Source organism: Malaya genurostris, chromosome 2, assembly GCF_030247185.1.
Source record: "Malaya genurostris strain Urasoe2022 chromosome 2, Malgen_1.1, whole genome shotgun sequence".
NCBI classification, from domain to species: domain Eukaryota; kingdom Metazoa; phylum Arthropoda; class Insecta; order Diptera; family Culicidae; genus Malaya; species Malaya genurostris.
Window position 1 is genome coordinate 126,510,739 of NC_080571.1, and position 288,358 is coordinate 126,799,096.

Sequence of the window (288,358 nt, forward strand, 5' to 3'; positions counted from 1 at the left end):
ATGGAATAAATATCGATTGAATCGAAAGTTTGATTGAAAACCATCATCTATCCAAAACTTAATTCGATTGCAATAAATTTTCAATTGATAGAGCTGTATCTTCTAATTAACGTTTGTTTTGCGTTTAAATTGTATTGAAATGTACAGAATTGTGATGTAACTTTATGTTCAATCTTTTGCTCTGAATATGTGAATAATAAAAGATGTAAATTCACAAAATATTTTTATCTGTGCAAATTAAAATATTTTGTGAATTCACATCAACACATATTTGGAGCAGGCAATAGAATGGAAAGTTACCTTACAGTTCTTCAGTTTTCAGTATACTTCGAAAGCAAAACTACACACTTAAAAAAAACCCTGTGATTTTACATCTTATTAGATGCACATAAATGGAGCGTCGCAGTTCACGCAAATTTACGTCGAAGAACATTTAATATTGTGTCTAAAACTCCATGCATGAAATTCGTTGAAATAAAAAAAGAATACTGATAGCAACCGCCGCGACTTGAACCGAGAATCATTGGATCGCAAGTACGTCCTTTAATCGACTGAGCCACAGAAGCATACATCTGTTTCGTTGATAAAAGGTACATTTAAATTCATACAGTCGCACCTGCTAGCAGAATGCAAGTTACAGTCGAAACCAGTAAAATTCAAGCTATTGTAACATTAAGTCATTACAAATAAAATTTTCCGTCATTTGACAAATTAGGTCTTTATGAATTACATCGTATGAGGAATTAAGTCACCTGTAAAATTCAAAATTTTTTAGAGTGTAAACGTTTTCTTAATGTATGCAGGGTCCGGCACTCGAAGTGTAACCAATTAAAAAGGCCATAAATTCAGTTTGGAAAATTACTTTTACTTAATTCAAAGTACAAAATGTGTAAAAATAATACAAAATTCAGAATCAATTCACTTTTGCTCGATATTCAGCAGGACTCGGCACCGTCTCACAAAGCTCGAGTGAACCCGAGTTACACTTCGAGTGCCGGACCCTGTAGTCTGGCTCATTGAAAAATCAATGCATCCAATTTAATTTTACACCGATCAAGGTTTTAAAACAGATTTGAGATTTTAAAAGTCTTGGCAATCACATTCCTTTTGTGGAATTTGGCCTTTCTGTTTCAACAAATTTCGTAACCAATTCTTAGCGTACAGAATCATTGCATAGCTCGGGGCTTGAACATATGCCAACTGGGTTAAAAGACCAGCGCCGTATGCATTGAACCGCCAACCCGGGATTTTAGATTCTACTGATGTCTATTTCATTGTTCTGTTTAATCATGTCGTGTAAATTTTATCATTTTTTCTGTGTAGGAGTTTATTTATTTTGAGCCCTTAAATGGTTACCGACGTGTTTTGAAATATGAATAAAGGTCTATTCGCACTATTCCGGGACGCCGGCCGGGACAGGACCAAAAACGGTGCGAAAAACTCGGCGAGGAATATCGGTGGCAACCAAATGGATTTTATGCCGGCATTCCAATACATGTACACACCGGCAGCTCAGTTATCGCCGATGAGGGAAAAAACGCCCCGGATGGCCCCATCCCGGAATAGTGCGAATAGACTTTAAGTATTACAAAAAGTCAATTTGTGATGGACTCTATTTGTGTAACCAACCGATTTTAGGATATCATTGAAGTATTATACACTGTTGATCGACAAGCTTGAGCTTTTCAAGTATCTTAGGTTATTCAAAAAATCACTTCGGTTCCCTAAAAATTGTGAGGAACAGTTGTCTTAAAATCAATACTCGGCAATAAACAAAAATTCAGAGCTGGTTTACAGTCTCAGGCATTCTATAGTATGAGCTCTATAGCTATAAGTATTGCATATATAGGATTCATAGGATATAGGAAGGTTTGATTGGTTCACATATATCAAATTTGAGATTCAATTATATTATATGAATCATAAGATTCATATTCAGCACAGTATGAAATAATGTGCGTGCAAGAAGCATCAAGATTTACCTTATTTTTTATGTCAAACACTTAGAAGTATGTGTTTTCTCGACTGTAGTGGAAAGTAGCAAAAACAGCATAAACTCATACAGGACGTTTATCAGTGTTGATGAATGGCAGAACGCGTTTTTCATACACTATCTTTTGTGAAGAATAAATTTCATAAAAACAAATTTTGCGTCTGTATCGATGTAAGCTTCAGTTAAATTAACTGCGAAGTTAATGATATGACTTATCTTTACATTCTTTGAATTGTGAATGTAAAACCGTTTTCGTTAATTGATCAGAGCAGCCCGAGAGCTGACCCAGAGTCGCCTAAACAACTTTTGAGATGTTTGTTTTAGCAACCTGGGGTCGCTCTAGATTCCACAGTTTCCACTCTAAAGGCCAATCCGCACATGGCCGACGCCGTTGTTGAACTGAAAATCGAGTCAGTTTCGAACCTGGTTTTTATATCAGGTTTGATCAAACCGTCGTTGCAAAGTGCGAAATCAACACAGTTTCTTGAAAAGTGTTTGTTTGATGATACTACCCTGGTTCAGTTTCAGTTTTTTCAAGCGAAAACGACATAAATGAACCTAGATTTCCCACTGTACGGTGACACTGCCAGAGCTTCAAGTACTTCAATGGTGTACTTTTTCCATTAGCTACTGTCATAAATCAAATAAACCTAGATTCCCCAGTGTAATAGTACTGTAGTTGAGCAACCCGTGACACCAAAAGCGCCGTCTGGTGTAGAATAGGTGCGTAAATGCTCCTAATGCATGTACAAAGTACAGCGCGTTTATTTAATTTATGCTACTGTGGTTGTGTTAAATGCACAGGCAACTTTACTCTGGGGAATCTAGGATTATTTTATTTATGATCGAAATCAAATCGCGTAGTTTCGCTCTAAAATTTTTCTCGGGTCGCACCACGACATCCACGCAAGTTTGTTTATTTTTCCTTTTTTTATGAATTGTTGTTTAGGGCGCGTACCACGTGTTCGTTTTATTCGGAGCAGTGATGTACCGTCGGGAAAAAATCTTCCAACCCGGTTTTTAGTTTTTGGGTTTTAACCAGGTTTTTTCCCCAAGAGCTTGCAAAAACAAAAAAATTGTTTTTTTTTGTTTTTTCGTTCTAAATTATAAACTTCCATAATTTTATTTTAAAATCTCACTTCTCTACATATTTTATACTGTTCAAATTTCATAACATGAAGTTAGTTTGCATGAGAAATATGTAAACGTCATTTTGCATTGATTCTCTATACTGATAAAAACCGACACTTTGGACTTAAGTGTTTTACACTTCATTTTGCGCTTTCGATCCGACACATCAATGGCAAGTGTAAATCACTTCAAACCTTTTCCAAATGAAATCACAATATATTCAATGGATAATATACTTTCCAAATGCTCCGAGAACCGGATTATCTCAAGTTGGCATTCGAATTCTTTCATCACAAACGACATCAGCGAATAACCACCTAACCACTAACAACCGAATGAGCGGGAAAATTAAATTATCTTCTTTTAATTACAAATTGTGCAAAAAAATGTGGGTTCAACCCGATATTGCGAAAAATTTTAGCGATGATGACTCAACAGACTTCTAAGATTCTTCGGGTATCAATAAAACCTTAGTTAATAAATATGTGATTCCAAAAGTATGATTTATTAGTGGTTTACTTAGAAAAATACCCAAAAAAGAAAAAAAAACAATTTTCCCATGAAAAAACCAAATTGACCGGGTTTTTTTATCACCCGATTTAGTACATCACTGATTCGGAGTCATAGTAGCCCGCGTGTAGGTACAAAAACGAAAACGGTATAAGTGAATCGCGACGCTTCTTTTATGTGCATCTACAAAGATGTAAATTTTTCTAAGTGTGTACATATAGAAATTTATCAAACGTAAATTGTAAAATTCCTGAATTAAAAAAAAAAGATCTAAATGCCCATCAAACATATCTTTCGAGGAGACGTGTAAACTTACATATTTCAACCGTTCGTAATACGTCAGAATGCATGTTAGTTAGATCATCTTTAAAAAGAAGTTATTTCGGGAGTTCAAATACCGCTCGATCTATTTCCATTTAATTTGTTGATAACTAAATACACTGATTTCGTTCATAGCGGATCTCAGTTTTCAAGTTTGGGAGTACCGGAAAAGGTGATCGTAAGCTCCAAACAGCAAAGCAATCAAATTTCTCAAAAACGGCTGGGCACAAACTTAGATTCAAATGAAAGGTATTATAGCCGCACAAGTTAAAACAGAATTTTATCCGGCTTTCGGTTCCAATTGCTACAAACTTATGCCCAAAGTACTTGTGGTTCCATAGGCAACTATTGAATTTCATCCGGATCCGACTTACGGCCAAGGTGTTCTAATTCAAGATTCTAAGAAAAGATTTATGAAAAATCCCTTAGTAATATTTATGAGTGACATGAGAATGGTATGATTACACCATTAGGTGGAGTAATACAGTTTTTTTGTTATTTCTCACTTTTATACGTTTAAGGGATACAATCATTTCTCGCAATGTAAGTAGTTTACCTATATTATTCTGCCATGCTGCTTTTGCGGAGTGCTGCGTGAACAAAAGGAAACTGCTCATTCCTATTTAGTGTCACCTCTTAAAATTTATACAAGAAAAATGTTTTCCTGTGTAACCGGATGTTCTGTGTAACCGGATCTGTGTCCAGATACCAATGCAACAATGTTTTTGGTCGTGCAAATATTAGATAATGGAAACTCGTGTGTTAATTTTTGCCAAGTGATTCGTAGAATGATTTGATACAATATGTTGAATAGTTAATACACATGTTTTATCTGTTACATAGAGCCGTCGGATGATTTCAATACGTGCTTAATATGAATTCGCATTCGATTAACAATCATACCAATCGTTGATATGGAAGTCAATTTCATTTAGGAAAGTCTCTTGGAAGTCTCTGCGATTGCATTCTACATTTTTTTAACCAACGTTCAGTACCTGTGAACTCAGATTCAACAAATAATAACTGAGAATTTAATATATCTGTATAGGATATTGTATGAAAAATCAGGTACTTCCATATTGTATATAGTTGGAACATTCACGGTGGAAGTTCATTAGTTTATTATTGATTTATTGCATGCATGCATTCAAGCATTCTAGAGTTCAGAACACACTATGTCGCTCGCGAGTACTTTCTCAACTGGAATGTATACTAACAAATATTCTCTCTCTGGAGACTCGTGCAGTGCACAGTAGTATATTCGATATCTAGTAACAACAAGTGTTGGACTAACGACCTTCTTTATTTCTTAGCAAATCTACGAATCATATAGAAACTCTCGGTAGAATTTCAGTTTAACCCGTAACGGAGTAGCAACCAGCCCGTTCTGTTTTTGTTTTTCAGTAACCACTTAAATGAGAAAGTAAGTGGAATAATAATATTGGGACTACTGCAAGTCTGCTCGCATATGCTAGCAAGACGTTGAACTAGTGTTCAAGATTTTATTGAAATATTGAAAAATTGTACTAGGAGCCAATGGCAAAGGTTTTTGGGTCAAAGTAAGTATTGAATCGTTTTTTTTTTAATTTAGCTGAAAATTTTCGCCGTTGCGAAAATTTCTTCCTTCATAAAGTAGAGATGGGGTCACCATGAAAATTTTCGCCGTTGCCGTACATTTGTATTATTCTATTACTACACTACAAACCTCAAAAGGGACAGACGGATTTGCTAATTTTACCTGATGCTTTACCTTTAACTTTGCGCATCTCTATCAAGACCAATTGAGATGGGTTTTCCCATTTATAGAAGATGCAAATTAATATATATTTATTACCTGTCTGTACTGCGTTCTGATTTTGATGTCAAGATGCTCCATCCTATTATTTTAAGATCGGCCTGATTTTCCGATTTTACTTACAGCCGTCTCGTCAGTCCCTTCTATCTTCCAAAAATATCATAAAATAAATTGAGCGTTCGCGACATTAGCTAAGAACTTAGAGTCATGTATCAGCTTGAGCGACAGCAATAAACAACTCGTTGCGTGCTGTTCACTTGTACCACTATACGTGTAGTTATATTTATATGGCCATGCCGAGTACTTGCCGGTTTAGTTCATGGATGGTGTTCCATCAGTACATTGGCTTAATTGTTTACAACGGTTGAGAGTGATCTAACAATTCATTTACGCTTCTAGGTATAATATCATTTGTCATCGTTGATCATAGGTAAATATTTGAATATGGTAGTGTGTTCAGTTCTAAACTATACAGTAGCATATTATCTAATAGTAATTGTCAGAAAAAGTATTATTCAGAAAAAAAAAGTTGATCGTCAAGCAATTGCACTAATTTACGAACACGAATGTTACCACAGATTGAGTGTAACGGCAATACTATCAAGCGCGTGTACTCGCAATGCTAATCATATCCTACAGCTATTTTCTTACCGACCTACATCAATCCAATATCTGATGTGGAAGGCGCGACTGTATATTTATGCGTGATGTCTAGTTCATAAATTTTCGGTCATGGTACTTAGAACATATTTTTCTTGGAGAAGAGGTGAGAACGACATTTATTCGTTCGATTAGTGTTGTGGAATATGTGAAGCTATAATTGAGGTGTTCAATAAATGTGCAATAACACAGTTATCAATTGAAAATCTTTATGAGGTAGCGCAGTAAGTCGTGTTTCACTAGGAATATAAAGCCTGAATCTGTAGAAGAATGTAGTTTTTGTACACAGCAAGCGACAATCAACAGCTTCAATGCATCACGTAAATTTCGCGCGTCTGCACTCAACTGACCGGAATGGACTTTGATCGTAGCTCAGAGCAAAATGAAAGCGCCAAGTGATGTGAAAGAGACAAGTCATCACCAAGAAAAGTATTTTCAATCAGTTCCACAGGCATCCACGCACCGAGTTCGATACGAAAAATGAAAGAATTCTCTCGGTGTCCAATCAACAAACTTGTTTCGGCTTCACCGTTCAGAATGACATCTGCTTACGTCAGAGTGAACGGACTTTTGTACCGTCCGGGGGCACAGTTTGGTGTTGATACCAAAAAACAGGTCCATGGTAATAAGTTGAGTTAAAAACGCAACCGGTTATATGTGGTTTGTGCAATATACGAAATCGGGAGATAGCCCAATTCAAAATTTATTCATATTGCTTTGATTAACATACATATTTTATTTTAAATGAAATTACCAGAACGATCCCCCTAATCAAGTTTTATAGCATCGTTTTTGAAACGGCTACACTAACTCCAGGAAAGCGGATCGTTAGTTGTTGATGATTGAGATATTCTAGTTACTCTCGTTATTCTGCAATACACTTACGATCAAGCGGTAGTTGATTCAGCCAACCCGGATTTGATTATGGTACTTGCTAAAATTTTACTTCATTAAGAAAAGCAAAAGTAGGCAAAACAAGATAAGAACCGGAGAAATAAATAATTTGAAGAAAGTAAAGAGTTTCGTGAACATCTGCAACGAGTTTCTTTCATGAGAAACAGCTCCACATTTATGTGATTAAAACGTAAAAGTTGTGTCTGTCATAAAACTTAAACCGTTAGTTATAGTGAAACCTGTTATCTTTGTTCGATGCATTGGCTTTAAGGGTAAATTGTAAACTGAAGCATTCTTCGCTTCGAAAATATACACAACTATACCAGTAGCATTGTACATTTTCTAATTATAATTATTCTAATATACTACTTTATAAATTAGATTTCCGTTTGAGCTGTTAGTTGAATATTGTCACTAATAGTACTGTTGTTGTACCGTTTAATTCTACTATGTCACCTCACTACACTCTCACAAAGTCACTATTTTCACAAAAGTGTATCAAACGTTATAATACAGATACGTCTTTCGGAATGTTATTTACATCCTTCTTCAGTGTATCGGTTTTATATGTTTATTTACTTTATAAAGACGATTCGATGATATTGTTTTGGATTTGAAGTATTGATACTCTGCAAAATATTGTGATTTTCTGTATGATCTCATCATCATCATCATCCTCTAATCTCAATAGCAAACTCAGTAATATAAACTCAGTATGTCTGTTTGCAGTATTAGTACTGATATAAAAATTTAATTTCAAAGATTTTCACATAATTCATAAAGTAAATAGGGTAACGGTACCCCCATTCATCTTAGCACCAGTAGTCATCTCATATACGAAAACCATTAGTAATAGTAAGATCTGCTGTCTCTGTTCGATAGATTGGCTTAAAGGGTAAATATTTTTTCAACAAAATTCTTTCTTATATCCGAAGGAAACATATTGTATTCGATTTTATCACAATTCGTTAATTGAAAGTCGAATAATCGACAAAATAACATGGCAAATCTACTAAGATAGCTGTACTAATACAATAGCCCAAGATGCACATAACATGATGTTAATTTAAATGTTTGTATGTAAATTATTCCAACAATAAATATTTACGAGGAAATCGGGCGTTCATCTGCCTAAAGGCTATAGCAGGATAAGCATGTGAAATCTGCCCCCAAAGGGAATTCATATTATTATACCACATTCGAAAGGTCATAGACTGGAAACAATTTTCTCAAAGTTTCAACCCTTTAACTGCCATATTGACGGAGCTAGGGTGGTTCTATTGATTTTTATTTTATTTGATTTTTGAAGAAACTGCTTCTCCGAAAAATTTGAAAAAAATCAGGCATGTTCAAGGCATTATGGGGATGCTTTACAATTTTTTTCAAAATTTTTGAAGATGTGTTTCTTTTATTAAAAAATACTAGAAAATTTTGAAACATATTTTTTCCCTCTTCCAATTTTTGCACCACCCTGGATTTTTTAGTGATAAATAAAGAATTTTTGGACATGTTAAAATGGTATGTTTTCATATTTTTTAAAAATGTGGACGACCAAAATATTTAATTTTTTCTAAAAAATCAATAACAGTCGTGGGGACAGGTGTAGCGTGATGGGATAGTCGATGCCTTTCACGCAGCCCACCTGGGTTCGATTCCCAACCCCGCACATAGGGTCAGAAAGATTTTCTGGTCCGAAGAGGCGAATGACCTAAATTGTAAAGCCTCTATAATGGAAACAAAAAAAAAACAAAAAAAAATAACAGTCGACCATGCGTTCCCATCAAATTCTGAGAGAAGGAAACGCATGGTGCTTTATCTTAGCAGTTTCTAGTAGTAGTCGACCATGCGTTCCCATAAAGTTCTCTTAAAAGGGAAAATTGTCCAGTCGAATTTGTAGTGTACTCGATATAGTACTTGTAAGCTTTTAAAAATGAGACTTATTACCGGCCCGAATAGCTTTTTTGTGATCTGTGTCTCAATTGGGTCATCTCGTGATAAAGCTTTAAATCCAAAATTACTTGGCAGAACATCCTTTTCAAAAGCTTCTGTTCCAGAGCTACTATATTCCGATACTTGTTGCACTTGTTCCAATCCAAGGATTGATAATATTATCTTATTAGAACTTCCCGTTCGCAATTTGAACAAAAATACGAATAAATCTTTCTCATTTACACCAGCATATCACGAAGCTCAATGATATTTGACCATATTAAACCTGTAAAAACCTGGAAGCGTTCCTCTGAGAGTGAAAATCACTTACTGAATTAATTATGTATTCTCAGATATTTTCTGGAAAATATGGAGCTTTCTACACAGTATACCCAAAAATTGAAGAGATCGATTTAGCGAATCTAGTTTTTTAATAGACATGGTCGATAAATGCTTGATTTGAAATTATGCAAAGGTTAACTCAAAAATGAAAAATAACGCATCACTATTTTTTTATATCTGTTGTTGTTTCAAATTTTAGAATAAATAAAAAAAATATACAGCGCTCTCAGTCTACAAACCATGAAAACCACCATAAAGATATTCGATTGAAGTTTTCAAACACAAAACTCCAACTTTATCTTTATTATACATTTTTCCAGAAAACTGTACACATCCCTCGATAACATATCTTTATGATAACTTTTGACACTGTAATGAAATTTTCATTCTTTCTTTCATTATTCTTTCTTTACATTCATCAGCAACACGTAAAAAACTGACACTCGCTCTAGTTCTTGACTGCCATAACCGAATTTCATATGTGTGATACTCGCGACGTTCATGTATTACTACCATTCATATATGAACCACATACCAGTAAGTTCTCGCTTTGTAGTTTTCTAGGTTGTACCCGAAGTATGATCGTGTATGTATTATGCAAAGGTTGATACTCATTTCCTTCTTTTCGTTACTTTGATTTCTAAGCCTTGCGCTTGAGTTGCATCATAAACTACTAGAACAAAGCACCATGCGTTTCCCTTTCAAGAGAACTTTATGGGAACGCATGGTCGACTACTACTAGAAACTGCTAAGATAAAGCACCATGCGTTTCCTTCTCTCAGAATTCGATGGGGACGCATGGTCGACTGTTATTAATTTTTTAGAAAAAATCAAATATTTTGGTCGTCCACATTTTTAAAAAATATGAAAACATACCACTTTAACATGTCCAAAAATTCTTTATTTATCACTAAAAAATCCAGGGTGGTGCAATAATTGGAAGAGGGAAAAAATATGTTTCAAAATTTTCTAGTATTTTTTAATAAAAGAAATACATCTTCAAAAATTTTGAAAAAAATTGTAAAGCATCCCCATAATGCCTTAAACATGCCTGATTTTTTTCAAATTTTTCGGAGAAGCAGTTTCTTCAAAAATCAAATAAAATAAAAATCAATAGAACCACCCTAGTTCCGTCAATATGGCAGTTAAAGGGTTGAAACTTTGAGAAAATAGTTTACAGTCTATGACCTTTCGAATGTGGTATAACAATATGAATTCTCTTTGGGGGCAGATTTTACATGCTTATCCTGCTATAGCCTTTTGTTTAATTTTCATATAATGCATCCAATGTGTTTTAGACGATAAAGGAATATTCAATATAACGACGAATTTAAATCAACGCAAGAACAGGAAGGAAAGTGAAATAAACTCCTCAAATCGAATCTTACTCATCCGCTGATTTTTTTTTGTCATGGAACTGTAAACGTGACTATCTGCGAATTGTCAACCACTTATGACGCTATGCTTGTTGCTGCGTTTGTTTTCCTTCTCGTAGCGAAGGGCACTTTTGGTCCATTATGTCAAGGAGTGGATGCTCAGTTCATTTTTTTCAGCCAATTTCCCCCACTGATTGGATGGAAAACTTTCAATGTTAATTACAGTCTTATATTCAATTAAATCTTAGTTTTCTAAATATAGCTTTTCAAATATCTAACACTAATATAAAAAAAAATTGTGTACTCCATTTGCTTTACCTCTTTATGAGATAGATAAACTTATAATTTCTTTGAATAGTTTTGGGGTTTGTTGCCTCGTAATTAATTGGACGTTCATAAACGATCAAGATTTTAAACAGGGTTTGATTTTTTTGGGCTTAACGAATGAACTAACTGGCAATATCAATTTTGAAGAGGATTTCCGTAGAATTCAGTGCTCGCTGAGATTTACAGTCATTACAGTAAACGTTCCTTTTCCGTCTGGTGTAAAACTTTATACTCTATTTGTAATGGCTCACCTACAATTTCTTTTCAAGTGGATGTTGGCATTGGTCGTTATCCCAAAAAACGCGCGGGTTGAATAAAAAATGGTTGTTCTCGAATCGTTTCAGATTGAAAACAGAAAACAAAAGCCTAATCATTATTTCGCATTATCATTATTTCGCATAATTTTACCTCGGTTTTGGGGATTCATGATAAATCCTACAATCATTCAAGCTAAAAGTTTTAAGTCACAAATCAACGTCATTCGTTTAATTATTTCCAATGAACTGTGTTGAACACACTGACAGCAGACTCAGCAACATCTTGAAATGCATAGACAAATTTTTTTGGTACCATAGAGAACTGAAGGTAAAAAGTTTTTTTTATGATAATTATGCGTTTACTCTTACTGTTGAGATATTTCATTTTCATGTGAGCAATGGCAAAAATAAGTAACAAATCATCAGACTTGAAATCATTCAATTTGGATGAAACTTTGCACAAGTCTTTAGTTGGACAAATTGTTTTTTTAACTCAAGGCTGGTTTTAAAAGAGCGGATGTGTTGTTACTTTCCAAATCTGGTTTTTCTTCAAACGGTTGTAATACTAAAACTGTTACTTGTGTCAAAGAAGAAACAGTAGAAAATCAAATTAACGACAAGGGCATTTTTATTTATTTTTTCAAATATTGTTTTTCAAGCCTGTTATTGAAAACAACAAAGGAACCTTATATTTAAAGGCATTTTTTCCAGTGTATTTCCTGCAACTTTTTCTTGAACACCAATTTTATTTTCTTAGCGTTTCGCCTTCGGCTCATCAGTGCTTAGAGCTGTTCAAATTAAACCGCGCCATCTTCGCCTAACAGTTCAATTTGAACCGCTAAGCAGACGCAAAGTTCATACAATTTATATGACAATTTCACTAGGTGCCATATCCTATCTGACGTCTCGTGCAAATACGTGGGACGACCACCTACTGGCCGCCGCAGAATTCTAAAATTAAGGGGTTTTTGGTTTGTAGAAAAAGTACATATTTCGTTCCGATTTCTTCGCGTGATGGCGGTTCAATCTGAACTGCTTTAAGCTTGATGAGCCGAAGGCGAAACGTGTAGAAATCGAAACGAAACATGTACTTTTTGTACTAACCAAAAACCCCTGAATGAACAATGATGAAATTAACAATTTCCAAACAGTTTTCAAATTACCACAAGAAATAGCATGTTAAAATACATCCGCTCTCGTTTTTTTCGATTAGAGTGGTTTTAACCTTTACGACCCTATGTGCGGGGTTGGGAATCGAACCCAGGTGGACAACGTGAAAGGCATTGACCCATCCCGCTATACCCGTACCCATCATTCGCTCTTGTTAAAAATCAGTCTTGAGTCGAATTGGTCTCTTCATCCGCGCAAAACAAACGATTTACCATACTGGATACGTATGCAAAGCTTCATCCAAATCAGAGCAAATCGATCTTGATTGACCACCTCTTCTGTTGATAATTTTGCTTAAGTTGATCTGCATTTGCACGTGGTCGGTGTCGGTGTTGATCAGCGACAGAGGTCAACGCAGTTTACCCGATGTGAAACAATGTGTTATTTTTTAAGCAAGACGCTTAAAAAACATGCTACACCTAAACTGGCCCTTCTTAATAACAAACACGGGCGGTCTTTAATGCTAATGCTAATGCTAATAAAGTGATAACGGGAAGAAATTATTGAAAGATATATATACTGCAGAAAAGATAAATTACTTAGGTTATCAACAAATTGCAAGACTGTTTTGCTTTTATTCCTACAATTTATTGGATAAACGATAAATCTACATGAACACATGAAAGGGAACGTGAGCGTTAAAATGTTAAAGCCTACGGACAGAGAGCCAACATCCAAGAAGAGATCACAATGTGGATGAGTAATCATACGGTTGTTTGGAAAATTGATCGCCAGTTGACAATTTGCCTATAGAGGCGTTTTGAGCAGCCCAGCAATCGCTTATGGGTTCTTACGTCCAAGCTTGTTCATAATGGTAATTCATGCGTGGAAAATAGTACGCAACGATGGTTTTTAACGAATTTTTACTTGTATATTTTACACAAGTTTAAAAAAAAATCTTGTATGACCTTGGATGCCTGTTCTCTGAGGTCTACTGTGGAAAATGTCTTCTTTTGTGGCAATAATGTGGACTAACTAATAAGAAGCGCCCCCCAGATAAATTTTTCTAACGTTTTGTGTTAGTCTTGTTAAGCCGTAGGGCTAGCTTGAATTTGTTTTGGGATTTCATTATTGTCTTACAAGAAAAACATGTTTAGACAAAGACGGACAAGTACAACTATGAAATGAATAACTGCGAAAAAGTTACCGCAGGTTTAGGTACACTGTTAGAAAAAATGAAATTTAGGCTTGACTTAAATTCAAGTATGCCGTAATTTCTTCGGTGATGACAAAATATTACATCTACTAACATGTAACCAAAAATTTTGCGTCTGTATCGATGTGAGTTTCAGCTAAAACAACTGTGAAGTTAATGATATGACTTATCTTTAAATGCTATGTACTGTGTATGTAAGTGAATCGAGACGCTCCTTTTATGTGCATCTATAAAGATGTAACATTTTTTAAGTGTGTAGGACTCAATCTCGTAACGGATAGAAAAAAACAGATGCTATCCGAAATACATTTATCGTAGAATTCAATGTAGAAAAAAATGTTACCTGGATTTCGCTATCGTAATGAAAGTCTTTCTCTTTTATTTCAGAAAATCAACAATAATAACCATATCCGATAAATATATATTTAGTAGAAAAACTTGATAACGCTTGAAATCAAAGTGAAAACAAAGGATCAGTAACATCAATATGTTTCGTGGAGTTTCTTCGCGTTTTACTCAGCTAAACAATGTCACGACTAGAGTAAAGAATTCTTGGAAAAAGCAGTCTGTTCAACTTATAAGTACAAAAAGTCAGTTCAAATATTTAGAAGATTACGCCTTTCCTCTGGAAAATGGTTTTGAACAAAATTCATTATATGGAAAAACGCTGAAAATACCGCATACCACGTTAGATCAGTACGTCTGGGAGAATTTTGGTCAGTGGGCGAACAAAACTGCTGTGGTAAGTAGCTCGTAACAGACGTACAATCATCGAAACAACACTGGACTTCGAACCGTGCCTATCTGTATCTTTGTTGAAATGATTCCGCAAAAACAAGATCAACAATCAGTCCCGTTGAAAACAATGAAGAAGACACTTTGATTACAATATTTACCACACTGATAGCCATAGTCGGAGTCAGTGATCTTTTGTTTTGCACAGGAAACCTCATTCAACCTGATAATCAGTGATAATATAGTATAAGTACTGTCGTGTCTGTTTGTCCAACGATAAGTTTTTAGCTTGTGTATTTAAAAGAAATTTGAATCACGAAGTAGGCTATCATTTTTTTGTTTATTTCAAGAACAAGTCGGATTTTTTGTTCAATTGTTATTACTACATCACGATGCGGAATTTGACTACTTCTGAACTAAAGATTTTTTTTTGTCTAAAAAACTTCAATTTCTTTTGCATAGGTCCCGTGTGTATATAATTTTACTGAAATAAATAGAATTTTTGAAATTTTAGACTCATCGCTATTCATAAAAATTCAATTTCGAATATTTGCGGAAAAAAAACTATTGCAAACTAGAACATAATAAATAAAAATTCAAAGCATTTCTACTGATAATAAACAATAAAAAAGTATTTGCTGTTTGCAGGTATGTGGCGTTACCGGCAGAAACTACACTTACGGTAAGCTGCGCGATCACTGTGCGGCACTTGCTATTCGAATGCAGAAAAATTGCAAACTTGGTTACGGTGACACCCTAGCAATATGTTTGCCGAACGTACCCGAGTTCCCTGCGATAACATTTGCAGCGATAGAGGCTGGACTGATCGTTACTACAATCAACCCAATTTACACGGCGGGTAAGTGCTACAGTGAATTGTTTCGCTATCAAGATTGTACAAGACACTTCAGACATCAATTTATTCAACCACCGTAATTGATTAATGTCCAAAAGTCCAGGAAAACAGGTATAGAATTCAAGCGGGCGTGTGACCAAAAATTCACAGGATAAGATAACATAAGTAGGAACTACGGCGTCTTCATTGTAAGAGCGGAATCGTAGTATTTCAAGCGGCAAACAAGGCTCTTTATACGGTGATTCAGGTCATACAATTTAGATAGCTAGGTATATATAGCAATGATAACGTTTTCACTGTGTCTTGGAGATTCGCCATTATTTAGGAAGAATTTCATTAAGCATATACGAGAAGATGATCAATCAGTAACTCTCATAGTGCCACAGTTCCTAAATACAAAATTTTCTAATAATATGGGAAATCCATAACGACAGACCATCTCGACCAGCAATGAGACACCGTTTTCCATCTGTTAACACAGACTAACAGACAGGACACTCAAATTAGATTCTTCAATCATTTTAACGGTCATTTCGAATATTTCTTTATTTGGGACAGTACTCACATGTGTCATGATGGCGTCACGTTACCCTATCAAAAACATCCTGTCTGTCATCTAGACTGTGTTTATTTTTTTCATTTACCAACAGAGTTGCCATTCATACAGAATTACCTGTAATGTATTGATTTGTATACGTCCATGCGAATTTCATGTAGAATACAGATTTAATACATATTGCCAAAACTATATACATAATTGTGCCTACTTCTCATCCTCCAACGCAAGACAAAATCGAACCCGTTTTGTTACAATATTTACTTGCTTCTGGTCTGCCGCCACTTAATTTCGGGTGAAAACTACCAACACAATGAAAAATAGTCTAGATGAACAACGTTGAGTCAAATAAATGGTTACCTTCCAACATCGCGAAAAAGTTAAATATATTATCAACGTAATCCAATAATTTATTGGGACGATTCATTTCCAAATGTTTTGATGAAATCAGGCATCCCTGCAAGCAGCTGATCGGTGTTGACAAACGAGGGGAAACCAACTAGTAAAAAAACTTTTACATAACACAAGGGGTGTACAGATAGTAAATAGTTCGCGCAGTACAATATAGGTGGAGCTAGTGCATCACGAAAAATTATTTTTTATAAGAATTTACTCATATTGTCATGTCTGTTAGTCTGTGCTGTTAACATGATTAAAAATTTTAATTTTTGATTAAGGTCGGAATTGTTATCAGTTCGATTGTTTTCTATATTTTCCAAATTGCGGTTGACTGTTTGAAGATGTAATGGTTGATTCGACTGAAGCAGGTAAAATATATCAATATTGATTCTAGAAAGATGCACTTGATATATTGGGGAATAGTACCAATAGTCATCTAAGTCGAGTCAGTATATCGCTCTTATTCTGAATAACGTCGTATCGTTTTTTCGCTCGTATTTCATTTGTATTCCCCATAACGCTAGCAAAATCAAAGGTAGCTATGATTCGATCGAACCACATTCGATCGAAAAATCAATACGTCGTTATTCAGAATAAGGGCGTATATTTTGCCTCAGCCTACTATCAACGGATTGCGTTGCAATCGATAGATGTATATTTACTTCGATCCTAAGAAGCAATAATATTGGAAAAATAAAGTGAAAAATCTGCAATACTTCTGTTACAGTCGCACGAAAGTTCGATATGCGATTGAGCCTATTTTCATATTGAACAGATAATGCATACCTCACTCCAACTAATGGTTTTCCGATATGAAATAAGAACCTAGATGATTAAAGGAGCAGTTACCCTGGCCCTAATTATCGGTATACTACACGGTTAAAAGTGAATGAAGTGAATGTTGGCCTTTATTACAGAAGTCAATTAAGAGAAAAAAGCAATTACTTGAATGAGCTGGTGTTCCTATAACCAGAGATCAGCGGATGCATTGTTACACCGAACCTAGCATACTGGTAGATGTTATAAGAATAAACATATATTTATCCATGAAACTTCTATGTGCGAATCACATAGATTTAGGAAATTCATTGAAACGATCACAAACAACCAATGGGAAATTATTAATGGATTTACTTGATTTATCGATATTGTTCATGTGGAAAGACCATAAGAGTTATTGGGATCAGTCATAAAACATAAACATGAAAAACTCATATAAAATGAAAATATATTTGTTTTCTTGCAAAAACTGATTTTAGAACACCCTTTTCAGAAAATACATTATATCATGAATTACATTTAAGTTACGGGAATAGTACCTTCAGCAAATTTGTTTGAAATAACTTTCTGAACAACTTTGCCGAAGCAACTTAGCCCCTATGTAGGCTCTGAACTAAAATAATATTTCTATCTCACTTTTAGGGGGATTAATCACATAAATAAAATTTGCCAAAATATGGCGTCTATAATTCTGAGCAGCTTTGCTAAAGATATTGTACCTCAAAAACCACGTTCCTATCAGTTATCAATTAAGAGCGTGAAATTGCACTTTTGAACCACTGTGCACCGGTGTAGTGCAAATTAAAAACGAAAACGCCATAAGTCGAGTCAGTATATATTTTGCCTATTTCTCGGCCTACTATTAACGGATTGCGTTGCAATCGATAGACGTATATTTACTTCGATCCTAAGAAGCAATAGTATTGGAAAAATAAAGTGAAAAATCTGCAATACTTCTGTTACAGTCGCACGAAAGTTCGATATGCGATTGAGCCTATTTTCATATTGAACAGAGAATGCCTCACTCCAACTAATGGTTTTCCTATATGAAATAAGAACCTAGATGATTAAAGGAGCAGTTACCCTGGCCCTAATTACCGGTATACTACACAGTTAAAAGCAAATGAAGTGAATGTTGGCCTTTATTACAGAAGTCAATTAAGAGAAAAAAGCAATTACTTGAATGAGCTAGTGATCCTATAACCAGAGATCAGCGAATGCATTGTTACACCGAACCTAGAATACAGGTAGATATTATAAGATTTAACATATATTTATCCATGAAACTTCTATGTGCGAATCACGTAGATTTAGGAAATTCATTGTAACGATCACAAACAACCAATGGGAAATTATAATTTGATTTACTTGATTTATCGATATTGTTTTTGTGGAAAAACCATAAGGGCATATTCAGGAGTGTTCTAGTTCTAGATGTATAATTTATATTAGTTTTAAAATTTAAATCTAGAAATTATAACAAAACAAACTGACAGCCCCAGCAGCGTTTTATCTGTGTTTCAAATATAGAAAAAATAGAACGGCAGTGTATACAAGTTTTAAATTTGACAGTAGAACTGGTCGAAAAAATAAAACTAAAACGGATTGCTGGGGATACGTTTGTTTCAGTTTCATTTACATTATAGACCACCCATATGAATCTTGCAGCTGCTGAATTTGCTCTAAGAGTTATTGGTGGAATACCAGTAAGGATTATTGATGCTAATAATAAATGTATATTTTAATAACTTTCAATGCAGTTCGACTCAGCATTTTTGACTACATTAAAATATTCTGGAGTCAAACAAACGAATGAATGTTCAATTAAATACATCACGATTAGATTACATGATTCCGCCTAAATCTTAAACTAGTACCTGACGAAAGATTGATATTTTAAAAAATGGAAAACTGCAATAATTGAATCAGCCCAAATCATGTATTGCATTTTCTCCAAGCATCAACATATTTGTCAATTGTCTTGCAACTGCTCAGACTCAAACATGGCTCACAATCGTCGATGAAGAATCATCGACATTGGTTTGTAAAATCGCAATCCACAATATAAATTTTTGAAGAAATTTAGTGGAAGTTTTTATCTTACAGTTTTGTCGATTGTATCTCCATATGCTGATTATTCGAACTTATCTAAATCAGCAAACAACTTGTTCGTTTAAAATCGCCATATTGTAACTGTGAAAAGCACTACTGCTTGTTAAAAATACATGACACCCACTGGACCGGACAGATAACATCCATTCAAATAAAATCGCGTGCATCTGCGTTGGTTAATTCATATTGATTAATATGATCTATCTACGGTTACAATAGATGTTATGTGTTTTACATATAACTATCAAAGGATATAATAGGGTTGTGATCAAATCGGGCTTTTATGATTTTTCAATGATTTGATATGATTTCTTGTTCCAGCGTATCACGTTACCAGATCTATGATTTTTCTCTCCGCTGATCTCTGGTTGCAGGATCAAAACATCACGTTACCAATATTTTGTTGGAAAAATTATATTTTTTCACTACAGTAATCGTTTCTATGTGAGTGATACTGGGAATAGGTTAAAGTAAGAAGTGATATATGTGATAGAGATGGCTGGTTTCGGGTATTTGTACTCGAAACCCGACCCGAACCCGTATCCGACGGGTTTTGGTCGGGTACGGGTAAAACATTTTACTGCTCATTCGGGTTCAGGTCGGGTACGGGTGAAGTATTCTATTGTGTAATCGGGTACGGGTCGGGTTCGGGTTTAAAAATCTCCATATCCGACTATCTTTAATGTGTGAGTGAAAATGGTAAGTACACCCATACTTCCATCTAAGATGAGATGTTTTTGGATCACGAAGAGAACGTCTAGGATAATTATCTGCAAGCATTTCCGAACGTAAAAATCTGCTTTTGCCACAAATGGATTCGAAAGCACTCCACACCTACAAATTGCTTGCCAAAACCATTGATCTTTTACCGATTTTTTTTTGTTAAAATAAACTTAACGGCATGTTCCATACTTTAACCAGCACGGATCGTGCAGAACTGGTAGCTTACCGTAGAACTTACAGAATTTTGGTTTAACAGATGTGGCATATTTTTTCTTCTTTTTTGTTTTTTTCTGTTTCTTGATAGCTCTTAGTCGATATCCATGTCCATGCTCGATCGAAGATACTCTTGGAGGATCCCAGATTTTTGGTTACATTTTGTACGGAATACCGTTTTAACATATTAGAGATCGTCCTATTTTCTGATCCAGATTTCGGTTAAAAGGGGCCGGATTTACATCCAGATTTTCCCTGGTCCTGGTTTCCTCCTCATACATGCGAGTTTCGATGCAAACTGCTCCGATGCACACACCTTCCATTTCCATCAACTGATTCAGAGAATCGTTGGGAATAGTGCACCATTTGTAGATGATCTTCTTGCGCTAATACGGCGAAATGCTTAGAGTTTTTGTGAAAACTAAACACATCGACACTTGCGAGTTACAGATTGAAATGTTAATAATAATACACAAAAATCATAAGCTGTTGAAACGTCGTCTGAAAACAACAAAGGCGCATCAAAATCGTGATTTGACATTCTGTAACATCCCATAAAATTCAAACGTCCTTAATGGATGAACGACAGGAAAGAGGATGTTCCACGTAGAGTGGTTCAAAGGAGCAGTTATTCGGGATGAATTTTTTTCGCATAGTTTTACTTCCGCAATTTCAATATTTGTCTTTTTCAAATATGTCTGAAAAATTTTCTGGCTGGGTTGGCTGAACTTCGAAATTAAATTTCATCTAAAACGAGACTACGTAGATTTCGGATTGAATAATACTGGAATAATATGCTAATAAACAACATTCTAGTAAATATAGCATAAGCGATTTTCGGATATAAGTGTTTCGCAATTTCCAATATCATTTCTATTGTTCTCTTTACAGAGGAGATCAGCAAGCAACTAATCGACAGCAATTCTAAGATATTGTTTGGATCAGTTTCGAACTACCAGGTGTTAAAAGAGGCTACGAATTTGGCTCATAAAAACATTCCTATTGTATGTGTAAAAACCAGCTCTGATGATATTCTACCGGATGGAGCAATCGATTTCGTACAATTATCAAATCCAACTGGTAATCCTAATTTATGGATTTCATGTACCATACATTAATATTGTTCTAATATTGCTTCAGGGGTACATTTCAGCAGTTTGCAACATCATAATCGCGATCCAGAAGATGTTGTGTTTCTACCATACTCATCTGGTACAACTGGTCTACCGAAAGGAGTAGAGTTAACCCACACCAATATAGTAGCCAACAGTGAAATGCTTAAAGTCCAAGCTGGAAAGAGGCCGCTCATATTACCGACAACAGACACTTTCCAGGATGTGTTACCATGTGTTCTCCCGTTCTTCCATATCTATGGGTTGACAGTGACTATGGCATCTAAACTTGCAATTGGTACGAAACTTGTTACATTGCCATCGTTCCGACCAGATACGTTCGTTGATGCATTGAAAAAACACAAAGGTACGGTGCTGCACGTGGTTCCCCCGATAGGTAAGTAGATAACTTAGTTTTTGATTAATAGATAATAATTTCTTAAAACCTATTCCAGTGATATTTATGAGCACTAATGATGCAGTTAAACCTAATGATCTGAAGTCGATACGGAATATATTCTCAGGCGCAGCACCTATGGGAGCACACGATGCCGAAAGGTTAATTGCCAAAGCGCCTGATGTCACATTCGCCCAAGGTTACGGCCTCACAGAGACATCTCCCGTAGTTTTAATTGGGCCCCTCGGCAGTAACAACCATGCTTCCGTTGGGTCGCCTGCACCAAGTACCCAAGCGAAGATCGTAGCTCTGAATGATCCAACCAACACAGCACTCGGTCCCAATAAAACCGGAGAGCTTTTGGTGCGGGGACCGCAAATTATGAAAGGATATCATAACAACAAGCAAGCCACTGACGATATATTTGCAGATGGCGGATGGCTTCGTACTGGTGATATCGCGCACTACGATGATGATTTGCAATTTTATATTACCGACCGACTTAAAGAGTTGATTAAAGTTAAAGGTTTTCAGGTAGCTCCAGCTGAGTTAGAGGAAATTCTCCGGGATCATCCAGGAGTAGCAGATGCTGCTGTAGTTGGCCAAGTGCATCCAGTTTCTGGTGAAGTTCCACGGGCCTTTATTGTAAGACGAAAAAAATCGTCAGTATCTGAAGATGATCTGAAAAAATATGTGGCTGAAAAAGTAGCCGTATATAAGAAATTAGACGGCGGAGTAACTTTTCTTGAGACTATACCTAAAAATGCATCAGGAAAAATTCTGCGACGGCAGCTAAGAGAAGAATATTGCTCTTGAAAACGAAAACTTTGTGAATGTTTTCGAGTATTGAAATGATAGTACGTACTTCATAAAATACATCATTCCTCACACAGCATCTATGGTACGTATCTTGCCAAAAAAAAACCAGATGATCTGAACTGTGACTGATACATTGTGAACTGAGACGAGGAAAGTGTTAGGAAAATTTTTAAATATTTTAATATACAATTTTTAGGTCTTGCGCAACTTTCCTCATTGAGACGGCGTCAGAATTATCTTTTAGTTTGTGAATACTAATTTGGTTGTATTTTTATAACTACTTTGAGTTGAAATGCTCAATACAGGAATCGTGTTTATAGCAAGTGTCAGGATTTATAGTTGTGAAATTCGCTATCATTTTGTTATTGATGATTTGTAGTTGTAAACTCCTTGCAATACAGAAATCAGTGATCAGTGTGGAACTATTTAGTACAATAAGTATTATTCAATGGAATGTATTTATGAGCTCAGCAGAAAATCGTTTCACTTTTAGTGTAGCATTTAACATCAATCAAATTTGAAATAATAAAAAAAAAATCACGAGCAGAACAATTTTTTATTTCTTCCAAATTCAACTTTAACAATTATTTTTTGGTTTGTTTTGAAACTGCCCGTAGATTGAAAGTTTTTTGACTAAATATGAAATTGTAGCCTTGGTACCAAATCAAGCAAAAATATTCGAGCGAAGTAGTTTAATTATGAAGATTTTTGAGCTAGTTGATACCATGGTAACTGTAATAGAACTAAAACAAATCTGGACTATTCTTTTTACTCACACCTAAACGTTTTTTATACATTTTCCTACTTAATATTACAGAGTAAATACAAATGAAAATTTTATATCACGTTTCAACAACCAATCTTTTTATAAGAACCTCAATACAAATGATACCTTATGTGATGATCATGTCTTGATTGGTTATTCCACAGTCATTATAAAACAATAATTTATCTTACCTATGAAACAAATCTATGAATAAACTGAAATTCTCATTGGCCTGAGGGCTCTTATAAAAATTATTCGTTGAAAACAAGGAATAAACGAATATTTTTCCCATTCACGATGCACTAGAAAATGTTTGTCGCTGAACTAACTCCTTAAAAATACCATTCGGCAATGCAAGAAGGTTATTATAGTTTCCATGTTCGACGATCCTGCCGCCCTGTAGCACTGCTATATTAGTCGCGTTACGTATTGTACTTAGTCGATGAGCAATGGTTAATACAGTTCGATTTTTGACCAAATTTTCTAACGCATTTTGAATCAGCTCTTCAGAAACAGCATCCAGCGCACTAGTGGCCTCATCCAAAATCAAAATTTTGGGATTCTGAAAAATCATCAAACAATCATCGTCATCGTTTTCATTCAAGTGCATCGTTTTGTGTTTTTAATACCCTTATGATTGCTCTGGCAATCGCCACTCGTTGTTTTTGTCCTCCGCTAAGCATGATCCCTCGTTGACCAACTAATGTGTTCAATCCATCCGGAAAATCCCTTGCAAATTCGTATACATGAGCTTCTCTAATAATTCGTTGGAAGCTATCTTCAGAAACTTGTTCATGAGATTTTAGTCCATACAGAATATTTTCTCGAATCGAACCACTGAAAAGTACCGGTTCCTGTAAATAAAACGATTGATCTATTCCTGTGATGTGTGTTATTTTTCAAGTAAACCTGATTTACAGCTCCAATGTGATGTCTTAGAGATGTAGGATTCAGCTTCCTCAGATCATAACCATCTAGGAGTATATGTCCGGACTGTGGGTCATACAACCTAATTTAATATCGTAACAGGCATATTCAAAATTTAAATTTCTTCGAAAATCCTACCAAAAATCACCTGAGTAGCAAAGCAGCCAAAGTTGATTTGCCAGAACCACTTCTTCCTACGACAGCTGTTGAGGTTCCAGGTTCTATTCTCAATGATAAATCACTCAACACATTAACATCCGGTCGGGAAGGATAATTAAATTTTACACTATGGAATAATATTTCACCGATTGGAGGAGTTTGAAGTTCTAATCCACCCTCAACCGGAATCGCATATTTCCGATCTAAAATTTCCCATAACCTTGAAGCAGATCCAACACCTTTATTCAGTTCGGTATAGAAACTACTTAGTCCTCCTATCGAAATAGCGGTATAGCCGGCATACAGTATAAAAGAAGTTAATGCACCAACCGTCATCTCACTATTGCTAACCATTGTTCCACCGTAGTAGAGCACCGACAGAATTATGATGTTCCCTGATAAACCAGTCTGGAAGAAGATAAATAATTCATCAAAATTTGAAATTGATTTTTAATCTTACCATTCCATAAAATGTTGCTCTTGCTCTAGTCTCTCGATAGCCAATTTTCAGTGCATCCAAAAGGCTTTCTGTAAACATGCCAATCTCAAATTTCTCCTTGCAAAATATCTTCACAGTTTTCACATTACTTAACCGTTCCTCACCAACTTTCATAACTTCTGCGTATTTATCCAGAAGCTCTTTCGTAATATTCCGTACATACCTTCCATAAACGATCGCCATACCAGCTACACAAGGCACAATGCACATTCCTACCAGTGCTAAGTGCGGAGAGGTGTAGATCATCATTCCTGCGCCAGCCAAGATCATGGCTGTTGAGCGAAGCCCATCGGACAGGTTCATACTTAGTGAATTTCCTACGAGGTAGGTATCTGCAGATAATCGATTCACCAGCTCTCCAGTTCCTTTCTTGTCAAACCAACCTGCTTCTTGATTCATCATTGAAGTGTACACTTGCGTCCGAATATTTTTTGTTATTCTGAGAGCTATCGGATTGTTTCAGTAGACGATGCCAACCAAGACAACTACCTGATATACTTACACGAATTGCCGAAAAGGTAGACTCGACCAAAATTAGCTAGTCCTCCAAGCAGAAAAATACCTGCTAACAATAAACAAAACTGGTCCAATTTCTCTTTGGCTAGTCCACTTTCGGCAGATGATGAATAAATCACGTCAAGTATTTTACCCAGCCCAAAAGGAACGGACATTGTTATAGCGGATGATATTAGCAAGCAGCTGATTCCACCTGAATTGAAAATATCGAAAATTTAATTGAATCAAACGGACCAATACTACAAACCTGCAATATTCCACCGTTCCGGTTTCGCAAACTCTAACAGACGTTTTACGTCGGAAGAATTCATTCTTACTTTCGGTATCCTAGAAGAATCGGTTGATTTTATTTGTGCTGAGGCACTGGACTGGAATTTCCTTCGCAGCTGAATTGTTAGCGAGTTACGAAACCTATTCAATCGTATATACATTTCTTCAGTACTGATAATGGCCTTCGAATGAATTCGAAACTGTTGATTCAACCCATAATGTCGAAAAGAAAGCACTATCGGTCGTAATCCCAAATCACTTAGCGGTTTTCTACAACCACTTTTGAATATGTTAACTAACATATTGAACTATAATAATTAAAATTATACTGTAAAACTTTTCCCATTCAACCCGTCGCCAAACTGTTTTTGTGGAATTTGTCAACAAATCTTACTGACAGTAGTCGATGGCAGAGATGCCAAGTGATTTTTTTTGTATATGCAGAGCGCAAACTGTTCCTACACTCAGAAAAATATTCTAACAGTTCGGCTGAAAAGTTCGTATCGTTTAATAGAAACACACATTTTTTTGCCAAAATTCGTTTTTATTATTCAACATAATTGCCATCAGAGGCGATACAGCGATTATAGCGATCTTCCAACTTTTCGATACCATTTTTGTAGTACGATTTGTCCTTTGCCTCAAAATAGGCCTCAGTTTCAGCGATAACCTCTTCATTGCTTCTAAATTTTTTACCAGCGAGCATTCTCTTGAGGTCTGAGAACAGGGGGTCACTGTGGGACAAATCTGGAGAATACGGTGGATGAGGGAGCAATTCGAAGCCCAATTCGTTCAATTTCAGCATGGTTTTCATCGACTTGTGACACGGTGCATTGTCTTGATGAAACAAAACTTTTTTCTTCTTCAAATGAGGCCGTTGTGGTCACCACTGACTTTGGTGTGTTGCCTGTATCTGACCCCAGGTACAGCGCTATTGCTCTTGGTGGCGATCAAATGTGATGCTTGCAGTGTAGCACCACGCGGTATATGTCTTCTCTTTCGATCCTACGCAGCGCACAAATTCTGGTACCTGGTAGATCAGCACTGGGTTGCCTTAGCACCTCTGTGCCTTTGCACTCCTTCGTCTTCGCACCTTTATGCGATGGCACCTCTGTGACTCGACACCTCTATGCGTTCGCACCTCTGTGCGTATGAACGGGATGGCCTTCGTTGGTAGCTTTCCAATCGGGAAACGCCTTCATTCTTCATCCAATATATATCATTTTCAAGCTGTTCGAAATCACGGCAAAACGGATTTGCTGATATCGGTATATTTGTAGTTTATTGTCAAGCTCAGCATAACATTTTTCCCAACTTCGGCAAAAAAAAGCGTTTTACCGAGGTATCAGTATATTACATTAACGTATTTCGGAAAAGAGCATATGAATTACTGAACAATCAGTGAAATGTCGTGTTGCCGATCTAATTCGGTATTTCATTATACCGAGCTCAAGAATCTGTTTCAAGTATGTAGGTTTAAGTGTGTGGTTTGCCCGTTGTGAAACGAAATGTTATTCCCAAGAACGTTGTTGCAGAAAAAAAAACGTTCTGCAAGTTCAGTTTATCCTTATCAGTAACGAAGCAGCATCATACGGCTGGTCTCTAATGCTTATGCAAATGCTCCAAGGAAAGTGCTCTACACTTGGAAAATTTCGCTGAATTCGAGAATTTTCCATTATTTCCATTGATTACCGAAATTTTTTGTCAAAAAAAAATACAGAACGCAGAATCAAATCTTATTGTGTACATTTCGTAAATATAACAAGTAAAAGATGTCAGTGGAACTGATACTGCAACTCTTTTGATAACTTTCTCTAAATATTTTAGAAAATCTTCAGAGTATCTGCAAAAATACTCTTAAACCTATGGAAATCTGCAAACAAAATTATATCTGCATTACTTGTAAGATATCAGCAGCTTTACATACTATTGCGAAAAGCTGGCATCTCTGGTCGACAAAAGGTACGCAAAACTTCCCACTTGAAAATAAAAACGTTCAACGGTGGTCCTTCATTGGTCCAATACGTTGGATCATTGGTCCAATGAAAGTCCAATCAATCGTTCAACGGAAGGCCAACACGGGACCTTCGTTTGCCGATTTTGAAACAGACCGTTGAACCGAATGCCATAGTTTTATTGCAGAATTTCTGAAGTTTTTTGCACTCATTTGTTTAAACTAACACTACATACCTGCACAATACTTCTACTTCACGTAGAATAACAACAAATTTTCTTTCTAGGTAAAGGAAACACCGACGACACGACCAGGCACTCCGAAGGAAAATCGAATTAAAAAGTGCCCGTGAGCAATTTACCGCCAGTTACCACAAATATAGCGACCCCTTGTAAATGATAAAAATGAAATTCTTAAGCAACACTGTTCTGGTTGCTACAAAATAGTTACCAAGGTACCCTAGAAATAAAGGGTGATTTTTTAAGAGCTTGAGAACTTTTTTAAACAATAAAACGCATAAAATTTGCAAAATCTCATCGGTTCTTTATTTTAAACGTTAGATTGGTACATGACATTTACTTTTTGAAGATAATTTCATTTAAATGTTGACCGCGGCTGCGTCTTAGGTGGTCCATTCGGAAAATCCGCTTTTTTATCGACAAATTTTGTTCAGCGATGAGGCTCATTTCTGGTTGAATGGCTACGTAAATAAGCAAAATTGCCGCATTTGGAGTGAAGAGCAACCAGAAGCCGTTCAAGAACTGCCCATGCATCCCGAAAAATGCACTGTTTGGTGTGGTTTGTACGCTGGTGGAATCATTGGACCGTATTTTTTCAAAGATGCTGTTGGACGCAACGTTACAGTGAATGGCGATCGCTATCGTTCGATGCTAACAAACTTTTTGTTGCCAAAAATGGAAGAACTGAACTTGGTAGACATGTGGTTTCAACAAGATGGCGCTACATGCCACACAGCTCGCGATTCTATGGCCATTTTGAGGGAAAACTTCGGAGAACAATTCATCTCAAGAAATGGACCGGTAAGTTGGCCACCAAGATCATGCGATTTGACGCCTTTAGACTATTTTTTGTGGGGCTACGTCAAGTCTAAAGTCTACAGAAATAAGCCAGTAACTATTCCAGCTTTGGAAGACAACATTTCCGAAGAAATTCGGGCTATTCCGGCCGAAATGCTCGAAAAAGTTGCCCAAAATTGGACTTTCCGAATGGACCACCTAAGACGCAGCCGCAGTCAACATTTAAATGAAATTATCTTCAAAAAGTAAATGTCATGTACCAATCTAACGTTTAAAATAAAGAACCGATGAGATTTTGCAAATTTTATGCGTTTTATTGTTTAAAAAAGTTCTCAAGCTCTTAAAAAATCACCCTTTATAAATAAACAAAAAAATTGAAAAAGTTCGTCTGAATTTCTATATCGCTAGATTGCTTTTGGGAAGTTTTAAAAATTATTTAAAATATTTTTCGCAACAAATTTATAATATCAGTTTGACCAGAAGATGGGTGACAATATATGCTTTAGAAGAGGCTACAAGCTCTTTAATTTGGTAAGCTTTTATATCTGAATCTCCAGGAAGTCGTACGAAATTTAGCTGTTTTTTTATATTGCAGAGTTAGTTGTGGAGCTATACGTTAATTACGAATGCGATCTTTACCATCAATTTATTCGAAAATTTGATGAAGTTACCAATCAATTGTTTTCTGACCGCGTACGAAAATACACAGGATGCCGAACAGGACAGCCTACTAAGTAAGTGGCATGCGTGTTCCCCGGATATTTCGGTCAATCGATTACATGCTGCGACTCAAAAATGTTATGCAGAATGCTGACGTTAGGACGATTTGGACCGGTTTGTTTATGTTGGATGGATCAAAAATGAAAGAGACAAGAGCACAAATGCGAATTACGATTATTATAAGTACATCTGGATTATTTGTGTTTTATAAATTTAATCGTTGAAATATACAGATGACTCAAGAAAGATCTTGTCATATCAAAAATACTTCTTCACTAAGAATTCGTATCAAATTCGAGAGTCGTCATCTTAATGGCTGAATTCGGATGGCTTTAACATTTTTTTTATTTCCATTGCTTTCTGTTCAATCAAACCGCATTTTTGATAACTTGATGGAAATTTTCCAGTGCTACGAAACTCTTACTTGTTCAACAGAATTGATGAACCTCAGAGATGGTCTTTTTTCAAGAGAAGAATTCGGCAAGCTAACTTATTTTTAATCTCTTTTTTTTATTTAAAGTTTTGTTTAATAAGGCTCACTGCCTTAATTTAATTTTTTTTGGTGATTTTCCTATCTTGAAGGCCGTCCATTCACTTGTATTTTTCAAGCATAGGTGCATAAGCAGACGATTTTGAAACCTTTTTAACAAAAATTGTTAAATGGAATACGAGCTAACCAATTTTATGAAACCCATAATACTATTATATTTGTAATTTCGTCTTCTTCCTTTGCGACATGCGATAAAATCGTTGTGAAATACTCGTTGATTCGTTTTGTTTCATTCACATTTTTCAATTGAACAACAAACGTAACCAAGGATATTGTTATTCTAAAATCAACAGTTTATCAACCTGGGTTGCCAGTTTCAAACATATTTCCCAAGATCTCATTTTGACATTACGAGTTACTGTAGTGTACTGTGGATTTGTTTATTGTGTTTAGACAACAATGAAGAGAGCGAATTAAAAAAAAGAATCAAAAATTAGGTAGAAAGAAGTAAAAAAGTAGATTTTATTTTCAGTGAACAAAATTCTTTGTGAGCAGGTATTGCAAATGCTAAAAAATAAAATCTGGTCCTTTCGGAAGAAACCAGATCTTTGCTAGGCCGCTATGTGACCATCATCTTTTCGTAAAGACGAAAACAACGAAGAAGTATGTAAACATAAACTCATAGCATAACTCACTGGTTTGCTAGCTTTGAATGCCCCAAACGCCCGAGATGACAACGATAGCACTGGCTAGACCCACGTTATTGAAATGACGGAATGCGTAATGAATTTTTACACGACTGCATGCTTTTTCAGTGCTCGATCGGTTCAGTGCTAGAATTTTTTTCAATGGAAAAATCTAGTGAAATGTATAAAATCTGCAAATGCCAGATAAAGCCGGAATATTGGCAACTCTGTTTGTGATGGTGCGAGCAACGTTGCCAGGTATACCGATTTTCCGGTATTTGTACAGATTTTTGACCTCTATAGTCCAATCCACGTGCGAATGTGTTGGTGTGGCTATTTTCAGCGGCTGTGTGGCGAATGCTAGTGTGAGTATGTCGAAATAACCCAGTGAATTTTGTCGAGCTGCATCGTGCCAATTATTGAAGACATATATGCAATAAAAAACACTGCAATGCGAAGAGAACAGTTGAATCTCTATAACACGTAATGGAACTGTCTTCTACTTGGTTCATATGTTCATAGCTTACGAAACTCTATATGCATTTTCCGCAGTGTATGGTTTTGAGTGAAAAATGTGTTTACCTCAGTGTAAGATTGCACCCACAATAAACTTTGACTTCGGCTCGCACACATTCTAATTTCGTATATGAATAGATCTGTGCACTCTGCATCGGTGTGAGTAACAGAGACGCCAAATTGCTCAATACCGCCATACAGATATTAGAGTGCCTATAACCAGAGTGACGACATCTCATCCGTAATTTTGGCAACAATTCAAAACATTCCATTAGCCTTACATTGAATTGACAGGTCGTTTGCTCGTTTGGAACTGGGGGCTGTCATTCCAAACGAACAGCTGTCGCCACTCTGATTATAGTCACTCTAACAGATATGTACTCCCAAAATACCGATAATTCATGGATCATTCAGATAAATACCGATTTTGGTGTTTAGCTTGAATAGACATGAGAAAAGGTTGTCGCGGGACCTTTTTTTTGCTCACCTAAATAAGTCTTGGTGACATTTTCCTGGTACTTATGTAAAAGAGATTTTACCGATATGGTACAGACAGATTTTTGTGTCGAATACCGGTTTTAGGAAAAAATGTCCTGGCAACACTGGGTGCGAGGGATTATTAATCGATTAAGCATATAAACGAGTAAGTTCATCAAGTGATACTATATCGATAATCTGTATTTACCCAGTGAGAAACAGCAGAAGTGTTTCGAAATCGGTTAACACGAGTTCTTTACTGGACATATTTACCGAGATGTTGTGAGATATCACTGAATCAAAATTGCATATTTACAATACGCCAAAAATAAAAATGTCAATTCATATTCGTTTGAAACCCAAGCGCTTAAAAATGCACAATCAAATAGAATGCGTTTAAAAATGCGCGCAATTCACAAAGAATGGAATTGTGCATGCAGATAAAAATCGGAAGCGACGTCTCTCTCGCCTGATTATGTTGCTCCAGCGATGTTCACTGTGACCCAATGGTATGTAGATTGTCACGCGATATATTAATCATTCATAATTGTACGAAAATTCACTCCCTTGTAACGTTCAGTGTCAAACCCATTGATTCCCAAACATACATTATCAACTTTAAGCGCATACAGAAAGTAATATCAAATACAAATAATAATACCCCTAAGTCCCATACAAACGAACCGCCAATGTTTGGTTCACAGCCTGAACAAGTAAGCCTAGCAAATTACTCCCTTTCATTGCGATAGTTTGAAAATGTGAAAGGAGATCGTTTCTGGCAACGCTTTATGCTAGTTGCTAGGGTGCAAAACAAACTTGTTTGTTTATGTTTATCGTTACTGTATTAAACTGCAACAATCAGTCTAAATATCACCGGCACTAGCACAAAAGATGAAAAATGAACACAAACACCCACGAATCTACAAATATCCATACAGCTAGTAGTATATTCGTGGTGGCTTAACCATTCTAGATTATTGTTTAACTAACATTTTGCTTGTGATCTTGATTATCAGATAAAAACTGTTTGTTTATTTATTTTTCACTATAATAAACAGTAAATATGGTGAACTTGTTTTTACCCTTCAGTGTTGCTAGTTTTATAGAAAACTAGTTAAAGTACATTGTTACTCTGACAGTGTATCATGACAGTGTACCGCACGATGCAAAGTGTGTCGTTGAAAATTTGTCGAAGTATTCCGTATTATAATTTGTATTTGGTAATATTGCCAAAGATAAACTCAAGATGGAATAGTCTACGATTTCTCAAGTACCATTCAAATAGGACCCCTCGATGATTTCGGTTCACCGTCAGTTGTACTTCAATTATTATTTAAAACAAAACAACAAGCGTCGAATCGCTACATGCGTCGTAACTATGACAGTGTTTGTTTATATAGAATTAACCTTAAGTTGCAATACGATAGAAATTGCAGTTTTCCGCTGCATATCGAGTGGATGTTGCAACAGGAAAACAAAAATCAATTAGAATTATTGCTGAAAATCTATTCAATTTGCAATATTCTTATCTTAAGAAGCATTAAAGTGAATGGATGTTGCCACATATTTTGTGCGGTATGTTTACTTCCTTCCAAACTTGTATTGTTGCTATGGAATGTTACCGTCATTTTCAAATGTTTATCGACGCTTTTTAACGAAGGGTCAACAAAATTACACCATTACTAAGTTCACTGGTTCACGATTACTGGTTCGATAATTTTCGATGAATCGTATGGGACATTGTAATCTTGAGTTTATCTTTGATATTGCATCGTTATGTGCTTCGATACTGGAGGCAAGACAATGTATTCATTTATGTTGAAGCACGTGGTTCATAAACAAGACAACAAAATATGTATAAAGTAACAAAACAGGAAATGGCAGTTAAACTGACGTCGCTGCGCTGGACTGTCCAGCGAACTGCAGATTAGTGCTGCAGCGACAATACAATGCCCAACAAATGCAACATACAAAAGATAAATGCTTTTATTTATTAAGGCATTTTACATAAGTTTGTGTTCGCCGTAGAATCACTTTTACATAGAACTCTTATTCTAATATAATTAAAATTTTTTGCAATTATGTATAATTTTTTTGCATTTCTCATATGGAAAGTTTACGCAATCACTAGACAAAACTGTCTAGTAAAAGTTGTGTGTCTTATACCATACGACTTAGTTCGTCGAGCTGAGCTATGTCCGAGTGTGTATATGTGTCAAATAATCTCATTACACGTGTAAAAATCCATTTCCGGTACCATAATTAAAAATCATGAAATCACGAATCATGTCTATCATGAATAATAAATCATGATTTCATGAACAAAATTATTGATATCATGAACATCTTTCATGAAAATTTGCATGATATCAATCGTTTTGCTCATGAAATTTCATGAGATGGCATTGCACTATGATCCGAAACGGGAAATTATCGTGACAAAAATATTTTCGCTATTAAATATTAGTTTTTTGTAGTTGGTGTCTTCACAAAAGTATTTTGTAATCAAATGGCGCTCCTTTTGATGAAAAAAAAATACTAGGGTGGTCCTCATTTAGATTGAAATCTGAAATCTAACTTTCTTAATATTGATGGTGTACAATATTGAACACACTTTACCATATAACTCCGGTACCGGAAGTCGTATCCGGATGAAATTCAGGAATCCTGTATGGGACCACGAGACCTTTCATTTGGATCTAAGTTTGTGGAAATCGGTCAAACCATCGCTGAGAAAAGTGAGTGAGATTCATTTTGGTATATATGACTACTATTTCCGGTACTTCCGGAACCGGATACCGGGAACCAGAATAGCCGGAATTGATTTGATTAGTTGCCTACTGATAATGACTATCGATTTGTGTAGTTTTGAGACCAGTTTAGAATTGTTTATAACGTTTATTGTTTCGCCGGTTTAAGTGACGGTGTACAATATTGAACACACTTTACCCTATAACCCCGGAACCGGAAGTCGGATCCGGAGGAAATACAGGAATTCCGTATGGGACCACGAGACCTTTCATTTGAATCTAAATTTGTGGAAATTTTGGTATATATGACAACTATTTCCGGTACTTCCGGAACCGGATACCGGGAACCAGGATAGCCGGAATCGGTTTGTTTAGTTGCCTACTGATAATGACTATCGATTTGTTTAGCTTTGAGATCAGTTTAGAATTTTTTTTTAAGTATTTTGTTTCGCCGGTTTAAGTGACGGTGTTCAATATTGAACACACTTTACCCTATAACTCCGGAACCGGAAGTCGGATCCGGATGAAATTCAGGAAATCCGTATAGGACCACGAGACCTTTCATTTGAATCTAAGTTTGTGGAAATCGGTCAAACCATCGCTGAGAAAAGTTAGTGAGATCGATTTTGGTAAATATGACCACTATTTCCGGTACTTCCGGAACCGGATACCGGGAACCAGGATAGCCGGAATCGGTTTGGTTTGTTGCCTGCTTTTGAGATCAGTTTAGAACATTTTTTACGTTTTTTGTTTCGCCGGTTTAAGTGACGGTGTACAATATGTAACACACTTTACCCTATAACTCCGGAACCGGAAGTCGGATTTGAATCTAAGTTTGTCAAAATCGGTTCAGCCATCTCCGAGAAAACCTAGTGAGATTATTTGACACATACGCACACACACACACACACACACACACACACACACACACACACACACACACACACACACACACACACACACACACACAGACATTGCTCAGCTCGATGAACTGAGTCGAATGGTATATGACACTTGGTCCTCCGGGCCAATTTTCACTAGTCGGTTTTTTAAGTGATTGCATAACCTTTCTATATGAGAAAGGCAAAATGTGGACATAAATCAGTAGCTGCCAAACCGTTCTTTTAATGCATATAGTTGCTTTTAAAAAATATTTACAAATATATACCGCGTAATTCGATTTTATCCCTAATTGTTCATGGCCAACTTCGACGAAAAATATAACCATAACTTTTTTTCTGAAGAGGTAGAAATTTTTTTTTCTTCTACAAAGTGTTAGAACCAAAGATAAACTCAAGATTACAATGTCCCATACGATTCATCGAAAATTATCGAACCAGTAATCGTGAACCAGTGAACTTAGTAATGGTGTAATTTTGTTGACCCTTCGTTAAAAAGCGTCGATAAACATTTGAAAATGACGGTAACATTCCATAGCAACAATACAAGTTTGGAAGGAAGTAAACATACCGCACAAAATATGTGGCAACATCCATTCGCTTTAATGCTTCTTAAGATAAGAATATTGCAAATTGAATAGATTCTTAGCAATAATTCTAATTGATTTTTGTTTTCCTGTTGCAACATCCACTCGATATGCAGCGGAAAACTGCAAATTCTATCGTATTGCAACTTAAGGTTAATTCTATATAAACAAACACTGTCATAGTTACGACGCATGTAGCGATTCGACGCTTGTTGTTTTGTTTTAAATAATAATTGAAGTACAACTGACGGTGAACCGAAATCATCGAGGGGTCCTATTTGAATGGTACTTGAGAAATCGTAGACTATTCCATCTTGAGTTTATCTTTGTTAGAACTATTGAAAATAATTTACTTTGTCAAATATACCAAAAGTCTAGGTCGTACCGTTTCAGATATACAAAGCGTTTTTATGGCAATCCTCTTAAAATCAGTTTGTTTAGAGTTATTTTGTTATGCATACTTTGTTTGGAATAATTGTAGAAAATAAAAAATCCCATATTTTTGTTGAGGGTAGTGCATAGGTTTGTTCTTTCCTGGCAAACATTTTAACCTTTTTTCTACCTATGATAAAACCTTGCACCGAAAGCGAAATATGCAACTATATGCAGCTGATTTTTACAAAATTTTTAGGAAAAGATATGCCCAATACTATAAAAAAATCTAAGTGGAACTCGATGGAACTTTTTTTTAAGACCACTTCCAAGTTAGTTTTAGTTATTAAACCCCCTTAAAACTAGTTTTCTAATCATAACTTGTTTCGAGTTATTTTTTATGCATACTTTGTTTGGAAGAATTGTAGAAAATATAAAATCCCATAATTTTGTAGAAGGTAATGCATAGGTTTATTCTTTTCTGGAAAAGTTATACATCATGTTACCTTTTGTTATCTAGGAAACCTTGTGCCGAAGAGAAATATGCAAATTAATGCAGCAAACTTTTACAAAACTTATAGGAAAATATATTCCTAATTCAATTTAATTTCCAATGAGAATATCTTGAGTACTATTCGTGTGACCCATTTTCACTATGGCCATGCTGAAACCATGAATGGTTAAGGGGCGGGTAGGGTCTAACACTTTTGAAAAATCATTTATTATAGTTTATTATTTATTATAGCCTTTTAGTAAAACATTTCTAGAATATTCTGTGAAATTTTCAAGCCTATTGGAATGAAACTCTGGAAGTTATGGAACTTTTATCTATGGCTATCTCATTCTGCGAAGAAGCAAGAGCTCGTCGCACAGGCCCAAGATTTCTACTTCGATTGACTTCAAAACTTGACAAAACATTCTTGAAATGTTTCATTATAAAAAATTAAAAAAGAAAAAACATGATTTTTTGAAAATTTTTGACCCTATGGGCTCACTGGAGTAATTAATTGTTACCATTAATTTTATAGACAAAAAACTTTAAACGTGTGACAGCGGAGTTCAGGCATCCCTCGCGGATGATTGCGAGAACGCAGATGTCGAGTCCCTCGGGGTGTTGCATCGAGAGCAGACAACGTATCCCTCGGTGGGTGAAAAAGAATAATGTCATTATTATTACACGTGTTCAAGGAAATAGAATACAGATTGGAATCCGGAAATAAATCTAATAAATATCCTGAGGTACTACAAAATTGGCGACGAGTGGGATAGTCCAGCGTTAGGTATTTTAAACTTTTAGTGCGCATGGTATATGGATTTACATTGTTTTCTTTGAACACAGCTCTGCTGCTGTGGTGGTTCAAGAGACCGGAATATTGAACACAGTTTCGCTGCTGTGGTGGTCCAAGAGACCGGAATACAGAACACAGTTTCGCTGCTGTGGTGGTCCAAGAGACCGGAAAACTGAACATAGTTTCTCTACGGTGCTGGTCCCGGAGACCGAAGTATATTCGAACATAGTGAGCTGCAAGAGTCTAAGAGACAAGAAACGATATCATAATCCACGAAATTTCTCGCTACTCTTAAAGAGGTAGGTAGCAAACATTTTGCGTAATATGCATTATGTTTGAGGTTATGTTCCAGGTTTCAGGAATGGACAAGTGGAACATTGGGCCTTTTAATTTCAAAACTTTGCCTCCTACGCAGATACGAGAGGAATGGTTGAAATACAAGAGAAATTTTCAGTATATCGCACTAGCGAACGAAGAGGAAGACCAAACAAAGCTAAAATACATTTTTCTCGCGAAAGCTGGTCCAGATGTACAGGAAGTATTCAGCTCGCTCCCGAGCGCTGATGTTATAGAAGACACGGAAAAAACTATTAAACCATTCGAAGTAGCTATTCAACATTTCGATAAGTATTTTGCACCGAGACACCACGAAACCTTCGAACGACATATATTTTGGACCCTAAAACCGAGCACGGACGAGTCCTTGGAAAAGTTTTTACTTCGAGCAACTGAACAAGCAAGAAAATGCAATTTCGGAACATCGAAAGACACGAGTATAGAAATCAGTGTCATCGATAAGCTAATACTTTTGGCCCCTTCAGATTTGAAGGAACAGCTGCTTCAAAAGGAAAAGCTGACACTGGATGAACTTGGCAAAATGGTAAACGCTTACTCATCAGTGAAATATCAAGCAAGTCAGATGACAAGCTCGATACCGTCTACTTCTATGAACGTTATAAATAAGCTTAAGATGCATTCGCAGCGGGAGCAACCTGAATGCTCTCGATGTGGCTGGAAAGGTCATCATGCAAGTGATTCAAAATGCCCAGCTAAAAAACAAAGTTTGCGATAAATGTGGCAAAACCGGACATTTTGCAAAACGCTGTAGGAGCTCATCTGGAACTAAGCGCACTGCTCACGAGCAACAAGCAACAGTGAAAAAGCGCCGTCGTATTAATGCAATCGATGTTTCTGCAAAAGACACCGACGAACATACATCGAACTTTATTTACAGTATTGGCGAAACAGAAGAAATTATTTGGGTTAAAGTCGGTGGAGTCTTAGCCCAGATGATGATCGATTCAGGATCATGTAAAAACATAATCGATGAGCGAACATGGCGCCATTTGGTAGTACAGGGTTTAACGATGAGAAATGTAAGGAAACGTTCCGATTTAACGTTCAAACCTTATGGATCACACGCAGAACCTCTGGAGGTACTGAGAGTTTTCGACGCGGATGTAACAATACAGGATGCGGACAAACTTTTGAAGCAATAAGCAACATTTTACGTTGTAGCAAACGGATCTCAAGCGATTTTAGATAAAGAGACCGCAAAGGCACTAGGTATATTAGTAAACGGTTTGCCAAGCGCTCGAGAGTATGATGTTCAAATGGTTGAGACCGAAAAACGCCCGTTCCCAAAAATCAAAGGTGTGAAACTGTGCATCCCGATTGATAAAAACGTATCACCTATAGCACAGCATGCCCGTCGTCCGCCGTTAGCTCTTTTGCCACGTATTGAAGAAAAGCTGAATGACCTGCTGAAGGCTGACATAATTGAAACTGTTCCGGGGTATAGCCAATGGCTGTCTCCTCTGGTACTCATCATAAAAGACAACGGGGAATTGAGATTATGTGTGGACATGCGTCGCGCGAACGAGGCCATTCTGCGCGAAAACCATCTCATGCCCACTTTTGAAAATTTCTTACCGCGACTCAGAAAGGCAAAATTCTTTAGTCGACTGGATATGAGAGAAGCTTTCCATCAAGTGGAACTGGAAGAATCATCCAGGTACATCACCGCCTTTATTACCCACAAGGGTATATATAGGTACAAAAGACTCATGTTTGGAATTTCGTGTGCGCCCGAGATGTTCCAGAGAATTTTGGAACAGATTTTGGCAGAGTGCAACAATGCTGTCAACTACATTGATGATCAGTGCTGTCAACTGTTTTATCCAAAAATCTGTATTAAGCGGAAAAACCTATCTGTACAATATCTTTCTCGAAAAATCAATCATCGATTTAGTAACTGGAAACTGATTTTGCGACCAAAAAAAAGGTCGCTCGACCTGGTTTACCCCTATGGAATCCAACACAAAAACTGAAAATCGGTATTTATCTGTATGAAAATTGAAATATCGGTATTTTGAGAGAGCATATCTGTATTCATTCCTGTATCGAGTCCAAAAATCGGTATAAATGCCGAGAAATCGGTATAGTTGGCAGCGCTGTTGATGATATAGTTATCTTTGGAGAAACAGAAATTGAACATGATGAAGCACTGGAAAAAGTACTGGATGTCATAAGAAAACATAACATCCTTTTAAACCAAAAGAAGTGCGTATTTAAGGCCACGGAAATAGACTTCTTGGGGCATCGTCTGTCACGTGGTGGCATTCGTCCAGCTAAGGAAAAAATCAAGGTATTGAGCTCGTTCAGATCACCGCAGAATGTGGAAGAATTAAGAAGTTTCCTCGGTCTTGTTACTTATGTTGGCCGATTTCTTCCCGATCTCGCAACGGCGACAGACCCACTACGGAAACTAATTCGGAACGGTGCACTGTTTGTTTGGACTAAGGAACACGACAAAGCTTTCCAAAAGCTGAAGTCGATGGTTTGCGACATAAGTAACCTTCATTATTTCGATAACAGCATGCGTGCACGTCTTGTGGCCGACGCATCTCCGGTAGCACTAGGGGCAGTGTTGATTCAGTTTGAGGCAAACGATGACAAACCTCGGGTGGTGAGTTATACCAGTAAAAGCCTTAGCGCAACGGAGCGGAAATATTGCCAGACAGAAAAAGAAGCGCTTGCTCTTGTCTGGGCAGTTGAGAGATTTTCCGTATACCTGCTTGGAAGAGAATTTGAGCTGGAGACTGACCACAAACCGTTAGAAATGTTATTCAGCCCCACATCAAAACCGTGTGCCCGTATAGAACGATGGGTGCTTCGCTTGCAATCATTCAAATTCAAAGTAAAATACCGCAAAGGAACCACAAACATTGCGGATCCGTTCTCCAGGTTGGCTGCAGCTACAGATACCGCGGATTTTGAGAGAGAGAGTAAATTTCTAATTCTGGCGGTGCTAGAGTTTGCTTGTAAGTTCGATGTAAGCGAAATCGAATCCGCGTCAGCAGAGGACTTAGAGCTAGCTGCGGTCAGAGCTTGTCTCCTTTCTGGAAAATGGGATAAAACGGAAACCAAACCTTACGACGTCTTCAGAGAAGAATTGGGAATGATTGGAAATACGCTAATAAGAGGAAATAAGATGATTGTTCCAGTGAAGCTTCGGCCGCGCATGTTGAAATTAGCACATGAAGGGCATCCGGGAGAATCAGTGATGAAAAGAAGGCTTCGCGACCGTGATTGGTGGCCAAACATGGATCGTCAGGTGGTTGATTTTGTTTCAGCATGTGAAGGCTGTCGATTAGTAGGACTTCCTTCGCACCCCGAGCCTATGCAACGCCGCCCGCTGCCCTGTAAACCGTGGATCGATGTGGCCCTAGACTTTCTAGGACCGCTTCCTTCTGGTGACTACTTGCTAGTGTTAATAGATTACTACAGCAGATATACGGAAATAGAGATAATGCCTCGAATCACGGCAAGGGACACCATACATCGTCTGGGCCGCATCTTCACACGGTTGGGATATCCAGTCACAATAACGCTAGACAATGCGCGCCAGTTCATTAGCGCCGAATTTGAGGAATATTGTTCTTCACATGGCATTCACCTGAACAATTCCACTCCCTATTGGCCACAAGAAAATGGCCTTGTCGAGTGGCAAAACAGATCCATCCTCAAACGTCTGCAAATCAGTCAGGCTCTTAAAAGAGACTGGAAAACAGATTTAAATGACTACTTAGTCATGTATTATACGACTCCGCACAGTGTAACTGGAAAGACGCCAACAGAGATGTTCTATGGCCATACAATACGATCTAAACTACCGCGCTTGTCAGATATAGAAGAGGTACCTCGAAACGATGAAGTTTTTGATCGTGACTTCATTGGCAAACAAAAGGGAAAAGAACATGCAGATAAGAAACGGCAGGCTACTCCATCATCACTACGAGTAGGAGATACTGTACTAATGCAGAACTTGCTACCAGGGAACAAATTAATCACTACGTTTGGACCTACAGAATTCGAAGTAGTCGATAAGACGGGAGCTAGGGTAGTGATTCAAAATAAGCAGACTAACAAGGTCTATGAGCGAAACTCGGCCCATTTGAAACGTGTATCTCCAACAGAGCCTGAAGGTAATCCGGAAATCGGCAAGGAACAAGTGAAGGCTGCTACTAACGTAATAGACAAATCTCATAATGAAGTATCGACTCGATTGCATAGAACTGTCAGACGACCACAGCGATTCGAAGACTTCGTCTTAGATACCGAGACTTCGTCTCTAGAAAGAAAAGGGAGATGTGACAGCGGAGTTCAGGCATCCCTCGCGGATGATTGCGAGAACGCAGATGTCGAGTCCCTCGGGGTGTTGCATCGAGAGCAGACAACGTATCCCTCGGTGGGTGAAAAAGAATAATGTCATTATTATTACACGTGTTCAAGGAAATAGAATACAGATTGGAATCCGGAAATAAATCTAATAAATATCCTGAGGTACTTCAAAACGCATTTTTCTCGAAAGCAGGGCCGTGTCCATCGTCATTCAAAAACTACTGCACCAAGTTTTTTGTCAATTTTTGCACACATTTTCTACATATAAAAAACCAGACCCCAACGTTTTCGTTGTTTGTTACTTTGGGGAGGTTTAACAGCCACAAAATGGCGAATTTTTTCGTGAAAAATCGCAGTTTTCATTTTAACTAACCACCAAAAATTAAAAAAAAATTAAGAAGATCAAACTGAAACGTTGGGGTCTAGAAAAACTTCTTCTCTAACTATGCTGCTTTCATTTGTTCACTTCTGAATAGTCTGCGCTGAGATACAGTGAACACCGCAAATCATGATTTATAAGAAGTGTCCACAAAAATATCTCTTCACCGACTTATTTCTCAATATTTTCCCATGAAAAAATTACAAAATGTTGTTCAAATGATGCTTTTCATCATGCAAAATATTTGAATTTATTTTTTTGAACGATAGTTCTGCAAAAAATTCGTAAAATGATGATTTTTTCATCGTTTAGACCCTAACCCCCCCTTATTGGAGAAATTGCTGCCAGTAAGGCATGCTTGCTGACTGCCGATTTTTTTTCACATTTACAGACTTTTGAAACCCTGTTTGCAGATATTTGAAATTTTTACCTAGCATCTCAGCTGCTATTTCACTTTTGCAGTGAGCGTCGTACGATCAACATCTCGTCCTGAAAATCGTGTTGCTTCGCGATAGCTCAATTTATTTATACGTTTAAACAGGGAATCTCTTCGTAAAGGTTTGTACTTTTACAATACTTTATCATATTTTGTTTAGAAAACATTTTCCATTTTTTAAATATGTGTTGAACTATTCATAATTTTTCGGATTTTCAATAGTTAAAACTAACTTTGAAAAGGCGTAAAAAATTGCATAGAGCTCCACTTAGATTGCTTCTAATATTGTGAATTATCAAGAAGTGAACAAAATAAAAATCGCAACAATTTGCTAAGTTGTACGTGCAAGCATGAGCTTGTTTATGCGTGTTTACGCGCGTCCAGACTGGTAGTCACTGGTTTCACTCCTCCTCGGAAATCGGATAGAAATATTTTTCATATATTTGCATACATGTATAGCATGTATAGTAATAATCTATTTAAATCTATTGTCTTGATATACACTATACTAATTTGTAAGCTGGAAAGGAATTGTCAAATTCCGGAACTGGAAGTCAAATTCGTACCAAATTCCAAAAAAAATGTTGAGACAATAGTACCTTTCAGTTGAGTCTATGTTTTTGAAAATCAGTTCGGAGAAAAGTGAGTGCATATTTTTTTCACACAAACACACACAAACCTTTTGCGTACTAGACAAACAAGGTCTAATTAAATATGGCACTCGGCCCTCCGTTCCTCGGTTCAAAATTGGTCTACATTTAAGCCAAACAAGTCTCTTTTATCCGTACTTTTGGCTAGTTGGGTCAGTTTATAAAAATCGATCGAGCCATCGCACAGTGATTCAAAAACGCAATTTCACGCTCTTACTTGATAACTCATGGGAACGTGATTTTTGAAGTACAGTATCTTCAGCAAAGTTGCTCAGAATGATAGACGGCATTTTTTAGCAAATTCTATTTATGTGATTAATCCTCCTAAAAGTGATATCAAAATATTATTTTAGTTTAGAGCCAACATAGGGGCTAAGTTACTTCGACAAAATTGTTCAGAAAGATATTTCAAACAAATTTGCTGAAAGTTTTATTCCCGTAACATGAGTTTAATTCATGATATAATGTATTTTCTGAAAAGGGTGTTCTAAAACCAGTTTTTGTAAGAAAACACATATATTTTCAATTTATATGAGTTTTTCATGTTCTACAAAGTTTTTCATCATTAAAAACTACACAACTTTCTCAAACATACTATGCTGCTATCATTTCAGTTCAATGGAATAGAGCCATTTTGCATGCTTTTTATTGCAAAATTTCAACTTGTCTATCATCAAAAGGCGCAGAAAGGTGTAGATGAGACTACTTACATATTAAACAACTTCCAAAGAGCTTTCATACCGTGGTTGAATTACTCGTCTGCAGGCGAGATATGTTCTTTTCAAATATCCTTGTCCTTGACATTTTAAATGATAAGGTTCATTGTATGTCAGATCAGACTTCAGGATATATTCGTTACCATGGTAACTTTCACAATTAATGGATTTTTTGGACATCGAAGTCTACAAATAGAAAAATTTAGTAATCATTACAAACGTTTTTTGACAGTAACTGTCAGACGTTTTTTGAAAGTGAGATAAGAAGCCACGACTTTGAAAAAAAGCAATCATCATGTCGAATTACGTTATGTCCTTTTCTGGTAAGTTTTTCCATAATTCCATTTTCCATTACATTTTTCCTGAAATATCCTCTATTCATCAATTGAAGTGGAGATCGATAAACGCTTCCTATATTGTACTGTTCACAATGATTAAGAAGTTTTTTTCATACAGATTTCGAGAGTATTATACACGCGAGCAATACAGATCACTTACGAATCGGGATCCCATGAATTGGTTATTAGTTTCATCGGATCCTTTAATTACAAATATTCGTGAATGGCCGAAACAGTCCAAAAAGAATCTGTCGGACGGTCCTAAGAGTCTTTTAGCTGGTTAAGAAATACAAATAACTAAAAAATAAGTATTGATCCTTCTTTTCTCTATCAGAAGATGACATAACTTAATTCGATTTGATGATTGCTTTTTTTAAAAGTCGTGACAAAACAGTTACTAAACTATTCAATTTATAGACTTCGATGTGCAAGTAAAATCATATTTTGCGGCAAGTACCATATTAATAAATATTTACTGAAATCTGATCTGACGAGAAGTGAACCCTACCATTGCAATTGCCAAGGACAAGGATATTTGAAAAGAACATATCTCGCCTGCAGACGATCGCAAACGAGTAATTCAACCACGGTATGAAAGCTCTTTCGAGGTAGTTTAATATGTAAGTAGTCTCATCTGCACCTTTCTGCGCCTGTTGATGGACAAGTTGAAATTTTGTAAAAAACATGAAAAATGGCTCTATTTCATTAAACTGAACTGATAGCAGCATAGTATGTTTTTAAAAAGTTGTGTAGTTTTTGATGATGAAAAACTTTGTATAACATGAAAAACTCATATAAATTGAAAATATATGTGTTTTCTTACAAAAACTGGTTTTAGAACACCCTTTTCAGAAAACACATTATATCAGCAAATTTGTTTGAAATATCTTTCTGAACAACTTTGTCGAAGTAACTTAACCCCTATGTTGACTCTAAACTAAAATATTTCGATCTCACTTTTAGGAGGATTAATCACATAAATAGAATTTGCCAAAACATGGCGTCTATCATTCTGAGCAACTTTGCTGAAGATACTGTACTTCAAAAATCACGTTCCCATGAGTTATCAAGTAAGAGCGTGAAATTGCGTTTTTGAACCACTGTGCATCGCTGAGAACAACGAGTATATTTAAAAAATATATGACCATTATATTCGGTTTTTCCAGAATCGGAAACCGGAGATAATGATAGCTGAAATCGGTTTGTTCTACTGTCAACTGATAATTACTACCGATTGAAGTAGTTTTGAGGCCAGCTCAGAAACTTTTTTACGTTTTTTGTTTCGCCGCTTTGAGTGATGATATAAACATTTTAACACACTTTACCCTAAAATTTCGGAAACGGAAGTAGGATCTAAACGGAATTCAAGAATTCTGTACTGACCCATCAGACCTTTGATTTGGCTCTAAATTTATGGAAATCGGTGAAGCCGTCGCTGAAAAAACGAGTGAGATCCATTTTAGAGTATATGACGAGATTGTACACCTCCGGAATCGGGAACCTAAAACCAAGATAGTCAGAATAGATTTGCTTTGCTGTCTACTGATAATGACTACCGATAGGAGTAGTTTTGAAGTCAGCGTAGAAAACTTTTTGCGTTGTTCGTTCCGCTGCTTTATGTGACGGTATGAATTTTTAACACTTTTTACCCTATAGTTCCGGAATCGGATTTCGGATCTGGATGGAATTCAGGAATTCCGTATGGGACCACTTACTTAATTTTATTTACGCCACTTTTAATTGAAATTATTCGTAACGTAAATATGGGACCACAAGAACCACCTTTCATTTGAACCTAAGTTTGTCAAAATCTACAAAACTACATGCATCACGTTATGGGAACATTTTCAATGTGTCTATAGAAGCCGAATTTGCACATGCAAAAAAGATGATATAAGATCCAAACGAAATGAGCTCACCATTCTCAAAAATGTAATTTTCATTTATTGGGTTGAAGCTATGATTTCACTGAACTCAGGAAATTAACTTCACCCAACTATAACAGATTGCCAGTTCTATTTTCATAGCTTTATAACATAACTCGCTTAAGCAGCATTTTTATTAGACTTCCAAAACATCACTTGGAGCTTTCCGTATGTGTATGAGGCAAAAAAGGTAGACTCCGCAGCTGTACCAAAATCTTGGTTCTTGGTTGATTGTTACATAGCCGGTAAGCTGTTTTACCCGAAGAAAGTTTCCTATGCCATCAACCTTCTAAAACAAGTCCCACTAAACAGCAAGTACCAAATCCACCGCCTAAGCGTACAAAGTACATTCGACGTTCGACTCATTTGTCATCAACAATCTCCATTCATGGCCATCGTTAAGCCAAATATTTCATTTAGCAGTGTTTTCACGTTTTCGCCAGTGTCCGCTTAACTCTCCGTTAAGTACTATACTAACACATGTTGAAAACACTTGATATGGGTGTACGTCAACCACCCTTGCTCCGTGTAACGGTAATAAAATTATTCACTTTTATTTATGTGCCATCTCTTATTGGTATCGAAGGTCATCTTCGGTTAAGCTACAAACTGAATTGAGAGCTCCAAAACAAATAACCCATAACGATTTGTAATACCCGAATCCGACAACACCACAAGAAGTCAGACCCGAAAATAGAGAAAGTCAATTTTCACCGATGGGGAAATCATACTTTTCATTCTACAGCAGCTGTGGCATGGCTGAATACTCGGACTGGCGTCGAAATGGAACAAAAAATAATAAGAGCTCAACTTTTGCGGTGTTTGAAGTGTGAACTTCCTGTCGGTCGCACGTGCGACAGCAGATTTACAGATAGGCTTTTCTTATCTGATGTAGCCCGACTGCGAATTATTAGAAAACATAGGGTCATCATAAAAAAGTTTTTCTCCATCGACGAGACCTGTGGAAAGATGGTGAAGAATCTGCAAAAGTTAATTTTAATGAAGTGACTGGATATTGTGAGAGTAAAATTGATCTAGATTATATTTATGGTAGTTTAGAATGATTAGAATTTATGATAACGACGTTCACAAACCAACCCAATAAAAAGAGCGATGTTGGACAAGTTGGGCTTCTGTAATTATTCTTAGGTTCATTTTCTTTGCATGATTTATTGATTGTTTATCGAAAAATCATGATGATGTATAAATGTGCGGTATTTATGGTGAATAACCAAAGTATCAAATCGCAACTAGCTTTAAAATACTATGTGGAATCGAAAGCGTAAACAAGTTATGACTATTGCATTGGCTAGTAATATGCGCAGTCAATCTTAATTTACAACAAATACTATCATCAATATGAGCAGTTGCAGTTCGAAAAAGGCTTAGCAGATCATCAGACTCGACCTTCTCCGATTTGGATGAAACTTTGCACATGGCTTCAGTATGGCAAACCATAAGTTTTGAACCGATGGAGAGGTCAATCCGACTCACGACTGATTTTTAAAAAGGGCGTATGTATTTTCGCATTTCACAAAAGGCAATTGCCTTTTTCAAATCGTTGTAACTCGGAAACCGTTAATTGTATTTCCTGGTTTTGTGTGTTCCGGAAAATTTTTCCTATTAACAGAAACCATAATTGGAAAATTAGAAGCTCAAAAGTGCAAGGTTAAATTGAATACCACGTTCAGAATTTGTGATCGCTTTCGTAGGCGGGCTTATAAGGAAAGTCATACTATCGTAATGGAATAATTGTAGATATAGCAAACAAATAACTTCCTAGAAACATAAAAAATGGTGTTATAATTAAATATGCAAGTGGGACGGGTGTAGCGTGATGGGTTAGTCGATGCCTTTCACGCAGCCCACCTGGGTTCGATTCCCAACCCCGTACATAGAATCAGAATGTATTTCTGGCTCGATGAGGCGAATGACATTATGGTTAAAACCTCTATAATCAAAACAAATATGCAAGTATCTCAAGAACAGCTACTTTTAGAAGAATGTATATCATGAACTAATTTATTGCCTTTAACCTGTAGAATAATATTCTACTTGGTAAGTTTGAGAGGTAAAGAGCTTTTACCCCCTAATTTATGCTAGGTGCATATAACCAATTTCACTTGATTTTACGTTTCGTCTTAGACTCATCAGTGCGTAGCAGTTTATGTTGAACTGCTACCTCCGACCTGACGGTTCAACATAAACCGCTAGGCAGACGTAAAGTTAATGCTATTTGCAAAACACTTCTTTGATATTACACCTAAGTGTAATATCAAAACCGACGTCCCGAACGAAACAAGTTTCGGCTTACTAGCCGTACAGCCGTCCGTCAGGTCGGAGGTAGCAGTTCAACATAAACTGCTACGCACTGATGAGTCTAAGACGAAACGTAAAATCAAGTGAAATTGGTTATATGCACCTAGCATAAATTAGGGGGTAAAAGCTCTTTACCTCTCAAACTTACCAAAATCTGTACGGCTAGTAGGCCGAAACTTGTTTCGTTCGGGACGTCGGTTTTGATATTACACTTAGGTGTAATATCAAAGAAGTGTTTTGCAAATAGCATTAACTTAACGTCTGCCTAGCGGTTTATGTTGAACCGTCAGGTCGGAGGTAGCAGTTCAACATAAACTGCTACGCACTGATGAGTCTAAGCCGAAACGTACAATCAAGTAATATTCTGCTGTTGAAACGATTATCTTTCAACGAGAACTTGAAATTTCTTTATTTTTCAAAAGGCGCGGATGGAATAGCCGTCAATCTGTAGCTTTTAATAACAGCTTTTAAATAAAAATTATCAAAAAAAAAATAAAACCCTGATTTATTTTTATTTAACTTTTTCGGATTATTTTGTAAATATCGAGAAAACAAATAAACATAAATTTTCAGTGTATATTTTTTCTAGAGTGCCAAATCGATACCCTACAACTTCTTTCTGAACGCCATTTTTGTGCAATTAACGGTTTCCGAGTTACAACGATTTGAAAAATGCAATTTTTGTGAAATGCAAAAATACATACGCCCTTTTTTAAAATCAGTCGTGGGTCGGATTGACCTCTCCATCGGTTCAAAACTTATGGTTTGCCATACTGAAGCCATGTGCAAAGTTTCATCCAAATCGGAGAAGGTCGATTCTGATTTTGTCAATTTTTCGTCTACTCATTCCTGGAATTGCTCAGATGTGAGTAACTGGTAATCAGATTTCACATACTCCAACTTGGATTAAACTTTGCACACGTCTTCCAAAGAAAAAAAAACGTGCTTAATCCACCTGATCTCACTTATACCTTTTTTTTTATCATCCGCATGTGTTTTTCTTTGGTGTTTTAGTTCTCATGACCGTCGTTTCAAGCGGCAATTTAAAGTTTTATTTATTCATTATCCTGTGATATCGAAACTGCAAATCAGATCGAATTTGAATATAAACGTGTAATAATCGATTGAGCATTCCATGAGATGTCGAAACAAGTTCCAATTCAGAGTTTACGGTTATTTACGGTACTACTAGAACCGGTATTCATGAACCAGCATAACCGAAAATTCATATGGCCATTAATTAAATAAATTTCAATAGTTTTGAGTCCATTTTTGAAGCTTTTGGATTTTCATCTTCGGTAAGAATTTTAAACACTCACCACTCTGTAATTCCAGAATCGGATGAAATTTATTAATTTTGTTTGGGACCATAAATCTTTTAATTTGAATTTTTGTTTTTGAAATTAGATTTGGCCTTTTTTGAGAAAACGATTGAGCTTTGAGAAACGATTCGATACTGGAACCGAAATTCTAAAATCGGTGTAGCCGAAGTCAGTTAAATCCACCTCATGAGCTGTTTAGTTTACATTTGATTCAAACTGTTTGAAAATCAGTGTAGACATCTATGAGAAATCGTAGTGCGAATTAAATTTTTGGGTACATTCCGAATCGAAAACTGAATACCACCAAAACTGAAATAAGTTTATTTGGTTATCGACTATCCAAATCTGCTAACCCGATAAACCTGATTAATTTATGTGAAATGGACATTTTTATACTAATCAGCCTATATCACCTAAACCGGAAGTTGGATCTGACTAAAAAGCGGAATGTTTTATAGGATCTTAAGACCTTTCATTTTAATCGTAATTCAGGAACCTTATTTTTGAGCATACGGCTTTTCATATGAATCTGAGTTTGTAGAACACGGTTGAGTCATCTCCGAGAAAATTGAGTGAAATTATTTATCACACACGCATTTGCTGATCCCAACGAACTGATTCGAATGGTATATGGGTGTTATGTTCTTCCTGCATTTATTGCTGTGAGTAGTTTAAATCGATATATTTATGAAATTGCTTTCAACTCGAAATTACATATGCCATATTCGAACGATTATGTTGCCAAAAACGAACCGTGCTAAAATCGGTCCGAGCAAATTGTCATTAAAAAGTATGCTGTACACCTTTTTGGTACTTAGAAACAATTGTATAAAAAATCGTGTTCCACGTTGCTCCCAAACATTACTTTGTCATTCAGCGCTCAAAACTTTTACTACTGGAATAGAGCGAAAAAAACGCTTACACAAAATTATCGATATCTCCGTTAAAAATAGACGGATTTTGACAATCTATGGCTTGTTGAATAGCTATTACCGTGCGGAATCTAAGTCTTAAATAATATTCTGTTTTCAAGGTCGATTGTTACAGATATTGTCAAAAAACTGAAAAATTTGACATAAAACTTCGTATAACTCAAAAACTCAAAAACTATAACTCAAAACCATTTAATAGCGTTCAGGGTGACGGGGAGGCATTTCGTTTGCGACTAGTTTGATCAAAATCGGTCCAGTCATCTCTGAGATCTCGACCTCTTTGTTGACAACACACATACAGACCCACACACATGCACACAGTGTTGGTGATTGCCGAAAATTTGACAGAAGCTGCTATATTGCTATCTATATTGTATACAACATTTTCAATCCGGTAGAAGATGCTACAAGAACTCGAGTCTCTCAATGCATGAACCGTGAGAGAATGTTGAAACATTTCATCGCTCCACTTCATACTCTGAGTATTTCACACCCTTAAAAAAATTCTGATAATGATCGTTGCTGTGTGGAATTTACCAAGAGAGAATCGAAAGTTGACAATTACCGCAGAAAATCGAATCGATGATTCAACTTGATGATTCTCATACTAGGTTGCAATATTTCAAAACCCTTGTGTGGAGCATTCACAGACATTTTCATAGACACAACTTATACAATGGTTGTATGCACATAATTAGAATAAGCGGCAATAGTAAAATGATTCTATCGCAATTATCAACTGCCTGTACAGAATCGGATCGCGAAACGAGAATAATCGAGAGAAATTCGCTCTCGCACTGGTGTCTATTCTATGTTAAATGAGCCATGTCGGGTGTTTGTTGCTACGATGATATCCGTCTCTCTTTGATGGCACTGATTGAATCGTGTGAAGAGTTGCTAGTGAGCGTTCTTTGATACGATAAAAGCCATCCTTGCATGCACACACACGGACATTTGCTCAGTTCGTCGAGCTGAATCGATTGGTATATGACATACGGCCCTCCGGGACTCATTGCAATTATGTCTGTTTGTTACGTGTCTCAAGAATAATAGGAGCCGGGTGTCATCAAGTGCAGCATTTCAGCAACCACAATTGATATAAAACTGTTTTCGGATAACAGTGTACTTAGTACTCATACCATCTTCAAAAACCTATTCTTAAACCACCTTGTGGTGTGATTATGCCTTTCTCTTGTCATGAACGTAGTCTCATTAAAACATTTGTTACCTTTTTATTTTAATTCTGACTCGAATTTGAGTTCATTTTTGATACACATGCATTCAAATTGATTTGGGATGGTTCGCAAAAGCATGATTCAACGCTTATGTCAAATATTAGACAATATTTTTCAAACAGAATGTTTCAGCAATAATACATTAGTCACTTTCAGAAATAATTGTGCGGTTACGTCACTCGTACCGGAATCAGAAACGAAAAAAATATCTTCAAACTCGAATCACAATGAATGTCGATGACTTTCCAAATCGCGGTTCTTTCGGAAAAAGACAAAAAAGTTGTTTGTGACCTGTTTTTGAAGAATCCGACGTCAACTTTGCACGAAGGGGCTTCAAAATTGATCTAAAAAGTTTTAATTATGTCGTACGAACTGTTCGCAGACATTTGATCGCAAATAATTAGAAATTTCGAAGTATTTTGCAAAAACCGATGTTGAGTGAAAAACATGTGCAAAAACGTCTTGGATGGTGTCGTGACCTTGGATTGGCCCTCTCAGTCGTCCGATACCGATCCAATTGAGATCGTTTGGGCTAAACAAACGATAAAGCTTGGGAAGAAACGAATACATAATTTGAAGCAGCTTGTTCGTCGAATTAACAAAATTTGGAGGTCGTTTTCAGAAGAATACGCGCAAAATCTTTGGACTTGTTATTAATGTATTTGCATGTAAGTTTTTGATCTAATAAATCAATATTCAAAAGTATTTTCATGTTGAGTCTTTTCATTTTCTCACAACAGCGACCACGCTCTTATGTAACAGACTGTAGAATATCTCATCCTTCAAAACCCTTAAACTTTTTTCATTGAAATATATGCGTGGCAAAACGCCAAATCGTGGAAAAACATGGAAAATGTGCATTTTAAACAAACCTAAATAATTGAAACATTTGCTTTTCTACGACATAAAATAAAGGGTTAACAAGAACTTTCGGATATGATTGAATCAAACGATGAACAAAATTTTTATGGAATACCTTTAAATTTATTTCAAATTTATACACGTTTTTAATTCGAAGTATATGTCTACTGTGTATTTCTAGTGTTTTCCATTAGTGATAAGTGTGATAAAATATGTTTCCTTATTTTTCTGATTCCTAAAATTCATTAAATAATAGTCAACTATCTCATATGTTCGCTCTTTTCATTTTTTTGTAACTTTTATTCGTATCTCATTGTTTGTAGTTCCAACATATTTTCTTGTCTTCATATTTCTATCGCTAAATTTTCCTTACGATTTAAACAGGTGCATTATCGCATTATATTTTTTAAACCTTAACACACTAGGCTTTCTTGCAGAAAATTATTCTGTAGTATTGATCAAAGCAAAATTGACAAAGCATATATAATAGTTTAATAATTTATCGATAGAAATAGTTGGGTCCAATTATGGATTGAGCCTAAACCTAAATCAAAGGTTTGCTGGTTGCTTTACTAATCGCAAAAAATGAGTTGCAGATAGAAATAGTACTGTAGAGTAGGTTGAAATATACCCACATAAGACAGAAGCGAAGTGTGTGTAGTACATTAGCGATTACATAAAATATGAATTTTCATGTCTAATAAATTATCAGCAATAATCATAGTATTCAAAATGGAAATTATAATGTTTTACTAATAATTGAATCATTGCGTCTACGACAAGCGGGAAAAAACTTCACGAAGGGGGGCGCAACGAATAACTTACTCGTTTCTTAGCCGATTACTGTTTTCTGTTTCCATTAGGACAACTAACATGTCCTATGGCAATGAGCGTTTTCGAAGTTGCTTCACTGGCTTGAGTTGTTACTATTGTATTTTTGTGTTAACGTACGTTAAGAAACCAAATCTACCGATGAGCCTACAACATACCGGAAAAACCTGACGATCTATGTCTTCTGCCTCTAGTTAGAATAGTCAACATTTTAGCTCATCCGAGTTGGAATGTTTTTCCGCGATTAGCTCAAATTCCGTCTATCAAAGAAATCGAGAACGAAAACTCGTAAATATTTAAAGACAAGCCAAAGTGACTAGAGCAATTGATTAGTTCCCAAGCTTATGTTCATCCCATTGTTTTTGTGGTTATGAAACGGGGTTTTGATTAGCATTGTTAGAAAAGAATCTAATTTCTAAAATTGAACAAGTTTGTTTCATTATCTTCTTCATTCGATAAGAGGTTATACTTTTTGTTCTACGTTTAGTGTGCAGTTTTGTTTTGCTTGTATCATCGATTTCTTTTGCTTAGGCACTGCTTTGGTCCTCGTTCGAGGAGACACGTGACAAGGATCTTTGTTTTTGTTGTGGTATCACAGTAAGGGATTTTGGTATTTTGGATAGCAGCTGAGCGGCCGAATTATCCATGAGAATCGATCCGCCACTGGTACCCGCGCTCAACATAGGATTGCCAGAATTAGCAGCCGCCGCTGCGGCAGCCTGTGCCACCATTGCACTCAATTGTGACTGACTTACGAAACTGCTCAGGAATTGGTTGTTACTTTTGATGAGCTGATCAAGTTGCGAGGGGGTTGTGGGTGAGGATGCGTTTGGTGGGTGTTGTTGCTGTTGATTCTGCAATGACATCGAAAACAGACTGGTGCTATTGGGTAATGAGAGCGCTTTGCTAGCCGCGTTCATCGATAAGGTGTTTTTGAAAAACGCTGTTGCCGCAGCGCTCGAAACAGCCGTTGGCATAAGATTGCTATTGCTGTTAGGTTTGCGTGTTCTGATCAACTGTTGTAGTTCACTGTTGGGGCCGTTTGACTTAGTGTTTCCTGAACCGTTGTTTCCGGTGTTATTGATCGGAATTAGTGAATTTTGTTCAAGAATTTGATTTGGAATTTGGACCATTTTTGCCGAACCAATTGTCGTTTCTGATGATTTTGGCGCCTTAGTTGGATTTGGAGGAGATTGTTGCTGCATTCGCTTCTGATGTTGATGAATTTGTTGCTGTAGCAACTGTTGCTGAAGCAATTTTTCTCGTCGTAGTATGCACATCCGGTTATAGTCATTGATAGAAATGTGATACGGCTTTCCACCCGACATGACTTGAACCAGTTTTGGTAGTCGGCGACCATCGGCAGTTTGATATAGCGGACCCGCTTTGATTGCTTCAGAACTACCAGGAGTTATAGGAATAAGCGTTGGTCGCCAAGGTTTTGATGTTTCTCTTCGTTCAGCTTCAGTTAGCTGATCAGGAAGTTTAATAATCTCACGAGCTCCACTTGTTCCAGGGGATTTCTTGTTGGAAGTTTGTGGCTGAAGTAGTGATTGCTGAGGTTGAAGCAGTGATTGTTGTTGAACCGGCTGGCTTTGGAGTGTCAATGTCTGAGTCTTGGTCGATGGGATCGATGTAATTGTAACATTTTGCTTCGCATTAATGCTGATCAATTCTGGGGGTACCAGACTAGGTGTTTTGCTACCAGGTAAAACGATGGTCTCATCAAGTTTAATGATTTTATTTCCTTGTGCAGCATCAGGTTTCCCAATTACAGCTTTAGATTTGGAATCTACAGACAGTTTTCGCTTCAAGGAAGTCGCTGAAGGTTCGCCTGATACGACTAAATGTGGATTGTTTGATTTGAGTAAACTGACGGGTTCGGTAGACGATTTAGTCCTCGAGTTTGATGCCGGAATGATAGTGATCGGAGCATTGCCTAGTTGTTGTAGTATAGTGGTTTTATCGATCGCCGTAACTGGAGGGGGTGTTGGTATATTATCAAATGCTCGAAGTCGATTTTGAACTGCTTCCGAATAGGTAGCTGCATTGTTTTTAGCCTGCGGCGATAAAATCAAATCACCATTACGATAATATTTCTCCAGTAGAACCAGATGCCGTAAAAAGCTAGACTGATTGCCGTACGGTTTCTGTAAATCTTCCCACAGTGCTCGAGTTGCATCATCATACTGAAGTGTAGTAGTCACCTTTGCCCATCCTTCCGGTGTACGAGTTGAGGCTGTGTTGAACGGAATATTGATATGAATTGCGAGCTCTTCCTCACCAGGAAAAAGTTCACGCATTGAAATGTTAGGATTTGCTTTAAGAGCCTTTGTCATATCGAGGGTATCGTCTTTGCGACGTTTTTCTGCTGAAGCTACTGCCTGTTCGTTAGATGCATCTGTCGTATCAAGGATGATGGAACTGTCGACGCCAACGCTGGGTACCGTTGTCAGTTTTGGTGCTGGAGTGATTGTAACCTCTTCGAGTTCGGCCATCTGACTACAGTTACTGTCAATGATAGAAATCTCGGTGGATTTTTGTGAATGACGACGGCGTCGCTGCAATGAGACAGAATCACTCATTGATAATATGGCAGTAGATTCCTCCTCGCCATCAGAAATAACGATATCTGGATTTGAAATGATTCGAATTGGTTCTGCAACGGCATTGCTTGGTTCCTGCTGATCTTGTTCTTTTTCGCGTTCACAGAATTGAAGCATTCTGAAAAAAAAACAAATCCAATGAAAATGTTCCAAGTTGTGTGGTCACAGCAGATATGCAGAAATCAGATAATAGCATTTACAATATAAGTAGGTTGATAATTTTCCCTACACAAAAATCACAGAATTGCGGAACCAAATGATGTCTTCATGGTAATAACCAAATTATGTATATAATATGACTGAAAAGTCACCACTTGTGGCGGAACACCCAATTTAAATCAGTTTTTGTTAAATTGTATTACAAAACCGCTGTATTTTGAGAACGGTAGCGTTGAGTAAAACTACGATTAGCATATTTTTTAATTGGAATTTCTCGATGTTGAGTGCAAAAAATCATAAAATAAAATAAAAATACTAATACCATTTTTGAGATAGTTAATTTTAAAAAATTCATTTGTTAAATAGAATAAAAAGTTTTTTTTGCAGTTTTTTATTCATACAGCCCCAATAGTTACCTGAAACATTACCGAAGACATCAAATAACCGTTTTAAGACACATATTTCTTAAAATTTTCGTCTAGGCCAATCTCAAAAGTAAGACTAGATTTCTTTTTGGTAATAAAGTATGCATATGCAGAATTTGAGTCAAATTAAAAAAAATACATAAATTAAATTTAAGAAAAAATCGGTTATGTTGAGTTGCTCAACATAAAAAATTACGAACAAAAAATAAATAATTGAAACGAATTACTACAATGAAAACATTATGGAATAATCTGAAGTAATAACTAAAGCTGAAGACTGAGTTGGATAACATAAATTCAGAAACTACCATGTGCCTCCATCGGACAAAACATCATCCTTCAAATCTTTCACTAGTAATTATTCCCGTAAACGACCAATTAAACTTCGACAATTATCTGATTTCTTCCATTTGTTATGGTACACAAATGATACCCACCGTCTGTTGTAGTTCTTGATGAACTGAGCTTTTTGTGATTTCGCATCCGGTGGCTTAAGCAACAAATTAGCATAGTATCTGCATAATTTACACACGACCAGCGTTGAATTGCCAAGTTTCATTGCTATGCCTTGCTCCTGGATAAGACGTTCTAATTGTGGGATTTCCTGCGAAAAGCAAGCAACTATGTTAGAGGACTGTTGAATAGAATTTCCCCTCCTTAGGCGGTAACTACAAACAAACAACTCGAATAGACCGCAAGGAGTTGGAAATTTATAGGTTTCCCCACCTTCAGACACTGTGCTTGGATTGCAACGGATAGAATGAAGTTATACTCACATTGACTATATAATAGATATGATTCTTCGGCAATCTACGTTTACACATGGCGCAAATCATCAGGTGGCTTATCAATTCGTAGTGACTATCGCAGATTGGAATCAAGTTCGATGTCACGTTGGCTTGTTCTAAGTTAATCTCAAAAATTTTACTGATAGTTTTCTTCATCTTCAGTAACCACTTCCGACGTATTGTATGAGATGCGTTGGCGCCACAGTTCTGCACGTAGCAGCTGCCATGAACTCTTTCCTCGACTATTTCCAGATCTTCGATAGTGGCCGATTGAGCTGATTCGTCCTTGGTATCTGTTTCAGTACTTTCCCTTGTTATAGATGTTGGGCTTCGCACCATATCTTCGTGAGATTGCTTATCCTCGTGAGACGAATCTGTATTAGACTGCATTTTTGCAAGTGACGTAAGAGATTTCGCTTCGGTCTTCTTCCTGTAGGAAGGACAATTCGTTTTCCTATCCACATGCCGGAAGCACGCATCGCACAAACAGCTGTCGATTTTGATTTTCACTTCGCCTATTTTAAAAATAATTTTAATATACATGAAACACAAACTGGATAGTAAAAAAACATACTAGCTAGTATTTTTTGCTGTCTTTCGGTAGACTTCATAGCCGCGATGTGGCATGGTGTGTCGTAAAGCCCAAACTTGCCGCCACAGTAGAAGCATTGATCCTGACATAATCGCTCTGGGTGTACGTTAAATGAAGACGCCTTCTCGGGGATAACTAGCGCCTTTTGAACGACTTCTTTTGTAGCTGTTTCAGCGACTACTTCCGTTAGAGTTACAGCATCTGTACGAAAATAAAGAAAACAAGATATCAAAATTAAGTGTACAAACTGTTGTAATAAGTGAGAAGCAGTTCCTTATTGACATAAATTGAACACAAAGAAACGCTGGCTACGCCTCACAACTAATTTGGTTTTGCTGTTAACATTTAGTCGACACCATCAGTTTAACACGCTTCGTTATCAGTGTTGCGAAAATATCAAATAATCAAATCTCACCGCTGCAGAAAATCATGCGCGATTTTCGACAGCGATTATCACTATCTACAATATCAATGATAATTGTGATCACTCGAAGTGAGTATGGAAAATATCACACCCCGTCCAATATCACCATAGTGATGTTTCGTAAACTCACACATGATTATAAATTATCATCATTGAAAATCATTCTCACAATTATCAGCCATGCAAAGATTTTCACTATCACATGGTGATATTCAATGAGGTGAGTGAAGTTTTGAAAATCAATTTCAACCAAATCTTATCATGCAGTATGATTATTTTTGGAATGGGTGGTGTCGAATCTCGATGTCTGAAGTAATTTGAAATTGTTGATAGTGAAATTCGGTTCGTAAAAATTCATCTAAACCCATGGCAATATGGATATTTTTGAAACGGGTATGATGAGTAGATGTTAAATATCGATGTCTGGAGTCATTTTGAAATCCAAGATGGCGGCTCTCGGATCATGAAAATTCATCTGAAACCATGCAATATGGGTATTTTTGGAACGGGTACGATGAGTAGATGTTGAATATTGGTGTCTGAAGTGATTTTGAAATCCAAGATGGCGGCTTTCGGTTCATGAAAATTCATCTGAAACCATGCAATATGGGTATTTTTGGAACGGGTACGATGAGTAGATGTTGAATATTGGTGTCTGAAGTGATTTTGAAATCCAAGATGGCGGCTTTCGGTTCATGAAAATTCATCTGAAACCATGCAATATGGGTATTTTTGGAACGGGTACGATGAGTAGATGTTGAATATTGGTGTCTGAAGTGATTTTGAAATCCAAGATGGCGGCTTTCGGTTCATGAAAATTCATCTGAAACCATGCAATATGGGTATTTTTGGAACGGGTACGATGAGTAGATGTTGAATATTGGTGTCTGAAGTGATTTTGAAATCCAAGATGGCGGCTTTCGGTTCATGAAAATTCATCTGAAACCATACAATATGGGTATTTTTGGAACGGGTACGATGAGTAGATGTTGAATATTGGTGTCTGAAGTGATTTTGAAATCCAAGATGGCGGCTTTCGGTTCATGAAAATTCATCTGAAACCATGCAATATGGGTATTTTTGGAACGGGTACGATGAGTAGATGTTGAATATGGGTGTCTGGAGTCTTTTGAAATCCAACATGGTGGCTCTCGGTTCATGAAAATTCAACTAAACCCATGCAATATGGGTATTTTTGGAACGGGTATGATGAGTAGATGTTGAATATGGGTGTCTGGAGTCATTTTGAAATCCAACATGGTGGCTCTCGGTTCATGAAAATTCAACTAAACCCATGCAATATGGGTATTTTTGGAACGGGTATGATGAGTAGATGTTGAATATTGATGTCTGGAGTCATTTTGAAATCCAAGATGGCGGCTTTCGGTTCATGAAAATTCATCTAAACCCATGCAATATGGGTATTTTTGGAACGGGTATGATGAGTAGATGTTGAATATTGATGTCTGGAGTCATTTTGAAATCCAAGATGGCGGCTTTCGGTTCATGAAAATTCATCTAAACCCATGCAATATGGGTATTTTTGGAACGGGTATGATGAGTAGATGTTGAATATGGGTGTCTGGAGTCATTTTGAAATCCAACATGGTGGCTCTCGGTTCATGAAAATTCAACTAAACCCATGCAATATGGGTATTTTTGGAACGGGTATGATGAGTAGATGTTGAATATTGATGTCTGGAGTCATTTTGAAATCCAAGATGGCGGCTTTCGGTTCATGAAAATTCATCTAAACCCATGCAATATGGGTATTTTTGGAACGGGTATGATGAGTAGATGTTAAATATCGATGTCTGGAGTCATTTTGAAATCCAAGATGGCGGCTCTCGGATCATAAAAATTCATCTGAAACCATGCAATATGGGTATTTTTGGAACGGGTACGATGAGTAGATGTTGAATATTGGTGTCTGAAGTGATTTTGAAATCCAAGATGGCGGCTTTCGGTTCATGAAAATTCATCTGAAACCATGCAATATGGGTATTTTTGGAACGGGTATGATGAGTAGATGTTGAATATTGGTGTCTGAAGTGATTTTGAAATCCAAGATGGCGGCTTTCGGTTCATGAAAATTCATCTGAAACCATGCAATATGGGTATTTTTGGAACGGGTACGATGAGTAGATGTTGAATATTGGTGTCTGAAGTGATTTTGAAATCCAAGATGGCGGCTTTCGGTTCATGAAAATTCATCTGAAACCATGCAATATGGGTATTTTTGGAACGGGTACGATGAGTAGATGTTGAATATGGGTGTCTGGAGTCATTTTGAAATCCAACATGGTGGCTCTCGGTTCATGAAAATTCAACTAAACCCATGCAATATGGGTATTTTTGGAACGGGTATGATGAGTAGATGTTGAATATTGATGTCTGGAGTCATTTTGAAATCCAAGATGGCGGCTTTCGGTTCATGAAAATTCATCTAAACCCATGCAATATGGGTATTTTTGGAACGGGTATGATGAGTAGATGTTGAATATTGGTGTCTGAAGTGATTTTGAAATCCAAGATGGCGGCTTTCGGTTCATGAAAATTCATCTGAAACCATGCAATATGGGTATTTTTGGAACGGGTACGATGAGTAGATGTTGAATATTGGTGTCTGAAGTGATTTTGAAATCCAAGATGGCGGCTTTCGGTTCATGAAAATTCATCTGAAACCATGCAATATGGGTATTTTTGGAACGGGTACGATGAGTAGATGTTGAATATGGGTGTCTGGAGTCTTTTGAAATCCAACATGGTGGCTCTCGGTTCATGAAAATTCAACTAAACCCATGCAATATGGGTATTTTTGGAACGGGTATGATGAGTAGATGTTGAATATGGGTGTCTGGAGTCATTTTGAAATCCAACATGGTGGCTCTCGGTTCATGAAAATTCAACTAAACCCATGCAATATGGGTATTTTTGGAACGGGTATGATGAGTAGATGTTGAATATTGATGTCTGGAGTCATTTTGAAATCCAAGATGGCGGCTTTCGGTTCATGAAAATTCATCTAAACCCATGCAATATGGGTATTTTTGGAACGGGTATGATGAGTAGATGTTGAATATTGATGTCTGGAGTCATTTTGAAATCCAAGATGGCGGCTTTCGGTTCATGAAAATTCATCTAAACCCATGCAATATGGGTATTTTTGGAACGGGTATGATGAGTAGATGTTGAATATGGGTGTCTGGAGTCATTTTGAAATCCAACATGGTGGCTCTCGGTTCATGAAAATTCAACTAAACCCATGCAATATGGGTATTTTTGGAACGGGTATGATGAGTAGATGTTGAATATTGATGTCTGGAGTCATTTTGAAATCCAAGATGGCGGCTTTCGGTTCATGAAAATTCATCTAAACCCATGCAATATGGGTATTTTTGGAACGGGTATGATGAGTAGATGTTAAATATCGATGTCTGGAGTAATTTTGAAATCCAAGATGGCGGCTCTCGGATCATAAAAATTCATCTGAAACCATGCAATATGGGTATTTTTGGAACGGGTACGATGAGTAGATGTTGAATATTGGTGTCTGAAGTGATTTTGAAATCCAAGATGGCGGCTTTCGGTTCATGAAAATTCATCTGAAACCATGCAATATGGGTATTTTTGGAACGGGTACGATGAGTAGATGTTGAATATGGGTGTCTGGAGTCATTTTGAAATCCAACATGGTGGCTCTCGGTTCATGAAAATTCAACTAAACCCATGCAATATGGGTATTTTTGGAACGGGTATGATGAGTAGATGTTGAATATTGATGTCTGGAGTCATTTTGAAATCCAAGATGGCGGCTTTCGGTTCATGAAAATTCATCTAAACCCATGCAATATGGGTATTTTTGGAACGGGTATGATGAGTAGATGTTGAATATTGGTGTCTGAAGTGATTTTGAAATCCAAGATGGCGGCTTTCGGTTCATGAAAATTCATCTGAAACCATGCAATATGGGTATTTTTGGAACGGGTACGATGAGTAGATGTTGAATATTGGTGTCTGAAGTGATTTTGAAATCCAAGATGGCGGCTTTCGGTTCATGAAAATTCATCTGAAACCATGCAATATGGGTATTTTTGGAACGGGTACGATGAGTAGATGTTGAATATGGGTGTCTGGAGTCTTTTGAAATCCAACATGGTGGCTCTCGGTTCATGAAAATTCAACTAAACCCATGCAATATGGGTATTTTTGGAACGGGTATGATGAGTAGATGTTGAATATGGGTGTCTGGAGTCATTTTGAAATCCAACATGGTGGCTCTCGGTTCATGAAAATTCAACTAAACCCATGCAATATGGGTATTTTTGGAACGGGTATGATGAGTAGATGTTGAATATTGATGTCTGGAGTCATTTTGAAATCCAAGATGGCGGCTTTCGGTTCATGAAAATTCATCTAAACCCATGCAATATGGGTATTTTTGGAATGGGTATGATGAGTAGATGTTGAATATTGATGTCTGGAGTCATTTTGAAATCCAAGATGGCGGCTTTCGGTTCATGAAAATTCATCTAAACCCATGCAATATGGGTATTTTTGGAACGGGTATGATGAGTAGATGTTGAATATGGGTGTCTGGAGTCATTTTGAAATCCAACATGGTGGCTCTCGGTTCATGAAAATTCAACTAAACCCATGCAATATGGGTATTTTTGGAACGGGTATGATGAGTAGATGTTGAATATTGATGTCTGGAGTCATTTTGAAATCCAAGATGGCGGCTTTCGGTTCATGAAAATTCATCTAAACCCATGCAATATGGGTATTTTTGGAACGGGTATGATGAGTAGATGTTGAATATTGATGTCTGGAGTCATTTTGAAATCCAAGATCAGCAATAAAAATATACTACGAAAGTAAGAAAATTGTTTGAAGTGATAGATTAAACATAGCAAATCTTCGAAAATATGTATAATTGGATTGTGTTAGTTTTCAATCGCCAATCATTTGGTTGACAGCAACCAATTTGATGTCAACAATTCGACTACCAGAATGCTCAACAAACGAGTTCCTTACTTTTCCCAAGCTTTAGAACAGTAGTATTGGTTCAAGTGCAATATTTGCAGAACTGTCGATGATAAATTTTTGATAGTGATTCTTAAATAAATGTCTGCTTTCGCACAATGAATTCAAATCTACAATACCGTCTCGAAGTGTTGCACTAATTTTTCAAAGAAAATTGTCCGTTTTTATCCGAAATTTGAAAAAAATTACCTCTATAAACAAACGGTAAGTAATGTCGGAAACATTACTGCAAAATCGACGTTAATGCGCAATAGCCTGCACAGTTGTCTTCTAGTAGACCTACAAGCTTATGAAATTAGAATTTAGAGATGCAGATTATAGCGACAAAATTACAAGGTTGTGTAGCAGATACTACCAATCACGGTGACGTTTAATATTTTCAATTCACACTTAATGCCATTTAATATATAGTAAATGGTTAATTGATGAGTGTTACTTGCCGCTAGATGACACTCAACTCCCGAAAAAGTTAAAACTCCGTGGTTTTCACTTCAGTTTTGGTGGGTAAAACACGGTGATAGATTGCATTCACGAGAATAAAATACCAACACCAAAAAAGAACTTCCATGCACTGTCCACCCTTCTGGCATCAGTTGTAGTTTCTTTCCTCTTTCAAATTCATCATTTCTCCGTTTTTAACAACAAAAATATTGAATGCAACACTGGAACCTGCAGAAAAATCCGACCGAAACACAGCGAAACAACGCAGAGCAACAAAAAAATACAATCGCACGCGACGAGCGTTCTACACAAACTAAGTTCAAATTTTTCGAAAAATTTTCATAAACTAGAAGTTCACATTTTGGATATCAAAATGACTCCAGACATCGATAATCGACACCTACTCATCATACCCGTTCCAAAAATACCCATATTGCATGGGTTTAGTTGAATTTTCATGAACCGAGAACCACCATGTTGGATTTCAAAATCACTTCAGACACCAATATTCAACATCTACTCATCATACCCGTTCCAAAAATACCCATATTGCATGGTTTCAGATGAATTTTCATGAACCAAGAGCCGCCATCTTCTATTTCAAAATGACTTCAGACACCAATATTCAACATCTACTCATCATATCCGTTCCAAAAATACCCATATTGCATGGGTTTAGTTGAATTTTCATGAACCGAGAACCACCATGTTGGATTTCAAAATCACTTCAGACACCAATATTCAACATCTACTCATCATACCCGTTCCAAAAATACCCATATTGCATGGTTTCAGATGAATTTTCATGAACCAAGAGCCGCCATCTTCTATTTCAAAATGACTTCAGATACCAATATTCAACATCTACTCATCATACCCGTTCCAAAAATACCCATATTGCATGGGTTTAGTTGAATTTTCATGAACCGAGAGCCGCCATCTTGGATTTCAAAATGACTCCAGACATCAATATTCAACATCTACTCATCATACCCGTTCCAAAAATACCCATATTGCATGGGTTTAGTTGAATTTTCATGAACCGAGAGCCGCCATGTTGGATTTCAAAATGACTCCAGACATCAATATTCAACATCTACTCATCATACCCGTTCCAAAAATACCCATATTGCATGGGTTTAGTTGAATTTTCATGAACCGAGAGCCGCCATGTTGGATTTCAAAATGACTCCAGACATCAATATTCAACACCTACTCATCATACCCGTTCCAAAAATACCCATATTGCATGGGTTTAGATGAATTTTCATGAACCGAGAGCCGCCATGTTGGATTTCAAAATGACTCCAGACATCAATATTCAACATCTACTCATCATACCCGTTCCAAAAATACCCATATTGCATGGGTTTAGATGAATTTTCATGAACCGAAAGCCGCCATCTTGGATTTCAAAATGACTCCAGACATCAATATTCAACATCTACTCATCATACCCGTTCCAAAAATACCCATATTGCATGGTTTCAGATGAATTTTCATGAACCAAGAGCCGCCATCTTCTATTTCAAAATGACTTCAGATACCAATATTCAACATCTACTCATCATATCCGTTCCAAAAATACCCATATTGCATGGGTTTAGTTGAATTTTCATGGACCGAGAGCCACCATGTTGGATTTCAAAATGACTCCAGACATCAATATTCAACACCTACTCATCATACCCGTTCCAAAAATACCCATATTGCATGGGTTTAGTTGAATTTTCATGAACCGAGAGCCGCCATGTTGGATTTCAAAATGACTCCAGACATCAATATTCAACATCTACTCATCATACCCGTTCCAAAAATACCCATATTGCATGGGTTTAGATGAATTTTCATGAACCGAAAGCCGCCATCTTGGATTTCAAAATGACTCCAGACATCAATATTCAACATCTACTCATCATACCCGTTCCAAAAATACCCATATTGCATGGGTTTAGATGAATTTTCATGAACCGAAAGCCGCCATCTTGGATTTCAAAATGACTCCAGACATCAATATTCAACATCTACTCATCATACCCGTTCCAAAAATACCCATATTGCATGGGTTTAGATGAATTTTCATGAACCGAAAGCCGCCATCTTGGATTTCAAAATGACTCCAGACATCAATATTCAACATCTACTCATCATACCCGTTCCAAAAATACCCATATTGCATGGGTTTAGTTGAATTTTCATGAACCGAGAGCCGCCATGTTGGATTTCAAAATGACTCCAGACATCAATATTCAACATCTACTCATCATACCCGTTCCAAAAATACCCATATTGCATGGGTTTAGTTGAATTTTCATGAACCGAGAGCCGCCATGTTGGATTTCAAAATGACTCCAGACATCAATATTCAACACCTACTCATCATACCCGTTCCAAAAATACCCATATTGCATGGGTTTAGTTGAATTTTCATGAACCGAGAGCCGCCATGTTGGATTTCAAAATGACTCCAGACATCAATATTCAACATCTACTCATCATACCCGTTCCAAAAATACCCATATTGCATGGGTTTAGATGAATTTTCATGAACCGAAAGCCGCCATCTTGGATTTCAAAATGACTCCAGACATCAATATTCAACATCTACTCATCATACCCGTTCCAAAAATACCCATATTGCATGGTTTCAGATGAATTTTCATGAACCAAGAGCCGCCATCTTGGATTTCAAAATGACTCCAGACATCAATATTCAACATCTACTCATCATACCCGTTCCAAAAATACCCATATTGCATGGGTTTAGTTGAATTTTCATGAACCGAGAGCCGCCATGTTGGATTTCAAAATGACTCCAGACATCAATATTCAACATCTACTCATCATACCCGTTCCAAAAATACCCATATTGCATGGGTTTAGATGAATTTTCATGAACCGAAAGCCGCCATCTTGGATTTCAAAATGACTCCAGACATCAATATTCAACATCTACTCATCATACCCGTTCCAAAAATACCCATATTGCATGGTTTCAGATGAATTTTCATGAACCAAGAGCCGCCATCTTCTATTTCAAAATGACTTCAGATACCAATATTCAACATCTACTCATCATATCCGTTCCAAAAATACCCATATTGCATGGGTTTAGTTGAATTTTCATGGACCGAGAGCCACCATGTTGGATTTCAAAATGACTCCAGACATCAATATTCAACACCTACTCATCATACCCGTTCCAAAAATACCCATATTGCATGGGTTTAGTTGAATTTTCATGAACCGAGAGCCGCCATGTTGGATTTCAAAATGACTCCAGACATCAATATTCAACATCTACTCATCATACCCGTTCCAAAAATACCCATATTGCATGGGTTTAGATGAATTTTCATGAACCGAAAGCCGCCATCTTGGATTTCAAAATGACTCCAGACATCAATATTCAACATCTACTCATCATACCCGTTCCAAAAATACCCATATTGCATGGTTTCAGATGAATTTTCATGAACCAAGAGCCGCCATCTTGGATTTCAAAATGACTCCAGACATCAATATTCAACATCTACTCATCATACCCGTTCCAAAAATACCCATATTGCATGGGTTTAGTTGAATTTTCATGAACCGAGAGCCGCCATGTTGGATTTCAAAATGACTCCAGACATCAATATTCAACATCTACTCATCATACCCGTTCCAAAAATACCCATATTGCATGGGTTTAGATGAATTTTCATGAACCGAAAGCCGCCATCTTGGATTTCAAAATGACTCCAGACATCAATATTCAACATCTACTCATCATACCCGTTCCAAAAATACCCATATTGCATGGTTTCAGATGAATTTTCATGAACCAAGAGCCGCCATCTTCTATTTCAAAATGACTTCAGATACCAATATTCAACATCTACTCATCATATCCGTTCCAAAAATACCCATATTGCATGGGTTTAGTTGAATTTTCATGGACCGAGAGCCACCATGTTGGATTTCAAAATGACTCCAGACATCAATATTCAACACCTACTCATCATACCCGTTCCAAAAATACCCATATTGCATGGGTTTAGTTGAATTTTCATGAACCGAGAGCCGCCATGTTGGATTTCAAAATGACTCCAGACATCAATATTCAACATCTACTCATCATACCCGTTCCAAAAATACCCATATTGCATGGGTTTAGATGAATTTTCATGAACCGAAAGCCGCCATCTTGGATTTCAAAATGACTCCAGACATCAATATTCAACATCTACTCATCATACCCGTTCCAAAAATACCCATATTGCATGGGTTTAGATGAATTTTCATGAACCGAAAGCCGCCATCTTGGATTTCAAAATGACTCCAGACATCAATATTCAACATCTACTCATCATACCCGTTCCAAAAATACCCATATTGCATGGGTTTAGATGAATTTTCATGAACCGAAAGCCGCCATCTTGGATTTCAAAATGACTCCAGACATCAATATTCAACATCTACTCATCATACCCGTTCCAAAAATACCCATATTGCATGGGTTTAGTTGAATTTTCATGAACCGAGAGCCGCCATGTTGGATTTCAAAATGACTCCAGACATCAATATTCAACATCTACTCATCATATCCGTTCCAAAAATACCCATATTGCATGGGTTTAGTTGAATTTTCATGGACCGAGAGCCACCATGTTGGATTTCAAAATGACTCCAGACATCAATATTCAACACCTACTCATCATACCCGTTCCAAAAATACCCATATTGCATGGGTTTAGTTGAATTTTCATGAACCGAGAGCCGCCATGTTGGATTTCAAAATGACTCCAGACATCAATATTCAACATCTACTCATCATACCCGTTCCAAAAATACCCATATTGCATGGGTTTAGATGAATTTTCATGAACCGAAAGCCGCCATCTTGGATTTCAAAATGACTCCAGACATCAATATTCAACATCTACTCATCATACCCGTTCCAAAAATACCCATATTGCATGGTTTCAGATGAATTTTCATGAACCAAGAGCCGCCATCTTGGATTTCAAAATGACTCCAGACATCAATATTCAACATCTACTCATCATACCCGTTCCAAAAATACCCATATTGCATGGGTTTAGATGAATTTTCATGAACCGAAAGCCGCCATCTTGGATTTCAAAATGACTCCAGACATCAATATTCAACATCTACTCATCATACCCGTTCCAAAAATACCCATATTGCATGGGTTTAGTTGAATTTTCATGAACCGAGAGCCGCCATGTTGGATTTCAAAATGACTCCAGACATCAATATTCAACATCTACTCATCATACCCGTTCCAAAAATACCCATATTGCATGGGTTTAGATGAATTTTCATGAACCGAAAGCCGCCATCTTGGATTTCAAAATGACTCCAGACATCAATATTCAACATCTACTCATCATACCCGTTCCAAAAATACCCATATTGCATGGGTTTAGTTGAATTTTCATGAACCGAGAGCCGCCATGTTGGATTTCAAAATGACTCCAGACATCAATATTCAACACCTACTCATCATACCCGTTCTAAAAACACCCATATTGCATGGGTTTAGTTGAATTTTCATGAACCGAGAGCCGCCATGTTGGATTTCAAAATGACTCCAGACATCAATATTCAACACCTACTCATCATACCCGTTCCAAAAATACCCATATTGCATGGGTTTAGTTGAATTTTCATGAACCGAGAGCCGCCATGTTGGATTTCAAAATGACTCCAGACATCAATATTCAACACCTACTCATCATACCCGTTCCAAAAATACCCATATTGCATGGGTTTAGATGAATTTTCATGAACCGAAAGCCGCCATCTTGGATTTCAAAATGACTCCAGACATCAATATTCAACATCTACTCATCATACCCGTTCCAAAAATACCCATATTGCATGGGTTTAGATGAATTTTCATGAACCGAAAGCCGCCATCTTGGATTTCAAAATGACTCCAGACATCAATATTCAACATCTACTCATCATACCCGTTCCAAAAATACCCATATTGCATGGGTTTAGTTGAATTTTCATGAACCGAGAGCCGCCATGTTGGATTTCAAAATGACTCCAGACATCAATATTCAACACCTACTCATCATACCCGTTCCAAAAATACCCATATTGCATGGGTTTTGATAAAATTTTACGAACCGAAATTCACTATCATCAATTTCAAATAACTTCAGACAATGATTTTCGACACCACCCGTTCCAAAAATAATCATACTGCATGTTAAGATTTGGTTGAAATTGATTTTCAATACCACACTCACCTCACGGAATATCACCATGTGGTAGTGAAAATCGCGCATGGGTGATAATCGTGATAATGCTTTTGAATGATAATCATGTGTGAGTTTACGAAACATCGCTAAAGTGAGATTGAACGGGTGATGATTTCCCCCATACTCAGCGGTGATATTTGATGTTTTGAAAATTTCGCACACCGATATTAAGTGATAATCGTTTTCTAATATCATTCTCAGAATATCAAATGATTTTCTTCATGATGTTCGGCGATGATTTTGTAAGTGATAATCACCAACAATTATTATCGGCGATAATAACTGATTTTTGATATTTTGAGAATGATAATGCCAACACTGTTCGTTATTGGTTCGTAACTTCGATAGCGGTGAATTCCTATTGTAAATTACCCCGATTTTTATTCAAGCTGCCCGGAAAATGGATAGGAGATCCCAATCGAGCGACTGTTTAAACAGCGAAGAAAAGGGCAGTTTTGAATCCTATCTAAATTCAATATTTAGATAGGAAATTAAGCTTTTCACTTTTAGACATTCATTGTTCTTGGCTGGGGTAAGAGAAATCGCGATGACAATGGCACGACATCTAATGTTTTCTTTTCACTTGTTATTCATCGTGTTATTTTACGTTCCTTTTCTATTGTTTTTTTCAAGCGGATTCGGTTTTATACAATGCGATTGATCAAAAGTGAATATGTTGTCACTTGATGAATCGATCAAGTATCTTTTAGGATATATTGTAATTGTATCATCAAGCACGTTCGTAATCCTTGAGTACAATAGTCACTATATAATCTTATAACGAGTGTCAGCATCAATACAACTGGTTATGAAATTATGCTACTTGTACTCATGCCCACCAAAAACGAAGTGAATAACACGTATAGTTCAAAAGCAAAACACATCTAGATTAAGTGAAAAAGAAACTAAGCTTGCATTTTAATAAATTTGCACATGAAACCTTAAAACAAATCCTTTTGTTTACGGATTGAAATCATTAATGAAAAAGCATATTCAATTTAAGTGCTATTTACATATGAATCGATCGTTTCTATTTCTATCAGAGTATGTAAGTCAATTGGCTAATTGCAATCTGTTTTGTTAAACACTCCTTTGTTTTGATTTTCTATTTGTTTGCATCGTGATATCTAAATTAAAATTTGCCGTAATAATCAACCCAGAACTCAGGGAATCGTATAGATCGAATTGAACGGTAGTCTATTAGACAAAAAAAATTATTGGGTATTGGATTTGTAAAAATATTAAAGAAGTAGCAGTAACAAATCGCTTCTGAAGAAAATAAATTCCATTTGATTCCATTGTATTTGACATTTGTTTACTTTTTCGTCACTAATGTCACGAAATACACATACTATTAGGGGTATAAATAATTTCAATATTAAAAGGATTGTCCATCGCTAGCCACAGCTTTTAACCATCTTTTTGGAAACACCCGGATACCGAATTATTTTTTCACTACATAATTAAACAAGTGTTGGTCAGCCAGGCGATGCTGCATCGATAGGAGAAAATAGTAATCGGAAGGAGCATTATTTGGGCTATACGGCGGGTGGAGTATGTTTTTACCGGCTGTTCAACATGTGGGCGAGCATCGTCATGATGCGAGATTTTATCATAACTATCGGTGTATTGTTGCCGTTTTTCTTACAACGCTCTGCTCAAATGCATCAATTAACCTCATGGTGTTTTGACGCGGCTGCAACAGCTCATAATACAGCACACCAGTTGGCTTTACTATATATAACTAATGTGAAAAACTTGACTGCGTGGCTGTGAAAAACTTGACGGAAGATTTCAAAAGAAATTTCGCAGTCGTTGGAAAAGGAAGCATGAGATAGTATACTCCCTTTATCCTATATTAAGCTTGAAAAAAAAACACAGATCGATTTTTCGATAAAAAGTTTGATTGACTTACGCAAATTATTGTTTGATCAATTTTTGATCGTGACAATCGCATCGCAATAAGGCGTAAGAAATTGTTTTTGTGTTGTTGGCAATGCTTTTTTATATATAAAAAAAAACAATATTCGTATGTAGTTTTTTTTGGAAAGAACATCACACAAACAACATTGTTTTGAAAATTCCTTCGTTCACGTTCACGAACTAGCTATAGCAACGAAGAACATCACCTTATCATTTGGAATAACTCAAATTTAAAAAAAAATCGTTTATAGTACTATGAAAATTTAACTTAACAATGCATATACTATTCGATACATCAGAATAAAATTATTTTCGTATTTCCTAGATCAATCAACAGATGGGCCTGTTTTCTCGCACCGGAGGGTATAGAACCTCTCAAGTGCAAAAGTAGAATATTGGATTGACATGTCGTAAAATGATATAACGAAAAATCAAGGAAATTTTTCTATATTGTCGTTCGAAGTGAAAGCTCATTTTGTATAATTTTCAATTAAATATTAGATACGTGCATCAACATTGTTCCAAATATGAATCTAGTCATGAAGAAAAATGGAATGTATCAGTTTCTCTTTTCTTTTGGGAAAAACCTGAGATGAATAAAATAACTAATGGTTGCACAAAAGCTTTCTTTTGCTGGATTTTTTAAATTAAATTTAACGCGAACAATTTTCTTGGTGCTGATTTTTTTCAAAAATTCACGAATAAACTGTATGCTATAGAATGCAATGAAAAACTGATGGAATTCATCAGTAACATGTTCTCAAGGCATCAACAAAGCCTCAATTGGTCCTGTTCGATAACGGAGTAGTAAAACACGGACGGTCTCCAATGCTAATGCAACGATAATGATGAAATGCTCACAGGACATCAACTAATTTTTACTCCGCTCCACTTTACTAAATTCTGCATAGCTCGCAGTAAAAGCAATTCTCTTTCCAGTACGTGACTTATGAACCTGGTGCGTTACTTATCCGAATGACGTTTGCTGGTCATTTAAAATTTACAACATGAAACGTTTCAGGCGCAATGAAGAGGATTTTTGATTTTCGTTTGAAAATAACACTTTTGATTACCTAACTGGTTATCAGAAAATCAATAGATACGACAGTTGAATCAATAATATTTTAGTTGAAACAGCCATGAGTAGACATAACAATTGAAATATTACAATTGTGGGAACTAGGGGCATTCCGTGTGCAGTTCACAAGGGACAGGCATCAAACGATAATGTTTAGCGGTTCTGACTGGAATCTTTCAAATTCACACTTGAGATGATGGACCTAAAAAAGGATGGTTAAGATTGTTCCAGAAAGTATGGACGCAACCAAAAACCGCTGCCATTTCGCAATGGTTCAGAATCTGTCAATTTTTAGGGCTGCGTCCTGTTGTTTACACTCTTCTCTAACCACTTGTGCAGTTGTTTATTCGTTTTCATTAGTTTGTTTCGACATGCGTGGACTTTCAGCAGAACAACGTCGAATAATTGTGTACAAATGGTGCACAGAACGCGGACTGTCACTGAGAAAGATAGCAAAAATGGAATGAGTAAGTGAAAAAGCCGTGCGAAATGCAATCAGGAAGTTCGGTGAGGATAACACTTTTGAGGATAAACCGAAAACGGGTCGAAAAAAAGGTCCTCCTAACCCTCAGTTGGATAAACGTATACCGAAGGGGTTCGAGCAAAAGAAGGAGGTTTCAGTTCGGGATGTGGTCAAAAATGTGGCCACTTCGAAGTCAAATGTTCTTCGTGCTAAAGAACGTTTGAATCTTCAAACCTATAAGAAGCAGAAACAACCAAAACGTAGTCCGAAACAAGAAGCATCGATCAGGCCGAGGGTTCGATTCTAGCTGGAAACTTGAACTGCATAATCATGGACGACCAGGCCACTCATCCACTATATTGACAATGTAAAACGAATTCTGACAGGCTCGTGCGCAGAAATCATTAAAGAAGGGGGGGTTAATTTTGTCGAGCATTTTTTAGCGAAAACGATAAAAGAAATAGTTCCCCTGCATGTGAGTATTGGGACTTACTCTAGAGAAAAGATGCGCGTTATTGAGAGCGGTGGTAGTCGGTACTTCGGACAGGCACTATACGAATGCGTAACATCGATGACTGCATTTCCAGTAACACTTGACAGAAAGTGAGAAAGGCGCCAAAATTTGAAAAAGAAAGTTGCGTCATCCACAATATTGAAACTGTAAAAAAAATTCTGAAAACATAGTATGAATTGTCAAGTTATTTGCACTTTAATATAATAAGTACTCCATTGTTCATGAAACCTAATTTAAAAAAAATTCTTCAAGGGAGCGGAGGGGGTTAAGACCCCAAACCCCCCCCCCCCCTGCGCACGGGCCTGTGGACGACGAAATCTACGTGAAACTCGATTACAAATCCTTGCCGGGACACAATATTATACGGTGCGAGAAGGGCTAGTGTTAAACCAGTCCGAGACATCGATTGAAGTCGAAAAACTTGGTAAGAAAGCTATGGTCTGTCAAGCAATTTGTAACTGCGGTAAGATTTCGAAACCCTTCATCACCACTGCTTCAATGAACAGCGAAATATACATCAAGGAATGTTTACAAAAACTACTTCTACCCATGATTCGAAGCCACAAGGATCCTGTTGTCTTCTGGCCAGATCTTGCTTCTTGCCACTACTCGAAATCAACGGTAGAATGGCATACTACCAAAAATGTCACTTTCGTCCCAAAAGACATGAATCCACCAAATTGCCCACAACTTCGACCAATTGAGGAATTTTGGGCATTGACGAAGGCACATCTTAGGAAACATGTCTCGGCAGCCGAAACCATTCAACAGTTCGAAAAAGATTGGAAAAAAGTGTCAAAACTTGTCACCAAGAAGTCTGTATGGAATTTAATGAGGAACGGTTCGCAAGAAAGTGCGCCAGCTACTCTATAATGGATAAGTAGCAAATGTTGAGAATAATATTCGGTTGTTGTAGTCTAATATTATCAGTATATCGAATAAAATTTGAATATCTAACACTTGTGAATTATTTACAGCGAAATCGAAGTGCGCCAAACTTTTTGAGACAGTCTTTAATTACTGGTTAAACATACATTTCGCTCCCATTTCTCTATCATTCGCGTTGCAGACCTACATTTTATTTAAATTTGATAAGCAAGACATTTATTACAAATATCAAGATGATGTAGTACAAGGATAGGGTTAACAGGAACTTTAATAATGGACAACGCATAGTTATGGATGACAGTAATAATAATAATAATAATAATAATAGCGGAAAAAGTGTGTGTAGCTAATGTTCTCTGGTATGCGTGGACCGATCCACAAATGATTTTTTTTTGTTCGAAAGGTGACGTTTATGCGGAGGTTTTAGGTTATAGTACACAAGGAAAACCCTTCGGGAAAGAAGAGAAAAACTAGAAAATTTGTTCGTTTGAAATTGGAAATTTTCCACTCATTGCATGCTAGATCTCCGATGATTATTTGGCGTGTATGGAGTTGGAAATGCTAGCTGAGTATAGAGCAAAATATGAATACTAGATTATTAAGAAAATCGTTTGGCGCCAAACGTTTTGTGCAAAAATTTCACTGACCCTACTTGATTCATGTGTTTCTTTATTTCGAATCACATGTTTAATTGAGTAAAGGCGCTAAATGAACAGCATACAGGTTCCCATTTTCCGATAGGTATATAAATTTGAGTTTATGCCGAACGACTATAAGAAAAGAAAGTGATTAACGTTTTTTTATGATTCGTTGTTTTCCTTAAAATTCCTAAATGTGATTCCTATCTTCACGATAGATATAATTATTGCTGTCACAATGCGCTGGAATTTTATTCAGAGACAACAAAATTGAGGTGTGCTGCCACTTTAAATTAACACCGTTTACTAAAACACCTAAACTGTTCGGCTCTTTATTTTTTGGAACAATTCCATTCGAATTAGAAGGATGTTTTCTGTTTTTTTCGGCTTAAATTTTTCATAAGCATTTAAGGATTCTTTGGACGAGATTTTGTGTAATTTTTTCTCGAACCGACCTCAAAATTTCGTCAATTGCTTGAAATTGCAAGTTCGGTTATTTATTTGAGTTCAAACGTCTTTAATTGGCCCAAACACGATCCAAATTATATCAACCCAGAGTCAGGGTGGCAAGTGAATTAGCGATTTCAATTTCCCGATTCTTTCCCTGTTTTTTAACATGTCCAAAAAAAGTATTTTTTGGTTATCTCCTTGGAACCACGATTAAAACTCTCATCCACAGTTTGTCTAAACGAACTATTCAATCTTTTTCAAGACTACCACTGAATCAGTCTTTTAAAGGCTATCTGGAAAATCAGTCCTTCTTAAAACTTATACAAGTTAGGAGTGTATTCTAGAAATGGGCAAAACCGTTAATTTCAAAGATCTGTTGAAAACTTGATAGTTGTACCGAAAGAATTAGTTCTATTGAACCGTTCTTTCGTTTTTATGAAACTTTGTATGTTTCTTCGAACATAATATGAGAGCTATAAATTATATTTTGTAGTTAACAGATTCAATAATAATAAAGTCTTTTTGCATGTGTTCTACTAATAATCATTCTCTTTCGTACACATTTTCAAAGTTCGCGAAATTTTACCAGATTACTCAAACCAGCAAACGTTTTGAAAGACTATTCTATTGAGAAGAACAGTGAGCTATCATTCTTCAATAAAGAACTCCAGTTTACTCAATCTTCGAGGAAAACTAGTTCTGTTAGACCGTACTCGGACTGACCATCTCTAGTGTATTCCAATTTTTTTTAGTTTGGTATAGTATAGGGTTAAAAATTAAAAATGAATGAACTAAAGCACAACACTCCTCCCTCAAACCCGATTACTTCTAACAACCAGTGGCGTCTCGTGACAAAATTTACGGGTTGTGCTCTGCTTATACGGTATGATATCAGAACCGTTTCGACGATGCAACTGAGACAGCAATTTCTTTTCAACTGTCATAAGCATAAGGCACTGAAGCCTCTCCTGAATGTGTGCATACAAGTTCTCACAGAGCATATTTGACCAGTTGTGCAGTGCACGAGGTGCACATGAGGACGAGAGACCATTGCTAACAACATATACGATATTCTTTCAGAGTTGGATTTTGGCGAGAAAACAAAATCCTTCTAGAATTCTTAAAGTGTACGCTTGTCACTTTGAAGAAACAACAATCTATGCCTCTAGTGACTGAGATGATCTAAATTTGATTCTCCTATCATCGACACTGAACAGCCTCCTACGAACTCTGGAAAACCAATTTCAGCTGCAAACGGTGGATAAAATGAAAGTCGACAGCTCTGTCGATTTTGTGAATATTATTGGAATCAATACCAAGACTACTAAAAAAATATTGTCACAATTTGACATTACTGAGATAAATTTGAGTGAAATTAGGGAAATTATTGGCTGGCAACTAAAAACACGGTGCCTAAGATTTCTTAAAAAAATTATCAAACAAACATGTTACTTGATGTTACTTTTACCATTATGCATACTTATTCTGAAATTTGAAGAAAAATACTAGGAAAGGTCCTAAGTGCAAATGACAGTTCCTCTTTCTTTACTCTTTCTTTCGATTATTATGGTCCTATAGGCAATCATACTATCTTTCACTGTGCATAGAATAACGACTGAAACTATCAACTTTCGATCTGGTGTTAAAAAAATGTGTGAAAATACAGTAACAATTGAAAGAGAAAATAAACAAAGAGAAACTGTAATTTGCACTTGGAATCTTTTCTAATCTGTAATTCGAGATTTAATAGAAATCGAGCAGAAGAATTCAAATTATCTTTATTTTTTATTATGAGCATTCATTGTGCTGTTATTGATGCCAACTAAGAAAGCGCTTATTGAATTAAAATTGCTGAGGTGTTGGCACCATTTTCAATGGATTGAACCTGTGAGGAAAAATAAGAAGTTTCAAAACTTGTACTGAACTCCTAGCTCAAACACAAAATGGCCTTCATCTTTTCATTTGTTGTATCAGGAAAATCATGATGCTGAAAATCGTTACTAAGATTAGGACTAGTAAATTTTTTCCCGGATTTGCACTAAAATTCCCGACTTTTGCCCGGTTTTTCCCGGTAAAACCAAATTCCCGACTTTTTCCCGGTTTTCCCGATCACTTGCCACCCTGCAGAGTACTTCGAAATTTCAAATTATTTTCGTTTGAGTGGCTATGAACAGTTTCGTCCAATGTACTCGAACATCTGTTTGCCTCCTGTTATTAAATTACATCGATGGAACCGAGATTTGGGAAGTCATCGACATGTTTTACCTATTCGAACGATTCACTGTCAAACTGATTTTGGTTGTATTTTGCTTGGGTCATTTGGAACCTTTAAGAGCAGGAAAAAACTGTTTAAAAGTGCGAAGTATACGTATGTACCTGTTTTGGGAAATCGAATCAAAAACGATTGTCAGATCATTCATTTTTACGGAACATGAAGGATAATACTTCTCACTGTGCGAGAAAAATATCATTCTACTTCACTGATCGATAGCAATCATGAGGGTCGTTCGATTACTCTGACTTTAAAGTATTCGAAATAATTTGCTGTTAACAACCGTAAATAACTGTATTCTGTTTTACCCCAAATCTTTATCTTCCATAAATTTAAAGAAAAGAAGTTCTGCTGATTGGTGTTTGGGCCAATTGTGGTAAACCAAGACAGTTCTATGTTACGCATATAACCCCACAAATTAATTTCCAGATAGTTTCCATAATCTCATGAATCGTGCAACGTCGTTTTACCCCAATTATCCCTCAAACTTAGGTTTAAATTTAAAAAGTACATTACACGTAAACTAAATGACCGGTTGAATCATGTTATAGACGAATTTCGCGCTAAATCGTATTCAGAGTTTGTAGCACCCTCTCAGATTGAAACTTGCTGTACATGAAGACTTTGTCACAAAAAATCATTTTGCGTACTTTGTTTTTCCAAAAATGATCTAGACTGTCTTTTGAAAAGGGCCAAACATTTTTTCCCAATTTTTTTATAGATGGCTTTAGTCGAAAAATAACAAATCCTACAAAAAAGTGTTGTATGAATGGTTTTTACTAGATCAATCAAGTTTTTGAATAAAAATATTGAAGAAGTCCCTGATCGACTCCTACACTAAAAAAAATTATTTTAAAAATTTAAGGTCGATTTGCAACAAAAAAAACATTTTTGATGTTACAAGATAGGTGATTATGTTCCCTAATCAAAATTTAAATTTGGGCACTTTTAAGCAAAAACAGTTATTTGAAAAAAACCTATTCTTGTCCAAACTGAATTTTTTCAGTGTAATTTTATCGAAAACTAAACTAACGAATGTCATAATTATGTCAGAATTAAATTAAACTCAGTTCGTAAGTAGGTATTATCTAACTGCATAATTATTTCATCACACGCCTCCTCTTTGCCAATGTCCGTTGAATCTATTCCGAATATATTTTTTTCGCACTGTTTGCGTAATTTGCAATGATTTTTTGATGCGATAATCCATGCCTTAGTTTTATAGTACTCTTTATTGGTACAATGAGTATTGATACAGGTAAGGTACAGGTAACCAGAGTAATACGTCACACAATTTATCCGGATTCCAAAGGTACAGGTAACGATATTAAGATTGGTAATCAAAAGTAGGAAAGGGTTCTTAGGTAGAAATTGCAGAAGCACACGTGGAATGATCTTGACCAAATCTTGTAGATCAATGCGTATTTTTTGGGTGTTGCTATGTGAGCGTCAGTACTTCACTTTGAAAGTTTAAATAAAAGTTTTGTATATTAATAACACCAAATTCGTTACTGATACTTTTTGTATGTCTCATGTAACTATCAGTTAGGAAACCTTTGAAATCTACACACAAATTAAACATAATCACCCATCTTGTAACAACATTACATTTAAATCAGAAATGTTTTTTTTTGCAAATCGATTTCAAATTTTTAAAACCGATTTTTTCAGTGTAGGTGTCAATTATAATATTTTTCCATGGTTTCATTTGAAAATTGTATAGTTGACTAGTTTTGTAAAAATCACTCATACAAAACTTTTTGTAGAATTTGCAGTTTTCGACTGCAGCTATTTGATAAGAATTGGTAAAAAAGTTTGGCCTTTTTCAAAAGACAGATCAGTTTTGGAAAAACAAAGTATGAAATTTTTTTAGACAAAGTCTTAATGGACAGCAAGTGTCTATATCCGTTTCTCTGGTTGAACTTTCTTTTGCATTCCGAAAGGAGGTTGATTGCGGTTGTTTGATATTACCAAGAAATCCCTAAAAAGTACACTAGAAATAGATTCAATGACCGTACGAATCATGCTATACCGTTTTACTCCATTTTATCCTATCAATATTGGGGTAAAACGGTATAACATGATTCGTTTGGTCATTGAATCTATTTGCAACCTATGTTTTAGGGCTTTCTACGTTATATCAGTCGATTGTAATAAACCGCAGTCAGCGTCCTTTCGGACTGCGATAGAAAATTTAACCAATGATACGATATATGAAATAAATAAGGATAAGAGCTGTTAAAAAGGCTAATACTGTCATTCATATTGTATGTACTAGATTACTGAAGCTTTTGACGTAATATGGGCCAATATTGATAGATCGTATTGGATCTGCTTCTGGATTGTAGATTGAATTTCTGCTTCTGGATTGCAGATTGAATGAATAACTTTAAAACTTTAAAACGAGTTTCCTGCTGTCATTAAAACTATATGCAAATGATTTGTTGGACTTTTCACTTCAGAATCGATTTACTGATCATTTTACACCAAAAAAATGCTTTGTGGTCAACTGCATCATTTCTCCCCACTGTGCAGTGGTTCGGGAGTATAAACAAGTAAGAACAAGTCCAGAAATTACCAGTACAAAGACTAACAAAATCATAATCGGCTTTCTCTGATTAAGGTAAAATTTTGCACACGTTTTCAGTATGGCAAATCTTTAATTTAGCACGGATAGAGAGACCGATTCGATTCAAGACTGATTTTTAGAAAGGGCGAAAACATTTTTAGCATGCACTCTCTTCGAACTGATTAAACCCGTACAAACGTTGAATTGTTCAAAAAATGGTGTCGAAGAAAAAGTTTTAGGAAATAAATTATACACCCTAACATAAATTACATTAAAACAAAGTTAACGTTTTTTAAGAATCAGAAAATTTACCGAAAACACACAATTAAAAATCTGTTTTAATCCACCTTGTGGTGGGATGATGCCTTTTTCATATTACTAGTATTCTCAGAAATAAACTGTTACATTCTTAAAAAATAAACTGCTCATGAAATAGAAACAGGGAAGTTTGTACGAGCGTAAACCAACGCTCGAATGTGTACTGAAACTTACAGTATCGTACTGTATTTTCGTCCTAAATACAGAGCAGTTTTTTTCTTCTAAAACGTAAGCAAAGCCTTGGTATTACATTCCTTTTGTGGAATTCGAACTTCCATTCTAACAAACTTCGTAGTCGATTCATAGCGTATAGAACACCATTGCATGACCTGGTGCTTCGAAGTTCGATCCTACTGACACTAAGAATCCTTCCAGATCGGGACCAGAGTTACCATATTCAAAGATTTTTCTGTAAAACCACAGATTTCTTGCCTATTTTACCACGCAGATTCTGTGTCACAGAACACAGATTTTATCAAATATTTCATGAAAATGACAGATTTTTAAAACGTTTTTCACAGAATTTTAACAGATTGTGATCGAAAATATGCAACACAGATGGTATACAAATTTTTCAAGTTGAAACACAGATTTCAAAATGGCAACTCTTGTCGGAACTCGAACATACAACTGGCTTGTAAGACCAGCGCCCTATGCTTTGAACTGAAAATCGGGGACCAAAACGCACTGTATTTTTCCATTAAAATTTTTATATCGAAAATGAAAACAAAATTTTAGTTTTAAGCTTCTGAAAATCGGTTGAGCAATCCCGGAGAGAGGTGAGCGAGTTCTATTTTGGAGTTTTTGATATCTATTTTGGTGCTTTCATCACCTGGTTCCGGGAACCAATATAATCAAAGTACAACTTGCATGGCATATAACATTGTAACAATTTTCAAGTACAATTTAGAATAATTTTCCTTATTTTGCATCGTGGCTTTAGTAATTTTAAACATTCAACAGAAAGAGATAAGTGAGTGTGTTTTGGAGATTTTGACCCCTATTTCTGGTACTTCCGAAACTTCGGGGGACCGGTATATTCGGTTTGAGTTTGTGTGGTTATCTGCTTGCTAGGACTAGAGAAATTTATTTACTATTTTTGAGAAGTTAGCTCATTTTTACATATTTTGCAAACTTTGGAATTTGCCGTTTTTTTCACTCGCCTCCCAACAATTCCGAAATATGAAGTTAGACTTCAACTTCCGGTTCCAAAATTACAGAGTGATAGGTTGAAACACTTAAATTTTAGGAGTATGTTTTTATACATGACAATGTAGAAACAAATAAAATCATTTGAACTAGCCATATAAATTCTCTGATGTGCACGTGTTGTGAGTTGATAACAAAATGATTCCGGATATATCGGTTCTCAGTTCCCGGATCTGGGAATAATATTTTAAAACGTCAAAAAGAAACTCACTTTATTTTCTTAGAGAAGGCAGAATTGATTTTCACAAACTTAGGTTAAAAGGAAAGGTCTTACGATCCAATAGGCTGCTATTAGGAACATACTAAATTACATCCGTCCTTTTTAAAAGTTAGTTTTGAGTAATATTGTGTATACTAAAAATGTGTAGAAAGTTTCATACCAGTCAAAGTAAAAGAAGTCTGATTACTTGCTACTTATTTCTAGAATTGCTCAATAGTGAAACTATTAAAGAACTTTGATTTGAACCAAATAAATCAGAGCTATTCAACTGGACACTTCAATTCATTGAAATAAAAATAAATATTTCAAACTATTTCTTTGACGTTAGTAAAAAAGTTGAATTAACATTTTTTAACTATTTCAATTTCAATATGCCGAACAAAGAATACAGCTGCCAGGCAATATCAGTGTATTTGTTATCAGTAATGCAGTTTCACTATCCATTATTTTCTTACAAGTTTCTCTAGTTTTTATCAACATGATTGAATTCGAAAAGAATCGTTTTTGCTTCCATCGAAGCCTGCGTCCAGGACGACGCTTTGATTGGAGGAAGATTTCAGTCATTCAGAGTATCACCAACAAAAATTATACACACGCGAGTAACACTGGACAGAAAATTTATGCAAGTGAATGCAACACCGAACTGCACTTTGCAAGCGATTGAACATTAATGACTGCCAAATGTACAGCCGGCGTAAGAGTTGCTAAATCGCAGGCGCGTTATTCCTGTATGAAGTGGTCCTCGTTGCAGAACTTTAAATGTATACTTTATGAAATTCACTGAATTGCGGGTTAGATTAGCATTTAATATAATAATACGATTTCAGCGATTTTAATTTCGTTATAAGGTTGGAGTTTTTCAATCACGGCTGTTTTTTTGAAATCGTAAGTTGAAATTTCAACATTTCGGGACTGTGCAAAGTGATGCCAAGGTAGCAAAAAGACAACAAAAATTATTTTCCGTATGAAACATTGAAACTATTAAATTTTTCAAGAAATTAAGAATTGTAGTTCGAAGTTAAAAATTTTTTTATTGCAAAATGAACTCTTGGCTGTTTGGAGATTTATGTTTTTCTTTCCATAGAGAATGTACATACCATGTTTTGTATTTAGGGTTCCAGCTTGGTAAGAAACGGCTGTAAATGTTTACTAGTAATTGATTTTATAGCATTTTTGCGAAGATCGAAGTGCTATCATTATTCTTAATTGACTGCTACAGCGAAAATGAAAATCATGCAAACTAAGCCAGAGTTTGTATATAGCGATCATGTTTTTTTTTATTTTCATTTAAAAAAAGTGTAAAACATATAAGCAACTTGATCGCATGAAAAAAGTCGAAATCTTAAGTCTATATCTTATCCGAAATAACGTATGATTCATGATTCTGATGAACTAGTACTATCAAGTGTGTTTGATATTTCATTTATATATTTCGATAGTAATGTGATTAGTCAACTTAATAAAAAGATGAGATTTTTAGTACCACATTTGTGGTATCTATGGATATGTCAGAGTGAAAGCTGAGGAGATTTCTCGCTTGTACTCTGACTCTGCGTCCCTTTGATTTGTTGAAAGTATGTTTCCCGCTTTTGGCCGGCCAATGTCATCTACCAGCTCCGTTCAGCTTCTCGCGCTTACTCTGTCTGCTGCGTTGGAATTCCATGTCAAGTTTTAAAATTAGATAACTCAAATTCAATTGTTGTTTAAAAAAAATTATACTAAATTTGTTGTATATTCTTGCGAACAACGAAGGTATGAAAAAATAATGCTTATTGAATCTATATAGAATTGTTATTCTATAATCATAATCTGTTGGGATATCTTTTAACGCCATATCATTGAAGAAATCTCATTTTTTCTATGAAAGTATCTCAGATTTTCTATGAAAGTGATGCCAGATCTCTGGGTTCACGCGATGACTTAGAGATTTTACGGCAATCAACAGACATAGTTTTTAATCAATTTTTAAACGAAAGAATAATTAAAAATGGATAAATGAGTGAATTTTGACAGTTATCTCCGTGGTCTTCGTATTGTTTTTTTCATTTTGATTTTATATATCTTGCCAGCATCAACTACGGTTACGAAGGGAATTGTTTCAGTACATGAAAGACCCTTTCAATGGTTGTTCGAAAGGAAGCATGACATGTTGTGTCTGCCTTTGTGACAGTTTTCGTGCGAATATTGTTTTGATTAATTAAGTTCGTGAGAGCTGCAAATTTTCATTATTTCACTGAATCATGTACATATGTTTTGGCAGGTCAGTCACTTAATCGGGACTACATCACAAAATTGTTTGTTATGATGTTTCGAATATTTAGGCAGCAATTTTTATGTTTCACACAAATTTATTTGTAGCTATGTGAAACATGCCTTCGAAAATTATTCGCTTACCAAACACTGACTAATATGTGTTTGATTTCTGCAAAATTTCCAATTCATTTCAACTAAAGGAAAACCCATTTGTAGGGCTGCACCTCTATATAGAAAATCAAGATGTGAAAAAAAAAATTCAGTTAGTTAGAGACACACAAATAAATTTTGTCCATGGGCCCATTAATACGTAAAGGCGGCACAGATTCATACACATCCAATTTACATTATAAAATTATTGATTTCAAATTCCCTAACATTTCAAATGACCATGCGCCTCCATTGTACGGTAAAAACGCCATCTATTGTAAATTGTGTAAATCGTTACGATTTTAGGGCGCAAAGAAAAAGACCCCAGATTGTTGATATTACTAATAAATGATTGTCGTTTCATTTTAATTATCGTCCACTTCACGCCCAATGTTTAACAAGAAAACAAACCATTGGTAAATCTTGTAAATCTTTGATACGGAGAATGAACACTTACCGGTGGTATGGGATCGGCTGTGCGCTTTCCTTGCTTGCTGCGAAGCTCCTGCCGCGTCAGGCATCGATTGATTTTGGTGATCATTCTGAAAGTGCAGAAGAAGGGCAAATCATGAACAGAGAACAGCGCTAGAGCAACAGGTGAATAACATTCCACTTTATTACACTGAACAATACCAGTAAGCGGCACCGCTCATCGTGGGGATACAAATAAAAAAAACACAGAATTCTCCATGTATCTTCTCACCTCATTTTGAATGATGTAGAATGCCGTTTCCCCATTTCCGCCAGCACCGTTGGCATCCTTTTCTGTGCCTTTGCCTTTTCCTTTCTGTAGGGTCATTTTCAGTGGCAGTCGTGCTCTACGCTTTTCACCTCGATTAAGTTTTATCACAGTTTTCAAGGTACCGGTGGATTCGGAATTTCTACATGGTTTACCACTGCTCTTTCCACCACTGCTGGAAGAAGAGCTATATCCACTTCCTGAGCCACCGGTTGGTTTCTGGAGAACAAGCTCCTTTCGCCGTTGTTTTTCGGCACTGGCAGCTTGAAGGGTAAGAAGTCCTAGATGTTTAAAATGGGACTCTTTCTGTTTGGTTATGTCGTCTGTCTCATCCCCAACCACCGACGAAGTCTCCGGATTGTTGGAATCTATTACTGGAAGCACATCTTCAGTCACGCTTAGCGAACTAATTTCAACAGTCTTTGCATGGTTCATCTGTGGAACTCTTTCTATCGGCTCGCGATTTTCAACCGCATCAGATGCTTTTACTTCTTGTATTTCTGCTGGGGTTTCTTTGAAAATAGCAGAATTAGCAGAATCTTTTTTTACATCAGTCTCTATTTTAATAACGCTATTGGGGGACGTGCATTCCTCGATAGTAAAAGATTTCTCAGATATTGTTGCTTCCGTTTCTCCACTCTTTGGGACTATATGCAACGATAGTTCCGGATCTTTCGTCATAAAATTTTCTCCCTTAGCCACCACCACTTCCTTGATTGGAAGAATTTCTAGCTCAGCTTTGAGCTGTACATTTTCAATCACATTGTCATTCTTAGCCTGATTCGATTCTTTCTTAAGAAGGGTGATGGCGGGAAGATTTTCCAAAGTAATTGTATTAGTTACGATGGAAGGTTCTATTTTAGTATTTTCAACAATGTCAATCGGATCCGTAGAAGTTACGGACAGAACTAAATGAGAATCGGCAGAAGTGAGACTAAGCGTTGTAATGGTTGTTGAGGGAAGCACCTTCTCCACAACCGAAACAACTTCATCATCATGATTTGGGCTTACTTGCTTACCAATTCGCTCAGGTGTTACGGAAGAAGAATTCATCACATCCTGATCCTTTTTAACCTTGTCATCTTGAGGAATTATGTCTTCGTGGATTTTTTTCTGTTTTTCATGAATAAGAAGTTCTGCGCGGAGCTTTTCTTCGCGTACTTTTTCCTCAACGCGTATTTTTTCCTGGCGCAACTTTTCCTCTTTCACTTTCTCGTCTTCTTTGCATTTGTCCTTTAAATTGCGGGATTTTGGTTTTGTTTCTTTACCCGTAACTTTAGCTTTTTGAGTATTTTGCTTGTTAGGTCGCTCCCCATCTGAATCTGAACGTGAGTCTATTTTTTTTAGAATACTTTCTACTTTACTGCTTACGGTGGCCATTACATCGTTGGATCCATCCGAAGCAGGGGATTCATTGCCAGAGCATTCATATTTTGGAATCACAACGATAGGTGGAAGTTCACTAGTTTCAACGATACCAATGATCTCTTTCAATTTACCGACTTCCATTTGTTCACTATTTAATAATACACTTTCCCTATCATCTTCTCTACTTTCATTAGGTTCCACTTTTTCTTTTTTTATCACAACCGGTAGAGCTTCCTGCATTACTGACGTACTACCATTGGCAGTTACTACACTGTCACTTTCTTTATCTAATTTGATCTTCTCTTGAACTTGCACAATTTCACCCAACTTGGGATCCTTTTCAATACCTAAATTATTTTCAAGGAAAGCGGGCTCACTGTAGAATTCTTTCACACTGATCTCTGATACACCTTCACTAACTAGCTCCGGACTAAGAGAGGAGTCTTTTTCTAATTCACCACTAGGCGTCTCCTTCATGGCAGTCTCCGTATCGATGCACAGTGGCGCAGCTACCGGTTCTTCGCTATCCATAGGTTCCGCTTTAATATCCACCGGTGCTTTAAGCTTAGGTGTGACAAAATCGTCTTTATCGCGGGTGGTACTTTTACGCTGCCGGGCACTACGACGTACTTTTTTATCATCCTTCGATAACGGAACGGTAGGTGTTTTACGCTCGTTGAAAGCTTCTGCCATTTTATCCAAGATTTTTGTCTTGGTTTCATGTTCTTCCATAAGTTCCCGTTTCAGTTCCAAAAGACTGGTTTCATCCTTTTTGTCGTCCTCATCTTTACATGAAGAGGTATCCAATAAGCTGGCATCGGTCACGTCAGAGCATTTTGAAACAGAATCTGATCGACGACGTTCAACTTTCACCGTGACTGAGTCTGACGTTGCATCTTTAGGGGATTTATCCTTGGGGGTGACGGATTTGCGTTTACCAACCGGACTATCTGTTGCGCGTGGTTTACCATTACGCAGGTTGGTATTTTTGCTATCTTCCTCTTTCACGGTCACGGTCACTTCCTTTTTTCCTTTGGAGTTAATTTGTTTTCGAGCAATGACCTTCTTTCCTAGTACTGGTTTGCCTACAATTGGTCTAGTTTTTCGTTTCATTAACGTTGTTTTCTTCAGTGCCGTAACAGTAGTCTTTACCGTAGCACCTTTGCCAATGATAGATTTCTTCTTTTTTTCAGCCGTCTTACGGTTGGAGGAAGCTTTTGAATCCTTCGAATCTTTGGATTCGTCCTTTTCCTTCTCTTTTGAGTTATTGGCCTGCTCCGCAGATTCATCCTTCGTGGCTCGCGTAGTTCTACTACTACTACTACTACTGCTAGGTCTGCCAATACTTGAACTGGTCGCCTCTATTGCTGGCATATCACTAATATCATCTGTTGACTGGACCGAGTCTTCATTTGCGTTCTGCGATTGTTTTGACTTTTGTCTGCTCAAGGATACGCGACTACCTTTGCCTTTACTAGTTGGTGTTGACGGTGCGGAATCGCTACCGCCACCGAGGGACGGGGTTGGAGAGTCTGAATTCACTGATCTGGGCTTCTTTTCACGAGTTGCCATTTTGAGACGCACTGCTAGGCACTAGATCTGTGGAAAAGTGCGAGAGAGAGAATGGAAAATACATGGTCAGTACCACACTACAAACACTACAACGCGGATAAAGGTTTAATGAATTTATAAACATACTCCACATAAGTGGCAGTGATCCACGGTCAAAACGTTGATAACTTTATCAAATTTACACTTATCCTCACCACAACATCCATTTAAAAAGTAAAACAAAGAACTAATAACCAACGAAACAATTGTTCCCGAAAATAAAGAGTACACAGGAGCTGAGATCTCACGAATTGCAAATTATAAATTTAAAAGTTGGCAGTACTTATTTTCCCTGTTCGTTCTTCACTGTGATCGAAAAACTGAACGCACACTCACACCACTCGATCACCACTAGCATCAAAGTTGCGGCTGCGACGACACTTTAGCCTCCGGCGGCACCGTACGCTCCCGTACATGTCTACCCCGGCTCGTCGCATACTGAATTTACTCTCCCTCTCTCATTTGCTTACAATCATTTTGTACCATACGAAAGCCTCATAGCCGTACATCAGAGTTCGAATAGCCAGAGCATAAGCATAAGTCGCACGTACACAACAAGCCGCTAGCATAAGCAACACTCGCACATCCACAGAGCATAGCTCCGCGTTCACACTCACACAACAATAGAGCCGCGTCATAACATACAACACAGTGAAACATTTGCTGACTTTAGCACATCATCCGGACAGAATGTTGCCAACATTGACGTTTACAAATGCTCAGCGCTTATGTTGCGCCCAATTTTAGGTACTCACCGGTTAGACCATTTTATTATGCTTTTTTTATATTCCTTTGCACTCTACCGTCGGCAGCGGCTGTATGCTATAACTTCGACCACGACCAGCGCAAAGCAGGAAAAGCTATGCAATGCATTGATAGGTAGAGGGAAAAATGTTCTGTGCAGCAACACAGCCATAACAGAATGGAAAAAAAACCCTCTCATCTCTGTGTCGCTCACTTTGTGCTACCCTACACCATCTTCCCCTTAGTTATGCTGTCGCCGGCTGAGGGATTCGTGCAGCCACCGTTTGTCGCAGGTGAAGGGGATGATGTCGGTAAATATTATGCTGTTCGTCGTTTTACGTGCATCACTTCGCCCAGCATTTAGGCTCAAAAGGAAATGCGAGGGTAGTGTAAACGCAAATATCCAAGTTGACATGGGGAAAATTGCTTTTCCGGGCGACGGGTTGGAGCATTTCAGCAACAATGTGTGCGGAATGACCATCAGCACCCTGTGTTGAAAAATGTATGAAAAAACTTCAAACCGGCCGAAATTTGAATTTCATTATTTTAAATTAACCGGCCATTCAGTTAATGAGTGAGCGAAAAAAAAAACGGAAGATGGGTTCACTTAATGACTTTCTCTTCATTCGCCCCATTTTTTGTTGTTAAATCTCTTACTAAGCATCGTGTTTGGTTACAGATGTTGCGGTAAAATAATTTTCCTAAGTATTCACCTTTCCGTAGACAAAACGATTTGGTGGGCTCAGAAAAAGGAAGCGATTTTTGATATTTGACTCAGAGTTTGTATTGATACTCGTCCGGTTGCAATCTGTCTAATTGCAACAATATTACGAATTTTATTGAGATTTTGCTTCTTGACTCAAATATTGTATTGACACTTGAAAATGTCTTTTTTTAATTAAATACAGGAGTTTTAAACGATCTTATTTATTCAAAATGAAAAAAGTGTTCAAATTCTCTCTATATAAAAATTCTGGTCTTGGGGCTTCGTTGCAAGTAACCATTACAAGTAATTCGGTGGGAAAAAACTTAAGGAAGAATATATTTTTCTCATGTTGTTGCTTGTCTTCCAAGATTATGAATTGAATGATAGAAATCAACTATCGCGATATTCCGTTAGTATTACAATGCACAGTGGTCCGGATCCACAATTTAGGGGGACAAAAACATTTGTGGCTTAGCCTTATACTTTAGAGCTATGATGTCTTCAGAACAAATGATCAGTGAAAGATAAGCCATATTTTGAAGCATATGGTATTAGGGTGGTTTATATTATTAGGGTGATATAAAAATTATTTTTCGTATGTGTTGAGATAGAGGACTGCACCCTTCGGCAAAATCATAGGAAAACCTATATCAAGCAACTTTGCCAAAAACACTATTGTAGTATCTCTAGTGTTACAGCTATTTTAATAGAGCAACTTAGGGTGTTCCTTAAAAATCAGTTTTTTTGCTCTAGCTTTCTTATTTTTCACTTCTCGTTTTTGGTGTCTTTGAATATCTTTTAGAGTTTGTTGAAACCAATTTTCTGATGGCTTCAGGTAGCGTTTTCTGAACCGAAGTTATGAGCAAAACTAGTTAAAAAACAGATCATTTTTAAACTGCTATATCTAACATTGGAGCAAATGAAAAAAAAAAATCTGTTTTTTTCATTTGATAAAAAATACTTTCGAGCATGTTAATAATAAAAATGGCGGAGGAGATATTTTTTAAAATTTTTTAAATTGTTTTCAAACATTGGGTTTTTTCATTGAAAAATGCTCTTTCATGCAAGACATTCAACAGCTATACATATTAAAATAAGGTATTGCTGTCTTCTAGCGTGTTAAAACTAATTCAGCTGCATAATCGGGAAGATGGAGTACACTCACGTTGGTTGTTACTCTATTCGATAATGCTATTACAGGATCAGACGTTAAAAGAAATCGTTTGAATACATCCTCTAGATTCACTAAACGATTGAACTTTTGCGGATGGAACTGCCTATACTTGCGAATTGATTTATTTTGACTCTCTTGCGCTTCCTTACTGTACATACCATGAGGTAGCAAAACATGTTTTATAACTGCAGTCACCTGAGGGCACCGATGCTCGAAAGTATTTTCTATCAAATGAAAGAAACAGATTTTTTTTCATTTGCTCCAATGTTAGATATAGCAGTTTAAAAATGATCTATTTTTGAACTAGTTTTGCTCATAACTTCGGTTCAGAAAACGCTACTTGAATGCGCTAGTCATTAAAAAAATTGGTTTCAACAAACTCTAAAAGATATTCAAAGACACCAAAAGCGAGAAGTAAAAAATAAGAAAGCTAGAGCAAAAAATCTGATTTTTTTTAGGAACACCCTAAGTTGCTCTATTAAAATAGCTGTAACACTAAAACCGTTAGAGACACTACAATAGTGTTTTAGGCAAAGTTGCTTAATATAAGTTTTCCTACAATTTTGTCGAAGGGTGCAGTCCTCGATCTCAACACATACAGAAAATAATTTTTGGATCACCATAATAATAAGAACCACCCTAATACCATATGCTTCAAAATATGGCTTATCTTTCACTGATCATTTGTTCTGAAGACATCATAGCTCTAAAATATAAGGCTTTGAAACCAAATCATATTAGGTCTCGCACGAATACTATCACAACTGAAATTTATTCTAACAAATATCCTTTTCCCGTGACACTTGTGGAGTGCACAGTAGTATATACGGCCCCTAGTAACAACAAGTGTTGGTTTAACATCCCTTCCCATTCCTTAGGCAATCTTCGTTCGGGTTTTGTCGGCGCCGGTCCTGTAAAATTAATTCAAGGTTACAAGAAAATGTACATTGAAGGATGATTTGCCATTTCTAGAAGCGATCATCTAGAAATTCTCTGTACAAGTATCAACGAGGGATATGATCGCTCAAGCTCTCTCCGGCGAATGATCATTAAGGTTAAAACCGGGGTGAAATAAATTAAAAATAACAATAACTGCTCGATTCTTCCGACTCAAATGTTTTTATCTGGTTTTTTAATTCCAAATTTTGCCCGGAACCTTTCGAGAAAACAGCACTCTAAAGTCACTAGTCACTAAATTGTTGTACGGTAATGCGATCGTCAATGTAGTCAAATATTATTTGCGGTTTGATGCGGTGATAGATCATAATTATGGATTTGGAAACATTCACTGCCAGTTTGTTACTAATCGACAAACTGATTCAATATTGATCGCAGGTAAACGCAGTCTTCGGTAGATCGAACTATAAAGTAAATCACATATCCAAGTTTACATCGAGGCCTTATGGTGTTATTAAATTAACTACAGCGGACCAAAATTGTTGTTGAACTTCGGACGAATTTGTGAAAGTCGAGGGTTTAACTGTATCTAGCTTAACGAGTTCCACCTGTCAAGTATATTTTTTGCAAATTAGATATACGATTCTGAATTTCTAGTTTAGATAATTTTGTTAGTTAGGTCTCATGGTCAATTGTAAAAAAGCTTTAAGATCAGTATAAAATACCATAGCTCATGCTCCTAGTATCATGTGTTCCAAGCTAGATGTAACATATTGGAAAATTCATTACTATTACTATTATATTTCTGAGGGAAAGGTTAAGAAGTTTATGGTTCAGTTTTTCAAGCCACTAAACTTTTCTAAAGTTTTTTTTACTCACCGGCTTTCAAAGTCAATCCAACAATCGTTCGCAAAAAATCACTTTTCAATTAAATGAATAGAAAACTGTTTGATTTTCCAGCATCAGAAATCTTATTCGAAGAAAAGAATAAAAGTTAAGAAATACAATACTGGAACAATGTTTACTTTCGAAGCAGATGCATAAAACTATATGTTTCAGCATTCAAACTTATATCAGAAGGTATAAGCCATGTGTTGAATCAACTGACAAAAAGAGTTATTTCTATGTTTGAATGTGTCAGTCTTTACACAATGTGTAGACTTTTTAAATTCGAACGAATGAGACATTTGAAAATAATAAATAAATATTTTGTTAATGCACCGGATGTATGATTTATGCCGTTTTTGTTTTTAGCGCTGCACTGGTGTAGTGTAGCACCGACTATACTCGCTCCAATTTGGGTGTAATCATCCTTTTCAACCCTACATCGGTGTAGTGCCTCCTTTGAAAACGAAAACACTATTAGATTACCACTTTGTCCAAATGGTCTAAGATGGAACGGCCATCGCAGATATTATTTTCTACCTTCCTTCAACTCATTCTTTCGTTTACATTTCATTTCTCTTGTCTCGTTGTCGCTTGATTCGAACTTGACCATCAACAGCGAAAAAAGCGGGGTTGAAATTGACAAAATTAGGAGCAAGTTTAAAAATATATTAGAAGAAATTGCGGTTCCAATTGAATATATTGCGAAATTTATAATTAGTGCTAAAATGTCATTAATCATAACTGGCATCGAAGAACTGAAAGCAAACTCCTCATTTAATGTTATCTGCTATTGCTTAAATTGATAATTCGAATTTGAATCAAAAGTATCTCTTTTCATAAGAATTTAAAAGAAGACTATCGTCAACACGAATTTTCCCAGAGACGAGTAAACATTCCACATTTTTCGAGGCTCAATTGGGTTCCCTGATTTTCCAGTGTTTTTTTTTTATTGAAATCGAAAATCTGTACATACAATTAGCATTTGTTTCCCTTGTTCGACTATTTGGTAAGTGTTTCAGCAATCGACTTTCCTACTATTTTCTAGTAGTCTAAGCAAATTCAACATTGTTGGGAGACCACCGGTCACGATTCACCACATGGGCTCATCAGCTGACAGGTGTCGGCATGACGGATGCCGTCGAGGTCATCGGCGACCGGATGTACCGAGTTTGTCATCGAGAGAATAAACTACAATAGTAGCATAGTACGGTACGGTGATGTATAACATCTGGTTACCGGAGAAGAAGTCCTTGATCCGGTCTCACTGTAATCAAATGCGAAGTCGTCATCAACCAGAGCATCTAAGCGCGGAAGCAGTGGAGGTCCAGATTCCGCTCAACATTCTCCTAGAAAGCTGCAACCTACCAGGTGCAGTGTCACAGGCGGACGTTGGGGCTGAAGTTTTGTCACCAGAACTACCAAATCAACAGATGCCGACTCAAGGTCAACCCCAGAGCAATTCTCAAGAGCAACAACCGATGCTTCGATGATTTGAAGACCACCCACGAGGTATGAGCCGTATCAACTCTAAAAAGGGGGAGGTGTTGGGAGACCCCCGGTCACGATTCACCACATGGGCTCATCAGCGGACAGATGCCGTCGAGGTCATCGGTGACCGGATGTACCGAGTTTGTCATCGAGAGAATAAACTACAATAGTAGTTGTAGTTTGTACCGTCAATTTTAAGTCGTTATTAAATGTACCTTTTATCACTAAACGCGAGTCGAGCAATCTGCCGAACCCCCACTATTGCAACAAACATCATCCAGTTAAACTGCAGTTTTCACTGGAGCTTAATTTTATTTTTTCATTTTGCCTCTTTTTTGAATCCGTTACTCTTGAACTGAAAATTGGATCCACTTAAAAATTGATAGTAGTGTATGATGCTAACTAACACGCGAATCTAAGTTTATGAAAATAATATCAGCCGATACGAGTCTCATTTTCGATTTTGTTCACACTGTTTCTAGGGCTTTCAAACTCGGACCGGTATAGCAGTCGAAGTGACTCAGTTTTATAGATTTCGCTCCTAGTTTTGCGGCGACATTGATATGATTGTGTGAAAATCCGTAGCCTATAATGGGACTCCGATTAGTCATTATGATGTTTGTGTGCGTTAGTGTGTTTTGTCACTTACATGATTCAATGAAATCTGTAGCATTCATAAACCTATTATTTTACGTTCAGGGGTTTTTGATTACAGAGTAACCGGTTTGTACACAAAGCACATATTTATTTTCAATATCTTCACGTTTCACCATCGGCTCATCGGCTCATGTCGGCATGACGGATGCCGTCGAGGTCATCGGCGACCGGATGTACCGAGTTTGTCATCGAGAGAATAAACTACAATAGTAGCATAGTACGGTACGGTGATGTATAACATCTGGTTACCGGAGAAGAAGTCCTTGATCCGGTCTCACTGTAATCAAATGCGAAGTCGTCATCAACCAGAGCATCTAAGCGCGGAAGCAGTGGAGGTCCAGATTCCGCTCAACATTCTCCTAGAAAGCTGCAACCTACCAGGTGCAGTGTCACAGGCGGACGTTGGGGCTGAAGTTTTGTCACCAGAACTACCAAATCAACAGATGCCGACTCAAGGTCAACCCCAGAGCAATTCTCAAGAGCAACAACCGATGCTTCGATGATTTGAAGACCACCCACGAGGTATGAGCCGTATCAACTCTAAAAAGGGGGAGGTGTTGGGAGACCCCCGGTCACGATTCACCACATGGGCTCATCAGCGGACAGATGCCGTCGAGGTCATCGGTGACCGGATGTACCGAGTTTGTCATCGAGAGAATAAACTACAATAGTAGTTGTAGTTTGTACCGTCAATTTTAAGTCGTTATTAAATGTACCTTTTATCACTAAACGCGAGTCGAGCAATCTGCCGAACCCCCACTATTGCAACAAACATCATCCAGTTAAACTGCAGTTTTCACTGGAGCTTAATTTTATTTTTTCATTTTGCCTCTTTTTTGAATCCGTTACTCTTGAACTGAAAATTGGATCCACTTAAAAATTGATAGTAGTGTATGATGCTAACTAACACGCGAATCTAAGTTTATGAAAATAATATCAGCCGATACGAGTCTCATTTTCGATTTTGTTCACACTGTTTCTAGGGCTTTCAAACTCGGACCGGTATAGCAGTCGAAGTGACTCAGTTTTATAGATTTCGCTCCTAGTTTTGCGGCGACATTGATATGATTGTGTGAAAATCCGTAGCCTATAATGGGACTCCGATTAGTCATTATGATGTTTGTGTGCGTTAGTGTGTTTTGTCACTTACATGATTCAATGAAATCTGTAGCATTCATAAACCTATTATTTTACGTTCAGGGGTTTTTGATTACAGAGTAACCGGTTTGTACACAAAGCACATATTTATTTTCAATATCTTCACGTTTCACCATCGGCTCATCAGAGCTTTAGATGTTCAAATTGAAAAACCGTAAACTTGAACCACTGAACAGACCCAAAATTTATACTACTTTTATAATACTTTAAGAAAACAACACCGAGGTAATTATCGAACATTACTTTCGGTGCTACCGAAGCATGAAACCAATATAGCTAGTGGTTGGTCGATGATCGTCAGAATCCGCAAATTAAAAGGAGTTTAGCTTTTTTAGATTGTTGATTTAAATGAGTCACACTCAACAACCCGTTATTCCGGAACTGGGAGTCGCATGCGGATAAAATTCAAAGGCGTATAATATTGAACGTTCCGTTCCTTAAGCTTTCATAGCCTTTGACAATCTTTTTTGAAAACCTCTTTTTTTTGCCTTTTCTTTTTCCGGCAGTTGGTGATTTTAATAACCGGCTCAATCAATTTCATAGTAAGGCGGAACATATTTAATGATACCATTGCTGACAAATCCTGGAAAAAAATGCTCTCTAACAGACTTTCGCCTGATTCAGAAGTTAAGTTAAGAGCTTGAAAAAATTTGAATCTTGAGTTCATATCATTTTTGCCTTTCTCATATAGAAAGGTTATGCATTATTATTATCACAGTGATTGAAAACCGAATTTTGAACCGAGGTCCGAAGGGCCTAATGTCATATACCATTCGACTTAACTCGACGAACTGAGCAAATGTCTGTGCAATTTGTAAAATTTTTAATTGCATGTAAAACATACATCGGTGTAAACACCCCGAGTAAAGTCTAACATCAAAATGAGAACAAATTGAAATCTGATTATGACAACAACATCAGTTTGAAATTCTAATATGCTATCGACTCATCAAATTTTCAATTGATATCACTTTATGTTATCATTTCGCTTTAAAAAAAAACTTCCAAGGCAAAAGTTTTGCGATACTCAAAAAACGAAAATATTATAATCAACATTGAAGAATCTATTGCAATTGGGCAAATTTCAAATGGCGACACAAAAACACAAAGGTGAGTTTCAATGGAAGAATTATTCCTTCAATCCTATGTTGCCTTTTACAAAAATACTTTGACATACTGCCGAGTAGGCTTGTGGCAGTTGATCGCAACCATAACCGTGAAGCAATTATATTTTTCAACATTTTTTCAGTTTTTACGACAAAAATGCTCCTTCTTTTTAGCCACGTGAATATTGGTGTAGAGCCACACATCTGGGAGGCATTGTATTACTTGGTGATCATCGGTACTACGTTTGTTTGAAGCTGGTCAATCTGAATAGTGGCTTTGGCATTCCCATCTTGCAGATCGTCAGCCGTAAAAGGAATTTATTTAAGAATTTGATATGAGAAATATATTTGACGTCATCGATTTCCTTCTAGATACGTTAAGTATTCGGTCCTGTAACAATTTTTGAGTTTAGTTTAAAAAAATGTTTCGACATTTATAGTTATACGACGCCGCGAAGTTCAATTTCAAAGTCTTTTGACTATTATTTTCAGTGCATCCAGAAATCGGGGATCTGGAAGGCCAAAAAAATTTTTGTGCACCAACTAAAAAGTTCTTTAAATTAGATCAATTCACTTTCAAAGAACTCGTTCTTCTTTAAATCGTAATTTTTAAAATCTAAATTCAATTCATGGAGTAATGGATCTTTCAATATGCAAATGATACGTAATTCGGTATTTAAAGTGTTTGCATAGTAGAGTTGAATTGAATTGAATATCGTTTATTTTAAGCCAGCATAGTAGGGTTGTTGTGGCAATAGACATCTCATCAGTAGGAATCAGGAAATACATTTATAATTCGAATCAATTTTTACCACATTCTTCCAGTTGAACAATTACGCATTAAGCGGTATCTAACACGATAAACTGTGATTCAATAAGTACCGATCAGGATATTCGCACACAAAACTAAAGTAGGAGGCGTGTGAGTGAGTGAGAAAAGCTTGTAAATTAGGGGGAATTCCAGAAACGTGTTGCGCTTGCCTGGCACTTCTATGCATCCTGACGAAAACAAGGCTGCATCCCCTCAGAAGTATATATTTTTTCCGAAGCGATTTACTTGTTTGGTTGGGAGGATGCTCTTTTTGGGAAGACTTGCAGCCTCACAACCTTGTCGAGCGAAGTGTAGGTCGGTAATGTTGGAGGAAGCGTAGCTGTTACTATAGGAGCAGAACTACGATGATGCATAACATTTTATACGTTGTATATGACAAGTATGCAATACTAGCAACAACACATGTTTGTGTTCGTGTAGATAAAGGGGGTGATGATTGATTCACACTAACTCCACCAATCTTCAATTGGTAGTGGGCTTTGACTAATGAATCGTACACACGCACAGAGAATGCTATAAATTAACAAATCATTGCTTCGTACTAGAGCTTTACTACACACGTTCTCAGTAATTTTCCAAATTGAAGCTATTTCATAAAGTAAAAGGCGTTATTCATACTCAGAAATAAATGTTACTTTTAGGATTTAGAAAGAAACAATAAATTGTAAGTAGTCTAATTTTTGAAAAATTAAAAAACTATGTGCGTCTATGTGCGTTTCAAATAGTTTTAACAAGTAAACATTATTTTCATTTAACTAACATCAGTTGAAATAAATTTACGCAGAAGTTTGTTTACCCTTATATATGTCTGGAAGATCCTTTAATATTTTTACAGGGCAGCACAAGATCTACACTTCGACTGGAATAAGCTCCACAGTATTTTTTTATTTTCTTATGTGATTCTTAGAAAGATATATTAGAAAGCATAAAATTAATTTTTTATCAATAATTAAAATGTGGTTTTTGTACTAATAGTCATTTGATCAGTCTAGCCAGCACTAAATTTTGAGTATTTCTCGACAAAAATTCATCATATGGCGATGGGGTTAAAGAAAGAAAAAACACGAAATGAATGCAACAATTGCGTATGCTGTGATTGGTAGATTTCATTCTATCTGATGATTTTAATACGTGAGATGAATAATGATTTTCGTTACCCTACTAAGTTTACAATTCGGTTACGAAAACTATCAGATTTTGATGCCAAACTGTTATAAAAATCTGTTTTAATCAACCTAGTGGTGCCTTTCTCATGATACTTATGTCGTTTTCGCTTGATACCAAACCTAACCCAGTTTCCACCCTAACTGCTGTCAAACCGTTTGTTTGAAGCTAGTTTCGAACCTAGTTTTAACGTTGTTGAACTGAAAATCGAGTCAGTTTCGAACCTGGTTGTTATATCAGGTTTGCTCAAACCGCCGTTGCTAAGCGCGAAAACAACACAGTTTCGTGAAAAGTGTTTGTTTGATGAAACTACCCTGGGTCAGTTTCAGTGTTCTCAAGCGAAAACGACATTATATTCTCATAAGTATTACTATAGCATTTTACAAAAAACTTTCCATTGAATCTTGAATAAAAACAAGAAAGTTTGTTCTGGCATAAACTATTATAACCTATAAATTGAAACAGTTTTGAATAACCAAATTTAGAATTATTTCTTCCGATTTTTTCATCGTCGTTCTAAATGATGGTTCGAAATTTTGAACACACTTCACCCTCCAGTTCCGGAGCCAGAAGTAGGATCCGGGTTTCACAGTGATTTAATAGCAATTTTATGTGAGAAAGGTGAAAACTATTTTAGATAAGACAGCAAATTATATGTTATCTGACTTGCCGAAAAAAGTGCAATCACATGAAAATATTAAAACCAATGAAAAAATTATAGTATTTGGCAAAGAAATTGTTTTGGTTATAATCGGAATCAATCGTTACAATTTTGTTTATTTAAACACTTGATATTTAATTCACTATCCATAATCTATTTATATTAAAGATAGATAAGTTTTGTGGTCAGCTATAATTTGATATAATATTGTCATAACGTAGGCCGCTACTTATATTTCGGGAACTGGTCACACTAATTTCAATAGATAAAATCTGACAACGCCAAAATAAAGTTTGACATTTTGAACATAAACGTACTCAGAACGTTTTGATGTACAAGCGCTATTTGTGTTGTTAACAATGACAATAATAACTTTGGCTAAAAAAATTCATTGGATTATTTTTCACAACTTTCGACTTGGTGCAGGAAAATGTTAAAAAATACGATCGCGGTGCATGAGCCGACTTATATAAGATCGTAACAGGAGACGAATCATGGATATATACGTATGAGCCGGAAACAAAACAGCAATCGACTGTGTGAGTATTCCAAGACGAGCCAAATCTAACAAAAGTTGTTCGTGCACGAAGCACTTCGGAACAACGGAGCAACGTAAAACGATCAATTCTGAATCGTACACAACCACTTATTTGCCTGAAGTCTTCGGAGAAATTCGCAAAACGAGCAAGAGAAGATGAATCATCATGACAATGCGAGCTCTCACACATCAGCTTAAACCAGCACCTTTTTGACCGACCAAAACTTCGAATTGATGGTTCATTCACCGTACAGCCCTGACTTAGCACTCAATGATTTCTTTTTATTCCGGCATATCAAGTAAAAATTACGAGGTCAACGATTTCGACGCCAGAAGCTGTTGAAGCATTCAAAACCCATGTTCCATCATCAGTGGCGAAAATACTTTTCTGATTGCACCGAACGCATGCAAAAAAAATGTACTTATAACTGTTTGTTCTTATACGCTATTTTCGAAATAGAAGTAGTGGCCCTCGTATCTAATCGCGAAGGCTCCTTTCATAAAATTTCCCTCTACTCACAAACTAATGGTTGCAGTGAAAGCTCAATTTCCCAAAACCAACCAACATTTCCACCCAAAGACTCCTTAGCACCTATTTGTCACAACGATATTCTTCAAGGGTTTAAAATCATTTGCTCAGTCGGATACATGTGAACCGCTTCACGAGTATAGAGAGTGCAAGAAAAAAATTATATGTGTAAATATGATATCGTTTTACCTACCTGTGAAGAGGGGGGCGAGTTAAATTTATGGGAAAAATATTATAACAGGATGTATTGTCCGCTTTACTGAAAGGTGTTTAAAAATAAAACCAATAAAAATCTTGTAGCAAATGTGAGGATTTAAAAGGTATACATGGCACAAGAGAAGAATACAAAAGCAAAATATTTTCATTGCTAGAGAGATGGATTCCACACTGCTTACTGTAGAGGGAAAAGACGGGCAGGTTATTTGAATAAAAAGCAAATAAATTCGCTACAAGGTTATTCGTCGCGAAACATTTTTCCAAGTTTTCTTTTCTCTTCTTACTACGCGAAGCTTTTCCGTAGGCCCCACAGTATGCTGTTTGAAATGCCATTAAATTGATTGATTTCTATCGCCACCCTAATTTTCATTGTTCTCGGATTTTCGAGCCAAATTTCTCTCCCTTCGAAGTGGTGTATGAACTTGGTGAAACACTGCCTGCGCAAATATTTGATAACATTTTTCAATTTGTTAATTCAACAGGTACGGTTTTTTGTGCTGGACATGGTGGGATGGAAAAAAAAAAATAAACGTAAAAAAAGTTTATAATGAAGACAAAGAGCAAACAGGTTATTCACGGTCGTTTGACACTTATAATACCGATATTTTGGTGACGAAAAGTAACTAATGGTGAGCCATAATTGATGGGGGAAGAAGCACGATTGTAATTTTATAGGTAAAGTTATTAATATTAGTGGTGAAGTGTTGGGTTTTTACTTTTGTTAGTCGTCATATAGACAATATATCACGCGTCTCCATCGTATAAAAATATGTAATTTTACGAAAACTATATTTTTAAATACATTCCTGCGTTAATTGACTTATTAACAGTTTCCCAACGATAATAAATTCAAGCATAGTGGAACATTGCTACTAAAGCTTTGATTGTATCCTGTTTGTTGGCGGCATGATTTATTTGTTCATGAGATTATGAACAACCCTTCATTACGCAACACTATTAAAGCATCAGACGTAGAAAAAAAACCTATTAACATAGCCTAGTATTGTTGAATTAAAACCAATTCCTTTTAATAAGTTTACATTTTGGTACCTGCGGTCATTGTGGCATATTTCAACAGAAACAGTGAGTTGATTCGCACTAACCTCGGGCAAACTGCTGTTGCTAGTATTGTGCTTTTTATCCTATCTGCGATAACAGCTATTTATTGGGATGTTTCAATTTCTTTTTAATCTGGGTTAGCAAAAATTGATTTATAACCTCATAAAAGTTATACCATTGTAATTTTGAAAATATATGTTCAAAAATAATTGGGTTTGTTAATATTTATTCGTTTATTTTACTTCGGATTTAGCCTTCTGGTTGTTCGCCGGAATGAGGTTGGGTTTCAAATTGTCATCGATAATTTAATGTCGTTTTCACTTGATGCCAAACCTAACCCGTTTTACACTGCTGTCAAACCATTTGTTTGAATCCAGTTTCGAACATATTTCCTACGTTGTCGAACTGAAAATGGAGTCAGTTTCGAACCTGGTTTTTATATCAGGTTTGCTCAAACCCTCGTTGCTAAGTACGAAATCAACACAGTTTCGTGAAAAGTGTTTGATGAAACTACCCTGGGTCAGTTTCAGTTTTCTCAAGCGAAAACGACATAAATCTTCATATTCAAAGAGTTACATAACCATGGAATAGTTTTACAGAACATTTTTCCGTTTGATTCGGTTTTCAGAACATCCAAAAACATAAATTTAATAGCCGCCTCTGTTGATATCACTCTTTTAATTAGAATCATCGTTTGAGGAATACAATTCATCATTAATACTATAAGTTTAGATTACTTTACTAAGTTGATTCAAACGAGCAGTGGCACACAAATGGCACACAAATGCACATCTGTCAGCCGTTTCGAGTTATATTATAACTTTGTTTGTGATTGCAAAATAGAAGATAGAAGCAGAAAACAATATAAGATTGTGAACAACAAGACGATTTCAAAATGAAAGAAAGGTAGGTGCTATCGCAAAAACTACAAACGCTGTTAACTTCTAGAAGAGTAAAGTCGAACTTCGGTACTATAATTTGAAGTTTTGAAAAAGCCGCTTATGGATCTCGATATATAGTATGAGCTTTCATTTCAACTGAACTGAACTGATAATGTTGTACACATACAATACTTTAAAGAGTCCAAAGCATTCGCTAACAACAATGTGCATAATGAGGAACTTGAAAACATTTTTTTTTTGATAACTATTTATTGGAATATGAGTTAAAATTAAATTATTAGGATTTAAATTGGGTGTTCAGCCACAAGTGGTGACTTTGCCGCCCGATTATATACATAATTTGGTTAATACCATGAGGACATCATTTGCTTCCGCAATTCTGAGATTTTTGTGTAGGTAAAATTCTAAACCTACTTGTATTGTGTAATGGGGAAAAGGAATTTATATACTAACTTACTAACTAATACAGAGAGCGAATCGATTCAATTGAAGATTGCATTGATTTTTGTCGGAATTTGCTTATAATATTATGTGACATTACATCTAATGGTTCTATATATGTGAGTCTGTGTAACTCATTTGTACTAAACCAGGGAGGACACTTCAAAATCATTTTCAGAATTTTATTCTGAATCCTTTGCAGCGTTTTCTTCCTGGTGGAACAACAACTTGACCAAATTGGTACTGCATAAAGCATGGCTGGTCTGAAAATTTGTTTATAAATTAACAATTTGTTTTTGTTTTGACAGAGCGTAGAAGTTCTGTTTATAAGAGGATATAAACATTTAATATATTTATTACACTTTGCCTGGATTCCTTCAATGTGATCCTTGAAAGTGAGTTTTTTTTTTGTCATACGTTAAACGAAAGTATTTAGCTTGATCAGACCATGTCAATTCCAAGCCATTCAATTTGAGAATGTGATTATTGTTTGGTTTAAGAAAAAAGCTCTTGGTTTATGAGGAAAGATAATTAATTGCGTTTTTGCTGCATTTGGTTCAATTTTCCATTTTAACAGATAATCACTGAAAATAATAAAACCTCAGGTAATCACTGAAAATAATAAAAGTCGCCTAGACTGCAGATCACAGATTTTTACCTGTGACTAACAGACTTGTGTCGTCACAGAATAGCGATTTCTGACAACCAACGGGTAGATTTGGAAGATCAGAAGTGAAAATGTTATACAAGATTGGAGCTACGCTCGAACAATGCGGAACACCGGCTCGTACGGGTAGCAATTCTGATAGCTAACCTGAAGAGTACGATCAATTAAATAATTTTAAATCATTTTGATCAAATAAATAGGAAACTGGAAATCAGACATTTTTGCTATTAAACCTTTGTGCCAAACACTGTCGAATGCTTTTTCTATGTTTAAAAGAGCAACTCCAGTGGATAACCCAGAAGATTTATTTGCTTTTATCATGTTAGTTACTCTGACAAGTTGATGAGTAGTTGAATGTTCATGACGAAATTCAAACTGCTCTGGTAAAAAAATTGAATTCTTATTTATATGAGACATCATTCTCAACAAGATATAAATCTATATTTAATTTCTTTTTGTAAATCCTTAACTATGTTTTTCATAGCAGGATCACGAGAACGTTGATATTGTCGTCGATGAACATTCTTCAACCGAATGAGCAGTTGAAGATTGCCATCGATGATAGGAGAATTTAATTTAGTTTGAGCTTTGGGAACTGAAAGATTTCTAGCTTCGATAATGTAATGATTCAAATTATCAATTGCTGTGTCGATGTCCGCAGAATTTTCTAAAATAGTTTCATGATCCACATGATTTCAATGTGAGATCTGTAATCCAACCAATTAGCTCTATGATAGTTGAATATAGAACTAATTGGATTAATTATAGCTTCGTTGGAAAGTCTGAATGTTACAGGAAGATGATCTGAGTCAAAGTCAGCATGTGTAATCGGCTCACTACAAATGTGACTTTGATCTGTTAGAACCAGATCAATTGTAGACGGGTTTTTCACGGAAGAGAAACAAGTCGGATTACTGGGATGAAGTAACCAGGTGAGAGTTGATTATGAAGTATTTTACCATTACTGTTATTTTGCCTACAATTCCACTGGACATGCTTAGCATTTAAGTCCCCTATCACGAAAAATTTCGGTCGATACCTTGTTAGTTTTTGCAAATCGCCTTTAAGGCCATCGTCCAAGTACCATGCGCGCGGGTGGTTTTAGGAAATTTTCGATGGCAATTTCGAAAAATTTGACAAAACCAAAAACATACAGACCTTTGAAATACTTTTATCTATCTACAGGGTGAAAATGACTGGAAAATTCGGAGGATTTTACGAGTCTTATCAAAAATAGCGCTGAAAAAATGAGCTTTTTTTGTAATTTTTCACAATTACTTGAAAAAATAATTCGAAGGAATGAAATTATTTTTTCAAAAAAAACATTTTTGGAAAACCTTTTTACGCTTTTCATGGAAAATCAACGAATTTCATATAACCGATTTCGTGGAAATTTTTGAAATTCGTGGATTTTCTAAGAAAAGCGTGAAAAGGTTTTCCAAAAATGTGTCCGAATGTAATCTGTGTATCCATAATAAAGTTTATTTGAAAAAAAAAAGTTCATGTCATCGCTTTATTTTTCCAGATAATTGTGAAAAATCACAAAAACACTCATTTTTCAGAGCTATTTTTGATAAGACTCGGAAAATCCTCCGGATTTTCCAGCCATTTTCACCCTGTAGATTGATAAATGTATTTCAAAGGTCTGTATGTTTTTGGTTTTGTCAAATTTTTCGAAATTGCCATCGAAAATTTCCTAAAACCACCCGCGCGCATGGTACTTGGACGATGGCCTTAAAGATATTTAATTGTTCACCGGTGCATTGGAATGGCAAATATGCTCCAGCGATGAAATAAATTCTATGAATGGTTTCAACTTCGATTCCCAAACTTTCAATAACTTTAGTATTGAAAGAAGGTAAAATTCGATGTTTAATTTGCCGTTGGACAAAAATGGCAATTCCACCACCCATTCCAGTAAACCTGTCAAATCGATGAACCACATAATGTGGATTGCTTTTCAATTTGACATTCGATTTAGGAAAAGTTTCTGTCACAATGGCAATATGAATTTTGTGAACTTTGAGAAATTATAAAATTCATCTTCACTCGATTTTAAAGATCGAGCATTCCAATTTAGAATATTCAAATAATTATTTAACATCACTGTTAAATTTTAAATTCATTATAATATTATTTGCAAATTGCCATCCGATTTGAAATGCTTCAAAAAAAGATGAAGTTGAATTCATTCGGATGATCATTTGAAAAAGTTTATCTTGTAGGTAGATCATTTTATTTTCCGTTATATCGGCTAAATCGACTTCGTTTAAAGAAGCGAATGGCATTGAAGGCATATTGGTAGGTAGATTTCTACCTGTTACACTAGTGTAACTGCCATTAGAAGAAGATGATTTGACCGATCTACCTATTAATAAACTGTGTTTGTTAGAAAATGAACTGGAAGGCGTTTCTGTGTTTTGATTATTTACATTAGAAGAATTAAGATGTATTTGTCTACCTGTTACAAAAGCGTAACTGTCATTAAAAGAAGATGATGATCGATCTATCTGTCAATAAATTGTTTTCGTTAGAAGACGAATTGGAAGGCGTCCTGATTTTTGTTTTAAATTCGAAGAAATTAGTGCCTTAGAAGAATTAAGCGTGGCATTTGTAACGGTTTTTTGATTTTCAGGTATATTCTGTAAATTTAAGGTCGTTGATTTGACTCTAAGTCTAAGCGAACGAGCGTTTAAAATTTTTCCAAATAATTGGATTTATGATTTCCATCGCAATTTGAACATGAAAATTGATCAATGGTTCCACTCATTGGACAAACGTCTTTCGAATGAGATTTACCACAATTCAAACACCGTATATGACAATTTTTGGTTCCATGGCCGAAGCCTTGGCAACGACGACATTGCGTTTGCAATACAATTATGCCGTTTATAATGTTTCCAATGAATTTTATTGTGGGAAATGAAATGTACTTTTTCTAAAGTTTTCAATTTGTTTACATCACTTCGATTGAAGTGTATTAAGTAAAGTTCATGGGAAATTCCAGAGCGTGGTTTAGAAGTACCATTCGCACTTTTTTCATAAGTATTACTTGGAAAGAGGCAGGTCGTCAAATGGTGAGATAACTAAGTCCTCACAAGTTCCTATCTCATGCCTCCCCGTGTGTCTATGATGACATTTGGTCAATAGAACGGCGTCGACTGGGTGCTATCGCCTTCTGCGTTAGTTGCAGAATGAGAGGGTGCGAATTGACTCATAAGTTAAAGCCCATCCTAAAGTACAATGTTTATCATAGTATATTACAACATATGATTCTGTTGTTTATTACATCATGTATTATTATTATTATTATTATTATTATTATTATTATTAGAAGAGCGTAACTTACACTGCCACATTAACTGTTATATTGTATCATAGCATATTATTTCATATATTATCGTCTTACATGATTTTTTGTCTTTTATTGCATTATATCATATTATATTGTATTATATTATATTATAGGGTTTATTATGAGTAGTACTACGTACCTCTGCGCAAAATATAAATTTGTTTTCCTTATAAGTTATCATTTTTAAAGTAATCTTTTAACTAAATATCAAGATCGTCACAAGGTGAGCTTGGTCCTCACTGGTTCCTGTTTCATGCTTACACGTGTGTCTGTGGTGACAATTGGTCGATGGAATGCGTTGATGGCAGAATGAGAGGATGAGAAATGACATATAAATTCAAGTAATATAATATCATAGCATATCGCAACATATCATTTTATTCATTCTATTAATTATTATATATCTCATTGTACTATATTATATTGTTTTTTTTTAATTATTTTCATTATTATATTTATTGTTATTATTATTAATTTGTCAATCATAATAAAAACATATATTATTTTTATAGATGTGGATATTATCATTGTTATTAGAAGAGAAATATTCTACTTCCTGAAGTATTACGAAGATAGAAGAGCATACCTGACACTCTACATTAATTGTTATTTTATATCATGTTTTATAATATATTATATTATATTGTATGACATTGTATTATATTGTATTAAATTAAAATATATTATATTATATTATGTTATATTATATTATTATGTAATCCATCATCTATCATTTTATGTTATATTAATTTCATTACACTATGTTTCATTGTATTTATCATTTTAAAACATTTATCACGGGGACGTAAAGGGGAGGGAGCATCAGGGCATCGGACGAATTGATGACTGGACGAGGGATTGTGGGTAGCCAGCCCAAGTCACTTGAAGGAAACTTGTTTCCTTCTGAAGGTTCAAATGAGTCTGACGTGCCCTTCTCAAACAAACCATCAGGCGGGTTCAAGCATGTATAGCGATATGCTTCATCCATACACTGGATATTATGGTTGGAAGAGCATCTTTTATTCCCGCGGAATACGAGTAAGTGACTCTACTTACATATCCGCCCAACCCTTTTTGTTCACTTTTCGGTAACAGCTATAGTAAGAAGGTGAATGGATGAGTCATATCGGAGCTACTGTAAGTCTACCCGCATCCACTGGCAAGTCCTTGAACTGATGGTGGCTTCACTTCACATCACATCACAAGTATTACTTGGAAAGAGGCAAAGCTAATCAGTACTTTGATCATTTGATAAGCCTTTCAAGACAGCCTTGAAGGGTCTGTCTGATTTTATATCATATGAATAAAATTTATGAAGTTTCTGGGACAAATATCGCATAAGACGTTTATAATCTTCCAATCCATCAACCAAGACTCGACATTCTCTTCTTCGGCCGATTTAAAATGAGACTTTTACTTCCGGGAGAAAAGTAGAAAGCTCAGTACGGAATGCTTTGAAGTCGGGAATCATCACCGTCACTGGTGGCATAGATTGTTGTTTCTTCCCAGAACGTTGTCTTTTATTTTTACATTCAGATTCTATAAGATCGTGAATATTATTAGACAAATGTTGAATAACGGATTGTGATTTATTCCGTATTGAATTATTTTTAGCCTTAGGCTTGTTGCCTTTCCGGTTAGACGCAGGCATTTTTGAAATGAATGAAATTTGAATGAAATTTGAAATTAAATAAACTAGGCTAAATTAGTCTTCGATTAGACTCCTAGTTTGGAAAAGTCTTGATTAGGACTGATTTTGTGGTAGTCTTAATAAAGACTGATTAGTTCGAAGAATAGTTCTTTGAATAGCTAGCCTTAATAAAAAAGGCTGATTAATTTCTTAGTCTTGAAAAAGAATATCACTCTTTGTATATATTATATCACTCTTTGTATAGCCTTGAGAATGGCTGACTAATTGTTAGTCTTTTAAAAGACTTTTAGTGATTCAGGTACCCTTGAAAAAGGCTGAAGCCTTGAATCAATGAAACTTTCGGTAGCCAGAAAAAATTTCCAGGAGCCATGAGCTATACGCGTGCGGTGCGAACGACTGTTCAACACCGACTGTACTTAAAAACATAAAGTACAAAATAGCAGTTGCTATAAAAGTACGTGTGCAAAATGTTTCCTTAGTCACTAACGATTCTAAAAACCATGCTGCCGTAAGAAGTGATTCTATCAATCGAAAAAGAAATATGGACGATTTTTTTCCCCGGCATCCTGAATGACGTACATTTATTACGGATGCGTTTAAAGAAAGCCATACCCTCTTATGTAACTTTGGGTTAGTACACAACTAAACTGTCAGTAAATTGCAAACCAATAGCAAACTTTATTATTAAAACCAAAAAGCTCAATGGTAAAACTTAACATTATTTTTTTGAAATAATAGTTACAACATCAAAAATAATAACCAAATTTTCATGAGAGAATAACAACAATATAGATCATTCTGTCATTGTAATACCAAACCAAGAGTAAAATATTTCTAGAAACATTTCTCATATCTAATTCTGAGGCAGTTTACTAAGTTGTTTTTCATTCGAAGATGGAACTATTAGCTCAGTTGTACTCAATTCAATTGAAATATTTCATCAATAACAAAATGAGATACAATAACTTATATTGAAAGTTAAACAGTTATTACATTCTTCGATGAAATATCAAAAAATATCGAGTATTGCTATGGCAATATACAAATAACAATTCCAGATATGATGGTACAATTTGCTGTTACATGGATCTTCTTATGCTATTTACATCTACCTGGGAAAGCTTCCATGTAAATTGCTAGTCACCAAAGACATACAGCTGGTTACATGTCAACATTGTCATGGAGCTGTTTATTCGGATAAGCCCTGTGAAAAACAAACATTTGCACCTGAATGCAGAAAAAATCTACAGTCTGTTACTTTTCAAACAACTTCGGTACTTCTGAGAACGAACATCTCAACAATAAAACATCCTTTTCAATAAAACTATAACCAATCACTATTGTACAAAAAAAGCCAGCTCCTACTACCAATGGACCTAATGTCTGGAAAAATAACAGCAATGAGTCAGAAAAACTTCTCGATGTATTCTGTCAACAACAGCTTCGCCGAACCAATGGACGAGAGAGCGTAAATGAAAAACGCATGAGCCGCAATTAAAAATGTACCAGGAGACGGGTGGAGCGTGATGTGTAAGTCCATGCTTTTCACGCAACCCACCTGGGTTCGATTCTCAACCGTATACTTACATAGGTTTAGAAAGTTTTCCTGGCTTGAAGAGGCGAATGACCTTAATTTAAAAACCTGTATAATCGAAACGGAAAAAAATTAAAAATGTCTCTGAATGCAATTAAGCACTGAACTTTTGGGCTTTGTGAAACATGCATGTTAAATCGAAATTGAAATTGATCCAAAAACGATACTTCTTTATAATGGGTTGTAGTTTTTGGACATTCCAAAATTTCAAACTGCAAATGGCGTACGCAAGCAATGCAGAACTACTTTTAATTGTTGGAATGTCTATGAGGATTTAGTTATATTTGTCTATATCAGGCTCTTCAGAACCTTGAACCATGGTCACCACAATTAAAATGGAATTATCAGCAGTATTTAATGTTTGTTTGAAATATAGAATAATTTTTTTACAACATTCGGAATCACATTAAGGTATCAAAACTCACGTTAAGTTGTTACATGTCTTCCGGCACGGGAGAACAAGCTCATATCTGTCGATTATTCTAGGAGATGCAAAAATGATTTTATATCATTGAAATCAACCGCATCGAATAGCAGAGGAAGTGATAGTAAGCCCGCCACCCTAAGCATTTGGGTTATTTTTTAATAGCAAAGATCTAGAATTACGTGTTTAAAAAAACTTGTTTAAAATTGAGATGCTTCAACAAGTGCGGGTAAAACCACCATCCGCTTAGAGTAAGACCGACTTCCTTAGAAGTTAGACCAACATTTCCCAGAACCTAACGAAAAAAAATTTCAATAGTTTTTCCTCGTTAGATACTGATCAAATTGAAAGCTAACCCAAGGCGATACTATTTCTTAACAAGACTAAAACAAATCATTTGCAGATGAATGGTAGAAACGAAAACTTGCAACAAAATTACTATGGAGACTGTACTTGAACCCGCAGCTCCGTTTGCTACTATACTACTTTTTCAGCGCCGGATAACGTTGAAACTTCATTCATTGTAAGCCAAAAAATCAGCAAAATATGCGGTGATTCAACAAAAGAGATTACTATTGGTATAACTATGCTAGCACTAACCCATCTCGAACACGGTATACAAAATTTTTTTTGCTTTGTCGTTAAATCATTGCCGCTGTTAAAAGTTTGTTGGGGACAGATTCGCCGTGTAATAACACACACATGTTTCCAATTTACGGTCTACGTTTCAGACTAATTCTAGCTTTCGTTGGTCTTCAGAGAACAAACCTTTGATCTTTAGTGCATACCGTGTTGCATGCTAGTGACTTAATAAAATTGCAATTTTGATTTTCTGATTGAAGTCAAACGACGAATGCAGCTCTACGTTGTGTAAAAATAATTTGATCAAATCATTTCCACTAGAGAATGGTAAAACGTTGATATACTTGATAGGGGGGCTTTGTTATGAAATTCCACTTGCTTGAGATTAACCCTGTGAGCTGATCTGTACACAATCAATAAGTCTGGTTTCTTGTTCCCTTCGTTCCACTCGCTGTCAATGATAATGGAGGGGAGGTTGCGATGAGTATGAAATTTTCCGCTCCTTTGAGCAGCAGGTTTTCTTTTGCTCTCACTGTTTTGTTGTCGTGTTGCAACATCAATCATACTAAAACTGATTGATTCATCAGGTGCGTTGAAATTGTAACGTCATTTCATCCTAGATCACTGATCCTGAATTTACCAGATTTGACAATTCTATAATTTTGAGGAGTGGCGACAATTCGAGGAATTGTTACAAAAACAATGTAAAACTTGGCAAAAGAAATGAGATTGGTACGGTAGGGCTATGGAATAATAGTGGCTTATCAGTTTTCAATGATAAGGAGAATCCTGATAACGTTTCTCATTGTTTGTTGGTTGATGTGTATGAATGTATGTAATGTAATTCTATAGCAGCGAAAATTCCGGGAATTTAAAATTATGTAACATGAATGTGATCGTGTAACATAATACTTATTTTGATGATCTGCACAAAAATTTCAATGGATGCTTATAAAATCAATAAACTATTTTCAATCAATACAGTATTGAACAGTAATATACAGTACTGGACAAAATAATAAAGAGTTCGTTCAAATCTTGCAGCTAAATTTTCGTTCAAATTTTGGGATAGCATTTCACCTAAATGATTGGCTACAATAAATCTGAAATTTTCATAATGAGAAATCACCAAGTCTTTGTTTAGGCCCACGTCAGAGAAATCGCTGGTATGCCGGTAGACTATTGAAAACAAGTTCTGATGATGGGGACGGATACAGGATAAGTCGATGCCTATCACGCAGCCAGCCATTTTTTCTGGCACAAGAGGCAAATGACAACACGGTTAAAACCTCTACAATCGAAACAAAAAAAGTCCCATGGACAGGTGAGCTATTCGAACAGAAAAAGACTCTCAAAAGTTTGGAGAGCTTTTGGTGAAGCACAAAAGAATCGATATGGAAGACAACAAAGGTAAGAGACACCCGGTTCAAAACTTAATTTGCCAGCCCCATGAGCAAAAATATAAAAGTTTCCTAAACCTCATTTCTTTGGATTTGGTGAGCAAAAAAGATTGACTTTCATTTGAACTTTTCAGTTTGTGAAAGTCGGGTCATCCATCTCCTAGAAAAGTTGTTGCACTAATTTCCATATTTTTTGTGCATTTTACCCAATAATTCTGAAACCGGAAGTCGGATCCAAAAAATATTCAAGAATTTTGTATGAGACCAAAAAACCTTTTACTTCAATCTAAAATTGTGAAAATCGGTCAAGTAATCTCCAAGAAAAAAAATGGGCACATTTTTTCTTCTTTTGCGCATTTGACCCCATAATTCCGGCACCAGTAATTAGATCCAAACAAAATTCAGGAATTTTGTATAGAATCACAAGACCTTTCATTTGAGTCTAAGATTGTGAAAAACGATTCAGCCTTCTGCAAGAAAAGTTGATGCACTTATTTTCATATTTTTTAGTGCATTTTAGCCCACAATTCTGAAACCGGAGGTCGGATCCAAAAACTATTCAGAAATTTTGTATGAGACCACAAGACTTGAATCTACGATTGTGAAAATAGGTTCAGCCATCTCCGAAAAAAAATGTGCACATATGTTTCTACTTTTGCACATTTTACCCCATAATTCCGGAACCGGTAGTTGGATCCAAACAAAATTCAGGAATTTTTCATAGAACCACAAGACCTTTCATTTGAATCTAAGATTGTGAAAATAGATTCAACCTTCTGCAAGAAAAGTTGGTGCAATTGTTTTCAAAATGTTTTGCACATTTTATCCCATAGATCCATAACCTAAAGTCGGAAGATCGCAAGACCATTGATTTGAATCCAAGTTTGTAAAAATCGGTTCAGCCATCTCCGAGAATAGTTATTACATACTTTTTTTTATTTTTCTTGCACATTTTACCCCATAATTCCGAAAGACGAATCCAAACAAAATTCAGGAATTTTGTATGGAACCACAAGAACTTGTATTTTGTTTGAATTCTATATCCGGATCTGTAATTACAGGGCGATATGCACAAAACAAAATTAAAATTTTTGCACTAACTTTTCTCAGAGATGACTAAACCGATTTTCACCAATTTAGATATAAATAACAGTTATCAAAATGCCATACAAAATTGCTGAATTTCGAAATTCCGAGAAAGTTTAGATTTCAGGGATGTTTTTTTTTATAAATAACCATGTAAAGAGCTGCAATTTCCTTAAGATTTGTTCAAAAATTTCTCTAGTTTGTCGATCTTGTTTGTAAATTCTTTAAATTTTCTCTTCAGTTACAGCGGTCCTCAGTTTCCAGTTCTGAAAATACCGGAAATAGTAGTTTCTTATTCCTGAAACAGAGCTCACTCCAATTTCTCAGAGATGGTTTAGTCGATTTTCGTAAACTTACATTCAACCGAAAGGGAAAATGGTCATGTACAGAAATAATACATTTCTTCCAGATTCGATTATGAGAGCTTAAAATCATCCTTTAAGAACGACGCGAAAAATGAAAAAAATCTAAATTTGGCTTAACAATGTTTACAAATTGAAAGGTTATACAATTTTGTGCCCAAATAAACTTTCTTGGTTTTATTCAAGAAACAATAAAAAGCTTTTTGACGAATTGATTGATATTTATGAGTCATATGAGAAAGGGATTATCACACCACTAGGTGGATGAAAACAGGTGTTTTAAATATCGTTCTTCCGGTTTTGGAATGACAATGGAAAATGTGCGAAAATTTGCACTCACTTTCTTCGTGATTGCTGAACCGGTTTAAACAACTTAAACTCAAATGAAAGCCACTTGGGCAATATTTAATTCTTATTTCCGGTTCCGAAATTACTGGGTGGTGAATGAAAACATTTGCAGATTGAATAGTTTACTTTTACAAAAGTATGAGTAAATATTAGCTAATTCCTCAAAAATCGTAAATAGATCCGTTATGTTTATAGGTGAACTACTAGGAGTACAAAACAATTCAATTGTGTATGATTGCCTGTATTTTCATAACCACAAATTAAAACACACCAAGAACCCTTGACTATTAAGTCTTCGATCCATCAGTATTGTTATTGAATATAACAAAAAATATTGAATGTCATGCCACGCTGTCTCTTCGTTGTTAGTAAGTATTGTTTTGTTCTATCTCTTCTAAATAAGGCTAGAACCAAAAATTAAAATAATGAGAAAGTATTTGTATGTACTCGGAAAACCGAATAGGAGTATGAGTGAAAATATGAATGCAATTTCAGTAGTTCTCTGTTTGTAGCCTTGTAAGTATGTTGGCAAGGTAATATTTATATTACTCATACAATACATACAATGCAGAACAATCTTTCCAATATACAACTGACACTCATGCACGAGACTTATTTTAAGACTCCATTTATTTGGTTTAATTTGTTAAATTATTGTTTGTGAATGACACGTTTAATACACCACTTCAAAAAGAAATCTTTGCATAGTATTCACTAACTTTCTAATGGAACAAACATTTGTTGCATGGGCAGATTATTTCATGTTCATTCTATGCTCCTATTGTCAGGTATAGGCAGAACCGCCACCATTCTCGATGCTGTTGAAAAGCCAACAGAGCAAACAACAGTTTCACTGGATTCTCACTCTCTCAGAAACCAGTTAATCTCCCCCAGTAGCAATGCAGCGGTAGCTGCGGTGCGTCGCACTACAGCAGCTAACATTTTTCGCAAATGGATGATGATGTGAGCAGACAACGACGCAAATAGAAAGTGGTATAAAAATGCAAACTAAATGCGATTAACAATGGGACTACCGTAAATTTCTATCTCGGAGGTGAATCAATGGTGCATCGCACAAGACCAGTGATCGGATTTTCATTCTAATGTTTTCGAGGACAAAAACAAAATGTGAATATGTTTGAGAAATCATATATAAAAATCATCATATTAGTAAGTTATTGTGACGGTTTACAGGGAAAAATCATCTTTCAGAACCCTGATTTGAAAAGATTTAGCATAAACTAAAATATTTTGTAAATTTACATTGATTTTCTGTTTCAACAGACCACACAGCCGATTCATATGTGTACAAGAAAACTGTATAACTAGTGCTACGATCCTACAGATAATGAGAATCCTCTCAGAACTAGGTCTAGGGACATAATACTACCGGTTTGCGAAACCAGCGCATTATACTCTGAACCATCGTTCCGTGTATTTCAATCGTAATTCACTGATTGTACGAGATCCTCTTCCAATCCGATAAACTGTGGAGTTCTAGTTTACCATATGATTGTTCACGATATAGTCTTAAGCTATTTCAGCATACATTCACTCATTCGAGCTGTCTTCAAGTTCAGGAATGAATTTCTCTCAACACACTGTAAGAATTATAGGACTAGTTCACAGGACTTCATTTGTTTTTGCATCGCCATGTATAGAAACATGCCCTCGAAATTAATTGTTTTTCCGTGGAAGCGATGTCGTATCCCGTTCTGTAGGAAAGTATGACTTTTTACTTGAATCAAAGTTTGTGAAAATCGGTTTACCCATCTTCGAGAAATTTTCTCAGTTCATCGAGCTGAATCGAAAGGTATATGACACTCAACCCGAGTCTCGGTTGAAAAGTAGGTTTTCACAGTGATTGCATAGTATTTCTTTATGAGAAAGGAAATAACAGGTGCATTCATTTTGAAATTATTTAAAACCCGTAATTTACGATCAAACTCATAATGCTGCCGTTTCGCAACGTACCAATCTGCCATTTTTCGAAAAACTGCGCTGGTTGTAAGCTGCAAATAACATGGTTTGTTTCAAGGAACAAATTGAAGGCATAATGCGATTTGTTTCAATTTATTAAGGCTATTTTACTCAAAATTCTTAAAATCAAGGTTTTTGCATATGATACATGATGCAAAGGCAGCAGTGTGCATTTAGGGGTTGAATTAAATCAATGTGAAAATATTAAGGTTTAATGAATAAAATCACTTAAAGTTAAAGTCTTCTTAGATTCGTAATTCATACATCGTGAGTCATTAGATCAATAGAACGACTTTAATTGAATATTGTTCTGCGATTGTAGCCAATGAGAGCATGTTGGAATAGATATTTGTGCTACAGCCGTTGCCCCTCTAAAAAATGTATTGGAGGGGCCATGCCCCCTCCCAATATTTTGGCAGCAGAAATAAATATTAGAAAATTTGCTATAAATATCTTATGATATAACACTTTTTTCTGTTATACCCGTAGTTCGTCTCCGTAGTCCTTCATATTTCTTTACTAAGTTAATAAAATTTTTAAACTAATTTACTTCAATGTGAAATGTGCTATACTTTACCACTTTCGAATATTAGTTTTTACTGGAATAGTAGGGAAAATGTTTGTGATTTTTACTTGGTTTATTTTTATTTGCTCTAACCTCTCTCCTTGCCTTGCCGCCTCTGGCTAAAGAACTCGTAGGGCCGTATCAAACGGGACTTACTGGAGCCCGCACCATTACGGACCACATTTTCGCAATAAGACAAGTACTCCAGAAGTGTCGTGAATACAACGCACCAACGCTTCATCTATTCATTGAGTTCAAAGAAACATACGACACAATGGATCGAGAACAGCTATGGCAGATTATGCACGAATGCGGGATTCCGAATAAACTGACGCGATTGGTCAAAGCGCTCGTGTACCTACGAATCTCGGAGAGGGCTACGGCAAGGTGATCGTCAGTTTCGCTGACGATGTTGACATTTACCGCACTGAAAGCCGAAATCAGGCGTATCGGAGAGGCCATGAATGCGTCACCAAAAAACATGAGAGGAAGAGGCTCTGGAGAAGGAACAATACGCAACCCACCACGAACGTTGATAAAGAGTGACGATATCGAGGTGGTTGACGAGTTCGTTTATTTGGGATCACCGGTAACCGCCGATAACGATACCAGTAAAGACATTCAGACAAGCCTTCAGAGGCGTATTTTGGCCGAAAATCGTGCGTATTTTGAACTAATAAAAACACTTCGATCGAGTAAAGTTCGCCACCGCACGAAATTGTCCATCTACAAAACGCTCGTTAGACCGGTTGTTCTCTACGACCTCGATACCTGCACTATGTTGGCAGAGGGTCAACGCGTCCTTACGCGTGTTTTCGAAAGAAAGGTGCTGCGGACAATCTATGGTGCTGATGGAGGATAGAACGTGGAGACGGCGTATGAATCACGAATTGCCACAGCTGCTAGGAAAACCAACCATCGTACGGACAACTTAAATCGGACGGCTACGATGGGCTAAGCATGTCATTAGAATCTAATCGAGTGAAAATGGTTCTTGAATTTAATTCCGCTAGGTGGATCGATCAAGTGGAGGGTGATCTACAAAGTATTCGTGTCTTGAATGGCTGCTGACAAGCAACAATGGACCGAGTTATGTGGAAATGTATGCTTAATACAGCAAAGGACACCCCAGGACTATAGCAGGGTGGTAAGTGAAATGCCGATTTCAATTTCCCGGTTTTTCACGTTAATTTCCTTCAATTCAATTGTTTTTCTTTAAATTCCTTCAATTCAAGCTTTAAACAGGTATCCCATATCGAAAAAAGAACATTATAATTGGCTCGCTAACTGAGAATTGAAGTACTTTTCGGGCATCCCGATGTATAAATAGGAAATATTCATTGTCACAAGTGCATATAGGACAAGCATAAAGCCTTTTTCTAGCCATCTGGAGGTTTTGGTTACACGCACCGTATATTTTGTAGTATACATACATATGATTGAAAATGAATCAATAAGGAAAATAAATCAATAAGGAACAACCAACTTGGAAAACCAAAAACAATCTATGCCTGGTTTTTCGAAGTATATTGTACAGAGCTTTCTTCTTTCCTTTCGGAAGTTAAAGAAAAAATCTCAGTTCAGTGGGAAAATAATAAAAAGCATGATGACACAACGAACCAACCACAATATCGTCATTGCCAGGGCTTCGCCCATGGTACAACAAATTGTCATATGGACATACGCTGTTTAAATTTTAGTAATTGGCTTGCAAGCACGCCTGTTCAATGAACTCTCAGATAAATTATCATGCTCTGATTGTGATGGAAACCGTAAAACTAAACTTTAGAAAAGTTTTCCGAGGCCCGGAGGACCGAATGACATATACCAATCGATTTAGCTCGACGAACTGAGCAAATGTCCGTGTGTGTGTATGTGTGTGTGTGTCTGTATGTGTGTTGTCAACTAAGAGGTCGAGATCTCAGAGATGGCAGGACCGTTTTTGATCAAACTAGTCGCAAATGAAAGGTCTCCCCGTCACCCAAAACGCTATTGAATGAAAAACAGCTGCACTATTTTTGTACCATTTAATTCCACTATTTCACTGTCACGTTATTACACTTTCACAAAGTCACTATACTTTAATGAAGCATAACAAACGTTACAATACAGATACGCGTATTTCGGAATGTTACTTACATCCTTCTTCAGTGTATCGGTTTTATAAGTTTGAAAAATAGCTATTGAATGGTTTTGAGATGGGATGTTTACTTTTTGAGTTATACGAAGTTTTATGTCAAAATTTTCATTTTTTTTGACAGTATCTGTCACAATTGACCTTGAAAACAGAATATGTTTTCAAACTTAGATTCCGCACGATAATAGCTATCCAACAAGCCATAGATTGTTAAAATCCGTCAATTTTTAACGGAGATATCGAAATTTTTGTGTAAACGATTTTTCTCCCTATTCCAGCAGTAGGAGTTTTGAGCGCTGTATGACAAAGAAATGCTTGGGAGCAACGGAAAACACGATTTTTATACTGTTACATACAATTGTTTCTAAGTACCAAAAAGACTGTGTACAGCATCCTTTTTCATGACATTTAGCCTCGGACCGATTTTAGCACGGCTCGTTTTTGGCAACATAATCGTTCGAATATGACATATATAAACCAGATGATGGCAAAATTTTCGAGTTGAAAGCAATTCCATAATTATATTGATTTAAACTACTTACAGCAATAAATGCTGGAAGAACATAACATCCATATACCATTCGAATCAGTTCGTCGAGATAAGTAAATGCGTGTGACAAATAATTTCACTCAATTTTCTCGGAAAATTTATTTTCTACAAATTCAGATTCATACGAAAAGTCGTATGCTCCCAAACAAAGTTCCTAAATTATGTTTGGTTCCGGAACTACAGGATGATATGCGAAACGAAATCAAAATTGTGTAACTCATTCTTCTCGTAGATGGCTGAACCGATTCAAATGAAATCTAAGAATCATCTAAGATTCAAATGAAAATTTTCAAGATTCTATAAAACATCTTACTCTTCAGTCAGATCCAACTTCCGGTTTCGGGGATACAGGGTGATTGGTATAAAAATGTCTATTCCACATAAATTAATCAGGTTTATCGGGTTAGCAGATTTGGATAGTCGATAAAAAAAATAATTTTTTTCAGTTTTAGTGGTATTCAGTTGTCGATTCAGAAGGCACCTAAAAATTTAATTCGTGCTATGATTTCTCAAAGATGTCTTCACTGATTTTTAAATATTTTGAAACAAATGTAAACTATACAGCTACTCAGGTGAATTTATCTGACTTCGGCCATACGAATTTTAGAATTCCGGTTCCAGTATAAAATCGTTTCTTAAAGCTCAATCGTTTTCTCAAAAAAAACCTAATCAAATTTCAGAAACAAAAATTCAAATTAAAATAAACTTATATACAAAATTAATTAATTTTATACATACATAGAAAAATAATTAATTTTATCCAATTATGACTTCCGGTTCTTGAATTACATGATGATGAATTTTTAATATTCAAACCGATATAGACGATGACAATCCCGAAAAGCTTCAAAGTTGAACTCAAAACTGTTGCAATTTATTCGTCATATGGCTATACGAATCGGTTTGGGTTATGGCCATATGACGAATACCGGCTCTGGAAGTACCTTAAATTACCGTAAACTCTAAAGTGGAACTTACATATCATGGCATGTTTAATCGATTATCACACTTCTAGATTCAAATTCGATCCGATTTGCAATTTCGACATTACAGAGTAATGAGTGATTAAAATCTCAAATTGTCGCTTAAAACGACGGTCATTAAAATAATGTCATGAAAACTTAATATCTTAACTTAAATTAAAATAATGTCATGAAAACTTAACTTAGAATATTCATGCAAAAAAACACATGCGGATTGATAAAAAAAGGTATCATCTCACTGCTAGGTGGATTAAACACGTTTTTTTCTAATGTATCTGTTAGTCAATCAACAATAGGTACATCCGTCATGTCATCCTATTTTTTAAATGCAGCATGTTTACGATTTCAATGCGATGATGAGCATATAAATCAAATGATAGCTGTAAAAACGCGCAAGATTGTTTTTCCGAATAAGATTCTAAATGCTAGGCATCTTCATGATGAATTATCCGCTGGTATTTAGCTAGTTTTATTTACAATAGCCTAACTAATTTATCTTCAATAAGAAATCCTTCTACAAATGATTTGATTGAATACGGGTCCCTTCCATTCGTTTTGTAAGCAAAAAAAACGACTCTTCACTCCATCGTCGGGGATTGAACGAGCAGAAAAAAAGTCCCAAGAGTGATTTTATTATGAGCAATACGAAACATAGAAACATTTTGAAATCTTCGAATTTCCGGCCCCCCTGAAAAAGTCCGGGCCGATGAACCAGGGTGTTAGAATTGCGATATTGGTATGCTAACACTACACTACCTGCATTTATTTTTTTTTTGATTTTTTATTCCTTCGTTAAAATATAGCGATGTCTACTTATCTATTTCTACTTCTCTGGAGATTTCAATGAGTTCTCATTTCATACAGCAGATAATCCGATGATCATGATTATGATAATTTGCAGATACTCTCGGGTTTAATTCTTCTCCAAAGAGACGAACTTTTGTCAAATAGGGCTATTGTATCAATTGCCATCTCATTAGTAGAGCCGCCAAATTACTTTACCGATTACTCGACTTTCAATCAACGAAATGTGATAAAATCATATAGATTTTTTCGCACCTTTTACCCCACAACTCCGAAAACTGAAGTCAGATCCAAACAAATTTCAGGAATTTTTATGGGACTATAAGACCTTTTATTCGAATATAAGTCTGTGGAAATCGGTTAAGCCATCTTCGAGAAAAGTTGGTGCGTTTATTTTCACAGTTTTTTGCACATTTCACCCCATAATTCCGGAGCCGGAAGTCGGATATAAATAATATTCAGACATTTTGTATGGAACTACAAGACCTTTCATTTGAATCAAAGCTTGTGAAAATCGGTCCAGCCACCTCCGAAAAAAATAGTGCAAAACTGTAACTAGTGTAACTTAAATTAATGTCTCATATAACCGTCAATGAGAAATGATTCGTTGCATTACAAACGTTCCGGAGTCGGAAGTTTAATCAAGGTGAAATAGGATAGGCCGTGAGACCTATGTGACCGAAATTAGTGACATTATTTTAATTTTCATAGATACACATGAAAATCTTCCGTTATTGAAGCAAAATCACGCTTTTTCCAACAAATTAATCGCGAGTCTGTTAAGAAAGTGCCTTTTTTAAGGTATGATAAGTGTAAATGTGACATATATTTAAATTGATAGGCAAAATAAAGAACCCACCTATCATTTCTTGAATTTCTCTCATATATTTAATTCCATTTTGAAATTGCGATATATATATATATATATATATATATATATATATATATATATATATATATATATATATATATATATATATATATATATATATATATATATATATATATATATATATACATATATATATATATATGTATATATATATCTATATATATATATATATATATATATATATATATATATATATATATATATATATATATATATATATATATATATATATATATATATATATATATATACATATATATATATATATATATATATATATATATATATATATATATATATATATATATATATATATATATATATATAGAGAGAGAGAGAGAGAGAGAAGCTTTCGTACACGTGTTTATTTTTTGTTGTTGTTGCAATTCTTTTGTGTCCGAAAGTTGGTGATTCGTGATCTGAAAAACGGCGAATCGCACCGGACGCATAATATCAGCAAGGCAGTTGCTGGAAAATTTAGTCTGATCAAATCAAACTCGTATCCGATATCCGATGTGGAGGATCGTCCTAGCAGACAAAAAACCGCTAGACGGATGCGAGAGCGAATATGAAGATCATGCGTGAAGTAAAAACCCTTCAGCTATCAGTTCCCGGTCAAACTGTTAGTCGCTGTCTCGTAAAACGGAAGTTGAACAGCGAAGTTACCCCTTGATAAGCAAGTCTAACAAAGCCAAATGGCTTAAGTTTATATGGGAGTAAGCTGAAAAATTTTCCTTGGGTGGTCCAATCAAAATGTTTTATCGAAAAAAAACTTACAGAACGCCGGGGATGTATGAAGGAGGTAATTTTGTCGGATTAAACCACTGTAATGGTCTTTACAAAGCCTGGACCTAAATCTTGTGTGAGTGATTCTCGATGCAGGGTTCGCATAACAGCTGTTACCAATGAAATTAACTATTCTGAAGTCATGAAGCGCATCTGCATATCTAAGTATCTGCAGTAGGTCCTGAAGGCTGTAGTGGAACACATTAGTTCATAAAATGATCTTCTTTTAGTTAAATTTAGTTGATCTTTTCAGGTATTCAAATGAAGTGGATACTTTTTATCATTGTTTTTTTTTTAAACAAATTGAATTTTTCGTTTTTTTTCTCAAACAAGCCTTATGTTCAGTATTCCATATGTGACGTTTTGAAAATATATATGAAAAGAGTATGCAAGAAAGAGTTTTCTCTTCAGTTTGCTTATTAAAGTATATACAAATGTGTAAAAACAATGTAGTTAAAATTCGATGCATAAAATACTAAATTTAACAGATAAAAAATTACAATAATCTAGGTCTACCAATTAGATTCCAACGAAGTGTATTACAATTATACAATTACCGTACTCATGAATTTTTAAATATATATATAAATTTTATTATTTCGATAGCTATAGATGGTTTTAAAACATTTGTATATAGAAGACTTACCGCGCATGATAACATATTTCAAATAGTTTCTGAATTAAAATATCCTTACTGCGCAAGGCTTAAAGTTATTGGTAAATTGTGAGCATCTTGAATGAACAATGAATCGCAAAGCTCAATCGAGCGAGCACATTAAATATGATCATCCATCATTGCGTCAACTAGGAGCGAGAAAACAACCTGGATGAAAATGTGCAATCGCAGAGATGCAACAAAGCACAAGAACTATGTATGCTCCACATACAAACGACCTCGACGAACGAGGGACGTGACTCTCGTTGACATAATACACGAGCGAAATTTCTCAACACAAACTCAACGCGATCGGAAAAATGTGCCTATTCGGTTGAACTTGCTAAGAAACACCGATAGAAAAAAAGCATCCGCTCTCTTTCGATTGAGACGCTTTTACCATGCAAGTGGCACAGTTGTAGGGAAAATCATTCTCAATTCCAACCAAGCATCGCAATGTGCGCGGACATCTTAACAAGCTGGGCAGCACTACCAACAGACCCCGGCAGTTTCGAAGAGAATCACTATGAAACGCAGGGTTGCCACCATTTGGAAATAAAACTTTCGTCGTATAACCACGGCTGTTCTAGTGAACAAGTGAAGACCATTACCAACTGTGTATGGTTAGCTCTTTTGTGTACACTAAAAGCATGCCTACTATGAGTATACGAGGGCATTTTAATGACATGACACACGGACCGCTTCGGTATATAAGCGCATTGAATTGTGATACACTTTGGCTGTTAGAGAGCTTACTCATACATTCGTGAGGGTATAGGGAAGAAAATAATTATCACAGCAAAGTTTCAAGAAAATGATTCTGAAGGAAAATGCTGAAGAAATTATGCAATGAATTCGATAAATCGTAAAAATTTATCATTTAGCAATACACCTTTATCTGACCGTTGTAAATAGACTAGGTTTCATTAATGTGTGTTCATATCATATATCTAGTGAAAGGGGTACCTAAAAGGATGTATATACTTATATAATGGATCCTGATGGCAAAACATTTCCCGGCAAACCTGCGTCCCATCAGACAATATCATAGACTATTGGTTTCCATTACGCTTTTCATTTTCCGACCAAACGGGTAACAGTTATTTCAGATTTCTACTCTTATTGTTTCTAGCTTTAACTACAAAGTTTTACATACCGATATACTTATTTTATGTACACTGTTGCTGCCTTTGCTTTTGGTCAGAAACACCTCTCTCACACCCTAAACCACTGCGACGCGATCGTGTCTCACACTCTCCCGGACTCGAACTCGCGACTTATGTACATGCAAACAACGCACGGCACATGTATATAAGAAAAAATCTCATCGCCGTCAGCACGAACTCCGAGCGGCGAGTTTTCGAAAGCAAAGATGAACAAACGAACAGAATAAAAAATTGTACCGTGTATCCGATTTGTTCGAACCGAAAATTATAGTACAAAAATCCATCCAACAAAACAGAAACGAAAATCGTTTGGACAATTCAACTGAGCTGCAGAGAGCGATCTCTACACCAACAGAACGCTCATTTAACACTACGCCAATGCTTCCGAACAAAATTTGTATTAAATGACGTTTTCACATTTTCCACCCCTGTGTGAGTGCGCATACGAGGGAACGGCGAGAGAATCGAGAGAATTACCGTATACGGATACGGGCCGCAGGGTACTGATACCAGTGGAAATGGCGTGTGGCAAGATACCTCACGATACGGTAGTACGGATGTATTGGGGTTTTGATTTCCATTTGGCAACAGCTACAAATGTCAAAGATGCGTTTAGCGGTGGATACTCGTTTCAACAATAGTAAGGATAATAGACCGATGTTGTTCGGCGAGGGATGTTTTTTTTCGATTGCCACGCAGGAAAATAAAATAATTGAACAAAACTCGTTAGGATAATTGAGGATTATTATACCTAGTTTTGTAATGTATGACAATGTCGAATATTTCTAGGTTAACTTTGTAAATTGAATAGTGTAACGAACAAGGTTATTAGTTGCTAATAACAGTGCACTTTTGCTGAAATACTGAGAAACTGTTAAGGGTTTTAATGGGTGTCAAAAATTATTAACCATTTATAGATACTTTCAAATAAACCAGTTAGCAATTTATACTAAGTAGTTGCACAACTTTCACAGATTGTAATATAGAAAAATACACGGTACTGGAAAACATGCAGATTAAAAGACATCACTATTATCAATTGGTTTCAATGTCGCAAGAGTTTTGTTTTGGTCTTCAGAAGTAACATTGGACAGTAAAGCCGCGCATCTTCCAGAATTTCCAATATATACTTGATTTCAGACCAATAGAGTAGAGGATTTTCTTTAAGCCGGCACAGTGAACTTTTTATCAACTTTTCTCATGTCTCCGGAATAAAAGATAGTTTTGTAGCTTTGAGTCAAAAGTTTGTTTGAAGTTGAGAAAAGGTGTATTATATAAGATATGATTTACATTTTTACTGTTTTGCAATAGATTGCGTTGCAGTCTTATGTAATTAAATTATAGTCGCAATTGCAGTTTTATATAATTAAATTAAACATTATAAAAACAATTTAACACTTTTACTGAATTGATGATTCATTGACGAAATAATGGTTCAATTTGAATGTAAAATCTGATGTTGTTGTGAATATTTGAAGTGATTAATTATTTTCTATACATTTCGTCTCAAAAAACTTTTACTTCGAATTTTGCTGAACAACTCTTAATTGATAAAATAAATTATAATTTTCTATTCCTTCATATGTTGTTGGTGGAATGAATCGCACATTCACTTTCGGGTTTATGTTCTTAAATAAAATATATACTCCTCGAAATATATGCCGGATCTTGATTTAATCTCGTGATTCAGATCTTAAAATTTACAAGTTATGGAGAATTATATAGATGGATCCCCAACTCATTTCATTCATCTACTAAGCGCACCCTCGATCAGAACGGATGGCAGATCCTCTAATACACGAATGAAAAGCTGCGAGAGAAATGTGGTTCATATTCCGTTTCCGTGTTTTTCTCTTTGTTCTCTTTTGGCATAACTCCATGCTAACGTTTGACATGGACAGAAGATTGAACAATTTTGCCTTGTCCTTTCGCAAAATAATCTTGTGATACTACTTAATATCAGCAACAGCTAGAGGCGGAGATAGTGTACTAAGATTCAACCATATTTTCGAGATGCGTGGCTTGAATGTGAATTCTGATCACATGCACGCCTAAAACCAGTTTACCTTTTCATGTATGCTAAATAGCAAATAATATAAAAAAGCTCACTCTCCGAATGGCGTTTCATGTCATCGTTGGATTGCTGCGGAATCAACCGAGAATCCTGGAGAAACCGAAGCTGTAAACATAAACGGGAGATTTTTTGCCGAGTACTATGCCTTTGTAAACACCATGAAACTGGCAATGATTAGCAATCCTATGGCGTATGCACAGGAAGATAGCAAACAGTTTATGAACATTCCATTCGAAAGCTCTCAGCTTGTCTACGCTTGCTCCATTACAGATGGGGGCGGAATGATTCGTTGAGTCGGGGTCAAATAGATCGGGTGTAGTACTTTCATGCGTGCTTCCAACTGCTACCAGAATGGATGGCAAATGAAGCTACTATTGGTAGACATAGAACGTGCTGCTATTTATTAGATTACCGGTATCGTTAATTTTGAGCTAAGTTCATGTTTTTGGTAATCTGGGATTTCTCGAGCAAATTTGCTTGGATTTTATCAAGCAAATATTTTCAACATATAACTTTTTATTTGTAAATATTTTTAAGAAACTATATTTCGCAAGGCAATTTTTGAGCTAGTGAAGCAACTACAGTTGAAATCAAGAAATAAAACCTGTCTTAATCCACCTAGTGGTGTAATGATGCCTTTCTTATATTACCTATATATCCAAAAATTTCACTGGAAGATTTTGTAAAAAAAATTTGTTCTCTATCTTGAGTAAACTAAGAAACTTTCTTTGGGTATACACTAACATAACCTTTTCAATTTGTGTTAATGTGTTCATAAGAATTTTACTTTATTTTGCTTCGTCGCACTAAATGATTGAACACACTTTGCTTTATAGATCTAGAACTGGAAGTCGGACTCGGATGAAACTAAACAGCAACCTATGAGACTATAGGAACTTTTACTTGAGCCTAAGTTTGTGGGAATCGATCAAATCATCTCTGAGAAATTGAGTGAATCTCGTTCTAGAGTTTTGGACCACTATTTCCATTACTTGGAACCGGGTCGTCAAATTGTGAGATAACTAAGTCCTCACAAGTCCCTATCTCATGCCTCCCCGAGCGTCTATGATGACATTTGGTCAATAGAACGGCGTCGACTGGGTGCTATCGCCTTCTGCGTTAGTAGCAGAATGAGAGGGTGCGAAATGACTTGTAGGTTGAAGCCCATCCTAAAGTGCAGTGTTTGTCATAGTATATTACAACATATAATTCTGTTGTTTATTACATCATGTATTATTATTATTATTATTATTATTATTATTATTATTATTATTATTATTATTATTATTATTATTATTATTATTATTATTATTATTATTATTATTATTATTATTATTAGAGCGTAACTTACACTGCGACATTAACTGTTATATTGTATCATAGCATATTATTTCACATACTATCGTCTTACACTATTTAATGTTATTATATACTATGTTGTATGGTATTATACTGCATTGCATTATATCATATTATATTGTTTTATAATATATTATATTATATTATATTATAGGCTTTATTATGAGTAGTACTACGTACCTCTGCGCAAAATATAAATTTGTTTTCCTCATAAGTTATCATTTTTAAAGTAAATTTTAACTAAATATCAAGGTCGTCACAAGGTGAGCTTGGTGGTCCTCACTGGTTCCTGTTTCATGACTACACGTGTATTTGTGGTGACAATTGGTCGATGGAATGCGTTGATGGCAGAATGAGAGGATGAGAAATGACATATGAATTGAAATAATATAATATCATAGCATATCGCAACATATCACTTTATTCATTCTATTATTTATTATATAATTCATTGTACTATATTATGTTGTTTTTTATTATTATTTTCATTATAATATTTATTGTTATTATTATTAATTCGTCATCAATAATAATAACATATATTATTTTTATAGATGTGGATATTATTATTGTTATTAGAAGAGAAATATTCTACTTCCTGCAGTATTGCGAAGATAGAAGAGCATAACTGACACTCTACATTAACTGTTGTTTTATATATTGATTTATAATATATTATATTGTATGACATTGTATTATATTATATTAAATTAAAATATATTATACTATATTATGTTATATTATATAATTTTGTAGTATTTAAGTATTATTATTATTATTATTATTATTATTATTACTATCGTTACCATTATTGTAATCTTTATCATTATCAGCTACATTTTCATTTCCATACTACACATTTCACTTTACACATATATTATTAAATTGTATTATATTATATTACGTCATATTTTGTGGTATTATATTATATTACATTGTACTATATTATACTATATTATGGTATAATGTTTGGTATTGTTTTATATAGTATTGTAATGCTTTTTTTTTATTACACAATTATAAGTGTATTATATTGCATTGTGATGTATTACATTTTTATATTTTATGCATAATAATATTTTATTATATTCAGTGTCGTATAGTGACCAAACTATATTATAATATATTATGGTATATTTTACTATATTCTGTCACATAACATTATGATACTATTATATTCATCATAAAATATTATAGTTGACTATAATACACTGTACCATACGATTTTGCATCGTTTTATACTATATTGTGTTTTATTGAATTATACTGCCGGAAATTATATTAAAGTGTATTATGTTACATTATACAGGGTGATTTTTTAAGAGCTTGAGAACTTTTTTAAACAATAAAACGCATAAAATTTGCAAAATCTCATCGGTTCTTTATTTTAAACGTTAGATTGGTACATGACATTTACTTTTTGAAGATAATTTCATTTAAATGTTGACCGCGGCTGCGTCTTAGGTGGTCCATTCGGAAAGTCCAATTTTGGGCAACTTTTTCGAGCATTTCGGCCGGAATAGCCCGAATTTCTTCGGAAATGTTGTCTTCCAAAGCTGGAATAGTTACTGGCTTATTTCTGTAGACTTTAGACTTGACGTAGCCCCACAAAAAATAGTCTAAAGGCGTCAAATCGCATGATCTTGGTGGCCAACTTACCGGTCCATTTCTTGAGATGAATTGTTCTCCGAAGTTTTCCCTCAAAATGGCCATAGAATCGCGAGCTGTGTGGCATGTAGCGCCATCTTGTTGAAACCACATGTCAACCAAGTTCAGTTCTTCCATTTTTGGCAACAAAAAGTTTGTTAGCATCGAACGATAGCGATCGCCATTCACTGTAACGTTGCGTCCAACAGCATCTTTGAAAAAATACGGTCCAATGATTCCACCAGCGTACAAACCACACCAAACAGTGCATTTTTCGGGATGCATGGGCAGTTCTTGAACGGCTTCTGGTTGCTCTTCACTCCAAATGCGGCAATTTTGCTTATTTACGTAGCCATTCAACCAGAAATGAGCCTCATCGCTGAACAAAATTTGTCGATAAAAAAGCGGACTTTCCGAATGGACCACCTAAGACGCAGCCGCGGTCAACATTTAAATGAAATTATCTTCAAAAAGTAAATGTCATGTACCAATCTAACGTTTAAAATAAAGAACCGATGAGATTTTGCAAATTTTATGCGTTTTATTGTTTAAAAAAGTTCTCAAGCTCTTAAAAAATCACCCTGTATAATACTATGCTCAAGTACATTGTAAGGGAAGAGGGATGGGAGTGCATCAGGGTATCTTACAAGCGAATGACTGGATGAAGGAGTGAAATGTCAACCCGATTCACAGGGGTAAGCTATGTGTTTTCCCCAGAAGGTCTGAAATGAGTAAGACGCACCCTTCTAACAAACAAACCATCAGGCAGGTTTAAGCTGGTACAGCGAATTCTTTTATTATATGGCCGGATGTTATTGCTGGAAGGCGCCGGGTCCTCAAAACCCATTTTGGCCTTCTTAACAGCAGTAATATGAAAGTTATCTGATAATCAAATTCGGATCTACTGTAAGTCTACCTGTATCCACTGGTAATGCCTTGAACTGATGGTGGCTTCACACATACATACATACATACATACTATTTCCATTACTTGGAACCAGTATAGCCGAAGTCGGCTCGTTCAGTAAGTAACTAATATAGCCTACAAATTGAATCAGTTTTGAGCCAAATCTAGAAGAATTTTACCCTTTTTTGCATCGTCGCTCTAAATGACGGTGTGCAATTTTAAACACACTTTACCATATGAAAGCATGATGAAATTCAATAGCAACCTTTGGGACTATGACATTTTTTATGAGTGATATTTGACATACACTCACACACATATACACACAGACACATACATTGCTCAGCTTGATGAACTGTGTCGAATGATATCGAAAACTTAGCCCTTTGGGCCAATTCTCACTAGTCAATTTTGCAAGAGATTGCATAAACTTTTTATATAAGAAAGGCAATAAAAGTACTTTTATAGAAAATTATCGTTATAACACTAACGAGTAAGTACAAATTGAATAAAAGAATTAGTGATACCGGTAATAAGGGCCAGAAAATTTCCATTTTCACCTGAAAAATATCAATTTGAATGTGGTAATCCTTCACGCTATACGAAATTGAACAAAGCAATCTGCGAATGGAGCAAAGCCGCACGTACCGTCGCGTACTGGTTTTGCATGGTCATGACGATTTGAATGTTTTGACGCTCATCGCCCTATAATTTCGAAACCGAAAGTCGGATCAGAATGAAATTGCACAGCATATTTAAAGATAATGAGAGCTTCAATTTGAATCATGATTGGTGAAAATCAGCTTAACTGTTACTGAGAAATCGAATTGAGTTCCGTTTTTTTGGAGATTTTCTTCACTATTATCGGTGCTTTCGGAAGTGGAAACCGGGGACTAGTAGTTCCAAAGTAGTTTTATATATTCACTAACTAATAAGATCTGCCAACTAGATGAATTTAGCAGTTTACCCCGGCTGCTCGGCCATCCATGGAAGTTGATCATCAATGTCAACTTTCCTCTCTGAGCAGCCTAGATAGCCGTGTAGTGTCGGTAGCGGTTTCCCAACTGGCTAAGAATAACGCTACGGTCCACCTGTACCGGTGGTATAAGTCCACCAAACAGGTAAGCCGTGTGGCATCCGGCGGAATTATTTTTTACCAAGAATTGATCCACTGGTTTCCTGTTCCATGTCGTAAAAGGCCACAAAAATAGGAACTCCTAAGTCAAGGTGTATTTCCGTGCCGATGGCTGGATGGCTGCAGGAGGTTAAACAATGCAGTCGTGAACGGAATTTCTTGGGGTTTTACCTTACTGTGTTAAGCGAAGCTCTGGCACAGTGGACGACTTCTTTCTTCGCAACTCGTGGGATTTAAATGATTAAAACATTTAAAAAAATCCTTACATGGTTCGCTATAGGCGATTATAAGCCAATATATTTGTTTTCTTGTAGTTGTTGTACGGTTGGTGATGGAGGTGAAATGTTCGTTACTCTAATTGATAATGGTTAGAGTGGCACAAATCAATCTTCAGCATAAACGTACAGCAACTATGAATCTATCCAGACTTCTGCAAGAAGGTAAAGCTTCTATAACTTTGGTTCAAGAACCATATTTCCAAAAGGGAAACTTCTACGTTGGAAAATTGTTAAACCCAGTCTTTGTTGCCTTCAACAAGACCGGTATGACTAATCCACGTGAAATGCCTCGAGCATGCATACTTGCAAATAGTGCTCTCGATGTTTCTCTCATATCGGAGCTCACAACTCGGGATATTTGTGCTGTCACAGTTGGTATGACTATTGATGGCATAGACAGGAAATATGTCTATTGTTCGGCATATTTACCGCATAACCAACCTTCGCCAAGCGATGACTTCAAAAAGGTTGTATCATACTGCTGCAAGAGTGATTTACCGCTTGTAATCGGCATTGACATAAATGCTCACCATATCATTTGGGGCAGCACAGATATAAATTCGAGAGGCTCTGATATGATGGAATTTGTGAGCAGTACAAACCTGCACATAGTCAATGCAGGAAACCGTCCAACTTTTGCGAGATCTGGAAGAGAGGAGGTTTTGGACGTAACTCTCTGCTCTGATAGAATTGCGCATGAGTTGGTGAATTGGCTCGTCTCCGATGAGCTCGAACCTTCGTTGTCTGATTATAAGTACATATTCTTTGATCATTCAAACGTTAAATTTGATATTATCACATATCGTAATCCCAAATCTACAAACTGGGACCTCTATGAAGAGGGCTTGGCGACTAGATTTTACGGGTACCAACCAACAATTGAAACCCCAATTGATTTGGAAAATGTTGTCGACGAGACAAACTCACTCATAGTTGCAGCATATGAAGAGGCTTGTCCACTTCGGATTGTGCGAGCTACTAGAGGAACTCCTTGGTGGAATGCTGAACTTGCTAGACTAAGGAAACTATGCAGAAGAGCTTGGAACCACCGACGCAGAGATGGGTCGGAGGCATTCGTGTCGGCTCGAAGGGCTTACAAAAATGCTCTTCGATCGTCTGACCGAAGTGGTTGGAAAAGCCTCTGCACAAATGTCTCTAATCTCAATGAGGCTAGCAGATTAAATAAGTTACTTTCGAAGTCCAAGGACTTTAATGTCAGTTTCTTAAGAACTTCAGATGGTGAACACTTGTCTGATGAAGGTGATGTACTTCACTATCTTTTTAACACCCACTTTCCAGGTTGTATGGATCCATCACCGACAGCTCTTCCCGAGACTTTTTCAGGTAGTTACGATTCTTGGGCCCTTGTTCGAAGCGTTGTGACGATTGAATCGGTCAAATGGGCAGTTGAGAGTTTTGCTCCGTATAAGTCTCCTGGAAAGGATGAAGTTTTCCCAGTGTTACTGCAGAAAGGGTATGAACATTTCAAACATTTCAAACATTTCCCAAAGGCGGTCGCGACACTTATGAGGAAGCGAAGAGTTTCAGGCCTATCAGTCTAAGCTCATTTCTTCTTAAAACAGTGGAACGCATAGTAGATCACTATATCAGAAATGTTAGTCTGGGCGTGCATCCGCTACATGGAATGCAACATGCTTACCAGCGTGGAAAGTCCACTACAACCCTGTTACATGTTGTGTACAACATTGAAAAAGCTTTCTCACAAAAGCAATCTTGCTTGGGAGTTTTCCTAGATATTGAAGGTGCCTTTGATAACGTGTCTTTCAATTCAATTCTGGAAGCAGCCCGTTGTCATGGCATACCTTCAAGTATCACAAATTGGATACACGCAATGCTTAGCAATCGACTTCTTTGTTCATCGCTTCGGCAAGCAGAGATTAGAAAGCTGAGTGTCTGTGGGTGTCCTCAAGGTGGTGTACTATCCCCACTTTTATGGAACCTAGTCGCTGATGGTTTGTTAAGGAAACTGAATAACCTCGGATTTCCGACTTATGGTTTTGCCGACGATTATCATATATTGATGACCGGTATAAGCATTAACACTCTCTTTGATTTAATGCAACAAGCCCTGCGATCTGTTGAACAATGGTGTTGTCAGGTTGGATTATCTGTAAATCCGGGCAAGACATTAATGATGCTTTTCACTCATCGTAGGATAATCACAGGAGCTCGTCCGTTACAGTTCTTCGGTTCAGAGGTCACTGTGGTCGATCAAGTTAAATACGTCGGGGTTATTCTTGACTCAAAACTGAATTGGTCTGCTCACATTGATTTCAGGATTAAAAGAGCTTGCATGGCTTTCGGCCAATGCAGACGAGCTTTTGGAAAATCATGGGGACTCAAACCCAGATATATTCATTGGATCTACACAACTATTGTTAGACCAATTTTAGCATATGGATGTCTTGTATGGTGGCAGAAAGGAGAAGTCGCGACAGTTCAGTCAAAGCTAAATCATCTCCAAAGGATGGTCCTAATGGCGATGACAGGAGCATTCACGACAACTCCTACTGCTGCTCTAGAGGCGCTACCGTGCATTAAACCACTACATGTGTTCCTAAAACAAGAAGCATTATCTTGTGCATACCGTCTTAAGGTTACAGGGCTTTGGAACAGTAACCCATTAGATTATGCAACCAGCCACACTCGCTTGTGGTCTCAAATGGTTACGTGGGATGAGTATTTATTCGCTCCTAGTGACCTAACTCTCACGTGCAGTTTTCCTTTCAAAACATTCAATGTGAGCTATCCTCTTCGTGAGGAATGGTTGTCTGGTTGTCTGGAACGACAACTTGATGAACACATAGTTTGTTATACGGATGGTTCTCTGTTGAATGGTCGTGCTGGTGCTGGTGTCTACTGTCGTGAAATGAGGCTGGAGCAGTCTCTTTCACTTGGTAGATACTGTACTGTGTTCCAAGCAGAAATCTACGCAATTCTGTGTGGAGTACAATCGGCACTTCAGCAGAGGATCTGTGGTAAACGAATTTATTTTTGTTCCGACAGTCAGGCAGCCTTAAAAGCACTCAGTTCGAATGACTCACGGTCGAATCTAGTGATCGCTTGTCGAACTCAAATTGAAGACCTCAGCATTTCAAATGCTGTTTACTTCTTATGGGTACCCGGCCATTCTGGTATTACTGGAAATGAATGGGCTGATGAGTTGGCTAGAGCTGGTGCAACGAATGATTTCGTTGGTCCTGAACCAGCTTTACCACTTTCAACTAGTTGGATAAAGCACAAGATTCGTTCTTGGGCTGTATCCAAACATGCCAGCTACTGGCGCAGCTTGCAAACTTGCGCTCAGACAAAAGCATTTCTACCAGATTTAAATCAGAAAATGTCAAAGTGTCTACTGCATTTCTCCAAGCATCATTGCAGTATTCTGGTCAGAGCTCTGACTGGACATTGCAAACTCAATTAGCACATGGCTACTATTCAACGTGCTGAGTATTATTCGTGTGATTTGTGTGAATGCGATTATGGTAATTCATATCATCTGATATGTAACTGTCCCGCATTGACGCAGCTATGTTTTCGGGTTTTTGGTTCTCCATACATGGTTGAGTCTGTGTATGCGGAGCTAAAATTGAAGGATATTCTCTCGTTTCTTACCCAATGTGGTAAGGAGCTATAGACAGAAGGGTTCATCGTTCTTCCTGGAGTGAATGAATCCCTTCTGTATTCACCTTAAATAGGGTTTAGCAGATTGTTTGGCATCCTTTGGGGGGTACCGAATTTACTTCTGCTCGTACATACTGCGGATCTTACGGAGTGCAGAATGGTGTCGCTTTTGTAAGATCTCTAAGTCCTCTCGGAGGTTGGAGGTTTTATTAACAGCAGACTGTTCGGGGCCTCGTAGAGGTTCAGAATTTACTTCTGCTTCCACTAAATGTGATCCTCAGCAGATTGTTCAGCATCCCTTAGGGGTGCAGAATTTACTTCTGCTTTTATGTGTTTTTGTGTCGTCAATTTTTCCCATCCTCCTAGTCCAACCCTTACCATTTCCTTTCAATCCTTCCCTCTTATATATCGGGAAAATGATGCTAAAAACAAATTGATGGCAAGGCACAAATCTCCAAATATCAAGGGGAACGTGCCATTTGAGCCAATTTGTTCTGATTCCTGATTCCTGAACAAGATCTGCCAACTAGATGAATTTAGCAGTAAGTTTTATATAAATGTGTACCTCGTTTCGCCATCGCTTGTGAAAAAATACTCATGAAATTGAAAATTTTCACTAATCATACTGTAATACCGGAACCGGAAGTCTGATCTGAATCATTTTTTCAAGGACTTTTCAAAGAATTTTGAGACCTTTTATTTGCTTCTTTGTTTGTAAATATTTGTTGAGAAAGTTTAGAGAAGATTTAGTGCGCATTTTTTAATAAATTTGCACATATTTCCTTGTAATTCCGGAACCGGAAGTCGGATCCAAATGAAGTTTAGGAAAATTGTATCAGGCCATAAGACCTTTCATAATCTAAGTTTGTGAATATCGGTCTCGCCATCTCTGAGAAACGTGTGTGACTATTTTTTCCTATTTTTAGTGCATATCACCCTGTAATTCCAGAACCGGAAGTCGGATCAAAATGAAACTCAGAAACTTTGTATGGGACCTTAAGACCTTTCATTTGAATCTAAGTTTGTGAAATTCGGTTTAGCCATCTCTGAGAAAATTGAGTGACATTATTTACACACACACACATACATACACACATACAATTTGTGATCTCGACGAACAGAGTCGAATGGTATATGACACTCGGCCCTCCGGGCCTCGGTTGTAAGGTCGGTTTTTACAGCGATTGCATAACTTTTCTATATGAGAAAGGCAAAAACTAGGAATAGGTAATGACCGATAAATCACCGCGATATTGACGTAGAGCTGAATTGGAGCCATGGACAAAAAAATAAGGGTTCGACACTAATCATGTCTCTGTAGCTGTTATTTTGAAATGTCTCAATACATTTCCTACGTTACTCTAGGAAGCAGCCGTTTGAATCATAGAAGCTCTGAAATGGGAACATACGAGTACCTGAGACTATGATGACATTTAATATGTTATTGCGAAATAAATAAATCCTTTCACACAAAACCGAGTTACAAACATAGGAATAGATGAAAGAACATAATGTAGAATCTATATTATATAATACCCATTTTGTAAAACAGCACAGCAAACATAAATTGTTTATGCCGTCAAAACCGAAATTATATTAACAGTTATTTGAAATTACTGTAAATGTACTATAAAATAAAATCTAGAAAAAAGCTTTAAATTTATAACACAGATTGTATCTTGAATAGGCGAAAGACTTATACAAATCTCGGTAAATTTTTCAAATAGCCGTACAAGCAAGTGACAGTTTCTCTTTGCTGCTTGTCAGTGGCGTACCGAGAAAATTAGGCGCCTGGGGCAAAATGAGATTTGCCGCCCCCATCGTTGGTTTAGTGAGCAAAAGCAAGCTTCATCTCCGGAAAGATGACTTGAACGAGTAAAAAAAATGTCCCAAGGTATTGCCCACTTCTCTAGCAACCCCCCCCCCCCCCTCCTAGATTCGCCACTGCTGCTTGTAGAGAGTATGGATGAAAAATAGATTGTGGGAAATTATTGTCGAACGACTATGAAGATTACTTTTTTAATTTCACAGTGCTCCGGAAGTCAAATGATTCAGGTATAATTTCATATAAAAAGTTCGTTTTAACTAGAGAAACCTCTCAGAACTTCAAAATACTACAGGAACTAGTTAAGATGAAATGTTCTACATATAAATGGTTTACAATGTTTACTTAGATACTACGGATTATTTATACTACTAAGCTGGGATTTAATTTCATTTTTAGACATACCCTGGTCAAGATGTTCTCAATATTGATTGTAGGGGCGCATTATTTGATTGATTGGGCTATATTTTGCATAATTTGTTCTAGTGTTTCTTTCTTAAAATAATTTCCTGGTTCGTAATTGACGGCTAGGTATATGAAAATTTAATTGCGATAATAAAGAAGGTGATTGAATGCGTTGAGAAATAATGTCGCTGATAAAATAAAGCATTGCAAACTCGCGGCGTTCTTTAAGTGTTTGTATATTGATGAGCATGCAGAGTGCTTCATATGGTGGTAAAGGAAATGCCGTCCAGTTTAATTTACGAAGTGCATATAAACGAAATTATTTTTGAATAGATTCGATGCGTTCTTCGTGAATCAATTGTGTATGGATCCTGAAAGTTATGACTGAAGCGTTTAATAAAGCCCAGTATGCTATTTGCTTTATTGATTATGGTATTGTAGTATTCCACAAAAGTGAGCTTGCACTCTTAGAAAAAATGAAATTCAAATTGATTGCAGATTTCTGTAAAAAATTTTCAAATTGATTGCAGATTTCTGTACAGCCCAAACTTTATCAATGGCCCAATAGTACCCTTCAATCGAGTCTAAGTTTTTTGAAATCGGTTCAGCCGCCCCTGACAAAATTGAGCGGTATAAAACAACGCGTTTTGTCGGTTACATCATGTATACCAAAAAAAGTGTGCCCTCTACAATAGACAGCCCAGATCAATTTTGAAGAAACACAATGTGTGCAAAGTGTTTTTTGTGACAAAATCTACACGATGCAATCCATAAAGAACCAGTTTAATTCGACCTAGTGATGTAATTATGCCTTTCTAATTACTAATATTGTCACATAACACATCACTCAATGAATTGTGTGACTAACTGAGAAAAACTGCAAAGCTACTAATTTTTTCTGCCAAAAACGATTTTACTCATTAAAGTAGTTTACTTCAAAAGCAATAGAATCATTCAAACGCATCTCTAACTTCTTGAAGCCGTGTTGGTAGAAGGTTTTGTATTTTGCAACAAAATTGACTTTTCGTTCGACTTAAGAGGTCGTTTTTCTTTGATTTTTGCATTCAAATGATCTAAAAATGCTAAGTAATATTCGTTATTGATTGTTTTTCCTTGTTCGAGATAATTGATGAAGATTATGAACCTTCTCAGCTGACTGTTATGCCTTTGGACGCTTCGATTGCAGTTATTCAGAACAAATTGGCACGTTCCCCTTGATAAAAACGATATTGTTTAAGGCACTTAATTTTAAAAAACGGTGTTGTACTTTAAAATAAAAAATAACTATTTATTGGAATATGAGTTAAAATTAAATTATTAAGATTTAAATTGGGTGTTCAGCCACAAGTGGTGACTTTTCAGCCCTATTATATATATGATATGGTTGTTACCATGAGGACATCATTTGCTTCCGAAATTCTGAGATTTTTATGAAGGGAAAATTCTAAGCCTACTTGTATTGTGTAATGGGGAAAAGGAACTTATATCCCAAGTAACAATTTTTGTTACGCTAGCGTGTTTGTGACTAGTTTGCAACCAGATATTTGAGTGATTGTTACTAACATCTAACCACTTGCATGACTCAAAAAGCGCAGTTTCTACTAGTTAATAAGTCGGCTAAAAATAAGTTGTCGTTATGTTGTAATGCCATACTGAAATAACTTATCTTTTCATAACTTGAAAATAACTTGTTCTCAAGTAAACTAGTTGAAACTTAGTCACCATCGACATTATAAACATTGAATAAATCCAGAATACTTTTCTATCATCAATAAAAAAGCAGAAGAGTACTTTAAATCACAAACTTGATACAAGGTACAAATTTCACAACGATCCAAAAACTGTCGAGCGGAATTCAATTTTACTTAACTGTTTTTTATGCGCCTTCAATCAAAATCTGTTTATAAAGATATAAAAAATAAACAACAAAATAACCCTATGGTCAGAATGCTCAAAATTATTCCAAGTAGAGTGATTTCTCATCATTTTAAATTCATATATCATGAGAATTATAATATTATCACAATCGATGTTCAATCCCTATATTATTTTTTCGTGTTTATGACAGTGCATAGAACAAAAATGACTATTCTGCCTTTCACTATTTTCGGCAAAAAGTAGTTTTGAAACAAGTAATATCCTGGTTTTATTTATGTTTCATACACTTCTTGAGACTCCATATTGTGTTCGCCATATTCAAGCCAACAAAGGTTGTTTTGTTTGCATTTTCGTTATCATAACGTTGGGAAAACCTACCGATAACTATCTGAATCAATGAAGAAATTATATGTTATAATCTTATAATATCTAAGTTATTACTACATCAATTCACAGTAACGATTTACATATACGCTTACGTATTTATAATGGTTTCGCAACGGAAAATAAACCTTTTTTCAACTAGTAGCTAAAAGCATAGCTGTGATTAAAGATATGTTAGATTCAAGTAACGATAACTTACAAACGATAGTTAGTTCAATGTTTACGTTATAAAGAAACACTGCTGTCACCTTGTTTTAACCAGTATAATATAAAAACATGTTCGTGCTCTTGTTGCAACACAGTTGGATTAAGTGGTATCAAAACTAGTTACGGGTTGCTACTATTGAAGTCAAATAAACTTATTTTCAACTAGTAGCTAGAAGCATAGTTGTGATTAAAGATATGTTTGGATTAAGTAACGATAGCTTATAAATTATATTTAATTCAATATGACACGAAGATGTTATGATTGGAAACCTGAATAACTATTTCGTAACTAGTTATGTTATGATGAAACATTGCTGTCACCATGTTTTAACCAGTTTAACATAAAAAACATATTCGTGCTCTTGTTTCAACATAGTTTGGACTTTGTCGTATCAGAACTAGTTGCGAATTGCTACTTGGGATACCAACTTACTAACTAATACAGAGCGCGAATCGATTCAATTGAAGATTGCATCGATTGTTGACGGAATTTGCTTATATTATTATGTGACATTACATCTAATGGTTCTATATTTGTGAGTCTGTGTAACTCATTTGCAATAAACCAGGGAGGACGGTTCAAAATCATTTTCAGAATTTTATTCTGAATCCTTTGAAGCGTTTTCTTCCTGGTGGAACAACAACTTGACTAAATTGGTACTGCATAAAGACCAGCCGAAGATCGAAAAGAGTACTGCATAAAGACCAGCCGAAGATCAGAAGTGAAAATATTATACAAGATTGGAGCTACGCTCGAAACCTGCGGAACACTGGCTCGTACGGGTAGCAATTCAGATTTACAATTCTGATAGCTAACCTGAAGAGTACGATCAGTTATATAATTCTGAATCATTCTGATCAAATAAATAGGAAACTGGAAATCAGACATTTTTGCTATTAATCCTTTGTGCCAAACACTGTCGAATGCTTTATCTATGTCTAGAAGAGCAACTCCAGTGGATAACCCAGAAAATTTATTTGCTTTTATCATGTTCGTTACTCTTACAAGTTGATGAGTAGTTGAATGTTCATGACGAAATCCAAACTGCTCTGGTAGAAAAATTGAATTCTCATTGAGATCTCAATGAGACATCATTCTCAACAAAATAATTTTTCAAAAAGTTTACTGATAGAAGAAAGTAAGCTAATTGGTCGATAACTTGATGTTTCTACTGGGTTTTTATCAGGTTTGAGGATAGGAATTACTCTAGCGTTTTTCCATCTTTTTGGGAAGTAAGCTAATGAAAAACACTTGTTGAAAATTTTAACCAGGGGTCTCAAGGCAACATCGGGAAGATTTTTAGTAAAAATATTAAAAATTCCATCATTACCAGGAGCCGTCATGTTTTTAAGTTTCCTAATAATTGATTTAATTTCATTAAAATTCGTCTCAATAATGTCATCTTGTGATAACACTTGGGTTGAAATATGATCAAATTTCAGTGAGACTTCATTTTCAATAGGACTCACAACGTTCAAATTAAAATTGGGGACACTCTCGAACTGCTGAGCAAGTTTTTGAGCTTTTTCGCCATTTGTAAGAAGTATTAGATTTCCTTCCTTGAGAGCAGGAATTGGTTTCTGAGGTTTCTTAAGAACCTTAGAAAGTTTCCAAAAAGGTTTAGATTATGATTTAATTTGTTCAACTTCTTTAGCGAAATTTTCATTTCGCAAAAGAGTAATTCTATGTTAAATTTCTTTTTGTAAATCCTTAACTATGTTTTTCATAGCAGGAACACGAGAACGTTGATATTGTCGTCGACGAACATTCTTCAACCGAATGAGCAGTTGAAGATTGTCATCGATGATAGGAGAATTTAATTTAGTTTGAGCTTTGGGAACTGAAAGATTTCTAGCTTCGATAATGTACGGTGTTGTAGTTTTGTTTACTCAACCTCACTGCAGCCACAAGCTGCAACCTTTGGAACGTAACCCATTAATAAAAATCGTTAATACCTACACTGCATTTCCACTTACATGCACATCCAACAATATTCGATCTAATTTCAGAATCTCTGGCATGTGCCCCTACAATCCTAAAATATTTCCTCAAGAGAAGTTCCTGTCAGGATTTGTCACATATCCACCCGACGTCGAACAAAACTCGTCTATCAGCATAGAATATGTTACAGATGTAGGCCTCCCTGAAGCCCTCTTATCTCTCCTCAAAGAGAGTGCTTTTGAAGTGAATCGAAAAAGTGTCAAGATCGTAGACACCGATCGACTTAATTTGTTACCGATTCTCCAATAAAAGAATAAAGAAAAATGAAAACAAATGTAAGAGTACGCTAACAGAAGAAAAGAAAGCAGTTGTAAAAAGTTCACTCGAGCTACCGAAACTAAGTCTAAAAATAACGGAAAAGTGAAGAGTGGAGTTTTTTACGTATCTACATAATAAAAAGTGACGTACGTTAACTTTATTTCGACTAATCGTTTTTCATTGATCCATTGAATGTATTTTACTTATTTCACCAAACTCGGTCAACCTACCCTGGCCATGGGATTGGTTGACCGATTTTTGCCGCTGCATTTTATTGTTAATAACTGTTTAGGTGATTTTTTCCATGAATTTAAAAATTAAATATGCTCAAGAGTTATATCTTCATGACAGCGCACAAAACATAAAGTCCAACCAGAATGAGTGTTAAATTACGAAGGTAAAACTCGACCAACCAGCCCCGGTCTCCCCAACTGTAGAATTCCTAAATATATCTTTGATTTTGAAATGACAAAAGAAAGTTTGTTCGGGCAACTACTTACCAAATCAACAAATTAGAGTTACTTAGAAATAAGTTAGAGAGAGTTCCTCGATTAGGTTTAAAGTTGTCATTTACATGATTGATTGTGTTTTTCATCATTGCTCTTAATAACGGTGTTAAATTTTAAAGACTCATTTCCAAGTAATTCTGTAACCGCAAATCAGTTCCCAATAAAATCCAACAATTTTGTATACGACCACAAAAGCTTCCATTTGAATCTAAGTTTGTGAAAATTTCCTTTATATCGCGGTGAGTTTTATTTTAATTATTTTGCTTACTACTTTTGGTACTTCCGGATCCGAAATTTAAGGACCAGTATAACCGAAGTTGATTTGTTTGTCCAGTAGCTAACATGATTGACAAATTGGAATAGTTTTTAGCCTAGTTTCGAAGATTTTTAACGAGTCTTGTTTTCTCATAAATACGTTTATTTAATGAGGCAATATACATTAGTTTTTCTTCGTCGTGGCACACCGTATATAGTACTTTAAATCTAATATATATCAAATACAGTCACAACGGTTAGTAGTTGATAAAATATATTAGTATTATTTTTCTTAAAATATCATATTAACATTTCGGTTTTCATTAGTTTATCTACTCAAAAACACTGTTTTTATCAAACGATTAGCTGTTTGAAATAATATTTTTGTAAAAACTGCACTTGATATTATCACTATTTCAGGTTTGTTTGAATCAGTCATCACTTTTATTCAAAGCGGGATAGCTGGCTATTGGTTGAACCCATGGAAGAGAAAGGAGGCACATCAAAAGAAATAAAAATTAAAGTGAAACTCCAATGGTCTTAATAAAATGATAAAGAAGTTTTATGTACGAAAGGTCACGACAAGCAAGATTGTCGCGAACTGGGATATTCGATAGTTTTCGTTGTGTACGCAAGGAATTTATTAGTTGAGACCTGACATCACGCATGTCCAAATGACATGATCGATATCGCGATAAACTTCGCCACAAGTACAATGATTAGTTTCGGAAAGTTCAATTCGAAGGAGATGTCCATCTAACGTGTAGTGATTGAACATTGGACATCACACGAATGAAATCCCTACTCACATCAAGCCCCCTCAACCATGCCTTTGTCGATATTTTAAGTAGAATTGAGTGCATCCACCGACTCAGACCATCTTTATCAAAAAAAATTGATTGTCAGCTGGACTACATTTAGCTAAAATATCGGCTCTTTCATTGCCTGGAAAGAAGCAATGAGCTCATAACCCACACAGTTCGAAAAATTCTTGTGATTTTACATCTTATCAGATGCACATAAATGGAGCATACTATTTCACTCAAATTTATATTCAATAACATGTAAAATTGTGTGAATTGAAAATTACATAGCTTTAAAACGAAAGGAATATAAATCAAAAGATCGACATCAACAACGCGACTTGAATCGAAAAACATTAGATCACAAAGCACACAAAGTTAGTCGACTGAGTTACAGAAGCACATATCTGCTTGGCTGGTAAATCGTGCATATAAATTCATACAGTCCCTCTTGCTAGCCAAGTGCAAATTACACTCGGAGCCAGTAAATTTCTTTACGAATGGAATATTGTGTCATTTGAGAAGTTAAGTAGTTATGAATTGTATCGTTTGAAGAATTATGTCACCTGTAGAATTCATAATAATAATTGTGCAGACTATATTGATTTGATAATTATTAATGAATATATTGTTCAGGTACTGTCTTATTTTTCCCAAGAAAAACGGTTTATTTTTACCAGTCATTCTTGAACGAATGGTTTAAATTGCACTCAGACTATCTGTGCAGATTAAATAATCATTTAAAGATAGTATGACGGTTGAAGTCAAGCTATAATGAGCTTCTGCTAGCTCTGATATATAAACAGATGCAGGTTCTTAAAGCCCAAATGAGCCCGAAACATTATTGTTGAACATACCAAACCCAGTAATCGCTTCAATTCGTGATCCGTCCGTGTAAAACATTGCCTCAAAGTAATTATAAAGGGTGATTTTTTAAGAGCTTGAGAACTTTTTTAAACAATAAAACGCATAAAATTTGCAAAATCTCATCGGTTCTTTATTTTAAACGTTAAATTGGTACATGACATTTACTTTTTGAAGATAATTTCATTTAAATGTTGACCGCGGCTGCGTCTTAGGTGGTCCATTCGGAAAGTCCAATTTTGGGCAACTTTTTCGAGCATTTCGGCCGGAATAGCCCGAATTTCTTCGGAAATGTTGTCTTCCAAAGCTGGAATAGTTACTGGCTTATTTCTGTAGACTTTAGACTTGACGTAGCCCCACAAAAAATAGTCTAAAGGCGTCAAATCGCATGATCTTGGTGGCCAACTTACCGGTCCATTTCTTGAGATGAATTGTTCTCCGAAGTTTTCCCTCAAAATGGCCATAGAATCGCGAGCTGTGTGGCATGTAGCGCCATCTTGTTGAAACCACATGTCAACCAAGTTCAGTTCTTCCATTTTTGGCAACAAAAAGTTTGTTAGCATCGAACGATAGCGATCGCCATTCACTGTAACGTTGCGTCCAACAGCATCTTTGAAAAAATACGGTCCAATGATTCCACCAGCGTACAAACCACACCAAACAGTGCATTTTTCGGGATGCATGGGCAGTTCTTGAACGGCTTCTGGTTGCTCTTCACTCCAAATGCGGCAATTTTGCTTATTTACGTAGCCATTCAACCAGAAATGAGCCTCATCGCTGAACAAAATTTGTCGATAAAAAAGCGGAAACCGAACACTGATTTTGGTAATAAAATTCAATGATTTGCAAGCGTTGCTCGTTAGTAAGTCTATTCATGATGAAATGTCAAAGCATACTGAGCAAATAATAATGCATGAAAATCATAACCTCAAAAAATCTGAGCAAATACTAATGCATGAAAATCCTAACCTCAAAAAAATCACCTTTTAGTTATTATTACCTGAAAGTATTTTTGGGATTCCCATCGAGCGTAGGTGATCCAGCATTCCATGCTTTTCGCGCTGCATGGAAAAATAACGTTGAGTCAGAGACATTTGGGAGGCTAACACGTATAGGAATATATCTTGAAGAGTTGAGTTTATGTGACATAAGGCTAAAATATACTGTCCTGAATCCAGCTTGAGATTGAAGCTCAACTAGCTTTCGAAGTTATTAATTACTAGGGGATTCAGAATCTCATCTTATTATGTGGCGTGACGAAAGCTCCCACACGGAACCCCTCGCGATCGTGAAACAACCAAAATATTAGTTGTTTTTCTGAATTTGATTGGTTAAAATTTTTTACAACTAATCGATTGTTGTTTTTTCTAAACTGTTATTTTTGTTTTCGATCAACAGAAACGATGGTTGAAATAACAAAATTTTTGGTTGAAAAAAATATGCTGTCAGTTATTCAAGACACACACCTTTCAATTTCAATAAAGATTTTAGTTACAACAATCGACCTTGTTTTTGATTTAACAGTTATGTGAGTTGAAAAACAAATCGGTTTTAGTTGTTTTAGATATTACGATTAGTTATTTCAACTTAAGTAAAATTATTGATTTTGAATGACAATAAAATATTCCTTATTGATATACGTTCTAATTTTTTAAATGAAAATTCGGTATGTATGTCGGTATGATATATAAAAAAAATATATGTAATATTTAATATAAATAATATACTGTCTTTCAGTAGTGCTGGTGTCAACGAATCTTTCTAATTGCGACCACTATATTACTTACGAACAAAAACCGATTGCACTGATTTTTTGAGCCATTGCAACTTACAGTTTCAACAGATTATATGAATGAATATTAAACATTCTCAATTTAATCCCTTTGTTCATACAATTTTTGTACATGACTTGAAGATAACATGATGCTCATTCATTAACATGCATTTCACGATGGAGAATCAAGTTGATTTTAAGACCAAAATTCAAAAGCATACAATTCACTGGGTTCTAGTTTTGGTTAAACACGTTTTGTTAATTGCAATATCTCTAACGGCTATCAGTTCCGTAAATAGCACTACACGGAGAACCCTTCTATCATAAAATTGCGATATCGCAGTTTTTGATTTTTGCGATAGTTGATTTAACTAATTTCTTCTTGATTCAACCAATATGGTTTTTGATTTGCATATATTCAAGTAGTTGAAAAATATGTTGTTTTGAATGCTGTCAAATGCCGAAGAGAGTTGAAAGCAAAACAATAATCGCAATGCAAAATCAACAACTTTTTTAGTTGAAAGCTGTTCGCGTCGCTTCAAAATGTCAATGAAAACAACATCGATGGTTAAAGCGTTTGGTGAAAATGTATTCATTCGATTTGAGAAATTTATGATAACAAGTGTTTATCTAACAGCGGTGTTGTAATAAAATTAACCTTGTTTAAGATGAAAAAGATTTGGTGACAAATTAGAAAATGTTAATGAATGATCATCTCGTAATCTTTCAGGTATGCGCAAAAATTTTATGCTTCAAATTTGATCATTGATTTACTTCCAGCAGACTGTTTTACTTCCAGCTGTTTGATACCGATGATGATGTTCATGCATTAGCAATAAAACGCTTTTTGACATGAATTTAATTGATAAAAGTAACAGGAGCGAAGGGTTTCAAACACACAAAACGCGCTGCGATTGAATGGCGCGTTTGAATTGCGTCGCAAAATTCCAATTCCCAGCGGTTGATGCACCAGCTCATATAAATTGACTAAAATTATCAGTGCATAACTTTAGCTCAACCTTCTGAAGGCATCATCTTTCAATACTCATTTTAGGGAAATTTAATAATTTCGCTATTTTACTCGCTCCTCCGGGCACTTTTGCTGATTAAAAACGTTTTTCTACATCAATCATTTTCGATCGAATCAGAAGTATTTTTTTAGAATTTAGATCTTTACTGATCTCGACTTGACATGATCATGATCATACAAAAATCAAAATCACTTAGAGATCAAATCAGTTCTGATTTCGTAATGATAATTTATTCCTTGGTTAAGATCACTTGAAATCAGCAGTGATCGGTGGTTTTCCCAGCCCTAATAATATAACATGTCAATATAAAATACTGTTTATATTTTAACGACGATATTTATTTCATGAATCTCAACATACCGAACTTATTTCAAATAGATCATGACGTGTATCAGTAAGTATATTTCGATTATTTTCGCAAATCAATAACATTGTTCGAGTTGATTCAACTATTTGCAATGTCTAAAACAAATAAAACCGCTTTATTTTTCAACTAACAGAATTTTGTTTCAATAACAACAATAGTTATTTCAACTAAAATATTTGTTGAAATTAAAAGGTATGTGTCCTCACTAATTGACAGCATTTTTTTTCAAACAGTTAAATTAGTTGTTTCAACCATCGTTTCTGCTAATCGAAAAACAAAAATGACAGTTTAGTAAAAACAACAATCGATTAGTTGTACCAAATTTTAACCAATCGAATTCAGAAAATCAACTAATATTCTGGTTGAAATGGGATCGCGGGTGGTTCCGTGTACTTTATATCAATCGTTTCTGGTGTTACAAGCCAGAGCAGTAAAGATGTAGATAATTTATCATCACATTATTAATTCTGACAACTAGTGTTATGATAAACACTAATGTACTATCATTCAAAAGTTACTCTTCACGAGATTCACAAACGTATAATAAGCGAATTTGGTTTGCATGAAAATGTTTCAGAAACGCGTTTGAATTTCAACTAAAGTAATGGTTGATTTTTTATTGCGATTTTTGTTTTGCTTTGTGCTGTTTTTGACATTAGACAGCATTAAAAACAACATATTTTTCAACAACTTCAATATGTACAAATCGAATAGCAAATTGGTTGAATCAACTAATTATTAGTAAAAACAACAACTGCAAAAATCAAAAATTGCGAGATTGTAATTTTTTGATTGGAGGGTTTTCCGTGCATAAGTGATCTTTCAATGGAAGAGCTCCCACCAGAACTGCAAGAATTATTTTATGTGACGAATGCATGCAGACTAAGGCAATACGCCAATAACTGTACGATAGTATCGTTATTTGATATAATTTCATTAGTTATTCCGGATGAGCACAACACCAACTGTTATTGTTCGAAGAAAATTTACTCTTGATTGGTATTTCGTTATCAGACATCTGACGTGCATTTGGAATCAAACCACAACCCGAGATGTTTGAAAGTCAAAACCTGGGCGATAATTCCTCCCATCAAGCATGAAGCTGAAGCTGTGTGGATCATGCTTTCTTGTAAAGACGACCAGCTCCGTCTTCTCTCCGGAGAACTCGATACCCAGATGAACAGCCCAAACGGACAAGGTATCTAGCAATGGTTTTTTCAAATGGGGTTACTATACTTGAAGTCAATGTCGTTCACGTAAAAATTATAGAAGAGCGGACATGTGAAAAATACATGCGCTTCTCTGACAAAAGGTTGTGCAAATAATTAGTTACAACCGCTGGAAGTCATTCAGTAAAAACCATTCAAGCGAAGAGGTTGTGTTTCGATTGTACTGGCTCGTGAGTTAACGGCTGCTACCGAGACAATTCTAAGCTTCAGGTAGTTAAACTGCCCATAGCAAACGCAATATTCGGGGCGTTTCCCGACTGGAAAGCTAGCAACGAAGGCCATCCCGTTCATACGCACAGAGGTGTAGAAACACAGAGGTGCGAGAGCATAGAAGTGACGAGTCACAGAGGTGCCATCGCATAAAGGTGCGAAGACGAAGGGGTGCAAAGGCACAAAGGTGCTAAAGCAACCCAGTGCTGATCTACCAGGTACCAGAATTTGTACGCTGCGTAGGATCAAAAGAGACGGCATATATCGCGAGGTGCTACACTGCAAGCATCGCATTTGATCGCCACCAAGAGCAAAAGCACTGTACCTGGGGTCAGGTACAGGCAGCACAGCAAGTGCAGTGGTGTTCACAACGACGGCAGAGCAACTGAGATAGCAGTAAACGACAGAAGACTGCCAATTGGAAACAGCAGAAGACTGCCAATTGGAAACCGTTGGAAGAGCTTCACGTCGTTCTTCACGATAAAGGAACAGAGACAGCTACAAGGTAGATTTAATTTAATTTATTTTTTATTTCTTATATCTGAAATTTTACTAAAAATAAGTTTTTATTTTGGTATTATTAATTTACAAAAAAATTTAATGTAATGGATGATCTCATGGAAGATCATCCGAATCCGATTCCGGATACTAGTAAGAGTTTAAATACTCCGAGGGCTAAACATTATCCACAGGGTACCACTGGGCCATGGATAGTCTATCTTCGAAAAAAAGAAAAGATTTTAAATTTGAAGCAAATTACCAAGGATTTGACATCACATTTCTCTGAAGTTAAAGAAATATGTAAAGTTAATAGAGATAAAATTCGAGTTGTTGTCAACGACTTGAAACAGGCGAACGAAATTGTAACCTGTAAATTATTTTCTGTTGAATATCGAGTTTACATTCCATCGAAGGAGGTGGAAATTGACGGTGTTGTGACTGAAGCAAGTCTGACGGCCGATGATTTACTTAAAAATGGAGTTGGTCGTTTCAAAAACTCCATGCTTGAGGGAGTTAAGATACTCGAGTGCAAGCAATTGTACTCAGCATCTATTGTCGATGGAAAAAAGTCGTATCGTCCCTCAGATTCGTTTCGTGTAACATTTGCCGGATCTGCGTTGCCTAGCCATGTCTATATCGATAAAATTCGTCTTCCTGTTCGGCTTTTCGTACCGCATGTTATGAATTGCACGAACTGTAAAAAATTCGGGCATACAGCTACTTACTGTAGTAATAAGTCCAAATGTATCAAATGTCAAGGGCCTCATAAGGATAATCTTTGCGATAAAGATGTTGAAAAATGTGTTTATTGTGGGGAGAGACCTCATGATGATCTTTCAGTATGCGCTGCATTTAAGTTGCGTAAAGACAAAATGAAGCTTTCTTTAAAAGCACGGTCTAAGCGCACATATGCAGAAATGCTTAAAACGGTCATACATGTCTCCCCCTTGGAAACCGAAAACGGTTTTTCAAATCTTACGGAGCCAGAGGAATCTGACTCCGACGGAAATAGTGAAGATACCTCGTTTGTCACTCCTCGAGGGTCTGTTAAGAGGAGATTAACAAACCACAAAATACCTAAAAAGACACCTAAAATTACATCTTCAAAAAAAGATCCCCGTGTTAAAGCTAAAAAGCCAAATTTAAAACCAAAAACTGTGCCTCCTGGTTTGTCAAATTCACAAACCAATCCAGGAACTAGCTCAAGAAAAGACAATAATCCAGTGGGCTCCGTTTCACATTCACCAACAGGATTACTTAAGTTTTCGGAAATTGTAGAATGGATTTTCGCAGCATTCAATATTTCTGAACCTCTAAAGACTATCATAACGGCATTCCTTCCAATAGCTAGAACTTTTTTGAAACAGTTATCAGCTCAATGACCAGTTCTTTCAGGTTTTGTATCATTTGATGGATAATTTATCATCCGCCGCAAATGATTCAATCACTGTTCTGCAGTGGAATTGTCGAAGCATCATGCCAAAACTTGATTCATTTAAAGTTTTGTTGCATAGTCAAAAATGTGATGTATTTGCTTTATGCGAAACATGGCTTACATCAAACACAGCCTTAAATTTTAATGACTTTAACATTATACGTCTCGATAGAGACTCTCCGTATGGTGGAGTGCTTTTAGGAATTAAGAAATGTTATTCCTTTTATAGATTAAATATTCCTTCGACTTCTCGTATAGAAGTTGTTGCTTGTCAAATAAACATTAAAGGAAAGGACATTTGCATTGCTTCAGTATATATTCCTCCAAGAGCTCAAGTTGGACAACGACAGCTTAATGAAATTGTCGAAGCCCTTCCTGCTCCACGTTTGATTTTAGGAGATTTCAATTCGCACGGAATGATGTGGGGTTCCGTTGATAGCAGATCATCCTTAATATATAATATTTGCGACAATTTTAGCATGACGGTACTAAATATGGGTAGCATGACACGGATCCCAAGACCTCCTGCACGTCCAAGTGCATTAGATTTATCTCTTTGCTCGACTTCAATTCGACTAGATTGCACCTGGAAAGTATTTCCTGATTTACACGGTAGCGATCATTTACCAATCATCATCTCAATTAGCAGTAACAAAGGCATTGCTAATTCAGTTAATATTCCATATGATTTGACAAAAAATATTGATTGGATTAAATACCAAAGTAATATTTCAAGTGCCTTAACTTCAATGGAAGAGCTCCCCCCACTTGAAGAATATGACTTCCTCGTTTGTTCGATTCTGGAGGCCGCAGAACAAGCCCAAACCAAACGATTTCTTGGTCCATCGTCTAAAAGAAGGCCTCCAAACCCTTGGTGGGACAAATAGTGCTCAGATGCTAAGCACGCGAAACAAAATGCCTTCAAGACTTTTTCAAAACGAGGAGGAGGAACTCCTCAGAATTTTGAAAAATTCTTGACTTTAGAAACCAAGTACAAGAGCATACTTCGGGCTAAGAAATGTAGCTATTGGAGACATTTTGTCGAAGGTTTGTCAAGAGAAACCTCAATGAGCACTCTTTGGAATACGGCCAGACGAATGAGGAATCGTAACGTAGGAAATGAGAGTGAGGAATACTCGAACCGATGGATATTTGATTTTGCGAGGAAAGTTTGTCCAGATTCTGTTCCTACGCGTAGCATTATTAGGGAATCTTTTTCAAATAATGATTCCATTGATAGCCCCTTTTCAATGATGGAATTTTCCATAGCACTCATGTCTTGTAACAATAACGCTCCTGGGTTGGACAGAATTAAATTCAACTTGGTGAAGAATTTGCCCGACCTCGCAAAAAGACGTTTGTTGGAATTGTTCAACAAGCTTCTTGAGCAAAATATTGTTCCACCTGACTGGAGGCAAGTGAAAGTTATCGCCATTCAAAAGCCGGGGAAACCAGCTTCCAACCACAACTCATATAGACCCATCGCGATGTTGTCCTGCATCAGAAAATTGTTCGAAAAAATTATTCTACGACGTCTCGACACTTGGGTCGAGACGAACGGTTTGTTGTCAGATACTCAGTTTGGCTTCCGTAGAAATAAAGGGACGAATGATTGCCTTGCATTACTTTCGTCTGACATCCAAATTGCCTTCGCTCAAAAGCAACAAATGGCATCTGTATTTTTAGACATTAAAGGAGCATTTGATTCAGTTTCCATTGATGTTCTTTCAGACAAGCTCCACCAGCATGGACTCCCAGCGGTTATAAATAATTATTTGCACAACCTTTTGTCAGAGAAACGCATGCATTTTTCACATGGCGATTTGGTAACATTCAGAATTAGCTACATGGGTCTACCGCAAGGCTCTTGCCTCAGTCCGCTCCTCTATAATTTTTACGTGAATGACATTGACAGCTGTCTAGTATCCCCATGTACACTAAGACAATTGGCAGATGATGGCGTAGTTTCAGTTACTGGACCCAAAGCTATTGATCTGCAAAAACCATTGCAAGATACCTTAGATAACTTGTCCGTTTGGGCTGTCCATCTGGGTATCGAATTCTCTGCGGAGAAAACAGAGCTGGTCGTCTTTTCAAGAAAGCATGATCCCGCGCAGCTTCAGCTTCATATGATGGGAAGAATGATCCAACAGGTTTTGACTTTCAAATACCTCGGGGTGTGGTTTGATTCCAAATGCACGTGGGGAGGACACATTAGGTTTCTGATAACAAAATGCCAACAAAGAGTAAATTTTCTTCGAACAATAACCGGATCTTGGTGGGGTGCTCATCCGGAAGATCTAATAAAATTGTATCAGACAACGATACTTTCAGTGATGGAATATGGATGCGTTTGCTTTCGTTCCGCTGCAAACTCTCATATTATCAAATTAGAGCGAATTCAATATCGTTGTTTGCGAATTGCTTTAGGGTGCATGCATTCGACACATACAATGAGTCTTGAAGTTCTGGCGGGAGTTCTTCCATTGAAGGATCGTTTTTGGGAGCTTTCGTCGCGACTGCTAATAAGATGCGAGGTACTGAATCCCCTAGTTATTAATAACTTCGAAAGGCTAGTTGAGCTTCAATCTCAAACAAGATTCATGACTGTATATTTTAACCATATGTCACAGGAAAACAACCCTTCAAGATATATTCCTATCCGTGTCAGCCTTCTAAATGTCCCTGACTCAACTTTATTTTTCGACCCATCCATGCAGCGCGAAGTGCGTGGAATTCCGGAACACCTACGCTCGTTGGAAATCCCAAAAATATTTACAAGTAAGTTCAGGCATATTGACTCTGAGAAAATGTTTTACACGGACGGATCGCGAATTGAAGAAGCGACAGGGTTTGGTATGTTCAACAATAATGTTTCGGTCTCCTTTAGGCTTCAAGAACCTGCATCTGTTTATATAGCAGAGTTAGCAGCAGTTCATTATAGTTTGAGTGTAATCGTCACATTATCTCCAAACCATTATTTTCTTTTCACAGATAGTCTGAGTGCAATTGAAGCCATTCGCTCAAAGGCTGCTGGCAAAAATAAACCTTTTTTCTTGGGCAAAATAAAACAGTGCCTGAACGTCATATTGAATAATAATTATCAAATCACAATAGTTTGGGTCCCGGCTCATTGCTCCATTCCAGGCAATGAAAGAGCCGATATTTTAGCCAAACGTGGTGCTATTGAGGGTGAAATTTATGAGAGACCAATTGCTTTCAATGAATTCTATAGCGCGTCTCGCCAAAGAACACTTGCCAGCTGGCAAGCTTCTTGGGATAAAGATGATCTGGGTCGGTGGATGCACTCAATTATTCCTAAAATATCGACAAAGGCATGGTTCAGGGGATTGGATGTGAGTAGAGATTTCATTCGTGTGATGTCCAGACTCATGTCCAATCACTACACGTTAGATGCACATCTCCTTCGAATTGGACTTTCCGAGACTAATCATTGTGCTTGTGGCGAAGGTTACCGCGATATTGACCATGTTGTTTGGACATGCGTGGAGTATCGTGATGTCAGATCTCAACTAATAAATTCCTTGCGTACCCAAGGGAGACTATCCAGTGTCCCAGTTCGCGACATTCTTGCTTGTCGTGACGTTCCTTACATGAAACTTCTTTATTATTTCATTAAGTCCATTGGAGTTCCAATTTAAATTTTATTTTATGTTAGATTGTTTTCTCTTCCATGAGTTCAACCAATAGCCAGCTAACTTATATTAAATAAAAGTGATGAACTGATACAAACAAACTTGAAATAGTTATAAGATCATGTACAAAATAAATGTATTTCATTTAATGTAATTTATAATAGCAACTCGCTTGATAAAAACAGTGTTTAGATTAACTAATGAATACCAACATACTAATAGGATATTCGAAATGTATTAGGTTTAAAGTACTATGTATTGTAGATGCCACGGCGAAAAAAAACTTATGTATATTGCCTATGAAATAAACGTATTTATGAAAAAAAAAAAACCGCTGGAAGTCATTGTTGGTGGTGCTTGTCTGAAAGAACATCAATGGAAACTGAATCAAATGCTCCTTTTTGTGTCCAAAAATACAGATGGCAGTTTTTGTTTTTGAACGAAAACAATTTAGATGTCCGCCGAAAGCAATGCAAGGCAAACGTTTGAAAGCAACTGTTGGGTCATTGATCAAGTTCGGAGAGCAAATGGCTATGACTTTTGGTTCCGGAGACATAATGGTATAATTGACGTAACCTACAAAACGCGTTGTTTTTTTTACTGATATTAGAAGAGTTATGGCAAATATTTCAGGTTCGAGAAATGTAATCTTATATGTGACGTAACCGACATTAGGTTATTTGATAAGCTCACAACACTAAAAAAACCAAGGATGAATTCTTACAAATGTTTTAATGAGACCATTTAAATGGCCAGAGAAAGCCATTATCGCAAGGTTTTTATTTAATATTTCTTTGAATTCCATTTCATGTAATTTGCATATCTGCAAAATTTTGACTGGTTTTGGATTCGACTTTCTATTCCGGAGCATCGGGGTAATTTCAATCCGTCGATGGGCCGACGATGCCGGAAACTTAAAAGTATACTAAATGTGGTTCAACTCCAGACGACATCATGTGAACGAGAAGTATACTTTTCAAGGCCTATCCCTAGGATATAGTCAATATGCCCGCCATTTGGATTTTTTGAACCGGTATATTTCGACTCGAGAAAGGAAACCCTCCATAAATCGAGGAAATGTTTACACAATACAAGTAGGTTTAGAATTTTCCCTACACAAAAATCTCAGAATTGCGGAAGCAAATGATGTCCTAATGGTAACAACTAAATCATATATAATAGGGCTGAAAAGTCACCACTTGTGGCTGAACACCCAATTTAAATCTTAATAATTCAATTTTAACTTGTATTCCAATAAATAGTTATTAAAAAAAATCGAGGAAATGTTAAAACGATTTTAATTCTAGGAGTTTTAAAGCATTTGTCGTGACCTTCCTTGCATGAAGCTTCTTTATCATTTCATTAAGACCATTGGAGTCAAATTTAATTTTTAATTTATGTTAGACTGCTTTCTCTTCCGCATGAGTTCACTCTTATCTATCCAGCTATCTTACATCGATCAAAAGTAATGAACTAATACAAATAAACTTGAAATACACAGGAAGAAATTATGAATTCCACAGGTGACACAATTCTTCAAACGATACAATTCATAACTACTTAACTTCTCAAATGACACAATATTCCATTCGTAAAGAAATTTACTGGCTCCGAGTGTAATTTGCACTCGGCTAGCAAGTGAGACTGTATGAATTTATATGCACGATTTACCAGCCAAGCAGATATGTGCTTCTGTGACTCAGTCGACTAACTGATGTGCTTTGTGATCTAATGTTTTTCGATTCAAGTCGCGTTGTTGATGTCGATCTTTTGATTTATATTCCTTTCGTTTTAAAGCCATGTAATTTTCAATTCACACAATTTTACATGTTATGTAAAATTTATGTGCATCTGATAAGATATAAAATCACAAGAATTTTTCGAACAGTGTAGTTATAAGATCATATGTGTTATATTATATTATATTATATTATATTATATTATATTATATTATATTATATTATATTATATTATATTATATTATATTATATTATATTATATTATATTATATTATATTATATTATATTATATTATATTATATTATATCCACGATAAGACATGTACTCAAGAAGTGTCGTGAATACAACGCATCACCTATTCATTGACTTCAAAGCGGCATATGACACAATCTATCAGGAACAGCTGTGGCAGATTATGTACGAATACCGTTTTCCGGACAAACTGACGCGATTGGTCAAAGAATCGATGGATAGAGTGATGTATTACGTCCGAGTATCTGGGACGCTCTCGAGTCCCTTCGAATCTCGGAGAGGGTTATGGCAGGGCGACGATCGACACGAGTGGTAGGATCATCAGAAAGTCCGTTGAGATTTTTGGCTTCGCTGACGATGTTGATATTGTCACGTAACCTTGAGAAGATGATAGAAACATACATCAGACTAAAAGCTGAAGTTAGGCGTATCGGACTGTCCATAAATGCGTCAAAAACAAAATACATGAGAGGCTCTAGAGAAGAAGGGGATTTGAGGAACGGGTTTGATGAGTAGATATCGCAAAACGATGTTTGAGGTCGTTCTGAAATCCAAAATGGCCGCTTCCGGTTAATTTATGTTCCTTGAAAACCCTTACAATTTGTATAGATATTACTCGAATTGCTCCAAAATCTTCACAATATGCATATTCTCGGAACGGTTTTCATGAGTAGGTGCTTTCATTTTTGAAACAGTTGTACAATATCTGCGGCAGATCTATATTATAGCCAATACCAATCAAATCAGTTTCAAATTTTAAAACCAATTTAAGCTAGACAAAGGGTGAGGGTAAATTGTCAAAACTCTTCATATTATGTTCCGAAAATACCTTTATTATAAGGATGTTCAAGGAATATCAATAAACTGGAGGTCGGCATTTTGGAATTCCAAACAATTTATTACTCAAGGGAGCCCGTAGGGTCTAACATTCTCACAAAACCATATTTTTTCTTTTGTATTTTGTTAAAATCGAACATTTCGATGATGTTTTGTCAAGTTTGTATGTCAATCGAGACAGAAATTTTGGGCCCGCGCCGAGCTCTTACTTTTGTGTAGTATGAGATAAGCAAAGATAAAGGCCCATAACTTGCTGAGTTTTCTTCCGATAGGCTTGAAAATTTCACAGAATAATTGAAATGTTATACTATAAGAAAATAACAAGAAAAAAGGTAATGATTTCTCATGAGTGTTAGACCCAACCCGCCCTTTAAACGTTGTTTAAATTTGTTCCACATATTTCCACATTCCCTGTCCTTCGTGCATGTTTGTTTGTTCATTTAAATGTTGCTATATGATTAGCATTCATACACTATTTGAGATTTACGCACTGGAGACAAGTCTCTTGATAAGTTTAATATATTATTTGGATGTATCAGACTTCAACTTCGGACAATATCGTGTGAACGTGCAGACGACATTTTTCAAATCAGTCTCTCGAGATGCTCTGTATGTCTATTATTTTCAATTGTTCTGATTTAGTTTTCTCAAACTCACATCCAAAGTTACTACAGAAAGTATATCCTTGTCTTTCTCTGTTTCTGTACCATAACGTAAAAAAAATTACCGGTTTTTCTACCGTACTTCTAGTACTCCTCTAATTGAAAATCAAATGTTTCTTAAATCTTTCTTAACCCAAAGCTAATTTTCAATAAAAGTTTCGATATAATATGAATGAAGCATCGATCAATACTCGGTACCTGACATTTTCCTCAACTTGTCACAAACCGAGTAAAAAAAATTCAAATAATAGGGTTTTGAGGCACCTCCAAAAAAACTCGATTAAAAATACACTTTTCAAACACCGCAGAATATAATGTCATGTTTTCAAACAAAATGAAATTTACTGGGCATGTAAATCGATAGTAGTGTGTTTAAATATTGCTTGAAACTGAGGTACATTGTATTTTTGTTTATTTAAACTATTTTTCGAATAAATTAGTGAGATTCATGAAAAATGTATGGTAGTTTAAAATAATTAAAAAAATATTTTACATTCAATTTCATATTCCAAATAAATGGATGGAATGGAAATAAATGTTGTCATTTTACTTGTGTTGTTTTGCATCATGGAAACTTGTGATTTACTGATTGGATAGAGACATCCAATATTGTGAAAAACTTGATAAACTTAATATAGCTGCACATTTTGTGCATATCTTTTAATTTGTTAGCAAAGCCTCTTGTGGAATTTGACCTTTTGTTCCTACAGAATTCGCAGCCGATTCATAGCGTACAGAACCATTACATGGCTGATACTACGATCCTACTGATACTTAGAATCCCTCCGGTTGGGGCTCGAACTTACGACAACTGGTTTGTAAAACTATTGCCCTACGCATTGAACTGACAACCCAGGATTCTTTGATATGTACTGAAATTAAACAGTAAAAACAGTAAAACGTGAACGTTTGCTTTTAAGCCAGATCCATCCATTTTCAACTGTACTCAACTTTTTCCTCTATTCCAGTGCACACCAAAACGCGCTTTTGTTTGCACTTCAGAGGGTTATTTTGGAGCCAAAATGCCTTTAGAAAAATTTTTGATTGGAATTGTCTCTTCCTCTTCCTATAATTAAAATTGTCAGTGATCCACCAAGCAGTGAGGTTAACGTTATAATTTGCTATAATGCGTGAAATTTTCGAAGAAACTTTAAAATGGATTGGTGTCGAGACATGATGCATTGTTTATCGGAGGCCCCAAAGTATATTTTTACCCGTTTTATAAATATAAAACGAGCTGAGCAAATGTCTGTTTGTCTGTGTGTGCAAAACAAAAAGGCGTGAATCTCAGAGAAGTCTGGACCAATTTTGACCCAAATTAGTTGTAAATGAAAAGTCTCCCAGAAAGTATATACGTCAATAATTTCTTAGTGATTGAACGATGGAATACTTTTCAGCATAGTATTTTATTTCAATATGTTTTTAGCACGGTTCATTATTGTCAACATAAATGTTCGACTGTTACGTGTTAATCTTTATAGCGGAAATTCTACATTATCTTCGAGTTCAAAGTGATAAACCATGCATATTCATAACTAAAAAGATTGTAACTGTCTTCAACAACAACTACTGCAAAACCGAAATTTTCATATTACTCAAATGCATTAAGTATTAACATTTTATGAAATTGTCCTGATTATTTAAATAAACATTTTATCCTATTCATTTTAATAAATCAATCGACGACCAGTCTTTCTAGTCACAATTTTTACATAAAACGATTATTGATGCTAAAACATATGATTCGATAAAAAAGGTATCATTTCACTGTTAGGTGGATAAAGCATGTTTTGTTTATAAATTTTATTTAGACCCGGCTTTAACCTAATTATGGCCGTTCGCCGTTTCCTTCGATGGTTTCGGCTACGAATAACTGTTTTAAGCAAGTTGCACGTAAACCGCTGTCATCACTTTAAGACGTTTTCAAATAGAAAGGCTGACAATAACTGTGATAAACCAACCTCTAGACCAGTCATTCCAAAGGAATCGATATAGACTCCCAGTGCGGGGAGTGTAGGGAGCGTTTGAGAATCACTGCTCAAGACCGTAGTCCTAAGGTCATATAACATTTGAATAAATTTGCTGAGAACGTGTTTACGAGAGAATCATATTTTAACAATTGCACTAAAACGCAATGTTTTACCGACATCTCAGACGAAACAAAGTAATGACAATAACAACAAAATTCATATGATGCCTGAAAGATTACACTATGTTGTAGTTAGCATAGACTATGTGTAGTGCAAAAACATTATCTCAATCACGCTGATAAAAACCCTCCAAAATTTAGTTGTATGCTGAGTATACAAATTGGCTGCCTGAAGTGCCTTTAAACCATTATTCGACATTGTAAAGAGCATTTGTAATGAAAATATCCATACAAACAACACTACGCTAGTGTTAGTCATCCTTGAAACAAACTTGAAGTGGACACAATAGCCTTCCTAAATGGACTGACAAATGACTAGTGAGGGTGCTCGTCAAATTAATTAATATGCGTTATGTAAAATAGCTTTGAAGTGAGTCGGAAAATGCGATGCAGGCTATGTATTTAGGGTAAAGTGTTATAATATGCCCTCCTTAAGATATTACTAAATGTAATAATATATTTTCTTCGAGAATGTGGGTATTTCATTGCAATACACCTGGAGAACATAATTTTCAATGATTCCTGTAGCAAGGGTGAGAATTGATTGATATAAACACATTTCCCAAAACGAGCACATTTTCAGTTTTTTCGCTTGCCTAAGACAACCAGCAACCGTATAATATACTTCACAACAATTCAGTGGTATGCCCCACATCAAAATATAGTATCAGGAATCAGAACAAATTGGCTCAAATGGTGCGTCGTCGAAAATACGGTACAATACTGTAAAATACAGTACGTATACGTGCGTTAAGTATACTCCACATCAATGATACAATATGCCCCTTGAAATGTCAAAATAAAAAAAAAACTTGAAAAGAAAATATTTTTGCAACAGAAATTATTTGCAATTTATTATCAACTAAAAGCAATTGGGAAGCAACATTTTAGATCCTTCCAAACTTTGTTTTAAATAATCGTTATAAATCTCTAAAACAATATTTTAAGTCGAAGCATACTGTTGAATCGAGGGTGGGGCATGATATCCGTAAAGTGACTGTTATGAGAAAATTTGTATTTCAAATGAATAACGTTGTTTCACTGTGTGTTTTTATCGTAAATAAAGACATTACCATTACAAAAAGTTAGTTACTAAGTTGCATCCGACTATTAGACGTTTTATACGGATAAAATGTTTATTTAGTCGAAGTGAAACCTTACATAGAAAAGTCATCTAATAATATTTTCAGTTTATCATAATTTTCATCAAACGACAAATGCCAAACCTGCATAGCAGAAGGATCCTACGAAAAGACAGTGTTAGTGATTAAAACTTTAGTTTAGAAAAGTCTTGAATGCTTAAATAGGAGTGGCGCTTTATAATACTTTCCCCTATATCCGATTTTAGCTAATTGGTCTTCCTCTAGTAACCGGAGGAACATATCCAGTCAAGCACGGTGATGATTATGGATTGACGGACTGAGCGGATATGTTCTTGCAGTCTTTGTGCATTTCACTGCTTACTCCGATGATGCACCTCCAGCAGAGAATGGAAGAAAAAGACTGTTCGCTTGTACGAGTTTGTACTGAATTGAGGATAATGCGATTAACTTAATTTAGATACCTCTATCGCGCGTATTTCGGGAGTTTTCTGTAGCGTTTTGTGTCTACACAGACTTTTGCCATCGGTGTTTCAGTATTATAATGTCTAAAAAAGCAAAACGATTTTTTTACATTCGAAAATATTAAAACGTGCAACAGTTCTTCGAATATAAATGAAATAACATACCTTCGTTTGTGCTGAAACATGAATTAACAACTCTGTTGAAAATATTCAATTTATCGCTGCAACAATCTATGTTCCTCTCTAAACGATACCAAACAAATTGCAATATTTAAAGACTTCCTCTCAACTCAGCTGAGCATAAACTATCATAACCTTTTTAATTTGTGAACAGTTTTGATCCAAGTTTAGGTATATTCTTCGGTTATTGTCACTCTAATCGAAGGCTTAGAATTATGTACACACTTCACCCTGTTTCTCTGGAACCGGATGCCGGATGCGAGCAAAACTCAATAGCAACAGCCTATGAGACCTAAAAACGTTTCATTTGAATCTAAGTTCGTGAAAATCGACTCAGCCGTCTCTGAATAAATGAATCGAGTTCCGTTTATTAGGTTTTGACCACTATTTTTGGTTCTTCCGGAACCAGGAACAGGGAACCGGTATAGTTGAAATCGGTTTCTTAGAAATGGAAGTTATTTTCCGTGTAAAGTACATGATCACTTTTTCTGGTACTTTCGGAACCAGAATATTTTTTATACATATCAGCCTGTAATTTCGGAGCCGGAATACGTATCCGGATGAAATTCAGCGGATAGATAAAACACAGAAAGGAACATTGTATACAGAGGGGTCTCGTATAACGCGGTTCACCGGGGGCGTGAAAGGCGAATCCGCGTTATACGGTCGTCTTCGGTCGTCAGATAGAGCTACACAATCTTCGGTAAACTTGTTTTAAATACTTAGACAAACAATTTAGTGTAGTTTAACAGACAATTAGTTGAGTACTACTCCGACAGATGCGCTTTGAAAAGAGCATGAAATAATTCATATGTTTACAATAAAGAAAGTTTGAACATGAAATATCGCGAAATTTTTAGCATCTGGATCTTCAAACAACTTTTCAAGAGACTCAAAGTTTATCAACAAGTTAAAAGTATATGTCGGAATCACTCCATCAGATGGAATTAGTGTGCTTGCTGTGGTACAAATCTCAGTACCAAAATTATGCTCTAGTGCGAAAACTAAAAGATTTAGAGCGATTTTGCCTTCTACAAAAATGTTCGGAATCTAGCGGTCTACATTCTGAAAATCATATTAGTTATAAACTCATCCACCCAGTGGCGCTACTGGGATCACAATTTTGTCAAAGAAAATTGATTCTATTACAATTTAGTGTTACAGCTTATTTAATAGAGTAACTTAGGGTGTTCCTAAAAAATCAGATTTTTTGCTCTAGCTTTCTTAATTTTCACTTCTCGATTGTGGTGTCTTTGAATATCTTTTAGAGTTTGTTGAAACCAATTTTTTCATGACTAGCGCATTCAGGTAGCGTTTTCAGAACCGAAGTTATGAGCAAAACTAGTTCAAAAACAGATAATTTTTAAACTGCTATATCTAACATTGGAGCAAATGAAAAACAAATCGGTTTCTTTCGTTTGATAGAAAATACTTTCGAGCATGTTTATCAAAAAAATGTCGCATTAGCAAAAACATCAGGCTTCTTCGGCTGTCGTGAAGCATGATAAAATGTCATGAGAGGAAATGAGCTGTCGAACGTAGTGAAGGACGGCAACGTTGGCTGTACAATATTGCTTTTCTGCGGGCTGTTGTGATGAGAGCAATCACAAGGCTGGCATGGAAAGAGAAGCAACGGCCATAAATTTCATTTTCATCTAATAATATTTGATTGAAATGAAGTTTTATCGCACTGATTTTAACACTTAACGAAAATTAGTTTTGAGTCTAAAATTTCGCCTAGGTCTCGTATAGTTTGAATCTTTTTTCAGCATTTTCTATTCCCATCCAGCATTCTTGTCGTCTGCATATTCAATTACTTTTAGATGTCTGAGTAAGAAGGAAATGTCGTTTACGTACAAGAAAAAAGAAAGAGAGCCTAAATGTAAACCTTGGAGAACATCTGAAATGGCATTTATTGATTTGGAGTATGTGTTTTGATAGCGTACAATTTATTTACGTTTCATGAGATATTATTCGAATCATTTCAAAAGTTATTGAGCAATGCCAAATTTTTATTTTTCATAGTAATAATGGTATGATAACAGTTCGGCTGAAAAGTTCGTATCGTTTAATAGAAACACACATTTTTTTGTCAAAATTCGTTTTTATTATTCAACATAATTGCCATCAGAGGCGATACAGCGATTATAGCGATCTTCCAACTTTTCGATACCATTTTTGTAGTACGATTTGTCCTTTGCCTCAAAATAGGCCTCAGTTTCAGCGATTACCTCTTCATTGCTTTTAAATATTTTACCAGCGAGCATTCTCTTGAGGTCTGAGAACAGGAAAAAGTAACTGGGGGCCAAATCTGGAGAATACGGTGGATGAGGGAGCAATTCGAAGCCCAATTCATTCAATTTCAGCATGGTTTTCATCGACTTGTGACACATTGTCTTGATGAAACAAAACTTTTTTCTTCTTCGAATGAGGCCGTTTTTTTTGAAATTTCGTCCTTCAAAAGCTTTAATAACGCTATATAATAGTCACTGTTGATGGTTTTTCCCTTTTCAAGTAGTCGATGAAAATTATACCATGCGAATCCCAAAATACAGACGCCATAACCTTACCGGCCGATTGTTGAGTCTTTCCACGCTTTGGGTTCGGTTCATCGCGTGCAGTCCACTCAGCTGATTGTCGATTGGGCTCCGGAGTGAAGTGATGGAGCCATGCTTCGTCCATTGTTATATATCGACGAAAAAAATCGGTTTTATTTCGATATAACAGCTCCAAACACTGCTCAGAATCATCAATTCGTTGTTGTTTTTGATCGATTGAGAGCTCACGCGGCACCCATTTTGCACAAAGCTTCATCATATCCAAATATTCGTGAATAATATGTCCAACACGTTCCTTCGATATCTTTAGGGTGTCAGCTATCTCGATCAACTTCACTTTACGGTCATTGAAAATCATTTTGTGGATTTTTTTCACGTTTTCATCGGTAACAGCCTCTTTTGGACGTCCACTGGGTTCATCGTCTTCGGTGCTCATATGACCAGTACGAAATTTTGCAAACCACTTACGAATTGTTGCTTCGCCCGGTGCAGAGTCTGGATAACACTCATCAAGCCATTTTTGGTATCGGCGGTACTTTTTTTCATCAAAAAGTAGTGTTTCATCAACACACGAAATTCCTTTTTTCCATTTTTTTCACAATAACAAAAGTAGCTTCACTCAAAATGCAATATCTCACAAACTAATAATCAGACAGCTGTCAAATTTATACACGTATCTTTTGAAGGTTGGTACTAACTGAAAATGGTATGGATTAAATTCTAGTGGCGCCCTCTCATAGAAACGATACGAACTTTTCAGCCGATCTGTTATATAATGTTGAGTACAGAAATCGTGACATACATTGCTTGTTTGATTAAATTAAATTTAAATTTTTATTTTTTATTGAGATGGAAAAATCCCAGTGAAGCGAAAATTCGCTTTCGCTTATCATCAGGCAACAAATCTCTTCATCTTTCATTTCAACGAATAAGGATAGCTAAAAATGATTACGATAGCTCCTATAACTGAGCCTATCACTTAAGAACTAGAAAGGCAGTGAGTTGGGAACAATGAATAAATAGACGATACATTTTTAAAAAAGCCGTGAAATGCTGGTTGAATTTTCAGGAATGGATGAGATTGAAGATAACGAGAGTGAATGTCTAAATTCAGTCTTTTGAACAAGTCACGTTAATCAGCCCGAGATTGTAACATAATCGGCAACGCAAACGGCCTTAGAGACATTTAGGCGAACGGATAAAAAGTGCAAATCGATAAATTTATAACGCTTCTGATTGCTGGAAAAATGTAGGAATCTCTCCTAAGGAGACTACAAAGAGTAAACTTTGTTTGTTTCATGCTTTTTTCCTTGCGGTTCTAGTGAGACAGTTCTCAACTAATTTCAATTAAAATATCACTTTTAGTCTCCACAAACACAACAAACTCTCCGAAGACAGTGCGGTTTTATACTATACACAATTTATTTGTTTTCAAGGAAAGTTGAGTAATCGGCGATCGCTATAAAATAAAATTAAAAAAAACCTGTTTTAATCCACCTTGTGGAGTAATGAGGCCTTTCTCATGTATAATATTGTGGTATTCTATTCAAAAAATTTCTATTCGATTTTTGAAAGAAACCAAGGGATTGCTTGTGCATTAACTAGTATAACATACAGAAGAAAATAGTGCTTTGCTCGCGTAGGTCATCCTTAAAAAAAACAAAGTGGGTTCACTATTAACACATGGATCAATAAGTCCCGAGACTAAAGCAGAGATGGCGCTCGTAGTAAACCAGTAACCACGTCTTTCTAGAGTACTAACCTTTGCTTGAAACGGGTCAAAATTTTAAGTCGATCCGACCAGAAACAGCTGAGTTATCGAGGTTGGAGTAAAGTCGTTTTGTAGTTTGTTTAAAAAATGAAAAAAAGTTTCCTGTTTTGAAATAACATTGTTTTTTAATGGGTAAAAACACCGTGCAAGCGAAACAATGGATTGAAAAATGTTATCCGGACTCTTGTCCATCAAAAGCAACGATTTGTCGGTGGTTCGCCGAGTCTAAACGTGGTCGTACCGACACAAATGACGCGGAACGCTCGGGTAGACCTGTGGAAGCCGTTACACCGGAAAATGTGAGTGGAGTGACAAAAATTATAATGAAAGATCGTAAAGTGAAGCTCCGTGAGATTGCTGAGATGACACAGATATCATATGGAAGTGTATTTACTATCCTTCATGAAAAATTGAGCATGAAAAAGGTTTTTTTCCAAGTGGGTGCCGCGATTGCTTTCGATGGAACAAAAACAGCAACGAGTCGATGATTCAGAAAGCAGTTTATCGCTTTTACTCGCAACAAAAAAGATTTCTTGCGTCGTTACGTGACCATGGACGAAACATGGATACATCACTACACTCCAGAGTCGAAGCGGCAGTCATCTGAGTGGCGCACAGCTGGCGAAAGCCGTCCGAAGCGTCCGAAAACGCAGCAGTCAGCTGGCAAAGTCATGGCGTCAGTTTTTTGGGATACGCATGGCGTGATTTTCATTTACTACCTCGAAAAAGGTAAATCGATCAACAGTGATTATTATATTGACTTACTGATGCGTTTGAAGGTGAAAATCGCAAAAAACGACCGCACATGCAGAGAAAAAAAACCTTTTTCATCAAGACAATGCACCCTGCCACAAGTCGATGAAAACAATGGCAAAATTGAACGAATTGGCCTTTGATCTGCTTTCCCAGCCCCCCATACTCGCCAGATTTAGCCCCCAGTGACTACTGGCTCTTTGCTGATCTTAAAAAAATGCTCCAGGGAAAAAGATTTGGCTCAAATGAGGAGGTCATCGCTGAAACTGAAGCTTATTTTGAAGCGAAAGATAAATTTTTTTATAAACATGGTATTGAAAAATTGGAAAAACGTTGGAACCATTGTATCACCCTAAAAGGTGATTATGTTGATGAATTAAAAAAAATTTTTTGCAAAAAAAATGTTGTTTCCATTGTTAGTCTCGGGACTTATTGATCCATGTGTTATATGCACTTCCGGCACCGGAACCCGAGAACCAGTATAATCGAAGTCGGTTCGTACGGCCACCATCTAACACAACGTACAAACTCAACTAGTTTTTACTCAAATTTTGAAGATTTTATACAATTTTTCCATCGCCCTCTGAATGACGATTTAAACGTTTGTTGTATCCGAAAATATGCAGTAATTTTTAGTAAGAACATAAGACCTTTCTTTTGACCCTAAGATTGGGAATAACGATTTTGAGTCCAGTTTACAAAATTTTTAACGGTTTTTGTTCCGCCTGTTTAAGTGACGATGTACAATATTGAACACACTTTACCCTACAACTCCGGAATCGGAAGTCGGATCAGGATGAAATTCAGGAATTCCGTATGGGACCGGAAGACCTTTCATTTGAATCTAAGATTGTGGAAATCGGTCAAACCATCGCTGAGAAAAGTGAGTGAGATCCATTTTGGTATATATGACCACTATTTCCGGTGCTTTCGGAACAGATGTCGATAGCCTAATCAATTTATTGAAAAACTGATCAATAATCACATAATAAATATTCTATCGTCAAATTGCAAATTCATCAACTAACATGGTTTTCATAATGTATACACTGACATTCCTGACAACTTTCCAACAAAACAAAACCGCTCTATATCTTTTAGTTTTTTGATAAGAGCATAATTCTGAAAATTGAAATGTGTATTCAAGCACACTAACTACATCTGATGGAGTGATTCCGAGTTAAAACATTTGCTGTTTGACAAACTTTGAATTCCCGCATTTATCAAAATACTATACGAGGTCTGTTCAAAAAGTACCCGGAATTCTCATTTTTCTAAAAAAATATTTATTTATTCGTCCACATCTATATGGTCCCCTTCAAAGTAATCCCCTCTAGATATAATACACTTATGCCAGCGTTTTTTCCAGTCTTCGAAACACCCCTGATAGTCACTTTTTGTAATGCTCTGCAGCACTCTCAGCGATTCTGCCTTTATCTCTTCAATCGATGAAAAACGCTGTCCTTTCATGGGTATCTTCAACTTTGGGAACAGGAAAAAATCACACGGAGCGATATATGGCGAATAAGGAGGTTGGGGCATGATTAAAGTCTTGTTTTTAGCCAAATTGCGTTTGTTTTTTTGATCAAAATTCAGCAGTTTTGGAACGAATTTTGCTGCCACTCGTTTCATGCCCAAAACATTTGAAAAAATATAATGAGCCAACTGATATGCCAACTTCATCAGCAACTTCTCTAATAGTGATTCGGCGATCATCCATAATCATTTTTTCCACTTTTCCCACATTTTCATCGATTATTGACGTGCTGGGTCGACCGGAGCGTTCTTCGTCTTCAACGTCTTCGCGGCCATCTTGGAAACGCTTATACCACACGTAAACATAGCAGACTCACCGTAGGCTCTCTGTAACATTTCGCACACTTGGTTACACTTTATTTCATTTTTCACGCAAAATTTAATACAAATTCTTTGTCTCTTCAATTCTTCCATTGTTTAAACTAACAAAAATCGCCGAGCTCAAAAAAACACGTCTACACCAGTCGCTACAAGACAGAATGTAAACAATGAATACAGCTGAAAATTTCACCATACATTAGGGACATATGTACCAACACAATAAAAAAAAATTTGACCACCGGACACTCCAGACGCGCGCAATTAAAAAATTCCGGGAACTTTTTGAACAGACCTCGTAAGTTTAAGTTACTTGAAAGTCAAATCGTTTTGTCTGTATTAAGCAAATGATTTATATCATGCATTTTTTAAAGCGCCGCGGGCGTGTGTGTGTGTATGTGCGTATGTGTGTATGTAACGTTTTATGCACTAACATTTTCGGAGATTGCTGAACCGATTTTCACAAACTTAGATTCAAATGAAAAGACCTGGTCCCATACAAAATTCCTGAATATTGTTTGGATCCGACTTCCGGTTCCGGAGTTATGGGGTAAAATGTTCAGAAAAATGAAAATATGTGTTCTAAATTTTTTCATAGATGGAGCGACCGATTTGCACAAACATAGGTTCTTTGGTCCCATACGTAATTCCTGAATTTCATTCAGATCCGACTTCCGGATCCGAAAATATAGGGTAAAGTGTGTTAAAAATTTTATACCATCACTGAAAAGGGCGAAAATCCGTGAAAACTTTTCTAAATCGACCTCAAATCTTCTCCAATTGATAGTTTTTATCAGTGGACAGTCAAATAGACCGATTTCAATTATTCTTTTAAGAATCGAAGAAAATTATTTTGAGGAATACCACAGTATTATATATGATAGTATGATTGTTATGAAAAAGGCATCATTACACCACTAGGTGGATTAAAATAGGTTTTTTGTTTGTGAATGAAATCGAAATTTCGAAAAAGAAATGGTTTGTTTTCTTTGTCAGACCGAAGACATTTTGTTTGACGTGACTGCTTCAATGACGATTATCTAGGTTTGTCATTGGTACACCAATACAACCATAATGAAACAACGAAAAATGTACCCTTATTTTTCTCAGCTCCACTGGTCCAAGATTGGAAAGTGGAAATATGTAGGTGCATTCGCTTTGAGTTTTTTCGTGTCGCTATAATAGCAGTGTTACACAATTATCGAATAATTTTTTTCTGCGCTATTGCTTCTTGGAGCCGAAGCGCAGATGAGGTATTCATTTTTATCACAACTCGATGATTGAAAATCGAATAATATTTAAAAAAACATAGCGACTCTACTAATGAGACGACTATTGATGTAATAACCCAAATTCATTCCATCATAAAATTATCCATAACGCATCAACTTCGAACAACACCGTCGGAAATCAAGCACTGGAAAGAGTACAACGGGAGAAAATTAATACTCTGATATATACACATCAGATTTGGAGTGTTTAAAAATATTTTTGACGAAAAGCTTTTGGGAACATCAGAAATAATCTATTTTTTGTTAATGCAATTTATATAATTCAACTTATGGAATCAGTCACGTACCCAGGCCCCTCCCGAAATCAAAAACAGATATATAATTATTTAGAAGATCTCAGACATGTGTTACAGAAATAACAAGACAGTAAACGTATAGAAATGTAATACAATAACAGTTTCAATGGAAAAATTTGAAGTGTCTGTTAAAACCACCCGTAAAAGGCACACCGAAAATTTGGTACATAAGCAATCTTCAGTAACATTATTTTTAATCTTTGGACCCGTCCCGGAACGAAATCTTGGGTACGGGCCTGTATGGAAATAATTATTGAACGATCAGTCCTACTCAAGCTATTTCACAAAATTCTGAAAAACTCAATTTATACGACGAGTATAAAAAAATTCCATATAGCCTCGAGCAGTAGGGTAAAGTGGGGGATAGAAACCGAACCTTTCTTCAAATTGTGATAAAATGAACAGGCACTAAGGTATGGTTATTGTGATTATTTTAAAAAAATAGTACAAACATCACTTAGTAATCATATGTTTTTGTTCGGAGGCATATATTTTTGTTTAAGAGATGTCGCTTTACGAGTGATGCCACGTGCTGTGAATTAATTTGAGGTGGATTAGTCAAAAAGGGCGTATTCGTTCATTTTGGAAAAAGTGGCTGTGAATTCATTTTTATTATTCGTTAATCATTTTCACAGAATATAGGAACGGAAAATGAGAAGAAGAAAAATTAAAAATGTCTACTGTCCTTCTTTGACACATTTCATGGCTGATTCTAAATTATCGAGTTGACCACAGATTTCGCACTACTCTAGCATTCCTTTTGTATTGAGTAGGCATTTTGCATGCAGATAAGAAACAAAACATTACTTAAACAATTTTTTAAATATTTGACGCATTTTACGTCACGCGTTACATATTGAATATGCGGCATCTCTTCCATAGTTTTAGTGAGGCAGCTTAATTACAAGTGACGCTTTATCTGTCACGAAGATAGGTTATATTTTAGATGTTATATATTGTAAAGTTTGTTAGAACCTTTTATAGAATATGTAGAAAATTGTAGGTCGTACGGCCCCCGCCTCAAACCAATTCTTTGTAATCATTAGCAGTGGTATAAATTGGTTAATTCCAAGTTTTAATTTGTTTTTCGTAATTGCTGTAGCTAAAATCCACAATTTTTTTCTACTATTATAATATTGATAATAGAGTGAATAAAAGAGAGGATTTTACTTTATGAAGCGTTCTACTAAGACGCTGAACCAAAGAAATTATACTATAGGACCAGGGACCGGTATAGCGTGATGGGATAATCGATGGCTTTCACGCAGCCCACCAGTTCGATTCCCAACCCCGCATATAGGGACAGAAAACTTTTCTGACCCGAAGAGGCGAATGACCTTAAGGTTGAAGCTACTATAATTAAAACAAAAAAAATTACTACACTGAGGTCTCTTTTTCCGCGGGGATACGTACTGCATAAAAAAACCGCGCAAAAAAAACCGCGTAGCTTGGGTAATTCGCGTATCTTCGGAAATCCGCCTAAAAAAACCGCAAAACTTAAGGAATTTTTTTTTTTTGATGCAGATATCTTAGAAAAATTTTTTTTTGAAAAAATCGACTTTGAGACTTGAGACTTTGAGACCGCGTAACGTCGGATATCCGCGTAGAAAAAAACCGCAAAATGGATTTTTTTAATGCAAACTGTCTTAGTAATGCATCAAACCAGATCTGGTGTGAAAATCGACTTTGGGACTTTGACTTTGGAAATTTGAGACCGCTTAACTTCAGAAACCCACGTAAAACCTTATAGAGAGCCATTAAATAGGTTTGGAATATTTTTTCATGTTTTTTTCTCATACAAATTTATAAGTTTAAATTTTTTACGATTTTCTCAAAATCACAGAATAAATGGAAGTTGTATTGGTAATAAAACAATATATCCTGCTGTCTATTCGATTTTTCAAATTTATTTATTCGACTTTCAAAATTCATACAATAGTTGAGTTCAAATATAGCATACAACAATAACAAATTAAAAAAAACAAAAGATGAAAAAATTAATCACTATCGTAAATTACAAATTTATGCTTATTTGTATGGATTGTAACATCACTGGAAACTTCAGGACCAATGTTTTCTTGCATTTTTTTTTTCAATAAATTTGATTCCAATTCTTTGTACCCGACCATACAATAATTAAGATCATTTTTAAAGGAAATAGCGCGTTGTATATTAGGGTCACATTTCAAAAAATGCTCCGTTAGCTTATCCGCCAAATCTAACCCTTGCTTAATTTTTGTCGCACTTATTTCTTGGCTATCATCGATCGCTGGGTCAATTGTATCATTGAGGCTGTCCAATAACTCTTCGTTTTCTATAACGGACTCCTTTAAAAGTTCGTCGATATCTTTACTGGACATGTCCTCAAAACCTTCACCTGCCAATGCGTGAGCCCACAACAGGATTTCTGAAACTGCATTATCCGATTGTAGTTTTGGAAAAATAACACAGTCGGGTCAAAGTGGACGCCAGCAAGCATTGAGTGTAGACTTCCTCATTTCCGTTAGTGCTGCTTCAATGTTAATTAGACACTCTTTCATGGTGTATTTTTTCCAGAGATTCAGAGATTCAGAGCTTTTTCGAACAAGTTGTTGTAAGATGAACCGAAAAGATTGTTTTGTATGAAAATGCAAATACATCTTATCAGTCATACAAATAAAAATATATCAATTCTTGGTGGATTTTACAAAAGGCTGCAGTTTATTTTCTTTTCCGATTGTTGAGAAGCGATCATGAACGTTTTCATTAATTTCCCACTAATAACTTATATAAAGATACTCACTGTCCCAGCCTCACTTTTACGTATTAACACTCCAAATACCAAGCCTCAAAAAAAGTTGGAACGGTAACTTTGAGCTGTCATAGCTCAGCTGTTTTTTAACGAATCTCAATAAATTTAACACTCTCGAATTTTGTGAAGTTCGTAGATTGATTCAAAAACTTTGAAGGAGATGATTGGTAAAGAAAAACCAATGAAAATTTTATTTTCCAGTTGCAAGATTTTTTCACGCGCCTTATATGCCCTATCTGCTTTGCAATTTTCTTTCCTTTGGCATAAACGTCGCATAGAAAATATTGAATACTTGAACTTTACCGAGTCATAACTTTGTTGTTAGCCTACCGATCTTTAAAATTTTTTAACCATTGGAAAATACAAAATCCAGAAATAACACATCATTCGATTGCTAGTGATACCAGCTACAATTTTCGCTCAACTACCATTCCTGCACAATCAAAAGAAAACATTAAGAAATCGATGATTTTATAAATATATATGAATTTTTCATTTTTTTTTTCACATGTTTGTATATAACTCAAAAATTAAAGCGATGACATGTACATTTTTTTTATTCAAAATATTGGAATCATTACCAGAAACAATGTAATGATGATCAAAATTATATGTCTGTTCTAAGAATCTCAAAAAATTTGGTACAAATACAGAGAATTTTTATTATTTGGAAAATTTTGCCAAACAAATTCAAATCAGAACTTTTAAATTTTATGACATATATTTTTTTATAATTTTAGTTAGAAATTTATTATGAATAAAATTTACAAAAAAAACTGAAACTTGGATTTCACTGAAAATTTTAAAAAAATTTATTAAATAACCTAAAACTCTAAAAATAGTTATGTTTTTGTACTTAACAAAAGATCTAAACAATTTTTATGCACAACCCAAACGCAATTGATAACCACTAAAATTTTGATTTTGTTTTAGGTTTGCCGTAGATTCTCAAAAAATCGGAAGAAGATCGTAAATTTCAAAATTTTTGATATATATTGCGTTCCAACGTTTCTGCAAATAAAAGTGAAAATATTGGAAACCGTGTTGAATTCATCTGTTTCAAAGAGATGTAGAATTTCTTTTTTATTAATAAAATAAATATTGCGAAAACACAAAAAATATTTCAATGACTTTCTACAATAAGAAATAGAACGTAAAATTATATAAATTCCCATGATAAAAGGAACCAACCAAAATTAAAAAAAAAATTTTGCTAGATTTTTGTTTTACGAGCAATTAAAAACAAAAACATATATCTTAAATTTTCCGCTATCCTAAACGACATCAATTATAATCTATAGAATATTAAAATTTAAATATCGCAAACTTAGAATTATTTCGGAATGTATAGAATTCTAAAATTATTTGAATTTTCTATTAGTAAACAGTTCAGAAAAAGTAGAATTCCGAATTTAGCACAAAAAATTACACGAAATTAAGTAAAACTTGTTTTTATCCACCTAGTTGAGTAATGATGCCTTTCTCATATCTCTCTTATTCTCATATAAACAATGTATTCTTCAAACAGTTTTGTTTGATTTTTGAAAAACATGAGAGTTAGTGCATGAACTAGTGTAACCTACAAAATGAAACAGTTCTCAAATCGGTTAGGTCAGTTGAAGTGAGTTCCACTATTTCAGGTACTTATGAAACTGGAATCGCCCCGAATATTGGCTTTGCAGCAGCCTTTGCGATTAGCACCAATCTATTTGCAGCTTACAGTTGTCTTCGTCTCGAAAAACAACCTCTTCGTTTGAATGCTTTTTACTGAATGAAACCCTACACCTATGTTATCAGAACTAATTGGCTCAAGTGGCATGTTCTCCTAGCTTCTCATTAACTTCCTGATGGGAAGAGAAGGATAAAAGGAACATGGAAGGGAATTGGGAATTGGGTGAGGTGGGAAAACAGCACAAAACATAAAGAAATAAATCGTCCTGCATCCCCGAAAGGATGCTGAACGATCTGCAGGTGCCAAAATGCGGTTGATAAAACCTCCAACCACCGAGAGGCCTTAGAGATTTTACAAAAGCGACACCATTCTGCATTCCCCGAAGAATGCAGGATGATTTCTTCCCGAATATGCACTTGAATTAATTTGACACTTTAGAAGACAAAAAGACCTTATTTTCATATATAGCTAATAAATGACTTACATGATACGAATATTTTTCAATGAAAAAACCCAATGTTTGAACATATTTTAAAAAAAAATTAAAAAAATATCTCCTCCGCCTTTCTTTTAAACATGCTCGAACATATTTTCTGTCAAATACGAGAAACGGATTTTTTTCGTTTGCCTCAATGTTAGATATAGCAGTTTAAAAATAACCTGTTTTTGAACTAGTTTTGCTCATAACTTCGGTTCAGAAAATGCTACCTGAATACGCCAGTCATTAAAAACTTGGTTTTAACAAACTCTAAAAGATGTTCAAAGATACCTATACGAAAAGAGAAAAAGATTAATGCTAGAGCAGAAAATCTGATTTTTTGAGGAACACCCTAAGTTGCTCTTCAAAAATAGCTGTAACACTAAAACCGTTGCAGATACTACTATTGTGTCCTCAGCAAAGCTGCTCGATATAAGTTTATCTACAATTTTACCGAAGAATGCAGTCCTCTATCTCAATACATCCGGAAAATAAGTTTTGGATCACCTTAATAATAAGAGCCACCCTAATACCATGTACATCGACGTATGGCTTATCTGCACTGATCATTTGTTTTGAAGACGTCATAGCACTAAAGTATAAGGTTAAGCCACAGATGTTTTTGTCCCCCTAAATTGTGGATCCGGACCACTGTGCAATGCAATTCAACTCGGAAATTTTAAAATTTCCGATCTTTTACCTATTTTTTGAGATTATACGGCAAACCTACAACAAAATCAGAATTTTAGTAGTTATCAATTGCGTTTGGGTTGTGCATAAAAACTGTTTAGATCGTTTTCCAATACAAAAATATAACTATTTTTAGAATTTTAGGTTATTTACTAAAATTTTTAAAACTTTCAGTGAAATCCAAGCATCAGTTTTTTTTTGTAAATTTTGTTTATAATAAATTTCCAACTGAAATAATAAAAAAAAATATGTCATAAAATTTAAAAGTTTTGATTTGATTTTGTTTGGCAAAATTTTTCCAATAATAGAAATTGTCTGTATTTGTACCAAATTTCTTGAGCTTCTTTGAACGGACATATAATTTTGATCATCATTACATTGTTTCTGGTAATGATTCCAATATTTTGAATAAAAAAAATGTACATGTCATCGCTTTAATTTTTGAGTTATATACAAACATGGGAAAAAAAATGAAAAATTCATATATATTTATAAATTCATCGATTTCTTAATGTTTTCTTTTGATTGTGCAGGAATGGTAGTTGAGCGAAAATTGTAGTTGGTATCACTAGCAATCGAATGATGTGTAAAAATATATAGGTCATCGCTTTGAATTTCGATATATTTACGATCATTGTAAAAAGTCTCATCTTTTCTTAGGTCATCTATCTACAGTTTTCATTATAACTTTGGGTAGACAACCCTATTTTTAGTTTTTTTCAGTGCATTTTATTCCTGGAAGTACCTTTCCAATGGTGAACAAGTACCTTTCCAATGGTGAACAAGTACCTTTCCAATGGTGAACAAATTTTGAAGATCGGTTGACTAATAAAAAAGTTATGACTCGGTAAATTTGAGGTTCTCAATATCCGGTTCGCGATGCAGGTGCGGCATGAATGCAGATAGGGCACATTTTTAACTTGAAAAAAAATTGAACGGGAAAAATCAGATTTTCATTAGTTTCTCCTAAACGATCGTCAATAATGATATATTTAAAATAATCTACAAACTTCACAAAATTCGAGGGTGTAAAATTTATCGAAATTGGTCAAGTAACAACTGAGCTATGATAGCTCAAAGTTACCGTTCCAACTTTTTTTAAGCTTGGTGCTCCGCGTAACTTTTTTAGGTTTGGTATTAGGAGTGTTAATGGGGCCGGGGGCAAGATTTATTTGGGTGCCCCGAACAGACGGAACAGACGGACCTTTTTTTACTCGCTGAGTCCCATCAAGTGCCACCTAAGACCGTGGCCTCCGGGGCACGTGCCCCCGCTGCCACTCTGTGAAAGCGGCCATGCAATGTCCACAATCTCTAAAATATGTAGTTCAAAGTTTGCGATTTGTTTGGTCACTATTCAGATTGTGTCATTACAAAACAGTTTTTTCATAGTGGAATCTAAAAAGAATCAATCATTCTTTTTTAAGACGTTTCATATTGGTACTGTGAAACGCATTGAAACAAATGAAAGTATATTGCCGTCTATGCACAGGGCGTGCCGAAACTAAACCGTGCCGGAAGGGTTTTTTTATACCCCTTCGGTCCAGTTCAGAGCCGGCACAGTTCAGTACACGTACGCTAATATTATTCCACACGTATTCAATACGTGTATAATTTTACTAATCAAAGTAAAACATATTAACAAGTCGAATCCAAACAATTCGAAAGATCTTTGTTAGGGAAGCTCAGTTTTCAACCATTGGATTTAAACCCATTGAACCAATGCTTAGAACAGAAACAGCATAATGGGGTTACCGTTACCCGTAACTGAGGTCTTCTTAACGTGGAGATATGGATCGCATAAAAAAGCACGCAAAAAATAACTGCGCATCTTCGTTAATCCGCGAAAAAAAAATCGCAAATTATTGGAAATCAGTGTAAAAAATAAACCGCGTAACCTCGGAAATCCGGGTAAAAAAACCGCGTAACTTCGGAAATCCGCGTAACTTCGGAAAACCGCGTAAATAAAGCCGCGTAAAAAGAAACCGCATTAAAAAACCGCGTAAAAAGAGACCCCAATGTATGTTAATTCGTGAATGGAAGGTAAATATTATCAATATTTGAAACTGAACTATTATGAAAAATTTTGTTCGTTTGATGATCCAGAATTTTACTTTTGTGAGATTGATTGAATGTTTCATTTCAGTTTTCGTATATTTCTGATTTTAATTGAGTGATATGAAATTTTAGTCTTCCAGTGATTGTAGTTGGCAACAGTTGAAATTGAATTAGTTATAAACATGTATAGAACACTATATTGAATATTGTATTGCTATATTTCCAATACTAAAAACCACAACATAGCCAAGCAATTAAGTTCCTTTTGCTTCTAGGCACCACTCTATTATACTTTATTCAAAGCCCAACTATTACGAAATGGCGAAAAAGTTGTACATACATTAATATTGATATCTGTTTTAATTGTAGGCGAATTCAATCTTTATATCAAAGCCTTGGTATTACATTCCTTTTGTTGAATGTGACCATCAGTTTCAACAGACTCCGTAACCGATTCATAGCGAACAGAATTATTGTATGGCTAGTGCTACGATCCTACTGACACTAAGAATACTTCCAGATCGAGGCTCGAACATACGACAACTGGTTTGTAAGACCAATGTCCTATGCGTCAACCCGGGACTTTTAATGTACGGCTTCAAAATTTTAGCTAGAGAAATTTGAAGAATATGTTCAAAATTACACTTTTTAATTTCTACTATTTCACTGTCTCGTCGCTACACTTTAACTACTCGAGCAAAATTAAATATCAAAACGAGAACAAATCGAAATCTGATTATGATACCAACATCAGATTTAAATCTTAATTTGATTTAAGCTCATCAAATTTTAAGCTTTTGGAAAAAAATGCTTTCGAAGCAAAGGTTTGTGAAATTCCAACAATGGTCATATTAAAAGTAACAACTTGATGAATACATTAAAATAGGACTCATTTCATAAAGTCCATAAATTTCAATGAAACAATTATTCCTTCAATCCTATGTTGCGATTTACAAAAATGCTTCGACATCCTGTGGTAGTAGATGGGAACCATACCTGTGATCAACGATTTATTCTTATTTTTGGTCACGAGATTATTGGTGTAGAACCACACATCTCGAGGACATTGGATAGACTGGTAATCATCGGTACCTCGTTTATCTGAAGCTAGTTCATCTCCTTTGGCAATCTCTTGGTGTAATAGGGCTTTCACCAGATCCGGCCAAAAGACCTCATTCTCTTTCGAGGACGAATATCGGCTTGGGCATTCCCATCTCGCTGATCGTCAACCACGGAAGTACCTTCTTCAGAAACTTGATATGAGAAATACATTTGAAATTCTTCTTATTTTTAGTTCTTCAATTTACTTCTAAATAATTAGCTCTTCTTTATATCGTATATTTTTTAATTGAAATTTAATATGAATTTGAATTAATTGTTCGTGGAATTGAAAGATCTTTCAATATAAAAATCATATACAATTCGGTTTCTACAGTGATTGCAAAATTTTTCTATACGAGGAAAGCAAAAGTACAAAACATCTACTCGTCAAACCTATTCTGAAAATACCCACAACATTATATTCAACAGTATGGAACAATCCATTGTTTACGAAACTACATTTAATGTCTCAGGTTGCAAAACCTAAAGCTAATTCATAATAATACTTTCGTGGCTTATTGGTGCCATCTAGAAAATAAGTTTTCAATTTGTCTATCCCAAACTGTGTCGACTGTGTGTAACTATCCAAAACAATTCTCATTCGTAGGTATAAAAGCTTAGAACTTCATATGCTCACTGACGTTCCCTAAGAAAAAGTATGAAAAATATTTTATCAATCAGCTAATAGGTCTTAGAGCTTCAATGCATTTTTTCAAAGAAGCTAAACCTAAATGATTTTTAATATTCATTTGCATTTTAACGCTCCCAAATGAGAGAATTCTTATTAACTCCAATTATTTGATATGTTTTGAGCTCCCGAACATTTTGTCTGTTCGGAGTTTTACGAATTTCGAAAGAAATGTCATATAATTAAAAAGCACATATTAAAACAAAACGCGATAAAATTGAAACGAGTTCTCGTTAGCCGGCTACCCAAAGCAATGAACACATGATAATATTATTTGAAAATTTACTAACAAACAACCCCTTCCTGTGTTGCATGAGGATTCCATCGGTTTCTAGTAGCAACATGCATTTAACTAACAAACCTTCCTGCCTAAGTAGATTTGTATTCAGACGTGGACGGCTTTGGTATTGATCAGCACGCAGGGACCAATGCAGTATACACAATATGAAACTACGTGATATTCCCAAGCAAGTTGTTCCAGAAAAACATTTTACAAGCTTAATAGGTTCTGATCAATAACGGACTAGCAACACACGGGCGGTCTCTTATGGTATGCAAAAATGTGTAGATAGATAAAGTCAGAGTTTTGTGGTTGACAACGTCGAGTGTATACGGTTTTAGCGATTTTCATGGTTTGTAGACATGTTTTCATAATTTTTTTTTTGAAAATATCAACCTTTCTAGACAACATTTACATTTTTGGTATTTGAATCACAATTATTTGAAAATTTTAGGTCAAACAATTAACTACCAAACAATATAAACTTTTGAATTTTTTTCAATTTTTGGATATGTTTTGCAAAACCACTTATATTTATCAGAAAAAATATGGGACTTGAAAAAAAGTTTGATTTTTGTGTTTGAAAACGCTAAGTGTATAAGTTTTCAACGGTTTTCACGGATTGTGGATAGGGGGCGCTGCATGTATTCATTTCTTGTTTTAAAAATTTTGACATTTAACATGTCAAAACATTAGCCAAAAAAAAAAATTCCGTTTTTGAATAAATTTTTTTTGAATTCGAAATTCGGTCGATAAATGCATGGCTTCAAATTTTCAAAATATTATAACTCAAAAACGAAAAGTTTCCTTTCACTAATTTTATGATATGTTGTGTTGCACCCTATATTCACAAACCATGAAATTTTAAATCTTAAACTATTTACGTACAAAAGTCTAACTTTATCTATCTACACATTTTTACCAGAAACTATTGACATTTCTTAACAAAATATCCGAATATTGAAAACATCGATTCAGTAGTTACCAAGTTATAAATTTCTAAAAAAACAGATTTCCGAAACATCGGATAAAATCGATTTTTTGATCCACCCTGACATGAAAATAGTCACCCTAACGGCAAATTGAAAAAAAACAAGAAGCAAAAACAAAATCTCAAACCAGCGTTGGATGCAAAGCAGAAGCACAGATAACAGATATACAGGTTTACATATGAATTGCCCATACTTGCATATCAGTCCCATATGAAAAATTAACATGTCGAGAAAAAGACGATCAAAATTTTATTTCCGAATTTTTTGATTAATTGTGCCACCTAATGCTAAATCATGGTGTTATTACATGAAATATCGGTAATACACCTGTGCTATTCCAATATAGCAACAAATGAAATTATTGAAATTTGCACTGAATGGGACTGATATGCGGGTACTTTGCATATGGGACAGATATGAGTTGATATTTTAATAACATTTTACTGAACAAACCCTCAACCCTAATTGTAATTTCTAAGAGTATAAGAGGATAGATTTCATTCCTCAAGCTAACTCAAAATTGGCGAAAATCGATATGGGACTGATATGCGAGTATGGGCAGTGAACTGTGTGTAAAATTTGCTCAATCAACGTGGCGAACACTTGCAGATGTCACCACGATCGACACAAGGTCCACGATTTGGGTGCCGCTTTCACATGAGCCACAATGTTTTGGTGCAACATTCACTTCACGCTAGATTTAAGTTTTGCTGTTGGTTAAAATGACAAGTTTATTTTTGATTTATTCCGATCGAATTCTCGTGTGATTTATGCGACATGGAAAAAAAGTTGTCTTTAAGGGAATCGTGTGATAAGTGTAAAAATTGTTGTAGTTGGAATATTTCTATAACAGGCAGGAGGATGTTGTTATCGTTCCGGAAAGTAGAGGAACGTTTTGAAAGATCGCGGCGAATAGCAGTAGTGTTTCCAACGTATAGCAAATTTAAAATTTTCACAGGATTTTGAAAAAAATTGTTCGAGCCTGTATATCCGTTATCTGTGGTAGAAGTGATGATAGACATGTGATGTCGTGTGTGTTTTGATTTACTGTTCGACGTGGAATAGGATTATAATTGACTGCTGTGATGGCTGTTTTTTCATATGCAGGATAGTTTAATTGGTAAAACAATTTCCCCGGTTAGGAGTGTTAACTACGGGTTCGAGTCCCGTCGCTACGGTTACATTCGCATTTATTATTTTTACGTTTCGTCTTTGACTCATCAGTGCAGAGCAGTTCAAATTGAACTGCATAGTGCTAAACTCGGCAGTTCAATTTGAACCGCTAAGCAGACGTAAAGTTTCTGCTACTTACAGAACACTTTTTGTTTTGCAACGGAGTGCAATGTCTTTTCTGACGTGCCGAACGAAAACGTGTTTTCGACTATTTCTGGCCGATGCAGGTATGGTCATTTAGGGGTTGCAGGTATGATCATTTAGGGGTTTAGCACTAAGCAGTTCAATTTGAACTGCTCTGCACTGATGAGTCAAAGACGAAACGTAAAAATAATAAAAACGGTTATGTGCCCTAGCACAAAATTTGGCTAACCCCTAAATGACCATACCTGCATCGGCCAGAAATAGTCGAAAACACGTTTTCGTTCGGCACGTCAGAAAAGACATTGCACTCCGTTGCAAAACAAAAAGTGTTCTGTAAGTAGCAGAAACTTTACGTCTGCTTAGTGGTTCAAATTGAACTGCCGAGTTTAGCACTAAGCAATTCAATTTGAACTGCTCTGCACTGATGAGTCAAAGACGAAACGTAAAAATAATAAAAACGGTTATGTGCCCTAGCAAAAAATTTGGCATACCCTAAATGTACATTCGCATGTTCATTTTCAATATTTTTCGAGGAAGAACGATTGTATCAAATATTAGGAATTTCTGAGAGGTCGAATATCTTTTTCTCATGAAATTTCACTATATATATATATATATATATATATATATATATATATATATATATATATATATATATATATATATATATATATATATATATATATATATATATATATATATATATATATATATATATATATATATATATATATATATATATATATATATATATATATATTACTGTCTCATTCGTAAATGACCGATACCACAACAAACGAAGAGAGACGAAGCATTTTCGTTTCTCATCGAAAAAATGAGAGATTATAATTGCCAACGTCACTCTTTCCTCTGTGACAAGACGAAACCAAACTAACGTCTTCAGGTAGCAACAGCAGAATTTCAATTCTCATTCTTTCATCGATGTATTGAAAATCTGTGACGCTTGGCTATAAAAAGTGACTGAAATATGGCAAATCGAAGTAATTACACTTCTTTGGAAACCAAAACTGCTACAAATTCGAGCACCAACAGTTAAAACTTATTGTGAAACCTTTTTCTGTCGTTTTCAATTCTCACAGCTTTGGTTGAATATCGACACTGCATACTATGGGATTTTCACTGAAAACTGCAAATGACTGAAAGGGCAAATGAAAGAAAGAACACAATTTTGAAACTACTGTCCCGCTTATGTCATTGGCTGGACATGGATTTCGTTCTCATAGTTTGCAAGCGAAGCTGAGAGTGACAGTAATTTCTTGTCATTTTCGTCTATTTTTCAGTCAATGAAAATGACTTTTATTAGCTCTGGTTTAGACTATGAAGGTCAATGCGCAATCTTAGATCTCATAACACCATCGAACATTAAACTACAATATCTATTTTCAAATTCCGTCCAGTTAACCTTTAACCGTCACTAACCAACTAACCACACTTTTTCCCTTTGAAGTCCTAATAATGATATAATGTGAATTTGTGTTAAAATATACAAACATACAATTTGAACTTTTTCTTGTTTCTTGTATACTCGATCGTCAAGCAGTAACAAATTTATAACAAATAGATATTTTCGTAATAAGTTTGGTTTCGTAAGCGGTTTTAATAAAATGTTCTAGCAAGTATCAAAAAGGGAAATAGTTTAGATATGATAAGTCTAGGTCTAGGTCTAGATTTTCTATATATGTTCGTCATAATTTAGCACGGTGTCTTCGACCAGTTGAGTTAGTTTTACTTTTCACTTCTATTACTGGAAACATTAAAAATCCCTTTCTATACAATTTAATATCTTTCTAATAACCTCCGAGCTCTTCCTAGCTTTGGTTGGATATATACTAAAATTCTCAAGTAGCATACGTTATTACACTTCAATGACAGTAACTTGTATGAAACGAATTCATGGAACATGTTGAAGACATTTCAACGTGCATTATAACTGCAATGTAACCTGAAATGTGTAAGAGGCGGAGCTTGTGTGACTTACCGAGGGTTTCCAAACAAGTTTTCAGTAACTAATATTTGATTTGATCCAGTGCGCACATAATTTACAATGGAATAGAAAATATAAGTTTATGTTACAAGTTGTTGTTGGAATTTAATCTTGTTTAAACTCACTATATCTACTCAAAATCAACGTGCTATTCGATACTTATGGTCAAGTTGATCATTGTACTCATTGAAAACGTGCGCGAATTCAATGTTTTGGGTTTTAAAACATCGACATACAAAATAAAATTTTTATTTTATTTCCGTCATATGAAATTTACAGCTAAAAAGTCTAAATGTGTTAAAATATTTTTTTTTGTGATCAATATTAGTTTACATATACCAAAGTTAAAACAGTTGACCAAACGCAATGAATAAAAATGCATTTATTTTAATTTAATGAATATTTCATTCACTGGTCATAATGGTAGCCATTTGCATAAGTTTTTCCATGCACATACTGCCGTAACAATGCGTGCAAATATTCTCTCTGGTAGAGCGAATGTACTTCCCAAAACGAAACAAGTTGGCATATGTGCAAATATACCGGCAAAAAAATTTCATATAAGCGCAGACTTAACTATACCCAATTTCTTTAAACTGAATCAATTTTTTACTTGTTCCACTTATCGATTTAATATTATTGTCCGGAAAAATGTACGGAAGTCTTCAACCGACAATGTATTTGTATATCTTTTTTGAATCACAACGAATACGGTAACCGATATGAAATCATTAGTTTGTCTGGTAGTGTGTCATTTTTTCATTGTCATAAAATGTTACAGTGACCTGTTGGTAACCAAAAACAGTCAATGCGAACGTGTCGTAAGAGTTAGGTTACCGAAAAGCTACGTCGGAACTTATTGTAACTTAGTATGATGAGATGTGCATTCGTAACATTATTTTGACTTCATTGTCACCATCATAATATGACTCATTTCGTCATGTCTGTCATTATAAAAGCATCAACTTTTTTTTCATGAAAAAGTTACAGATGCTACTTGGGTTGGAACCTCCCAGCTGCAAGCAATAATACTTCGGGCAAAAAGTCCCCAGTCTGACAAAGAAAACAATATTTGTTCCCTTAGGGGTTTTGGATCCACATGGGTACCGGTTTGTGCTAAGGGCACATAACTAAGGAGTGTATCGAAAATAAGCTATCCACAAATTTTTCTTTCAAATTACGATAAAAAACGATATTTTATTCAAACTAAAAATTGACCCTTTATTGTACGAGGTTAAACTTGAGCATAATGAATACCGGATGAAATTGAGGTTATTCCTTTACGAATTTTCGAACTTTTGAACGATCGCTCTTCATCAAGTTCCGGACAAGTGTTGCATCGCATTTTTTGGACGCATGAGCCCAAATTTTTTGGAACTCCTGCATGTTCCCAGCTGCTTTACCAGTCTTTTGAAGACCCTCTTCACGATTGCCCAGTAACGTTCGATGGGTCGAAGCTGAGGGCAATTGATATTTTTCCCAACGAAATTTATACCCTTTTCCGCAAGCCAATTGAGAGTGGTTTTGGCATAGTGAGCCGACGCTAAATCCGGCCAAAACAGTGGAGGTGTACTACGGCAGCAATATCTTCTGGAGACACTCAGATCGATAGATTTCTGCATGTATAGTTCCGGTAGTGTAAAATTTGGTTGACTTTAAACCACAGGAACATATTGCTTGCCATACCAGCAGCTTTCGACCGAATTTCTTCACTTGAATCGACCTGTCCGCATCGCTCACATCCTCCCCAACGACGACAATACAATATTGTGGACCTGGAATGGGTTTTGAGTCCTCCTTTACATAAGTCTCATTGTCAATCAAAACGCATGCATGCGGACACTGTAATAGACGCGAATACAATTTCCGGGCCCTTGTTGCTGCTCGCTTCTTCTGTTCTACACTTTGTTCCGAGATTTTCTGCTTCTTGTAGGTCTTTAGGTGATTCCGTCTCTTGATACGCTGGATCATTCCGACACTCGTTCCTGCTTTGTTGGCCAAATCACGTATTGACATTGATTTGTTCTTCATGATTAGAGATACTACTTTCTGGTCCAGTTTCGGGTTGGAAAAAACGGGTTTTCTGCCTCTTCCGGGTAGCTTATCCAGAGAATAGTGTTCCCCAAACCTTATAATGATGGTTTTAACACTGGCATGATGAATTTCAAACTGCTTCGCCAATTTTCGCATAGTAATACCCTTCTCACTTAGCCATGAGTCCAGAACCCTAATTTTCACTTCCTTTTCAATACGCGACATTTTGAAAACGCAGAATATCAACCGCACAAACAAGTAAACAAACAAAAGCTGACAGCCAAACGAACAGCATGCTGTGATCTGAGCATAAAAAACCATCACAAATACATGCGTACAGCACAAATGTATGTGGATAGCTTATTTTCGATACACTTCTTAATTTCATATTTTTATGATTCGCATTTGGCTCATCAGTGCATTAGCAGTTTATGTTAAGGGGCGGGTAGGGTCTAACACTTTAAAAAAATCATCATTTTTTTTGTTTATATTTTCTTATAATAAAACACTTCAAGAATTTTCTGTGAAATTTTCAAGCCTATCGGAACAAAACTCAGCAAGTTATGGACCTTAATCTTTGCTCATCTCATAATGCGAAGAAGTGAGAGCTCGGCGCACAGGCTTCGATTGACTTAATAACTTGACAGAACATTCTTGAAATGGTTCATTACAACAAATTAGAAAAGAAAAAATATGATAATTGAAAATGGCCTATGGGCCTATGGGTAATAAATTGTTTCCATTGATTTTATAGACAAAAAACTTCAAATGCGTTTCTCTCGAAAGCAGGGTTTAAAAGTCCGTGTCCATCGTCATTCAAAAACTACTGCACCAATTTTGTTCAAATTTTGCACACACTTTCTAAGTATATAAAACCAGACCCCAACGTTTTCCTGTTCGTCGTTTGTTACTTTGGGGAGGTTTTGCAGTTACAAAACGGCGGAAAATTCGAAAAATTTAAAAAAAATACATACAGGGGTCTAGAAAAACTTCCACTCTAACTACGCTGCTTTGATTTGTTCACTTATGATTAGTCTGCGCTGAGATATACAGTGGACACCGCAAATCATGATTTTTAAGAAGCGTCCTCAAAAATGCCTCTTCACCGACTTATTTCTCAATATTTTTCCATGAAAAAAAATACGAAATGTGGTTCGAATGATGCTTTTTACAACGCAAAAGATTTGATTTTCGCACCCTCTCATTCTGCTACTGACGCAGAAGGCGATAGCACCCAGTCGACGCCGTTCTATTGACCAAATGTCATCATAGACGCTCGGGGAGGCATGAGATAGGAACTTGTGAGGACTTAGTTATCTTAGTTATAAATAAATAAATAAATAAATAAATAAAAATAAATAAAACAGAATCTAGTTGCCAAAAGATTAACCTTAACGATATATTATGAGGTTCTAATTAAATGCGAAGGATACATTCTCATGTACGATGAAACGCACATAAAGATAAAATAAAATGATGGATAAAAGTTCCATAAAGCCAATGGTCAATGTCCCTAGCAAGTTCAAGCAAGTTCCCCTGTTTTGGCTGATGAGTTTTGTTAGTTGAGGCCAAATGAAACAGTTTTGACAGTTTTCGGTTCCGTAACTACTGGATATATTTGTCAAAAACTCTAAAAATGGAAATCATTTCAATTTCTCATAAAGAGCTTAGCCGATTTCTCAAAACTTGGTCAAGTTCAAGTTTTTAAGTCCTATGGTCTAATAGGTTCCTATGAAATTTGAATCTGACTTCCGGTTCTGAAATTGTTAGATGGAAAGGGTATGAACATGTCAAAATGTCATTTAAGATGACGACGCAGAATGTAAAACTCTGCGAAACTGTGCTAGAAGGGTTTCAATACATTGGTCTTGCTACTTGATGGCCACACGCATCGCTTTGGCTGTAGTGGCCCTTGGTTTCCGATTCCGGATGTATCAGAAATAATGATAAAAAATTCTATAAAACGAAACTATCTTCGAATTCTCATTCGGCTCCGTAATTATTGGGTGCATGGCAGGGCCGCTTTTACATAGGGGCTGCGGAGGCATGTGTTCACAGACCCACGGCTTTAGAGGCCCTTGGCGGGACCAACCGAGCAAAAAATAAAGGTTTTTCATTTAGTTAGGGACACACAAATAAGCGTTGACCCCGGGCCCATTAATACGTGAAACCGGTGCTGGTGCAGAGTGTTAAAAATTGAAAACCTTCTTTGGAAACGACGATGTAAACAATTGTACAATTTTCAACACTGTTAGTGTATACTAAGATCTCTCGGTTTTTTTTCGCGCGGTGTTTTATACACGGATTCCGGGATGAACACGGTTTTTATTTACGCGGTTTCCGCAACTAACACGGTTTATGATGAGAGTTTTCAACGATTATGAGAGCTAATTTGAAATTTGAACGCTAACAAAAATCATTCATTCAACAATTCACGGGCTGTCGTTCCATAAAATGTTTAATCAGTCTTCAAATCTTGAATCCCTGTCATAAATTACACGACAAAGTCTCTTCCACTCAGTTGTGGTGTTTGATATATTGTCAGCATCATCAAGAATTTCGAGTTAAAGAACTAGTCGGATTTACTTATCTCTTCAACTCTTCATCATATCGAGCAGTACAGTATTTTATACTCATTTGAATTATATAGCTCTAGCAGTTTTATGATCTATGCCAATGAAATGAGTTGCTTCAGCATGACACATAGTAATATTTTTTCTGATTTTTTCCATATTCATCTCTATGAATCTACCCATGTCTTCCCACTCAGTTTAGTTAAAAATGACTGTTAAGATCATTAGTGTTTACTACACATCACACCTTCGGTCTCAAGTTTTATTTGTAGTGAAAGTGTTTTTGGGTGGTGTTACCAACACTTCTTTAGTCTAACGTTCTAATTTGTACCAACATATTATCGTTCTTTTGAAAACTCGTAATGCATAAGAGCAATTCCAGGAATGAGTAGACGAAAAAGTGACAAAATCAGAATCGACCTTCTCCGATTTGGATGAAACTTTGCACATGGCTTCAGTATGCAAACCATAAGTTTTGAACCGATGGAGAGGTCAATCTGACTCACGACTGATTTTTGAAAAGGGCGTATGTATTTTTGCATTTCACAAAAATTACTTTTTTTCGAATCGTTGTAACTCGGAAACTGTTAATTGTACAAAAATGGCGTCCAGGAAGAAGTTGTAGGGAATCGATTGGGCACTCTAAAAAATATACACTGAAAAAAAAACTTGATTTTTTTCTCAATAATTACAAAATAATCCGAAAAAGCTAAATAAAAAAAAATCAGGGTTTTAATTATTTTTTTGATAATTTTTATTTTAAAGCTGCTATTAATATCTAGAGATTAATGGCTATCCCATTCGTGCCTTTTGCAAAATGAAGAAGTTACAGCTAAAACAGTTTACGGGTGCATGCAAATGATCAAGTTCTTCTCGTTGTAATTCGGAAACCGTTCATCGTACAAAAATGGCGTTCAGGAAGAAGTTGTAGGGGATAGCCATCAATTAACTTTTTTGGATTATTTTGCAATTATTGAGAAAAAAAATCAAAGATTTTTTTCAGTACATATTTTTTTTAGAGTGCCCAATCGATTCCCTACAACTTCTTCCTGAACGCTATTTTTGTACAATTAACGGTTTCAGAGTTACAACGATTTGAAAAAGGAAATTTTTGTGAAATGCAAGAATGCATACGCCCTTTTTAAAAATCAGTCGTGAGTCGGATTGACCTCTCCATCGGTTCAAAACTTATGGTTTGCATACTGAAGCCATGTGCAAAGTTTCATCCAAATCGGAGAAGGTCGAGTATGATGATCTGCTAAGCATTTCTGGAATTGCTATTTATACAAAAGGCATGAGCCATTTAGATTATTTTGCCTACCAGAAAACGCGTCTCCTAACTGTTTTAATTTTAAATTGTCATCCAATATAGAGTAACAGTTGAATTTTAACAAAACGAAAACAAACAAATAATAAAATCTATGGTTTTTGGAATTATTTCGTACAATTTTCAACGCGGTTTTTTTCGAATGGTTTGCGCAATTAACACGGTTTTGTTTTACACGGATTGTTTTTAACACGGTAGGAAAAACCCGTGTAAAAAAAACCATACAAAATTACTTGAATCAATTCCTAAAATAACGGGTTAAGAAAAAGGCATCATAACACCAAAAAAATGTATTAGTACAAGTTTTACCTTTCGCTATAGAAAGTATATAGAAATGCTGGAGAAACCACCTTTTGATCGGTTAGTTAGTGTTATATATCATTCGACTTAGCTCGATGATATCGTAAAATGTATCTCTCTCTCTATGTGTGTGTATGTACGTGTGTATATATGTGTTCCTTTTCAAATTTTTCATGTAAATGCGTTGCCTATTTGTATGAGAAGAGTGATGCTAAGTTAAAAAAATCCGCCTTACCCAAGTAACAATTTTTGTTACGCTAGCTTATTTGTGACTAGTTTGTAACCAGATATTTGAGTGATTGTTACTAACATCTAACCACTTGCATGACTCAAAAAGCGCAGTTTTTACTAGTTGTTAAGTCGGCTAAAAATATGTTGTCGTTACGTTGTAATGCCATACTGAAATAACTTATTTTTCCATAGCTTGAATATAACTTGTTTCCAAGCAAACTAGTTGAAACTTAGTCACCATCGACATTATAAACATTGAATGAATCCGGAATGCTTTTCTATCATCAATAAAAAAGCAGAAGAGTACTTTAAGTCACAAACTTGATACAAGGTACAAATTTCACAACGATCCAAAAACTGTCGAGCGGAATTAAATTTTACTTCACTGTTCTTTATGCGCCTTCAATCCAAATCTGTTTATAAAGATATAAAAAATAAACAACAAAAAAAAACTCTGTTCTGAATGCTCGAAATTATTCCAAGTAGAGTGATTTCTAATCATTTTAAATTCATATATCATGAGAACTATAATATTACTACAATCGATGTTCAGTCACTCTATTATTTTCTTCGTGTTTATGACAGTGCATAGAACAAAAATGACTATTCTGCCGTTCATTATTTTCGGCAAGAAGTAGTTTTGAAAAAAGTAATATCCTGGTTTTATTTACGTTTCATACACTTCTTGAGACTCCATATTGTGTTCGTCATATTCAAGCCAACAAAGGTTGTTTTGTTTGCATTTTAGTTGTCATAACGTTGGGAAAATTTACCGATGACTATCTGAATTAATGAAGAAATTATATGTTATAATCTTATAATATCTAAGTTATTGCTATATCAATTCACAGTAACGATTCACATATACGTTAATGTATTTAGAATGGTTTCGCAACGGAAAATAAACCTTTTTTCAACTAGTAGCTAAAACATAGCTGTGATCAAAGATATGTTAGAATCAAGTAACGAGAACTTACAAATGATAGTTAGTTTAATGTTTACGTTATAAAGAAACACTGCTGTCACCTTGTTTTAACCAGTATAACATAAACAACATGTTCGTGCTCTTGTTGCAACACAGTTGAGTTAAGTGGTATCAAAACTAGTTATGGGTTGCTACTATTGAAGTCAAATAAACTTCTTTTCAACTAGTGGCTAGAAGCATTGCTGTGAATGAAAATATGTTTGGATTAAGTAACGATAGCTTATAAATTATATTTAATTCAATATGACACAAAGATGTTATGATTGGAAACCTAAATAACTATTTCGTAACTAGTTATGTTATGATGAAACATTGCTGTCACCATGTTATAACCAGTATAACATAAAACACATATTCGTGCTCTTGTTGCAACATAGTTTGGACTTTGTCGTATCAGAACTAGTTGCGGATTGCTACTTGGGTAGTCCACTTAGTGGAATTTTTATCGATCTTGTAAAATCACCATTTCCGATCATTCACCATTACATGAAATTTCCAAAATCGAAATAAAATTTTTGATGCCAAAAGTCTTAGAATTTCATGATATGTCGAGATTTAATGTCATCTCGAAAAAAATTTTTTAATTCGACTTTTTGGGAAAAATATCAAAAAATATCAAAGTCCCAGAAAGTCGAATTAAAAAAAAATATTTTTTGAGATAACACTAAATCTCGATGTTTCATGCAATTTTAAGATTTTCGACTTCAAAAACAAATGTTCGATTTCGGAAATTTTATGTACTCCCCCCTATGGTGCTTTTTCCAGATCGAAAATTTTGAACAATAGCGCTTCACGAATTTAGATGTGATCCCAAAATATTGGCACCCTTATATACATTAGAGCGGTAAAATACAACGTGTTTTGTCGGTTACTTCACTTATACCATTATATCTTCGGAACCAAAATTCACAGCCATTTGATATTCGAACTTGATCAATGGGTTAATAGTAGCCTTCAAACGAGCATAAGTTTGTTAAAATCGGTTCAGCCATCTCGGAGGAACTAACGTGGTAAAAAAACAACGCGTTTTGTCGGTTAGTCACTTATACCATTATATCTCCGAAATCAAAAGTCACAGCCATTTGGTCTTCGAATTTGAACAATGGCCTAATAACAGCTTTCAAACTGGCCTAAGCTTGTTAAAATCTGTTTGGTCATATCCGAGAAACTTGCGCGGTAAAAATACAACGCGTTTTGTTGGTTACGTCATTTATTTAATCATATCTCCGGAACCAAAAGTCACACTCATTTGTTCTTTGAACTTGAACAATGACCCAACAGTAGCTTTCAAACAAGAATAAGTTTGTTAAAATCGGTTCAGCCATCTCTGAGAAAATTGAGCGCGTATAAACATCTTCGAAAAGTGTACACACACACAGACATTTTCCGATCTAGTCGAACTGAGTCGAATTGTATATAACACTATGGGTCTCCGACGCTCCGTTCGAAAGTCGATTTTTCCAGCAATTCTAATTCCTTTTTATAGAGAAAGGCAAAACGTACTACTAACATTATTTTCTTTCTGTCAAACAAGAAATAACAATAATACTTTAGGTTTCGGAAAGAAGTCTTCTATCCACTGAATGGGATTTTGCTAAAATTTGGAAAATTATTGAGAGAAATTAGGACGAGTTAGGATTGCAAAAAAGGAACAAAATGATATCACTCCCGAGTTGTCGAAAATGAATGAAAAATTGGTCTGAAAGTTCAAGACATGAAATGTGCGTCTTTTCCTAAGCCATTCCAAAAACCTTATTGTTTATTCAATGAAAAAAGCTAAAGGGTGATTTTTTAAGAACTTGAGAACTTTTTTAAACAATAAAACGCATAAAATTTGCAAAATCTCATCGGTTCTTTATTTTAAACGTTAGATTGGTACATGACATTTACTTTTTGAAGATAATTTCATTTAAATGTTGACCGCGGCTGCGTCTTAGGTGGTCCATTCGGAAAATCCGCTTTTTTATCGACAAATTTTGTTCAGCGATGAGGCTCATTTCTGGTTGAATGGCTACGTAAATAAGCAAAATTGCCGCATTTGGAGTGAAGAGCAACCAGAAGCCGTTCAAGAACTGCCCATGCATCCCGAAAAATGCACTGTTTGGTGTGGTTTGTACGCTGGTGGAATCATTGGACCGTATTTTTTCAAAGATGCTGTTGGACGCAACGTTACAGTGAATGGCGATCGCTATCGTTCGATGCTAACAAACTTTTTGTTGCCAAAAATGGAAGAACTGAACTTGGTTGACATGTGGTTTCAACAAGATGGCGCTACATGCCACACAGCTCGCGATTCTATGGCCATTTTGAGGGAAAACTTCGGAGAACAATTCATCTCAAGAAATGGACCGGTAAGTTGGCCACCAAGATCATGCGATTTGACGCCTTTAGACTATTATTTGTGGGGCTACGTCAAGTCTAAAGTCTACAGAAATAAGCCAGTAACTATTCCAGCTTTGGAAGACAACATTTCCGAAGAAATTCGGGCTATTCCGGCCGAAATGCTCGAAAAAGTTGCCCAAAATTGGACTTTCCGAATGGACCACCTAAGACGCAGCCGCGGTCAACATTTAAATGAAATTATCTTCAAAAAGTAAATGTCATGTACCAATCTAACGTTTAAAATAAAGAACCGATGAGATTTTGCAAATTTTATGCGTTTTATTGTTTAAAAAAGTTCTCAAGCTCTTAAAAAATCACCCTTTATAAATTAATTCAAAAAAATCAAACTTGGGCCTAATTATTTTTCTTTTTTTTTTGTTGAGAAAAGGAGCCTTAGGGGTAAAATGATCTATGTGTTGTTTCTGCGCTTTATTATGTATCTTATTTTTTTTTCGCAATGACTCACTGTTACTGGGATAGTTTATTTCAATTTTATTCTATTTCAAGTTTATTATGGTAAGGTCATCTCTAATTTCGTAAAGGTATGTCCCAAAATCATATGGCCATTTTCGGAACGGATGTGATAAGTGGGTGTAAGAAATTGAAGTTTGGGGTCGTTTCAAAATCTAAGATGGCGACTTCCGACGACGGCGACTTGGATATTTTCGGAACGGGTTTGATGATGTCGGAAAACTATGTTTGAAGTGGTTTGTTCTGAACATCAAGATGACGACTTCCGGTTCATTGACATTCCTTAAAAACCTTTACAATATTTGTTTTTTAGAACCGGATTTGATGAGTAGATGTCGGAAAACGATGTTGGAAGTAGTTCCAAACTTCAAGAAGGCGACTTCCGGTTTATTGGTATTCTTCAAAATCCCTTACAATATGGGTATTTCCGGAACGGATTTAATGAGTAGATGTCAAATAATATGATGCAAGGCACTCGAACAAGCTTTTCAGATGTTCATTTGTTATGTTTTTTTTTCAAAATTATTCATATAGTACAAGATTCAAACAATATCAATGAACATATCCATATTGCAATAGCACTCAAGGATTATAAATAAACCGAAAGCCGCCATGTCAAGGATTATTTTCCGACATCTATTCATCAAACCCGGTCCGAAAATAACTATATTTCAAATATATCAACAAACAGAATGTCGCCATCTTGGATGTCAGAGCCACCTCAAGCATCAATTTTCAGCATCTACTCATCAAACTCGTTCCGAAAATACTCAAGTTGTAGTGGTTTTCGGGGAATATCAACTCATCGGAAGTCGCCATCTTGAACTTTTTAACCACTTCAAACATCATTTCCCAATATCTACTCATCGAACCTGTTCAGAAAATACCTATTTTGTAAGGGTTTGGAGGAATATCAATTAACCGGAAGGAATTCCAAACCACCTCAAACATCGCCTTCTTATATCTACTCATCAAATCCGTTCCATAAATACAAATATTGTAAGGGTTCTCAAAGAATATCAATAAACCGGAATTCGAGCTGGAAATCTTTTTCATTGTATGTTAAAACCTCTTTTTACGAAGTGGGTTCGTAAAAAAGATTACGTTATTTGGGATTTGGTTCGCAGAAAGAGTTACGTAAGAAGAGTTAACTAGAAAAAAGTGTTCGTAAATGGAGGTTTGTGTGCAACCATATAATTACTTAGAGCAAATTCAACAGTTGAATGTTTCATATGAGCTAAGAGCAAATTCAGCAGCTGCAAGATTCATATGGGTGGTCTATAATGTAACTGAAACTGAAACAAACGTATCCCCAGCAAGCCGTTTTAGTTTTATTTATTTGAACAGTTCTACCGACGACACGACCAGGCACTCCGAAGAAAAATCGAAATAAAAAGTGTCTGTGAGTGATTTTCCGTCAGTTGTCACAAATATAGCGGCCCCTTGATAATGATAAAATTATTCTTTTTAGGCAACACTGTTTTGGTTGCTATGCGTTCTTTGTCAAAGAACCGCATATATAGAAATAAACAAACAAACTGGAAAACTATCCCGTTCCATTGTCAGTAGCCACGAAAATGCAAGAAAAAAAAGGATTAATTTCGGAATAAAGCGATCTATTCTCTTGTGTGCAGCCACATATTTCCAAATCTGTTGCAATAATATGGACACAAGACGAAACTGAATTTATTATAATGTGTATTTGCTAATAATCAAGAAAAATTACTGTTTCTAAAACTAAAAAAAAAACGTGGAGCAAGATGTTTATTTCGTTTATTATGCATTCAATTGAGACCAAAACATTATTTCGTAACACTAGAAGAGCCCTTACAGAAGTTCAAATCAATGGGAAATGAACGATAATGAAATTGCTGCGTTCTGTGATGTCGTTTTGAAACACCAGTATTAAATTTAAGCTATTTTCAAATATCCTTCAAAAATTGAGTCAGTAACAATAAAATGCATCTATTTATGTTATTTCTCTGCTAAATCATGCTAGAAAGTTTGATTGTTTTCCATGAAGATCTTTATTGGAGCTGCGTTTCAAGTCTTCTCAAGAGAATTTCCAAGAATTATCCAGATGTCATACTAAAACTATTCTAGGGTTAGCAAAAGTCATAAAACAAAAGTTTGTCTCAATGGCGCGAAAAAATAGTAATGCTGATGATACGATCTTAGCAGAAATTCTTAGTCGCATAATTTAAAATTTTTATGAAAACTATGCAAAAGTTTCAATTCATTATTGAATCTTTCTAAAGGTATGAGATGATGATGTAGTTGATTGGTAACTGCTTTGGTATCAAATTTCCGGTGCATACAATTACTGGTGGTGCAAATAAAATAATATAACTTATCCGTATCGCAAAAACATAGCGTTTCACTTAACTTTTAGGGGCCGATTCTTGTTTTTAGGCAAAGTAGTAAAATGCGCGACTGGTATATATCGATTCGGAGTTAGTTTTGTTTATCTACATAAACATGTTTTTGAATAACAGTATCCAAGGTATCTGTTATTCGAAATCAATAATTTATCAAATCGAGTTGCCAGTTTTAACAAATTTTCAAGTAATTTCGTTCTGACATTTCGAGTTACTGAGGGGTAGTCAGATTTGCGATACAGTTTTAATAGACGAGTGCCAGGTCGTGTCGTCGGTTCTACTGTCAAATTTAAAACTGGTATACGCTGCCATTCTATTTTTTTTCTATATTTGAAACACAGATAAAACACTGCTGGGGCTGCCAGTTTATTTTGTTATAATTACTAGATTTAAATTTTATAACTGACATAAATTTTGCATCTAGAACTAGAACCTGGAACAGTTCTACTGTCAAATTTAAAACTGGTATACGTTGTCGTTCTTTTTCTTCTTGTATTTGAAACACCAGTAAAACGCTGCTGGACTGCCAGTTTCATTTGTTATAGTTTCCGGGTTTAAATTTTAAAACTGACATAAATTATGCATCTTGAACTAGAACATGCCCTGATGTTATCAAAAATATCACTAGAAGATTCTTGAATAAAATTAGAAACTTTCTTTGGGTATGAACTAATATATGAAAGCATGATGGAATTCAACAGCAACCTATGGCACAATGAGATTTTTTATTAGAGCGTAAAATTGAATGAATTGTTCAAACCATCTCTAAGAAAAATGAGTGACATTATTCGACACATGCTCACACACATATACATACATACATACATACATACATACATACACACACATACATTGCTATAGGACATTTAGCCCAATTTTCACTAGTCAATTTTTCAAGTGATTGCTTAAACTTTCCGTATGAGAAAGGCAATACATATAAATTTATAAAACAGAATCGTTATCACGATATCGTAGTAATACTATCAAATCGGTACAAACTGAATAAAAGAAAAAAATGGCTAATGACGCTAATTTCGGTTTGTCTATATTAATTGTTCTTATAATTATTTTAGCATATTTCATAATGTTTTCTAAAATTTCTGCTGATAAGATGGAAAGATGGTGGCCTTAGTCATAATATAAGAGAGTAAAAAAAAGATTTGCTATTACATGACAATACGCCAAAAGTAGTAGTTTTTGTTTTCATATTTGATTTTATAACTTTTTCATTTCGTTGCGGTTTAATTTCTTATTTTCAATACACAATTTTTATCTTCCGATACAGAATTACAGATTTTCCTCGAGGGCTTACTAGCATATGAAAATAATAGCTTTGATTTGAATCATGAACTGTCAAAATCGGTTTAGCCGTTGCTGATAAATCGAAGCGAGTGAGCTTTTCGTCACTATCATCGGTGCTTTTGTGCATCTTAATTTGTAAAAATCGGTTGAGAAATTTACGAGATTGAACATTTTTTCAGAGATTTGCACATATTACCTTGTAATTCCGGAACCAGAAGTCGGATAAATATGAAATTCATTAGCAAGCTAGGGAACCATAAGACCTTTCTTTTGAATCTAAGTTTGTGATAATAGATTCAGCTCTTCCTGAGAAAATTGATTGACATTATTTGTCACATACACACACATACACATACAGACATTTTGTGATCTCGACAAACTGAGTCGAATGGTATATGACACTCAATTCAAAAGTTGGTTTTTACAGTGATTGCATAGCCTTTCTATATAAGAAAAGAAAAAAGGGGAGGCTATCGCGATAGATGTTAAGTTTCTCAACAATTGTTGCGATGCATAGGTCATTTTACAGTACTTGCTCCAACATTTTGAGCAATACTCAAATCCAAGTCAGTAATAGACTACATTATTCTAAACAGTCCAAAAAATCCATTGATACCATAACTTTTCAAATCGGTTCAGTACCACCGAAGATACAGCCATTTGAAAATACCGTTTGAACTGTGTTTGAGTCTTGGTAGTCGGAATGTAAAGGAATGGTGAACTGCAGTGAGTCGCGCTGCAAGTCGAGGTTGAAAAATTCACTTCTCCGAAAGTATTAATCATTCCATCTCTGATTCTTTGCCAGGATTGAGTCAAACCCCTAGAAGTCTTTCAGCGAAAAAAAAATTAGGGCCAAGTTTGAATTTTTGTTATTTGTTTAATAATTTTTAAATCTTTTCATTAAATGTACAATAAAGTTGTTTTTTTGGAATCGCTTATTTGAAAGCTAAAGAAAAGACACACATTTCATTTCTTGGGCGATTTTTTTAACCTTTTATAGATTTTCTAGTATAGGCTGTTGCAAAAAGACTCTTTTTTGTGAACGCGGAACTTCAGATAATCATTTCTCAAAGATCCTCATATCAAATTGAAATAAAAATATACGTATCGAATATTTCTGAGTTGCTTTCTTTGTGTTTTTACTGCCGTTTTTGCAGAAAGAGTCTAAAATTTTTCAAGGTTGATTCTTATGTATAAAAGAACGAGGAATCGAATGAATTATTAAATTTTGAAGAAATTTGAAAAAAATAATTATTGAGAGGTATTGTTTTGAGCATTTTGGTTTTAAATTTTTAAAATATTTTTATCGAAAATGTGAGAAGATGTTATATAATAATAAATATAGTATAACATTGTCGCATTTCATTTTATGGCCTAAAACATCGAATTCAAATTGCTGTTTTTCTTGTCTTCGAAATTTCAATCGGGCACAGAAAATGAATGGAGTAACTCCGCTTCTTCTATATTAGACAATAAATCTTATTAAGATTAACATATTCTGATGTTTCACTGAAATCGGAAATGTTAGGGTACAAAAGAATGTCGGCAATTGGTGAAATGATCCATATGTTAAACGTAAGCATACATATATGACGCAGTTGATCAAAGAGATGAATGTAGCAAGAGCGAAGATGCTGCAACACCGCACAAGAGCGAACGAAGAACGATACCAACAGGCGTGGAACAGACAGAACTCGGTTTTCCGGAGAAAAAAGCGCCACCAGGAAGATCGTGATCACTAAGCGATGGAACAGTTGTACCACGTAAATTATACACGGAAGTTCTATGAGAAAGTGAACCGCTGAACAGAGATACCAGTGATAACCATCTCATGAACGAATGTGAGGTGGTCGACAGGTGGAAGCAGTATTACGACGAGCATTCGCTATTCAACGAAACACAAGATGCAGAAGAGACCACTGGTTAGAGCACTGTACTGGATGATTTCTAAGATTTTGAAGGAGGAGATTCTACCGCAGGAATGGATGGAAGGATTTGCGCCACTAGAGCCCGCACCACTACGGACTTATAAGCGATAAAACAAGTACTCCAGAAGTGTCGTGAATAAAACGTGCCCACGCATCACCTATTCATTGACTTCAACGACACAATCGATCGACCGAATTTATTCGATTCGGTTTTCCGGATAAATTGACGAGATTAGTCAAAACAACGATGGATGGAATGATGTGCTACGTCCGAGTAGCCGAGTGCGAGGCGTATTTGGGCAGGAACCGTGTGTACTTTGGACTCAGAAAAACACTTCGATATAGTAAAGTACACCATCGCACGAAATTGACCATCAACAAAACGCTCATTAGACCGGTTGTTCTCTATGGCCACGATACCTGGACTGGGAGCGGGTCATTGCGCCGAAAGCCATTTCGCCGAAAGTCGTTTCGCCGAATGTCATTTCGCCGAAAGTCGTTTCACCGAATAGGTCATTTCGCCGAAAGGGTCATTTCGCCGAAAGGGAAATTTCGAATACATAATTATTTTTTATGCCTCCTGTATAACTGATGTGGCGCAGCCACATAACAGAAGCCAAGATGGCTCGGCGGCATAACATACATTTGCTTGGTAGATACCTATGGAATTGCTTTGATGATTAGTAGTCAACAAGTTTCTTTGGGAACTCCGTTCTGAGGTTCATGAATCAATCTTTATTCAAGAAGTACAATTGTAGGTCAACAAAACGGGCGTCACGTTATTATCTTTAATTTGTCTTTATTTTAAATCGATTCCCATTACGATTTTAAGACATTTGTAGGAATTGGCGAAATGACCCTTTCGGCGAAATGGCTTTCGGCGAAATGGCTTTCGGCGAAATGACATTCGGCGAAGTGGCCCATTCGGCGAAATGGCCCATTCGGCGAAGTGGCCCATTCGGCGAAATGACATTCGGCGAAATGACCCTTTCGGCGAAACGGCTTTTGGCGAAATGGCTTTTGGCGAAATGGCTTTTGGCGAAATGGCTTTTGGCGAAATGGCTTTCGGCGACATGACCCTGATCCACCTGGACTATGTTGGCAGAAGATTAATGCTGTTTTCGAAAGAACGGTGCTGCGACTATATGTATATAGCGGAGTGCAGATGTAAGCCGGAACGTGGAGATGGCGTATGAATTACGACTTGCAACAGCTTCTTGGAGAACCACCTATCGTACGAACTAGGGCCGCATTTACAGAGGAGCAGTGAGGGCAAGTGCCCCCGGGCCCACGGACTTAGGGGGCCCCGGAAAGGACCAATCGAGCAAAAAAAAACAGTTAGCTAGAGACACACAAAAAATCTTGCACCCGGGCCCATTAAGGGCTGAGGCCAGTGTGTTTTAGGGTGATTTAGAGGGCTATTTTCATGCTTCAAATCTGATTTTCTCAGAAACGGTGACGAATATCAAAAAACCCAACTGACAATCTCTTAGAAAATTAGTTTAGATTATTCTGCGAAAATTTCAGAATGATTGTTTGACTTTAGCGGTCAGGAAAGTCTTTTTTCAGAAGGAAGAATTGCATAGCTGAAAACGGATACCTCTTCACCGACTTATTTATCAGTATTTTTCCACAAAAAAATTACAAAATGTTGTTCGAATAATACTTTTTATCATGCAAAACATTTGAATTTATTTTGTTGAACGATAATTCTGAATTGTTTTCATTTACTTATTTATTTATTTATTTATTTATTTATTTATGTATTTATTTATTTATTTATTTATTTATTTATTTATTTATTTATTTATTTATTTATTTATTTATTTATTTATTTATTTATTTATTCATTTATTTATTTATTTATTTATTTATTTATTTATTTATTTATTTATTTATTTATTTATTTATTTATTTATTTATTTATTTTTTTATTTATTTATTTATTTATTTATTTATTTATTTATTTGGAGCAGGGAAAAGCCCGAAGAAGATGAAATTTGACAGTGTCTCTCTCCAGCAGGCATAATAAATAAAGATGTCCCATTGAAGAAAATTAGGCGACAAAATAATTCAAAGTATCCTGTTTGGTATAACGAGCATATTAGAAACCTAAGAAATCGAAAACAAAAAGCTCATAGAAAGTACAAAAGGGAAAATAGTAGTGACAATTTATCGAATTACATACACATCTGTGACCAACTAAGTTCAGCAATTGTTATTGCATTCAAAGAGTATAACTCAAGAACTGAACAGGAAATAAAGTCTTGCCTAAAAAAATTCTTTGGTTGTGTTAGAAACAAATTGAAATCAGAAAACTTTCCGTCAAGAATATATCTACAGGAAAACATTGGTAATAACTCACAAGAAATTTGTAATCTTTTCGCTAAATTTTTTCAACAAATCTACTCGAAGTTTTCTGAAGATGACCGCGGTCGTCAATACCACCCATATTTATGAAAAAATTAGCATTAGATCTTGCAACCCCTTTGTGCTGGCTTTTTAATAATTCGCTCCAGTCTGGAGTTTTTCCAGATACGTGGAAAAACTCTTTCCTTGTACCAATTTTCAAAAATGGGAAAAAAGCAGACATATGCAACTATCGGGGGATTGCTATTCTTTCTTGCATTCCGAAGCTCTTTGAAGCGATCGTTAATGACAAACTGTTTAGTCAAATAAAAAATAGAATTACTCACATGCAACATGAATTTTTCAAAGGACGTTCTACTACTACTCATTTACTTGAATTCGTCCACTATACCCTGACCGCTATGGACAAGGGAAATTACATTGAAGTTCTTTATACAGATTTCAGCAAAGCATTCGATCGTGTTGACATACCCATGCTTATGTACACAAATTGGGAATCTTACCAGGTCTTCTTAAATAATTGGAATCTTATCTAAGAAATCGTCAACAAATTGTAAAATTTAAGGGTAAAAGGTCGAGCCCCATTAACGTCAGTTCCGGGGTCCCCAGGGATCTCATTTAGGTCCTCTTTTATTTATCTTGTTTGTTAACGACATTTCCTTTGTTTAAAAAAAAAATAAAAATTCTAATATACGCAGACGATATATAACTATTTTTAGAAATAGAGAAAAGTGAGGATGCCAAGGTTTATCAAGAAGAAATTCTTTCTTTTTATACATGGTGTAACAAAAGTTTTCTTCAACTGAATGTGAAAAAATTCAGTAGAATAACATTCAGTAAAAAACGAAATATACCTGACTTGATACTTACTCTTGGATGTCAAACAGTTCAAAAATGCGAGAGAATTAGGGACCTAGGAATAATACTAGATTCTAAAATGACTTTTGTTGACCATTATAACACAATCATAAACAGAGCCAATAACATGATAGGATTCATAAAACGATTTTGTTACTGTTTTCACGATCCGTATACAATTAAAACATTATACATTGCCTATGTTCGGTCAGTACTAGAATACTGTAGCTTAGTTTGGTCAGCTTACTTAATCACATGGGAAGATAGAATTGAATCAGTTCAAAAACAATTTTTGTTATTTGCACTTCGTAAATTAGGTTGGACAAGACTTCCTCTTCCGTCCTATAAAGCCCGCTGTATGCTGATCAGTATTCAAACATTAAAAGAACGCAGAGAATTTTCAATGGTCTCATTTGTAAATGACATTGTCTCGAATCGCATAGATTCCAGTCAACTCCTGTCCAAACTAAATTTTTACATACCATCTCGGCCTTTAAGAAATCAAAATATTTTTATTACAAACCACCAGCGAACAAACTATGCAAAAAATGGGCCAATAAATCAATTGATGGCTGTATGCAACAAGCATTCAGAAGCTGTCGATTTCACTATGTCAAAAAACAAACTAAAACAATATATCAGTTCTATTCGGTAAGCTAATTATTATTATTTAACTCATACTAAATTATACGTTTTTAGTGATCTATTTAGAATAATTTACTAGTTAAAGACGATTATTGTAATTATTCTTATGGTCTACTTTTGATTGACGACAAATAAATAAAAAAGTGAAATTGTTCGATTTTTTATTTTAATTCTTAGCATTTTATTATGACAACCAACTTTCCGTTCTAGGTTCCATCTTATCCATCTTCCAAGTGAGTTTATCTATTTTATTATTTGCGTCACATTGCTAGCTTATAGTTATGTATTTTATTATTTACGTTTTTTTGCCCAATGTTACACTGGTGACTCAACCACCAGAACCATTGCGCCCACGGTAACATACCGTAATCAAGACATCATTTGTCGAATGTTCAGATCGTATTACTGTTGTTTTTAAATGACTTCATTCGGTGTGAATGTTTAGGATAGTACGTAGGTTTAATATGACATTTAAGAAATTTTTTATCTAATTTGTATTAGTTAAGATCTAACAACGAACAATAAAATGTACAACGAGGAGTTAATTTTGATTGAAGACATATGTCTGATAATGTGCGTGAGTTTGCACAGCGAATCAAGCATGCCAAGCGTGCAACGCATTAATTCGAGTGATGAAGCGCGAAGGAGAATACGATCAAGGCACTTTGAGTCAACTAATTCGAACAAACATTCCGTTATTGACCCTCCAACAAAAGATCGTCTACGACACTTTGACAATGAAGGTATTTTGTTCATGGATGTAACTTTTCAGGTATAGTAACCAAATTGTTGAACGATGGTTAAAGAACTATTTCTGCATTGAAGCTAACGTTCGATCTCTATATCGTTGATAAAACGACTAGGAATATTTTCAATAATTCCAGATTGGCGAAATGGTTACAATGTTACAAGATCATCATTTGCCATAAATACACAATGGAACACATAAGTACATTGGAGATAGATAAGACACTGAGAGATCGGCACGACGATTCTACTCGCAGAAGATTTTCAACAAGACTATCAAATCAACACGACCGTTGTTCTTTCACATGCAATATTGCATTGTGTGAAGCTCTGCGGATGGTGACAGTTTCCAGCGCCATTTTTCGTTATAATAATTAATAAACCACATAATTAAATCTTAAATGAGTCGATATGTAGAATTCTATAAGATTAATCCTGAAATTTCTTGTTTCCCGTATAGCGCTATCACAGGTGGCGTAACTTGATTTTTATTCCAATGTTTTACCTTTCAACATATACATTGATAAGCTCCTATCGTACAGTTTCAGAATGAGTATGTGTCATTTAGTAACAAAACAATTTTTTTTCGATGAAAATGTAGAACTTTGTAACCAATAATGCGTTGTTGTGGGGAGTTCTGTATTTTTTGAATATGAAGTAAACAGCCGCTGAATGTATCATTTTTGAGGGAAGTGTATAATAAGCATGATCTTGCTGAGCGAAAGTGTCGGACGTGGTTTGCATGATTCAGAAGTGGCAGTTTTTATATGGAAGAACGAGTCGGAGCGCCATCAAAGTTTGAAGATGAAATAATAAAAGAAATTTCTCGAACAAGATCCGTGACAAACGCACGAAGAACTTCGGAGTTGCTCATCCAGTCATTTGTTTATTTTTTAATAATTATTTATTGGAATATGAGTAAAAATTAAATTATTAAGATTTTAATTGGGTGTTCAGCCACAAGTGATGACTTTTCAACCCTATTATATATATGATTTGGTTATTACCATGAGGACATTATTTGCTTCCGCAATTCTGAGATTTTTGTGTAGGGAAAATTCTAAACCTACTTGTATTGTGTAATGGGGAAATGGAACTTATATACTAACTTACTAACTAATACAGAGAGCGAATCGATTCAATTGAAGATTGCATCGATTTTTGTCGGAATTTGCTTATAATATTATGTGACATTACATCTAATGGTTCTATATTTGTGAGTAACTCATTTGTACTAAACCAGGGAGGACGCTTCAAAATCATTCTCAGAATTTTATTCTGAATCCTTTGAAGCGTTTTCTTCCTGGTGGAACAACAACTTGACCAAATTGGTACTGCATAAAGCATGGCTGGTCTGAAAATTTGTTTATAAATTAACAACTTGTTTTTTAGACAGAGCTTAGAATTTCTGTTTATAAGAGGATATAAGCATTTAATATATTTATTACACTTTGCCTGGATTCCTGCAATGTGATCCTAGAAAGTGAGTTTTTTTGTCATACGTTAAACCTAAGTATTTAGCTTGATCAGACCATGTCAATTCCAAACCATTCAATTTGAGAATGTGATTATTGTTTGGTTTAAGAAAAGAAGCTCTTGGCTTATGAGGAAAGATAATTAATTGCGTTTTTGCTGCATTTGGTTTAATTTTCCATTTTGACAGATAATCACTGAAAATATTTAAACTTCTTTGTAGGCGACTGCAGATCACTCTTAGATTTCTACCTGAGGCTAACAGACTTGTGTCGTCACAGAATAACGATTTCTGACAACCAACGGGTAGATTTGGGAGATCAGAAGTGAAAATATTATACAAGATTGGAGCTACGCTCGAACCCTGCGGAACACCGGCTCGTACGGGTAGTCATTCTGATTTACAATTCTGACAGTCATTTGTTGATGTTTAAAAGTAATTGGATTGATCCGAAAAGTAGGCAATTGGATGCCGTATGAATTGAAGCCAAAAGACGTCGCAAAACTGCTCCAAAGCACAAATGAAATGTTTTTCGCCTTTCTCATATAGAATGGTTCACAGTGAAAACCGTCATTTGAACCGAGTGTCATACCATTAGACTCAGTTTGTTGAGTATGCAAAATGACTGTGTGCGTGTGTGTGTTTATATGTGCTCAAGTAGCAAATGTGACTTATTGGAATTACAAGATGTTCTACAGTTGTTTTAGAATTGTTCTTTATGCTAGATATGTTCAGAAAGGTTTTTAAATATATTAATATATATTGTGCAACTTATCACTATTAGGTTTCACAATACTATCGAAAAAATCACTGTAGATCAACTTTAAGTACATCTAAAACAATTGTGCAGCAAATCATCAACTTGTTCGTGTTTCACTAACAATTATAGAAGTTCTGCAAACATTTTCACATCGTAATCTAAAACGGGAGTAACTATAACAATTGTGCAACGCATCAAAAATTTTCCAAACGACTGTCATAATTGTATCAGACACAATATACGTCGAAATTGTTATCAATTTCTTGTGAAAGAAAAAAGAGCGAAATGATTTCCGCAAGGCAAAAAATGTTAAGCCCCGGCACGAGCTTAGAGAAGGGGCCCGAAGGGCTCTGACTCTGATAAATAGTATGGCTGATGGTTTTAAGATCTCAGTGATTTTCGAAACTCCACTACCACTGACAGTGTCAAACCTACTTTAAAGGTTAAAACCGGGATAAAAAAAATCTCAATAATAAAAATGCATAAAATTGTACTGGATGACCGGCAAGACTTTCCAGATGATAAAAATATCCTGCCGCTGTATCCCGCACATTCTAATTCAGAACTAGAAACACGAACGCAAGCTCACTTCGAATACATGTTTGGCTGGGTCCATTACCATACACCGGGAAAAAATATATTACCCGACCATGGACTGAAGTTGACACGAGTGCTTCCAAGCGGCACGAGTACCTCGAAGGGGGCTGCATGGGTCGGAAAAATCCACTTGTTCATCTGATTTGGATTCTTCAAACTATTATTTGTTTCCAAACCTCGAATCATCTCTGAGGTATCGATGTGAGTTTCATTTAAGAAATTTGAGACCACTTTTTTAGAAACCTAAAACTGAAACCGCAGTATAGCCAAAGTATATAATGACCTGCAAATTCAGAATAAGTTTTCCGTTCTTCTCGAATCGGAGTAAAGGAACCATCTGGGACCACCACTCAAAATCTATCGCATCATCAAGTCTTGTGGATTGTTGTGCTCTATAAACGTAAGTATAAACGTAATCCATTATCCTGACCTCGGACACAGTCACCAATTTTATTTCAATACTCAATAATGAAATCGGCCTAGTCATCTCAAATAAATCTATGTGAATAAAACTTTGAAAGTTTTTGCCTGAACGACATATTGAATTATAATTATCAAATCACAATAGTTTGGATCCCGGCTCATTGCTCCATTCCAGGCACTGAAAGAGCCGATATTTTAGCCAAATGTGGTGCTATTGAGGGTAAAATTTATGAGAGACCGATTGCTTTCAACGAATTCTATAGCGCGTCTCGCCAAAGAACACTGGCTGACAAGCTTCTTGGGATTAAGATGATCTGGGTCGGTGAATGCACTCAATTACTCCTAAAATATCAACAAAGGCTTGGTTCAGGGGACTGGATGTGAGTAGGGACTTCATTCCTGTGATGTCCAGATTCATGTCCAATCACTACAAGTTAGATGCACATCTCCTTCAAATTGGACTTTCCGAGACTAATCATTGTGCTTCTGGCGAAGGTTATCGCGATATTGATCATGTCGTTTTGACATGCGTGGAGTATCGTGATGTTAGATCTCAACTAATAAATTCCTTGCGTACCCAAGGTAGACTATTCAATGTCCCAGCTCGCGACATTCTTGCTTGTCGTGACCTTCCTTACATGAAACTTCTTTATCTTTTCATTAAATCCATCGAAGTTCCATTTTAAATTTTATTTTATGTTAGACTCCTTTCTCTTCCATGAGTTCAACCAATAGCCAGCTATCTTATATTGAATAAAAGTAATGAACTGATACAAACAAACCTGAAATAGTTATAAGATCGTGTACAAAATAAATGTATTCTGTTTAATGTAATTTATAATAGCAAATCGCTTGATAAAAACAGTGTTTAGATAATATAATACAATGTGATATTGGAAATGTATTAGGTTTAAAGGGATCAGGGTCATTTCGCCGAAAGCCGTTTCGCCGAAAGCCATTTTGCCGAAAGCCATTTCGCCGAAAGGGTTATTTCGCCGAATGCCATTTTGCCTAAAGCCATTTCGTCGAAAGGGTCATTTCGCCGAATTCTGAAATCGTCCTTAAATTGTAATTGGAATTGATTATAAATATAAACAAATGAAAGATGATAGCGTTAACGCTAGTTTTGTTGACCTCCAATTAAACATCTTGAAAAAAGATTGATTCTTGTACTCTTGAATAAAGATTGATTCTTGAACCACAGAACGGAGTTCCCAAGAAAACTTGTTGACTATTAGCTACTAAGCATCAAAGCAAATTGCATAGGTGTATCTACCAGGCAAATGTATGTCGTATTTTTCGTTCATTAAGTGGAAGATATATCTAATGCGGCTACGCCACATCGTTTTGGTTCATGTGCTGTCCGACCTCGCTACCGCTCGTTCGGACCCAACTAAAGCAAAGAAATCTAGCTTTGAGTAGACCGGACAAACGAGGCGGTTACAGGTTTGTATGCAAGAGTCCGCCGCTTCCGACGGAGAGTCGGCGGCCGACTCAGCTGACGTCGCCATATTCGCTTCGATTATGTGGCTGCCTCACATCAGTTATACAAGAAACATAACATACAGGAGACATGACCCATTCGGTGAAATGACCCTTTCGCGAAATGACTCTTTCGGCGAAACGGCTTTAGGAGAAATGATCCGCTCCCGGTTTAAAGTATGTTACTATGTATTGTAGCTGCCACGGCGAAGACAAACTTATGTATATTGCCTATAAAATAAACGTATTTATGAAAAAAAAATTTGAAAGTTTTGGTGCTACTTTCGGAACTCAAAACCGGTAGCACCAAGTCTGTATAAGAAATAACTAACAAGACCATGAAGTTGGAATAGTTTTGAACCAAGTGAAAAGATTTTTCTGTTTGTGTTGCATCGTTACTTGACGATTTAAAATTTTCAACACTCATCATGAACCTGGAAGTTAGATCTCGATTAAATTAAATGCCATGAAGGATAGTAATAACGATTATAACGTTTTTGATAGATTTTTTTAGTGCTTCCGGAACTGGTGAAGTCAACTTGCGCTCTCCCGAAACGAAATCCTGGATACGGGCCCGGATAAGTCGAATTGAGAACCTTGCTGTAAAAAATATTTTTCTGCTGAGTCCGCATAGTTTTGGCTGCCTCATGAATCAGGTGCCAGGTCAGTATATGCAGTTTTCTTCAGTTTTAGGAAAACAATGATGTAAAATTAAAAACATGCAAAAAAAGTTGTGCAAGATTTATCTGTTTGAATTGAACGCAAAACTTGCAGGTGTAAGAATATTATCATAAAAGTTACAGAAATACAGCATTACATACCCAATGAAAACAAAAATCTATCAGATCATTTCTATTCGGTTTTCATCTCGCGAGAAAGATGAACAGACCTGATATCACTTTTTAAAGATGTTAAACGTAAAGTTAAGTTCATCATAGTTACTCTCATAGTTATATATTACCGCTTGAGCAACTTGTTTTTGCAACTTCAGCACATGGGCTTACCAAAATAATACCTACAGTGCATATAACGAAAGTCGGGCTCGCTAAGATGAATGACTACACTGTATTGTTGTTCAATTCAACTAGAAGATTTAAACTGATAAAAAACACAAAACGTAGAGCATTTCTTTCCGAAATATCAACAGGTTAATGTTTACTGTTATTCAGATAATATAAGTGTACCATTTTTTATTTAACTCACTGTTACCATCGATGCCATATTGGAAATATATTCAAGAAAAAAATAAGAAAATTTTTTCGCGATTTTCAGGTTCAATTAAACATTAGTTTGATCAAAATCGTCTGAAATTTTTGAGTATGTTTGAATATACGTATTTTAAACAATTTCATTCCGATGATTCTCATTAAAAATAATAGACTTTTATTTACACAGAATTTGGTGTACAATCATCAGAACACGTTAATTCAAAGGCGCTTGAAAATTTCGGGCGTACAAATACATGTTTCACCATAAAAATGCAGTTCGTTGTCAATTTTTCATTTACAAAATCACAAAAGATTAGTTCTACAATATGTATCATTTTTCATGTGCAGATTATTTTACAAGATCGATAATAGTATTAAGAACAGTTGTATTGAAAATCTAATTTGAAACTTATTCATTAGAAATTAAGTTCGTTGTGTATTTGTAAACGTCATTTCATTTCTTGTTTACATTACGTAATAGATTCCACGAGTTTCACAATCGTTTTTTCGCTGATTTCGTCACTGCCTTTGTGATGGGATCGACGCATAAGTTGCACAATCTTTGTGAATAAAAGTCTATTCGCACTATTCCGGGACGGGATCATTCGGGACGTTTTTTTCCTCATCGGCAATGACATCCGGCATAAAATCCATTTGGTTGCCACCAATATTCCTCGCCAAGTTTTTCCCGGCGCCGACGGTGCGGAAAACTCGGCGAGGAATATCGGTGGCAACCAAATGTATTTTATGCCAGATCCGGCATTCCAATACTACACACGCCGGCAGCTCAGTCATCGCCGATGAGGAAAAAAACGTTCCGGATCGTCCCGTCCCGGCCGTCACGGAATAGTGCGAATAAAACTTTAAATATTCATAGAAACGGAAGAATTTAAAGATATGTTGCACAGCATAGAAAAATTGCGCTTTTTTTCATAACGCAACAGTTACTAGAAAAGTAATATAAACTAACTTGCTAAATTGCACAATCAGTAGAGAAATACAGGACAGCAACTTAACATGCTACTTGGGTGTGTTTGTATGTATGTGTAAGTGTGTATGTAACATTTTTTTGAACTAACTTTTCTCGGAGATTTCACAAACTTAGATTCAAATGAAAGATCTTGTGATCCTATAAAAATTTCATAATATTGTTCACATCCGACTTCCGGTTCCGGAATTATGGGGTGTAATGGACAAAAAATATGAAAATAAGTGCATCAACTTTTCTCGAATATGGCTGAACCGATTTTCTCAAACTTAGATTTAAACGCAAGACCTTGCGGACCTATACAAAGTTCCTGAATTTAAATTAGATACGTTTTCCGGTTCCGGAATTATGGGGTAAAATTGTCAAGAAAAATGAAAATATGTATACAAACTATTCTCGAAGATGGCTGAAACTCAAAGGTCTTGCGGTCTTATGCAAAATTCCTGGATATGGTTTTGATCCGACTTGCGGTTCAGAATCTATGGGTTAAAATGTACAGAAATAAAAAAATAATTGGAACAACATTTTTCGCAGAAGGCTGAATCGATTTTTACAATCTTAAATTCAAATGAAAGGTATTGTGGTTCCATACAAAATTACAGAATATTATATGGATCCAACTATCGGTGACGGTATTATGGGGTAAAATGTGCAAAACAATATGAAAATAAGTGCACCAGTTTTTCTCGGAGATGGTTGACCTGATTTTCACAAACTTCGATTCAAATGTGTTGTGGTCTCATAAGAAATTCCTTATTTTTGTTTGGATCCGATTCCGGAATTACACAAACGAGTCCATCGGTACCGAACTCATATGAATACGGGTTTTCAACCTTTTTGAAAAATCAGAATCGAGGTGCAGGCACGAATGCATGTTACCGATGTGGGATTTTTGTTGAACACCGTGCTAGAAACAAACCATAACCATTTTACAAGATGTGCGATCGAATGAAAAGAAGAATTTCAATTGATTCAAGTTTATTTGTGAAGGTATGTGCATCGGAATTACATACTGTGCATCGGAATTACATATCGTACCGCTGGTGTAATTATGTTAATGAAAACTGCTTTTGAATTATTTGAATTATTATTTGAACCTGTAGGCCTGGCTATTTGATGGCTGTAAAAACTTACTGCAACCGCGACAGTTCCCAGATTCCGGTTTCGAAATAATTTGTGAAGAGAAGGATTGCTAAGAGTACCGTAATAATCGAAAGAGAAAGTGAACAAAGAGATGTCGTGTGCCAAGCTTTGCAAGAAAAACGGTTGGAGGAAAGTATTGACAAACCGCCCCTGTTGGCTAAAAGAACCCCTCTTTTTTTAAGCATTCAAGACTGTTTTTAAACAAAAGTTTTATCACTAACTAACTTTTCGTAGGATCTTCTAATCTTATGCAGGCGGTAGTCGTTTGCTGGAAAATATGAATAAACTGAAAATATCATAAGGCAGCTTTTCAATGTTGAATTTGCGTCGATGAAATAAGCACTTTTCTGTATAAAACGACTAACAGTCAGTTCCTATTTAGTAACTAACTTCTAACAGTGCGATCATGGTATAAACATGCAACGAAACAAAGCCACATATTAGTTTTTTCATATCAGTCACTCTACGGACATTATGCCCCACTCGCGATGCACTACTGCCCTTTTTGCCTTTCTCTATAGAAAGGTATTAGAATTGCTGGAAAAACCGACTTTCGAACGGAGCCTCGGAGACCCATAGTGTTATATACCATTCGAGTCAGTTCGTCGAGATCGGAAAATGTCTGTGTGTGTGTGTGTGTGTGTGTGTGTGTGTGTGTGTGTGTGTGTGTGTGTGTGTGTGTGTGTGTGTGTGTGTGTATGTATGTGTGTGTGTGTATGTATGTGCACTTTTCGAAGATATTTGAACGCGCTCAATTTTCTCAGAGATGGCTAAACCGATTTGAACAAACTTGGGCTTGTTTGAAAGCTACTGTCGGGCCATTGATCAAGTTCGAAGATCAAATGGCTGTGACTTTTGGTTCCGGAGATATGATTGTATAAGTGACGTAACCGACAAAAAGCGTTGTATTTGAACGCGCTCAATTTTCTCAGAGATGGCTGAACCGATTTTAACAAACTTGGGCTCGTTTGAAAGCTACTGTCGGGCCATTGATCAAGTTCAAAGATCAAATGGCTGTGACTTTTGGTTCCGGAGATATGATTGTATAAGTGACGTAACCGACAAAAAGCGTTGTATTTGAACGCGCTCAAATTTCTCAGAGATGGCTGAACCGATTTTAACAAACTCGGGCTCGTTTGAAAGCTACTGTCGGACCATTGATCAAGTTCGAAGATCAAATGGCTGTGAGTTTTGGTTCCGAAGATATGATTGTAAAAGTGACGTAACCGACAAAAAGCGTTGTATTTGAACGCGCTCAATTTTCTCAGAGATGGCTGATCCGATTTTAACAAACTTGGGCTCGTTTGAAAGCTACTGTCGGGCCGTTGATCAGGTTCGAAGATCAAATGGTTGTGACTTTTGGTTCCAGATATATGATGGTATAAGTGACGTAACCGACAAAACACGTTGATTTTTACCGCTCTTATATATAAGGGTGCCAAAATTTTGGGATCAACTCTATTTTCGTAAAGTTCTAGTGCTCAAAAGTTTAAGCACCTCGAAAAAAGCCTTCATGCAAAATTTGACCTAAATCGGACATGCTTAAGGGGTGCTGCCCGGTGGTAAAGGTTTGACAATTTTCGATCTTGAAAAAGCACCATAGGGGGGAGTACATGAAATTTCCAAAATCGAAAATTTTTTTTGATGCCAAAACTCTTAAAACTGCATAAAACATCGAAATTTAGTGTCATCTCAAAAAAAAATTTTTTTGAAAAAATCAACTTTCTGGGAATTTTCATATTTTTTCTAAGTCCCAAAAAGTCGATTTTTTCAAAAAAATTTTTTTTCGAGATGACACTAAATCTCGACGTTTCATGCAATTCTAAGCCTTTTGGCATCAAAAATTTTTTTTCGATTTCGAAAATTTCATGTACTCCCCCCTATGGTGATTTTTCAAGATATATGAAAATTTCACTAAGTGGACTAAGAAGGCTTTTTTTATTTTTAGATTAGCATCACTGTTCTCATACAAATAGGCAACGCAAATGTCAAGCACTAGTTTGGAAAAATGATGCTGACTGTGTGACATAAACACTGAAGCATGCTTTTGTGAACTACTCGAATCAATCTGCATCAATTGTTGTCAAAATTAGTGTTCAAAATTATTTAATAAAAGCATGAAACATATTTTCATGAGACTGTTATGAAAGAAAAGAAAGGCATTATCACACCACTAGGTGGATTAAGAAGGGTTTTTGAATATTGTTTAATAGATTTATAACGATTATTAAAACAAAATGTTACATTTAGAGGATCGAAAATGTTGCTTTCCAATTGCAATAATGGCTTAATGCATCATTGATGTGGGTCGATAGACAAGACAAAACAATTTCCCAACATGACAATGCTCGCTTCCATGTGCACAGCAGGTAAAAAACGTACTTAGAAACACTCAGACGCAGACATTGCTTTTTCCGGTCGATGCAGCATTGTCTGACAGTATTGTTCATATTACGACTTACACGCTCATAAAAAGTTACTCAGAATTTGAGTACTACACGCTTTCTTGTGCCTACCCAGTGGCAAAAAATGGTGTTTTACCCAAAATTGGGGGGAACCCTATTAGCCTGATTGATATGATGTCTGTTGAATGTGTCACTGACATTAACGCAATCGGCCAACGTTTTCCTTCTACAACTACTCAACTTTTTGATATATATGATTTTTGCAAAACTACTACTCAAAGTTGTCCGATGCACGAAGAATGTGTTTCAAAGTCAGTGACACTTTCATCAGACATCGTATCAACAAGTTTTAACCTATGTTAGGTCATTCGCCGATACATAAGATTGATAGGGCTCTACCCAATTTTGGATAAAATACCATTTTGTGCCACTGAGTACGCTAATATAAGTATAATACTATTTGTACACATAAAAAGCCTTGTTATTACATTCCTGTAGTGGAATTTGACCTTCTGTTTCAACAGACATCGAAGCCGATTCAAAGTGTATAGAACCATTGCATGTCTAGTGCTACGATTCTACTGACACTACGAATCCTTCCAGGTCGGGGCTCGAACATACGACAACTGGTTTGTAAGACCAGTGCCCTATGCATTGGACCGCCAACCCGGGACAACATACATACAACATTTGTACACATCCAAGTTTCATTTTTATGATAACACGTGCCAGCAAATGACTAAAATCAATTTCGATCAGAATTTATCAATTTCTAAATCCAACCATTAAACATAAGCATTTTCCATATTTGTAAACAGCACTTAATCTCACTTTCTCGAATTTGATATTTCATCTAACGATTTATCCATTCATTTAAATTACACACACAGCGGAAATCCAATTTTTAGTGATGTCAGGAAACAATACTAAAAACCAGTGATTTTTTCAAATCTTAATGAAATTCTGAAAATTATCACTTTTGATTAATTCTAAGCTCGGCTGAGCAGAGCAGAAATCACAGACGAGCTGGCTGGATTCGTTAATTGCTTGACAAGATTATGAAAAACTTTAGTGCCACAATAAAGTACAAGTTAGTAGTTGAAAAGAAGTTAAATCCGACGCCAAATAAACGAATAATAATAATAATAATAATAATAATAATAATAATAATAATAATAATAATAATAATAATAATAATAATAATAATAATAATTATTATTATTATTATTATTATTATTATTATTATTATTATTATTATTATTATTATTATTATTATTATTATTATTATTATTATTATTATTATTATTATTATTATTATTATTATAAAAATACCAAATCATCTTTCTTCTACCAGGGAAAGTATTTTATTCACATTGTTCTACTAAACATAAATTTTATAAAATTAGGGCTAATTAACGGACATACATATAAATCAAAATTGCACAAATAAACTTTTCAACTTTCCGCATAAGTGAATCTTTTTCGATATTGCCCATGTTCCTTCGCATTTTCCCATGATTCGTTAGGGTACTGGTTTCTGTATATTAGTTCCAAAAAGGCCTACGATCTACAGTTGCTAGACATTCATTCCATCTTTTGTTTTCAATCAATTTAAAAAAAAATACAAATAAATATGATTTGGCACACTCTGACTCTAACATTATATACTAAACGCATAAATATATACAAAACAATGCTAAATTTAAATATACTACTACATGGAATGAGAAGTCCCGGACCTAACTGAGAAAAAATCGATTTTTTACCGTGAAAACTTTTTCATTCTTCAGTATAATCTCCATCTAGAGCGATACACTTGACTATCGGTCCTCCAAATTTTTGATGCCCTTTGAAAAAAAGGAGATTTGTCATAGCCTTCAAAATAGGCTGTCGTTTCTGCATTGACCTCAGTATTCGACGAAAACTGGAGAAACTTTTTCAGGTTTGAAAATTGATAATAGTCGCTGGGAGCCAGGGCTGGAGAATACGGGGGATGGTGGACCAATCCGATGGATCAAATCATTTAATTTAGCCGTTGCTGTTTTATGTGGACACGAAACTCGACTTTTTCCTTAACTTAATGAACGAATCAAGAGCCATAATATGAAACATGCTCTGTTCGTCAAAATTTAAGTCGAATCGAGATACCTAATGTCACCCGGGTTATCATAGTTGAAAGTATATTACAAGTTGAAATAATGTTACGAATGTACATCTCATTACATCAAGTTACACATAATTCATATAATAAGTTATCACGCGAAAACCAAATTTATACAACAAATTTGTAATGACTATTTTCTATTGCAAACTAGTCATCGGTACAAAACTGGTTTGATTGGAAAAACAAATACAGTGTCGATTGAGAGTTTTCTTATATTTCCCCGGACAATATCATTAATTCAAAAAATAGTAAAATACATTATTAAGTCTCGTTTGCGTTTGCTTAAAAATTCTATTGAAATTCTGAAGAATTTTCGCCAGATTTGACAACATCGTACAGTGGGAATTTGGTAAAACTGTAAAGATTATGAACATTCATTTTATTGTTTTGAAAGCAGTTTATAAAAAGGACTCAAATTAATTGCTTGTAGTAAGACTAGATTGATTCAGTGCCAGGTGTGCAAATAGATAACGAAATTAATTAGAATTTGAATTATTGATGTAATAAGAAAATCTGTTTCGCTAACTAACAAAATTCTTTTTAATTCCACTATATTAAAAAATTCTTTGCTATTTCGCCACTAATATCACAAAATAGTGACATATACTAGTATTTGGGTATGCTTTCAGCAACCTTCATCAGTGTATTAAATTTGAGTATGTAAGTTGTGTAAAGTTCGGTGCTGTCTCTATTTTGTTTTATTTTAGGTAAATTATTTTATTGTTTCATTACAGACAGTTCACTTCTTTACTTATAGGTAAATTAACTTGAAATGTTACTTATAAGTAAATTGGTTATGTAAATATTTATGTATTTTCCATGTTTCTTTTATTCAACGATATATTTAATAAGGAACATTGCCTTAGCTCTAAGATGCCGAGGGCATTTTTGCCTTTCTTTTCTTTGAACGATTTTTTATCGCTCAATTTTCACAGAGACGGCTTAACAGATTTCAACAAGCTAGGGTCGTTTGAAAACTATTGTTGAGCCATTGATCAAATTCGAAGATAAATGACTGCGACTTCTGGTTCCGGGTATATGATGATAAAAGTAGCGTAACCGACAAAACGCGTTGTTTTCTACGACTCATTTTTTTCAAAGATGGCCAAACCGATTTCAACAGGCTTAGGTTCGTTTGAAAGCTACTATTGGGCTTATAATCAAACTCAAATATCAAATGGTTGTGACATTAGGTTCCGGTTGTATGATTGTTTATGTGACGTAACCGACAAAACACGTTTTTTTTTCGCTCTAATATATATAATAAGGGTGCCAATAGAATCACCTCTTATTTCGTAAAGCGGTAGTGCTCAAAAGTTTAAGCACCTCGAAAAAAGTTCCCATGCAAAATTTGAGCAAAATCGGATATGAGTAAGGGGTGCCGGATACGGATTTATGAGACTATGTTATTTAGATTCCACTAGGTGGATTAAGAAGGGTTTTTGAGATTCGCTATACTCTTCATTTCTCATACAAAATGGCAACGCAAATGTCAAGCGTTTGGTTTGAGAAATAATGATGAATATGTTACACAAACGCTAAAGTATGCTTTTGTGAACCACTCCAATCAACATGAATAAGTTGATGTCAAAAATGAGACTGTCCCGATAAAAGAGAACGTGATCACACCACTAGGTGGATTAAGAATAGATTTTCTATGTTTTTTTATTCTTCATATTTAAGCAGTAACTTGGAAAGGAGAAATTGTTTTCGAATTGTTTTGTATACATATTTCTAAACATTCTACTAATTTTTATGTCATTTGCCGTAAGTTCATGATCGTCGACAGTGCATGTTCAGCAACTTTTGACATGAAATGGTATGGTAATTCGTTTTCAAACCTTCTAATAGCTTTCGCTATGTTTGCGATGTGGTCTTTGAGACAGATGTCCAGTGTTCTTTTCTTTCATCCAATATATTTTTATCGCAACGGGAACACGAGATTTAAAGCATTTCAGTTTAAAAAAAATAACTTCATGGTCTTTGTAGATCCAAACTAAATCCAAACCAACCTTTCTCAGTTTGAGTTTTAGCGGATGTGCAATATCAGAGTTGATTTAATTTTTAAATTTTTTAATGGTTGGGTTAGAAGTATGAGATTGTTTTTCAAACAGTCTCCATTTTTTGTATCGGAAATAGATTGAATTGATCGCTCCGAACATCTATTGACATTTTCAATATCGAAAATAATTTTTTTTCTCTACTATTGCTGCATTTTTATCAGCAAATTTTTTTTTCAAGAAAATCTATATTAGAGCGAAACGAACATTGGAGATATTTTTCGTTTTTTCATGAGCTCCAAAATTAAAAAGATGCGAACGAAAGAATGAATATCAACGCTAAGACAATATTCGCTTCAAGTTTGCGTCTCGCTATGACAACAGTATTGTATGAACTAGTGAGAGAAAAAAATACGAAAATTATTTTTATTTCTATTCTAAATCAGTGAAATTTTAATCTTTGATTGAACTATTTTATAAGGTTCCGATTTCAAATAGGGCCATACACAGAGAATATAATGAAAATTACAACAAATGAATCGAAAATTTGATTGAAAACTATCATCGATGTAAAAGTAAAATTTATGTTCAATTTCCTGCTTCAAATATGTGCATGAAAATAGATGTAAATATTTTTATCTGTGTAATGTTATACAACAAATGAAAAGCTAGTGGCTCCGTATATGGCCATCTCTCTTTGAAAAAACGTGATTAATCCACCTAGCAGTGAGATGATACCTCTTTTTATCAATACGCATGTGTTTTTGCATGGATATTCTTAGGTGTTTTAGTTCTCATGACATTATTTTAATTATCGTCGTTTAAAACGGCAAATTGAGATTTTAATCACTCATTACCCTGTAATTCCGAAACTGCAAAACATATCGAATTTCAATCTTAGCGTGCGACAATCGATTGAACATTCCATGAGATGTCGAAGTAAGTTCCACTTTAGAGTTTTTCGTCATTATTTATGGTACTTCCAGAACCGGTATTCAGGAATTAGCATAGCCCAAAATGATTCGAATGGCCAAATTATTACGCCAAACAATTTACATGAACTTTATAAACTCATCATCTGTAATTCCAGAATCGGATAAAATTCACCAATTTTGTATGGGACCTTAGGTCCTGTAATATTTGTTTTTGAAGTTAGATTTGGTCTTTTTTGAGAAAATGATTGAGCTTTGAGAATCGATTCGATACTGGAACCGGAATTCTAAAATCGGTGTAGCCGAAATCAGTTAAATTCACCTGAGCAGTGTGTAGACATCTTTGAGAAATTGTAGTGCGAATTAAAATTTGGGGGTACATTCCGAATCCAAAAACGAATACCGCTCAAACTGAAATAAATTTATTTGGTAAACGACTATCCAAATCTGCAAACCCGATAAACCTGATTAATTTATGTGAAATGGACATTTTTATACTAATCACCCTGCATTTTCTAAACAAGAAGTCGGATCTGATTAAAAAGTAAGAGGTTTTATAGGATTTTAAGACCTCTCATTTGAATCATAGATGATTCTTAGATTTCATTTGAATCTTAGATCGGTTCAGCCATCTACGAGAAAAATTAATTGCATTATTTTAATTTCGTTTCACATATCATCCTGTGGTTCCGCAATCAGAAGTCGGATCCAAACGTAATTCAGGAACCTTGTTTGGGAGTATACTACTTTTCATATGAATCTGAGTCTGTAGAAAACGGTTTAGCCATCTCCGAGAAAATTGAGTGAAATTATTTGTCACACACGCATTTGCTGATCTCGACGAAGTGAGTCGTATGGTATATGGAAGTCATGTTCTTCCAGCATTTATTGCTGTAAATAGTTTAAATCAATATAATTATGGAATTACTTCCAACTCGATAATGCTGGTATCATCTGGTTTACATATGCCATATTCGAAAGATTATGTTGCCAAAAATGAACCGTGCTAAAATTGGTCCAAGGCAAATTGTCATAAAAAAGGATGCTGTACACAGTCTTTTTGTTACTTAGAAACAATTATATGTAACAGTATAAAAAATCGTGTTTCATGTTGCTCCCAAGCATTGCTTTTTCATACAGCGCTCAAAATTCCTTCTACTGGAATAAGGCTTACACAAAAATATCGATATCTCCGTTAAAAATGGACGGATTTTAACAATCTATGGCTTGTTGGATAGGTATTACCGAGCGAAATCTAAGTCTGGAAACATATTCTGTTTTCAAGGTCAAATGTGACAGATACTGTGAAAAAACTGAAAATTTTGACATAAAACTTCGTATAACTCAAAAAGTAAACATCCGATCTCAAAACCATTCAATAGCGTTCTGGGTGACGGGGAGACCTTTCATTTGCAACTAGTTTGATCAAAATCGGTCCAGCCATCTCTGAGATCTCGACCTCTCAGTTGACAACACACATACAGACACACACACATACACACACACACAGACATTTGCTCAGTTCGTCGAGCTGAATCGATTGGTATATGACATTCGGCCCTCCGGGCCTCGGAAAATTTTTCGAAAGTTTGAGCGAATTCTATACCTATTTTTTATATACAGGGTGATTTTTTAAGAGCTTGAGAACTTTTTTAAACAATAAAACGCATAAAATTTGCAAAATCTCATCGGTTCTTTATTTTAAACGTTAGATTGGTACATGACATTTACTTTTTGAAGATAATTTCATTTAAATGTTGACCGCGGCTGCGTCTTAGGTGGTCCATTCGGAAAATCCGCTTTTTTATCGACAAATTTTGTTCAGCGATGAGGCTCATTTCTGGTTGAATGGCTACGTAAATAAGCAAAATTGCCGCATTTGGAGTGAAGAGCCGTTCAAGAACTGCCCATGCATCCCGAAAAATGCACTGTTTGGTGTGGTTTGTACGCTGGTGGAATCATTGGACCGTATTTTTTCAAAGATGCTGTTGGACGCAACGTTACAGTGAATGGCGATCGCTATCGTTCGATGCTAACAAACTTGTTGCCAAAAATGGAAGTACTGAACTTGGTTGACATGTGGTTTCAACAAGATGGCGCTACATGCCACACAGCTCGCGATTCTATGGCCATTTTGAGGGAAAACTTCGGAGAACAATTCATCTCAAGAAATGGACCGGTAAGTTGGCCACCAATATCATGCGATTTGACGCCTTTAGACTATTTTTTGTGGGGCTACGTCAAGTCTAAAGTCTACAGAAATAAGCCAGTAACTATTCCAGCTTTGGAAGACAACATTTCCGAAGAAATTCGGGCTATTCCGGCCGAAATGCTCGAAAAAGTTGCCCAAAATTGGACTTTCCGAATGGACCACCTAAGACGCAGCCGCGGTCAACATTTAAATGAAATTATCTTCAAAAAGTAAATGTCATGTACCAATCTAACGTTTAAAATAAAGAACCGATGAGATTTTGCAAATTTTATGCGTTTTATTGTTTAAAAAAGTTCTCAAGCTCTTAAAAAATCACCCTTTATATAAAAAAAGGTAAAAATGCTCAACAGTGGTCTTTCACTTGTCCAATACGTTGGATCGTTGGTCAAATGAACGCTGATCAATCGTTCAACGGGAGGCCAAGACGGGACCTTTGTTTGTCGATTTTGAATCAAACCTTTGAGCCGAATGCCAACAAACCCGGCAAACAGAGGTCCATTGTTGAACCAATTTTCAATATGAGAAGCCTCGTTGGACTGGTTTTACTGGAGAATTTCCGAAGTTTCCACTTATTTTTTTAAGCTAACACAATACTTCTACTTCACGTAGAATAACATGAAATTTTCTTTCTATATGAAGGTAACACCTATTTTCACGCTATTTTTGTAAGAGAAAAAACAATAACAAACCGTTCCAGCAAACTGAACGATTATTTCGTGCTGTATGTCGTTCAACAAACGCTCAACGATCAACAAATTATAATCGCTTGCTGAGTGGGATATCACCGAGGTTCCCGAATCCTGAAATTGGGGAACGGTGAAACTGCATATAACTGGTCTAAGAAGCATTTCCTAAGTTGGATTAATTCTTAGACCAGTTTGAAAAATATCATATTGTTATGTGAACGACACTTTGACACTTGTGACTCCGTCGTCCCAAAGCCGCCAAAAAATCAACCGCAGCTGATGAAATTATAATACCTTTTATTTGAATCCAAGATGACGTAAGTAAAATTTTGATCTAATTGGTTTTTAAACGGTTCTTTTCTTCCATCTTGAATAACACAAATGTCAGTAATGACGATGTTTGGAAAGCATTGAAACATTCAAATACTCCATTGATTATTCTTTGGAGTATTTGAATGTTTCAATGCTTTCCAAACATCATCATTACCAACATTTGTGTTATTCAAGATGGAAGAAAAGAACCGTTTAAAAACCACTTAGATCAAAACTTTACTTACGTCATCTTGCTTTCACTAAACTATACCTAATTCACCTACCATTGATAAATTTTGTAGTTGGCGTTCTTTAAAATTACGAAATTTTGCGTTCTTTAAAATTACGAAAGTTAATTCCTCAGTCAGTTTCAAAACGAAACCATTTTGTTCGATCAATTTCGAGTTACAAATGATTTTCGCTCATCCCTGGAATTTTCCGCGCAAATGGTCTTCACTTTGTTTAGAAACATTGGCAAAGCTATCAAGTTCAACTTCGAAAGCAGAGAAAAAAGAAATCGGAAAGTGGAACGACATTCAACGAGTGAAAACTATACAGGTAATAGTGTTCCACTACGTTAGTCTACGGAAACATTGTGGTTCGGTTGTGCTTATAAAAATCGATCAGGATAAATACAAAGTTATGTTATACATGAGAGACAAAACAAATACTTACATTTCTTTTTATTAAATCACTACGGCCAAACAGCATTCACTTAACGGGTCACGAAAAGTAAACACATCAGGTGTGATTAGTACAAGAAAATCCTTGTTATATTGAATTGTCAGGTCGTGCCAAAGAAAATATGGCAACCATTAGTTTTGCTGCAAAGAAAAATGTAGAATTCGCTGAGCTCAAAATGCGAAGTACAAAACAAGCAAGCAGAGAAAACAGACCTATATAACGGGCGCTAACCGAGCGAAGGTACATAGGAGAAGTGCTCGTACGACGGCTGCAGCAATAAATAAGAACGCCGCAAACATGTCGTGTATATAAGCCAAGTTATTTTTGTTTATAACAAAACGGATTTTCACTCACTCAGACTTTCGAGTGAATTTGAAATGGTAAATATTTCCAAACGATTTTGCCTGGCTATTTAATTTGCAAATTTGACGCCCAATCATTCAATTGATTAAACTCTCAATGAATTGCATATTTGTAGTGCAGTTGTGTGGAACTGGCAATCGACTAGGAGCTATAAATAAAATCATAACAAAAATGAGATAAGAATGTCTGTTGCTCTGCTTGTGCTGTTGCGAGGAGGCCATAATTGACGAATTATGACGAATGTTTGAATTAGGGGTGCCTGCCTTGTAACAACATTTACAATTTTAGGTCTCGTTAGTACAATAACTTGTTGGTTATACTAATTGGATTTTTTTCCCTTTCGGAAGGGTGGTTTTCCAACTATTCTCTCAACTGCTGTGTACACTTCTTAAGTACCAAATAAGCTCATTATTGATGATGTTGATGAATCGTGCATACTTATATTAGCGTGGTACGACTAGCAACAAACAGACAGCGAGCGGAAAGCGTGTGCCGAACAAGGCTTGTGTATTTCAAGATACAGCTCACTAGCGGTAGTCTCCCGATAGGCCCCAGAAAATTCAAACTTTGATCCGTCGTGTGGTGGTCCACAAGTAATTTGCAACGAAAGAAGGCTATATGTGTGTACTACAAGTACACAAGTGTGATGAATAGAAATTGAATAGGCGAGACTTTAACCGATCGGACAATTGAGTCAATTAAATTATAAAGTTGTACCGAATACTGCAAATGTATTTTCAAGCATTTCCGGTTGTTTCTAACACATCATTGACATATTTATAATCTCATGTTACATTATGTCGAGTAATTCTTCCGAGAGAAAGAGAGACAGAAACCACATGTACTATGAACAGGTCCGAGCACTATTTTATCTGAAAAAGTTTTGTTTTCATTTTATTTCACAATCGCTTATTACAAAAATTATGTACAATCGTTCATCCTCACACAATTTAATATCCTAATGTCAACTTGCAGTGAGATATTGGATTTGGAGGATACCAATTTTTTGTATTCTTGTCTTTTGTTTGACGGTCTCATTAGTTTTGCACGCATATAAGTGCACAATTGACAGATTTTTGGACATCTATCGAGTTTATGTTCCAATGTATCAGCAATACATACATACATACATTGTTTACATACAACTATAGAAAACGTTCGGATTAGTGGTGGATCGCCCTGACAGAGGTGTCATGAGCACGCACACCAAGATCATGCGCGAATTCAAAAAGATCTCAAAGATCCCCTTGTGTTGCAGGTAGGGTAAAAAAATTATACAGCGAAATATCCAGGACACGGTGAAGCATGCTGGAGGAAATCTAATGGTCTGGGGTGTTTTTGAAAAGATATTGAACACAGAAGCGTATGAACCACGAATTTAATTTAAATTTAATTTAAATGTTTCTTTTTACCTATATCTTATAGAAAGGATGTGCGATCACCATCAAACCGACTTTTGAAAGCTCGGAGAGCTAAATGATATATAGCATTCGACTCAGTTAGTCGCGAAATGTTTGTGTGTGTGAATGTGAATGTCTGTATGTATATGACAAAATATACCCTCAAATTTTTCGGAGATGGCAGAATTTTTGCCTTTCTTTGTAGAAAAGTAATAGAATAGCTGGAAAACCCGACCTTTGATCGGATCTTCGGAGGCCTTAAATAAGAAAACGGTGCCAGTAATCATCTACGAAAACCATTAGATAGAGTGAGATCTGCTGTCTCTGTTCGATGGATTAACCCAGACCCGTGCGTTGGGGTGGGGGTGGTGGGGGGGGGGGGGGGGGTTTGGGTTTTAGCCCCCTCTCCCCATGGAGGAATTTTCAACATTATGTTCCATGAACAATAGAGTACTTATTATATAAAAGTACACGCAGAGTTAACTTATTGACGAATTGTAACTGAATATTACGTTAAGACAATATAATGCCTTCATATCTTTTTCATCAACTTATAGACTGACATAATTTATGAAACTTTGAAATTGCAGCATTCCATGAAATGTCGAAATGAGTTCCACTTTAGAGTTTTTGGTCATTATTTTCGGCACTTCCAGAACCGGTATTCAGGGATGACCCAAAACGGTTCGTATGACGAATAAATATGAATATTTTTGAGCCCAAGGAAATTTTTTAAGTGCCGTCATCTTCTATGACGATTTGAGCTTTTAAAACACATTTTTCAATCGGAAGTTGTAATCGGATAAAATTCACCTTTTCTTTTAATTTGAATTTTTGTTCATGAAGTTCGATTTGTTTCCGATACTTTCGGAGCCGAAATCAGTTAAATTCACCTAAGGGATTGTAAACCATTTTAAATTTTTATGTTACTTCCAGGATCGAAGACCGAATACCGTTAAAATGAAATAAGTTTATTTGGTCTCTCAAAATCTTCAAATTCGATCAAATCGATTAATTAATGTGAAATGGACATTTTTCCACTAATCACTATAAGTATGGTATGGTTCCATAGATTTTACCCCGATCCGACTTCCGGTTTCGGAAATACAGGGTGATATGCACAAAAAAAACAAAAAAAAATAGTCACACACATTTCTCAGAGATACACTGACCGATTTTCACAAATTTAGTTTCAAACGAAAGGTATTATGGCCTCACACAACATTTTTGAGTTTCATTTAGATCCGACTTCCGGTTCCGGAATTACAAGGAAATATTTTCAAATTTATGATGCACATATTTCCTTGTATTATGCACTCAATTTACTCGGAAATTTCTTAACTGATTTTTACAAATTAAGGAGAAATTAAAAGGTCTGGAAATTCTTTGGAAAGTCCTGGAAAAATTGATCCAAATCCGACTTCCGATTGTGGTATTGTAGTGCGATTAGTGAACATTTTCAATTTCTTGAGTATTTTTTCACAAGCGATGGCGAAACGAGGTGCATATTTTTATAAAACTTACTGCTAAATTTATCTAGTTGGCAGATCTTGTTTGTTAGTGAATATATAAAATTAATTTGGGTCTACTAGTTCCCGGTTTCCGCTTCCGAAAGCACCGATAATAATGAAGGAAAGCTGCAACAATGGAACTCACTTCGATTTCTCAGCAACGGTTAAACCGATTTTCACAAATCATAATTCAATTGTGAAATTTCATCCAGATCTGACTCCCTGTTCCGAAATCATAGGGCGATGAGTGCAAAAACTCTTACGCGTCGGCTTTGGTCTGTGTGGCTTTGCTCCGTTCGCAGCGTACTTTGTTCAATTTCGTATAGCGTGCAGGGTTGCCATATTTATGCTTTTCTATAAAATTACACTTATTGCCTTTCTCATATAGAAAGTTTATACACCTGAAAAATTACCCCAGAGGGCTAAGTCACAGAGAACAGACATCCAAGCTAGTATCATTCGACACAGTTCATCGAGCTGAGCAATGTCTGTGTGTGTGTATGTATATGTGTGACTATGTGTCAAATAATGTCACTCATAAAATAAAAAATCCCATTGTCCCATAGGTTGCTATTAAATTTCATCATGCCATTATTGGGTAAAGTGTGTTTAAAATTGCACGCCGTCATTTAGAGCGACGATGCAAAAAAGGGTCCAGAAGTACCGGAAATAGTGGTCAAAAACTCTAAAACGAGACTCACTCAATTTTCTCACAAACAGGTTCAAATAAAAGTTCCTATAGTCTCAAAGGTTGCTGTTTAGTTTCATCCTGGTCCGACTAACGGGTTCAGATCCATAGGGTAAGATCCATAGCCTCTTTGGGAATAAAAGGTCCCCTACACTTATTCTAGCGATATTCCAACTTTTTGATTCCTTATGAAAACTGTATGGTCTTGAATCAATTTCTCCGCGATGTCATTAATCTAATGATGATGTTCGGGAACAGATAGTAGTCCGATGAAGCTAAATCGGGTGAATACAATGGATAGGGTAGCAATTGGATGCAGGAGCAATTGTCCAATAATACACAATAAAACACGCCATTGTTGATTTTCTATTTTTTTAGGGACATTTAGGAATTTGTTGGTTTGTACAAAAAACACATATTTAGTTTCAATTTATTTGCGTTTCGCGTTCGGCTCATCAGTGCTTAAAGCAGTTCAAATTAAACTACCATCTTCGCCCAGCAGTTCAATTTAAACCGCTAAGTAGACACAAAGTTTGCATAAAACCCTATATTAGTATTGCACAGGTGCCATATTATTTCTGAGGCTTCAGGCGAAAACGAGTGACGGCTTATTAACAACCACCACAAAATGTGAACATTTAGGAGTTTGTTGGATTGTCAAAAAGCACATATTTGGTTTCATTTTCTTCGCGTTTCGCCTTAGGCTCATCAGTGCTCAAAGCAGTTAAAATTGAACTGCCACCTCCGCCTAGCATATCGTTCGATTATATCTCCGGAGCCGGAAGTGTATGCTATTTGAATTTTGAATATGCTCAAGATTGTTGAAATCGAAAGGGTGCACACAATCATTCACACAAGCAACAAATCTCCGAGACTTCGATTAAATTTCTGGCTGTTCTATATTCTTCTCATACAGAAAGGTATTGCCGTAAAAGTTTAATCATCGATATATTCGTATTCAAATTAGAATTTTTGAGATTCTTTAATTTAATCTTTAATCTGAACGAATTTCAAAATAGTAGTTCTAAAAACTTCCACAGCACAGCTTTACAACGGGAGGAATAGTGCGTCATTTATCATTTACAATATATATATATATATATATATATATATATATATATATATATATATATATATATATATATATATATATATATATATATATATATATATATATATATATATATATATATATATATATATATAATATATAGATAATATTCAGATAGAAAATAAAAATTAAAGCAGTAGAAAAATTACATTATTGTTTGTCGTCTGACGAAACGTACCTTATATTTGTTCTAAGTACTTATGCTAGTATATAATACAATACTGGTACTACAAAGACACAAACAAGTGAGAAAAATTAATAGTTTTTATAAGGAACCATAGTGCAACTGTTCTCTGTTCATCTAACTTTACGCCTCCCAGTAAATAATCACTAAAGAATGAACCGCACAAATTGCACTTACAAAATTCATTCACAAAATTCGAGATTTTATTCAATTATCCAATTACCAGGAAGTAAAAAGAAACAATTTTGGTATCATTCATTTCATTCTCGCATTTTTATCCGAATACGCGAGCCTTATATTTAACCCCCATTTATAAGGTTCTACATGACCTCAGAGTCGACAGTTTTATGCATAAAAACGTGTTTAATCCACCTAGCAGTGAGATGATACCTATTTTTATCAATCCGCATGTGTTTTTTGCATGAATATTCTTCGGTGTTTAAGTTTTCATGACATTATTTTAATGACCCTCGTTTTAAGCGACAATTTGAGATTTTAATCACTCATTACTCTGTAATGTCGAAACTGCAAATCGGATCGAATTTGAATCTAGAAGTGTGATAATCGATTAAACATGCCATGATATGTAAGTTCCACTCTAGAGTTTACGGTAATTTAAGGTACTTCCAGAGCCGGTATTCAGGAACCAGCATAACCCAAACCGATTCGTATGGCCATATGACGGATAAATAACAACAGTTTTGAGTCCAACTTTGAAGCTTTTCGGGATTGTCATCTTCTATATCGGTTTGAATTTTAAAAATTCATCATCATGTAATTCGAGAACCGGAAGTCATAATTGGATAAAATAATTAATTTTTGTATATAAGTTTGTTTTAATTAAAATTTTTGTTTCTGAAATTTGATTAGGCTTTTTTTGAGAAAACGATTGAGCTTTGAGAAACGATTTTATACTGGAACCGGAATTCTAAAAGCGGTATGGCCGAAGTCAGATAAATTCACCTGAGTAGCTGTACACTTTACATTTGTTTCAAAACATTTGAAAATCAGTTAAGACATCTTTGAGAGATCATAGCACGAATTAAATTTTTAGGTGCTTTTTTTTTTTAATTTTTTTATCGACTATACAAATCTGCTAACCCGATAAACCCGATTAAATTATGTGGAATAGACATTTTTATACAATCCCCGAAACCGGAAGTTGGATCTGACTGAAAAGTAAGATGTTTTATAGAACTTTGAAACTTTTCATTTGAATCTTAGATGATTCTTAGATTTCATTTGCATCTTAGATCGGTTCAGCCATCTTCAAGAAAAATGAGTTACACAATTTTGATTTCGTTTCACATATCATCCTGTAGTTCCGAAACCAGAGGTCGGAACCAAACATAATGCAGGAACTTTGTTTGGGAGCATACGACTTTTCGTATGAATCTGAATTTGTAGAAAAGAAATTTTCCGAGAAAATTAATTGAAGTTATTTGTCACACACGCATTTGCTGATCTCGACGAACTGATTCGAATGGTATATGGATGTTATGTTGTTCCAGCATTTATTGCTGTAAGTAGTTTAAAACAAAATAATTAAAAAAAATTCTGCCATCATCTGGTTTATATATGTCATATTCGAACGATTATGTTGCCAAAAACGAGCCGTGCCAAAATCGGTCCGAGGCTAAATGTCATGAAAAAGAATGCTGTACACAATCCTTTTGGTTCTTAGAAACAATTGTATGTAACAGTATAAAAAATCGTGTTTTCCGTTGCTCCCAAGCATTTCTTTGTCATACAGCGCTCAAAACTCCTACTGCTGGAATAGGGGGAAAAGTCGCTTACAGAAAAATTTCGATATCTCCGTTAAAAATGGACGGATTTTAACAATCTATGGCTTGTTGGATAGATATTACCGTGCGGAATCTAAGTCTGAAAACATATTCTGTTTTCAAGGTCAATTGTGACAGATACTGTCAAAAAACTGAAAATTTTGACATAAAACTTTGTATAACTCAAAAGTAAACATCCGATCTCAAAACCATTCAATAGCGTTTTGGGTGACGGGGAGACCTTTCATTTGCGACTAGTTTGATGAAAATCGGTCCAGCCATCTCTGAGATCTCGACCTCTTAGTTGACAACACACATACGGACACACACACATACACACACACACACACACAGACATTTGCTCAGTTCGTCGAGCTGAATCGATTGGTATATGTCATTCGGCCCTCCGGGCCTCGGAAAAATTTTCGAAAGTTTGAGCGAATTCTATACCTATTTTTTATATATATAAAAATAGGTAAAACCTATGTTTTCTTCATTTTCTACTACTATAGGCTGTTTTAGAAGGTGCTCTTTCATAATGGCAAAGTATTTTTTCATTGGGCGCTCTTCCGGAGTATTTTGGGAGCTCAGATCTTTCGGCATGAAATCGACAAATCGACAAATCGTGTAGAGTTTGAGAGCGAGAAGCCGCATTTAGAAACATTCTTTCATGTACACCTGTCAATACATGGTGCTTGTGACAACGAAAGGTCTACTCCACTTTCTGCAAGTATAAATCGCTTGCTAAATTAAGAACTTCTTGGCTAACTTCGACATCTTCTGTGTCCGAAGTTTCTTGGGTACATCACACATCCAGGTTTCACAGAATCTGATTGCAGTCCCCCTTCACATATGTCTCATCATCCAATACGCAGCAGTATGGTTTCATTGACTTCCGGGCAACGATTTGGGGACTTTTGAACCCTAAACGTACGTAGTTCAACACGAGTTTTGATATTCTGCACGAAAGTCTTGCTCACGTGCAACTTTTTAGCCACATCTTGAACTGAGACATTCGATTTTCCAACCAGGCGTTTATGATCGTTCTCGATGACCTGTCAGCTTTCTTTCGTATCTACGCCTCCGAAATACAGTTAGCCACACTTCAAACCGTTTTATGATGCACGACACCGTAAATAGAAATTCTCAAAGTACTCCTGCAAAAATTTTTCACTCACACACCTTTCTTTCGTCGTCGATTTGGCACTTGATGAAATTAACTCATAGAGGGTAAACTTCAACTGATTTTACCTAACGGATCAAAAGATAATGAAACATGTGTGTGTGCGGATTAAAAATAGTACACTCTTTACTAGATATGATAGTTCGTTTGTTCAGTTTTAAACGACACGAATCGTAACTTTCAACATATGTTAAAATTAGTTTTGGTACGATTCTGTCAAATCACAAAATACATACTAACGTACAAACTTGAAGAAAACATTCGGTATGAAATTCCAATTTTCGGTCTGAATATCATATATCATTATTTGAAATCGATTTATAAGCCTTCAAAATTAGTGATTTTATTGTTTTGTAAACTTATGATATTTTGGCCCATATTTTTTTCATTTTGATCCAGTGTTCAATATGTGATACTTCACCAGTTGTTAGCTACAACATACCAAAGAAATAAAAACTCCTTGCTCAGAAAATTGATTTTCAAGTTTTCACTTCACAACAAAATAAAAGCACATTTTTTCTTCTAGATATGGGCAAAACCGTTCGTTTCAAAGAACTGTTCAGAGCTTGATAGTTCTACTGAAAAAATTAGTACTGTCGAACCGTTTTTTCGTTCTTCAGAAATTTTGTATGTTCTTTCGAAGAAAATGAGACCCACAAATTATATTTTGTAGTAAACAAATTCAATAATAGTGAGTACTAATTAATCAATCAGTTTTGTGAACTTTTTAGAGGTCATGAATGCATGCAATTTCTACTATATTCCTAAGTCCTGGAATCGTTATTCTCTCGAAGAACTCAACTACTTTAATTTCTACTGAAAATAATAAAAAACTATCATTCGTAAACGAAGAATTTTAGTTCATGCATTCCTCTAGAAGAACTATTTCTTTTGAACTGCTCGCGAACAGATTACTCATCTCTATTTTCTTCATATAGTTCCAATAATAATTACCTAAAACATTACCAAAAACTCCAAATTAATCGAAAAACCCGCTAGATATAGTTTTTTGAAAATTTGTAAGGAATTTTGGCTTAAGCTTTTCTCAAACGTAAGACTAGAGTTACGATGGAAAACTGATGATGCAAACTGTATTTTATGCTCATTAAGAGTATTTATGCTAAATTTGACACAAACTAAACTTTGCATTTTATGCTCATTAAGAGTATTTATGAAAATTTGACCCAAACTAAACTTTTCAAAATTAAATCGACCTTCGACTTAATATGGAACTGATCTATTATCAGAAATTTATAACATACTTGCTAGTCATTTCACCCAACAACTTGAATGTATGAATCTGCTCTACACATTCCTTTGAAATATAAATACATGACAAGTCATAGAAAATTAACTATACTGTATCGCAATAATTTTATACTTTTTCTTATAGAACCACAATGTTTGTTTTGGATACTGAAAGGAGTTGGCGTCACTGGGAGAACGATGTGGTGTCTAAGTACTGCTCTCAGAAAAGTCTAATTTCAATGTTTGATACGTATAGTTAAAACTATGGTTGAAATAGTTTTTTTGAGTGATAGTGCAGGTGTGGCAAGTGGGTGTTTAGTATTGAGAGTGAATAATGTTGGTTCGCAAAACTAAAAATGATCAAACGGCGGAAATTGAGAACTTACCGACCCAAAATTCAACGATATTAACCGATCGAAGCGCCGTCTCCATATCATTCTCGGTGTAATCAGATTTCTATGGAATGTGTAAAAATTTACAAATCAATCGTGTTATTCAAGCTGAAGATCTAAAATTGGTCTGCAGTAGACCCATCCGCGAGAGTTTATTTTATTTTATTTTTCCAGTAGTCGTGTTTCACCTCACGTTTTTAACAGCAATGCGAATAGGAGAAAGAGGATACTAGTGGTATCGTTCCTTAAAGATATTTTATATTTTTTACTTATACAAGGATAAAAATCTATTACCGGTACCATGATTTTTTAATCATGAAATCATGAACCATGCCTTCTCATGAAATTTCATAAGCAAAATGATTGATATCATGAAAATTTTCATGAAAGATGTGTTGTTGTTCATGATACCAATCATTTTGCTCATGAACTCATGACTTATTATTCATGATAGACATGATTCATGATTTCATGATTTTTAATCATGGTACCGGTACTGAATTTTTATCCGTGTAATGCCTTATTATATTTCTTCTGAGTATCGAGAATCAGCTTTTGTTGAGATCATATTGTTTACCTAAACATATCTGGATCTTTCCATTTCTACATCTCCTATCCCGTGATGCTCGTGGAGATACAGTTGCGCCCGCGCTCTTCAGATACAACGAGTATCGGACTAACATTCCTTTCTTTTCCTCAGTAGCACAGCCTTTGGTTGTAGCCGGTGTCATTATTGATCATTTAATGAAAAGTTTGGAGTGAGTGAGTATGTACAGTGAAAGTAATTTGCTTCTCCTAAGCTTTTCTTGGTTCATTGTACATTTCCACTCATTCGGTCAATCAAGATGTGCAACTACGGGTGATCTACTCTAGCTCAGCTCAGCTCAACAATGTTTGTTTTTGATACCAGCATAACCAATTATATTTTATCCCAGCATAACCAATTATATTCCTTGATTGGAGCCCTTCTGTGGGATAGATTTGCAAGGTATAGCGTGATGGGTAAGTATGCCTTTCACTAGTGTTGCTAATGTAGCGTTTACACTATTGCTGGTTGCCAGCATGCTGGTGCCAGTGTACTGCCCTCTTAGGATAAAAACGTTCAACGGTGGTCTTTCGTAGGTCCAATACGTTGGATCATTGGACCACAGTTGAACGTTTTTTCCTAAGAGGGCAGTACACTGGCACCAGCATGCTGGCAGCCAGCAGAAGTGTAAACGGGGCATAATAGAGCAAGAACCCAGTGCACGCAACACATTTTCGAGTGAGTGCGAGACGTTGTTTATCTTACTCGCACTCCTCCGAGCACGCTTATGAGTCTCTCACAAAAAGGTACATTTTAAACACGAGTGATGTTTTCTTATGGGTACGATGAGTGAGAGTCAGCAGAAGTGAACACTTACTGCGAGTGGGAGCACTCCTCCAGTGTAGCGCACAGGTTGATTTTAATTTTAGTAAATGACGTTGTAGATGTATTTTGCAGCTTTTCGAAAATATATAACAGACCGATGCCAAGTAAGGATAAAAAGAGCAATCTGTATCCTTTCATGTGAATATGAGCTTATGATAATCAACATAGCCATCTCTCAGGAAATTGAGTGCATATTTGTCACATAAGGAATGTATTGTTAAGGCTTTGCTTTACTTTGCATGTACCGCAGTTAGTTCAAGGTGTGTAATGATAAATGCTCGAGATTATGGTGAAATGAAATTAAACTGAGAAGCTACCCAAAACAAAATACTCTTAACCTATCACTACATTGATAAGCAATTTCTCTTTTTTTAGTTAAAATGATAGTGAACACACAGTAGTCTTCGCATATGTGCATTAAAAGTTTCATATCTTGTGGGAAAATCTGATGATTTTGTTGATCCAGACGGACCTTAAAAAGAAGTACATATATCAATAGACTAACGATTCGAAGCATACTGTATTTCTACCAGGATTATTTGGGTACAGTTATTGGAATGGTTTTTACAATGCCCGAATCTCAGGGATGGCGTTATGTATACTGAACCAAGTTTCTCGAAACGGTTATTTTTAAAATTGATTCGACTGTACTGTAATATTACATATCGCATTCAACCAAGTGATTGAGACTCTAACTAACTCGGGATCCTAACAAATGCTACGAGATTTTGACTGCCACGGTACAAATGGCTTACCGATTTTAACTAACTTATTCTCGTTTGAAAGCTACTAGCGGGCCTGTGATCAAGTTCAAAGATCAAATGGCTGTGACTTTCGGTTCCGGAGATATGATTGTATAAGTCACGTTACCGACAAAACACGTTGTAGTTTTTACGCGCTAAATTTTCTCAGAGATGGCTTAACCGATTTTAACAAACCTATTCTCGTTACTGTTGGGCCATTAATCAAGTTCAAAGATCAAATGACTGTGACTTTTGGTTCCGGAGATATGATTGTATAAGTGACGTAACCGACAAAACATGTTGTTTTTACCGCGCAAGTTTCTCGGAAATGACCAAACAGATAATAAGCTTAGGCTCGTTTGGAAGTTATTGTTATAAGCTTAGGCTTGTTTGGAAGCTATTGTTAGGACATTGTTCAAGTTCGAAGACCAAATTGCTGTGACTTTTGATTTCGGAAATATAATGGTATAAGTGACGTAACCGACAAAACACGTTGTTTTTACCGGCGTAATGTATATAAGGGTGCCAATATTTTGGAATCACCTCTAATTTCGTAAAGCGCTATTGTTTAAAAGCTTAAGCACCTCGAAAAAAGTCCTCATGCAAAATTTGAGCTAAATCGGACATGGGTATGGGGTGCTGCCCAGCGGTTAAATTTTTAAAATTTTCGATCTTGAAAAAGCACCATAGCACAGTGGTTCAAAAGCGAAATTTCACACTCTTAATTGATAACTCATAGGATAGTGGTTTTTGAGATACAGTATCTTCAGAAAAGTTGCTCAGAATGATAGACGCCACCTTTTAGCAAATTTTATTTATGTGATTAATCCCCCTAAAAGTGAGATAAACATTTTATTTTAGCTCAGGGCCAACATAGAGGCTAAGTTACTTCGACAAAGTTGCGCAGAAAGTTATTTCAAACAAGTTTGATGAAGTTACTATTCCCGTAACTTGAGTGTAATTCAAGATATAATGTATTTTCTGAAAAGGTTGTATACAAACCAGTTTTTGTAAGAAAACATATATATTTTCAATTTATATGAGATTTTCATGTTATACAAAGTTTTTCATCTTTAAAAACTACACAACTTTCTCGAACATACTATGCTGCTATCATTTCAATTTAATGAAATAGAGCAATTTTTCATGTTTTTTTAAATAAAATTCTAACTTGTCTACTATCAAAAGGCGCAGGGAGGTGCAGATGAGACTACTTACATATTAAACTACTTCAAAAGAGCTTTCATACCGTGGTTGAATTACTCGTCTGCGATCGTCTGCAGGCGAGATATGTTCTTTTCAAATATCTTTGTCCTTGACATTTTCAATGATAAGGTTCATTGTATTTCAGATCAGATTTCAGTATATATTCGTTTCCATGGAAACTCTCACAATAAAAGGTTTTTATAGACATCGAAGTCTACAAATAGAAAAGTTTGGTAATAATTACAGACGATTTTTTGAAAGTAAGTTTTTTAAAAGTGAGATAAGAAACCACGACTTTGAAAAAAGGCGATTATCATGTCGAATTACGTTATGTCATTTTTTGGTATATTTTTCTATAGAAAAGCTCTGCGGATAAATATCCCCTATTCATCAATCAAAGTGGAGATCGATAGACGCTTGCTATATTGAACTGTTCATAATGAATAAGAAGTTTCCTTTATACAGATGTCGGGAGTATTATACACGCGAGCAGTCCAGATCACTTATGAATCGGGATCCCATGAATTAGTTATTAGTTTCATCGGATCCTTTGGTTACAAATATTCGTGAATGGCCAAAACAGTCTAAGAAGAATTTGTCGAACGATGCTAAGAGTCTTTTAGCTGGTTAAGAACATTGTCAGCTATCATAAAATAAATACAAATAACTAAAAAATGAGTTTTGATCATACTTTTCTCTACCAGAAGATGACATAACTTAATTCGATTTGATGATGACTTTTTTAAAGGTCGTGACAAAATATATATTGGAGAAGCCAAGTGAAAGAAAAACTAACAGAAAAGATGAATTTTTGGAAAAAGATACGCTCAGAGACAGGACTCGAACCTGCGTTCTTATGCATTCCGTGCATACGCGCTACCATCTCGCCACTCTGATCTTGCTTTAGCCACACTAAAACTCGAAACAGACATAGTAGCAACGTACATCGAACATGGTCTACATCCTGGCCGTCACCCGACCGATACCTTACATCCAAACATCTTCTCTGTCCATCAAACACTAGTCCTCTCGCTTTATACCTATTTCTCCGATCAAGCATTGAGTAGGAGAGTGTATTTATAATCGCTTGTCACCTTCTTTAATGGTGCCAGTCGCTGGCTGGACATCGTGTTTGATGGACAGAGAAGATGTTTGGATGTAAGGTATCGGTCGAGTGACGGCCAGGATGTAGACCATGTTCGATGTACGTTGCTACTATGTCTGTTTCGAGTTTTAGTGTGGCTAAAGCAAGATCAGAGTGGCGAATTGGTAGCGCGTATGCACGGAATGCATAAGAACGCAGGTTCGAGTCCTGTCTCTGAGCGTATCTTTTTCCAAAAATTCATCTTTTCTGTTAGTTTTTCTTTCACTTGGCTTCTCCAATATATATTTCCGCTCAGTCATTGCAAAAACTGAACTTAGTCATGGCGGCTTTACGTCAAACTAAAATTAATAAATCGTGACAAAATAGTTACTAAACTATTCAATTTATAGACTTCAATGTGCACAAAAAAATAATATTTTGTAGCGAGCACCATAGTAATGAATATGTACTGAAATCTGATCTGAAATACAATGAACCTTATCATTGATATTATTGAAATATTTGATATATGAAAAGAACATATCTCGCCTGCAGACGAGTAATTCAACCACGGTATGAAAGCTCTTTTGAAGTAGTTTAATATGTAAGTAGTCTCATTTGCACCTTCCTGTGCCTTTTGATAATAGACAAGCTCGAATTTTATTGAAAAAAACATGAAAAATTGCTCTATTTCATTAAACTGAAATGATAGCAGCATAGTATGTTCGAGAAAGTTGTGTAGTTTTTAAAGATGAAAAACTTTGTATAACATGAAAAACTCATATAAATTGAAAATATACATGTTTTCTTACAAAAACTGGTTTTTAGACACCCTTTTCAGAAAATACATTATATCTTGAATTACACTCAAGTTACGGAAATAGTACCTTCAGCAAACTTGTTTGAAATAACTTTCTGCGCAACTTTGTCGAAGTAACTTAGCCTCTATGTTGGCCCTGAGCTAAAATAAAATGTTTATCTCACATTTAGGGGGATTAATCACATGAATGAAATTTGCCAAAAGATGGCGTCTATCATTCTGAGCAACTTTTCTGAAGATATTGTACCTCAAAAACCACGATTCTATGAATTATCAATTAAGAGCGTGAAATTGCACTTTTGAACCACTGTGCATAGGGGGGAGTACATGAAATTTCCGAAAATTTTTTTAAGCCAAAAGTCTTAGAATTGCATGAAATGTCGAGATTTAGTGTCATCTCTAAAAAATATTTTTTGGCATCACAAATGTTTTTTCGATTGCGGAAACTTCATGTGATTCATATGAACGGCTGAATGCAAAATCAGATAAAATTAGAAAACCTGTTTAAGTATTTTGATTGAGTTTGAGTGAAACCCCCGGACACGGATTTGGTAATGCAAATATCGTTTAAAAACATCTTCGGACAAACAAACTTTAAATACAAAAAACAGATAAAAACTTAGCCGGTTCATTCTCAACAAAAGTTTTTATTCGATTCAACCATTCGAAGCGTTGATCTAACAGAATGAAATCAATCAATTTCTTATTTGTTATCGAAAAGGGGGCCACATAACATGGACCGCCATAATTGAATAGAGTTTATTTAGGGTAACAGATGTATTTTGGCCACCTAACAAACTTTATGGATTTAATCGATGTTAAGTAACCCACGTTACATCAATTTGAAGCTAATCACATTGAATTACCTATTGCGGAAGGGTTTTTCAAGGATATTACAACATTTGGTGGATATTTTTACAAAGTGGGCCAAAAGAAAATCAATCCTAAAGTGGGCCAAAATACTTCTGTTACCCTAATTATCAGCTAACAATTTATCTGCAAATTAGAAAAATGTGCTGAACATTTTTAAGGAATTAGATTCTCTTTGCATGATCCCCTAGGGCGAAACATGCTTGAAATAGAAATTTTCACATAGCCATCTCTGAGGAAATTGAGTGCATATTTTGCACATGTTAGTCTGGATGGACAAATTAAAATTTAAATTGTTCACCATAAAGCGAGTTCGTGTGTGGCGCAGATACAGGATCTTATGGACATTCAAGACGTGGATCTTATGGACATTCAAGACACGGTGAAGTATGATGGATAAAATGGAGTGTTTTTTGTATGGTGGAGTGGAAAGTTTCGTGATAATCGACTGTAATTCCGGAACTGGATGTCGGATCCAAATGAAAAGTAATAAAAATGGCATATTTTAGAGACCGTATATATTTCTGCGAACTTCACAAATGTCATGGGAGAAGAATATTTGTTAGTATAAATTTCAATAATGGTAGAATTCGCACGCGACTTAGTACATTCTGGTTTCAACATACCATAAAACTCGTAGATTTTCTGAATATACATTTCAACAATATCTGATATTGAAGTTCCGGAAAAGCTTGATTTACAGTTCTTATTCGTGGAAACTGAATTCGCAGTTACTAAATGTAGACTAAAAGGAAAATTTTGACGTATCGAAATCATCCGAAAGCTCTATCTAACAAATAATGTACGTGTATTAATTATTCTGCAGATGATATCGAATCATTTCTGCAGATGATATCGAAGCTTCTCCAATATATATTTCCGCTCAGTCATTGCAAAAACTGAACTTAGTCATGGCGGCTTTACGTCAAACTAAAATTAATAAATCGTGACAAAATAGTTACTAAACTATTCAATTTATAGACTTCAATGTGCACAAAAAAATAATATTTTGTAGCGAGCACCATAGTAATGAATATGTACTGAAATCTGATCTGAAATACAATAAACCTTATCATTGATATTATTGAAAATATTTGATATATGAAAAGAACATATCTCGCCTGCAGACGATCGCAGACGAGTAATTCAACCACGGTATGAAAGCTCTTTTGAAGTAGTTTAATATGTAAGTAGTCTCATTTGCACCTTCCTGTGCCTTTTGATAATAGACAAGCTCGAATTTTATTGAAAAAAACATGAAAAATTGCTCTATTTCATTAAACTGAAATGATAGCAGCATAGTATGTTCGAGAAAGTTGTGTAGTTTTTAAAGATGAAAAACTTTGTATAACATGAAAAACTCATATAAATTGAAAATATACATGTTTTCTTACAAAAACTGGTTTTTAGACACCCTTTTCAGAAAATACATTATATCTTGAATTACACTCAAGTTACGGAAATAGTACCTTCAGCAAACTTGTTTGAAATAACTTTCTGCGCAACTTTGTCGAAGTAACTTAGCCTCTATGTTGGCCCTGAGCTAAAATAAAATGTTTATCTCACATTTAGGGGGATTAATCACATGAATGAAATTTGCCAAAAGATGGCGTCTATCATTCTGAGCAACTTTTCTGAAGATATTGTACCTCAAAAACCACGATTCTATGAATTATCAATTAAGAGCGTGAAATTGCACTTTTGAACCACTGTGCATAGGGGGGAGTACATGAAATTTCCGAAAATTTTTTTAAGCCAAAAGTCTTAGAATTGCATGAAATGTCGAGATTTAGTGTCATCTCTAAAAAATATTTTTTGGCATCACAAATGTTTTTTCGATTGCGGAAACTTCATGTGATTCATATGAACGGCTGAATGCAAAATCAGATAAAATTAGAAAACCTGTTTAAGTATTTTGATTGAGTTTGAGTGAAACCCCCGGACACGGATTTGGTAATGCAAATATCGTTTAAAAACATCTTCGGACAAACAAACTTTAAATACAAAAAACAGATAAAAACTTAGCCGGTTCATTCTCAACAAAAGTTTTTATTCGATTCAACCATTCGAAGCGTTGATCTAACAGAATGAAATCAATCAATTTCTTATTTGTTATCGAAAAGGGGGCCACATAACATGGACCGCCATAATTGAATAGAGTTTATTTAGGGTAACAGATGTATTTTGGCCACCTAACAAACTTTATGGATTTAATCGATGTTAAGTAACCCACGTTACATCAATTTGAAGCTAATCACATTGAATTACCTATTGCGGAAGGGTTTTTCAAGGATATTACAACATTTGGTGGATATTTTTACAAAGTGGGCCAAAAGAAAATCAATCCTAAAGTGGGCCAAAATACTTCTGTTACCCTAATTATCAGCTAACAATTTATCTGCAAATTAGAAAAATGTGCTGAACATTTTTAAGGAATTAGATTCTCTTTGCATGATCCCCTAGGGCGAAACATGCTTGAAATAGAAATTTTCACATAGCCATCTCTGAGGAAATTGAGTGCATATTTTGCACATGTTAGTCTGGATGGACAAATTAAAATTTAAATTGTTCACCATAAAGCGAGTTCGTGTGTGGCGCAGATACAGGATCTTATGGACATTCAAGACGTGGATCTTATGGACATTCAAGACACGGTGAAGTATGATGGATAAAATGGAGTGTTTTTTGTATGGTGGAGTGGAAAGTTTCGTGATAATCGACTGTAATTCCGGAACTGGATGTCGGATCCAAATGAAAAGTAATAAAAATGGCATATTTTAGAGACCGTATATATTTCTGCGTACTTCACAAGTGTCATGGGAGAAGAATATTTGTTAGTATAAATTTCAATAATGGTAGAATTCGCACGCGACTTAGTACATTCTGGTTTCAACATACCATAAAACTCGTAGATTTTCTGAATATACATTTCAACAATATCTGATATTGAAGTTCCGGAAAAGCTTGATTTACAGTTCTTATTCGTGGAAACTGAATTCGCAGTTACTAAATGTAGACTAAAAGGAAAATTTTGACGTATCGAAATCATCCGAAAGCTCTATCTAACAAATAATGTACGTGTATTAATTATTCTGCAGATGATATCGAATCATTTCAAGAGTCATTAGGCAACGGTTAGCACTATATTATTACTATTTACTTCGAAAACTGTTAATTGATTATGTTGGTTGATCTGAGTAACCAAGAAAAAATAATTTATCTATTTTTTTGTGTATTTAGGACTTTGTATCTAATTTAAATTTGGAGTGTGATACGTCACTTTTTTGTCGGTATCATGAATTAGGTAACCAATAATATCAAAAATTGAATTAACAATGCGCAAAAGTCATTATATAACTTCAGCATACCACAAAGAGTTTAGGTATTCATAATTTTTTTGTGATTGCGAACAGTAGGCGGCGCCAAAAATATCGGAAGTAAAACTTTTTGTTCCCGTCAGATTTTGTTCCCGAAATTTGGAAAATTAAGTCATATTTATGGAGTAAAGCCGGTATGAAATTTGTAAAAAGTGAAAGTGAAATAAATTAGAGAAATTAAATTAGTCAAGATTGAAAATGAACAATCAAAATAAGTCAAAAGAGCAAGAGACTACGGAGTAATCCCTCAAGTTATCAAGGAGGAGCATTAGCGCAGCATTTTCAATTTCTGGATACTCAGATTATGAACGCATTTACGGGTGAGTATTTTCTTTTTCTTGTATTTATATATATATATATATATATATATATATATATATATATATATATATATATATATATATATATATATATATATATATATATATATATATATATATATATATATATATTTATATATATATATATATATATATATATATATATATATATATATACATATATATATATATATATATATATATATATATATATATATATATATATATATATATATATATATATATATATATATATATATATATATATATATATATATATATTTATCCATTATCGCGGTCTGAATTTATATCTATGTCGTAAATTTTGTCAATTCGTTTTTCCATTGAATTTAGATTCCGGTATATAGAATTTGGATTAGTAATGAAATTTGAAATTACTGTCGAGTGGACTACTTGGCAGTGCGGTAAAACATCATTTTAATCGAATATTTGTTGGTGAAAATGAAAATTATGACCGTTGACTATCAGCATATCCCTCTCATTTATTTTACTTTTGTTAGAATGTGTAGTTTACTGCAGTAGAGTGCTCGTCAGTGTGTGCACACATTCGATTTCAATTGAATTGAATGAAGTTTTACAGCAGTGCTACTTTGTGACCACTTTTTCGAACAACCGTTAAATTCCTCACACACAAAGGGCTGGGGTCCACTAGGAGATTGATAGTACCTATTAGCTCTCTCCGGACAGTACCAGCCTAGATACCGTGTGGAATCCGACGGAAAAAATGCACCAAGAATAGATCCACTGGGTTCCTGCTTCCATGTCGTAGACGGGCGACAATTGCAGGAGTTTCTTTTTCCTTTCAGTTATCAGATATTTTCAATATTTCACTTCTGATTACTCTATTTTACTAAATTCTCTCTTCATTCAACCTATCAATTTCCGTCTAGCTTCGGAGAAAAGTTTTATTTCAAATGTTTTCTTCTTCCATGTTATTGATTGTCTTTCAGGATTGAATGATAAAAATCAACTATTGCGCAAATCCGTTGATATTACAAAGTTAATAACAGGGAAAACAAATATCGGTATATTGAATACATAGTAAAAATCTCTTGATATCAATATTTCAAACAATAAATTGTGGTTATGTGCACTTAATTTGGGGGTAAAAGCAAACTTTTTCCCCTTCAAATTACTACAATCTGTATGGCCAGTAAGCCGAAAATTGTTTCGTTCGAGACGTCAGTTTAGACGTTACACTTCTTGTGTAATACAAAGTGTCTTGCAAATAGCATAAACTTTACGTCTGCTTGCGGATTATGTTGATCCGGGGGTTTGCGTCATTTTCTGAAATTTTTACGAACAAATATCCTTCTTTCGTGACACTTGTGGAGTGCGCAGTAGTATATACGGCCTCTAGTAACAAGTGTTGGACTAACATCCCTTCCCATTCCTTAGACGATCTACGTTCGGGCCTGACCTGCGCCGGTACTGATCAATGAATTCTGGGGTTACCGGAAGATGTACATTGAAGGATGATTCACCAGTCCCAGGTCGAATCATCTAGAAACTCTCTGTACAATTTCAGCTAATCCCGATCAGTAACGGAGTACCAACCAGGGGTGGTCGCTCAAGCTCATAAATTTGTTTTTGTGTTTGCATGTCCTTTCTATAAAAGAATGGGAAACCTACAACCGAACCGATTTTCACAAACTTATGATCAAAGGAAAGGTCTTACGGTCTCATAGATTGCTGTTGAATTTCATATAGCAATACATAAAATAATAAAAACAATCCAAATACAAATAGAGGCTGTGTAGACAATTATGTGTTTCGGATCTTATTCTAATACGGTAGTTAACCCGGAAAAGAGCAAATCGTCAAAAAAATTGTTGAGATTGTCAACTTTCTTTATTGAAAGAACTTCCCAAATTCCCATTCGATTAATCCTTCAACAATTAATAGGGAGAAGCATAATTTTCTCTTGGCGGTGATACCACTTGTTCTTTTGCAGATGATACAGCACCAATAAGGCCTCTATTGCTCCTATAAAAATATTTTGCAATAGTTCTTAAAAATTTTATCACTGACTAGCTGACCCGTCGAACTTTGTCTCGCCCAAATATCTTAATTCAAATTAATGTTTTCGGACGGTAGAATTATCAAACGACTATGTGGTTAACGTTTCTCTGCAGTATTTTAGGAATCGTTCAAGGGATGGGAGGAGGGGTTATTCAAGAGAGGGTTCAAGGGATGGTTCAAAGGAGGAGGGTTCAAGGGAGAAGGGGTGTTCAAGGAAGGGGGCCAAGGAAGTGAGGGGGTTTCAAACGGTGGGGAAGTCGCAAAATAAGAAGAAAAATTAAGTTATTCATGGAACTGACAATCTGTATTTAGCTCAAGTAGCCAAAAGCTCGTAAAACAGAAAGTAATTTGCTTAAGCAGCATTCAAAGCTAATGAATATCATTCAAAACAGCTTGTATTTAAAGAATTGTCCACACTTGAATGTTCACCCGATGCAGCGAAACAAACATTAAAGCCGCTCCTTGTTCAGCTGTGAGCAAAGTTCGCTAAGAACTTGTTCTGTACGTTCAAGTTGCCAAAATATGTCACGCGAAATTTAAAGCATTTAGAAAATTAATATTTTTCAGATACTGTAAAACTTTTGGTTGGCTGAAGAGACTTCGCTTCAATTTTATTTTGATATTGATCTTACCAATTTGAACATTCTTCACAGAGTATAAAATGTCAGTCTCAATTCATTATGGCAATTTAATGTAATCTAAATTTAGTCTAAATCGTTTGAAAGCAAAATGCAAGAAAAATTTCGCTTCTACAGCACAATCTTTTCATTGATGCATTCAATAACTTTCTGTATTATTCTCATCTGACTCCATTGTACACTATCCACTATCAGAAATTCTACCGATTATATAGCTAGAACAGTTATATGCATTGGCAAGCAATCAAGCAATAATTTTGAAACCCATTTAAGCACGTGGCTCAAATATGCATGTGGAATCTTCACACAAAACAGCTTGTTGCGCGCCAAAAGATTTTTTCAACGATCTAGTATTCTTTCCTTTGACGGTCAAATACTTATGCAACTCGTTTCGCGCCAAACATCAATCGTAGATCTAGCAATCATTGGCGTCTTTTTCAGTGGAAAATTCCATTGTCCATACAAAACAATTTTATGGATTTTTCCCATTTTTCCGGTAAGTTTATCTAATTTTTTTGATGTACGAACCCGGTGGGGGTAGAAACTAATCAAACAAAAAAAGAATCACGTAAATTAGTCCATCCGTTCTTACGTGATGCAATTACAAAGAATGATCTCTGCATTTATATATATATATATATATAGTATATAGATATATATATATATATATATATATATATATATATATATATATATATATAGATATATATATATATATATATATATATATATATATATATATATATATATATATATATATATATATATATATATATATATATATGTATATATATATATATATATATATATATATATATATATATATATATATATATATACATATATATATATATATATATATATATATATATATATATATACTATATATATATATATATATATATATATATATATATATATATATATAGATAGATAGATAGACTAGCAGACCCGTCGAACTTCGTTTCGCCCAAAAACTATTTGTTCGCATTTATGTGTTCGAAAAGCAGAATGGTCAAACGACTAAGTGGTTAACGTTTTTCTCCAATATTTTACTGATTACTTAACTGCTGATTACAATCAACGGAATTCGACACACATTCGCTTTAGCCCAAAAAAAGAAACATCACCCAAAATTAATGTGAACATGTGTACAGAGACGACGCTTACATTTTAAGTTGATATTGAACTTACCAATTTCTCTAGCAACTCTTCACACGATTCAATCAGTGCCATCAAAGAGAGACGAATATCATCTTAGTAACAAAACACCTGCATGGTCCATTTAACACAGAATGGACACCAGTGCGAAAACGATTTTCTCTCGACAACCCTTCTGAACATCACGGGTTAGCATGTTGGGGTAGGGATTCGCTCTGAAACAATTCTCGTTTTGCGATCCGATTCTATACGGTGGATAATTGTGATATAATCATTTTACTATTGTCGCCTATTCTAACTATGTACATATAACTTCGGCATAAGCAAAAAAGCAAAGTCTTGGCATTACATTCCTTTTGTATAACATGGCCTTTCTGTTTCAACAGACTTCGCAGCCGATTCTTAGTGTACAGAATCATTGCATGGCTAGTACTATGGATCCTACTGACACTAAGAATCCTTCCAGGTCGGGGCTCGAACATACGACATAAGTTGTGTCTATGAAAATATCTGTGAATGCTCAACACAAAGGTTTCGAAATATTGTAACCTAGTATGAGAATCATCAAGTTGATTCATCGGTTCGATTTTCTGGGATAATTGTCAAATTGCGATTATCCCTTGTTAAATTCCACACAGCGCCGATTATTGCAAAACTGTATCTATTTTGGTAAGGGCCTCGAAATACTCAAAGATGGAGCGAAAAAATGTAGAAAAAATCTTTCACGGTTCAAGCATTGAGAGGTAGTGAGTTCTTGTAGCATCATCTACCAGATTGACGATGTTGTATACAATTTAGAGAAATAGTATCAATCCATCTTGAATATTGATATCTAATTGCCACTTATTATGTGCGCTTCGTGTAATCTAAAATTCAATAATCATTCGAAAGCAAAATGCAAGAAAAATCTCTTAGTTTGACTTCAGCGCTTCTAGAGCACAAACTTTTTGTTGATTCCCAATGACCAATAGTATTCATCTGACTCCATTACACACATTCTGGAATTCCACCAGTCATTTAGTAGGCAACAATGTTGATACCCAATTAAGCACGTGGCTCGGAATGACGAACCACATGAATCAAGCATGCACATCACACAAATCAACTCGTTGCGCGCCAACGATCTAGTATTCCTTTCTTCGACGGCCAAACACTTATGCAACTCGTTATGCGCCAAACACCTATCAATGATCCAGCAATCATTGGCGACTTTTTCAGTGGAAAATTCCATTGTCCATACAAAATAACTTTATTGGTTTTTCCCACTTTTCCGGTAAGTTTTCCTAATTTTTTTGATGTACGAACCCGGTGGGGGTAAAAACTGATCAAACAAAAAAAAGCATCTCAATCCGTCCATCCGTTCTTACGTGATGCGATTACAAAGAATGATCTCTGCATTTATATATATATATATATATATATATATATATATATATATATATATATATATATATATATATATATATATATATATATATATATATATATATATATATATATATATATATATATATATATATATATATATATATATATATATATATATATATATATATATATATATATATATATATATATATATATATATATATATATATATATATATATATATATATATATATAGATATATAGATAGATTAGTATTCGCAAAAATGTTGCAGGCAAAATGTTAAAAAAATCCATATTCTTTTCTTACAAGTAATTTTACGACCGAAACCGGCTACTGGACTACAAAAAGGTTACTTCAGCTACGATTAAATTAGCCAGTTTATCTACACAAACTTGTGCAGTTTGACTATAATATAGTGTAAACGGTTCGCAGTTGTCTGCAAGCAGTCGAAATCGGCTTGACTGTCCATCTGTATGCAGTCAAAGTGTGCAGATTATCTGTGACAATGTAATCACAATGTGATCATAGTCGCAGACAAACAGTTGAGGACTGTACAGACAAATTTGACTGTTTCTGAAACTGTTGTTCAGATGTTGTCTGCCACAGATTCTATGACAACCAAAAACCTGTTCATTTCATCCAAACACAAAGCAAAACGTTTCAGCACCATTGTGAGAAGTGAGTACACGTGGTTTTCCCCAAGAGGTTTGGTGTCGTGATCAATTTTTTTCTGTGTAGATACCAGATAGTAATTAAAAAACCTGTTTTAATCCACCTAGTAGTGTATTGATGGCTTTCTCGTATCACTCATACTCTCACATTCTCATATATGTGGTATTCTTCGAAATAATTTGTATTGCTTCTTGAGAGAAAACAAAAAAAATGATTGCGCATCAATTAGTACAACCAACAACCAACAAAATGAAACAGTTTTGCTATTGCAGGTACTTCTGCAAGTTTTAAATGCTTATAATTTTAAAAAGGGCAAAAATGAAATTTTAAACACTTGCATCCGCGCAAAGTTTAAGAGTTTTGGCATTTTATTTGAATCTAAATTTGTGAATATCGGTCAAGCGATCTCTACGAAAAGTGAGTGAGTTCCATTTTTGAGTATATGACCACTATTTCAGGAACAGGAAGTCGGGAATGAGAATAACTCAAGGCTCTTTGGATATGATGCTGCGGCTCTTTAGTTATATACACAAATGATGTTTATTTTACAAAAAAGTACTTAAAAAGGATCGAAATCGATTGACGAGTATTAGACACAACTTCTATCTTTCAACCACGTGTACTCACTTCTCACCGAACCACGTTGTTAATGTCATCATTTCCGGTCGAAATTATGAAGCTTATCGCACATTTCGTAGAATTCTTAAAAGAAATTACTACTGAATTTTCCGATCTCCTCCATCACGATAAAGTGAAATGGATTTCCAGAAGCATCCCGATCAACAAGGGAGAACAAAATTGTATCTGGAGTTGTTTTTTTTTTTTCTATCTAAACTAGTCATAATCTTGGCCTTGTTAATAGTTAAAATAACAAAAATTATAACTCAATTTAACCTAGGTGATAATAAAATTGTTACAAACCTTGATATATAAATATCAATATTATATCTAAATTTATTACAAATTTAGTAAGAATTATCAGCTGTTATTACCCATTTTTTGGGGGAAAGGCTTTACCGTACAATTCTAAAAATAGATTTCGCGAAGTGAGATGAAATTGCATACCTTTAGGCGATTTGATTTGCCATAAAAAAGTCATGCACGGTTAATGACTGGTTCCGAACCGGGAAGTTTTGAGTTACCAACATATGCTACGATTGCATCGTGGCATGAGAACCAACTGATGTTGGAAGGATATATTGGCATCATATAATAACTAGTGTAAGTCCACATTACTACAAAAATAATCTATCGCTCTTCTCCCTCCCTCTTTCGTCGTTCCCTTCCAACCCGCATATGAATGACAAAGGGGCTATTTTAGAACTATGAGCAAGCTTTCTTTTGGTACTGAAGAAAAGTTGTGAATTAACGGAAATGACTAAATTTAGTGAAACAAAACTACATTATAGACTCTGAGGAAATTAACTAATGAATGATAGCTTTTCAGCTATTTCTTCTTTGTACCAAGAGGGCCTACTATCCAATAACATTCGAATCAGTTCGCTCGTTCAGTTGAAATAGTCGGTGTGTGTGTATTGGCGAGTGTGTATATGCGGGCATATTTGATTAAAATGTGCACTATATTTTCTCGGAGATGTCTGAATCGATTTTCGTAAATTTATATTAGACTAAAAATTCGTATGAAGGACAGTGAAAAATCAGAATTGTATATAACATCGATTCGAATAGCAAGTTTTTATGATTGATCATCAACCAATTGCCTAGTCACATTAGTTTGCTATATCCGCAGCCAGAAGCCCAGCAAGTAATCTTCAAAAACCATCAAAATTGAACTTTCATTTCGGTTTGATTGTTAGATATCTACTTAGATTGACTCACAGAAAAATGATTCAAATGGAAAATATCGTAATGCGGGTCGGTTGCTTTAAACTCTACATTGTAGTAATCAAAGTACTACGAAATGAGACTATCATAAATTTATCAGATATGGATAGATTGAACTTTTCAAATAGAAGATATTACGGTGCGATAAATCGTTTTTGTCTGATTCAGGCCCGTACCCAGGATTTCTTTTCGGGAGGGGTCCAAAGATTAAAAATAATTTTACCGAAGATTGCTTATGTACCTAATTCTCGGTGTGCCTTTTACGGGTGTTAAACTTTAAACTTTTCCATTTGAACTGATATTGCATTACATTTCATTACGTTTACTGTCTTGTAATTTGTGTAACACATGTCTGAGACCATCTAAATAATTATATATCTGTTTTTGATTTAGGGAGAGGCCAGGGGCTGAGTTCAGATTTTGGTTTTGAGCCCAGTTTAGATTTTGTTTTTCGTTTATTGGAGCGTCACTTTTGAAGACGTTTTGAAATTTTTGACACTCATCATTCTGTATTTTCGGAAACAAAAATCGGTCACCGATAATCCACTTTTTCCAATATTTTTTAGTCGAGTTTAAAGGCTTTTGCCTTACCTTTCTTCGTTCGTAAGAGAAAAAGCGAAAAATCATCTTGAAGAATATTTATTTTCAATTTAAAATTAATATTTGAATAAAAATTTTACATAATTTAAGTAGGAATTACTTAGGAACGTTTACATTTAAAATTTAGGCCGTCATTTTGAAATCAAATATCAAATTATTGTTTTTAAAAGCATCTTCAGGAATGGATTGGAAAATATGTTTGTTACTGCTGTTTATTGAAGTATAGCATTTTTCGGGTTGAACGTCAAAAACATGATCGACGAAAGTGTTTGACCTCTCTTTTTCTCAATTCTCTAGTATAGTTTTATCTGAAATATAACGGCCCTTAACATAATATCTGGACTTGCTATAATCTTAATAAAATCTGAATGTTTGCTTCTGATTTGGAATCATATTTATAACATAATGAGTTTTGCTTTGTACTTGGATAAAATAAATTAAGTATTAACTACTCCAAATTAAAAAAAAATTTACTTATTTGAATTCTTTTGTAGGTTTTGTAAATATTTACCGAGTTTCCAATACCTTATTGTTCGTTCATTAATTCGATAATTATATTGATTACAAAGCGTTTGGTAATAAAATTGTGGATCTGTCAAAATCCGAACTCTGCCCCAAAGGGAATTTATACCGTTATATTCTTGTTGCAGTTGAAAACTGGAAAATACTTCCAGCGACAATCATTATTATCACGTGCGACGTGGGATATATGATGTCGCAAGTACCGCACTTTATTCATGTAGTGATGCACTAGTATGCGCACTAGTAGCGACGTTATGGATTGACCAATGAACGTGATGAAAACGATTATCGCTGGTTGCGTTTACCAGACCTCAACTGCAGCGACAAAAAAGAGCTCGGACTTGAGACAACCTTCCCAAAATTTCAACCCTTTAATTGTCATATTTACGGAGGTAGGATGATCCTATGGATTTTCATTACATCTGATTTTTGAATCTACCACTCCATTTACAAATTATTGAATGATGATGAAAATCAGTTTCAAAGTTCAGGCAGGATACAATCAAAGCACTTGACTGGGAGCTTCCCCCTCACCGTCGTATTAATTTATTTCCGACTACTATTTGTATCAAACGACACTAAATCAGTGAAAACCAAGATACTGATAGGAAATAAGAAACAGAACAACCAAAGTACTGTAACAAATGGATGTCTGATTGGAAAGGTATCCACAAATTGCCAGAAAGATGGTCACTATTTCGATTTTTGCCTTTCTCTATAAAAAGGTATTAGAATTGCTGGAAAAAACGACTTTCGAACGGAGCCTCGGAGACCCATAGTGTTATATACCATTCGACTCAGTTCGACGAGATCGGTAATGTCTGTCTGTGTGTGTGTGTGTGTGTGTGTGTGTATGTGTGTATGTGTGTGTGCATTTTTAGAAGATATTTGAACGCGCTCAATTTTCTCAGAGATGGCTGAACCGATTTTAACAAACTTGGGCTCGTTTGGAAGCTACTGTCGGACCATTGATCAAGTTCGAAGATCAAATGGCTGTGACTTTTGGTTCCGGAGATATGATTGTATAAGTGATGTAACCGACAAAAAGCGTTGTATTTGAACGCGCTCAATTTTCTCAGATTTCTTTCTTTCAACGTGATCACTTTGTGCAGAAAAACTGCAATAAACAGCCCACTCCCTATATTTAAGTCTGTAACCAGTTTTATTTGTCTGATCAACGTAATCACAATACAGACATGCTCAAAAAGTCTGTCACAGTCAAACATAACAACTGTCAAAATATTGACTTCGGCAGCCAGACTTGACTGTTGCAGTCATTTAACTGTGAATAGTGTGATCACATTGCCAGACCAAATTTAAACTGCCGAAAAATTACTTGCCTGTGGCAGATAAACTATGACAGATAAACTGGCTAGTCTGATTGTAGTTTTACGTGCAAGATACTGTTTTTACAAAAATATTTATTCATTCACGAAAGAAATAATTCTTATCAATTTCTATATCTCTTCCAAGTTTTATTTGATAATTTTTTATCTTCCTTGTTTTTCTAGTCTTATTATATTATAAATTGAGTGATAAAAATCAACAATCGTGAAAATTGGTTGATATTATAATTTTAACGATCGTCTATAGTTGAATCTATCAAATCGCCTCTAATACAACGATAACAAGGTTAATTCATTCATAGTCTTTGCGAAAAAGTGGATGTAAAAAATTTTGCGCTACATTTTTTCGTTTTGATTACCAAAAAGTCAATGGTCAGCTAGTTTAGCATATCAAGTGGAAATGTTTGTTGTATCGTAATCCAGCATCCGGTGCTACTTGGATATTGTTCACGAATACAATAGAAACTGTGTTTTGTATCGGGACGTGAAACATTTTTTTCGACAGTGCTGTGAGAGACTACAGATACAAGTGCTTATTCCTCCAGAAGGTTTTTTGTTCATTATCGGATAGAAGATTCACCGATTGACCTAGGCCAGGCCTCGGCGGCCGTTCATCGCTTACTAACTATAAGATAAGTTCTGTTTTCTTTCGCTTTTTTATCTTTATCGTTCAAAACCACTACATTTTTCCTTCAATCTTTTGCCCATGACAAAAGGTAAGAATTTGCCTGACCTTCTTTCAGATGATGAAATGGATGCTTCTGATGGCAATAAATCTCGCATTGGTAATTATCTCGATGGGATTGCTCTCCCGGCCGAACTGTACGCGGTTTACATCCGGACCAAATTAAACAGAAAAAAAGAACATTCTTAGATTATCGAAAGACCTGACAATAAAAAAAATTGAAAAAGTACGCCCAAACAAGCTTGGGGTCTTGATAACTAGTGCAAAACAGGCTAAAAAAATTGTTCAATGTGAGCTCTTCACGCGGGAGTATCGCGAATAATTTCCAGCTCACGGCGATCGCTGGGGATGGGACTAGGTCATATATCCCATCAGACTCGTATCGGGTGACTTTCGCTGGCTCGGCTTTGCCTAACTACGTCCCACTGGACCGGGTTCGTTTACCTGTTCGTCTCTTTGTGCCGCAGGTCATGATTTGCACCAATTGCAAAAAATTGGAACATACAGCATCCCATTGCTGTATGTCGATGATTATCGTTTACAAAATCATCATCGATGATAACGAATACAGTCAGATTGTCTGAGATTGATATTGGAACAACATTATCACTTCTGATCAGTGTTGCACAATTATCATCTAGTCAAGTATAGCCGTTGAGTATAATCTCATTCCTATCAATATCACTACATTCATATTCTATAAATTTACATAATATTATGAATAATAATTCTCACGATTATCAGTCATCCAACGATTTTCACTAGCCGATAATGATATTCAGATGCCGGTAATAAGCAATAGAAATAGCGGCAATAAGCAATAGCAATATGCAATGCAAATACAGCAAACAAAATATTACATTCTGATTATTGATTATAGGGACAAAAGACTTTTAATTCGAGAATTGTTTTACTCTCGCGATCTTTTTAGATTCAACAAAATTAAATGCTATTTAGCATAAATTTGATTTATAAAAGTAACAGGAGTGCAGAGTTTTGCATAGCGTTTGAACCAGCCCTCTGTTGAGAAGTTATGATGACTACGATAGCGCTTGGTAGAAAACTCTCCCACCGGGCTGGTTTGAACGCTTGTTTGTTTTAAGTCCTGCGCTCCTGTTACTTTGTTATACGAAATTCAAGTAAATAGTGTTAATATTTTTGAAACTGCTGTTTGAAACATGCTTTGTGATGCTATTATCATTGTTTTTGATCACAGTATGGTATATTGAAATTAGTTTAAAATAGCTTTTCTATATATCACTAGCAGTTATAGAAGTTCTGTAAATATTTGCACATCGTCATGTAAATTGGGAGTAACTATAACAATTGTGCAACTTATCAATAATTTTCCAAACAGCTGTCATAATTGTATCGGGCACAATATACGTCGTAATTGCTATAAATCTCTTGAGGGAGAAAAATGGTGATGCTCTCCACAAGGCAAAAAAAGTAATAAGCCGACTTGAGAACCATGCATAGTTTGAATTTTTAGGTCGGTGTGTGCAGTTTTCTTCAGTTTTAGACAAACAATGATATAAAAATCAACACTTGCAAAAATGTTGGAAGAGTTTGAAATGAACGCAAAACTTGCAGACATATTCTAAAAGTTGCGGAAATACAGCATTACCTACGCAATGAAAACAAAAATCAATCAGATCATTTGTATTCGGTTTTCTTCTCGCGAAAACAAAAAACATCCTGACATCACTTTTAAAGATATTGAACGAAAAGTCAAGTTTATCATAGTCATTCCAATAGTTTTTTTTCATAAATACGTTTATTTCATAGGCAATATACATAAGTTTTTCTTCGCCGTGGCATCTACAATACATGGTACTTTAAACCTAATACATTTCGAATATCCTATTAGTATATTGGTATTCATTAGTTAATCTAAACACTGTTTTTATTTATTATAAATTACATTAAATGAAATACATTTATTTTGTACATGATCTTATAACTATTTCAGGTTTGTTTGTATCAGTTCATCACTTTTATTTAATATAAGATAGCTGGCTATTGGTTGAACTCATGGAAGAGAAAACAATCTAACATAAAATAAAATTTAAATTGGAACTCCAATGGACTTAATGAAATAATAAAGAAGTTTCATGTAAGGAAGGTCACGACAAGCAAGAATGTCGTGAACTGGGACATTGGATAGTCTACCTTGGGTACGCAAGGAATTTATTAGTTGAGATCTGACATCACGATACTCCACGCACGTCCAAACAACATGGTCAATATCGCGGTAACCTTCGCCACAAGCACAATGATTAGTCTCGGAAAGTTCAATTCGAAGGAGATGTGCATCTAACGTGTAGTGATTGGACATGAGTCTGGACATCACACGAATGAAATCTCTACTCACATCCAATCCCCTGAACCATGCCTTTGTCGATATTTTAGGAATAATTGAGTGCATCCACCGACCCAGATCATCTTTATCCCAAGAAGCTTGCCTGGCAAGTATTCTTTGGCGAGACGCGCTATAGAATTCATTGAAAGCAATTGGTCTCTCATAAATTTCACCCTCAATAGCACCACGTTTGGCTAAAATATCGGCTCTTTCATTGCTGGAATGGAGCAATGAGCCGGGACCCAAACTATTGTGATTTGATAATTATTATTCAATATGACGTTCAGGCACTGTTTTATTTTGCCCAAGAAAAAAGGTTCATTTTTGCCAGCAGCCTTTGAGCGAATGGCTTCAATTGCACTCAGACTATCTGTGAAAAGAAAATAATGGTTTGAAGATAATGTGATGATTACACTCAAACTATAATGAACTGCTGCTAACTCTGCTATATAAACAGATGCAGGTTCTTGAAGCCTAAAGGAGACCGAAACATTAATGTTGAACATACCAAACCCTGTCGCTTCTTCAATTCGCGATCCGTCCGTGTAAAACATTTTCTCAGAGTCGATATGCCTGAACTTACTTGTAAATATTTTTGGGATTTCCAACGAGCGTAGGTGTTCCGGAATTCCACGCACTTCGCGCTGCATGGATGTGTCGAAAAATAAAGTTGAGTCAGGGACATTTAGGAGGCTGACACGGATAGGAATATATCTTGAAGGGTTGATTTCCTGTGACATATGGTTAAAATATACAGTCATGAATCTTGTTTGAGATTGAAGCTCAACTAGCCTTTCGAAGTTATTAATAACTAGGGGATTCAGTACCTCGCATCTTATTAGCAGTCGCGACGAAAGCTCCCAAAAACGATCCTTCAATGGAAGAACTCCCGCCAGAACTTCAAGACTCATTGTATGTGTCGAATGCATGCAGCCTAAAGCAATTCGCAAACAACGATATTGAATTCGCTCTAATTTGATAATATGAGAGTTTGCAGCGGAACGAAAGCAAACGCATCCATATTCCATCACTGAAAGTATCATTGTCTGATACAATTTTATTAGATCTTCCGGATGAGCACCCCACCAAGATCCGGTTATTGTTCAAAGAAAATTTACTCTTTGTTGGCATTTTATTATCAGAAACCTAATGTGTCCTCCCCACGTGCATTTGGAATCAAACCACACCCCGAGATATTTGAAAGTCAAAACCTGTTGGATCATTCTTCCCATCATATGAAGCTGAAGCTGCGCGGGATCATGCTTTCGTGAAAAGACGACCAGCTCTGTTTTCTCCGCAGAGAATTCGATACCCAGATGGACAGCCCAAACGGATAAGTTATCTAAGGTATCTTGCAATGGTTTTTGCAGATCAATAGCTTTGGGTCCAGTAACTGAAACTACGCTATCATCTGCCAATTGTTTTAGTGTACATGGGGATACTAGACAGCTGTCAATGTCATTCACGTAAAAATTATAGAGGAGCGGACTGAGGCAAGAGCCTTGCGGTAGACCCATGTAACTAATTCTGAATGTTTCCAAATCGCCATGTGAAAAATGCATGCGTTTCTCTGACAAAAGGTTGTGCAAATAATTATTTATAACCGCTGGGAGTCCATGTTGGTGAAGCTTGTCTGAAAGAACTTCAATGGAAACTGAATCAAATGCTCCTTTAATGTCTAAAAATACAGATGCCATTTGTTGCTTTTGAGCGAAGGCAATTTGGATGTCAGACGAAAGTAATGCAAGGCAATCATTCGTCCCTTTATTTCTACGGAAGCCAAACTGAGTATCTGACAACAAACCGTTCGTCTCGACCCAAGTGTCGAGACGTCGTAGAATAATTTTTTCGAACAATTTTCTGATGCAGGACAACATCGCGATGGGTCTATATGAGTTGTGATTGGAAGCTGGTTTCCCCGGCTTTTGAATGGCGATAACTTTCACTTGCCTCCAGTCAGGTGGAACAATATTTTGCTCAAGAAGCTTGTTGAACAATTCCAACAAACGTCTTTTTGCGAGGTCGGGCAGATTCTTCACCAAGTTGAATTTAATTCTGTTCAACCCAGGAGCGTTATTGTTACAAGACATGAGTGATATGGAAAATTCCATCATTGAAAAGGGGCTATCAATGGAACCATTATTTGAAAAAGATTCCCTAATAATGCTATGCGTAGGAACAGAATCTGGACAAACTTTCTTCGCAAAATCAAATATCCATCGGTTCGAGTATTCCTCACTCTCATTTCCTACGTTACGATTCCTCATTCGTCTGGCCGTATTCCAAAGAGTGCTTATTGAGGTTTCTCTTGACAAACCTTCGACAAAATGTCTCCAATAGCTACATTTCTTGGCCCGAAGTATGCTCTTGTACTTGGTTTCTAAAGTCAAGAATTTTTCAGAATTCTGAGGAGTTCCTCCTCCTCGTTTTAAAAACGTCTTGAAGGCATTTTGTTTCGCGTGCTTAGCATCTGAGCACTCTTTGTCCCACCAAGGGTTTGGAGGCCTTCTGTTAGACGATGGACCAAGAAATCGTTTGGTTTGGGCTTGTTCTGCGGCCTCCAGAATCGAACAAACGAGGAAGTCATATTCTTCCATTGAAGTTAAGGCACTTGAAATATTACTTTGGTATTTAATCCAGTCAATATTTTTTGTCAAATCATATGGAATATTAACTGAATTAGCAATGCCTTTGTTACTGCTAATTGAGATGATGATTGGTAAATGATCGCTGCCGTGTAAATCAGGAAATACTTTCCAGGTGCAATCTAGTCGAATTGAAGTCGAGCAAAGAGATAAATCTAATGCACTTGGACGTGCAGGAGATCTTGGGATCCGTGTCATGCTACCCATATTTAGTACCGTCATGCTAAAATTGTCGCAAATATTATATATTAAGGATGATCTGCTATCATTGTAAACGGAACCCCACATCATTCCGTGCGAATTGAAATCTCCTAAAATCAAACGTGGAGCAGGAAGGGCTTCGACAATTTCATTAAGCTGTCGTTGTCCAACTTGAGCTCTTGGAGGAATATATACTGAAGCAATGCAAATGTCCTTTCCTTTAATGTTTATTTGACAAGCAACAACTTCTATACTAGAAGTCGAAGGAATATTTAATCTATAAAAGGAATAACATTTCTTAATTCCTAAAAGCACTCCACCATACGGAGAGTCTCTATCGAGACGTATAATGTTAAAGTCCTTAAAATTTAAGGCTATGTTTGATGTAAGCCATGTTTCGCACAAAGTAAATACATCACATTTTTGACTATGCAACAAAACTTTAAATGAATCAAGTTTTGGCATGATGCTTCGACAATTCCACTGCAGAACAGTGATTGAATCATTTGCGGCGGATGATAAATTATCCATCAAATGATACAAAACCTGAAAGAACTGGCCATTGAGCTGATAATTGTTTCAAAAAAGTTCTAGCTATTGGAAGGAATGTCGTTATGATAGTCTTTAGAGGTTCAGAAATATTGAATGCTGCGAAAATCCATTCTACAATTTCCGAAAACTTAAGTAATCCTGTTGGTGAATGTGAAACGGAGCCCACTGGATTATTGTCTTTTCTTGAGCTAGTTCCTGGATTGGTTTGTGAATTTGACAAACCAGGAGGCACAGTTTTTGGTTTTAAATTTGGCTTTTTAGCTTTAACACGGGGATCTTTTTTTGAAGATGTAATTTTAGGTGTCTTTTTAGGTATTTTGTGGTTTGTTAATCTCCTCTTAACAGACACTTGAGGAGTGACAAACGAGGTATCTTCACTATTTCCGTCGGAGTCAGATTCCTCTGGCTCCATAAGATTTGAAAAACCGTTTTCGGTTTCCAAGGGGGAGACATGTATGACCGTTTTAAGCATTTCTGCATATGTGCGCTTAGACCGTGCTTTTAAAGAAAGCTTCATTTTGTCTTTACGCAACTTAAATGCAGCGCATACTGAAAGATCATCATGAGGTCTCTCCCCACAATAAACACATTTTTCAACATCTTTATCGCAAAGATTATCCTTATGAGGCCCTTGACATTTGATACATTTGGACTTATTACTACAGTAAGTAGCTGTATGCCCGAATTTTTTACAGTTCGTGCAATTCATAACATGCGGTACGAAAAGCCGAACAGGAAGACGAATTTGATCGATATAGACATGGCTAGGCAACGCAGATCCGGCAAATGTTACACGAAACGAATCTGAGGGACGATACGACTTTTTTCCATCGACAATAGATGCTGAGTACAATTGCTTGCACTCGAGTATCTTAACTCCCTCAAGCATGGAGTTTTTGAAACGACCAACTCCATTTTCAAGTAAATCATCGGCCGTCAGACTTGCTTCAGTCACAACACCGTCAATTTCCACCTCCTTCGATGGAATGTAAACTCGATATTCAACAGAAAATAATTTACAGGTTACAATTTCGTTCGCCTGTTTCAAGTCGTTGACAACAACTCGAATTTTATCTCTATTAACTTTACATATTTCTTTAACTTCAGAGAAATGTGATGTCAAATCCTTGGTAATTTGCATCAAATTTAAAATCTTTTCTTTTTTTCGAAGATAGACTATCCATGGCCCAGTGGTACCCTGTGGATAATGTTTAGCCCTCGGAGTATTTAAACTCTTACTAGTATCCGGAATCGGATTCGGATGATCTTCCATGAGATCATCCATTACATTAAATTTTTTTATAAATTAATAATACCAAAATAAAAACTTATGTTTAGTAAAATTTCAATTAAATTAAATTAAATTAAATCTACCTTGTAACTGATGTCTCTGTTCCTTTATCGTGAAGAACGACTTGAAGCTCTTCCAACGATTTCCAATTGGCAGTCTTCTGCTGTTTCCAATTGGCAGTCTTCTGTCGTTTACTGCTATCTCAGTTGCTCTGCCGTCGTTGTGAACACCACTGCACTTGCTGTGCTGCCTGTACCTGACCCCAGGTACAGTGCTTTTGCTCTTGGTGGCGATCAAATGCGATGCTTGCAGTGTAGCACCTCGCGATATATGCCGTCTCTTTTGATCCTACGCAGCATACAAATTCTGGTACCTGGTAGATCAGCACTGGGTTGCTTTAGCACCTTTGTGCCTTTGCACCCCTTCGTCTTCGCACCTTTATGCGATGGCACCTCTGTGACTCATCACTTCTATGCTCTCGCACCTCTGTGTTTCTACACCTCTGCGCGTATGAACGGGATGGCCTTCGTTGCTAGCTTTCCAGTCGGGAAACGCCCCGAATATTGCGTTTGCTATGGGCAGTTTAACTACCTGAAGCTTAGAATTGTCTCGGTAGCAGCCGTTAACTCACGAGCCAGTACAATCGAAACACAACCTCTTCGCTTGAATGGTTTTTACTGAATGATTCCAATAGTTATATATTACCACTTGAGAAGCTTGTTTTTGCAACTTCAGCACATGGGCTTACCAAAATAAAACCTACAGTGCGTATAACAAAAGTCGGGCCCGCTAAGATGAATGACTATACTGTATTGTTGTACAATTGAACTAGGAGATTTAAACTGTCCTTACTTTTTTCGAGTGATCATTATCATCGTCGATTTTGCGGATAGTGATAATCGATGCCTAAAACCGGGCATGATTTTTTTCATTTATGATATTTGATAATTTGATATTTTCGCAATACTGCGTACGTGACAAATTGCGCAAGGACAAAATGAGGTGTTACCTTAAGTAACATTCCAAGCGTTCTTTTGCTGAAATCTTGAAGAGTGCTACGCCTCCAGAAAATCTATACGCTTTTTTGTCAACTGTCGAGAGCGATGCTGATGATCCCATCGAAGGTACATTTTCGGTGGTCCCATAGCTCCAGAAAGAGATGAAATAAATCCTCTCATAAGCTCCCTAGTACAGGCTCTTCTGGTGAGTGTCAAAAAATTACAACAACTAGAAGTGGTGACAAAAACCAGAGAAAAAGCTCCAGGTCTTGGAAAATTATATTCTGAGCAAGAATTTTCACCACTTCCTAGGACTCCCAAAAGTCCCTAGAGATCAATCAGAATATTCTGGGTTTGTTAAATTATCTGATATTGTGAGCTGGATCATGTCTTCAATATTTTTAATCCTCTTAAAAGCCTGCTAGTGGCTTTCATTCCTACAGTTAAAACATTTTTGAAGCAATTGACTGCAAAATGGCCCAAGTTTCCACCGAGGTCACGGATACAACCTCTGTTTGGCTGTGGAATTGTAAAAGTATCATTTACATTTGTGCGAAAATCGGCTACCTTTTGAAATATCTTTAAACTTCCACGATTTTAACATTATTAGCCTGGATCAAGATGATCTCTACGGAGGAGTACTCTTGGGGATCAAAAAGTGCTATTCTTTCTATCAAGTTTTTATTCCTTCAATATTAGGTATTGAAGTTGTCGCATGTCATGTTACAATCAAAGGCAAGGACCTTTGCATTGCTTCCTTCTACATTCTCCCAAAACTAACACCCGTCCTCCCAATCCGTGGTGGGACAAAGAGTGCTCAGAACTAAACGCAGAAAGAGCTTCATCGTTTATCGAGTTTAGGAAAAACGGAACACCTGATAATTATAGAAACTACGCGGCCTTAGACGTTTAAATGAAAAGTTTGATTAACGCAAAGAAACGCGACTACTGCACTGGTCAGTTTGTGGATGGATTGACAAAAGAAACATCGATGAGTACTCTTCGGAACACAGCCCACCGTTTTTTTCATAACACCACGAACGAAAGCGAGGAATATTCACAATTAGTATCGGCCGATTGCTATAATGACCTGTATTCGGAAATTGTTCGACCAAAATGATTCCCTTTCGTTTGGACAATTAAGTCGAGACAAATGGCTTGCTTTCAGATACACAATTTGGGTTCAGCAAGGGAAAAGCAAAGAACGGTTGTCTTGCATTGCTCACCCTGTTGTTCCGGAACCGGAAGAGAGATCAGAACAAAGTTCAAAAGCAATCTATTTTTATAGACTTTGATTCTTTTATAGGAGTCTAAGCTTATGAAAATCGACTCAGCTATTTCTACGAAAATAAAGAGAGTTCAGTTTTCGAATTTTCGATCACTATTTCCGATACTTCCGGAACCGGGAGCTAGGAACCGATATAGCTGAATACGGTTCGGTTGTGCAGCAACAAGAATCCTATAAATTGAAACAGTTTACATTCTTTCTCGTTACTCTCGGACCAGAAGTCCGATCCGGTTAAAATTCATCAGTAACCTATTGAACAAAGAAATCTTTCATTTGAATCTAAATTTGAGAAAATCGGTCAAGCCATCTCCGAGATAATCGAGTGCACATATTTGTTATATACACTTACACAACATACATACATACACAGATCCATTTTGCGTACTTGATCAACTGAGTCAAATGGTATATGAAATTCGGTTTTCACAGTGATTGCACTTTCTGTATGAGAAAGGCAAAACAAGGTCCATTAAATAAACTTGTGTGACCAATAAATATCCTGCAGTGGGCTTGGAAAACGATAAATCGACAACACCTAAAGAACCTTGCGGAGGAATGTTGACGCTCCTTCAACTGGCCGGGAACAGTCAGGAGTCCAAAAAAGGATACACAATTTGTAAATTTGGAGGTAAAATGAAATGGGAGCAGTTTTTGTCAATGTTATTCTTAGTTTTACACGAATTAATTTTGGCATTGAAAATGCCTTACTCTTCACTATGCGGGGCCGTGGGCCAATGAAAAGTTTCAAAAATAGCCGCGTAACCTTTTTGCGTAATGTATGACAACGTCGTTTCAGTATTTCAATAGTATACTATTGAAAAAATGGTTAGAATTGACCTTTGTTTTCATCCACCAATCCCAGTTGAACAAATTGACGTCATTTTCTTGTTCGGCATAGGAGGCTTTGCGTCATGCATAAAAACACCGCATCATTCTGCGTAGTTCGAAGAGGAATCTATAAATATATGCTGCAAATCATTTCTTGATTTCAGTTGATGCTTGATTGTGAATGAAACAAGTAGTTCGTCCAGTTAGGTGATGACTAGATTGTATATGCGTTCGCTCGTTGGATTGTCGCTTTTGCTAACTCACTGTACGAGGCTGGGTGTCAATTTAAAAACCTGTTTTAATCCACCTTGTGGTGTAATGATGCCATTCTCATGTACATATAATATTGTGGTATTTTATTCAAAATTTTTCTCTTCGATGTTTGAAAGAAACCAAGAGAATGTTTGTGCATTAACTAGTATAACATACAGAATAAAACAGTGATTTGATTGCGTAGGTCATCCTTAAGAAAACGAAGTATTATATGCACTTCCGGTACCGGAACCCGAGAACCAGTATAATCAAAGTCGGTTCGAACGGCCACCAACTAACATGACATACAAACTCTGCTAATACGCACTCTAAATTACGATTTAAATGTTTGTTGCATCCGAAAATATGCAGTAATTTTTGGTAGGACCATAAGACCTTTCAATTTACCCTAAGATTGGGAATAACGGTTTAGAGTCCAGTTTATAACATTTTTTACGTTTTTTTGTTTCGCCGGTTTAAGTGACGGTGTACTATATTGAACACACTTTACCCTATAACTCCGTAACCGGAAGTCGGATCCAGATGAAATTCAGGAATTCCATATGGGACCGGAAGACCTTTCATTTGAATCTAAGTTTGTGGAAATCGGTTGAACCATCGCTGAGAAAAGTGAGTGAGATCCATTTTGGTATATATGACCACTATTTCCGGTACTTCCGGAACCGGATACCAGGAACCAGGATAGCCGGAATCGGTTTGTTTAGTTGCCTACTGATAATGACTATCGATTTGTGTAGTTTTGAGACCAGTTAAGAAAATTTTTTACGTTTTTTGTTTCGCCGGTTTAAGTGACGATGTACAATATTGAACACACTTTACCCTATAACTCCGGAACCGGAAGTCGGATCCAGATGAAATTCAAGAATTCCATATGGGACCGGGAGACCTTTCATTTGAATCTAAGTTTGTGGAAATCGGTCAAACCATCGCTGATAAAAGTGAGTGAGATCCATTTTGGTATATATGACCACTATTTCCGGTACTTCCGGAACCGGATACCGGGAACCAGGATAGCCGGAATCGGTTTGTTTAGTTGCCTACTGATAATGACTATCGATTTGTGTAGTTTTGAGACCAGTTTAGAAATTTTTTATGTGTTTTGTTTCGCCGGTTTTAGTGACGGTGTACAATATTGAACACACTTTACCCTATAACTCCGGAACCGGAAGTCGGATCCGATGAAATTCAGGAATTCGGTATAAGACCGGAAGACCTTTCATTTGAATCTAAGTTTGTCAAAATCGGTTCAGCCATTTCCGAGAAAACCTAGTGAGATTATTTGACACATACACACAAACACACACAGACATTGCTCAGCTCGATGAACTGAGTCGAATAGTATATGACATTTTCTCTAGTCGGTTTTTCAAGTGATTGCATAACCTTTCTATATGAGAAAGGCAAAAAATGCAAAAATAGCCGCGTAACCTTTTTCTGCTCTGTGATTTATTGATAATTTTTCCTCATTTAACTTGATTCGAAACAGTTTGAAAATGTTTTAATTTGTCAACGGGTAGTTTGCATACTGAAATCTCCATTTACATAGGAACAACACAGTGGCTAAATACAAAGAACTATCCCTCAGCATAATCCCTCAGACCCTATTATTAAACCAAACAAAAATCGTGTAACCTAATTGAAGTGTAAAGCATAACATTTTGGTCGATTCTTGCTTTTAAGAATATTATAGAAGGGATCCAGACTAAGTGTAGCAAAAATAATGCAATGAAAATCGTTATGCAGTATCGATTTGCTGTTGTCCCATCAGGAATAAAACGCTTCAAAAGATTCGGAACTTAGTACAAATAAGTTGCACAGACTCACATATATAGAATTATCAGATGCAACAAAATACAGTATTAGAGATAAACTCAAGACAAGCTGATCTGCGATTTTACACGTATCATTTAAATCCTTACTAACCTCGGGTTACCGTCAGTTTCAGTTAAATTATTATTTACATCAAAACAGCAAGTGTCTTATCACTACATGCGATGTAACAATGACAATGTTCGTTCATGTATTAATAAAACCAAGTTACAATATAAACAAACTTAATGATTTTTTTGCGTATGCATTGGCTCCTTAATATGCAAAAGTGAAAATCAATTGAAGTAACAAAATATGTTCTGCGGACTGTGTCACATATTTTCTTCCTTGTATTGCTGCCATTCCATTTTCAGACACTTTCCGAAGATTATTGACGCTTTTTAACGAAGGATCATTAGAATTACACTATTACTGAGTTTTTTTGGTTGACGGTTATTCAAATTTTTCACATTCACATTTTTCGATCAAAATACTTAAAATTTCTGTTTATAAAATGATTACGTTTGTACGTTCTCTGTCTTGAAAATTATGATGATATAAAATCATTTCATTTGTCCAGATTTATATCTTGAGGTTGTTCGTATCCAAAATTGATCTTTTAAGTAACTTTGAAATCATCATAATTTACTTTCATTTAAAGGATTTTTTCCAAAAATTTTCAAATGTACAAATTTATTGAAGGCATCAAAATAGAGTAGAATCAATTCTTCTGAAAGAATCTAATTGTCATTTTGATCATTCACCAAAAATGTAAACACTAAAAGTAGAGCAAGTTTGTAATTTGTGACTTTTAGTGCATCCATCATCATCTTTATTTTTGTATTTATTATGGGTACCTTAGAATTTTTTAATTTTTAATGTAATCGTGATCGGTCGTATCTTGAATACAACCCTCTAATTTTTTTACTCACAAATAAAAATTATTACCACGTGAAGTTCTTTTCTACAGTGCAAAAAATATAGCTCCCCCGGTGAACGACCAAAAGGTTAAATCCGGGGTTAAAATAAATGATATTAATAATAATAATAAAAAATATAGCTTTTTAGCTTCACTTTGTACTAAATAGATGAAATTTTCTAAACAAAATAAGATGAGTACATTAGTGTAATTTTACTATGCACAATCAATAAATGCAGAAATCATACGAAACAAATTAATATGAGAACAACACCGAACTGAAGTACTGAATATTAACAACAATTTTATTAATGACACCTTTAAACTAAAATGGAATCTTCAACATCAAAACAATAACTCATTCGTTGTCATTCCCCAGCGTTTGTCAGCTCGAATTCGTATTATTTTAGACAACTATCAACATCACGAAGAACATCATTTCTTTATAGTCTAGTTAGAGTATGAAGTATGGTATAATAGAGCATTCTTTTACTAAATAAGTATTAATTAAATTTCAAAACGAATTCAATTCATGAAAAACGAATTGCAACTTGTTAGACGTAGATGAAGATTTTTCATAAACGTATTTCTATCATGCAGTATGTTACTCAACCTAGTCAATCCTATGTTTCATGTTTAGTATTTTTACTCAAGCTTTTCCTTGGCTAGAAACACGTGTAAATAACTAAAGTATGCAAGCTTTCTATCATCGAAAGCTTTTTACAGCACACATAACAGGAACAAAACTACGAGTCTATCAAACATAGATCGCACGCTCACCCAAGCGGACGGAACAGCGTTCGATGTTTAATCCACGATGAAGCTATTTTTGTTATATACATAAGCCAGTGCAGTACATAAAAGAAACGTGATATGCACACAATCAAATGAGCCCACCACACCAGTACCTGGTTCCGCGCAACGAACCATCATCGTTGTTTTTTTTTCTTTTTCATTAGTAACAGACACATATTTCGTTTCGCTGAGCACCATATGAAGCACATAGCGTGAATGCCCCCGTTGATGAGGTAGAATACAATAAAAAAGTTGGAGAATAATAATAAAACTGATTTTACAATAGTGACAACTAACGATTAAAGAGATTACTATTTTCATGACCATCACCATACAAACTGGAAGGATTTACGTTATCGATCATTCGTAATATTTCCTTTTTATTTACTGGCTCTAGAACGTATGTATATCGGTCCTTCCTGAGCCGATGCACGAAAAAAGAAAATTCATTCGCGGAATTAAATTGCGCAGTTCGCTTTGAAAGTCGCTGCTCATCGCAGGCGTGTAGCCTGAAGTGCTGTTTGTTCAAAATAGCTTCGTCAGCTGTCCAACTGGTGTATGTTTATGTATGTATATAGCTACTACAGACTCGTGTGCTGTATTCCACTTCGAATCATTCAAGTACGTGTTAAGTGAAAATTTTCGATTTTCGTGGAATGGTGCCACCATTTCGCTGGAAATGTGGCATTGTCACATGTAATAACCATAATAAATACTAGGTACAGCATCTTCATCGTTCCACAAGAAGATTGCTATTTAATTAATAATGAATGCAAAAGATATTCAATTATCTGTGACCTAGAATTAATAATTATAAGATGTTTAAAATATTCTACGAATTCATTATACTTTATTTCAATCCTTTTTGTATGATCCTTGAATTCAGTTCAAATGTTAGTATATTGGGTAATTCCCTTTCTTATACATAAGGGTAATGCAATCGCTCTTAAATCAAATTTTCATGAAAAAAAAATGCATGCATTCGACACATACAATGAGTCTTGAAGTTCTGGCAGGAGTTCTTCCATTGAAAGATCGCTTTTGGGAGCTCTCATCATGACTGCTAATAAGATGTGAGGTACTGAATCCCCTGGTTATCAATAACTTCGAAAGGCTAGTTGAGCTTCAATCTCAAACAAGATTCGTGACAGTATATTTTAACCATATGTCACAGGAAATCAACCCTTCAAGGTATATTCCTATTCGTGTCAGCCTCCTTAATGTTCCTGACTCGTTATTTTTCGACACTTCCATGCAGCGCGAAGTGCGTGGAATCCCGGAACACCTACGCTCGATGGAAATCCCAAAAATATTTACAAGTAAGTTCAGGCATATTGACTCTGAGAAAATATTTTACACGGACGGATCACGAATTTAAGAGACTACTGGGTTTGGTATATTCAACAATAATGTTTCGGCCTCATTTAGGCTTCAAGAACCTGCATCTGTTTATTTAGCAGAGTTAGCAGCAGTTCATTAAAGCTTGAGTGTAATCTTCACGTTATCTCCAAACCATTATTTTCCCTTCCCAGATAGTCTGTGTGCAATTGAAGCCATTCGCTCAAACGCTGCTGGCAAAAATGAACCGTTTTTCTTGGGCAAAATATAACAATACCTGAACGACATTTTGAATAATAATTATAAAGTCACTATAGTCTGGGTCCCGGCTCATTGTTCTATTCCAGGTAATAATAGAGCCGATACTTTAGCCAAATGTGGTACTATTGAGGGTGAAATTTATGAGAGAGACCAAATTTTATAGTGCGTCTCGTCAAAGAACACTCGCCAACTGGTAAGCTTCTTGGGATAAAGATGATCTGCGTCGGTGGATGCACTCAATTATTCTTAAAATATCGACAAAGGCATGGTTCAGGGGACTGGATGTGAGTAGGGATTTCATTCGTGTGATGTTCAGACTCATATCCAATCACTACACGTTAGATGCACATCTCCTTCGAATTGGACTCCGAGACTAATCATTGTGCGTGTGGTGAAGGTTATCGCGATATTGATAATGTCGTTTGGACATGCGTAGAGTATCGTGCTAGCACTATTGCTGGTGCTGCGATTCTACTGACACTACGAATCCTTCCAGATCGAAGCTCGAACATACGACAACTGGTTTGTTAGACCTGTGCCCTATAAATTGAACCGCCAACCCGGGTATGAACTGATACAAACAAACCTGAAATAGTTATAAGATCATGTACAAAACAATTGTATTTTTTAATGTAATTTATAATAGCAAACCGCTAGATAAAAACAGTGTTTAAATTAACTAATGAATACCAACATACTAATATGATATTCGAAATGTATTAGGTTTAAAGTATTTATATATATTACCTATTTCCGTTCGTCTCCGTAATCGTTAATATTTCTTGACTAAATTACTAAAATTTTAAAACTAATTTACAATGTGAAAAGTGCTATACTTTACCACTTTCGAATATTGATTATTACTGGAATAGTAAGGAAAATGCTTACTCACTTGGTTGCTTTATATTTGCTCTAACCTCTTCGTTCCCTTTAAAAAATGTTTTATATATTGCAAAGTTTAATGATCTGTAGTAATAATTTTATATATATATATATATATATATATATATATATATATATATATATATATATATATATATATATATATATATATATATATATATATATATATATATATATATATATATATATATATATATATATATATATATATATATATATATATATATATATAAATCATTCAGAAGTGTAAAATGTACTTCCGCACAGTCATGCCAATGGAAACTGTGCTATATTAGTTTTTTTAATTCTCAGCTAAGTGAAGGAGCACAATGTAAGTGTAATTGCGAGAGTAAACATTTGCCAAAACATACACTTCAAAGGTTGAAATTGAACCTGCCAACTAGTTCCACCCATAAAATTGTTGAGTTTAAACACTCTATAAGGAAACACATTATCTTTTTAATCCCTCATCCATATCATCGGCGATTGAGCTTTATTGTATATTTTGAATAAGTTATACTTTATGACAATGGTTTATAATAGCGAGATTATCATTACTTGAAAACTGAAATTGGTACATTAAAATTCCCCCAATTTCATTAAAATTGAAGTTCTTCAATTCAAATCAAAACCAAGTGAATCGAGTCGATGTATAAACGGTCCCTATTAGAATCATGAATAAATGCAAAATATTTATAATGAGGTGTAGTTACGCAACAAAACAATCACATACATAACATCAAACAACTGAATAAATATCGTTATATAAATCTATTTATAAATTATCAGACGTTGGAATTTATTTTTAACCTAGTTTAATGATTTATTGTGACAGTATCATTACAGTATCGTTATTTAAAGTATAGTCCGTCGTAATCTACTGCTTTCTGTCAACTTTCTAGTTAAGCTCGAATACCGCGTTGGAAAAATTTCTTCAGATTCGATGAATAAATTGATCCAATTCATGATGGTTTTGTAGTTTTTGAAACTGCACTGACAAGCCATGCACCATGGATTGGATCAAATATCAATCGGATTAAGCAATGTCTAGCAAATATGGCGGGTGGGGCAGAACTTCCCATTGCAGCGTTTACAAACAAGCTGTTACAACTTTCGAAACATTAGGTCTTGAATTGTGATGAATCAAAACATGAACTTTGTCGTGACGATCCTTATATTGAGTGCGTTTTTCTTGGAATGCTCGGTTCAAACGCATCAAGTGTCGTTTGTATATGTCACCACTGATGGTGTAACTTGGTTTAAGTAGCTCATAATAAGTAGCGCCATTGTCTTTCATGTCAAAATTTCCATATTTGCACCGCATGAACCACTTTGTGCATGCTGGCTCAGCGATTTTTTACTTCTTTTTCATTTTACATATTTAGGACATAAGACATTGTTTTTTTTTTCTTTTTTTATTCGTTTTGCGTTATTTCATAAAAACGAGTCGAGAAACTTAAAAAATGTATATTGAGCATTTATCGTTTATTCCTCATGCATCTTTAATCATAGTGCAATAAACTTCATTAGTTGTAAATTATAACAAATCATGAAATAAAAATATTAGGATAATCCCTTTTTGAAAAAAATGGTACTGAATTGATATATGAGAAATATAATAAAAAGGCATTTTTCAGTGTATACATTTTCCACACAGCTTTAATCATCATTACAGAAAACACCAAATTAGTCGCGAAAGCAAAAAAAACACGAGAGTCAATTAAAATAAAAAGGTTTTAATCCACTTAGTGGCGTAATAAAGCCTTTCGCATATTACTCATACCATCATAAATATTACGGTGGAGTTCATAGAACAATCTAGCGCAGGGGTTCCCAAACTATTTTGGGTCATAGATCCATTTACTACAATTAAGGCCTCAGCCCCCTTTAACAAATTCCTTTGAAAATTCATTTTCTTGCTTTTTTCATATTGACGTAAAATACTTACCAATTTCCCCGGATGGTTAAATAAACACAATTTTTTAGCATGAATATTTCAAATAACAACGTATATCAAACAATAGGGGGTCGATTTCTAGACTTCGTCGACCTCCATAGTCAGTTTTCGTTTACGTCGACCTTCGCAAAAAGGATATCGACCCCAAGGGGTCTATATTGACCACTTTGGGAACCCCTGATCTAGCGCAATCTACGAATTAAAACATCATATAGTTTCATATAACTTTTTATAACGAATTCAGCGATTCTGTATGAAACCGTAAGACTTTTCCTTTGAATCTACAAGTTTGTGGAATTCCGGAACCGAAAGTTATATTCAGATGAAATTTGTGCGGGATCATAAGACCTTCAATTTGAACCTAAGTTTGTGAAGATCGGTCACTCTATATCTGTGAAAAGTGGGTAAGTAATCAGCTTAGATGTTGGTTTTCGTTTTTTTTATAGCGTATACGAAATCGAACAAAGTCCGCTGTTTGCATTGTTTGTAAAAGCGAGTTGTGTTTTCTTCTTGCGTGCCAGCTCGTACCGGTACGTACCTGTTTTGTATCGTCATTTTATATGGCGGTTAGAAAGCTTTGACACTCATCGCCCTGTAATTACGAAACCGAATGTCACATCCGGATGAAATTTCACAGTAGCTTTTGAGATAATATAAGCTTCAATTTGAATCAAGATTTGTTAAAATCGGTTCAAGCATCGCTGAGAAATCGAAGTGGTTCAACTTTTGGAGTATTTCTTCACTACCTTCAGTGCTTCCGGAACAGAAAATAGGGAACTATTAGTGCCGAGTCAAGTTTATATGCCTAAAAACTAATAAGTTCTGCAAACTAAAAGAATTCATCAGTCAGTTTTTTGGGATTTGTACTTGTTTTGGCCATCGTTGGTGAAAAAATTCTCATGAAATAGAAAATATGAAATTAGAAAATAGAAATTATCGAACTCTAGTTCCCAAACCAGATGTTGAATCCGAATAAAATGTTCAAGAACATTTCAAATAACTTCAAGACCGTTCATTTAAATCATGCACATTTTATACTTTATTTTCACATATTACCCAATAGCTACGGAACCGGAAATCGCATTCGAATGAATTTCAATAGCATGTATCTCCGGAACCAGAAGTCGGATCGGGATGAAATTCAATAGCAGCCTATGGAACCATAACACCTATCATTTGCATCTAAGTTTGTAAAAATCAGCTCAGCCACCTCCGAGAGTGCATATTTTTGTGACATGCATACACACAGCCATTTGCTCAGTTCTTCGAGCTGAATCGAATGGAATATGATATTCGGTCCTCCGGGCCTCTGTTGAAAAGTCGGTTTGCACAGTGATTGCATAGCCTTTCTATATGAGAAAGGCAAAATGTTATTTTCCGGTGCACTATAGCGAGCGGTGCATCATGTCACTTTTAGGTGGATCGATTAGTTTTTCAAAGATTATCAAGATAAAAATATATTCAGTGACCTAAAATTTTTGATGAAAATTCATCCCACAGACGTTCATCGACATACTGAGGGCTTTCGCACACTTTTGTATGAAGAAGCATCACTATGCCTCGTGGCAAAACGCATCCCTAGCTTTTCTCAGAATGCTAATGATTTTCGCAAAGATTTTACTTAATCATAACTAGAAAAATAAACAAAAACGTGTTTTAATCAACCTGGTGGTGTAATGATGCATCATATTCTCTTATATAGGTATTACAGCAGAAATTCCCCGCAATAGTATAATAGAAAAACGCGTTTAACCCACCTAGCAGTGAGATGATACCTTTTTTTATCAATCCGCGTGTGTTTTTTGCATGGATATTCTTAGGTGTTTTAGTTCTCATGACATGATTTTAAATATCGTCGTTTTAAACGGCAAATTGAGATTTTAATCACTCATTACACTGTAATGTCGAAACTGCAAATCGTATCGAATTTCAATCTTAACGTGCGACAATCGATTGAACATTCCATGAGATGTCGAAGTTAGTTCCACTTTAGAGTTTTTCGTCATCATTGTTGGTACTTCCAGAGCCGGTATTCAGGAACTAGCATAACTCAAAATGATTCGAATGGCCATAAATTAATACGTCAAAAAATTTACATCTTCTATATCGGTATGAATTTTAAAAACTCATCATCTGTAATTCCAGAATCGGATAAAATTCACCAATTTTGTATGGGACCTTAAGTCCTTTAATTTAATTTTTTGTTTTTGAAGTTCAATTTGGCCTTTTTGAAAAAATGATTGAGCTTTGAGAAACGATTCGATACTGCAACCGGAGTTCTAAAATCGGTGTAGCCGAAATCAGTTCAATTTACCCGAGGAGTTTGTAGACATCTTTAAGAAATTGTATTGCGAATTAAAATTTGGGGGTGCAATCCGAATCGAAAACTGAATACCGCTTAAACTGAAATAAATTTATTTCGTAATCGACTATCCAAATCAGCAAACCCGATAAACCTGATTAATTTATGTGAAATGGACATTTTTATACTAATCACCCTGTATCTCCTAAACCAGAAATCGGATCTGACTAAATTTTATAGGATTTTAAGACCTCTCATTTGAATCATAGATGATTCTTAGATTTTATTTGAATCTTAGATCGGTTCAGCCATCTACGAGAAAAATGATTATTTTAATTTCGTTTCATATATCATCCTGTGGTTCTGCAATCAGAAGTCGGATCCAAACGTAATTCAGGAACCTTGTTTGGGAGTATACTACTTTTCATATGAATCTGAGTTTGTAGAAAACGGTTTAGCCATCTCCGAGAAAATTGAGTGAAATGAAAAAAATATTCTTGAAATTGACATATTTGCGATTTTAGAAAGGCAATCACTGCAAAAACGGACTTTTGAACCGAGGCCCGGAGGGCCAAATGTCATACACCTTTTTTATTCAAAATTTATTTATTTATTTATTCGTCAAACAAATGTAGACTACAGACAAAAAAACGTGATTAATCCACCTAGCAGTGAGATGATACCTTTTTTTATCAATACGCATGTGTTTTTGCATGGATATTCTTAGGTGTTTTAGTTCTCATGACATTATTTTAATTATCGTCGTTTTAAACGGCAAATTGAGATTTTAATCACTCATTACCCTGTAATGCCGAAACTGCAAAACATATCGAATTTCAATCTTAGCGTGCGACAATCGATTGAACATTCCATGAGATGTCGAAGTAAGCTTCACTTTAGAGTTTTTCGTCATTATTTATGGTACTTCCAGAGCCGGTATTCAGGAATTAGCATACCCCAAAATGATTCGAATGGCCATTACATTATTACGCCAAACAATTTACATGAAATTTATAAACTCATCATCTGTAATTCCAGAATCGGATAAAATTCACCAATTTTGTATGGGACCTTAAGTCCTGTAATATTTGTTTTTGAAGTACGATTTGGTCTTTTTTGAGAAAATGATTGAGCTTTGAGAATCGATTCGATACTGGAACCGGAATTCTAAAATCGGTGTAGCCGAAATCAGTTAAATTCACCTGAGCAGTGTGTAGCTTTGAGAAATTGTAGTGCGAATTAAAATTTGGGGGTACATTCCGAATCTAAAAACGAATACCGCTCAAACTGGAATAAATTTATTTGGTAATCGACTATCCAAATCTGCAAACCCGATAAACCTGATTAATTTATGTGAAATGGACATTTTTATACTAATCACCCTGCATTTTCTAAACCAGAAGTCGGTTTCATAGGATTTTAAGAGCTCTCATTTGAATCATAGATGATTCTTAGATTTCATTTGAATCTTAGATCGGTTCAGCCATCCACGAGAAAAATTAATTGCATTATTTTAATTTCATTTCACATATCATCCTGTGGTTCCGCAATCAGAAGTCGGATCCAAACGTAATTCAGGAACCTTGTTTGGGAGTATACTACTTTTCATATGAATCTGAGTTTGTAGAAAACGGTTTAACCATCTCCGAGAAAATTGAGTGAAATTATTTGTCACACACGCATTTGCTGATCTCGACGAACTGAGTCGTATGGTATATGGAAATCATGTTCTTCCAACATTTATTGCTGTAAATAGTTTGAATCAATATAATTATGGAATTACTTCCAACTCGATAATGCTGGTATCATCTGGTTTACATATGCCATATTCGAAAGATTATGTTGCCAAAAATGGACCGTGCTAAAATTGGTCCGAGGCAAATTGTCATAAAAAAGGATGCTGTACACAGTCTTTTTGGTACTTAGAAACATTAATGTAACAGTATAAAAAATCGTGTTTCATGTTGCTCCCAAGCATTGCTTTTTCATACAGCGCTCAAAATTCCTTCTACTGGAATAAGGCTTACACAAAAATATCGATATCTCCGTTAAAAATGGACGGATTTTAACAATCTATGGCTTGTTGGATAGGTATTACCGAGCGAAATCTAAGTCTGGAAACATATTCTGTTTTCAAGGTCAAATGTGACAGATACTGTCAAAAAACTGAAAATTTTGACATAAAACTTCGTATAACTTAAAAAGTAAACATCCGATCTCCAAACCATTCAATAGCGTTCTGGGTGACGGGGAAACTTTTCATTTGCGACTAGTTTGATTAAAATCGGTCCAGCCATCTCTGAGATCTCGACCTCTTAGTTGACAACACACATACACACACACACACACACACACACACACACACACACACACACACACACACACACACACACACACACACACACACACACACACATTTGCTCAGTTCGTCGAGCTGAATCGATTTATATATGACATTCGGCCCTCCGGGCCTCGGAAAATTTTTCGAAAGTTTGAGCGAATTCTATACCTATTTTTTATATATTTAAAAAAAGGTAAAAAGTTACAATGGTTTCTTATATGCTATACATTATTTCTACGATTTAATTTCAATTTTTCTTTTATTTGTTTCCTGGGCATATAGTTAGATCGATTTTTTTGCAGTTTTCGTTATAAAAGTGCATCATTTGATTAACAGGATTATGTTTGACATAATTTGTTTTTCCGAGAATATTTGACGACTTCTGAGATGGCGACTAGGCGCATAAAATTTTAGTTGTGAAAGCAATGATTCAGATTGTACTCGTTGAGAAATAATGTCGTTGATAAAATAAAGCATCGTAGTTTTGCGGCGTTCTTCGAGTGTTTGTAAGTTTATTAGCATACAACGCGATTTATATGATGGGAGAGGGAATGTAGTCCAGTTTAGTCTACGTAGCGTATACAGTAGAAATTGTTTTTGAGCAGATTCGATGCGTTCTATGTGTTCCATACTATGCTAAAGTATTCCAAAATAGGCCTGATCTAAGTTGTATATAATAATTTTATTGTGTAAGGGTCCTGAAAATTATAACTGAAACGTTTAATGAAGCCTAACATACTATGTGCTTTATTGACAATTGTATTATAATGCTCCACGAAAGTAAGTTTTGAGTCTAAAATTACGCCTAGGTCTCTAATAATTTTACATTTTTCTACAGGTTGGTTTCCTTAATATATGTTAATAGAAGAAGACATGATTTTTTTTACTAAACGTTACTGAACTACATTTCTTAACGGTTAGTTGGAGTAAGCTTTTATTGCACCAAATGTTCAATACGTTAATTTCATATTGGAATACTTCAGCATCCACAGTATTTTTTATTTCCATAAAGAGCTTCATGTCGTCTGCATATACAAGTACTTTTAGATGTTTCAGTAAGAAGGAAATGTCGTTTACGTACAAGATAAAAAGAAGAGGGCCTAAATGTGAATCTTGGGGAACACCTGAAGTGACATTTATTGATTTGGAGTATGTGTTTTGATAGCGTACAATTTGTATACGTTTTGTGAGATATGATTCAAGCCATTCCAAAAGTTTTTGTTCAATGCCATATATTTTAATTTTGAATGGTGATAATAGTATGTCAATTCTGTCGAAAGCTTGGCTGAAGTCAGTATCGAGAGTTTCTACATAATATCAATTATCCATAGCTTCCAAAAGGAATGTAATGAATTCCAAGAGATTTGTTGAAGTAGAACGACCTTTGAAAAAGCCATGTTGTTTTGGAGTTATGTAATTTTTATGATACTTGTTGAAATATTTTCCCATTGATAATTTTTTCAAATACTTTTAAAATACCTCGATAATTACATACGTCTGATTTTGAGCCTGATTTCAAGACCGGTATTAAGAAGGAGGATTTCCAAATTTCTGGAAATATTCCTGTTCTTATAGATAAGTTGAAGAGATGGTGTAATGATGTTGTGAGTTCAGTAGCTAATTGTTTCAAAAATATTGGTGTTATTCCGTCAGGTCCAGGTTTTGTTGTCCCTTTGCTGCGTTGAAGTTTTCAAGTGCAGTGAACATTTCTTGCTTTGATAATTGATTGACACTGATGCATTAGAAAGCTCCGTTATGAAGGAAAAGTAGTCACGTTCACGATCTGTCTCGGCATATGATGTATACATTTCTTGGAAAAAATTTGAAAATAAATTGCAAATTGCAGTTCTATTAGTTCCAGTAGTTCCGTCTAGGTTCATCTGAGAAGGAACTTTCAGTTTTGTTTTAACATAGCTAAAGAAATTTTCAGTATACTCTTTGATTTCGCTTTCAACTTTAAGATTATATTCTTCGTGTGCAGAGTTGATTGCTATTTTCAGGTCATTGCAAATGTCAAGGTCGTTTTGTGAGTTGATTATACTTTTATCTTTTCTATAAGTCTTATGTGCTTTCTGATTTCTATTTTTCAGGTTTTTCAATTGCGGGTTGACCAGACTTTATTGACGTTTCCTTCTATACTCAAAATATTTTGCCAGTTTAATGTACTTAGTCTTCGTTTTGCTTCTTCGATATTTGTTTTGTGATATTCCGACACTTCCTCGTATTCTATTTCGTTAGGGAGAGACATATTATGCATAAAGATGGAGTATTCAATTGATGTGTGAAATGCTTTATTTTTCCAGAGTGGATTTGGTGAGGCATTCACACATAAGTCTTCGGTACTATTTGTGAAACGAAGATTAAGATATGATTTTTTTTTAATTTTCAACCGAATTTATTTGACTCAAGTCGAATAAAGAGATTTTGTCGAGAAGAAATTGAGGTGTTTCATTTTCTCCTGCAATTGGAAGTAGAATGGATTCATTTTGTTCAGCGGTGATGAAGTGAGCGTTTCATTGGTTATAGTCACAGTATATGTGTAACTTAACTTCTGGTTCCAAATTCGACATAATTTTTTCTACGGTTTGAAAGAATAGCTCGAAAGTTGTTTTGTTAGCATTTTCAGGGTCTCATGGGCCCATACAAAGTTACTGAATTTCATTTGGATATGTACCAAAATTGTGAAAATAATGTCACTCACATTTCTTGGTGATGGCAGAACTGATTTTCACGAACTTAAATTCAAATTAAAGGTCTCATGCCTCGTCCAAAGTTCCACAATTTCATTTGGATCCAACTTCCGGCTCCGGAATAACAAATAAATGCATAAAAAATGTGAAAAAAATGTCACTCACTTTTCACGGAGATGGCTTAACCGATTTTCACAAACTTAGATTTAAATGAAAGGCCTTATAGCCCTATACAAAGTTCCTGAATTTTATTTTAACCGACTTCCGGTTCCGGAACTACAGGGTGATATGCACCAAAAATGTGGTAATAATACATTAAAAATGTGAAAAAAAATGTCACATATTTTTCTCGGAGATGGCTTAACCGATTTGAAAAAACTTAGATTCAAATAAAACGTCTGATGGTCTCTTACAAAGTTCCGCAATTTTGTTTGGATCCAACTTCCGGTTCCGGAACTACAGGGTGTTATGCACCAAAAATGTGAAAATAATATTACTCACTTTCCTCGGAGATGGTTGAACCGATTTTCACAAGCTTAGATTCAAATGAAAGGTCTTAAGATACCATAAGCAATTGGAATAATTTTCATTTAAGCCAAATGACCCCTGCTTCCGGAAGTAGGGTGCTTGGTGTAAAAATGTCACTTTCAAAGATTTTTTTATCATAAGCTACCTCTTTATTTTTTCTAGTTAATTTTTGTCTACCATGAGAGTCTGTAACCAAATAAACCAACCAACAATAATTCCATAAAAGATCTGCTAAATTTTATTCAAGTCCGTGTTCAGTATTTTCGGAAGAAAGGTACTGAGGACCATCTATGGCGGAGTGCAGATGGTAGACGGAACGTGGAGACGGCGTATGAATCACGAAGTGCAACAGCTGCTAGTAGAACCACCTATCGTACGGACAGCTAAAATCGGACGTCTACGATGGGCTGGGCATGTCATAAGAATGTCCGACGACAGCCCAGTGGAAATGGAATTGAATCTAATCCGACTGGTACAAGAAGAAGAGGAGCGCAGCGAGCAAGGTGGATCATTCAAGTGGAGGGTGGTCCCAGAAGCATTCGTGCCTTGGGTGGCTGGCGACGAGCAGCCATCGACCGAGTTATGTGGAGACGTTTGCTTGATACAGCAAAGGACACCCCAGGCCTATAGTAATTAAATGCAATAAAACAATAGTAATTAAATGTAATAAAATGTAGCTCACTTCACTTTCTCACACATGATAAAATAGATTTTCACTTTTCTCGGTGAACGACCACGATAGGTTAAAGCCGGGTATAAATAAATGATATACAATACAATATATACAGATTTTCACTAACTTAAATTCAAATGTAGTATATCAATGTAGCAGTATTATGCAACAGAAATCTTCAAACCTATTTTCTAAACTTTTTTAAATTGTACTGTTTAAATTGTACGAGAAATTTCTGCTGTAATATACAAGAGAAAATGAAAATGAGAAAGGCATCATTACACCACTAGGTGGTGTAAATTCAAATGTAGTATATCAATGTAGCAGTATTATGCAACAGAAATCTTCAAACCTATTTTCTAAACTTTTTTAAATTGTACTGTTTAAATTGTACGGGAAATTTCTGCTGTAATATACAAGAGAAAATGAAAATGAGAAAGGCATCATTACACCACTAGGTGGATTAAAACAATTTTTATACTAAACACCATACCTCCGAACCCAGGGTTTTGATCCGAATGAAAATTGGTTTATTCTTATGGCATCTTAAAATCTTCCTTCTCCGAGAAAAGTGAATGACAATATTTTCACGTTTCTAATGCATATAACCCTGTAATTCCGGAACCAACAGTCGAATCCTAATGAAATTCCAGAACTTTATACTTTTAGCAATCTCCGAGAAATGTGAGTGACATTATTACGGGATCATAAGACCTTTAGTTTGAATCTAATTTTGTGAAAATCGGTTTAGCAATCTCCTAGTACAGTGAGTGACATTATCTTCACATTTTTGGTTCATATCACCCAGTAATTCCGGAACCGGAGTTGGATCCATATGAAATTCCGGAAGTTCGTATGGAACCATGCTACATTTTATTTGAATCTAAGTTTGTGAAAATTGGTTAAATCATCTCCGAGAAAATTGAGTGACATTATTTTTACATTTTTGGTGCATATGACCCTATAATTCCGGAACCGGAAGTCAGATCCATATGAATTTTTGGAACTTTGTATTGGACCACACGACCTTTAATTTGAATGGAAGTTTGTGAAAATCGGTTCAACTATCTCCGTGAAAAGTGAGTAATATTATTTTCATGTATTTTGGTGCAAATTGTAATTCAGGAACCGGAAGTCGGATTCTCCGATATGATTTCACCGATTTTCACAAACTTCAGCTCAAATGTAAGGCACTATCATCCCACAAAATTTTTGTGAATTTCTTGTAGATCTGACTTCTGGTTCCGGCATTATTGGGTGGCGAATGAAAGAAATGCAAATGTGTGAAGATGAACGACGTTGCAAAAATGGACTAAAATCTTCTAATTTTGGCTATTTCGATTTTTACGTAATGCTAGCTGACGCCCGAACAAACTTTCCTGTATCTATTCAATAAGTAATTTTCAAAGCATACTACAATATATTTTTTTAGAATAATAGTAATATGAGAAAGGCATCATCATACCACTAGGTGGATGAGAACAGGTTTTAAAATTCTGTTCTATTACAGATGATGTATTTGCAATTGGATAGAATAATCATCAAAGTTATCGTTCAGGTCATGTACTTAAAGGAGGGCTCGAGGGTCCCTCCCGAAATCAAAAACAAAAACAAACAAAAAAATTCGATACGAAGCGAACGGTGTCAAAACTAAATAGAACTTATTTCAAAACCGGGACAAAACAAACGACAAAAATAATAAAATTGTACTGGTTGACCGCTAAGAGAAAGTGCACGAGCGAGATACTGCAGAAGAGAGCTGCCGCTGGATCCCACATATACTTATTTATAACTAAAAAGACGAACGCAAGCGCACTTCGAATACATGTTTGGCTAGATCCATTATTAAACGCCAGAGAACAGAATGATTACCCTATAATGGACTGAAGTCGTACTTTGAAGCGGCATGAGTGGAAGGAAGGCTCAATGGGTCGAAAAGATAATGACGCCGGTTTTCTGAGATAGTAGTACTTTTGGAGTATACCTCAATGCAAGTATTAGCGTGCATTAAGGGGGGGATAGGGTCTAAGCTATGAAAAATATCATCATTTTTTAGAATTTTTTTCAGAGTTATCGTTCAACAAAATAAAATCAAATTTTTTGCATAATAAAAAGCATCATTCGAACAACATTTTGTAATTTTTTCGTGAAAAAATATTGAGAAATAAGTCGGTGAAGAGGTATTTTTGAGAACGCTTCTTAAAAATCATGATTTGCGGCGTCCACTGTATCTCACCGCAGACTGATAAGAAATCAACAAATCAAGGCAGCATAGATAGAGCAGAAGTTTTTCTAGACCCCAACGTTTCTGTTTGATTTTTTTATTTTTTTTTGAATTTTTGGTAGTTGTTAAAAGTGATAACTACGATTTTTAACGAAAAAATTCGCCAGCTGTAAAACCTCTCCAAAGCAACAAACAAGGAAAAGGAAAACGTTAGGGCCTGGTATTTTATATGTAGAAAGTGTGTGCAAAATTTGACAAAAATTGGTTCAGTAGTTTTTGAATGACGATGGACACGGACTTTCAAAACCTGCTTTCGAGAAAAACGCGTTCAAAGTTTTTTGTCTATAAAATCAATGGAAACAATTTATTACTCAAGGGAGCCCGTAGGGTCTAACATTTTCACAAAATCATATTTTTTCTTTTGTATTCTTTTATAATGAAACATTTCAAGAATGTTTTGTCAAGTTTTTAAGTCGATCGAAGCAGAAATCTTGGACTTGTGTGCCGAGCTCTTATCTCTTCGCAGTAGGAGATAAGCAAAGATAAAGGCCCATAACTTGCCGAGTTTTTCTCCGATAGGCTAGAAAATTTCACAGAAGGTGCTTAAAAAAAAACGTTACGACACGGAAGTTTTATTTTGAATACTAAAATATGTGTTTTCAATTCGAACTTTCGGTTTTCATATGTGACATAGTACACTGAAGTTTTTTTTTTGCGAATTTACGTACCGCATAAAAAAAAACCGCATAACTCTGAAAATTCGCATAAAAAAAACCGCATAACTCTGAAAATTCGCATAAAAAAAAACCGCATAACTCTGAAACTTCGCATAAAAAAAGACCGCAGAAGGGCAAACCGCATAACTCTGAAAATTCGCATAAAAAAAACCGCGTAACTCTGAAACTTCGCATAAAAAAAAACCGCATAACTCTGAAAATTCGCATAAAAAAAGTCGCGTAAAAAAAACCGCATAAAAAAAGACCGCATAAAAAAAGACCTCAGTGTACTCGAAAATGGTGCTAACGCGTGAAAACAAATTTTCGAAATAAACCTTAAGTTAAAGGAGTGTGCTCGGAGTTCAATGCATAGGGCACTGGTCTTACAAGCCAGACGTCATATGTTCGCGTTCCGACCTGGAAGGATTGTTAGTTTCAGTAGGATCGTAGCAACAACCGTGCAATGGAATAGCTGAAGTTAGTTGACCTCCCGTGATTTTCTCGTGATTGATCAGAAATCAGTTGAAATTGTATATTGAATCAAATGCATGGTACTAGAGAGAAGTAAATCATGCT

The 288,358-nt window shown here is 35.6% G+C and overlaps 4 protein-coding genes across 10 annotated transcripts; 2 read left to right on the forward strand and 2 right to left on the reverse strand.

Moving 5' to 3' along the window:
• The first annotated feature begins 6,026 nt into the window (after positions 1–6,026).
• LOC131427168 (uncharacterized) lies at positions 6,027–23,115 on the forward strand. 2 transcript variants are annotated; one of them, XR_009229245.1, is made up of 7 exons: positions 6,027–6,180; positions 14,249–14,603; positions 15,245–15,455; positions 21,127–21,315; positions 21,376–21,744; positions 21,803–22,645; positions 22,760–23,115. XR_009229245.1 is itself a non-coding variant. In XM_058590134.1 (6 exons), the coding sequence occupies exons 2-6, from the start codon at positions 14,349–14,351 to the stop codon at positions 22,558–22,560; spliced, it is 1,782 nt and encodes a 593-aa protein (XP_058446117.1). In that variant the 5' UTR covers positions 6,027–6,180; positions 14,249–14,348; the 3' UTR covers positions 22,561–23,115. The 2 variants fall into 2 exon arrangements, 1 of the variants encoding a protein (XP_058446117.1); XM_058590134.1 differs by having other exon boundaries at positions 21,803–23,115.
• Positions 23,116–23,122: 7 nt separating this feature from the next.
• On the reverse strand, positions 23,123–26,074 carry LOC131427167 (ATP-binding cassette sub-family B member 10, mitochondrial). Its single transcript, XM_058590133.1, has 7 exons — positions 25,678–26,074; positions 25,417–25,623; positions 24,876–25,360; positions 24,405–24,823; positions 24,239–24,338; positions 23,959–24,183; positions 23,123–23,891 (listed from the first exon to the last, which is right to left on the reverse strand). Exons 1-7 carry the CDS (start codon positions 26,000–26,002, stop codon positions 23,622–23,624), a joined length of 2,031 nt encoding a protein of 676 aa, XP_058446116.1. The 5' UTR covers positions 26,003–26,074; the 3' UTR covers positions 23,123–23,621.
• Positions 26,075–37,838: 11,764 nt separating this feature from the next.
• On the forward strand, positions 37,839–38,976 carry LOC131428816 (uncharacterized). The gene is made up of 2 exons (XM_058592855.1): positions 37,839–38,413; positions 38,460–38,976. The coding sequence occupies exons 1-2, from the start codon at positions 37,839–37,841 to the stop codon at positions 38,974–38,976; spliced, it is 1,092 nt and encodes a 363-aa protein (XP_058448838.1).
• A 14,416-nt stretch (positions 38,977–53,392) lies between these two features.
• On the reverse strand, positions 53,393–227,376 carry LOC131432836 (titin homolog). Of its 6 annotated transcripts, none has more exons than XM_058599380.1 (8): positions 126,667–127,057; positions 87,570–89,517; positions 86,515–87,062; positions 86,269–86,353; positions 58,657–58,875; positions 58,071–58,597; positions 57,732–57,898; positions 53,393–56,828 (listed from the first exon to the last, which is right to left on the reverse strand). In XM_058599380.1, exons 2-8 carry the CDS (start codon positions 89,488–89,490, stop codon positions 54,632–54,634), a joined length of 5,664 nt encoding a protein of 1,887 aa, XP_058455363.1. In that variant the 5' UTR covers positions 89,491–89,517; positions 126,667–127,057; the 3' UTR covers positions 53,393–54,631. The 6 variants fall into 6 exon arrangements, with proteins under 6 accessions (XP_058455363.1, XP_058455360.1, XP_058455362.1 ...); XM_058599377.1 differs by adding an exon at positions 102,265–102,330 and having other exon boundaries at positions 86,515–89,517; XM_058599379.1 differs by lacking the exon at positions 126,667–127,057 and adding an exon at positions 227,283–227,376 and having other exon boundaries at positions 86,515–89,517.
• Between the last annotated feature and the right edge of the window lie 60,982 nt (positions 227,377–288,358).

Excerpts from the sequence above, each read along its gene's own strand:
- LOC131427168 (XM_058590134.1), top strand. The coding sequence starts at position 14,349 with ATGTTTCGTGGAGTTTCTTCGCGTTTTACTCAGCTAAACAATGTCACG. Across the intron at positions 15,456-21,126 it reads CAACCCAATTTACACGGCGG|AGGAGATCAGCAAGCAACTA; the intron begins GTAAGTGCTACA and ends TTCTCTTTACAG. Across the intron at positions 21,316-21,375 it reads ACAATTATCAAATCCAACTG|GGGTACATTTCAGCAGTTTG; the intron begins GTAATCCTAATT and ends ATATTGCTTCAG.
- LOC131427167 (XM_058590133.1), bottom strand. The coding sequence starts at position 26,002 with ATGTTAGTTAACATATTCAAAAGTGGTTGTAGAAAACCGCTAAGTGAT. Across the intron at positions 25,361-25,416 it reads CTACCTTTTCGGCAATTCGT|CTCTCAGAATAACAAAAAAT; the intron begins GTAAGTATATCA and ends ACAATCCGATAG. Across the intron at positions 23,892-23,958 it reads TTGCCAGAGCAATCATAAGG|AATCCCAAAATTTTGATTTT; the intron begins GTATTAAAAACA and ends ATGATTTTTCAG.
- LOC131428816 (XM_058592855.1), top strand. The coding sequence starts at position 37,839 with ATGGACAAGTGGAACATTGGGCCTTTTAATTTCAAAACTTTGCCTCCT. Across the intron at positions 38,414-38,459 it reads CAGATGACAAGCTCGATACC|CGGGAGCAACCTGAATGCTC; the intron begins GTCTACTTCTAT and ends ATGCATTCGCAG.
- LOC131432836 (XM_058599379.1), bottom strand. The coding sequence starts at position 89,490 with ATGGCAACTCGTGAAAAGAAGCCCAGATCAGTGAATTCAGACTCTCCA. Across the intron at positions 58,598-58,656 it reads ACAGCAAAAAATACTAGCTA|GCGAAGTGAAAATCAAAATC; the intron begins GTATGTTTTTTT and ends TTTTTAAAATAG. Across the intron at positions 56,829-57,731 it reads ATCAAGAACTACAACAGACG|AATGCTTCAATTCTGTGAAC; the intron begins GTGGGTATCATT and ends TTTTTTTTTCAG.